This window comes from Oreochromis niloticus, linkage group LG3 (genome assembly GCF_001858045.2).
Source record: "Oreochromis niloticus isolate F11D_XX linkage group LG3, O_niloticus_UMD_NMBU, whole genome shotgun sequence".
Classification (NCBI taxonomy): Eukaryota; Metazoa; Chordata; class Actinopteri; order Cichliformes; family Cichlidae; genus Oreochromis; species Oreochromis niloticus.
Genome location: NC_031967.2, coordinates 27,616,676 through 27,905,033, shown reverse-complemented (window position 1 = coordinate 27,905,033; position 288,358 = coordinate 27,616,676). Strand labels below are relative to the sequence as shown.

The following is a 288,358-nucleotide window of genomic DNA, read 5'->3' as shown; positions in this document are numbered from 1 at the left end:
TCTCCCCAGCTGAAGACTCACTGACCAGCCCTCCTGTGGTTCCTCTGCACCTGCAGGAGCTCTATGCCCAGAGCTCCACAGACCTCAATGACTATGAACAGCTCCAACTAAAACACTTGCTTTGCACCTATGGACATGTGTTTTCTACAGGGCCTGCTGACCTGGGCCGAACCAGCCTTGTGCAGCACGACATCATAACCCATCCTGGTGCCCCAGTCAAACAACATCCACGAAGAATGGCAGGGGAAAAGCAGCAACACGCTGATCAGCAGATCTACGACAGCCTACAGAGCGGTCTCGCCCAACGCAGCTGCAGCAGCTGGGCCTCGCCCATCGTTATGGTGCGTAAGAAAGATAGGACATACCGTCTCTGCATTGACTACAGGGCTCTCAACGACCGCACCATAACAGACGCCTACCTGCTGCCCTGCATCCAGGACACGCTGGACACACTCTCGACTGCCAGATGGTTCAGCACATTAGACCTCGCATCAGGCTACTGGCAGGTTGAGCTGACGCCTAGAGCACGCAAAGCCGCTGCTTTCTGCACTAGGACAGGCCTCTTTGAGTGGAACGTCATGCCATTTGGTCTATGCAATGCCCCGGCGACGTTCCAGCGGCTGATGGACCGCGTCCTGGCTGGCATGCAGTGGGAGACCTGCCTGGTCTACTTGGATGACATCATCGTGCTGGCTAAGGATGTGTCGGGGATGCTGCAACGGCTTGGCCAGGTATTCTATAGACTTCAACAAGCTAACTTGAAACTGAAACCTGCCAAATGCTGCCTCTTTCGCCGTGAAGTTGCTTATCTTGGCCAGTGGTATCCGAGCATGGTGTGGCTACCGACCCCGGCAAAGTTCAAAAAGTTCAGATGTGGCCTGCACCTACGTCCATCCAGGAGGTCAGACGCTTCATCGGCCTGGCCTCATATTATCGCCGGTTCATCAAAGACTTTGCCTCTATAGCCGAACCACTGCACAACCTGACCAAGAAGAACGCACATTTTCACTGGCATGCTGAGCACCAAGCAGCTTTCGACAAGCTAAAGTGTCGACTCACCTCTGCCCCCATTCTTGGCTATCCACTTGACCATGGTGAAATGAAACTAGACACTGATGCCAGCGACACAGACATCGGCGCGGTGCTGTCACAGATGCAACAGGGCGTGGAACGTGTGCTGGCATATGGCAGTCGTAAGCTATCGAGAACTGAACAAAACTACTGCACCACACAACGTGAACTACTAGCCGTCGTGGATTTCACGTCCCATTTTCGCCAGTACCTCCTCGGACAGCCTTTCAAAGTGCACACAGACCACAGCAGCCTGCGCTGGCTAACAAAGATGAAAGAGCCAGAGGGACAGTTCGAGAAGCTTGCCGAGTACAACTTTGAGATCATCCACCGTCCAGGTCGAGTGCACACCAATGCTGATAGCCTCTCCAGAAGACCCTGTCGCCAGTTCTGTCCATGCAAAGTGCAGGACCCCTCCAAGCATCTCGGGAGGACAAGTCATCGGCGGTCCAATGCGAGTTGGACTCTGACACCAGCTCCCTGTTGCTGAGTCCGGTGAGGGTGGAGGGACAACCGGCTACTACAGCGGTGTGTCCAGTGAGGGTAGGTCATAACACCCCTACACCAGATACAAAGACTTTAGACCAAACTGCTCTTACTATGTCATACGTTTTATGTCAAAACACTCCTACCAACACAGACGTCTCAGAACAGATAATTCACACTAGCACAGACATGTCACACCAGAACATTTCCACTAATACATACACTGTAAAGCTGACTGAGAAAGTATATGCGGCTAAAACCCTTGATACTGCTTCTCTGTTTCATGGCTGGACCATGGGGGAGCTGAGCCAAGCCCAGGACGCTGATGCAGACATTGCACCCATACGCACCTGGATGGAGGCCAGCAGTGAGCGTCCCCCATGGACTACTGTTTCGCCATGCAGCCCGGCCACTAAGACATACTGGGCTCAGTGGAAACGGCTCTACTTCAGAGATGGAGTTCTGGTCCATCGCTTCTACTGCCTTGACGAGACCCAGTTCTACCCCCAGATCGTACTGCCACGCAAGCTACAACCAGAAGTGATCTGCCAGATGCACGAAGGGCCAGTGGGTGGACATTTTGGTGTCGAGAGAATGGTGGCCAGACTACAAACCCGATTCTATTGGTATCACATGAGGGAATACGTCGCTCTTTGGTGCCGTACTTGTACCAGCTGTGCATCCAGGGCCCGACCCCAGAAGACACCACAAGCTCCGATGGGAACTGTCCGGGTAGGGGCCCCAATGGAGCGCATTGCGCTGGACATTATGGGACCACTGAATGAGACGGAGCGCAGAAACCGATATGTGCTTGTGATACAAGACTACTTTACAAAGTGGACTGAAGCCTTTCCTATCCCAGATGAACGGGCTGCAACTGTTGCCGAGGTCATTGCATCTGAGTGGGTGTGCCGCTACGGGATACCTCAAGCACTGCACAGTGACCAGGGACGCAATTTTGAATCTGATGTGTTCCAGGGGGTGTGCAGTTTGTTTGGCATAGACAAGACTCATACAACGCCATTCTGACCCCAGTCAGATGGCCAGGTTGAACGTTTCAATGCCACTCTCCAAAAGATCCTGGCCTCCACAGCAGAGCGTTGCCATTGGGACTGGGACCTGATGATCCCGTACGCTGTTATGGCCTACAGGGCGACCAAGCACAGTGCTACAGGTTTCACCCCAAACTTCATGATGTTTGGCCGAGAACTGAGTGAGCCAGTGGACCTTGTCGCAGGTCTACCTCCTGATCCAGACAACCAACCCTCAGCTCCAGAGTATGTGCAGCAAATGCGTGAGCGGCTGGAGCTGGCCCACCTCATCGCCAGGGAAGCCCTGCGTGAGTCAGTCACGCGCGCAAAAAGGCAATATGACAAGAACTGTTGCCACACACAGTACAAGACTGGAGATCCTGTGTGGTATCTCATCAGAGGAACACGTCACATCAAGAACAAGGTCAAAAAGTTCCTCCCATCGTATGAAGGACCATTCTTTGTCCTGGGGAAATTGGATGACCTAGTTTATCGGATCCAGAAGAACCCAAGGTCTAAAGTGAAAGTTGTCCACCATGACCAGCTAAAGCATTATCGCTGCCGCGAGCCCCTGGACAATACCTGGGTCCTTGATCAAGCTCATCAGTGGTCACCTACAGAGGTCCCACCACCAGCTTTAGAGGATGACCCAGCAGACCGTGATCTGGGTCTGCACAGTCTGTTCTCTACTGCAACTGGCAATGGCCTCAGCTCCTCTCAGCCATCTGTCTCAGTTGCAGCTGATCCCGCTCTGGTTGTGGTTGTCCCATCGTCCCCTTCCCATGTAGACCATGAGAATGGTGGGGGTGTGGTGGGTGAGCCAGACCATCTGGGCCACCAGTTTCAGCGACCAACTCGTCGGCGCAGAGCACCAGACCGGTATGGGGTGTGGGTCACTTAGCTTGGTTTACCTACCATGGACAGTTCCAAGTAGGACTGAAGATTCAGTTCAAGTTTAAATCGTTTCAGCCTCCTACACTGTTAGCTACAGTGGTTTAAGAGAGCTATATTTTTCATTGTTCCAGTGTTTACATTTTGAAAAAAAAAGGGGAGTAAAGTATCTGAAGGACTTACGGGGTTATCTACATGCACCTATCCATTTGTATTTGTGCCTTCCTAGATGCTAGGATAAGTTGGTTATTCCCGGTCGCCATGTAATAGTTACAATTGTGTAATTTCTTTCCTACTTAACAGCACTTGAAATGCTTTATTTTGCACATGTATGTACACCTTGGTTGAGCCAACGTTTTTGTCACTGAAGTGCACTAGTGGATACTATACCTCACCTTATATGCGGTAATGGCTAACACTTTTATCTCTTGTGGGCTCCAAGTGGTAAAGGGGATTGTGTACCAGTTTTATGCATTACAATGCTGGAGTGGAATTATTGTTTAATTGCCATCCAGAGTGGGGGTAGTGTTCCGGGAATTGCTGTTTTGTGTGTGGCTGGGTGCAGTGAGGAGTGTATGTGATGTGTGTGTGAGCATGCGCGTGAAGAAAAAACGCGGTGAGCGGAAGGAAAAGAAAGAGAGAGTGTCACGGGTAGAGAGGGCGACCGGGAGCAGCGTTCTAATGGGCTACAGCCTATGCCTTGTGCTTTGAAGTATGCAGTACTGTTATTAAATCCTCATCTCTTCAGTACTCCCCGGTGTCTCGGCTGATTTCTGCCTGCCTCACTACTCCACAAAAGTGAAGGGAGTTAACCCCGTAGGAACAAACTTCGGCCCTGGAGGAAGCATCTCCCCTTGCGTCTCCCGACCACGGTCAGGGGACTGACGGCGAGGAATGGTTAACAGAAGAAACAGGAGAAATTAAATTATTATGATAATGATTTTAGATTGATTATCTGGATATGGCTCAAGCTTTTTTACCTCATGCTTTCATGGTCACTGATCTCTGATGAATTTCCAATCCAGATTTCAGCACCATCCAACCTGTTTTCCAGTTCCATTATATTAGTTATTATTACAGCACCAATTTTATAAACATTTACCAGGTCTACTCTCCACCAAGGGTTGGATTCTACATTGGTAAGCATTCAGAACTCACTTTGATAGCTTACATCTCTGTTTCCGATCAAATGCCTTGCCAGCAAGACCCACATTGCTGTTGATTGAAGATTAGACAGATTTTTGTTGCCATGTTATAAAGGATGATCGATGATGTGACAAGATGGCACCAGCAGTATGCACGGCGACACGTCTGTTGACATTGGGTCCGTCAACTCTTGTAGCTTTGCTTTGGCTTCTGCTAGCTTTATCCTTTTCTATATTATCCCAAAATGCCCTTGGTCTGCGTGTGTACAATCGCCAGCTACTTTTAAATAGTAAATGGCCTGTATTTGTATAGTGCTTTACATTACATTCAGTCATCCACCCATTCACACACACACATTCACACACTGGTGATGGCAAGCTACATTGTAGCCACAGCTGCCCTGGGGTGCACTGACAGAGGCGAGGCTGCTGGACACTGGCGCCACCGGGCCCTCTGACCACCACCAGTAGGCAACGTGTGAAGTGTCTTGCCCAAGAGTAGTAATATACCAGGAACTCAGCACAACGGGACACCCCACGTTCCACTTACACAAGGTTTGTGTTTCTTCTTCTTTTTTAAAAACAGTCATCATCTCACACAAAACAGTTTCTGCCTCATTGTTTTAGAAGCAATCTTACCTGTTTCACACATAGTAACATTAAAATGTGTATTTCTCTTTCTTTCTACAGGATCACAAAGCTATATTGGGCAAACAACACCTCTAAAAAACACAAGGCAAATACAGTGTTACACATGTTTTAAATATGTGTGTGTGTTTTGTTTAAACCTTGTATTAACTGTGCTTACCCCCCCCCGGGTACAGGTTCAATAAGTTGTCCAGAAAAACCTACAGAAGCGGGGGCAATAAGACCAAGCCTTACGTTAGGTATGTATACAAGTCTCTATACATGACACTCAATTTAAAGGAAAAAAAAGGTTTTAAATATTTACAAATGTTCTAATACACCAGGCCTGAGACAGAGTACGCAGCGTGTCAAGAACCAAGGCCATCCGGAATAACGCAGAACAAAGTGTGAGTATAGGCATAAATAAATCAAAAGAGCCAAACACATCCTGCTTTGAAATGATACACCGTGTATATATATATATATATATATATGTATACATATATATATATTTATAATGTTTCTAACACCCGTCTATCTCCACAGTGATCATACAACCCCTTATCACTATGCGCCCCATGAAGACCCGTTGATGTTTTTGGAATATTTACACGATATTGAACTCCCAGAACAACAACAAGAAAAACCACAACCTTTGGGCAACATGGGAGACTCGGAAGAATTCTTCACCACCGGACCACACATACCAGCGAGTGAGTGTCTGCCTAGTGATTTCAGCGATGTTTTCGAGTACAGTCTATCAGATTTCAATATAAATGACATACCCACCACGCCAGAATGTCTCAGAAACAACAACAGTGATTCAGACATAGGTTTTGAAGAAGGTTGCATAACAGACTCACAAATATCACAGGCATATGACGCATACTTAAATGCTGCAAACCCCTCTACTTTTGAACAGAGCCATTATGCTTCAAAAAATGATATATTATCTTTGATTGATGCTAAACTTAGTCAACATCAACTGACGCATCACCACACAGCCCCTCAAACAATGGAAATTCCTTAAGTGTTAACCATTCACAAACAGGTGCTGCAGCAGTGGGCCCATTGTTCAGTCTGGGTCTGGCAGTCACAGCCAGCTTAGCATCAGAGAGATACCTAATTGTGCGAGCGCCTTGATTTTAGGGACATAAGTCTTGATGATCCAGAACAAGTGCCAGAAAGAGTTAGAAGCTGCCTAGCTAATGTGATAGGGTGATCGTGGCTCAAGACTTGGGTGTTCGTCTTGTAATCGGAAGGTTGCCGGTTCGAGCCCCGGCTCGGACAGTCTCGGTCGTTGTGTCCTTGGGCAAGACACTTCACCTACCGCCTACTGGTGTTGGCCAGAGGGGCCGATGGCGCGATATGGCAGCCTCGCCTCTGTCAGTCTGCCCCAGGGCAGCTGTGGCTACAACTGTAGCTTGCCTTCACCGGTGTATGAATGTGAGAGTGAATGAATAGTGGTATTGTAAAGCGCTTTGAGGGGTCCCGAAAAGCGCTATATAAATGCAATCCATTATTATTATTATTATTATTATTATAGATAGAGCAGTGGCAGGATCTCAGCAGGGTTGTGTTCTAAATGTGGTCCTGCGTGGGCCCTCGTTGGCTTCTGATGTTCAAGCTGTTTTAAATCCTGATGATCAGTATGACCCTGACCTGTTTCTCGACCAAATAGCTCAAGTTATGCAAAGTAACGACGAATCTATCGGTGATGATGAATTAGAGTTTATTGTCACGGTTGCACAAAACAGTAGCGGTGGCAGAGGTGCTCACTTAAAACTGGCAAACATCCCTTATGATGAGATTCTCTCAAAGAAGGGTAAACATTTTGTCAAAGGAAAATCGTGTATTTTGTGATCAGCTAACATGAAATGTATTCTTTTATTGATCACTAAGCAAACCACATGTCTACGTGACTTTTCACCTAATAACTTTTGACATGAACTCTTTTGTGATAAACAACTTACAGCTTCCTCTTTTTGTTCTGGAGCATACAGACTTAGAAAAGGGGAACCTCAGCTCTGAGTTCTGAGAATAACTCTGTTATCTTTGTACACACACACACACACACACAAACACACACACACACACACACACACACACACAGTTTCTTCCCCAAAACGATAACCACCCTGAACTCACACATGCACCGATAACACAGCCCCCCACTTCCTCTATGGACCACCACGGTGCAATACCAATTCTATGTGCAATAACTCAACAGTATATACATAACACTATTTATACCAATTCTATGTGCAATAACTCAACTGTATATACATAACACTATTTATACCAATTCTATGTGCAATAACTCAACTGTATATACATAACACTATTTATACCAATTCTATGTGCAATAACTCAACTGTATATACATAACACTATTTATACCAATTCTATGTGCAATAACTCAACTGTATATACATAACACTATTTATTACATATTACTTTTTTTTTTAAATACGGCTTGTATATTGTACATTTTATATATATATATATATCTTTTTCCCTATGTTAATACTGCCCATATGTACATAGCGCTGGACAACTGTACCCCTCCCCCCAGCATGTTTACACTGAGTAGGAGATGCTCTGTATCTCATTGTACAACTGTATAGTGACAATAAAGGCATTCTATTCTATTCTATTCTACACACAGACACAGACACAGAACTGTATAAATAAAGAACGCAGACAGTCATGAGACGCAGACCTTGCGTTCCATGGCTGCCCTCGCGAGTGAAAAAACCTCTGCAGTGTTTGTGTTTTCTAACTCAGATGTCTCAGCTGAAGAATGGCAAGGTGATTTAAAGAAATCCCCTGTCATTTAAATTGGTCCTTCGAGCCCAGCGATGGAAACAACAGACACGTTTCTGTGACTCCAATAAGGTCTGATTGCTGTGTCCTGGCGCCGTGGGAAAGCCAGCACTGAAGTCTGTTGACAGCCCTCTCCAGGTAGAGGTGAAAAGACCTGGGACGTAAGAAAAATTCGGGTCCAGGCCGGTGAAATAGTTCTGGTCCAAGACACTGGGATACAGCCAGATGACCTGAACAACCAGCAAAGACGACTGAGGGTGAGAAAACACTATTTAGGTCTAACCCGCCACAAGGGTTCAAACAGGTCTAACCCGCCGCAAGGGTTTGAAGAAATAAACGCATGAAATAAGGTTTAAGTTCACCACAAGGAACTGTTTAGACTGGTTTTAGAAGTGACCGTGAAATACTTCGTGACAAATTAGCGCGCAAACGTCTGTGTGTATGTATATGTGTTTTGGAAGTAAGTTGATTTTACAGCACAGTAAGCTGCTGAACTACTTCCATTGTTTTTATTGTTTTCTTTGTGTATCCTGCATAAGCCCAAGTACTGGTGGTAAAAGGGAAAGGTTGAGCTCTGTCTCATAAAACTGACACCGCCCTGTGGATAGCACAGGGTAGAAGGGCGTGTCAGCAACCACCCTGGAATCTAGTACCAGAGAAAGCTTTGCAGTTCTTTGATAATGGGGAATCAGCCCACCAAACTCACTGCTGACGAGCAGTGGTTAGAAAAGAAATGTCCAGGCGCCGGACAAATTAGTGCTTGTAGATGGAGAAAGCCTAAGAAAACAAAACGTCCCACTATATATTCACCCATAGCAGGAAGAACATAATAATCCCTCATCAAGTAAAAGATTAGAGATTTTAAAAGTTTAAAAAGGGCTGGATACAGACCCAACTGAACACATATAAATACAAGAGGAATAAAGTGGAATAAACAAAAGGCTAAATTAAATTAGAGCTTATGTATTCAAACTAATAATAGGAAGGATAACAACCTGTAAATTGGTACTAACAAATGAAACAAAATTGGGTAGATAACCATGCCCAGAATGAATAGAATGAATGAAAGCAGATAATTCACACGAAAACATATTAAATAAAATAGAGAGATGCATAAGGTATATTAAGGCTGTGTCATTGTTCAGCCAAGGAAAGTGTGTGAAAAGGTAAATCCCCCCAAGCTTGGGAGGGGGTGAAGTTGCAGATCACCCCCAGCCCCGGATGGATACATAATAAAATAGTGTAATATACTACTGCTGTTATAAAAAAAAAAAAAACAATAATAACATTAATTAAAGCTGCAAGCAGCGTTATGAGGGCCCTCGCACCCCATCGCATCGAGCCACGCCCAACACCTAAAACCAGCGCTTCCGATCTGATGTCACATTGATGGAATTCATGCATTTAACCACCAGCTAAAATTTCATCTCATTCAACCATTATTATAGTCGTCCCACTAGGTGGCACTCTAACCATTACTGACAAATGGCATAACAAACATTTCCGAGCTCGAGTCTCATCACGCCTGCGACCTTTGGGAGAGATTGGACATTGTGTTTTTGAGCGACAGCAGGTTACTGCTTTTTGGCGAGTGATTGAAACTCCACGTGCCGCCATGACCACCCCGTTTCCCTGAACGTAAAAAGCTTCGCAATTTAACATCACAAAGGTCTTTAGATTCCACACACAGGAGATCGCGTAAATCTAATGAAATCCCTTGGAGGAGTTCGTCAAAGTATGAGGCCTGAAAAGAGGGGAAAATGTCGCCAAATTTACACATTAATTTTAAAATGGCTGACTTCCTGTTGGATTTGGGATATTGCTCCAAGAGACTTTTTTGTACATCTTGATATCTCCAATAAGCTTGCCAGGTTTCAAACTCATACATAAAACACAGAGCAGGGGCTGTTGTTTTGAAATTTTGTAGGGGGCGCTGTGGAGCCATTTTGCGCTGTTCAAGGAAAATGAACATATAAAAAGAAATCCCTCATCACATTAGAGGTGTGCGCCAAATGTCAAGACTTTTTAAACTTTTCAAGCCCCTCAAAAGCCACTTCATCTTTCATGGTGAACTGCGTTGCCACCAGGGTGCGCCGTTCAGTTTATAGTCACAATTTTGTCACTGAAGCATCAACAGGGACTGATGGTGATATTCACCGCTTTTGAGGTGGCCACGATGAACCTGTGAAAATCAGTACAACAAAATGAAAGACATGACATTTCCTGGTGCCACTAGGTGGCGCTCTATGTATTCCTGACAATGGGCATATCAATCTGTTCAGGGCGGGTCTGACATCATCCCTGTAAAATCTGGTACTGATCAGATTGGATTTCATTGAGTTACACTAATTTGTTTCTTCATGGCGAGACCTCAATGTTCGCCATGCTGCTGGGGTCACACCCTTCAGCGAAAACTCACAGTTTTCTCTGTAACCCAAGACCAACTCCTTAAGGCTTTCCTGGAGAAATTTGAGGCTGCAGATGTCACCCATTACAATACTGTACCCCAAAGTGTAAAACATGACATTTCCTGTTCCCACTAGGTGGCGCTGTCCCTGATGTCAAATATGGCAGTTGAAATATGTTCAGGGGTGGAGCCTTATCATATGTGTCCACTTTGGTCAAGGTCGGACAATGTATGACAGAACGAGAGGCAATAAGATTTTCATGGCGAGTCATCGAAATTCGCCGTGGCGCCACGGCCTCACAGTAACCCGAAAACTCAAAAGCTCCGCAATTTAACATGGCCCAGGTGTGTAGTTGAAACTGACCAAATATGAAGCTTGTACGATGAAATTCCAATGAGGAGTTCGCAAAAGTTCGAGGCATGGAAATGGCAAAATTAGAGCCAAAATGTCACCTTCACTTCCAAATGGCGGACTTCCTGTTGGGTTTGCGTCAATGGACCCACTGACTTTTTTGTTCGTCTTGGCATGATACACATGTGTGTCAAATTTCATACATGTAGCTAAAACGATGTGTTCGTAGGGCTGCATTTAACAAGGCATAGGTGGCGCTACAGAGCCATTTCCCAGTGCTCATATGTAAAACCATTAAAATACAAAATTTTTCACGAGACCTGGCATGTGTGCAAAATTTCATGAGTTTTTGAGCATGTTAAAGCCCTCAAAAAGGCAATTCATTTCGGTAAAAAATAATAATAATAATAATAATTAAAGCTGCAAGCAGCGTTATGAGGGCCCTCGCACCCCGACGTGTCGAGCCACGCTCAACACCTAAGACCAGCGCGTCCGATCTGATATCACATTGATGGAATTCATGCATTTAACCACCAGCTAACATTTCATCTCATTCAATCATGATTATAGTCGTCCCACTAGGTGGCGCTCTAACCATTACTGACAAATGGCATAACAAACATTTCCGAGCTCGAGTCTCATCACGCCTGTGACCTTTGGGAGAGATTGGACATTGTGTTTTTGAGCGACAGCAGGTTACTGCTTTTTGGCGAGTGATTGAAACTCCACGTGCCGCCATGACCACCCCGTTTCCCTGAACGTAAAAAGCTTCGCAATTTAACATCACAAAGGTCTTTAGATTCCACACACAGGAGATCGCGTAAATCTAATGAAATCCCTTGGAGGAGTTCGTCAAAGTATGAGGCCTGAAAAGAGGGGAAAATGTCGCCAAATTTACACATTAATTTTAAAATGGCTGACTTCCTGTTGGATTTGGGATATTGCTCCAAGAGACTTTTTTGTACAACTTGATATCTCCAATAAGCTTGCCAGGTTTCAAACTCATACATAAAACACAGAGCAGGGGCTGTTGTTTTGAAATTTTGTAGGGGGCGCTGTGGAGCCATTTTGCGCTGTTCAAGGAAAAGGAACATATAAAAAGAAATCCCTCATCACATTAGAGGTGTGCGCCAAATTTCAAGACTTTTTAAACTTTTCAAGCCCCTCAAAAGCCACTTCATCTTTCATGGTGAACTGCGTTGCCACCAGGGTGCGCCGTTCAGTTTATAGTCACAATTTTCTCGCTGAAGCATCAAGAGGGACTGATGGTGATATTCACCGCTTTTGAGGTGGCCACGATGAACCTGTGAAAATCAGTACAACAAAATGAAAGACATGACATTTCCTGGTGCCACTAGGTGGCGATCTACGTATTCCTGACAATGGGCATATCAATCTGTTCAGGGCGGGTCTGACATCATCCCTGTAAAATCTGGTACTGATCAGATTGGATTTCATTGAGTTACACTAATTTGTTTCTTCATGGCGAGACCTCAATGTTCGCCATGCTGCTGGGGTCACACCCTTCAGCGAAAACTCACAGTTTTCTCTGTAACCCAAGACCAACTCCTTAAGGCTTTCCTGGAGAAATTTGAGGCTGCAGATGTCACCCATTACAATACTGTACCCCAAAGTGTAAAACATGACATTTCCTGTTCCCACTAGGTGGCGCTGTCCCTGATGTCAAATATGGCAGTTGAAATATGTTCAGGGGTGGAGCCTTATCATATGTGTCCACTTTGGTCAAGGTCGGACAATGTATGACAGAACGAGAGGCAATAAGATTTTCATGGCGAGTCATCGAAATTCGCCGTGGCGCCACGGCCTCACCGTATCCCGAAAACTCAAAAGCTCCGCAATTTAACATGGCCCAGGTGTGTAGTTGACACTGACCAAATATGAAGCTTGTACGATGAAATTCCAATGAGGAGTTCGCAAAAGTTCGAGGCATGGAAATGGCAAAATTAGAGCCAAAATGTCACATTCACTTCCAAATGGCGGACTTCCTGTTGGGTTTGCGTCAATGGTCCCAGAGACTTTTTTGTTCGTCTTGGCATGATACACATGTGTGCCAGATTTCATACATGTAGCTAAAACGATGTGTTCGTAGGGCTGCATTTAACAAGGCATAGGTGGCGCTACAGAGCCATTTCCCAGTGCTCATATGTAAAACCATTAAAATACAAAATTTTTCACCAGACCTGGCATGTGTGCAAAATTCCAAGAGTTTTCGAGCATGTTAAAGCCCTCAAAAAGGCAATTCATTTCGGTAAAAAATAATAATAATAATAATAATAATAATAATAATAAACAGAGCAGATACAATAGGGCCTTCGCACTCTCAGTGCTCGGGCCCTAATTAAAGCTGCAAGCAGCGATATGAGGGCCCTCGCACCCCCGGCGCGTCGAGCCAAGCCCAACACCTAAAACCAGCGCTTCCGATCTGATGTCACATTGATGGAATTCATGCATTTAACCACCAGCTAAAATTTCATCTCATTCAACCATTATTATAGTCGTCCCACTAGGTGGCGCTCTAACCATTACTGACAAATGGCATAACAAACATTTCCGAGTTCGAGTCTCATCACGCCTGCGACCTTTGGGAGAGATTGGACATTGTGTTTTTGAGCGACAGCAGGTTACTGCTTTTTGGCGAGTGATTGAAACTCCACGTGCCGCCATGACCACCCCGTTTCCCTGAACGTAAAAAGCTTCGCAATTTAACATCACAAAGGTCTTTAGATTCCACACACAGGAGATCGCGTAAATCTAATGAAATCCCTTGGAGGAGTTCGTCAAAGTATGAGGCCTGAAAAGAGGGGAAAATGTCGCCAAATTTACACATTAATTTTAAAATGGCTGACTTCCTGTTGGATTTGGGATATTGCTCCAAGAGACTTTTTTGTACATCTTGATATCTCCAATAAGCTTGCCAGGTTTCAAACTCATACATAAAACACAGAGCAGGGGCTGTTGTTTTGAAATTTTGTAGGGGGCGCTGTGGAGCCATTTTGCACTGTTCAAGGAAAATGAACATATAAAAAGAAATCCCTCATCACATTAGAGGTGTGTGCCAAATTTCAAGACTTTTTAAACTTTTCAAGCCCCTCAAAAGCCACTTCATCTTTCATGGTGAACTGCGTTGCCACCAGGGTGCGCCGTTCAGTTTATAGTCACAATTTTCTCACTGAAGCATCAAGAGGGACTGATGGTGATATTCACCGCTTTTGAGGTGGCCACGATGAACCTGTGAAAATCAGTACAACAAAATGAAAGACATGACATTTCCTGGTGCCACTAGGTGGCGCTCTACGTATTCCTGACAATGGGCATATCAATCTGTTCAGGGCGGGTCTGACATCATCCCTGTAAAATCTGGTACTGATCACATTGGATTTCATTGAGTTACACTAATTTGTTTCTTCATGGCGAGACCTCAATGTTCGCCATGCTGCTGGGGTCACACCCTTCAGCGAAAACTCACAGTTTTCTCTGGAACCCAAGACCAACTCCTTAAGGCTTTCCTGGAGAAATTTGAGGCTGCAGATGTCACCCATTACAATACTGTACCCCAAAGTGTAAAACATGACATTTCCTGTTCCCACTAGGCGGCGCTGTCCCTGGTGTCAAATATGGCAGTTGAAATATGTTCAGGGGTGGAGCCTTATCATATGTGTCCACTTTGGTCAAGGTCGGACAATGTATGACAGAACGAGAGGCAGTAAGATTTTCATGGCGAGTCATCGAAATTCGCCGTGGCGCCACGGCCTCACAGTAACCCGAAAACTCAAAAGCTCCGCAATTTAACATGGCCCAGGTGTGTAGTTGACACTGACCAAATATGAAGCTTGTACGATGAAATTCCAATGAGGAGTTCGCAAAAGTTCGAGGCATGGAAATGGGAAAATTAGAGCCAAAATGTCACCTTCACTTCCAAATGGCGGACTTCCTGTTGGGTTTAGGACATGGCCATAATAGACTTTTATGTGTGTCTCCGAACGTTAGATATGTGTTCCGAGTTTTATACATGTAGGTCATACCCATCTCGGGGGCTCGCGTTTCTCATTTTTCTAGGTGGCGCTACTGAGCCAATTTTCCCTGGACATGTCTACGGACATTAAAATACGTAAATTTTCACCAGACCTGACGCGTGTGCAAAATTTCATGAGTTTTCGAGCATGTTTAGGCCCTCAAAAGGCCGATTCATTTGCCGAAATAATAATAATAATAACAATAATAATAATAATAATAATAATAATAATAATAATAATAATAATAATAAGAAACAGAGCAGATACAATAGGGCCTTCGCACTTTTGTGCTCGGGCCCTAATAATAATAATAATAATAATAAACAGAGCAGATACAATAGGGCCTTCGCACTCGAAGTGCTCGGGCCCTAATAATGACATAATATTAATAATAAGAGGCACCTCAGTCAGTTATGATGTGAGGTGGATAATTGTTAAAAGTAGTCTGATTCAAGCTTAAGGTTTGCTCAAACTCAAGCTGAATTAAATATGTGGACACTACCAAGCTGATGAGCAAGTTACACATTTTTTATTTTATTTGTCTTTTAGAGCAGAAGCTGCATATTAAAGCTCACACATGCAGCTGTCTGTGAGCTCAGTTTTTTCCTCACACTTCTGCTTTGTTTCTGGCAGCAGCTTTTTCTTTTTCTTTTTGTGTCCTGACTCATGTGTGTAAAGCCTTCATGCCATCGGCAATTTGTTTTTTGTTTTTGTTTGTTTGTTTTGTAAGTTTGAAAAACAAATTTGTGATCATACTTGTGGATCACAATGACACATAATGATTAGGCATATGATTTACTAATGCCTAGTTTTAGAGCTGTGAGCTATGAGCTGTAAGCAATGCAAAGTTTTTAATCCTAACTTAAAAGTTTGAAATATGTAAGATGTGTGACACGTATGAATTCTTTGAAAAAATAGGAATTGCCTAAAATGCCTTAAGTAAAAATGTAGTGTTGCATCTACAAAGAAAAAGCAGAAGAAGCATTCAGTAAGTTGAAAATAGCTTTTCTACTTATATGTGGATGGAGGAGCAGGTTACATTAAAGCAGTTTTAATATGGGCATTTGGAGACAAAATAAATGCCCATTTGCATCTTACTCTGTTACAAATTAGACTCTGTTGTGTCAGGCCTGGCTACGTGTGTGCAAGCCTGTGCAGCCGCAGCAGAGGCAATAAAAAGTCAGCCGACATTGAGGCACACTCTGATTATCAGATTACCCCACAGTGACTTCAATTTTAAATCTAAGCCAATTTGTCTTACCTCACACATGTGAGACAACTCTCAAATGTTGGAAACTTGTTGTCACAATCACACATTAGAATCAAGAAGTGTGGTCAGTTGAACCCGAGCACACTCTTGGCCTCACCCGAAGAAGGTCATCCACACTGCTGTATGGAAAGTTTGACAAAGAGTTCGATTAGTCTGCAGAAACAGGAAATATGTGTGCCTGTGGTGTGTCTGTGACAGGAAATCGTGTGTGTAACAGGAACTACATGCCCATAAAAGGAGCTGACTGTGTCAAGGAAGCAGACAGAGAGACACACAGACAGTCAGTATGTTTTTTCAGCAGTGCACCACTTTGCAAAAATTTGGCAGAACAGAGGAATGATTAAATCTACTGGAAACCCAGTACAACATGGAAATCTTCTGAAAACACTGTTGGAAGTGATAACATTGCCAAAACAGTTAGCATTATGTAAATGTGCTGCACATCAGAAAGACAAATCAGAAATAACTAAAGGCAATAACTTTGTAGATCAAGCAGCTAAGTTAGCCGCACAGCAAACTGTAGACACATTAATGTCTGCATCCTCTATGCAAATACCACTTGATGTACTTAAAGATGAACAAAAAGCCGCACCAACTACAGAACAGAAGAAATGGTTAAAGTGTGGAGCACAACTAGAAAATTATCTTATGACTTGTGAAGGTAAACCAATACTCCCCAAGTCCCTACACAGAACAGCAGCATTGGTGACCCGTGGGGTGACCCATGTTTCAACGGGAGGGATGGCCCAAGTCGTAAACACACACTTCTGTACTCTAAATTTTGAAACTTCAGCAAAAGAATTTGTGAGGACATGCATGATCTGTCAAAAACACAATTCACAAGGCAATTTGAGGACAAAAAGAGGACATTTCCCCACACCAACTCATCCATTTCACACCATTCACATGGATTTTATTGAATTAAGTGAAAGTCAAGGCTCAAAATACGCTCTAGTGATTATAGACGTATTCTCAAAATGGCCAGAGATTTATCCAGTGAAAAAAGCAGATGCAATCTCAGTTGCAAAATGTTTATGCAATCATTTCATTCCAACATATGGTATCCCTACTCTGATAAGATCAGATAATGGGACACATTTTGTCAATGATGTGATTAGTAAAGTCTCTGAAGCACTAGGATTCAGCATAAGCTTATCACCCATAAAGTGCAGGGTTAGTAGAGAGAACTAACGGCACCATTAAACAGAGACTCAGAAAATGCATGGAAGAAACAGGAAGACCATGGCCTGAATGCATAGGCCTAGTAAAAATGTGGATGAGATTAACACAAGGCTCCCAAAAACTTACACCATTTGAGGTTGTTCATGGGAAACCTTTTCCAGTGCCAGTGACAAGTGAACCTTTAGAAAAATCCGTCAGAGAAACAACTCTGGCAGAATGGATGGCAAAACTACGAGAAAATAAGGATATTGTTTTGAACAATAAACTGCCGTATGAATCTTCTCCAGTCTCTTGTAGGTTGAAACCAGGCGACTGGGTCCTGTTACGTGTGCTCCAGAGGAAAAATTGGAGCTTGCCCCGCTGGGAGGGCCAATACCAAGTGTTACTGACAACACCCACAGCCTGTAAAATTGCAGAGAGACCCTCCTGGATATATCAGAGCCACTGCAAAAAGGTTGAGGTCCCGGGAAGCCCCGACACCAAGGAGTAAGCACATTAGGAAAGCCTCACCTACGCTTGGTTGCTTCGGGGGTGAGGGGGGGCAGCGCGATTGGGCCCCCGTCGGGTAAGCCCGCACTCTAATCTCCATCCGATCAACTTTAGGGCAGCCAGGTGCAGGTGTGATGGACCTATGTGCAACAATGGGAAGGGGAACCCTACTGGTTACCTTGACTACAAAAGCACACCCTTACAGGACCCTAGCTGATGCCAACAGCAGCTGAGCTACGTGGCAGACAGAGAAGATGGACGTACGACAACCTCCACCTAATGGACATGACACAAGATCACATCCATCCTTGGATGAAAAATGCCTGATACAGATATGTGTTTAACAGAACCACAGAGAAAGACTGTTACGTCTGCTCGCACATGTCAAGCATATTAACACAACCATATATGGGAAACACCCTGGAACAAGTGCACTAATTCTGATCTCCGATCACACCTTGATAATGACTTTTGTAAAGTGCACAACAACAACAACAACAACAACATCATCATCCTCATCCAGGAAGAAACGCTCAACTTCAACAGTCAGACCATGACTCAATCTGGGGAACCGACGTACCTGAAGAATTCAAACTCTGGACAACAGGACAAAAGGTACTCAACTCACTTTTCCTGTGGGCAGGAGTTGGGAAAACGTGCTCTCAGAAGTGAGATACTGGGCTATAGATTCGGCTTGTTTCTCAAAGCATCCTGGAAGGTCAACGAGGGACAAATCCAAGAAATAGACGCTCTCAGAATTGCTGTAATGCAACATCGTGTAGCACTGCACATGATCCTGGCTGAGAAAGGAGGATTGTGTGTCTTATTCAACACCACATGCTGCACCTACATACCAGATAATGTACATTCTTTAAACATGACTTCAGATGCTATAGAGACTGTTGATTGTCGTTGGACTTTTCCTGGTTTTATTTTGTTTTCTTTATTTGAGTTATTCCTTGTTTAAAAGCTGTAATTTCACAGATGATAAGTTTGTCATTTACAGCATACGCAGATGCATCACAAACTGATGAAGATCATGAATACTTCTTTTCTTATTTATTTCATGAAGATGAAGTGCAACTAATGATGTAGTAACTGAAAATGTGAAAGATAAGTAGTTACTCACTGATGAATTGTACATTTCATTTCGTGATTGACAGGGGATTTCTTTAAATCACCCTGCCGTTCTTCAGCTGAGACATCTGAGTCAGAAAACACACTGCAGAAGTTTTTCACTCGCGAGGGGCAGTCATGGAACGCACGAATCTGCGTGTCATGACTGTCTGCGTCCTTTATTTATACAAGATGCTTCTGTGTGTGTGTGTGTGTGTGTGTGTGTGTACAAAGGTAACAACGTCACTCAGAGCAGCGGGTTTTTTCCCCTTTTCTACATCTGTATGTTCTTGTAAAAGAGCTGAGGTTTCACTTCTCTACATCTAAATGTTCTTTAAAACAGGAAGCGGTTAGTAGCTGCACAAGTTCATCACACAAGTTACTAGGTGAAAAGTCACGTAGACATGTGCTTAATAATGAATTAAGGAATACATTTCATGGAGCTGATCACATATATGTTCAATAATCTTTTAACATTCCGCCCTGTTTATCAGAGAAATGAAATGTACAGTATAATAGGTAACTACTTGTCTTTCAAATTCTCAGTTACCACATCATTAGTTACACTTCATCTTTATCTAACAAATAGGAAAAGAAGTCTTCATGATCTTCATCAGTTTGTGATGCATCTGCATATGCTGTGAGTGACAAACTTATCATCTGTGAAATTACAGCTTTTAAACAAGGAATAACTCAAATAAAGAAAACAAAATAAAATCAGGAAAAGTCCAACGACAATCAACAGTCTCTTTAAAATCTGAAGTCATGTCTGAAGAATGTACATTATCTGGTATGTAAGTGCAGCATGTGGTGTTGAATAAGACACACAATCCTCCTTTCTCAGCCAGGATCATGTGCAGTGCTACACGATGTTGCATTACAGCAATTCTGAGAGCGTCTATTTCTTGGTTTTGTCCCTCGTTGACCTTCCAGGATGCTTTGAGAAACAAGCCGAATCTATAGTCCAGTATCTCACTTCTGAGAGCTCGTTTTTCCAACTCCTGCCCACAGGAAGAGTGAGTTGAGTACCTTTTGTCCTGTTGTCCAGAGTATGAATTCTTCCTTCTTCCTGGGTGGATAGTGTGATGAGCAGAGCCGTTGCCAGTAGTGAGATGCCAGTTACCACCTGAGAACACTACATTTTTACTTAAGGCATTTAGGTCATTTCTATTTTTTTCAAAGAACTCACACATCTTACATATTTCAAACTTTTAAGTTAGGAAAAAAACTTTGCATTGCTTACAGCTCATAGCTCACAGCTCTAAAACTAGACATTAGTAAATCATATGCCTAATCATTATGTGTCATTGTGATCCACAAGTATGATCACAAATTTGTTTTTCAAGGCAACAAAACAAACAAACTTAAACAAAAACAAATTACCTATGGCATCAAGGCTTTACACACATGAGTCAGGACACAAAAAGAAAAACTGCTGCCAGAAACAAAGCAGAAGTGTGAGGAAAAAAACTGAGCTCACAGACAGCTGCATGTGGAAAATTGGTCCAGGTCTGCTTTGCGCCTAAAAATAACACAACTGAGACATTTTCATTATTATTTGGTGCTTAAACGACCCGTTTCTCTCTCTCTGGTCAGAAATACCCATTATGTCATGTGTACAAGTGTATAAATGTAAGCGTGTTCCTTGCGCTCATGTTAATTGAGTGTAAGCTGCTTTCTTCATTGCAAGTGTTTGTTACAATAAGGTTTAATTCATGCATCTTATCACTGAGTTCTAAATTCAGACTATCTCACTTCTGACTCTTTCCAAAAATAATTTCACATATAACAATCTGTGTGTGTGTTGTCTATTCACTAATATAGTTGTCAGTTATTTCTGTCATTATTTTTACCTTCTTTTTGTTTGTGACGTGGTGGACATCTCTAAACAATCATGAGTTCACCCTTCAATTTCAATCCAATTATCTCCTGTATTCTCACACTCGAACTTGTCCTGCTTCACCTCCCACCGGTCCTTGTCCCTTTTGCACAGTGTCCTTGTGTGGCCTTCAAAGCTCCAACAAACACAGTCTGTTTCTTCTCTGTTTTGATCTTTCAGTATTCTTCTTTTAAGTTAGGTTCCAGCCCGGCAAAATATCACATTCAGTGCCTTCGAACAGTCATCTCACACTGTTCTTTACCAGCCTGCAGTTTCCCCGTGCATGTTTTATCACGTGGTTTCTTTCATTCTGCTTCTGGAGTCGTCAGTCAGTCTTATTTTTTATTTGCACTGTCTTTTGCCTGCTGTTAATTCTTTAAGTCCACGATGTTCTGTCGGTCTTCATCATGAGATTAACTGTCCTTTGAGCTTCTTCTCAGGGTCGAGGACAAAGTGGGAGGTCAAGCTATAAAATTTTAGCCAAAAAGTGGCTTATTTTCCCAATTAATCTATGCTTTTGCCGCTGTATTCAAGGTTCCAGGTTGAGAGAAATCCACCTGTATTGACACACTAAAGCATACAATTAATATAATTTTCATTACTTTTCTTAAAACATTCATTCGCTTCATCTTCTTAGAGTTTAACTCGTCTGTTTCTCTCTGTGAGCTGTCTTGACACAGTCGGCTCCTTTTATGGGCATGTAGTTCCTGTTACTCACACGATTTCCTGTCACAGACACACCACAGGCACACATTTCCTGTTTCTGCAGACTAATCGAACTCTTTGTTTTTTTCTTTGTATTTATAGTCTCCACACCCTCTTTATTTCTACTAAATCTTGATCTAAAACAATACACCTTTATGTCACGCACACACTTTTGAATAGAGCTCTTTCAAACATCAGGAATCATCACACACACTGCACTTTTTCACTCACCCTACTACGAACCTCCCTAGTCTTATCATTACTTATTTATTATTTAGTACAAATCACACAGAGTCACTCAAATCAAATACTTACAGCATTCACACAGTTAAAATCACTCAAAATATGCTTTCATACGAGTATTTTAGACATGCTTTTCATAATCAGAAAGAGCAAGTCAAAGAAAAACAACTGAAACCTCTAATTATTCTCACAGCTTCTCACAGCACACACATAAACTCGAGAAAAAACTAAAACACACCAGCATTTATTGCTCAAGAGAGGTTACTACTGAAAGATATATAGTGGTCAATTACTATACATCCACAGTAATGAATTCAAACTCTATTTATACAATTGTAGTGAGCAAAACCAGCATCTCACTCACAGGCATTTAGCAACATTTGCAAACAATAGTTATAAAGCTCAATAACACTCTAAACCAAAAGCAACAATCTCCATGTGCGTCACCGCTCCTGATTTGCATTCACACACACGCCATCTAAAAATAGAAGTCAACAGGCAGTGCACTGCTGACACAGAGACTCCTTTCACACAAAGATCTCTTATTTTATATTACACAGACGTCTTTTATTTACAATCACTCTCAGGCCTGACAGCTTCTCAAACCTGTAGCTTTAGCTGTTGTATACAGGGTTTGGCTTAGTAGTTGTTAATATAGGAGTGCTCTATATCTCAACAATGTCTCGTCTAGGATGACAGGTTTTCAGTCAGGTCAAATGTCTCTATGCACCTGATTAGTTTAGTTATTTTCCTTATTTTCTTTATCTCATATATCATTATACTGAATTTGAGCAAACCTTAAGCTTGAATCAGACTACTTTTAACAATTATCCACCTCACATCATAACTGACTGAGGTGCCTCTTCTTATTAATAGTATGTCATTATTAATGTTATTATTGTTTTGTTTTTCCTTTTTTTTTAATAACAGCAATAGTATGTTACAATATTTATTAGTATATTACAATATACTACTTAATATACAATAGTTTATTATTTTATATTTTATTATGTATCCATCCGGGGCTGGGGGTGATCTGCAGTTTCACCCCCTCCCAAGCTGGACACATTTACCTTTTCCTTGGCTGAAATATGACACAGCCTTAATATACCTTATGCATCTCTCTATTTTATTTAATATGTTTTCGTGTGAATTATCTGCTTTCATTCATTCTATTCATTCTGGGCATGGTTATCTACCCAATTTTGTTTCATTTGTTAGTACCAATTTACAGGTTGTTATCCTTCCTATTATTAGTTTGAATACATAAGCTCTAATTTAATTTAACCTTTTGTTTATTCCACTATGCATTCCTCTGTCTTTCTTTTGGATTAGTCCTGCTCTGGTTTGTTGTTTTTCTGAACATTTCTCATCAGGTGTTAATTTTGCTTGTTTATTCTCCATTCTCAAAGATTTTGCTGGGCCGTCACTGGCACACTAGACTTCAGGGTGGTGGCTGACACGCCCTTCTACTCTGCGCATGGAGCGGTGTCAGTTTTATGAGGCAGAACTCAACCTTTCCCTTTTGTCGCCAGTACGTGAGCCTCAGCAAAGAAAACAATAAAAACAAAAAACAATGGAAGTAGTTCAGCAGCGTAGTGTGCTGTAAAATCAACTTACCCCCAAAGACATACACAAAACACATATACATACACACAGATAGACATTTGTGCGCTAATTTGTCACGAAGTGTTTCACGGTCACTTCTAAAACCACTCTAAACACAGTTCCTTGTGGCGAACGTAAACCTTATTTCACGCGTTTATTTCTTCAAACCCTTCCGGCGGGTTAAAACCAACAGTGTTTTCTCACCCTCAGTCGTCTTTTGCTGGTCGTTCAGGTCTTCTGGATCCCAGCGTCGTGGACCAGGACCGGCCTGGATGCAAATTTACGCCCAGGGCTTTCGCCTCTACCTGGAGAGGGCTGTTGACAGACTTCGGTTCTGGCTTTCCCACGACGTCAGGATGCAGCAATCAGGCCTTATTGGAGTCACAGAAACGTGTCTGTTGTTTCCATCGCTAGGCTCGAAGGACCATTTTAAATGTCAGGGGATTTCTTTAAATCACCCTGCCGTTCTTCAGCTGAGACATCTGAGTCAGAAAACACAACACTGCAGAAGTTTTTCACTCGCGAGGGGCAGGCATGGAACGTACGAATCTGCGTCTCATGACTGTCTGCGTCCTTTATTTATACAAGATGTTTCTGTGTGTGTGTGTGTGTGTGTGTGTGTGTGTACAAAGGTAACAACGTCACTCAGAGCAGCAGGTTTTTTCCCCTTTTCTACATCTGTATGTTCTTGTAAAAGAGCTGAGGTTTCACTTCTCTACATCTAAATGTTCTTTAAAACAGGAAGCGGTTAGTAGCTGCACAAGTTCATCACACAAGTTACTAGGTGAAAAGTCACGTAGACATGTGCTTAATAATGAATTAAGGAATACATTTCATGGAGCTGATCACATATATGTTCAATAATCTTTTAACAGTGATCAACAGGAGGGAATGTCAAAGGAAAATCGTGTATTTTGTGATCAGCTAACATGAAATGTATTCTTTTATTGATCACTAAGCAAACCACATGTCTACGTGACTTTTCACCTAATAACTTTTGACATGAACTCTTTTGTGATAAACAACTTACAGCTTCCTCTTTTTGTTCTGGAGCATACAGACTTAGAAAAGGGGAACCTCAGCTCAGAGTTCTGAGAATAACTCTGTTATCTTTGTACACACACACACACACACACACACACACACACACACACACACAGACAAAGACACAGAACTGTATATAAATAAAGAATGCAGACAGTGATGAGACGCAGACCTTGCGTTCCATGACTGCCCTCGCGAGTGAAAAAACTTCTGCAGTGTTTGTGTTTTCTAACTCAGATGTCTCAGCTGAAGAATGGCAAGGTAATTTAAAGAAATCCCCTGTCACATTTGTACACACCAAACAATACACACAACAATTTGTGCTTCTCCCTGTGCATAGCACATTCATTAAACCCAACAGCCCCTGAGCATGAAAAGCATGCCACTGCTAAACAGTTACATGCTCAAGTACGTCTATGCGACACACAGACAGTGTCATTCTCTGATGTTAAGCTGGCTGTGACTGCCAGACCCAGACTGAACAATGGGCCCGACTGCTGCAGCACCTGTTTGTGAATGGTTAACACTTAAGGAATTTCCATTGTTTGAGGGGCTGTGTGGTGGTGCGTCAGTTGATGTTGACTAAGTTTAGCATCAATCAAAGATAATATATCATTTTTTGAAGCATAATGGCTCTGTTCAAAAGTAGAGGGGTTTGCAGCATTTAAGTATGCGTCATATGCCTGTGATATTTGTGAGTCTGTTATGCAACCTTCTTCAAAACCTATGTCTGAATCACTGTTGTTGTTTCTGAGACATTCTGGCGTGGTGGGTATGTCATTTATATTGAAATCTGATAGACTGTACTCGAAAACATCGCTGAAATCACTAGGCAGACACTCACTCGCTGGTATGTGTGGTCCGGTGGTGAAGAATTCTTCCGAGTCTCCCATGTTGCCCAAAGGTTGTGGTTTTTCTTGTTATTGTTCTGGGAGTTCAATATCGCGTAAATATTCCAAAAACATCAAGGGGTCTTCATGGGGCGCATAGTGATAAGGGGTTGTATGATCGCTGTGGAGATAGACGGGTGTTAGAAACATTATAAATATATATATATGTATATATATATATATATATATATATACACACGGTGTATCATTTCAAAAGCAGGATGTGTTTGGCTCTTTTGATTTATTTATGCTTATACTCACACTTTGTTCTGCGTTATTCCGGATGGCCCCGGTTCTTGACACGCTGCGTACTCTGTCTCGGGCCTGGTGTATTAGAACATTTGTAAATATTTAAAACCTTTTTTTTCCTTTAAATTGAGTGTCATGTATAGAGACTTGTATACATACCTAACGTAAGGCTTGGTCTTATTGCCCCCGCTTCTGTAGGTTTTTCTGGACAACTTATTGAACCTGTACCCGGGGGGGTAAGCACAGTTAATACAAGATTTAAACAAAACACACACACATATTTAAAACATGTGTAACACTGTATTTGCCTTGTGTTTTTTAGAGGTGTCGTTTGCCCAATATAGCTTTGTGATCCTGTAGAAAGAAAGAGAAATACACATTTTAATGTTACTATGTGTGAAACAGGTAAGATTGCTTCTAAAACAATGAGGCACAAACTGTTTTGTGTGAGATGATGACTGTTTTTAAAAAAGAAGAAGAAACACAAACCTTGTGTAAGTGGAACGTGGGGTGTCCCGTTGTGCTGAGTTCCTAAAAATCAGGCTTTTGTTTAGAAAACAGTTTGAATATTTTATGATATACTGATGTATAAATTTAAGAATCCATTAATAGTCTTGTTTTACTTACCATATATGTTGTCCATGTTAACAAGAACGCTGTTAGGTTTGCTGCCCGTGCTGATGAACGAAGTGTTATGCTCTCAAGGGTCGATGTAAAGGGTTAGGGTGTCTGATTAGGGTGTTTTTATATAGGAGGGGCTTGTTTCAGTTGACCTCTGACATGATAAGATAAGATAAAAAGGGTAGGATGTAAAGAAGAAAGGTGGAAACTATAGAGGTACAGGTAGGAGGTGTAATTGTCTGCCTGTAGAGATAAAGGTGTGGGGGTGTAAGCTAAAGGAAAAACCTTTGGAGGTTCAGTTGGACACAGTTTCAGTTGGCCTCTGACATGATAAGATAAGATAAAAGGGGGGGGGCAAAAAAGCTGTAGGTATATTACTACTCCCAAGAACACAACCACCGAGACTGTCGGAGCCGGAGCTCAAACCAGCAACCTTCCGATTACAAGACAAACTGCCAACTCTTGAGCCTTGATCGCCCCACTTTTAGAAATCAAAGCATCGTATGATCTGGCTCTTAAACAAACGGCGACAGGAGATGATTATGGGCCTCCCTCCTCCACCACTTTTTGAGCCCCGTATTCCGGCCTATCCGTGCCGACACTCCTACACCACTTCCTGGAAGAAGCGCCCGAGGAAACGATGAAAGTGGGGTGGTACACTCATCAAAGTCAGAGCTCTTCTCCGTGCTTCCCGTGGAACTACTGGACCAGCAGAGTTCATCTTTAGATGGATCCTGCCTGTTGTCCCTAGAGCTCCCACAACACTTGATCCCCCGCACTGAGCATTTTATTTCCCTAAGCGGCCTCAGCCTCGTACCCGTGGATGCGGTGTGGACCACAGAAATCTTTGCATGCTTAACCGAGCTGGAGCATCAGATGTTAGGATCTACACCCTTCAAATGGCTCTACTAAATTTACGATCTTTAGCAAACAAGACGTTTTGTATTAAACGACTTCCTAAAGTCACAACAGCTGGACTTTCTGTTTCTGACAGAAACATGGCTTCAACCCGGTGAGTCTGCAGCTTTTTCGGAACTGGTTCCTTCTGATTGCTCATTCTTCAGCCTCCCTCAGACCTCTGGTGGGGGGGAGGCTTAGCCACCCTGTTCAACACATGATTTCATTGCCATCAAAAACTACAGCACGATTCATTTTCTAGTTTTGAACTCCAGCTGTTTGAGTTACACCTGAGCTCTGCTGCGCCTTTGCTGTGTGCCCTTATATACCGTCCTCCCAAGTTTAATAAGGATTTTATCAAAGAGTTTTCAGATTTTATGGCTGGAATTGTTCTTAAATTCAACAGTTTTTTAAACCTTGGTGATTTTAACATCCATGTCTGCTGTGATTCTAAACTTCTGGTCAAGGACTTTTTAAATATTATTGACTCTTTTAACTTGACCCAGTGGGTTACCGGTCCCACGCATGAAAAATGTCACACACTAGACTTGGTGCTTTCCCACGGGCTGGATTTGTGCATCACGGAAATGAGTTGCGCATCTCCAATCATTTTCCTGTGTTGTTCACTCTAACACTGCCCTGCTCGGTAGATAAGCCGTGCTCCCCAGCGTACAAAAAGCGAGCGCTTAATGCTCTAACAGTGCCCGCTTTTTCTGCTGCCTTTATGGACTCTGGAACAATGAACTCCAACTGTAAAAGTGTCAAGGACCGTTCGGACATTCTTCATTCTACCTGCACTGATATTTTGGACTTGATTGCTCCGTTTAGGACTGTGCACGCCAAAAGGAGATGGAAAAAGGACAGATTGCACGTTACCAAGAAGCTGTAAAAACTGCAAAGACACAGTTTGTCTCAAACTTAGTGTCAGTAAACAGTCACAGGCCGCAGGTACATTTTAATGTCCTTAATCATTTTCTTAGTTCACGTGATTATGCCGGAGTCATTTGTTCACCAAGTATTTGTGATGATTTTTTAGTATTTTTTAACAACAAGGTTCTATCCATTAGGGCCCGTGTCTTGTCAACTGCTGCCTCAGATCCTAGTCTTTCTCCTATGTGCTCAGCTGTCTTAGAACAGTTTGATCCTGTCTCCCTGAATGACTTGACTGCGGTAGTTTGTAACCTAAGATCATCACACTGCCCCTCTGATTGTCTCCCCCCAAGTTTGCTTAAAAACACTTTTAATACTGTTGGGCCTTTTATCCTGAGATTAATTAATACGTCCCTTGCTACAGGCTGTGTCTATCATGCTTTAAACAAGCTATAGTTCAGCCTCTTCTTAAAAAACATAACCTGGACCCAACTGTTCTGTCCAATTACAGGCCAATCTCAAAGCTTCCTTTTCTGTCTAAAGTTTTGGAGAAAATGGTCTACTTGCAGTTGCAGGCCCACCTTGATTTTAACATGATTTCTGAAAAATGTCAATCTGGTTTTTAATCATTACATAGCACTGAGACAGCACTTTTAATGATTTTTAATGATATTCTTTTAACTCTAGCAGCCCCGCTGCCCTTTTATTGTTGGACCTGACAGCAGCTTTTGACACGGTTGACCATGACATCCTGTTATCACGGCTAGAATTTCATGCTGCCCTAAAGGGATCTGCCCTATAGTGGTTTCGGTCCTACTTGTGAGGAAGGTCTTTTTACGTTAATATGGGCCCCCATAGCTCCAAAATAGCCCCTCTTAAATACGGTGTACCTACCTTGCGTCCTGCCCTGTTCGCACTGTATTTGTTGCAATTGGGTTCCATCTTCTTGCGGTACAACATTTCATTCCACTGTTTCGCTGATGATTTGCAGATTTATCTGCCTTTAAAAGCAGGGTCAGACTGTCCCCAGCTCTTATTACGCTGCCTTGACGACATCAAACAGTGGATGTCATTAAACTTTCTAAAGCTAACTGAAAATAAAACTGAAGTTGTCATTTTCGGCAACTTTGTCAATAATCACATCGATAGCACTCTGGGCCCCTTTTCCTCCTATTGTAAAACACATGTAAAAACCCTCGGTGCCTACCTTGACGGTTCTTTTAAATTGAATAAGCAGGTGAGTGCAGTAATCCAGTCCTGCTTCTTTCAGTTAAGACAGCTAGCCAAGGTAAAGCCATACCTCCCGGCTAACGTCTTTGAACGTGTTATTCACCTCTTCCTTACTTGCAGGTTGGACTACTGCAATTCATTGTATGTTGGTCTTGACCAGCCCTCCATTCATTGTCTTCAGATGGTCCAAAATGCAGCTGCTTGCCTGCTAACTGGTACCAAACGGAGAGAGCACATACAGTGGCTTGCAAAAGTATTCGGCCCCCTTGAACTTACACATTACACATTACAGCCACAAACATGAATCAATTTTATTGGAATTCTGTGTTAAAGACTAATACAAAGTTGTGTACACTTGAGAAGTGGAATGAAAATCATACATGATTCCAAACATTTTTTACAAATAAATAACTGAAAAGTGGGGTGTGCGTAATTATTCAGCCCCCTTTGGTCTGAGTGCAGTCAGTTGCCCATAGACATTGCCTGATGAGTGTTAATGACTAAATCGAGTGCACCTGTGTGTAACCTAATGTCAGTACAAATACAGCTGCTCTGTGACGGCCTCAGAGGTTGTCTAAGAGAATATTGGGAGCAACAACACCATGAAGTCCAAAGAACACACCAGACAGGTCAGGGATAAAGTTATTGAGAAATTTAAAGCAGGCTTAGACTACAAAAAGATTTCCCAAGCCTTGAACATCCCACAGAGCACTGTTCAAGCGATCATTCAGAAATGGAAGGAGTATGGCACAACTGTAAACCTACCAAGACAAGGCCGTCCACCTAAACTCAAAGGCCAAACAAGGAGAGCGCTGATCAGAAATGCAGCCAAGAGGCCCATGGTGACTCTGGACGAGCTGCAGAGATCTACAGCTCAGGTGGGGGAATCTGTCCATAGGACAACTATTAGTCGTGCAATGCACAAAGTTGGCCTTTATGGAAGAGTGGCAAGAAGAAAGCCATTGTTAAAAGAAAACCATAAGAAGTCCCGTTTGCAGTTTGCCACAAGCCTTGTGGGGAACACAGCAAACATGTGGAAGAAGGTGCTCTGGTCAGATGAGACCAAAATGGAACTTTTTGGCCAAAATGCAAAACGCTATGTGTGGCGGAAAGCTAACATTGCACATCACTCTGAACACACCATCCCCACTGTCAAATGTGGTGGTGGCAGCATCATGCTCTGGGGGTGCTTCTCTTCAGCAGGGACAGGGAAGCTGGTCAGAGTTGATGGGAAGATGGATGGAGCCAAATACAGGGCAATCTTGGAAGAAAACCTCTTGGAGTCTGCAAAAGACTTGAGACTGGGGCGGAGGTTCACCTTCCAGCAGGACAATGACCCTAAACATAAAGCCAGGGCAACAATGGAATGGTTTAAAACAAAACATATCCATGTGTTAGAATGACCCGGTCAAAGTCCAGATCTAAATCCAATCGAGAATCTGTGGCAAGATCTGAAAACTGCTGTTCACAAACGCTGTCCATCTAATCTGACTGAGCTGGAGCTGTTTTGCAAAGAAGAATGGGCAAAGATTTCAGTCTCTAGATGTGCAAAGCTGGTAGAGACATGCCCTAAAAGACTGGCAGCTGTAATTGCAGCAAAAGGTGGTTCTACAAAGTATTGACTCAGGGGGCTGAATAATTATGCACACCTCACTTTTCAGTTATTTATTTGTAAAAAATGTTTGGAATCATGTATGAATTTTGTTCCACTTCTCACGTGTACACCACTTTGTATTGGTCTTTCATGTGGAATTCCAATAAAATTGGTTCATGTTTGTGGCTGTAAAGTGACAAAATGTGGGAAAGTTTAAGGGGGCCGAATACTTTTGCAAGCCACTGTAACCCCAGTTTTAGCTTCTCTACACTGGCTTCCTGTCTCCTACAGGATCCAATTTAAACTTTTACTTTTTGTTTTTAAGTCGCTTAACACCCGAGCCCCTTCTTACCTGTCTGAGCTCCTTTCTGTTTATGCTCCAGGAAAAACCATGAGCTCTAGCACAAAATTAATGCTATCCATTCCACAGATTAGTCTCAAATCTCGTGGCGATAGAGCCTTCTCTGTGGCAGGTCCCAGACTTTGGAATAGTCTCCCCCTAAATTTATATTAGTTCTGCACAAACACTTGATCAATTTAAATCACTACTAAAGACACATTTTTATGCCCTGGCTTTTAACACACTATGACCCAAGCATTTTGGTCTTATTTTAATAGTCTTAGTTATTGTTTTAATTTTTTTATTGTCCTATCATTGTTTTATATTGTTATTATTGTTTTACATTGTCTCTTTTTAATGGCATTTTTATATTGTTAAGCACTTTGTGCAGCATCGTCTGTCTGGAAATGTGCTATATAAATAAATTTGACCTTGACCTTGACCTTAAAGAAGTTGACCTTAATGGCAAATAAATACATAAATAAATAGATTAAATTATTAGTCCAAATCTCAGAGTGTCAGATTTAATAGCTGCTTGCACTAGCACAAAAGTTTCTGTTCGCATTAACACTCCAAGGGTTAAATTACTTCTCCAAGTCCACAAAACACATGTAGACTGGTTGGGCAAACTCCCACACTTTGCCCTCTCAAATATTCTTGAGGGGGCAAACACCCCACCCATGGACTCTCTACTACTCTGAACTACCGTTCGATACAAACATGCAGACGTCAGGACTCATTCTCTGACCTGAAGGCACAGAGAACAAAGCCTCTTGTTTACTGGGAAAAACTCCAGTGTACAGATAGCAAGCCGGAGGGATACCAAGATACCCATCCCAGCCTACCGCCTCTCACCAAGGGCAACTCCAGACTAGGGCAGACTCCAGCCCCTCTGCAGTAGACTGGTTCCAGAGCTCAAGCCATGTGTTGAGGTGAGCTGGATTATATCTAGCCATTACCTCTCAACCTCACACACTAGCCAGGCTCCTACCTCACCAGAGAGGTGATGTTCCATGTCCCAGTCGCCAGCTTTGGTAGCTAGAGATAGGTCTGCCAGGGTCTCCACCCTTGCCTGTTGTGTACACATGAGGGTCTTTTGAATTGCTCTTTGTGTAGCCCCTCACCCAGGACAAATTTGCCATGGTAAACCCTACCAGGCAGCAACAACCTCCTGACAACATAGCTGCTGGAATCCCTGGGACACGCAGATCGCTGCACCATGATAAGGTAGCGATTCACTGTACAAAAAAATGTATATTGTATTTTATATGGAAATTTAGTTGACTTCACATTAATATTTTTTAAATAAAGGATAAGTTATATATAATTAAAATTTAAAATTTATTTAGAAAACCCAGCTACTCTCATATAATTATAGCCCATCAGACGAAATAAGAAGTAGTTACCCCTTGGCATGGCAAACAGAGTCGTTTAAATACCTAGGCATCAACCTATCAAAAGATCTTACAAAATTATTTGAACAGAATTATTTACCGATACATAAAAAAATAAAGGACGACATAGCAAGATGGAATTTAATTCCTTTCTTTAACCTTAGCTCAAGAATTGACTCTATTAAAATGAATATATTGCCAAGATTCTTATATTTATTTCAAACCCTACCAATAGAGATTAACCAAAATCAGTTTAACGAGTGGGACAAAATGTTATCTAGGTATATATGGCAAGGTAAAAGACCAAGGGTTCGCCTCAAAACTTTACAGCTGGCTAAGCAAAAGGGAGGATGGGGCTTGCCTTATTTCAGATATTACTATTTTGCAGTGCAGATGAGAGCAGTGATATGCTGGTGTAACCCGTCATACACTGCCCAATGGAAAAACCTTGAGGAAAAAATGCTGCCCATTCCCATCCAGGCAATTCTAGCTGATAATAATTTACAAACTTACATAAATAACATGGATAACCCATGGGTGAAACGGACCCTTAAAACATGGAAAACTGTTATAAAGGAACATAAACTAGAAGCCAACATTATAGCTCTTAAATGGTGTGCTTATGACTCAGAGTTCATACCTAATAAATTGGACTCTAGATTCAAGGATTGGATAGCTAAGGGTATAACAGACCTATGTAGTATAATGAAAGATGGAAAATTGCTCAGTTTTGAAACGCTTAAAAGGACATATTTATTAGAAAAACAAGATTTCTACCGATATTTGCAGCTACGGCATTATGTTGATACGAAGACGAAAAATGCGACAAAGACAGGCACACGTTTGATCAATTTGTTTATAAAAAGCTATAATTCAGAAACTATTGATAGAATTGGTTCATGTCTGTATAAGGGTCTTTTGGACTTGACATCACATTCAACTTCATATATTAAAATAAAATGGGAGAAGGAAGGAGCGATAAGTATATCTGAGGAAGAATGGACAGCAATATGGAGGTATCAATGGATGTGTACAAGCTCCCAAAAATGGAGGGAATTCGGCTGGAAGAGCCTAATTAGGTACTTTATAACACCCTCCCAGAAGTCTCACTATGATAATAACTCCCCTGTCTGCTGGAGAAACTGTGGAAACCAAAGTGCAAACCACTACCATATTTTCTGGGATTGCTCTGTTTTGAGGGACTATTGGAGAGAAATACACAACGCTCTACAGTATATCTTCAAATGTGAAATACCCTTTGAGAGTAAGACTATGTTTTTTGGACATGTACCTCAGGAATGGCCGAAAAGTGATAAACATTTAGTAAATATTTTGCTGATGGCCGGTAAAAAGGGTATTACCAGAAAATGGTTATCACCGGAGAGCCCAACTATAAATATATGGATGGACATCACAATGGACATCTATAAAATGGAAAAGATAACAGCTTTTGTTAATCACAAATTGGATAAATTTACATCATATTGGGAAAACTGGGTCAAATATGTCACGCCTCATAGGCCAGATTTTATTTTCACAAACTAGTAGTTATGATGTATGAGAGTATGCAAGAGTAAGATCACTCCCTATCAGTACATAGTTTTTTTTTTTTGTTTTGTTTTGTCTTTTTTGTTTGTTTTTTTTTTTGTTCTTTTGTTTTCTTTTCTTTTTTGCCTGTTTGTTTCAATTGTTGCTATGGCTGTAAGTTTTTCTCTCTTCTTATAACCTGGATATAAATTAAAATACTATTTTGGCAACAAGGGCAGACAACAAATGCAAGAAGTATTCTCATGTAATGTAAATGCTGTGAATGTCTGTTTCTGAATGTCAATGGAAAAATAAAAAATTAAAAAAATAAATAAATAAAATTTATTTAGAAACATTGTTGTTATTAATAATTTAGCATTAAAAACACATAACACAAAGTTATATATTGCCACTAAAAGAGTTATAAAAAATTGGACTGTATATCTGTGGTTTCTGCAAAAAATTATTAGTTAGGTTCTAAGGAAAAAATCTGTGAATCTGAAATCTGTGAAAGAGTTTTATTTTCTCAGAAATTACATAGACATTAGTGATGTGAACATTAAGTAGTATCCATTTTAATTTTTTTCTTGAACTACATTGAATATGTGGAAAAGGCTTGATTTAAAGCATGGTCTTTACTGCTCACAGGAGCTGCTCTCACCACCTCTGTCTTCAAGAGGTATTCTAAAGAAATGATCCAAGTAGTTAAAAGGAAATCTTGCACTGTTTTTTTTTTTCTTTACAGCTGTTGGATATGACTGATTTTGAATGTAAAAAAATGGCAAATCATTTTTGTTAGATGAATTCAGTAATTTGACTCACCAATGAAGCTCCAAATATGACTTAAACTCATGGCTCTCAAAAGAATCCACGTCTAAATTAGTATGAAATTAAATGAAGAACACTATTTACAGGTACTCTCCAACTGGCAAGCAGACTTACTTATGCCTTCTGTAATTTTCTTTCAAGCTTTGCCAATCACATACTATACTCCTTTACTTGTTCTGATACAGGAGAGTATGTAAATTTTTTGTGCCTTGTCTTTCATGTTTGTATGAAAGACAAGGCACGCGTACTAAAATCACCCTTATCCCAGCAAAACGTTCCTTTGCAAGTTTGCACAGATTAATGTTTAACCATTTTCATTTTATTTCTGGTATTTTATATTTCCTTTTTTAAGCATTTGAATTCTTCCCAAACAGCAGTTTCATGACACAAGTTTACAAAATGATTACCATACTATGAATCTGTTCATCTCAAAGTGGTATAAAAAAATACATTCCTCTTACCTTTACCACTACGACCTGAATCATGCTGTGATGGCATATACACTGAACAAAAATATAAACGCAACACTTTTGTTTTTGCTCCCATTTTTCATGAGCTGAACTTAAAGATCTGAAACATTTTCTACAGGCACAAAGGACCCGTTACTACCAAATACTGTTCACAAATCTGTCTAAATCTGTGTTAGTGAGAACTTCTCCTTTGCCGAGATAATCCATCCCACCTCACAGGTGTGGCATGTCAAGGTGCTGATTACACAGCATGAATATTGAACATGTGTGCCTTAGACTGCCCAGAATAAAAGGCCACTCTGAAATATGCAGTTTGATCACACAGCACAATGCTACAGATGTCGCAGCTTTTGAGGGAGCATGCAATTGGCATGCTGACTGCAGGAATGTCTACCAGAACTGTTGCCTGTGAAATGAATGTTCATTTCTCTGCCATAAGCCATCTTCAAATGCGTTTCAGAGAATTTGGCAGTACATCCAACCGGCCTTACAATCACAGACCACATGTAACCACACCAGCCCAGGACCTCCACATCAGCATGTTCACCTCCAGGAAGGTCGACCAGGTGGAGACCAGCCACCCGGACAGCTGCAGCAACAATCGGTTTGCATAACCAAAGAATTTCTGCAAAAACTGTCAGAAACCGTCTCAGGGAAGCTCATCTGCATCCTCGTCATCCTCATCGGGGTCTGGACCTGACTGCAGTTCGTCACTGAAACCAACTTGAGTGGGCAAATGCTCACATTCGATGGCGTCTGGCATGTTGGAGAGGTGTTCCGTTGATAGATGTTTTTACTGTTTAGGGCAGATGGCAGACAGCTTGTGTGGCGTTGTGTAGGTGAGCGGTTTGCTGACGTCAACATTGTGGATTGAGTGGCCCGTGGTGGCGGTGGCGTTATGGACAATGAACACGAGTGCATTTTGTTGTTGCCATTTTGAATGCACAGAGATACCGTGTTGAGATCCTGAGGACCATTGTTGTGCCATTTATCCATGACCATAACCTCATGTTACAGCATGATAATGCACGGCCCCATATTGCAAGGATCTGTACACAATTCCTTGGAAGCTGAAAACATCCCAGTTCTTGCATTGCCAGCATACTCACCAGACATGTCACCCATTGAGCATGTTTGGGATGCTCGGCTTGGCGTATATGACAGTGTCTTCCAGTTCCTGCCAATATTCAGTAACTTTGCACAAGTATTGAAGAAGAGTGGACCAACATTCCACAGCCCACAATCAACAACCTGATCAGCTCTATGCCCACTTCACACCATTTGCCTCGAATGGAGATGTGTTGCACTGTGTGAGGCAAATGGTGGCCACACCAGATACTGACTGTAGCATTGTGCTGTGTGATCAAACTGCATATTTCAGAGTGGCCTTTTACTGTGGGCAGTCTAAGGCTACGTTCACACTGCAGGCGAAAGCGGATCAAATCCGACTTTTTTGACCCTATGCGACCCATATCCGATCATGGTATGACAGTGTGAACAACACAAATCCAATATTTTCAAATCCGATCTGGGTCACTTTCGTATGTGGTACTGAATCCGATACATATCTGATGTTTTAGAAAGCGACTGCTGTTTGAACGGTCATGTCACATGAAATCCGTCTTTTACTTCACTGACACAAGACAGACGCCAATTATCAGCGCCGGAGAAGCGCCCGAGAAGACATCGCGAACGCTTCCTGGCCATCCAGTGTAGATGTTAGTGAAACTGTTGGGAAGACAACGTTGGAGAAACGTGAACATTTTATTTGTACTGTACAATCTGCAGATTCTGTCAGAAATCTGCAACTATCCTTTGAAGCACCGCTCCTCTCTAAAACAGCAATAAGGATCATTATTAGGCCAAATGTAAATAACAAAATAACTTTATAACTTAAAGCAAAATTGGGAAACATAAAGTCTGAAACAGTCAAACAATACTGTTTGGTCTGGGTCTAAACAGAGCGCGTTGTGTGTGACGTCTTCTTTTGAGCATGCGGGCCGCTTTGAGCGTTCACACTAGAGCGCGTTTGCTGTCACATTTTATTTGTAGTGTGAACAAGCAGACAAAAAAATCGGATTTGATCAAAAAATCGGAATTGAGCATTAAGACCTGCAGTGTGAACGTAGCCTAAGGCACACCTGTGCAATATTCATGCTGTGTAATCAGCACCTTGACATGCCACACCTGTGAGGTGGGAAGGATTATCTCGGCAAAGGAGAAGTTCTCACTAACACAGATTTAGACAGATTTGTGAACAGTATTTGATAGTAACGGGTCCTTTGTGTCTGTAGAAAAAGTTTCAGATCTTTAAGTTCAGCTCATGAAAAATGGGAGCAAAAACAAAAATGTTGCGTTTATATTTTTGATCAGTGTGATATATTGATAGCATGTTGTGTGCTATATCCACAGTGTTGGGAAGGTTACTTTTAAAATGTATTCCATTACAGAATACTGAATACATGCCCCAAAATGTATTCTGTAACGTATTCCGTTACGTTACTCAATGAGAGTAACGTATTCTGAATACTTTGGATTACTTAATATATTATCGTGCTGTTTACAACTACGTGAATGTACTATTGCTGTGATTTATTACTGATACTGAAGGTCCGCGGCTCCGAACCGTAGTAAAGGGACCTCTGGCTAATACGGTGGGTTCCCTGTCGGGCTGGTAGCCGAAAACTAGCTTTATTTTGTTGTCTGGGTCAACTTTGCTTGCCAGAGACAGAGAGAGGCGTTGAAAGGCTGCTCCAACGGAACTTATTTATACGAACACAGTGTACAGTTCAGTCTTAATAGCTTACTTACAGCTGGGCTCGTCAGGCACTCTTCTTGGCTGCGGTGGTTATTATTATATTTACATGCTTCCAGCTCCCGATTTTGCTCCGTGACAGCTCGGACTTTTCCTTTCTCTCCCTCCCTCGCTCACAGACACATAACGTGTATGGCAGTCCATTCTCGCTGCAGCACGGACTACACTGCCCATGATGCTACATTCTTTAGGGCCATGCCTGTAGCATTCTGCCTTTTAGCTTAGCACAACAACAACAACAACAAAGCGCTCTCTCACCTAGGAAACACGCAGAGAGAGAGCGTCACCCTGTAACCATGGCAACCTAACGCTGCCGCCTGGAACAACATTACGTAGCTGTCAAACAAACCCAAACAGTCCTGACCCGCGACAATATGAAACAGGGAAGTACCGCCGTGTAATCCATTTATTTCAACAAAGTAACTGTATTCTGAATACCACCTTTTTAAACGGTAACTGTAACGGAATACAGTTACTCATATTTTGTATTCTAAATACGTAACGGCGGTACATGTATTCCGTTACTCCCCAACACTGTATATCCACAATTGAAAACTAAGATTTTGATGTATATACATCATTGTATTTGTAATGTTGAGAACTTACAAATGTGTGTTCACACTAATACACAAACAATTTGAAAACATGTTTTTTGTTTGTTTTTTCTATCCCTTTTAAAATAAGCTTTATCCCCAGATCATTTTTAGCTTGTGAATCGGATAATTCCCCCCCTTAAAAGAAGTAGCACAAATATTTTGTGTTAACAAGTATATGTCTTGATCCAAGTGCAATCACCCGGGTTAATAAATCCCAAAAGGTTGATTCTGTTCATCTGGACGTAGCGTTTTGTGGGAGAAACGTTTCGTCACTCATCCAAGTGACTTCTTCAGTCTCAGCTGACTGCAGGTTTCCCCAAATCTTATAAACAGTACATTTGCATAATGACTGAAACCAGCCCACTGAAGGAACAATGGGCTGTGAGGTCAGTTCCTTGATCATTAATATGCCAATTCTCCTGACTAATCATCAACAACCACTGATGGCTGATCATTGACCACTGATCAATGGTCATGAGTACCATTCACAGAGAGTTGGGGAATGGCTTCAATCGCAGCATTGTATGATGGTGAAAGATGTACCCTTAGGTCCCCTCCTCGATTCAGAGATGGTCTTTCCCTTTTTTACATAAACGGCCTCCTTGCATCGCTTCTCAAACCAGCCTCCTCCCTGTCTGGGATACATCCTCATCATTGGAAGAGTGTTCACTGGCCTGTAGGTGCGGAGTCCTAGCCTGTCGAGTTAGCTCTTCTGTCATATGCCATCCACACAACACAGAAGAACTGAGACTGAGACTGAAGAAGTTACCTGGATGAGTGATGAAATATTTCCTACTGGAAACACTACGTCCAAATGAACAGAATGAACTTTTGGTTTAGCAAGTATAATTAAAATTAAATAAAACAGTAAGGATGGTGGAACAGAGACTATCTGCATATTTTGGAAATTTCATAACATACAACTGTATCTGTTGCTTTAATGAATTTTTATTACTTTGATGACATTTGTAGTTTTACATTTCTCAGGTGTCATCTGCATTTCATCACCACGGCTTTCACAAAAGTGTAGAGTTACTTATGTGGCTGAATTCACAACCCCTGCAAATCCGGAGGAGTACATTACAGGGTAATAAGCTCACACATTTTCCATAGGTACAATTGCTACGAGCATGAGTTATGAAATTGCCAGCAGCATTTTAAATAGAAATCAGTGCTATAGTAGCATAAAGTCAAAAAAAGGGGCAAACATGGTATTGTGTGCAGAAACATCTTATAGTTTTTCTGTAGTATAATTTACAGAACTAAAGGAGTGCAAAAAGGTTTCAGATATATGTATTTGTATCCATTCCATCAGATAGTACATTGTTCTCCTTTACTAAGGACTTATAGGATCCTTGGTGCTGGAGAAATAAACTCTCTGCACAGCATCATCAGCACCTGAAAGAACAGGAGTTACAGTTAAATTTAAGGCAATGCACAATAATTGCACACAAGCTTTAACGTGGTGTAAGTAAAACCTGATTGGCAGATGAAGTTGAGGTTCTCCTCACAGGGCTGGTCCTGCCAGAGGAAGTGATCCTTGCTGGCCACGCCTCCACAGGTGCTGGAGTAGCTGTCAGGAACAAAATCTTGTGGCCAATTTAAGAAATTCATGGAATATCCAGACATCCAGAACCACTCGTCTCCTCTGAGGGATCTGATGAATCAGAAATGAGCAGGTTTATCGGGGTTTTTTTAAATCCAAACAAATACAAGGACACACAGCCCGAGACTTCATGACCTCATCTTTTGAAATTGTCTGAATTTGCACAATTCAAATTGTCACTGTGTATGAAAAGAGAACAGGTTACAGCATCTGGCCTCCAGCTATTCTGCATGAGCTTAAACATGAATCATGACCCTGAAACAAATCATTGGAAAATACATTAGCATATTAATAATGGATTGCATTTATATAGTGCTTTTCCAGACCCTCAAAGCACTTTACAATTCCACTATTCATTCACTCTCACATTTACACACTGGTGGATGCAAGCTACAGTTGTAGCCACAGCTGCCCTGGGGCAGACTGACGCGAGGGTGACATATCGCGCCATCGCACCCTCTGGCCATCACCAGCAGGCAGTAGGTGAAGTGTCATGCCCAAGGACACAACGACCGAGACTGTCCGAGCCGGGGCTCGAACCGGCAACCTTCCGATTACAAGACAAACTGCCAACTCTTGAGCCACGATCGCCCCCATTATTGCCAGTGTTACACAAAATAGGTGAAGCGCATTTCACAGAAAACGTAAAATATAGGGATGCAACGATACCAATTTTTTCAAACCGATCCGATACCGATACTTGGATCTGAGTACTTGCTGATACCGAGTACAAAAACCGATACTTCTACCACACACAAGTTAAACTTAACCAGTAGTAAAGAAACGACCCCACACAACTCTTTAACACAAACGAAACGTTTACTGAACGTAAGGGCAGAGACGAAATACTGTACAACACATCCCTTTTTTAAACTCAAATGATATTCCAATTCCTTAACCAAATGAAATACACTGTATAAATGAAATAATTCCCTTTCAAATTATATTAAACAACCCAACTTATGTTATCACCTTTTGGTAAGTGACTCACTAATATACACTCCAAAACACGTTATATAAATCCACTAAACATACAATATTCACACATGGGCCCCACACACACTCACATTCACACTTGTTGCAGGCCTGTTTGCTGCTCACGCCGGACGATGGAGAAAAATCCTCTTCTCCCCAGTAAGAGCACAAAAGTCTGACTTACAGTTCCGTTGCTCGGTAGGTCGCCATTCACCAGTCCCACACTAAATCCACTCCCTGCGGACCCGATGCTGTCTCTGCTACAGCGCGTTAGCCAGTCACTGTCCAGCTCTCCGACAGTCCTGCCTCCGTGGCGCAACCAAGCAGTCCGGGCTAGCCTTTAGCCTCGGCGGTCATGGCTGGAAACACAGTTTTCCACGGTGGTGCGACCGTTGAAACAAAAAGTTACTTCACCCACACTCTGTTGCGAAGCTCTCACACGGTTAGCTTTCTAGTCACACACTCTTTTGTGCTAGTTAACCTCAGTAAAACTAGCCGAGTCTCTCACTTTGGTTCAGCTAACCTCGTGCATCTCTCCATGCCGTTCTCTTCTGTGAACTGTGAACACCTTATGTGGCGTTCAAGTCCATGGGAATTATGAGTATCTACTCCCAAATTCCCATCCGGGCTACATTAGTATCGGTTCATGGTATCGGTTGACTTTTACGAGTACGAGTACGCACACATTTTACAGTATCGGCCCCGATACCCGATACCAGTATCGGGATCGGTGCATCCCTACTAAAATACATACACAAACATTTAATAGGAGTACCGAACACTATTTAAATTTAAAGCTTTAAAAACTGGTTTATATTGAAGGCTTTGCTGAAAGAAACAGAATAACAAACAGAGTTTGTTATAAATAGATTGCATTTATATTGGACTTCTCAACAAAAAACAAAACAAAACAATACACACAAATCAATCTCACAGCTCCTAATCATATATTTATGATTATTGAATATATAGTAGAAAAGATCGCACAGTAGAGCGCAAAGTATTATTTACTGTATTGTTTTATTACTTGTCATTCCTGTTTGTTAAAAACAAAAAACAAAAAAAACAAAAAAAACAAAGTATTTATTTATTACTTAAAAAACCCCCAGTTTCTTCATTATTTTGTTTCTTTTCACTCCGGGACCATGTGTACATAATTTCATTCCGAGTCATGTTAACATGTGATGCGAATGACAATAAAGCTCCTTGAATCCTTGAAATATTTACAGCCAGCTTAGATCTGAGCAATAGAGGAGTTTGGATCAATGCATTCTGTGTATCTGTGAGTGAGCTTGCAGTTGTTTGTGTTTTCAATTGCTGTTTTGATATCACTGTCATTTTATGTTGAGATCTGGTTCTTGTGGTAGTATCTTGGTTCTGGTTCTGGTTAAATTTTAAAGTTTTGGTGGCTGTTGGATTACTTCACTGAAGGTTTGTTGTGGTATCTGACACTTAGATGCTAGCACACAAGACAAAATATTAATATATATATATATAGAGAGAGAGAGAGAGAGAGAGAGAACTATATTTAAAAAGTATCCTACCCACTAACAGGTGCCATGATGAAGAGAGAATCAGTGTAATTCGCTTCACCTGTCAGTGTTCCTAATGTTATGCCTGATTGGAGTATGGTTTTGCCTACTATTTCTTCATCTTCTTAATTTCATGTTCTCCTGGTTGCTTCTCATTTTTGTTGATTGTCTGTTCATTTTGAGTAATTCTGTTTTATCTTTTGGTGGTCTTCAATAATTTCTGTTTGTTTGTCTTTTTAGAGGTGGCTCTTTTGTGGTCATTTTGCTCTGAGCTGAGAATCCTACATAAGCTGTGGATTACTTATTACTTAACATTAAGACAGTTGTCAGCAAAGGTGCACTATATAACTGGAAAACAGAATCAGCTAATTTATATTATTTCTTGCTAATTAATTTGGTTGTTAAAAGCACTAATTTTCTCATTTTATTGGTACCTGCGCAGTCCCAGCCAGACGTGGTCTGTGAGGGAGAAAGGAATGAGGCCCAGCAGCTGCTCCAACTCGCTTTGCTCCTGTTGGCTGTGAAGGCTGAGCAGGTCCCAGTAATAACGTCTACAGTACATCAGAGCATCAGACCAGCAGAGCCTCTCTCCCACCACCGTCACGTTCCTGCCACCAAGCTGCAGGCTCACAGTGGGAGGAGGGCTAGGAGGAGGTGGAGGAGTCGTTGAAGGAATGATGGCTTCTGGTGCTGGAGAGAAATAGTTTTGTTCTATGTTTGACTCTTTTTAATTTTTTTTAACAGGTTAAACTGTATCGTTGCATTATGCACCCAGTTAAAAAGGGAGGACTGAAAACCGGAAACAAGTTCAATTTGTCCAGTGTGTAGTGGAAAATGAAAAAACACTAAACTAAACACTAAAAGGTTTAAGCTGTTTCTAAGTTTGGAAGTAATTTTCCAACAGTCATATATGCAATCATGGCCACAACAGATGTGCTAGAAAGAAATCTTATGGCCTTACCAGGCAGAGAAGCAAACACCTCCACTTCACACAGCGTCAGAAGTTTTGAAGATCCTGGTATGATCACATTGATGTAGCGACCTTCCATTCCATTACACTGGAATGTGTATGTTGGTGTACCCGCTAATGATTCCATAATGCCACACCTGATGGTGTTACACAAACATCAAAGTGAAATCATCATCATCATCTTTTACCTCTAGACCCTTTTCACTAGGATTTTGGGTGCTGCTGATCCAGCAGTTACATTTACAGCCTTTTCACTCAGTTCCATATCTTTCTTTGGTTTTGTATATTGAATAGTTGGTGCTTTTTGGGGGTTTCTATTTTACAGTCATATGCATGACATGTATATTTCAGGTGGAAATAACAGAAGTCGCACATTGGGAGTTTTTTAGTTTATATCCTGTAGTTGTTTATTTAATATCTCCAAGCTCTGGTTAACGTCACCCTCTACGTGTGTGTTTGGAGCCTTTCTATTATCGGTCTCGTGGCTCACCTGGAATTTGTGTTGCCATTCTGCTCCAGTGAGTCTCCAATCAGGATCTGTGCCCCAAGAAGTCTTTCAGAACAACAGTCTTGTCTGTTGATGATGGTGACAGCAGTGACTTTATAGACAGCCAATAAGTCTACTCTCCACCAGGGATTCTGCTGTGTCGATGTGTGGGTACAACATGAATAACCCCAGAATTCAGTTCTGCACCCATCAACACCTTTAAAGGGTATCCCAACTGCATTCCATGTTGATGACTGCACTGTTTGTTTGTTTAAGGCCACATTTGGAAGCGGTTCGACTAAATTATTGAAAGGAAAAAACAGACATGAATCAGTATCAGGCAGATGTCTTTCAGTAGATCAGATCCAGTCACTTAAAGCTCTACCTGCTGGGGCAGCATACACCTCCACTTCACACAGGGTGAGAGTCTTCTTCTGTCCAGGAAGAAACACGTTCACAAAGCGACCCTCCATGCTGCCTCCGTCACACTGGTATGTGTAGGTTTTACCCGCATTGATATGTGAAATGGAAGCACACCTGACAGCAATGGATGGGGGCAATATTAAGTTGACATAGTTACTTTCTCAAGAAGAGAGTGTAACTGAGAACATAGGAAAAGAGTACATTTTCAAGCCTTTTAAAGTTTTCATAGGTTTTCCCAAAAAATCACAGAAGCTTTTAGTGGTTTCTTTGCTAGTTTCAAGTAGATGACTTATCAACAAACTGATATTAATGACCGATGTAAGCTATTTACATCTCTATGGTATTTATAAGAACCAATACATGAAAATTTAAAGAGTAAAGAACAGATGGGAGAAATACCCTTTAACCTTATTGCAAATGTTGCACATTGCATAATTACTGATTAATTAATCCAAACAATTTGCTGTTCTCTAATGTGTCTCCTATTTTTTTTATATAGGTCTCTTGTTTTGTACATATCCCTCTTGGATGTATATATTTCTCCTGATTGCTATTTAATTCTGCTGTCTACTATTTATATTTTATTCTGCTGTACATGTACAATGGCAATAAAGGGCTATTGTATTCCATCTATTATAGTCTATTGTAGGGCAAGGTTTCAACACAATCGCAACAGTGCAAACATAACAACAGAGCACAAATAACTACACATAAGGCATGTTAGGGAATGTGTGTTGTGTTTTTTAAAGGAAATTAAAATATCATCTGATTTTTTTAGAATATCAGATTTTTAAATCAGCAAGTATACACATTTCATTTCATTCAGCACCCTATAGTATTTGGGCAATCACCCTAACAATCAAATAACCACTTTGCAATGGTGAGAGGGGAAAACTTTCTTTTAGTGGGGCGTAAACTTCAGCAGAATCAGGCCCAGGGATGGGCCAGCCCAGTTTGGGGGTGAGAAAAGAGGAAAGAAGAAAAGGAAGACATAAGACAAAATACCAACAATTGGAGAGAAAAGACAACAATTTAAAGACATTGCAGCTCACTGTATTTCGATGTTTATATTGATCTTAAAAATCCTAAATTTATTGCACTGCAGTTATAAGGTTGGGAAATCGCTCATTATACGTTAGTTCACTATGTGGTGGACAAAATGAATCTTGTAAACTTTTGACTTATCACTGTTCCAGTTATACTTAAAAACTAATTTTATATTCAAACACTTATAGCTACCTGGGATTATTGTTTCCATTGTTCTCCAGTGAGTTTCCTATTCTGATCTCAGCTCCATCCAGTCTTTCAGCACAGCAGTCTCCTCTGTTGGTGACTTTTACAGCAGTGATTGTAAAGCTTCGCTGCAGGTCCACCCTCCACCAGGGGTTGGTCTCGTCTTCAGCCGTGTGGCTACAGAACCCATTGCTGTAGAACGAGTTCCGTCTGCCATCGATGGCTTTGGATGCAGTGGCAACAGAGAGTGTAGATGACTGGGTAGCTTCTCCTTTGAGTGCCACATTGGGTAATGGGTATCCTTGAAGGAAAACCACAAAGAGAAATTAGATCATTGTCAATAGTTAATTATATTTGTTGCAGAAGGTGCAGAGTGCAGTAATTTTGAAGACCACACTTGGCTGTCATTCTGGCTCAAAGACCTTTAACCATACAAAACAACAAGAATGACTAATTTGTGTTGGGAGGTAGGCCATTTGGAAAACTAACAACAACTTGAACAATCAAGGCCTCAGACTTGTGTATCGGCATCAGGCTGAAATGTGATTACCATAGTATACTTCAACCTCGCAGATGCTAAGGACATTTTCACTTCCTGGTAGAAACACAGTGACGTAGCGTCCCTCCATGGAGCTACATGGAAAGTAGTATGTCTGTCCACTGGGAATATGAGAGATGACTGCACATCTGTGTATGAGAAAGCCAAAAAGAAGAAAAAAATAAAAAGGGACAATATGCTACTCAAATAATGATTGTTTATGTATTTTTATCTGTCTGCATCAAGCTGTTTCACCTCATGCTTTCAACGTCATTGATCGCTGCTGACTTTCCAATCCAGATTTCAGCACCATCCAGTCCGTTTTCCACTTCTGCTCTATTGGTTATTATTACAGCACCAATTGTATACACATTTACCAGGTCTACCCTCCACCAGGGATCAGATTCTGACTTGGTGAGTGTGCAGGACCCTAACTGATATCTTGATTCTCTTCTCCCATCAACTGCCTTGCCAGCAATACCCACGCTGTCACCAACCGAGGACTGGATAGCATTTTGGTTCAGTGCCAGGTTGTGGAAAAGATAACCTTAATATAAAAAACCCAGTTAGTATTATGAATTATTCTTTATTTTTTTAAAGATTGTTTTGAGAGAAGTAAGGAAAAAGCTTACCTGTCAGTGCTTTAGATATCATCATGAAGGAAATCCCTGTTAATTTAAAGAGTTTGACTTTGATCTTTTTGTGCAAATAATAAATAGAATTTATATCATATTCATGTTTAACTGTTTGAAATTGTGTAAACATGGGAATTTTAAAGGGAACAGCATACTCAACAACATCTCTGCTGAGTGATTGTTGATATAACAAGCAATAAAACTTTAATTAATGGAGCGAATATAAAAATAAGGAATCATAAAACCAGAAACATGTTGTGTCTAAATGTGTCTGAGAGACACCTGAAGCTACACTGATTGATAATTCCAATTAATCCTCACTTGAATAGCTATTATTCCATATGTGACAACAAGTTCTGAAGTATCTCACTGTTGTTTTTAAGACTTGTATATATTTTTATATTAGAGCTGCTCCAATCACCTCTGTCCAAAATGTTGCCTTAAGACTTTGCGTAGACCAAGATTTAAGTAAAAGAACACTATGCTACTACTCAAAGTATTATCATTATTTTTGTATATGATAATAATGATTTTGAGGTTTTTTCCCAAGGTTTAAAATTAATTATATGAGTGTAACTGAAGATACTGTAAATTGACTTACCAATAAAGATGCAAATATAATTTCTCCCACTCATGGCTTTGGAAAATAATCACAGCTATTGTCACTTTACTGCCACTGTGGTTTTCTTCAGAGCATAACAAACCTTTCTACCTCATTTATTCTGGTGCAAACAAACATGTAAATTTTTACTCAGTGTTGTTTGCATGAAGGACAACACACCCACATATTACATTTGCTTCTTCTAAACAAATCTTGCTTCAGAAGTTTTCATAAGTTTTCTTATGTCTTGTCCACGTCATTGTTATAGACTTTTCTCTGTTTCTTTCCCCTTTTCTCGTTACACATTTATGTTCCACGCACCAAGTTTTGTTTGTATTCAAAACTCTTGGTCAAACAGCTCATTATGGACTCTAAATATACTCAGTAATAAGAAGTGTGTTGAGAAATATTACCCAAAACAATTTACAAGGTTATTAATAGCAAGAAATATAAAATTCCAGACTGACATGTGTAACACCTGAACAGACCCCACAGGTCTCGCACGGGGTTTTTGTTTTTTGGTTTGTTTGTTTTTTGCTATTCTTTTCATTTTCTAGTCAATTTGCTCCTAATGATGTCACATCATTGTTTTCTGTGTGTGCTTTCATTAGTGCTTTACAAATGTTGTGTGGTTTCAGCAAACACCAGTCAAAAGCATCCAGTCCCACCCAGTTTTAATAAATAGAATTTTTTATTTAGTAAATGTTTGACATGGGTCTTAAATTGAAAAATCACATAGGATTCAAGGTGGAAATAAGCGCTCTTTAGGTCACATTGAAGAAGAATGACTCCATTGCTGTAATAATCATCTGGATGAAGTTTCCAGGCTGAAAGTAATAAAATTTTTGAGATGCTAGATCAGTTGACATGTCATACATGAAAAAGAGAACTTATTATGCTACAGTAAAATCTTTGCTCTTGAATCACAGACAGGGATGTAGTATTATTTGTTACTTTCATGGCATACTAGCAGGTATTGAACATTGCATAGGGTGAATTGTGAGCTATAGCTGCTGGTTTTATGTGTTTCGTTGTTAGCTTGTTTGCTGTTGGACTACACAGCTGACCTTTGTCACAGATTTTGTTCATTATATTTATGGACAGAATTTTTAGTTGCATTCAAGGTGGTGGTCTCAGGATCTCGATTCTGCACTTTGCAGATGATGTTTTTCTCCTGGCTTCATCAGACCGTGATCTCTAACTCGCACTGGGGGTTTTCCTGGGTGAGTGTTGGGATAAGAATTAACATCTTCAAGTTCAAAGTCATGGTTTTCACCTGCTCCAGGTTGGGAGCAAGTTTCTAGAATATGTTGAGGATCTCAGGCTCTTGACAGTGATGTGGATGCTGTGCTGCTCTGTTTTAGTAAAGAGAGATCTGAGCTTGATAGTGAAGGTGTCACTTCACATTTTGATAAGCATTCGTATCCTTATGGTCACAAGCTCTGGGCAGTGATTAATCTGGCTGACTCTTTAATATACAGCAAGAAACAACTGCACTGTAACATCTTATAATGGAAAGTGCATGTAGTGAAAATATTGTAGTTTTAAGTAATTTCATTTGAGAACACCCATAACTGAAATTGACTAAACGTTAAAGGTTCCAATTCAAATCTAGTAAGATTCATCAGAAAACACAAAATAATTTATTGATAAATATTTAATTATAAACATGTAATACAAAATCATTACACAAGCATCTTCAGTAGTACCAAATATAGCATTATTTGTGAACAGCTGCTAAAAAGCAAGCAACACATGTGAACATCAGCCACTGAAGGCATCATCGTAAAGGCACTGCTGAACAACCAACATTCATATCAACAACATATAATAGAAATATACTATCAGAACATAATTTTCTTTAAATGCACCTCTGCCATTTGCTGGCATCATTGTCATCATCAGCAAATGAATTTTGCTTTTGGTGTTCTAAGGGTAGACAAAGGCAAACAATGGTTAACAAAAGCCTCTTGGTTCTTCAGCTCTTTGACAAAATGTCTTGATAAATTTACCAGCAGTTTGTTTGTACACAGTTTATCAGTTTAATAATCAAAGTAACCATAAACTCACCAAATCTTTTTGCTTAACAATAAAAATGTGGGTTTAAAGGGTACCAGACTCTTGACCCAAAATGTGCATAAATTACACACACTGGTAAAAGCCGTGATTGTGGTTCACTTAATTCAAACTATGTGTTCGTTTACTCTTAATAATTCAGTTGTGCCCCATCTTACCACACCGTTTTAAAGAGTTCTACAAAAGATTCCAACAAAATCTCTAACTGCTTGTAAAAGCAGTCAAAAAAAAGCTTCATGAAAGTGATTGCCCTCCACCAGTCCTTCTGATTTGTAATGTGACCCTTTCACACAAAATTAATCATAGCAGTCTGGGACATACTGTTGATAGTAAACCTGTGAGTTTAAACATAGTAGCATGATTGGATAGGGAAGTTTTAATCTGTTAATGTAGGGCAGGTTTCAGTTTCCTTATAGCCAGCTCAGAGTCAGGATGCCCACAGTGATCAGCAAAGCTACAGGTGAGGAAGGAAGAACAGAACAACAAGCATTAAGTACTCTACGTGTTTCATGTCTGAAGCACATGTTCTAGTCTCAGGTAAGTATTAAACCAAAAGAAAGAAGAAAACTTATCTGGTACTCTTACCTTGCATCAGTGATTGCTGGATTGTAATTGCATTAGCCGCAGAGGTGGTGGTGGTGTTGGTGGAGTTGGAACTAATCAAATTGGTGATGGTGGCAGTAACATTACTCAGGTCTACCACATTAGTTCTTATTTGGAAAACAGGGCTTCCCAGATCATCGGAAGCTGAAAGAACAAGCAGAGGAAAAAAGATCACTGATGTGTTTAAAGTAGAGATGGACCGATACGATATTACGTATCGGTATCGGTCAGATACTGACCTAAATTACTGGATCGGATATCGGAGAGAAATAAAAAATGTAATCCGATCCGAAGTATCACAAAATCACCTCACAAAACGCGCTACTTGGCGTAACCCAGCTCGGCGCATCGGAGCAGTATGTGTCACGTGATAGAGCGGCTGTTGTCTGCCAGACCTGTTGGCGGTCTGTTGGAGCATTTGGAGCCTCGCTACATGCTTCCTAACCGTGGCATTTCATCTCGGCGAAAACTATCCCAGAGAAGTAAAGCAAGTGTGTAAGTTCATCCCTGAATGTTTGCATAGTATTTCCACGTTAAGCTTAACAACTGATATATTGAGCCACAGCTGAACTGGCCTTCGGAGTTCCATATTGAGGTGAAAAGGAAGCAATTTGCCCCGTACTTCAGCTAGAATTAAAAAATAGACACAAAGCTGAAGTTATTCTGTCTTTGCTGCGCAGTTGCATCTACTTCTCTCATTCACTCCCCCTGCCTCTCCTGTTATTACTTCAAACATGAAACTGATCAACGATCAGCTGATCGGCTTTTCTGCCGCAAGTCCCGTGTCTCTTGTTTGTTTTTGGCCCACTTTGCACTAGAAAGAGGAGACCAGCGGATAAACAACAGCAATACGTTTAAGCGTGATAAGCTGTTGTTAGAATTTATTTAATATTACTTTCTACACCAGGATCCTTTTCTACGTAGCTGACTCTGGTAACTGTGCAGGGGCGGATCTAGCAAACTTTAGCCAGGGGGGCCGATAGGGCATGAACAGGGAAAAGGGGGGGTACAAAGACATACTTTTCTTTCTTATTCTCATTTAAAATGTCTAGCTTTTAATAAATAATTATCTGAATCTTACACCCAGAATTTTAATCAGATGTAAAATGTATAGAAGTCCATTACTGTATATAGTAACTGTTAAGTCTAATATACCCTAGTAAGGTAGTACTTTTTCCTTTGGGAATGTACAATCTGTGCAGTCTGCAGTTCTGTTAAAGAAAGATGTTGAATCTATTTAATTATTCTTGAAAAATAATTGATTTCTGTGCATTTTTTTTCACACTGCATCAAATTAAAGTTGATTACGTCGATTAAGCATCATGAGGTGGAGGGTGGGGGGTGGTTCCCTATATTTTTTAATTTTTTTTTTGCTGGGAGTTTTCAACCCTATTAGTTAGGTTGCTTACTCTTTAAAATACCAGAATAGGGAGGATGGAGTAGGTTTAAGTTTATTAGATATTGTATTGCTTATACAGTATTGCTGAACTATGAAAAATTTTGGGTGTAGTGTATTTTTTGCACACAGGTATAACAGAATAGTGTCAGAGTGAATTGTTAAATGTTTGTCATTTTTATGCTTACCATCCATTTCTATATTGTTTAACTGTGGGATGAAAGGAATTTCACAGTCCCCCTCCCCAGATTCTCGAGGTTCTGGGTGAGGGGCTATAGTGTTTTATTGCAGATACATCCTATCTGGAAGATCTGCTTCTTTTGATGTAAGCTTCCTGCGTTTACGACCCTTTGGTCAGCAGGAGGTAACACGCACACACACACACACACACACACGCACTTACAAAACCACAGGCAAGGTACTCTTTGTGTGTATGTATACATCATATGTTAATGACCCTATGCATATTCAAGTAACCTCAATAAAAGGAGTGCTATGGGGAACCTGGCTGAGAGTCTGACGGAGGTCAAGTGGGTGGAACGACACTTGGCTCCAGGCAGGCCTCCCTCATGCATGAGTAACACAAAGAACTTTGCCTACTTCGTGTCTTGCTTGCTGTGTAATTACATTGCCTTTAACGTTCCAGCGAATAGGTTTAAGCTACAAACCTATCAAATAGCTTTAGTGTTTTGTTTTGTTTTTTAACTTGAGTTTGAACTTATACAAAATGCAGCAAGATATTTAAAAAAAAAAACACTTTTATTGATTAAAAAACACACTACATCGGATTCATATCGGTATCGGCCGATATCCAAATCGGACATAAAAAAGTGGTATCGTGCCATCTCTAGTTTAAAGTGCATAACAACATATTAGTGTCAGTGACAGTCTGTGTAAACATCAGTAAATCAACAATGTGCAATTGATGTGATGTTGTGTTAGCTTACCGGCATTGTAAGTTCCATTGGAGACTACCATTGCGAAATTTGTAGTGCTTGTATCTGCTCTAGTTGTGGTGCTAGTAGAGTCTGGTACTGTGGCATCAAATTGACACTGGATGTTCTTTCCACTGACTTTGCCCTTCACATTGTTGACTTTAAGCTGCAGAAGAAAACAGATCACAAAGAGAAGACCTTAGTTGTGATTAGGATAATAATTTCTTCATTTTTAAACTTCAATGCAAGTGAAGGCAACACAAGCACATAAGGAGTGATAGGCAGTAGTGCTGGGCAATATGACGATATATATCGTGTGGACGATAGAAAAGTGTCTATCGTGCCATTTGTCTTCTATCGTTTCTATCGTTTCTAACCCTTTCATTCATTTCATTCATTTATTTGTTCATTTCAGGCACAACAAAATACATATGTTGAACATAAAGTGCACAAAACAAAAAAAACCAAACAAAAATTACCTGAAAAGGAGTGGGACGAAGAAAACTTATTAAATCCCACCCCTATACTCACTCATCAACAAAAACAATAAGCTTCCCACAGGTACGCCCATCGTTGCAAAGCATCATACATATACATACATACATATATATCTACACACACATGGACATATATGTACATACATACACGCACACTTTTTTTTTTTTTTTTTTTTTGAATATATACCAGCAATGGTAAGAGAAAAGACATTACAGAGCACACTAACACCATCATTGAGTATACTGTGACCAGACCAACTGCTTGTAGAGGAATTTAAATCTATGAATATTTTTGCATTGTTTCAGTTGTAAACTCAGACTGTTCCAGATTTTCACACCACATACAGACACACAAAAACCTTTACGGGTTGTTCGAATTCTGGGTAATTTGAATTTTCCGAAGCCTCTCACATTATAACCTCTTTCTCGAATTTCAAATATAGTTTGTAAATTTGCAGGTAGAAGTTTATTAAAAGCTTTGTATAAGATTATGGTTGTATTGTAATTAACCAGATCCTGGAATTTAAGTAACTTTGCCTGAAGAAAGAGTTTGTGAGTATGATCTAGATAACCAGCCTTGTGAATAATACGCAGTGCTCGTTTCTGTACTGTAACTAATGGATTAGTCAGTGAAAAACATGAATGGTTTTCACTGAAACCATTCATGTTTCAGTGAAAGCACTGACTCAGCTTTCACTGAAACATGAATGGTAACCAACTAACTCAGAGGCTGAGAGGCTGCCAGGGTGTTTTTGATGCCCCAAATCATTATTGTCTCTTATCATTAACAGAAATAAGAATAGTTTCTATTGTGTCTTGTGTCTATTTCTGAACCCTCTTCCTCTGCAGACTCCTCCCCAGTGTTTCTGTACTCAAACAGAAACACTGGGGAAATTATTACATAAAATATATCATTAACCCTTTACAACCGGTCGGAGCAGGCACACTCCGTTTTGCCTAACTATTTTTAAATCCCTGTAGAACTGGAACCACGTAAGGTAGCACAATAATTTTTTTTGCATATGAAACCGTAGGAGTTGTACTTACATCTTATTCCATTAGCTTGCCCTAGGTCACGGTTTCCTTCCACATATGGCTTTGCAAAAATTGCATAAAAAGCACTTCCAGCAACAAAAACATAATATTCCAGAAACACGCTTTGCCGATCCGATCAGCTGTTCATAACACTTCCTACGTTGGAATATAAGTCAGCGCGAACTATTGCATATCTGCCATTACCTGTCCGAAACCGGAAGTGATGTCATTTTCGCGCAAAATGTAGTTTTTTACCTTCAAAGCCTATGTTGGTGTTTTTAAAAGTCATGTTTGACTTTATGCTTTTCTGTATCGTTTCTGGGATGCTTAGAAGTCAAATTACACTGTTGGAAATAGTTTATTTTGATGCATATGCTGTTTTTTTGCAAATTTGCATTATAATATTTATTTTCATTTTTCCTGTAGTATATAAAAATTAGTGTATCTCAAAAATAAAACTATGAAGACACTCAAAATAAATTTCTCGTGGTTGGAAAAATTTACAGTTTTGAGGGATAAGCTTCTTAAATTTCTCTAACTAGAAATGTATGTAAAAAAAAAACAATAACGTTTTTCAATTTTTTTGTAGTTTATTGCACTTTTTTGCAATTTATGTAGTTACTATAGAGTTAATGCATAGATATTATTAAAATTTGGGCTATAACGGTTGTATTGATGTATAGCAACTTGAAATGCTCCCACAAATGGCACTACAGCATGTAAAATGTAAAGAAAAGCTCTGGCTCTATTTTCTCTTGCATAAAGTTAAAAGTATAGAAAAATTCTATTTTTCGCAAAGAAACTCTGTCTTGTGGTTTTGCGACATGGTGCTGCTTTACGTGCACCCGGATTTGCGACATGCTTTACGGTAACTCAAAACAAAGACTGCACCCTCTCCACTCGCTGTTTACAGACTGCATACTTTCCAGATGACCACAGGTCAGGTGGTATATCGTGATATATATCATTATCGTGATATAAATTAATTCATATCGTGATAAATATTTTTTCCATATCGCCCAGCACTAATAGGCAGAATGAGCATTTGTCAAACACTCCAACCCTAAAACAAAAAAGTATTGCTAAAGTGTTTTTCAAAAGTGTGCTAGTGGAACTCACCGTTGTGGGATTCAGCTTGCCGTTGTTCAGAAGAGCACTTATGTATTTGACTACATTGTTGTTATTTGCACAGATGTAGGTTGTGTCATTGGTTCCCTGTGGTGAACAACCAGAAATTGTAAATGTTACCTCTCCATAAAGACGATGACTGAAAAATACTAGACTGTCTCATTGTTAAACTTCACTGCATTTTCATTTGTGCTGAAATGATAAAATTTGACATACCGGTGTAGTGTTACGTGACAGGGTGAGAGCAACGTAGCCGTCTGATTGTCCTGCGAGTGAAAACCTAAAATTTTGACCTCCCAGCTGTTGAGCACCAAGGAAGAAACATGTCCCACTGGAGGGGTCGCAGCCAGAGGGCTGAGAAACACACAGCTGTGTCTTGCTACAATTATCTTTAGTAATAGAGGTCTGCAAGCATAAATAAGATTCATGTTAGAAAGTGGGGCAGTGTATATGTTAATAGCTACTGATCAATGCTATTTTATTGTCCCCTGATACTGATTTCTTCAATCTTCTGCTTCAGTAATTAACTAGTTATTTTATTAATTTTTGTAAATGAGTTTTATTTATTTTAATTTTTCTCTACATTACTCACATTAAGAGTTGTCACAGTACTGTCAGGCACTAGTGGGGCAGGTGTTGTTGGAGCTGCAGTCGTGTTGGATGGTGCTGTGGTGGTGTTGGATGGTGCCGTGGTTGTGTTGGATGGTGCTGCAGTCGTGGTGTTGGATGGTGCTGTGGTGGTGGTGGAATTAATCTGGTTGTCGGTGGTGGCATTAACATTTGCCAGGTCTACCACACCAGTTGTTATCTTGGCAGTAGGGCTTCCCAGATCATCAGAACCTGAAAGAACAACCATAGACAAAAAGATCACTGATGTGTTTAAAGTTCATGACAACATATTGATATATCGTCTGTGATAGTGTCTGTAATGTTGGGTGTCAGTGGTCTCTTGAAAGGGCAATTGATGTGATGTTGATGTGTTAGCTTACTGGCATTGTAAGTTCCAGTGGAGACTGACATTGAGAAACTTGTAGTGCTTGTGTCTGCTCTAGTTGTGGTGCTAGTAGAGTCTGGTACTGTGGCAGCAAACTGACACTGGATTTTGTTTCCACTGACTTTGCCCCTCACAGTGTTGACTTTAAGCTGCAGAAGAAAACAGATCACAACAAAAAGAGTTTTCATTCACATTATTCTAACTGATGTTCATGGTCATAGTTTAATTAACATTTGCCTTGATATTCAGCAGAAGACTCAGAAGGTGTAAGTACTTAAACTTAAATATAACCACAGAACGCACTCTCAGAATTTACAGTGTTTGGTTGTAATTAGGATAATAAGTGTTTCATTGTTAGAGTTAAACACAGGTTAAGGCAACACAAGATCATTAGGCAGATAGGCAGAATGATCATTTTTTAAACTAATGATAGTAAAAACAGAATATTTGGGAAGTTTATTGTTTATTCCTTTGTGTAAACCAAATAGGAATAATGTTAATGTTGTAAATATTTCTTTTAAAGAGGCCAATCAAATAACAAAAAGTTTAACTTCTAGTAGAACTCACCGTTGTGCGAGTCAGCTTGCCGTTGTTCAGAAGAGCACTGAAGAATTTGACCACACCATTGTTATTTGCACAGATGTAGGTTGTGTCATTGACTCCCTGTGGTGAAAAACCAGACATTGTAAATGTTACCTCTCTATAAAGATGACGACTAACAAAATACTAGACTGTCTCATTGTTAAACTTCACTGCATTTTCATTTGTGCTGAAATGATCAAATTTGACATACCTGTGTGTTACGTGACAGCGTGGCAGCAATGTAGCCGTCTGATTCTCCTGCAAGGTCAAACATAAAATTTTGACCTCCAAGCGCTTGGGCACCAAGGAAGAAACATGTCCCGTTTGAGGGGTCACAGCCAGAGGGCTGAGCTGCACACAGCTGTTTCCTGCCACATTCAGTTCTAGTAATAGAGGCCTGCAAGAACAAATAAGATCCATGTTAGTGAATGGGGCAGTGTATATGTTAATAGGTACTGATCAATGCTATTTTATTATCCCCTGATATGGATTTCCTCAGTTTTTTGCTTTAGTAATTAAATAATTATTTTATTTTATTTATTTTTATTTTTTTCTACATTACTCACATTAAGAATTGTCACATTAGTGTCAGGCACCAGTGGGGCAGGTGTTGTTGGAGCTGCAGTCGTGTTGGGTGGTGCTGCAGTCGTGTTGGGTGGTGCTGTGGTGGTGTTGGAATTAATCTGATTATTGATAGTGGCATTAACATTTGCCAGGTCTACCACACCAGTTGTTATCTTGGCAGTAGGGCTTCCCAGACCATCAGAACCTGAAAGAACAACCATAGACAAAAAGATCACTGATGTGTTTAAAGTGCCTGACAACATATTGATATATCGTCTGTGATAGTGTCTGTAATGTTGGGTGTGAGTGGTCTGTTGAAAGGGCAATTGATGTGATGTTGATGTGTTAGCTTACTGGCATTGTAAGTTCCAGTGGAGACTGACATTGAGAAACTTGTAGTGCTTGTGTCTGCTCTAGTTGTGGTGCTAGTAGAGTCTGGTACTGTGGCAGCAAACTGACACTGGATGTTCTTTCCACTGACTTTGCCCCTCACATTGTTGACTTTAAGCTGCAGAAGAAAACAGATCACAACAAAAAGAGTTTTCATTCGCATTATTCTAACTGATGTTCATGGTCATAGTTTAATTAACATTTGCCTTGATATTGAGTAGAAGACTCAGAAGGCAGACCTGCATCTATGTATGTACTTTAATTACAACCACAGAACGCACTCACAGAATTTACAGTGTTTGGTTGTAATTAGGATAATCAGTATTTTATTGTTACAGTTAAATACAGGTGAAGGCAACACAAGATCTTTAGGTAGAATAAGGCAGATAGGCAGAATGATCATTTATCAAACTAATGACACAAAGAAAAGAAAATTGGGGAAATTTATTGTTTAGTCCTTAATGTAAACCAAATAGGACAAATGTTGTAAACATTTCTTTTTTAAAAGATGCCAATCAAATAACAAAAAGTTTAACTTCTAGTAGAACTCACCGGTGTGCGAGTCAGCTTGCCGTTGTTCAGAAGAGCACTGAAGAATTTGACTACACCATTGTTATTTGCACAGATGTAGGTTGTGTCATTGACTCCCTGTGGTGAAAAACCAGACATTGTAAATGTTACCTCTCTATAAAGATGACGACTAACAAAATACTAGACTGTCTCATTGTTAAACTTCACTGCATTTTCATTTGTGCTGAAATGATCAAATTTGACATACCTGTGTGTTACGTGACAGGGTGGCAGCAATGTAGCCGTCTGATTCTCCTGCAAGGTCAAACATAAAATTTTGACCTCCAAGCGCTTGGGCACCAAGGAAGAAACATGTCCCGTTTGAGGGGTCACAGCCAGAGGGCTGAGCTGCACACAGCTGTTTCCTGCCACATTCAGTTCTAGTAATAGAGGCCTGCAAGAACAAATAAGATCCATGTTAGTGAATGGGGCAGTGTATATGTTAATAGGTACTGATCAATGCTATTTTATTATCCCCTGATATGGATTTCCTCAGTCTTTTGCTTTAGTAATTAAATAATTATTTTATTTATTTTTAAGTTTTTCTACATTACTCACATTAAGAATTGTCACATTAGTGTCAGGCACCAGTGGGGCAGGTGTTGTTGGAGCTGCAGTTGTGTTGGGTGGTGCTGTGGTGTTGGAATTAATCTGATTATTGATAGTGGCATTAACATTTGCCAGGTCTACCACACCAGTTGTTATCTTGGCAGTAGGGCTTCCCAGACCATCAGAACCTGAAAGAACAACCATAGACAAAAAGATCACTGATGTGTTTAAAGTGCATGACAACATATTGTAGTGGGCCAGGGCTGTTCGGGGTTTTGTTATTGACATTTATGTTCTGTTGCCATGGTTACGGGTGACGCTCTCTCTGCAACTGTGTGTTTCCGGGTGAGAGAGCGCCATTTTGTGTTGTTGTTGTTGTGGTTGCAGCGCGGAGCAGTTTGCTAGCGGCAGTGCTCCTGCGCAGATTTAAATAAATGGCTGTGCTCCCTGGCTAGCTCGCGGGAAGCAAGACCAAACAATACCTCTGTCTCCTCCTTGTCTGAGCTCGCCACATTGGTGTCAGAAGTGGGATAGCTCACCGTCGCCGGAATGGAGAGAGAGACTCAGAGGCTGGAGCAAGCGAGCGGCCATGTAAGTCCCCCGATGGGTCCCGATGGCGCGAGCGCACCGCGGCAGCGGCCCGTGGCGACCGACACTAGGACAATGCTTCATGGGCTGCCTCTGTCGACCGACATGCCGGGCCCCCGACAGCGAGCAGTGATGCCTGCAACGGCAGCTAAGGTACCGAAATACAACGGGCTAACCCCGCTAGAGCCCTACCTCTCACAAGTACGGCTAGCCGCGAGGCATAATGGCTGGAGCGATGAAGAGGCTGCTACCAACTTAGCGCTAGCATTGGAAGGAGATGCACTGCAGGTACTCCTTGACCTAGCCCCGTCAGAGCAGCATGAGCTCCAGACCCTCACCATAGCACTCGAGAGGCGATTTGGGCAGCGGCACTCCACTGATCAGAGCAGGGAGCAGCTGACCAACCGGAGTCGTAGGCCGGGGGAGAGCCTGGGCACCTTTGCAGCGGATGTGTTGCTGTATGCTCGTCATGGCTATCCAGAGTTCCCAGCAGCACCCCGTGAGGAGCTTAGCCTGCATGCTTTCCTGCGAGGACTTTTCCCAGAGCGACTACGCCAACACGTCCGCCTGGCCATGCCTCAGACTCTCCGTGAGGCGCTCCTTGAGGCTGAAAGGGCCGAGCTTGTGCTTACATCGCGATCTGACCAGCAGTTGCGCCCCCCATACTACCCTCAAATCAGAGCCGCAGACTGCGACAGTGAGAGGGAGGTCGCGGGGACATGCCAGCCGCAGCCCTCGGTGCCCTGGAGGCGTCCCCGTCGACCGACCGACTGCTGCTACCGGTGCGATGAGCCTGGCCACGTGGCGCGCGACTGCTTGGCACCCGCCCAAAAGGCCAGAACTATGTGGCCTCAGGGGATGAGAGGGGGAGCGGTACAGCGAGGGGACCACCGCTCCAGCTTCCTGCCCCCCTCCAAGAACGATGCACGGTGGCGGGCCTAGTCGGGCACCTGAAGGGACTCTACCTGAGCTGCTGTGTTGAGGACCAGCCCTGCCAGGCCCTGGTGGACACGGGGTCCACCATTTCCCTAATACGACCTGGTGTGTATCCTGGAACATCCGGGCCGCTTGTGATGGGTTGGTCACCCACCGACACCCAGCTGATGACAGTGACGGGGGAGAGAACTGACATGCGGGGTAAGAAACCGTTGCAGATCCGAGTGAAGGATCTGGAGCTGGTGCACGACTTCTGGCTTGCTGACATCCAAGACCAGTGCATCATCGGCCTTGATCTGGTGACCCGCTGGGGGCCTGCGTTTACACCGCGAAGCTGGCTATCACTCTTGGTACAGAGACTCTGGCTCTCCAGTGTGGTCAAAAGCAGGGAACCGGAGACTGCAGGCAGACGCAGCTGGTTCAGCATGCCATCGACACCGGCTCTGCTCAACCCATCTGTCTGCGCCCACGCCAGCTGCCCCTCTTGAAACGGCAGGGAGAGCGGGCCCAGGAGGCATGGGGCGTGGCTACTGCTCGGGCCAAAGCCGACGGAGGGGGATGACTCTCGTTGACCATGCAGCAGCTGAAGGAGGAGCAGCAGGCTGATGCGACGTTGGTTCAGGTGGGGGCCTGGCTGGAGGCAGCACGACGCTCAGGCTGGACAGGGGTGTCAGGACAGAGGCCCGAAGTGAAGGCCTACTACTCCCAGTACAACAATCTGGAGACCCACGACGGCCTCCTGTACCGGAGATGGCGGGCCCCCGAACAGGGCAAGGATCTCCCGCAGCTGTTGGTGCCTCGGTCGCTGCGGTCGCAGGTGCTCGAGCTTGTCCACGGCTCGGTGGGGGCCAGCCACTATGGGAATGCTAAAACTCTCCACCGTCTCAGGGGGCAGTTCTACTGGCCTGGTTGTCGACGGGATGTGGAACTTCATGTGCACTGCTGTGACACCTGTACGGCACAGAAGGGCCCTACTCAACGCCCCACTGCTCCCCTGCAGCCGCATTGGGTGGGGGCCCCGATGGAGAGAGTGGGAGGAGACGTCCTAGGGCCTTTCCCCGTCCCCGAGGCAGGGTACCGGCGCGTGTTGGTGGCCAGGGACTGCTACAGGAGGCTGAGGGAGCGGCCGCGAGTGGTTCATGACTACACCCGCCAGGCCCAGTTCAGCGCCGGAGTACGACAGAAAAGAGCCTGCGACACCAGGTGCCGAGGGGGAGCTTTCGTGCCTGGCGACAAGGTTTGGGTGTACTGCCCGGTTCGCAAGAGAGGGGTGTCCCCCAGGCTGTGCGGTCACTGGCAAGGGCCGGCGGAAGTCGTGGGGCGGCTAACAGAAGTGGTGTACCGGATCCGCATGCCGGGCCCAGGGCGCGTGGCGGTGTTGTACCAGGAGAGGCTCTCACCGTACCGCCCGCCCACTCCAGCAGCCGCTGGGGCAGGGGATGCTGGCGGCACCCCAGGTTCTCATCCAAGTGACTCTTCCCCTACTGGTCGAGATCGGCCTGCGCGCCGAATGAAGACACATGGACATTTGCAGGACTTTGTGTTGGGAAATGGGGTTGTCGGGGACGACTGACCCCTTAGGTGGGGGCTATGTAGCGGGCCAGGGCTGTTCGGGGTTTTGTTATTGACATTTATGTTCTGTTGCCATGGTTACGGGTGACGCTCTCTCTGCAACTGTGTGTTTCCGGGTAAGAGAGCGCCATTTTGTGTTGTTGTTGTTGTGGTTGCGGCGCGGAGCAGTTTGCTAGCGGCAGTGCTCCTGCGCAGATTTAAATAAATGGCTGTGCTCCCTGGCTAGCTCGCGGGAAGCAAGACCAAACAATACCTCTGTCTCCTCCTTGTCTGAGCTCGCCACACTATTGATATATCGTCTGTGATAGTGTCTGTAATGTTGGGTGTGAGTGGTCTGTTGAAAGGGCAATTGATGTGATGTTGATGTGTTAGCTTACTGGCATTGTAAGTTCCAGTGGAGACTGACATTGAGAAACTTGTAGTGCTTGTGTCTGCTCTAGTTGTGGTGCTAGTAGAGTCTGGTACTGTGGCAGCAAACTGACACTGGATGTTCTTTCCACTGACTTTGCCCCTCACATTGTTGACTTTAAGCTGCAGAAGAAAACAGATCACAACAAAAAGAGTTTTCATTCGCATTATTCTAACTGATGTTCATGGTCATAGTTTAATTAACATTTGCCTTGATATTGAGTAGAAGACTCAGAAGGCAGACCTGCATCTATGTATGTACTTTAATTACAACCACAGAACGCACTCACAGAATTTACAGTGTTTGGTTGTAATTAGGATAATCAGTATTTTATTGTTACAGTTAAATACAGGTGAAGGCAACACAAGATCTTTAGGTAGAATAAGGCAGATAGGCAGAATGATCATTTATCAAACTAATGACACAAAGAAAAGAAAATTGGGGAAATTTATTGTTTAGTCCTTAATGTAAACCAAATAGGACAAATGTTGTAAACATTTCTTTTTTAAAAGATGCCAATCAAATAACAAAAAGTTTAACTTCTAGTAGAACTCACCGGTGTGCGAGTCAGCTTGCCGTTGTTCAGAAGAGCACTGAAGAATTTGACTACACCATTGTTATTTGCACAGATGTAGGTTGTGTCATTGACTCCCTGTGGTGAAAAACCAGACATTGTAAATGTTACCTCTCTATAAAGATGACGACTAACAAAATACTAGACTGTCTCATTGTTAAACTTCACTGCATTTTCATTTGTGCTGAAATGATCAAATTTGACATACCTGTGTGTTACGTGACAGCGTGGCAGCAATGTAGCCGTCTGATTCTCCTGCAAGGTCAAACATAAAATTTTGACCTCCAAGCGCTTGGGCACCAAGGAAGAAACATGTCCCGTTTGAGGGGTCACAGCCAGAGGGCTGAGCTGCACACAGCTGTTTCCTGCCACATTCAGTTCTAGTAATAGAGGCCTGCAAGAACAAATAAGATCCATGTTAGTGAATGGGGCAGTGTATATGTTAATAGGTACTGATCAATGCTATTTTATTATCCCCTGATATGGATTTCCTCAGTCTTTTGCTTTAGTAATTAAATAATTATTTTATTTATTTTTAAGTTTTTCTACATTACTCACATTAAGAATTGTCACATTAGTGTCAGGCACCAGTGGGGCAGGTGTTGTTGGAGCTGCAGTTGTGTTGGGTGGTGCTGTGGTGTTGGAATTAATCTGATTATTGATAGTGGCATTAACATTTGCCAGGTCTACCACACCAGTTGTTATCTTGGCAGTAGGGCTTCCCAGACCATCAGAACCTGAAAGAACAACCATAGACAAAAAGATCACTGTTGTGTTTAAAGTGCATGACAACATATTGTAGTGGGCCAGAGCTGTTCGGGGTTTTGTTACCGACATTAATGTTCTGTTGCCATGGTTACGGGTGACGCTCTCTCTGCAACTGTGTGTTTCCCGGTGAGAGAGCGCCATTTTGTGTTGTTGTTGTTGTGGTTGCGGCGCGGAGCAGTTTGCTAGCGGCAGTGCTCCTGCGCAGATTTAAATAAATGGCTGTGCTCCCTGGCTAGCTCGCGGGAAGCAAGACCAAACAATACCTCTGTCTCCTCCTTGTCTGAGCTCGCCACACTATTGATATATCGTCTGTGATAGTGTCTGTAATGTTGGGTGTGAGTGGTCTGTTGAAAGGGCAATTGATGTGATGTTGATGTGTTAGCTTACTGGCATTGTAAGTTCCAGTGGAGACTGACATTGAGAAACTTGTAGTGCTTGTGTCTGCTCTAGTTGTGGTGCTAGTAGAGTCTGGTACTGTGGCAGCAAACTGACACTGGATGTTCTTTCCACTGACTTTGCCCCTCACATTGTTGACTTTAAGCTGCAGAAGAAAACAGATCACAACAAAAAGAGTTTTCATTCGCATTATTCTAACTGATGTTCATGGTCATAGTTTAATTAACATTTGCCTTGATATTGAGTAGAAGACTCAGAAGGCAGACCTGCATCTATGTATGTACTTTAATTACAACCACAGAACGCACTCACAGAATTTACAGTGTTTGGTTGTAATTAGGATAATCAGTATTTTATTGTTACAGTTAAATACAGGTGAAGGCAACACAAGATCTTTAGGTAGAATAAGGCAGATAGGCAGAATGATCATTTATCAAACTAATGACACAAAGAAAAGAAAATTGGGGAAATTTATTGTTTAGTCCTTAATGTAAACCAAATAGGACAAATGTTGTAAACATTTCTTTTTTAAAAGATGCCAATCAAATAACAAAAGTTTAACTTCTAGTAGAACTCACCGGTGTGCGAGTCAGCTTGCCGTTGTTCAGAAGAGCACTGAAGAATTTGACTACACCATTGTTATTTGCACAGATGTAGGTTGTGTCATTGACTCCCTGTGGTGAAAAACCAGACATTGTAAATGTTACCTCTCTATAAAGATGACGACTAACAAAATACTAGACTGTCTCATTGTTAAACTTCACTGCATTTTCATTTGTGCTGAAATGATCAAATTTGACATACCTGTGTGTTACGTGACAGGGTGGCAGCAATGTAGCCGTCTGATTCTCCTGCAAGGTCAAACATAAAATTTTGACCTCCCTGCGGTTGGGCACCAAGGAAGAAACATGTCCCGTTTGAGGGGTCACAGCCAGAGGGCTGAGCTGCACACAGCTGTTTCCTGCCACATTCAGTTCTAGTAATAGAGGCCTGCAAGAACAAATAAGATCCATGTTAGTGAATGGGGCAGTGTATATGTTAATAGGTACTGATCAATGCTATTTTATTATCCCCTGATATGGATTTCCTCAGTCTTTTGCTTTAGTAATTAAATAATTATTTTATTTATTTTTAAGTTTTTCTACATTACTCACATTAAGAATTGTCACATTAGTGTCAGGCACCAGTGGGGCAGGTGTTGTTGGAGCTGCAGTTGTGTTGGGTGGTGCTGTGGTGTTGGAATTAATCTGATTATTGATAGTGGCATTAACATTTGCCAGGTCTACCACACCAGTTGTTATCTTGGCAGTAGGGCTTCCCAGACCATCAGAACCTGAAAGAACAACCATAGACAAAAAGATCACTGATGTGTTTAAAGTGCATGACAACATATTGTAGTGGGCCAGAGCTGTTCGGGGTTTTGTTACCGACATTAATGTTCTGTTGCCATGGTTACGGGTGACGCTCTCTCTGCAACTGTGTGTTTCCCGGTGAGAGAGCGCCATTTTGTGTTGTTGTTGTTGTGGTTGCGGCGCGGAGCAGTTTGCTAGCGCAGTGCTCCTGCGCAGATTTAAATAAATGGCTGTGCTCCCTGGCTAGCTCGCGGGAAGCAAGACCAAACAATACCTCTGTCTCCTCCTTGTCTGAGCTCGCCACACTATTGATATATCGTCTGTGATAGTGTCTGTAATGTTGGGTGTGAGTGGTCTGTTGAAAGGGCAATTGATGTGATGTTGATGTGTTAGCTTACTGGCATTGTAAGTTCCAGTGGAGACTGACATTGAGAAACTTGTAGTGCTTGTGTCTGCTCTAGTTGTGGTGCTAGTAGAGTCTGGTACTGTGGCAGCAAACTGACACTGGATGTTCTTTCCACTGACTTTGCCCCTCACATTGTTGACTTTAAGCTGCAGAAGAAAACAGATCACAACAAAAAGAGTTTTCATTCGCATTATTCTAACTGATGTTCATGGTCATAGTTTAATTAACATTGCCTTGATATTGAGTAGAAGACTCAGAAGGCAGACCTGCATCTATGTATGTACTTTAATTACAACCACAGAACGCACTCACAGAATTTACAGTGTTTGGTTGTAATTAGGATAATCAGTATTTTATTGTTACAGTTAAATACAGGTGAAGGCAACACAAGATCTTTAGGTAGAATAAGGCAGATAGGCAGAATGATCATTTATCAAACTAATGACACAAAGAAAAGAAAATTGGGGAAATTTATTGTTTAGTCCTTAATGTAAACCAAATAGGACAAATGTTGTAAACATTTCTTTTTTAAAAGATGCCAATCAAATAACAAAAAGTTTAACTTCTAGTAGAACTCACCGGTGTGCGAGTCAGCTTGCCGTTGTTCAGAAGAGCACTGAAGAATTTGACTACACCATTGTTATTTGCACAGATGTAGGTTGTGTCATTGACTCCCTGTGGTGAAAACCAGACATTGTAAATGTTACCTCTCTATAAAGATGACGACTAACAAAATACTAGACTGTCTCATTGTTAAACTTCACTGCATTTTCATTTGTGCTGAAATGATCAAATTTGACATACCTGTGTGTTACGTGACAGGGTGGCAGCAATGTAGCCGTCTGATTCTCCTGCAAGGTCAAACATAAAATTTTGACCTCCAAGCGCTTGGGCACCAAGGAAGAAACATGTCCCGTTTGAGGGGTCACAGCCAGAGGGCTGAGCTGCACACAGCTGTTTCCTGCCACATTCAGTTCTAGTAATAGAGGCCTGCAAGAACAAATAAGATCCATGTTAGTGAATGGGGCAGTGTATATGTTAATAGGTACTGATCAATGCTATTTTATTATCCCCTGATATGGATTTCCTCAGTCTTTTGCTTTAGTAATTAAATAATTATTTTATTTATTTTTAAGTTTTTCTACATTACTCACATTAAGAATTGTCACATTAGTGTCAGGCACCAGTGGGGCAGGTGTTGTTGGAGCTGCAGTTGTGTTGGGTGGTGCTGTGGTGTTGGAATTAATCTGATTATTGATAGTGGCATTAACATTTGCCAGGTCTACCACACCAGTTGTTATCTTGGCAGTAGGGCTTCCCAGACCATCAGAACCTGAAAGAACAACCATAGACAAAAAGATCACTGTTGTGTTTAAAGTGCATGACAACATATTGTAGTGGGCCAGAGCTGTTCGGGTTTTGTTACCGACATTAATGTTCTGTTGCCATGGTTACGGGTGACGCTCTCTCTGCAACTGTGTGTTTCCCGGTGAGAGAGCGCCATTTTGTGTTGTTGTTGTTGTGGTTGCGGCGCGGAGCAGTTTGCTAGCGGCAGTGCTCCTGCGCAGATTTAAATAAATGGCTGTGCTCCCTGGCTAGCTCGCGGGAAGCAAGACCAAACAATACCTCTGTCTCCTCCTTGTCTGAGCTCGCCACACTATTGATATATCGTCTGTGATAGTGTCTGTAATGTTGGGTGTGAGTGGTCTGTTGAAAGGGCAATTGATGTGATGTTGATGTGTTAGCTTACTGGCATTGTAAGTTCCAGTGGAGACTGACATTGAGAAACTTGTAGTGCTTGTGTCTGCTCTAGTTGTGGTGCTAGTAGAGTCTGGTACTGTGGCAGCAAACTGACACTGGATGTTCTTTCCACTGACTTTGCCCCTCACATTGTTGACTTTAAGCTGCAGAAGAAAACAGATCACAACAAAAAGAGTTTTCATTCGCATTATTCTAACTGATGTTCATGGTCATAGTTTAATTAACATTTGCCTTGATATTGAGTAGAAGACTCAGAAGGCAGACCTGCATCTATGTATGTACTTTAATTACAACCACAGAACGCACTCACAGAATTTACAGTGTTTGGTTGTAATTAGGATAATCAGTATTTTATTGTTACAGTTAAATACAGGTGAAGGCAACACAAGATCTTTAGGTAGAATAAGGCAGATAGGCAGAATGATCATTTATCAAACTAATGACACAAAGAAAAGAAAATTGGGGAAATTTATTGTTTAGTCCTTAATGTAAACCAAATAGGACAAATGTTGTAAACATTTCTTTTTTAAAAGATGCCAATCAAATAACAAAAAGTTTAACTTCTAGTAGAACTCACCGGTGTGCGAGTCAGCTTGCCGTTGTTCAGAAGAGCACTGAAGAATTTGACTACACCATTGTTATTTGCACAGATGTAGGTTGTGTCATTGACTCCCTGTGGTGAAAAACCAGACATTGTAAATGTTACCTCTCTATAAAGATGACGACTAACAAATACTAGACTGTCTCATTGTTAAACTTCACTGCATTTTCATTTGTGCTGAAATGATCAAATTTGACATACCTGTGTGTTACGTGACAGGGTGGCAGCAATGTAGCCGTCTGATTCTCCTGCAAGGTCAAACATAAAATTTTGACCTCCAAGCGCTTGGGCACCAAGGAAGAAACATGTCCCGTTTGAGGGGTCACAGCCAGAGGGCTGAGCTGCACACAGCTGTTTCCTGCCACATTCAGTTCTAGTAATAGAGGCCTGCAAGAACAAATAAGATCCATGTTAGTGAATGGGGCAGTGTATATGTTAATAGGTACTGATCAATGCTATTTTATTATCCCCTGATATGGATTTCCTCAGTCTTTGCTTTAGTAATTAAATAATTATTTTATTTATTTTTAAGTTTTTCTACATTACTCACATTAAGAATTGTCACATTAGTGTCAGGCACCAGTGGGGCAGGTGTTGTTGGAGCTGCAGTTGTGTTGGGTGGTGCTGTGGTGTTGGAATTAATCTGATTATTGATAGTGGCATTAACATTTGCCAGGTCTACCACACCAGTTGTTATCTTGGCAGTAGGGCTTCCCAGACCATCAGAACCTGAAAGAACAACCATAGACAAAAAGATCACTGATGTGTTTAAAGTGCATGACAACATATTGTAGTGGGCCAGGGCTGTTCGGGGTTTTGTTATTGACATTTATGTTCTGTTGCCATGGTTACGGGTGACGCTCTCTCTGCAACTGTGTGTTTCCGGGTGAGAGAGCGCCATTTTGTGTTGTTGTTGTTGTGGTTGCAGCGCGGAGCAGTTTGCTAGCGGCAGTGCTCCTGCGCAGATTTAAATAAATGGCTGTGCTCCCTGGCTAGCTCGCGGGAAGCAAGACCAAACAATACCTCTGTCTCCTCCTTGTCTGAGCTCGCCACATTGGTGTCAGAAGTGGGATAGCTCACCGTCGCCGGAATGGAGAGAGAGACTCAGAGGCTGGAGCAAGCGAGCGGCCATGTAAGTCCCCCGATGGGTCCGATGGCGCGAGCGCACCGCGGCAGCGGCCCGTGGCGACCGACACTAGGACAATGCTTCATGGGCTGCCTCTGTCGACCGACATGCCGGGCCCCCGACAGCGAGCAGTGATGCCTGCAACGGCAGCTAAGGTACCGAATACAACGGGCTAACCCCGCTAGAGCCCTACCTCTCACAAGTACGGCTAGCCGCGAGGCATAATGGCTGGAGCGATGAAGAGGCTGCTACCAACTTAGCGCTAGCATTGGAAGGAGATGCACTGCAGGTACTCCTTGACCTAGCCCCGTCAGAGCAGCATGAGCTCCAGACCCTCACCATAGCACTCGAGAGGCGATTTGGGCAGCGGCACTCCACTGATCAGAGCAGGGAGCAGCTGACCAACCGGAGTCGTAGGCCGGGGAGAGCCTGGGCACCTTTGCAGCGGATGTGTTGCTGTATGCTCGTCATGGCTATCCAGAGTTCCCAGCAGCACCCCGTGAGGAGCTTAGCCTGCATGCTTCCTGCGAGGACTTTTCCCAGAGCGACTACGCCAACACGTCCGCCTGGCCATGCCTCAGACTCTCCGTGAGGCGCTCCTTGAGGCTGAAAGGGCCGAGCTTGTGCTTACATCGCGATCTGACCAGCAGTTGCGCCCCCCATACTACCCTCAAATCAGAGCCGCAGACTGCGACAGTGAGAGGGAGGTCGCGGGGACATGCCAGCCGCAGCCCTCGGTGCCCTGGAGGCGTCCCCGTCGACCGACCGACTGCTGCTACCGGTGCGATGAGCCTGGCCACGTGGCGCGCGACTGCTTGGCACCCGCCCAAAAGGCCAGAACTATGTGGCCTCAGGGGGATGAGAGGGGGAGCGGTACAGCGAGGGGACCACCGCTCCAGCTTCCTGCCCCCCTCCAAGAACGATGCACGGTGGCGGGCCTAGTCGGGCACCTGAAGGGACTCTACCTGAGCTGCTGTGTTGAGGACCAGCCCTGCCAGGCCCTGGTGGACACGGGGTCCACCATTTCCCTAATACGACCTGGTGTGTATCCTGGAACATCCGGGCCGCTTGTGATGGGTTGGTCACCCACCGACACCCAGCTGATGACAGTGACGGGGGAGAGAACTGACATGCGGGGTAAGAAACCGTTGCAGATCCGAGTGAAGGATCTGGAGCTGGTGCACGACTTCTGGCTTGCTGACATCCAAGACCAGTGCATCATCGGCCTTGATCTGGTGACCCGCTGGGGGCCTGCGTTTACACCGCGAAGCTGGCTATCACTCTTGGTACAGAGACTCTGGCTCTCCAGTGTGGTCAAAAGCAGGGAACCGGAGACTGCAGGCAGACGCAGCTGGTTCAGCATGCCATCGACACCGGCTCTGCTCAACCCATCTGTCTGCGCCCACGCCAGCTGCCCCTCTTGAAACGGCAGGGAGAGCGGGCCCAGGAGGCATGGGGCGTGGCTACTGCTCGGGCCAAAGCCGACGGAGGGGGATGACTCTCGTTGACCATGCAGCAGCTGAAGGAGGAGCAGCAGGCTGATGCGACGTTGGTTCAGGTGGGGGCCTGGCTGGAGGCAGCACGACGCTCAGGCTGGACAGGGGTGTCAGGACAGAGGCCCGAAGTGAAGGCCTACTACTCCCAGTACAACAATCTGGAGACCCACGACGGCCTCCTGTACCGGAGATGGCGGGCCCCCGAACAGGCAAGGATCTCCCGCAGCTGTTGGTGCCTCGGTCGCTGCGGTCGCAGGTGCTCGAGCTTGTCCACGGCTCGGTGGGGCCAGCCACTATGGGAATGCTAAAACTCTCCACCGTCTCAGGGGCAGTTCTACTGGCCTGGTTGTCGACGGGATGTGGAACTTCATGTGCACTGCTGTGACACCTGTACGGCACAGAAGGCCCTACTCAACGCCCCACTGCTCCCCTGCAGCCGCATTGGGTGGGGGCCCCGATGGAGAGAGTGGGAGGAGACGTCCTAGGGCCTTTCCCCGTCCCCGAGGCAGGGTACCGGCGCGTGTTGGTGGCCAGGGACTGCTACAGGAGGCTGAGGGAGCGGCCGCGAGTGGTTCATGACTACACCCGCCAGGCCCAGTTCAGCGCCGGAGTACGACAGAAAAGAGCCTGCGACACCAGGTGCCGAGGGGGAGCTTTCGTGCCTGGCGACAAGGTTTGGGTGTACTGCCCGGTTCGCAAGAGAGGGGTGTCCCCCAGGCTGTGCGGTCACTGGCAAGGGCCGGCGGAAGTCGTGGGGCGGCTAACAGAAGTGGTGTACCGGATCCGCATGCCGGGCCAGGCGCGTGGCGGTGTTGTACCAGGAGAGGCTCTCACCGTACCGCCCGCCCACTCCAGCAGCCGCTGGGGCAGGGGATGCTGGCGGCACCCCAGGTTCTCATCCAAGTGACTCTTCCCCTACTGGTCGAGATCGGCCTGCGCGCCGAATGAAGACACATGGACATTTGCAGGACTTTGTGTTGGGAAATGGGGTTGTCGGGACGACTGACCCTTAGGTGGGGGCTATGTAGCGGGCCAGGGCTGTTCGGGTTTTGTTATTGACATTTATGTTCTGTTGCCATGGTTACGGGTGACGCTCTCTCTGCAACTGTGTGTTCCGGGTAAGAGAGCGCCATTTTGTGTTGTTGTTGTTGTGGTTGCGGCGCGGAGCAGTTTGCTAGCGGCAGTGCTCTGCGCAGATTTAAATAAATGGCTGTGCTCCTGCTAGCTGCGGGAAGCAAGACCAAACAATACCTCTGTCTCCTCCTTGTCTGAGCTCGCCACACTATTGATATATCGTCTGTGATAGTGTCTGTAATGTTGGGTGTGAGTGGTCTGTTGAAGGGCAATTGATGTGATGTTGATGTGTTAGCTTACTGGCATTGTAAGTTCCAGTGGAGACTGACATTGAGAAACTTGTAGTGCTTGTGTCTGCTCTAGTTGTGGTGCTAGTAGAGTCTGGTACTGTGGCAGCAAACTGACACTGGATGTTCTTTCCACTGACTTGCCCCTCACATTGTTGACTTTAAGCTGCAGAAGAAAACAGATCACAACAAAAAGAGTTTTCATTCGCATTATTCTAACTGATGTTCATGGTCATAGTTTAATTAACATTTGCCTTGATATTGAGTAGAAGACTCAGAAGGCAGACCTGCATCTATGTATGTACTTTAATTACAACCACAGAACGCACTCACAGAATTTACAGTGTTTGGTTGTAATTAGGATAATCAGTATTTTATTGTTACAGTTAAATACAGGTGAAGGCAACACAAGATCTTTAGGTAGAATAAGGCAGATAGGCAGAATGATCATTTATCAAACTAATGACACAAAGAAAAGAAAATTGGGGAAATTTATTGTTTAGTCCTTAATGTAAACCAAATAGGACAAATGTTGTAAACATTTCTTTTTTAAAAGATGCCAATCAAATAACAAAAAGTTTAACTTCTAGTAGAACTCACCGGTGTGCGAGTCAGCTTGCCGTTGTTCAGAAGAGCACTGAAGAATTTGACTACACCATTGTTATTTGCACAGATGTAGGTTGTGTCATTGACTCCCTGTGGTGAAAACCAGACATTGTAAATGTTACCTCTCTATAAAGATGACGACTAACAAAATACTAGACTGTCTCATTGTTAAACTTCACTGCATTTTCATTTGTGCTGAAATGATCAAATTTGACATACCTGTGTGTTACGTGACAGCGTGGCAGCAATGTAGCCGTCTGATTCTCCTGCAAGGTCAAACATAAAATTTTGACCTCCAAGCGCTTGGGCACCAAGGAAGAAACATGTCCGTTTGAGGGGTCACAGCCAGAGGCTGAGCTGCACACAGCTGTTTCCTGCCACATTCAGTTCTAGTAATAGAGGCCTGCAAGAACAATAAGATCCATGTTAGTGAATGGGGCAGTGTATATGTTAATAGGTACTGATCAATGCTATTTTATTATCCCCTGATATGGATTTCCTCAGTCTTTTGCTTTAGTAATTAAATAATTATTTTATTTATTTTTAAGTTTTTCTACATTACTCACATTAAGAATTGTCACATTAGTGTCAGGCACCAGTGGGCAGGTGTTGTTGGAGCTGCAGTTGTGTTGGGTGGTGCTGTGGTGTTGGAATTAATCTGATTATTGATAGTGGCATTAACATTTGCCAGGTCTACCACACCAGTTGTTATCTTGGCAGTAGGGCTTCCCAGACCATCAGAACCTGAAAGAAAACCATAGACAAAAAGATCACTGTTGTGTTTAAAGTGCATGACAACATATTGTAGTGGGCCAGAGCTGTTCGGGGTTTTGTTACCGACATTAATGTTCTGTTGCCATGGTTACGGGTGACGCTCTCTCTGCAACTGTGTGTTTCCGGTGAGAGAGCGCCATTTTGTGTTGTTGTTGTTGTGGTTGCGGCGCGGAGCAGTTTGCTAGCGGCAGTGCTCCTGCGCAGATTTAAATAAATGGCTGTGCTCCCTGGCTAGCTCGCGGGAAGCAAGACCAAACAATACCTCTGTCTCCTCCTTGTCTGAGCTCGCCACACTATTGATATATCGTCTGTGATAGTGTCTGTAATGTTGGGTGTGAGTGGTCTGTTGAAAGGGCAATTGATGTGATGTGATGTGTTAGCTTACTGGCATTGTAAGTTCCAGTGGAGACTGACATTGAGAAACTTGTAGTGCTTGTGTCTGCTCTAGTTGTGGTGCTAGTAGAGTCTGGTACTGTGGCAGCAAACTGACACTGGATGTTCTTTCCACTGACTTTGCCCTCACATTGTTGACTTTAAGCTGCAGAAGAAACAGATCACAACAAAAAGAGTTTTCATTCGCATTATTCTAACTGATGTTCATGGTCATAGTTAATTAACATTTGCCTTGATATTGAGTAGAGACTCAGAAGGCAGACCTGCATCTATGTATGTACTTTAATTACAACCACAGAACGCACTCACAGAATTTACAGTGTTTGGTTGTATTAGGAATAATCAGTATTTTATTGTTACAGTTAAATACAGGTGAAGGCAACACAAGATCTTTAGGTAGAATAAGGCAGATAGGCAGAATGATCATTTATCAAACTAATGACAAAGAAAAGAAAATTGGGGAAATTTATTGTTTAGTCCTTAATGTAACCAAATAGGACAAATGTTGTAAACATTTCTTTTTTAAAAGATGCCAATCAAATAACAAAAGTTTAACTTCTAGTAGAACTCACCGGTGTGCGAGTCAGCTTGCCGTTGTTCAGAAGAGCACTGAAAATTTGACTACACATTGTTATTTGCACAGATGTAGGTTGTGTCATTGACTCCCTGTGGTGAAAACCAGACATTGTAAATGTTACCTCTCTATAAAGATGACGACTAACAAATACTAGACTGTCTCATTGTTAAACTTCACTGCATTTTCATTTGTGCTGAAATGATCAAATTTGACATACCTGTGTGTTACGTGACAGGGTGCAGCAATGTAGCCGTCTGATTCTCCTGCAAGGTCAAACATAAAATTTTGACCTCCAAGCGCTTGGGCACCAAGGAAGAAACATGTCCCGTTTGAGGGGTCACAGCCAGAGGGCTGAGCTGCACACAGCTGTTTCTGCCACATTCAGTTCTAGTAATAGAGGCCTGCAAGAACAAATAGATCCATGTTAGTGAATGGGGCAGTGTATATGTTAATAGGTACTGATCAATGCTATTTATATCCCCTGATATGGATTTCCTCAGTCTTTTGCTTTAGTAATTAAATAATTATTTTATTTATTTTTAAGTTTTTCTACATTACTCACATTAAGAATTGTCACATAGTGTCAGGCACCAGTGGGGCAGGTGTTGTTGGAGCTGCAGTTGTGTTGGGTGGTGCTGTGGTGTTGGAATTAATCTGATTATTGATAGTGGCATTAACATTTGCCAGGTCTACCACACCAGTTGTTATCTTGGCAGTAGGGCTTCCCAGACCATCAGAACCTGAAAGAACAACCATAGACAAAAAGATCACTGATGTGTTTAAAGTGCATGACAACATATTGTAGTGGGCCAGAGCTGTTCGGGGTTTTGTTACCGACATTAATGTTCTGTTGCCATGGTTACGGGTGACGCTCTCTCTGCAACTGTGTGTTTCCCGGTGAGAGAGCGCCATTTTGTGTTGTGTTGTTGTGGTTGCGGCGCGGAGCAGTTTGCTAGCGGCAGTGCTCCTGCGCAGATTTAAATAAATGGCTGTGCTCCCTGGCTAGCTCGCGGGAAGCAAGACCAAACAATACCTCTGTCTCCTCCTTGTCTGAGCTCGCCACACTATTGATATATCGTCTGTGATAGTGTCTGTAATGTTGGGTGTGAGTGGTCTGTTGAAAGGGCAATTGATGTGATGTTGATGTGTTAGCTTACTGGCATTGTAAGTTCCAGTGGAGACTGACATTGAGAAACTTGTAGTGCTTGTGTCTGCTCTAGTTGTGGTGCTAGTAGAGTCTGGTACTGTGGCAGCAAACTGACACTGGATGTTCTTTCCACTGACTTTGCCCCTCACATTGTTGACTTTAAGCTGCAGAAGAAAACAGATCACAACAAAAGAGTTTTCATTCGCATTATTCTAACTGATGTTCATGGTCATAGTTTAATTAACATTTGCCTGATCTTGAGTAGAAGACTCAGAAGGCAGACCTGCATCTATGTATGTACTTTAATTACAACCACAGAACGCACTCACAGAATTTACAGTGTTTGGTTGTAATTAGGATAATCAGTATTTTATTGTTACAGTTAAATACAGGTGAAGGCAACACAAGATCTTTAGGTAGAATAAGGCAGATAGGCAGAATGATCATTTATCAAACTAATGACACAAGAAAAGAAAATTGGGGAAATTTATTGTTTAGTCCTTAATGTAAACCAAATAGGACAAATGTTGTAAACATTTCTTTTTTAAAAGATGCCAATCAAATAACAAAAAGTTTAACTTCTAGTAGAACTCACCGGTGTGCGAGTCAGCTTGCCGTTGTTCAGAAGAGCACTGAAGAATTGACTACACCATTGTTATTTGCACAGATGTAGGTTGTGTCATTGACTCCCTGTGGTGAAAAACCAGACATTGTAAATGTTACCTCTCTATAAAGATGACGACTAACAAAATACTAGACTGTCTCATTGTTAAACTTCACTGCATTTTCATTTGTGCTGAAATGATCAAATTTGACATACCTGTGTGTTACGTGACAGGGTGGCAGCAATGTAGCCGTCTGATTCTCCTGCAAGGTCAAACATAAAATTTTGACCTCCAAGCGCTTGGGCACCAAGGAAGAAACATGTCCCGTTTGAGGGTCACAGCCAGAGGGCTGAGCTGCACACAGCTGTTTCCTGCCACATTCAGTTCTAGTAATAGAGGCCTGCAAGAACAAATAAGATCCATGTTAGTGAATGGGGCAGTGTATATGTTAATAGGTACTGATCAATGCTATTTTATTATCCCCTGATATGGATTTCCTCAGTCTTTTGCTTTAGTAATTAAATAATTATTTATTTATTTTTAAGTTTTTCTACATTACTCACATTAAGAATTGTCACATTAGTGTCAGCACCAGTGGGGCAGGTGTTGTTGGAGCTGCAGTTGTGTTGGGTGGTGCTGTGGTGTTGGAATTAATCTGATATTGATAGTGGCATTAACATTTGCCAGGTCTACCACACCAGTTGTTATCTTGGCAGTAGGGCTTCCCAGACCATCAGAACCTGAAAGAACAACCATAGACAAAAAGATCACTGTTGTGTTTAAAGTGCATGACAACATATTGTAGTGGGCCAGAGCTGTTCGGGTTTTGTTACCGACATTAATGTTCTGTTGCCATGGTACGGGTGACGCTCTCTCTGCAACTGTGTGTTTCCCGGTGAGAGAGCGCCATTTTGTGTTGTTGTTGTTGTGGTTGCGGCGCGGAGCAGTTTGCTAGCGGCAGTGCTCCTGCGCAGATTTAAATAAATGGCTGTGCTCCCTGGCTAGCTCGCGGGAAGCAAGACCAAACAATACCTCTGTCTCCTCCTTGTCTGAGCTCGCCACACTATTGATATATCGTCTGTGATAGTGTCTGTAATGTTGGGTGTGAGTGGTCTGTTGAAAGGGCAATTGATGTGATGTTGATGTGTTAGCTTACTGGCATTGTAAGTCCAGTGGAGACTGACATTGAGAAACTTGTAGTGCTTGTGTCTGCTCTAGTTGTGGTGCTAGTAGAGTCTGGTACTGTGGCAGCAAACTGACACTGGATGTTCTTTCCACTGACTTTGCCCCTCACATTGTTGACTTTAAGCTGCAGAAGAAACAGATCACAACAAAAAGAGTTTTCATTCGCATTATTCTAACTGATGTTCATGGTCATAGTTTAATTAACATTTGCCTTGATATTGAGTAGAGACTCAGAAGGCAGACCTGCATCTATGTATGTACTTTAATTACAACCACAGAACGCACTCACAGAATTTACAGTGTTTGGTTGTAATTAGGATAATCAGTATTTATTGTTACAGTTAAATACAGGTGAAGGCAACACAAGATCTTTAGGTAGAATAAGGCAGATAGGCAGAATGATCATTATCAAACTAATGACACAAAGAAAAGAAAATTGGGGAAATTTATTGTTTAGTCCTTAATGTAAACCAAATAGGACAAATGTTGTAAACATTTCTTTTTTAAAAGATGCCAATCAAATAACAAAAGTTTAACTTCTAGTAGAACTCACCGGTGTGCGAGTCAGCTTGCCGTTGTTCAGAAGAGCACTGAAGATTGACTACACCATTGTTATTTGCACAGATGTAGGTTGTGTCATTGACTCCCTGTGGTGAAAAACCAGACATTGTAAATGTTACCTCTCTATAAGATGACGACTAACAAATACTAGACTGTCTCATTGTTAAACTTCACTGCATTTTCATTTGTGCTGAAATGATCAAATTTGACATACCTGTGTGTTACGTGACAGCGTGGCAGCAATGTAGCCGTCTGATTCTCCTGCAAGGTCAAACATAAAATTTTGACCTCCAAGCGCTTGGGCACCAAGGAAGAAACATGTCCCGTTTGAGGGGTCACAGCCAGAGGGCTGAGCTGCACACAGCTGTTTCCTGCCACATTCAGTTCTAGTAATAGAGGCCTGCAAGAACAAATAAGATCCATGTTAGTGAATGGGGCAGTGTATATGTAATAGGTACTGATCAATGCTATTTATTATCCCTGATATGGATTCCTCAGTCTTTTGCTTTAGTAATAAATAATATTTTATTTATTTTAAGTTTTTCTACATACTCACATTAAGATTGTCACATTAGTGTCAGGCACCAGTGGGGCAGGTGTTGTTGGAGCTGCAGTTGTGTTGGGTGGTGCTGTGGTGTTGGAATTAATCTGATTATTGATAGTGGCATTAACATTTGCCAGGTCTACCACACCAGTTGTTATCTTGGCAGTAGGGCTCCCAGACCATCAGAACCTGAAAGAACAACCATAGACAAAAGATCACTGATGTGTTTAAAGTGCATGACAACATATTGTAGTGGGCCAGGCTGTTCGGGGTTTGTTATTGACATTTATGTTCTGTTGCCATGGTTACGCGTGACGCTCTCTCTGCAACTGTGTGTTTCCGGGTGAGAGAGCGCCATTTTGTGTTGTTGTTGTTGTGGTTGCAGCGCGGAGCAGTTTGCTAGCGGCAGTGCTCCTGCGCAGATTAAATAAATGGCTGTGCTCCCTGGCTAGCTCGTGGGAAGCAAGACCAACAATACCTCTGTCTCCTCCTTCTCTGAGCTCGCACATTGGTGTCAGAAGTGGGAAGCTCACCCTCGCCGGAATGGAGAGAGAGACTCAGAGGCTGGAGCAACGAGCGGCCATGTAAGTCCCCCGACGGGTCCCGATGGCGCGAGCGCACCGCGGCAGCAGCCCGTGGCGACGACGCTAGGACAATGCTTCATGGGCTGCCTCTGTCGACCGACATGCCGGGCCCCCGACAGCGAGCAGTGATGCCTGCAACGGCAGCTAAGGTACCGAAATACAACGGGATAACCCCGCTAGAGCCCTACCTCTCACAAGTACGGCTAGCCGCGAGGCATAATGGCTGGACGATGAAGAGGCTGCTACCAACTTAGCGCTAGCATTGGAAGGAATGCACTGCAGGTACTCCTTGACCTAGCCCCGTCAGAGCAGCATGAGCTCCAGACCCTCACCATAGCACTCGAGAGGCGATTTGGGCAGCGGCACTCCACTGATCAGAGCAGGAGCAGCTGACCAACCGGAGCCGTAGGCCGGGGAGAGCCTGGGCACCTTTGCAGCGGATGTGTGCTGTATGCTCATCGTGGCTATCCAGAGTTCCCAGCAGCACCCCGTGAGGAGCTTAGCCTGCATGCTTTCCTGCGAGGACTTTTCCCAGAGCGACTACGCCAACACGTCCGCCTGGCCATGCCTCAGACTCTCCGTGAGGCGCTCCTTGAGGCTGAAAGGGCCGAGCTTGTGCTTACATCGCGACCTGACCAGCAGTTGCGCCCCCAACTACCCTCAAATCAGAGCCGCAGACTGCGACAGTGAGAGGGAGGTCACGGGATATGCCAGCCGCAGCCCTCGGTGCCCTGGAGGCGTCCCCGTCGACCGACCGACCGCTGCTACCGGTGCGATGAGCCTGGCACGTGGCGCGCGACTGCTTGGCGCCCGCCCAAAAGGCCAGAACTATGTGCCTCAGGGGGATGAGAGGGGAGCGGTACAGCGAGGGGACCACCGCTCCAGCTTCCTGCCCCCCTCCAAGAACGATGCACGGTGGCGGGCCTAGTCGGCACCTGAAGGGACTCTACCTGAGCTGCTGTGTTGAGGACCAGCCCTGCCAGGCCCTGGTGGACACGGGGTCCACCATTTCCCTAATACGACCTGGTGTGTATCCTGGAACATCCGGGCCGCTTGTGATGGGTTGGTCACCCACCGACACCCAGCTGATGACAGTGACGGGGGAGAGAACTGACATGCGGGGTAAGAAACCGTTGCAGATCCGAATGAAGGATCTGGAGCTGGTGCACGACTTTGGCTTGCTGAATCCAGACCAGTGCATCATCGGCCTTGATCTGGTGACCCGCTGGGGGGCCTGCGTTTACACGCGAAGCTGGCTATCACTCTTGGTACAGAGACTCTGGCTCTCCAGTGTGGTCAAAGCAGGGAACCAGAGACTGCAGGCAGACGCAGCAGGTTCAGCACGCCATCGACACCGGCTCTGCTCAACCCATCTGTCTGCGCCCACGCCAGCTGCCCCTCTCGAAACGGCAGGGAGAGCGGGCCACAAGGCATGGGGCGTGGCTACTGCTCGGGCCAAAGCCGACGGAGGGGGATGGCTCTCGTTGACCATGCAGCAGCTGAAGCAGGAGCAGGAGGCTGATGCGACGTTGGTTCAGGTGGGGCCTGGCTGGAGGCAGCACGACGCTCAGGCTGGACAGGGTGTCAGGACAGAGGCCCGAAGTGAAGCCTACTACTCCCAGTACAACAATCTGGAGACCCACGACGGCCTCCTGTACCGGAGATGGCGGGCCCCGAACAAGGCAAGGATCTCCCGCAGCTGTTGGTGCCTCGGTCGCTGCGGTCGCAGGTGCTCGAGCTTGTCCACGGCTCGGTGGGGGCCAGCCACTATGGGAATGCTAAAACTCTCCGCCGTCTCAGGGGCAGTTCTACTGGCCTGGTTGTCGACGGGATGTGGAACTTCATGGCACTGCTGTGACACCTGTACGGCACAGAAGGCCCACTCAACGCCCCACTGCTCCCCTGCAGCCGCATTGGGTGGGGCCCCGATGGAGAGAGTGGGAGGAGACGTCCTAGGGCCTTTCCCCGTCCCCGAGGCAGGGTACCGGAGCGTGTTGGTGGCCAGGGACTGCTACAGGAGGCTGAGGAGCGGCCGCGAGTGGTTCATGACTACACCCGCCAGGCCCAGTTCAGCGCCGGAGTACGACAGAAAAGAGCCTGCGACACCAGGTGCCGAGGGGGAGCTTTCGTGCCTGGCGACAAGGTTTGGGTGTACTGCCCGGTTCGCAAGAGAGGGGTGTCCCCCAGGCTGTGCGGTCACTGGCAAGGCCGGCGGAAGTCGTGGGGCGGCTAACAGAAGTGGTGTACCGGATCCGCATGCCGGGCCCAGGGCGCGTGGCGGTGTTGTACCAGGAGAGGCTCTCACCGTACCGCCCGCCCACTCCAGCAGCCGCTGGGGCAGGGATGCTGGCGGCACCCCAGGTTCTCATCCAAGAGACTCTTCCCCTGGTGGTCGAGATCGGCCTGCGCGCCGAATGAAGACACATGGACATTTGCAGACTTTGTGTTGGGAAATGGGGTTGTCGGGGACGACTGACCCCTTAGGTGGGGGCTATGAAGCGGGCCAGGGCTGTTCGGGGTTTGTTATTGACATTTATGTTCTGTTGCCATGGTTACGGGTGACGCTCTCTCTGCAACTGTGTGTTCGCGGGAAGCAAGACCAAACAATACCTCTGTCTCCTCCTTGTCTGAGCTCGCCACAATATTGATATATCGTCTGTGATAGTGTCTGTAATGTTGGGTGTCAGTGGTCTGTTGAAAGGGCAATTGATGTGATGTTGATGTGTTAGCTTACTGGCATTGTAAGTTCCAGTGGAGACTGACATTGAGAAACTTGTAGTGCTTGTGTCTGCTCTAGTTGTGGTGCTAGTAGAGTCTGGTACTGTGGCAGCAAACTGACACTGGATGTTCTTTCCACTGACTTTGCCCCTCACATTGTTGACTTTAAGCTGCAGAAGAAAACAGATCACAACAAAAAGAGTTTTCATTCGTATTATTCTAACTGATGTTCATGGTCATAGTTTAATTAACATTTGCCTTGATATTGAGTAGAAGATCAGAAGGCAGACCTGCATCTATGTATGTACTTTAATTACAACCACAGAACGCACTCACAGAATTTACAGTGTTTGGTTGTAATTAGGATAATCAGTATTTTATTGTTACAGTTAAATACAGGTGAAGGCAACACAAGATCTTTAGGTAGAATAAGGCAGATAGGCAGAATGATCATTTATCAAACTAATGACACAAAGAAAGAAAATTGGGGAAATTTATTGTTTAGTCCTTAATGTAAACCAAATAGGACAAATGTTGTAAATATTTCTTTTTTAAAAGATGCCAATCAAATAACAAAAAGTTTAACTTCTAGTAGAACTCACCGGTGTGCGAGTCAGCTTGCCGTTGTTCAGAAGAGCACTGAAGAATTTGACTACACCATTGTTATTTGCACAGATGTAGGTTGTGTCATTGACTCCCTGTGGTGAAAAACCAGACATTGTAAATGTTACCTCTCTATAAGATGACGACTAACAAAATACTAGACTGTCTCATTGTTAAACTTCACTGCATTTTCATTTGTGCTGAAATGATCAAATTTGACATACCTGTGTGTTACGTGACAGGGTGGCAGCAATGTAGCCGTCTGATTCTCCTGCAAGGTCAAACATAAAATTTTGACCTCCAAGCGCTTGGGCACCAAGGAAGAAACATGTCCCGTTTGAGGGGTCACAGCCAGAGGGCTGAGCTGCACACAGCTGTTTCCTGCCACATTCAGTTCTAGTAATAGAGGCCTGCAAGAACAAATAAGATCCATGTTAGTGAAAGCGGCAGTGTATATGTTAATAGGTACTGATCAATGCCATGTTATTATCCCCTGATATGGATTTCCTCAGTCTTTTGCTTTAGTAATTAAATAATTATTTTATTTATTTTTAGTTTTTCTACATTACTCACATTAAGAATTGTCACATTAGTGTCAGGCACCAGTGGGGCAGGTGTTGTTGGAGCTGCAGTTGTGTTGGGTGGTGCTGTGGTGTTGGAATTAATCTGATTATTGATAGTGGCATTAACATTTGCCAGGTCTACCACACCAGTTGTTATCTTGGCAGTAGGGCTTCCCAGACCATCAGAACCTGAAAGAACAACCATAGACAAAAAGATCACTGTTGTGTTTAAAGTGCATGACAACATATTGTAGTGGGCCAGGGCTGTTCGGGGTTTTGTTACTGACATTAATGTTCTGTTGCCATGGTTATGGGTGACGCTCTCTCTGCAACTGTGTGTTTCCCGGTGAGAGAGCGCCATTTTGTGTTGTTGTTGTTGTGGTTGCGGCGTGGAGCAGTTTGCTAGCGCAGTGCTCCTGCGCAGATTTAAATAAATGGCTGTGCTCCCTGGCTAGCTCGCGGGAAGCAAGACCAAACAATACCTCTGTCTCCTCCTTGTCTGAGCTCGCCACACTATTGATATATCGTCTGTGATAGTGTCTGTAATGTTGGGTGTCAGTGGTCTGTTGAAAGGGCAATTGATGTGATGTTGATGTGTTAGCTTACTGGCATTGTAAGTTCCAGTGGAGACTGACATTGAGAAACTTGTAGTGCTTGTGTCTGCTCTAGTTGTGGTGCTAGTAGAGTCTGGTACTGTGGCAGCAAACTGACACTGGATTTCTTTCCACTGACTTGCCCCTCACATTGTTGACTTTAAGCTGCAGAAGAAAACAGATCACAACAAAAAGAGTTTTCATTCGCATTATTCTAACTGATGTTCATGGTCATAGTTTAATTAACATTTGCCTTGATATTGAGTAGAAGACTCAGAAGGCAGACCTGCATCTATGTATGTACTTTAATTACAACCACAGAACGCACTCACAGAATTTACAGTGTTTGGTTGTAATTAGGATAATCAGTATTTTATTGTTACAGTTAAATACAGGTGAAGGCAACACAAGATCTTTAGGTAGAATAAGGCAGATAGGCAGAATGATCATTTATCAAACTAATGACACAAAGAAAGAAAATTGGGGAAATTTATTGTTTAGTCCTTAATGTAAACCAAATAGGACAAATGTTGTAAACATTTCTTTTTTAAAAGATGCCAATCAAATAACAAAAAGTTTAACTTCTAGTAGAACTCACCGGTGTGCGAGTCAGCTTGCCGTTGTTCAGAAGAGCACTGAAGAATTTGACTACACCATTGTTATTTGCACAGATGTAGGTTGTGTCATTGACTCCCTGTGGTGAAAAACCAGACATTGTAAATGTTACCTCTCTATAAAGATGACGACTAACAAAATACTAGACTGTCTCATTGTTAAACTTCACTGCATTTTCATTTGTGCTGAAATGATCAAATTTGACATACCTGTGTGTTACGTGACAGGGTGGCAGCAATGTAGCGTCTGATTCTCCTGCAAGGTCAAACATAAAATTTTGACCTCCAAGCGCTTGGGCACCAAGGAAGAAACATGTCCGTTTGAGGGGTCACAGCCAGAGGGCTGAGCTGCACACAGCTGTTTCCTGCCACATTCAGTTCTAGTAATAGAGGCCTGCAAGAACAAATAAGATCCATGTTAGTGAATGGGCAGTGTATATGTTAATAGGTACTGATCAATGCTATTTTATTATCCCCTGATATGGATTTCCTCAGTCTTTTGCTTTAGTAATTAAATAATTATTTTATTTATTTTTAAGTTTTCTACATTACTCACATTAAGAATTGTCACATTAGTGTCAGGCCAGTGGTCACAGCACCAGTTGTATCTTGCAGTAGGGCTTCCCAGACCATCAGAACCTGAAAGAACAACCATAGACAAAAAGATCACTGATGTGTTTTTTTTAAAGTGCATGACAACATATTGTAAGTGGGCCAGAGGCTGTTCCGGGTTTTGTTGACGACATTAATGTCTGTTGCCATGGTTACGGGTGACGTCTCTCTGAACTGTTGGTTCAAGGGCCATGTGTGACAGGTGTTGTTGGAGCTGCGTTGTGTTGGTGGTGCTGTGGTGTTGGAATTAATCTGATTATTGATAGTGGCATTACATTTGCCAGGTCTACCACACCAGTTGTTATCTTGGCAGTAGGGCTTCCCAGACCATCAGAACCTGAAAGAACAACCATAGACAAAAAGATCACTGATGTGTTTAAAGTGCATGACAACATATTGTAGTGGGCCAGAGCTGTTCGGGTTTTGTTACCGACATTAATGTTCTGTTGCCATGGTTACGGGTGACGCTCTCTCTGCAACTTGTGTTTCCCGGTGAGAGAGCGCCATTTTGTGTGTTGTTGTTGTGGTTGCGGCGCGGAGCAGTTTGCTAGCGGCAGTGCTCCTGCGCAGATTTAAATAAATGGCTGTGCTCCTGGCTAGCTCGCGGAAGCAAGACCAAACAATACTCTGTCTCCTCCTTGTCTGAGCTCGCCACACTATTGATATATCGTCTGTGATAGTGTCTGTAATGTTGGGTGTGAGTGGTCTGTTGAAAGGGCAATTGATGTGATGTTGATGTGTTAGCTTACTGGCATTGTAAGTTCCAGTGGAGACTGACATTGAGAAACTTGTAGTGCTTGTGTCTGCTCTAGTTGTGGTGCTAGTAGAGTCTGGTACTGTGGCAGCAAACTGACACTGGATGTTCTTTCCACTGACTTTGCCCCTCACATTGTTGACTTTAAGCTGCAGAAGAAAACAGATCACAACAAAAAGAGTTTTCATTCGCATTATTCTAACTGATGTTCATGGTCATAGTTTAATTAACATTTGCCTTGATATTGAGTAGAAGACTCAGAAGGCAGACCTGCATCTATGTATGTACTTTAATTACAACCACAGAACGCACTCACAGAATTTACAGTGTTTGGTTGTAATTAGGATAATCAGTATTTTATTGTTACAGTTAAATACAGGTGAAGGCAACACAAGATCTTTAGGTAGAATAAGGCAGATAGGCAGAATGATCATTTATCAAACTAATGACACAAAGAAAAGAAAATTGGGGAAATTTATTGTTTAGTCCTTAATGTAAACCAAATAGGACAAATGTTGTAAACATTTCTTTTTTAAAAGATGCCAATCAAATAACAAAAAGTTTAACTTCTAGTAGAACTCACCGGTGTGCGAGTCAGCTTGCCGTTGTTCAGAAGAGCACTGAAGAATTTGACTACACCATTGTTATTTGCACAGATGTAGGTTGTGTCATTGACTCCCTGTGGTGAAAAACCAGACATTGTAAATGTTACCTCTCTATAAAGATGACGACTAACAAAATACTAGACTGTCTCATTGTTAAACTTCACTGCATTTTCATTTGTGCTGAAATGATCAAATTTGACATACCTGTGTGTTACGTGACAGGGTGGCAGCAATGTAGCCGTCTGATTCTCCTGCAAGGTCAAACATAAAATTTTGACCTCCAAGCGCTTGGGCACCAAGGAAGAAACATGTCCCGTTTGAGGGGTCACAGCCAGAGGGCTGAGCTGCACACAGCTGTTTCCTGCCACATTCAGTTCTAGTAATAGAGGCCTGCAAGAACAAATAAGATCCATGTTAGTGAATGGGGCAGTGTATATGTTAATAGGTACTGATCAATGCTATTTTATTATCCCCTGATATGGATTTCCTCAGTCTTTTGCTTTAGTAATTAAATAATTATTTTATTTATTTTTAAGTTTTTCTACATTACTCACATTAAGAATTGTCACATTAGTGTCAGGCACCAGTGGGGCAGGTGTTGTTGGAGCTGCAGTTGTGTTGGGTGGTGCTGTGGTGTTGGAATTAATCTGATTATTGATAGTGGCATTAACATTTGCCAGGTCTACCACACCAGTTGTTATCTTGGCAGTAGGGCTTCCCAGACCATCAGAACCTGAAAGAACAACCATAGACAAAAAGATCACTGATGTGTTTAAAGTTCATGACAACATATTGATATATCGTCTGTGATAGTGTCTGTAATGTTGGGTGTCAGTGGTCTGTTGAAATGGCAATTGATGTGATGTTGATGTGTTAGCTTACTGGCATTGTAAGTTCCAGTGGAGACTGACATTGAGAAACTTGTAGTGCTTGTGTCTGCTCTAGTTGTGGTGCTAGTAGAGTCTGGTACTGTGGCAGCAAACTGACACTGGATGTTCTTTCCACTGACTTTGCCCCTCACAGTGTTGACTTTAAGCTGCAGAAGAAAACAGATCACAACAAAAAGAGTTTTCATTCACATTATTCTAACTGATGTTCATGGTCATAGTTTAATTAACATTTGCCTTGATATTGAGTAGAAGACTCAGAAGGCAGACCTGCATCTATGTATGTACTTTAATTACAACCACAGAACGCACTTACAGAATTTACAGTGTTTGGTTGTAATTAGGATAATAAGTGTTTCATTGTTACAGTTAAATACAGGTTAAGGCAACACAAGATCATTAGGGAGATAGGCAGAATAATCATTTTTTAAACTAATGATAGTAAAAAAAGAATATTTGGGAAGTTTATTGTTTAGTCCTTAATGTAAACCAAATCGGACTAATGTTAATGTTGTAAATATTTCCTTTTTAAAAGATGCCAATCAAATAACAAAAAGTTTAACTTCTAGTAGAACTCACCGGTGTGCGAGTCAGCTTGCCGTTGTTCAGAAGAGCACTGAAGAATTTGACTACACCATTGTTATTTGCACAGATGTAGGTTGTGTCATTGACTCCCTGTGGTGAAAAACCAGACATTGTAAATGTTACCTCTCTATAAAGATGACGACTAACAAAATACTAGACTGTCTCATTGTTAAACTTCACTGCATTTTCATTTGTGCTGAAATGATCAAATTTGACATACCTGTGTGTTACGTGACAGGGTGGCAGCAATGTAGCCGTCTGATTCTCCTGCAAGGTCAAACATAAAATTTTGACCTCCAAGCGCTTGGGCACCAAGGAAGAAACATGTCCCGTTTGAGGGGTCACAGCCAGAGGGCTGAGCTGCACACAGCTGTTTCCTGCCACATTCAGTTCTAGTAATAGAGGCCTGCAAGAACAAATAAGATCCATGTTAGTGAAAGCGGCAGTGTATATGTTAATAGGTACTGATCAATGCCACTTTATTGTCCCCTAATATTTTTTTCTTCAGTCTTCTGCTTCAGTAATTGTGGTGGAGGTGTGGTCCCGGGCTCGGCTGCAGGGGAGGAGTGGTGCAGTGAGCTCAACGGGGCGGTGCTGAAGAGGCAGGTGAGAACAGCTGATGACGGTTTCCTTCCCCTTTTTTAGTGAGACGGGACAGGAGCGGAGGGGAGGAAGCTGGGATCAGCTGAGAGCAGAGCTGTACAGACTACGGACTGTCACAACAAATGAAAACTAAAAATAAACGTGGCATCTGGCAATAAAGAACTGCGTGTGTGTGTACGTTTGTGAAGTGCATCTCACAGTAATTAACTAATTATTTTATTTATATTTTTTAATGATTTTATTTATTTTTAAAGTTTTTTCTACATTACTCACATTAAGAATTGTCACATTACTGTTAGGCACTAGTGGGGCAGGTGTTGTTGGAGCTGCAGTCGTGTTGGATCGTGGTGGGGTGGTGGTGTTGGTGCCAGTGTTGCTGCTTGCATTGGTGATGGTGTTGGAGGTGGTATTGTTGCTGGTAGTGTTTGTGCTGGTTGCTGGAGTCACACTGGTTGTGTTATTTTGAGCATAAGTGCCCATGAAACACCCAGTCAGCATCACAAACAGGAGAGTGAGGACTAGTCTGCTGTCCATGCCTGAAACAGAGGGAATGATACAGATTGAGTAACCTCTAACTATTAACTGTAAGTGCAGTGAAGTTTATTACGGCACTGTATTTAACAACATTTACTGTCACTACAGCTACACTCTCTCTCTCTCTCTCTCTCTCTCTCTCTCTCGGTGGGTGGGTGGTTTTTTCATTACATAATTTGTTCACCAGAGTATAATATCTGGTGAACAATATCTTTAGCACTGAGGTCAGTGCAAGGTTAACATACTTCATCTGTGCACACCATTCAAACATAGCATAGGAGATGCTGGCTTATATAACAACGGTGAGGACTTTTACAAAATAATCAGTAGCACTTACAGTACAGGCTCTAGAATCAAGTGCAGCAAGAAAACATAATATGTTTTTACAGATAATAGAAGTATGGAGTTAAATAACAAAAAGACATAACATTAAACCACAAAATACTAACTAATAAATCCCACCACCAGATATCACAAGTAAAGTTGCTCAAATAAATAAGAAAAAAAATCAAAGCAAACTGGCAACTGATATAAGAGTGCCATAAATGCAATGAAACATTAAGATTTAACCCAATAATTAAAGCAATAAATTCGTTTTTGTTTTTAAATGATTAATATATTTTCATTGGAAAGTAAGCCTAATATTCTTTCAGTTTATAATAAAGGTACTCCAGAATCTAAAAAAGTTATTTAGGTTATACTGTTTTCATATATATATAATGAAATACTATTGAAAACTAACTGCAATCCTAATTTATTTATTGTTAAAATTATAAATTAATACTCTTCACAAGACACTGTTAGACAGTGAATAGCAAAATTAAACAGATTTTGAAAAAAAAAAACTAATTTAAAAACTGATATGATGTTGCATATGTATTGTTTTTGCCTACCTGTAAGTTTTCTTATCTCCAGTGCAAATAATGGTACAAATTGAATTAAAGATATATCATTCCTCAGATTTTGTCAACGTAGTTTTAGTCTCAGGTCGGGCTTGGACCGCTTCTGATGTACCCAGTGGCTTCCAGGTGAACAACTGACACCTGTTCACTTTCTGTCACTGTTAAATAAGCAGAGGGGAGGGGAGAAAATGACCAGGATTACAAAAGCATTACATGTGAAACTCTGCCATCACTCTAGTAATCAGGGTGGGGCGAGGAATAAGGCTTAAGGGTGTGTCGCATGGAAACAAACCTGAATTTTGTCTTTCCACCTCTTTGTTTTAGAGTTTTGTTTCTAAATGCACCACTTCCTTGACAATGCATGCAACCTACATGGATATTGTGGTAAAAACAGGGGATCTACTTCAATCTTTAATGTGTACTCCCATCCAACAGCAATGAGACTAATTACCAAATCTTTTTATTAACTCTGAAAATGTGCAAGAAAGAAAGAATGATTGAACAGCTCACAGAGGCATTCAGGTTTATACATACTTGGAGAAATTTGACTGAACTGACTGGGCTTTTTTTTTTCAAATATCAAAATAATACTACTGACTGATTCAGAAACGTTAAAGAAAATTGATCTGCCTCAAAGGCACAAGGCACCTCTCAACAAATGGCCACAAGGCACAAAGCTCGGTTTGTTCCTCGTAGCCATTTGTGTAAACGTAATATGTTCCATTGTCTGAAGTGGGTTATAAGTGTCCTCCTGAGTAGAAGGCCACTTTAAAGATTTGACTGAAGATCAAGGTCCAGATCTGGGAGGAGATCCATCAGGACACCATCGTCCATATGATCTGTGTGCTTTCAAAATGTTCCTTCATTGCTGCTTCTTAACTTCCACGTCAGAATGTCCGAGAAAGAATGAGGGTGGAACTCTTACCTGTCAGTCAGGGTGTATTGTTGGCATTAATCAGGGTCAGTGGCGTGAAGTTATTTCTTCGTCAGCCTTTAATATGGAAAACTGGCCGTGCTGGTTGGTTTACTGCACATGAAACTGGTCGTATGCTTCCCTGGGTTTTTTGGGGTCAGGTGGGTGCAGATGCAGTGAATATGGGGCTGCACTACATCCTGCAACACCTCGACGGCCCGGGAACTTATGCCAGGGTCCTGTTTGTGGACTTTAGTTCGGCTTTTAACACCATCGTGCCTGAACTTCTCTCTTCCAAACTCTCCCAGCTCAGCGCGTCTCCAGCTACCTGTCAGTGGATCACCACATTCCTGACAGACAGAAAGCAACAAGTGAGGCTGGGGGAGATCACCTCTGAAACTCGGTCCCTCAGTATTGGTGCCCCTCAAGGATGTGTCCTCTCACCACTACTGTTCTCCCGCTACACTAATGACTGCACCTCCAAGAACTCGGCTGTTAAACTCCTAAAGTTTGCAGATGACACCACCGTCATTGGCCTCATTCAGGATGGTGATGAGTCTGCATACCGGCAGGAAATTGAGTGGCTGGTACTCTGGTGCAGTCAGCACAATCTGGAGCTGAACACTCTTAAAACTGTAGAGATGACAGTGGACTTCAGGAGACATCCCTCAACTCTGCCCCCCCTCATCATATCAGACAGCCCTGTGTCGACTGTGAAGATCTTCAAGTTCCTGGGTACCACCATCTCCCAGGACCTGAAGTGGGAGACCAACATCAACTCCATCCTCAAAAAGACCCAGCAGAGGATGTACTTCCTGAGACAACTGGGGAAGTACAGTCTTCCACAGGAGCTGCTAATCCAGTTCTACACTGCGGTCACTGAGTCTGTCCTGTGCTCCTCCATCACAGGCTGGCATGGTGCAGCCACTAAACAGGACAGGAGCAGACTGCAGCGGACTGTACAGGCAGCAGAAAAGATCATCGGCATGCCCCCTGCCCTCCATGATCTGTACCTCTCAAGAACCAGGAAACGGGCAGGGAAAATCATCACAGACCCCTCACACCCTGGACACAGACTTTTTGATCTGCTGCCCTCTGGCAGACGGTACAGTGCACCCAAATGGAATGCACATTGCAGAGTACATGAATGGGAAGTAGGAATTCCTCCTCTCTATACTTACACTCCTCCCTAAAAAAAGCCAAGCCATCATCTCCATATTGTGTGTCCCACGTTTCGAGTTTCATTGGAGTGTACCCAAGTGCACAAGATGTAAAACAATGTATTAGTTTTTTTTAAGCCATTCACCGAGTTCCTGTCAAGATGCCATTCATTTAAGAGACTAATAATTTTTTTGAATTTAAATTGTGCTAACTTCAACGCAGTAACATTAAAAATAAAACATATTAGAACTCGTTTTTGTTGGACACAAGAACAACTCAAGCATATTTTTCGGGAGCTGAACTAGGGCTTACAAGTTTGCCGTGCCCCTGGGGACCAGTGCGAGGTTGTGCGGCAGATCCCGGCGTGGAGGGTCCAGACACTCCCACAGCGCAGACTTTGCTATCTACACAGAGCGTTTCTGGTGTGGCAAAAAGAGACAATACAGCGTGTTTCTCTGCTCCCGGTAAGCATGTCTGTTGTAGCCTGCCCTTTATAAATATCTCTTTGATTATTCAAACAGTGTTTAAAATGTGACTCATTTGTTATCCAAAAACATTTTCTCTATATTACTGATTTAAAATATACATATATATATCAAGTTTTTAGCTCAAATAGACTCTTGAGCATATTCATATAGCAAAATCCGTAATGGCATAACCAGTGTGCACCCTAATGTACATCTTTGAACTGTATGTTAATCAGTACTTGAAGCGTACCTCTGAAAAGAGTCCATCATTTGTGAATTTACTGATTTGTTTGTTTTCACAAACTGCGGATGATGAAATCCAAAATTACTTTTTTATGCAATGCATGCACAAGAATCCAAATCTCTGTATCACAATGATTTCATTAAAGCTTTATTATTTTATGGGGGTAATATCACAAATTACCGTAGATCATTACTAGGGAACAAAAAAGGAGGATCACATCAGCAGTGTTGCTGGGAGACAGAAGTCTTGACACGTGCTTATAACTTAAAACACAAAAAACTCAGTTACAGCTGATAAGATTTATGGTATAAACCAGACTTTCACAGTCTGCATCTTTTCCGGGTTTTTTCTGCTTTTGTTCACTCCTAGTTTTTTAATCACACAACAACCCACAGAGCCCACTAACTATTAGCTGCTTTTCCCCCTAAACAGTCAGTTGACTAAGAGAAATGCAATCCATTATTGTGCACGCTGAAGGAGATGTGCTCCATAGTCAAACTTATATTTCCTTAACTTACATCCTATGTTCGGTTTAATTCCGGCTTCCCTTTATGGTTTGATGGAAAATTGGTTAAACGATTGCTCAACTTATGTCTGAATGACGGCAGATAATTCTGGTGAAAAGGAAACTGACCCCGTAAGCACTTTGCAGCTGAGTTGAGGGCTCGTGGAAATAATGTCAGGAGGTGTCCAGCGTGAGTACGTGTGCGGCCTGACATTCCATTTGGGACATCTGACAGACTCATTAGTGTAACTCAGGGTGTGAGCAGCAACTCCTGTATACTAAACATAAGAAAAGTAATGTGTAGGGCTTCTTTTTTAAAAAAAAAGAGATTCCAGGGCTCATGCTCATATGGTTTTCTTTTATCCAAAAACAGGTTAGCTTAGCGATCATGTAACTGTGTCCTTGACCTTTTTACCAGTTTGAGGAGTTGGTTCCTAATGCTGTCTGGTCCAGATATTTGGGATGGTTCAAATGCCGAGTCTCCAAATGCAGACAAAAGGATTTTCCATGTTATTTCTTAAATGCGTATAAATGAGATCGGATGATGTCCGATAAAAGTAATGAACAATAAATGTAAATCTGTTTTCTTTTTAAAACTTTGCAGACTCATTTACCCACTCCAGTGAAAGCAATAAAAAAAGATCATGGCTTTAATGAGATTATGAACAAAATGCATTACATTTTGTTTTTTTGCTACATTAACAACTTTTCCAACTCTGATTCTCTGCAGGACCAACACGGACATCAGTTCAGACTGAAATCCAGTTCAGACAGCACACGCAACATGTTCAAGCTTGCACGGAGGCCTTTCAGTAAATATAAGAAGATGGTTAAGGCGAGAGATTACTATTCTGTCTTTTACATCGGTACAAAGGGAGGACTAAATGCCAAAAATGAGAGAAGTTTTTCAAAAAAAAATGACGCTTTAAAACAGTTCAAGTATCTTTGTGTTTACGAGGAGAAGGGAATAACTGCGGCCGAGGCTCTGAGAAGAGACGGTCGCTTCACCGATGACCTGGGCTACTTTGAGCTGGTTAACATCAATGACGAACGTAAGACTGAGTGCACAGACATAACTGATCGTCTGGACAATAAGAAATTCCAGATATGTTTTCCACAGGGAGCAGATACGGAAATAAAAGATGTAGCCTTCCCAGGGCAGCAGAAACCTCCACACGCATCAAATAAAGCAAAGCGCAGCGGTGGAATGACATCAGTCTTAGATGTAGCACGACAGAAAACGGCAATCAAAGAAAAGGGTAGCAGCATTGACCGTAAGGAGGTTTACGATCTTCTTTGTCAGCAGTATCCGCGTCTGAAAGGATGGATGGAGAGTAGATTCCCTAAAAATTCTTTTCTGGAAGCACTGAAATACAGGAAAGAGTGCTTTGGAAAGAGCCGACAGCCTTTTACTGAAATTCGCAGTGTTATGTTGCTGCTCGAACTGAACGAGTAAGTTTGTCTCATAACTGGTTCCTTCTACTGGGTTAAATCAAACGCACCTAACTGGCGTGAATTTGTAAACGTTACTGTGGTCTTTAACTTTGAAGACCAAGAATCAGACAGGAACAATCTTAGCGCTAAGGTGTTCATCGGCACCGATAAGTTAGATTATGTCATACTTAAGCTGGAAACAGAGAAAGTGCCGCCAGGGCTCCTTAAGAGATTTGGACCTGTACCTTCAGACGGCAAGGCCTGTGTCGTCGGACACCCAGGAGGAGGAGTGAAAAAAATGAGTCCTACATGTGTCATCGAGAAAGAGAGGTGAGAGAACGCTGAGAATAATGAAAATTTAGAAGACTGCGATGAATTTTGCAGTCTTTGTGAAATCAATCAGCAGATCAAAAACGACCCGTATGAAAATATCTACGTCACCTACAACACTCTCATGTACCATGGCTCTTCCAGCTCCCCGGTTTTTGATGCCCACGGACGAGTGTTTGTTTTGCACAGTGGCGGGTTTTTCTATGGGTTTCCGAATCTTAGCGAGAATGTGATTGAGTACGCCTTTCCTCTGCTCACTATATTTGAAAACTTTGTGGATAATCTGAAGAAAGATGGGTATGGGGAGGTGTTGGAAAGAGTTGAGCAGGAGGCAAAGGGAAATCCTCACCTAGAAAACATTATAGCCTCTGTTGTGGGGTCAAAGCAAGGCAAACCTGACGCGTTGTTGCAGAAAGTTGAGAGTAAAACAGATTCTGAGGAGATGGGTGATGCGTGAGAATCTCCGGTCAAAGCACATACGGCTGTGTAGAGACAGAATGATTGTAGTAGTTTGCTTGCCTTCTGTTTTGTACAGACAAGTGTTGAACTCTTATTTTACAAATTCTTAGTTTTCACTCATTATCATTATTATTACGACAACAAAACAAAACTACAATTACACTTTTTAAAAAAAGGAAACACAATTTGTCCTTGTTCTTTTCCAAAAATGGTTAAATTTATCGACCAACAGTGAAAATGGTTGTCAAGAGCCCCATACTCACTGCCTTTGTCGTAATAATAATGTAGCGGGCCAGGGCTGTTCGGGGTTTTGTTATTGACATTTATGTTCTGTTGCCATGGTTCCAGGTCACGCTCTCTCTGCAACTGTGTGTTTCCGGGTGAGAGAGCGCCATTTTGTGTTGTTGTTGTTGGTGCCGTGCTGAGGAGGGAGGTAGCGGCAGTGTTCTGGGCCGATTCTAATAAACAGCTGTGCTTCCAAGAAACCTCTGTCTCCTCTGTGTCCGAGCTCGCCACATTGGTGTCAGAAGTGGGATAGCTCACCCTCGCTGGAATGGAGAGAGACACTCAGAGGCTGGAGCAAGCCGTCGAGGAGAGCATTCGCTGCTTGGGAAGTGGGCGATTGAAGAGAGAGCAAGCGAGCGGCCATGTAAGTCCCCCGACGGGTCCCGACGGGTCCCGACGGCGCGAGTGCACCGCGGCAGCGGCCCGTCGCGACCGACGCTGGGACAGTGCTTCATGGGCTGCCTCTGTCGACCGACACGCCGGGCCCCCGACAGCGAGCAGTGACGCCTGCAACGCCAGCTAAGGTACCGAAATACAACGGGATAACCCCGCTAGAGCCCTACCTCTCACAAGTACGGCTAGCCGCGAGGCATAATGGCTGGAGCGACGAAGAGGCTGCTACACACCTAGCGCTAGCATTGGAAGGAGATGCACTGCAGGTACTCCTTGACCTAGCCCCGTCAGAGCAGCATGAGCTCCAGGCCCTCACCATAGCAATCGAGAGGCGATTCGGGCAGCGGCACTCTACTGATCAGAGCAGGGACCAGCTGACCAACCGGAGCCGTCGGCCGGGGGAGAGCCTGGGCACCTTTGCAGCGGACGTGTTGCTGCATGCTCGTCGTGGCTACCTGGAGTTCCCAGCAGCACCCCGTGAGGAGCTTAGCCTGCATGCTTTTCTGCGAGGACTTTTTCCAGAGCGATTACGCCAACACATCCGCCTGGCCATGCCTCAAACTCTCCGTGAGGCGCTCCTTGAGGCTGAAAGGGCCGAACTCGTGCTCACCTCGCGACCTGACCAGCAGTTGCGCCCCACAAACTACCCTCAAATCAGAGCTGCAGACTGTGACAGTGAGGGGGAGGTCGCGGGGATATGCCAGGCGCAGCCCTCGGTGCCCTGGAGGCGTCCCCGTCGACCGACCGACCGCTGCTACCGGTGCAACGAGCCTGGCCACGTGGCGCGCAACTGCCTGGCGCCCGCCCCGAAGGCCAGAACGATGTGGCCTCAGGGGGATGAGAGGGGGAGCGGTACAGCGAGGGGACCACCACTCCAGCTTCCTGCCCCCCTCCAAGAACGATGCACGGTGGCGGGCCTAGTCGGGCACCTGAAGGGACTCTACCTGAGCTGCTGTGTTGAGGACCAGCCCTGCCAGGCCCTCGTGGACACGGGGTCCACCATTTCCCTAATACGACCTGGTGTGTTTCCTGGAACATCCGGGCCGCTTGTGATGGGTTGGTCGCCCACCGACACCCAGCTGATGACAGTGACGGGGGAGAGAACTGACATGTGGGGGAAGAAACCGTTGCGGATCCGAACGAAGGATCTGGAGCTGGTGCACGACTTCTGGCTTGCTGACATCCAAGACCAGTGCATCATCGGCCTTGATCTGCTGACCCGCTGGGGGGCCTGCGTTGACACCGCGAAGCTGGCTATCACTCTTGGTACAGAGACTCTGGCCCTCCAGTGTGGTCAAAAGCAGGGAACCAGAGACTGCAGGCAGACGCGGCTGGTTCAGCACACCATCGACACCGGCTCTGCTCAACCCATCTGTCTGCGCCCACGCCAGCTGCCCCTCGCGAAACGGCAGGGAGAGCGGGCCCAGGAGGCACGGGGCGTGGCTACTGCTCGGGCCACAGCCGGCGGAGGGGGATGGCTCTCGTTGACCATGCAGCAGCTGAAGCAGGAGCAGGAGGCTGATGCGACGTTGGTTCAGGTGGGGGCCTGGCTGGAGGCAGCACGATGCCCAAGCTGGACAGGGGTGTCAGGACAGGGGCCCGAAGTGAAGGCCTACTACTCCCAGTACAACAATCTGGAGACCCACGACGGCCTCCTGTACCGGAGATGGCGGGCCCCCGAATAGGGCAAGGATCTCCCGCAGCTGTTGGTGCCTCGGTCGCTGTGGTCGCAGGTGGTCGAGCTGTTTTAAAGCGTCATTTTTTTTTAAAAACTTCTCTCTTTTTTGGCATTTAGTCCTCCCTTTGTACTGATGTAAAAGACAGAATAGTAATCTCTCGCCTTAACCATCTTCTTATATTTACTGAAAGGCCTCCGTGCAAGCTTGAACATGTTGCGTGTGCCGTCTGAACTGGATTTCAGTCTGAACTGATGTCCGTGTTGGTCCTGCAGAGAATCAGAGTTGGAAAAGTTGTTAATGTAGCAAAAAAACAAAATGTAATGCATTTTGTTCATAATCTCATTAAAGCCATGATCTTTTTTTATCGCTTTCACTGGAGTGGGTAAATGAGTCTGCAAAGTTTTAAAAAGAAAACAGATTTACATTTATTGTTCATTACTTTTATCGGACATTATCCGATCTCATTTATACGCATTTAAGAAATAACGTGGAAAATATCCTTTTGTTTGCATTTGGAGACTCGGCATTTGAACCATCCCAAATATCTGGACCAGACAGCATTAGGAACCAACTCTTCAAACCGGTAAAAAGGTCAAGGACACAGTTACATGATCGCTAAGCTAACCTGTTTTTGGATAAAAGAAAACCATATGAGCATGAGCCCTGGAATCTCGCTTTTTTTTTTAAAAAGAAGCCCTACACATTACTTTTCTTATGTTTAGTATACAGGAGTTGCTGCTCACACCCTGAGTTACACTAATGAGTCTGTCAGATGTCCCAAATGGAATGTCAGGCCGCACACGTACTCACGCTGGACACCTCCTGACATTATTTCCACGAGCCCTCAACTCAGCTGCAAAGTGCTTACGGGGTCAGTTTCCTTTTCACCAGAATTATCTGCCATCATTCAGACATAAGTTGAGCAATCGTTTAACCAATTTTCCATCAAACCATAAAGGGAAGCCGGAATTAAACCGAACATAGGATGTAAGTTAAGGAAATATAAGTTTGACTATGGAGCACATCTCCGTCAGCGTGCACAATAATGGATTGCATTTCTCTTAGTCAACTGACTGTTTAGGGGGAAAAGCAGCTAATAGTTAGTGGGCTCTGTGGGTTGTTGTGTGATTAAAAAACTAGGAGTGAACAAAAGCAGAAAAAACCTGGAAAAGATGCAGACTGTGAAAGTCTGGTTTATACCATAAATCTTATCAGCTGTAACTGAGTTTTTTGTGTTTTAAGTTATAAGCACGTGTCAAGACTTCTGTCTCCCAGCAACAGTGCTGATGTGATCCTCCTTTTTTGTTCCCTAGTAATGATCTACGGTAATTTGTGATATTGCCCCCATAAAATAATAAAGCTTTAATGAAATCATTGTGATACAGAGATTTGGATTCTTGTGCATGCATTGCATAAAAAAGTAATTTTGGATTTCATCATCCGCAGTTTGTGAAAACAAACAAATCAGTAAATTCACAAATGATGGACTCTTTTCAGAGGTACGCTTCATGTACTGATTAACATACAGTTCAAAGATGTACATTAGGGTGCACACTGGTTATGCCATTACGGATTTTGCTATATGAATATGCTCAAGAGTCTATTTGAGCTAAAAACTTGATATATATATGTATATTTTAAATCAGTAATATAGAGAAAATGTTTTTGGATAACAAACGAGTCACATTTTAAACACTGTTTGAATAATCAAAGAGATATTTATAAAGGGCAGGCTACAACAGACATCCTTACCGGGAGCAGAGAAACACGCTGTATTGTCTCTTTTTGCATAAGCCACACCAGAAATGCTCTGTGTGGATAGCAAAGTCTGCGCTGTGGGAGTGTCTGGACCCTCCACGCCGGGATCTGCCGCACAACCTCGCACTGGTCCCCAGGGGCACGGCAAACTTGTAAGCCCTAGTTCAGCTCCCGAAAAATATGCTTGAATTGTTCTTGTGTCCAACAAAAACGAGTTCTAATATGTTTTATTTTTAATGTTACTGCGTTGAAGTTAGCACAATTTAAATTCAAAAAAATGATTAGTCTCTTAAATGAATGGCATCTTGACAGGAACTCGGTGAATGGCTTAAAAAAAACTAATACATTGTTTTACATCTTGTGCACTTGGGTACACTCCAATGAAACTCGAAACGTGGGACACACAATATGGAGATGATGACTTGTTAGAGAGGAGTGTACGTATAGAGTGGAGGAATTCCTACTTCCCATTCATGTACTCTGCAATCTGCATTGTGTCAAAACTGTCATTGTAGCATGTTTCCTTTTTTTCAGATTAAATAGCTGAGAAAAAAACACATCAAAGTTGAGGTAAGTGGTTACCACAGCTTCTTATTTTTGTTGATTGTTTGTTCATTTTGAATAAATCTGTGTTGCTCTTGAATCACAGACAGAGAGGTGGTATTATTTGTTACTTTCATGGCATACTAGCAGGTCTTGAACATTGCATAGGGTGAATTGTGAGCTATAGCTGCTGGTTTTATGTGTTTAGTTGCTAGCTTGTTTGCTGTTGGACTACACAGCTGCCCTTTGTCACAGATTTTGTTCATTATATTTATGGACAGAATTTTTAGTTGCATTCAAGGTGGTGGTCTCAGGATCTCGATTCTGCACTTTGCAGATGATGTTTTTCTCCTGGCTTCATCAGACCGTGATCTCTAACTCGCACTGGGGGTTTTCCCAGGTGAGTGTTGGGATAAGAATTAACATCTTCAAGTTCAAAGTCATGGGTTTCAAGGTTGAGAGCAAGTTGAGGATGAATATGTTGAGGATCTCAGGCTCTTGACAGTGATGTGGATGCTGTGCTGGTCTGTTTTGGTAAAGAGAGATCTGAGCTTGATAGTGAAGGCGCCACTTCATATTTTGATACGCATTCGTATCCTTATAGTCACAAGCTCTGGGCAGTGATTAATCTGGCTGACTCTTTAATATATATGGCAAGAAACAACTGCACGATTCAAATCTAGTAAGATTCATCAGAAAACACACAAAATGATTTATTGATAAATATTTATCTATAAACATCATCAAAATCATTACACAAGCATTTTCAGTAGTACCAAATATAGCATTATTTGTGAACAGCTGCTAAAAAGCAAGCAACACATGTGAACATCAGCCACTGAAGGCATCATCGTAAAGGCACTGCTGAACAACCAACATTCATATCAACAACATATAATAGAAATATATTATCAGAACATAATTTTCTTTAAATGCACCTCTGCCATTTGCTGGCATCATTGTCATCATCAGCAAATGAATTTTGCTTTTGGTGTTCTAAGGGTAGACAAAGGCAAACAATGGTTAACAAAAGCCTCTTGGTTCTTCAGCTCTTTGACAAAATGTCTTGATAAATTTACCAGCAGTTTCTTTTTACACAGTTTAGCAGTTTAATAATCAAATTAACCATAAACTCACCAAATGTTTTTGCTTAGCAATAAAAATGTGGGTTTAAAGGGTACCAGACCCTTTACACAAAATGTGCATAAATTGCACACACTGGTAAAAGCCGTGATTGTGGTTCACTTAATTCAAACTATGTGTTCGTTTACTCTTAATAATTCAGTTGTGCCCCATCTTACCACACCGTTTTAAAGAGTTCTACAAAAGATTCCAACAAAATCTCTAACTGCTTGTAAAAGCAGTCAAAAAAAAGCTTCATGAAAGTGATTGCCCTCCACCAGTCCTTCTGATTTGTAATGTGACCCTTTCACACAAAATTAATCATAGCAGTCTGGGACATACTGTTGATAGTAAACCTGTGAGTTTAAACATAGTTGCATGGTTGGATAGGGAAGTTTTAATCTGTTAATGTAGGGCAGGTTTCAGTTTCCTTATAGCCAGCTCAGAGTCAGGATGCCCACAGTGATCAGCAAAGCTAGAGGTGAGGAAGGAAGAACAGAACAACAAGCATTAAGTACTCTACATGTTTCATGTCTGAAGCACATGTTCTAGTCTCAGGTAAGTATTAAACCAAAAGAAAGAAGAAAACTTATCTGGTACTCTTACCTTGCATCAGTGATTGCTGGATTGTAATTGCATTAGCCGCAGAGGTGGTGGTGGTGTTGGTGGAGTTGGAACTAATCAAATTGGTGATGGTGGCAGTAACATTACTCAGGTCTACCACATTAGTTCTTATTTGGGCAGCAGGGCTCCCCAGATCATCGGAAGCTGAAAGAATAAGCAGAGAAAAAAAGATCACTGATGTGTTTAAAGTGCATAACAACATATGAATATATTGTCAGTGATGGTCTGTGTAACCATCATTAAACAAGTCTGTTAAAGGTGCAAATGATGTGATGTTGATGTGTTAGCTTACTGGCATTGTAAGTTCCATTGGAGACTGACATTGAGAAACTTGTAGTGCTTGTGTCTGCTCTAGTTGTGGTGCTAGAAGAGTCTGGTACTGTGGCATCAAACTGACACTGGATTTTCTTTCCACTGACTTTGCCCCTCACAGTGTTGACATTAAGCTGCAGAAGAAAACAGATCACAAAGAGAAGAGCTTAGTTGTGATTAGGATAATAATTTCTTCATTATTAAACTTCAGTGTAAGTGAAGGCAACACAAAGGTGTAAGCAGTGATAGGCAGAATGAGCATTTGTAAAACACTCCAACCCTAAAACAAAAAAGTATTGCTAAAGTGTTTTTCAAAAGTGTGCTAGTGGAACTCACCGTTGTGCGAGTCAGCTTGCCGTTGTTGAGAAGAGCACTTATGTATTTCACTACACTGTTGTTATTTGCACAGATGTAGGTTGTGTCATTGACTCCCTGTGGTGAAAAACCAGAAGTTGTAAATGTTACCTCTCTATAAAGACGATGACTACAAAATACTAGACTGTCTCATTGTTAACCTTCACTGTTTAACAATGAGACTGAAATGATCAAATTTGACATACCTGTGTAGTGTTACGTGACAGGATGAGAGCAACGTAGCCGTCTGATTCTCCTGCGAGTGAAAACCTAAAATTTTGACCTCCCTGCGGTTGAGCACCAAGGAAGAAACATGTCCCACTGGAGGGGTCGCAGCCAGAGGGCTGAGAAACACACAGCTGTGTCTTGCTACAATTATCTCTAGTAAGAGAGTCCTGCAAGGATAAATAAGGTCCATGTTAGAAAGTGGGGCAGTGTATACTTTAATAGGTACTGATCAATGCTATTTTATTGTCCCCTGATACTGATTTCTTCAGTCTTCTGCTTCAGTAATTAACTAATTATTTTATGTATATTTTTTAATGATTTTATTTATTTTTAATTTTGTTCTACATTACTCACATTAAGAATTGTCACATTACTGTTAGGCACTAGTGGGGCAGGTGTTGTTGGAGCTGCAGTGGTGTTGGATGGTGGTGGGGTGGTGGTGTTGGTGCCAGTGTTGCTGCTGGCATTGGTGATGGTGTTGTTGCTGGATGGTGTTGTGATGCTCGTAGCATTTGGGGCCAATGAGTTCGTACTGGTTGTTGCTGATGTGCTGGTGTTGCTGGATGGTGCTGTGGTGTTGGTGTTGGAGGTGGTGTTGGTGTTGCTGCTGGTAGTGTTTGTGCTGGTTGCTGGAGTCACACTGGTTGTATTATTTTGAGCATAAGTGCCCATGAAACACCCAGTCAGCATCACAAACAGGAGAGTGAGGACTAGTCTGCTGTCCATGCCTGAAACAGAGGGAATAACACAGAATGAGGAAACTCTAAGTGTGAAGTGAAGTTTATTACAGCACTGTATTTAACAACATTTACTGTCACTACAGCTACACTCTGTGTGTGTGTGTGTGTGTGTGTGTGTGTGTGTGTGGTTTTTTTATCACATCATTTGTCCACCAGAGACCAGAGTGCACTCACACTCACACATTTTACAATATCTTTAGCACTGAGGCCAGTGCAAGCACCAGTGTACACGTGAAAAGCTAGGGATGGGTATTGATAAGATTTTAACGATTCCGATTCCATTTTCGATTCTGTTTAACGATTCGATTCTTTATCGATTCTCTTATCGATTCTTGTTTTTAAAAAGGAGAACACTAAGGTCGATTAGCTTAGAACTGTTTTATATCTTCTCTTTCAACAAGATAGAAATTTAGGAGTAACATGGCCTTACAAACCCAACAGTGAGATCTTAAGAGATCCACAGCCTACGGCTCTTCAATGGGGTGTCACAGGGTCCCCGGGGAAAATTGTAAATGTAAAATAATAAAATAAATATTCTTCTGTAGCAATAACAAAGTATAACATAAATTATTCTGTAGCAATTACACAAGAATATCCAGTAATGTCCCTGCCAACAATTAAACACATTCACTTACCATCTGCTGTGGCAAATGGCTGCAAGGTTTTGACCACAAACTAGTCACTGCTCGGTGACATGCGGGCCTGAAAAGAGACGCTACCGGTGGACTGCAGCGACAACTGCCAGCGAGCGCCAGCCAGACTCTGTCTGTCTGTCTCATCATGGTCACCTAAATGCACAATGGCAGGTTTTGTAATAAAGCAGATCGCGCTAACATAATATGCACTGTTAGTTGATTATTTACCTGCCGCATTAACGGGAGATGACGTGCAAACGTTACCGCTGCTGCTGCTGGGTTGAGATTCACGAGTCCGGAGCGGAATTAAAGACATTCATTTAAGTTCATCGCGTGTTTTGTGAGCGAATGCTTTTGCATATTCGTAGTGTTTCCTCCCTTAATGAAATATCTACTTTGCAAGTATTGCAAGTTGCCCTGAACGGATGACAATCCGTTCTCATAAAGTATAAACAAACTTTTAAGCGTTTGAGCCGCTTAGGCGCCGTGTTTCCTGCCAGGTACGCTCCGACGCTCCGCAACGTGGTGACGTCATTCGGGGCGACTGGAATCGATAAGGGAATCGTTTGCAAAAATGGCAAACGATTCCAAGGAATTGAAACAGTGGGAACCGGTTCTCAACAAGAACCGGTTTTCGATACCCATCCCTAGTGAAAGCCAAACAAGCAGAAGGTGAGTTGCTTTGTTCTTTTGGCATTTAAGGTTAACATACTTCATCTGTGCACACCATTCAAACATAGCATAGGAGATGCTGGCTTATATAACAACGGTGAAGACTTTTACAAAATAATCAGTAGCACTTACAGTACAGGCTCTAGAATCAAGTGCAGCAAGAAAACACATAGGCTACGTTCACACTGCAGGCGAAAGCGCATCAAATCCGATTTTTTTGACCCTATGCGACCCATATCCGATCATGGTATGACAGTGTGAACAGCACAAATCCGATATTTTCAAATCCGACCTGGGTCACTTTCGTATGTGGTACTGAATCCGATACATATCTGATGTTTTAGAAAGCAACTGCTGTTTGAACGGTCATGTCGCATTAAATCCGTCTTTTACGTCACTGACACAAGACAGACGCCAATTATCAGCGCCCGAGAAGCACCCGAGAAGACATCGCGAACGCTTCCTGGCCATCCCGTGTTCGATGTTAGTGAAACTGTTGGGAAGACAACGTGAACATTTTATTTGTACTGTATGTTCTGCAGATTCTGATAGAAATCTGCAACTATCCTTTGAAGCACCGCTCCTCTAAAACAGCAATAAGGATCATTATTAGGTTATTTACGTTATTATGTAAATAACAAAATAACTTAAAGCAAAAATTGGGAAACGTAAAGTCCGAAGTCTTTATATTGAGGGCAATCAGTCAAACAATATTGTTTGCCCTGGGTCTAAACAGAGCGAGCTGTGTGTGACATCTTCTTTTGCGCATGCGGGCCGCTTTGAGCGTTCACACTAGAGCGCGTTTGATGTCGCATTTTATGTGTAGTGTGAACAAGCAGACAAAAAAATCGGATTTGATCAAAAAATCGGAATTGAGCATTAAGACCTGCAGTGTGAACGTAGCCTTAATGCTCAATTCCGATTTTTTGATCAAATCCGATTTTTTTTGTCTGCTTGTTCACACTACACATAAAATGCGACATCAAACGCGCTCTTGTGTGAACGCTCAAAGCGGCCCGCATGCGCAAAAGAAGATGTCACACACAACTCGCTCTGTTTAGACCCAGGGCAAACAATATTGTTTGACTGATTGCCCTCAATATAAAGACTTGGGACTTTACGTTTCCAAATTTTTGCTTTAAGTTATTTTGTTATTTACATAATAATGTAAATAACCTAATAATGATCATTTTTGCTGTTTTAGAGGAGCGGTGTTTCAAAGGATAGTTGCAGATTTCTGTCAGAATCTGCAGAAAATACAGTAAAAATAAAATGTTCACATTTCTCCAACGTGGTCTTCCTAACAGTTTCACCGGATGGCAAGAAATCCTTCGCGATGTCCTATCGGGCGCCTCTCCGGCGCTGATAATTGGCGTCTGTCTTGTGTCAGTGACGTAAAAGACGGATTTAATGCGACATGACCGCAGTCGCTTTCTAAAACATCGGATATGTATCGGATTCAGTACCACATACGAAAGTGACCCAGATCGGATTTGAAAATATCGGATTTGTGCCGTTCACACTGTCATACCATGATCGGATATGGGTCGCATAGGGTCAAAAAAATCGAATTTGATGCGCTTTCGCCTGCAGTGTGAACGTAGCTTAAGACCTGCAGTGTGAATGTAGCCATAGTTTGTTTTTACAGATAATATAAGTATGGAGTTGAATAACTAAAAGGCAAAACATTAAACCACAAAATAAAACGCTAATAAATCCCACCACCAAATATCACAAGAAAAGTTGCTCAAATAAATAAGAAAAACAATCAAACTAAACTGGCAACTGACATAAGAGTGCAATAAATGTAATGAAACATTAAGATTCAACCCAGTAATGAAAGTAATAAATTTGTTTATGTTTTTAAATGATTAATATATTTTCATTGGAAAGTAAGCCTAATATTCTTTCAGTTTACAACAAAAGTACTCCAGAATCTAAAAAAGTTATTTAGGTTATAATATTTTTATACATATATTTAATGAAATACTATTGAAAACTAACTGCAATCCTAATTTATTTATTGTTAAAATTATAAATTAATACTCTTCACAAGACACTGTTAGACAGTGAATGACAAAATTAAACAGATTTTGAACAAAAAAAAAAAAAATTAAAAACTGATATGATGTTGCATATGTATTGTTTTTGCCTACCTGTAAGTTTTCTTATCTCCAGTGCAAATAATAGTACAAATTGAATTAAAGTTATATCGTTCCTCAGATTTTGTCAACGTAGTTTTAGTCTCAGGTCGGGCTTGAACCGCTTCTGATGTACCCAGTGGCTTCCAGATGAACAACTGACACCTGTTCACTTTCTGTCACTGTTAAATAAGCAGAGGGGAGGGGAGAAAATGACCAGCATTACAAGAGCATTACATGTGAAACTCTGCCATCACTCTAGTAATCAGGGTGGGGCGAGGAATAAGGCTTAAGGGTGTGTCGCATTGAAACAAACCTGAATTTTGTCTTTCTTTGTATTGACTGTAAAAGAATTTTTGGATGTCAACTAAAATCCAGCAACACTGCTGTCGTGTGCTCTTTATTATTAACTAATAAATGATCTGACTTGTTTGATTTTTCTAACTTTATTATGAACACAGTCCACAGGTTTACTATCACTGTTTCCTTTTCCCTTATTGTGTTTAGGTACAGAGACACTAAAGTTCTGATATCTGTGTTCACATAAGTTTTATTCGGTGATTCAAGGTTTTTGCAATTGCAGATCAAATCTTCATTGCTGCTACTTAACTTCCACTTCAGAATTTCTGAGAAAGAATGAGGGTGGAACTCTTACCCGTCAGTCAGGGTGTATGGTTGGCATTAATCAGGGTCAGTGGCATGAAGTTATTTCTTCGTCATGCCTTTAATATGCAAAACTGGTCGTGCTGGTTGAATCACTGCACATGAAATTAGTCATATGCTTCCCTGGGTTTTTTGGGGTCAGGTGGGTGCAGATTTATCTGTAGTGAATCGGACAGAATGTTCCCAGTGAAAGAACAGAAATGTTAATTTTGTAAACAATTGAATACTGTCAACGTTTGCTGAAAGAAACAGAACAACAGAGACTTTGTTATAAATAGATTGAATTTATATACGACTTCTCAACAAAAACAAAACAAAACAATACACACAAGCTCTTTTTCAAATCAGTCTCACACCTCCTAATCATATATTTATGATTATTGAATATATAGTAGAAAAGATGGCGGCGCACAGTAGAGCGCAAAGTATTATTTATTGTATTGTTTTATTACTTGTCATTCCTGTTTGTTAAAAACAAAAAACAAAAAAAACAAAAAAACCCAACTATTTATTTATTACTTTTAAAAAAATCTGTTTCTTCATTATTTTGTTTCTTTTCACTCTGGGACCATGTGTACATAATTTCGTTCCACCTCATGTTAACATGTGATGCGAATGACAATAAAGCTCCTTGAATCCTTAAAATATTTTACAGCAAGCTTAGATCTGAGCAATAGAGCAGCTTGGATCGATGCATTCTGTGTTTCTGTGAGTGAGCTTGCAGTTGTTTGTGTTTTCAATTCCTGTTTTGATATCACTGTCATTTTATGGTGAGATCTGGTTCTTGTTAAATAATAATGTTTTGGTGGCTGTTGGATTACTTCACTGAAGGTTTGTTGTGGTATTTAACACTGAGATGCTAGCACACAAGACAAAATATTGAAAAAAATAAAAAAAATAAAAAAATATATATATATACATATATTTAAAAAGTATCCAGCACAACCAGTTTTTTTTAAATATAAAGTATTAAAACTTTATACTTTAAAAAGTATAAAGTTTTAAGTTGTTTCTAAGTTTGGAAGTAATTTTCCAACAGTCATATATGCAATCATGACCACAACAGATGTGCTAGAAAGAAATCTTATGGCCTTACCAGGCAGAGAAGCAAACACCTCCACTTCACACAGCGTCAGAATTTTCTGAGAACCTGGTATGATCACATTGATGTAGCGACCTTCCATTCCATTACACTGGAATGTGTATGTTGATGTACCCGCTAATGATTCCATAACGCCACACCTGATGGTGTTACACAAACATCAAAGTGAAATCATCATCATCATCTTTTCCCTCTAGACCCTTTTCACTAGGATTTTGGGTGCTGCTGATCCAGCAGTTACATTTACAGCCTTTTCACTCAGTTCCATATCTTTCTTTGGTTTTGTATATTGAATAGTTGGTGCTTTTGGGGGGTTTGCTATTTTACAGTCATATGCATGACATCTATATTTCAGGTGGAAATAACAGAAGTCGCACATTGGGAGTGTTTTAGTTTATATCCTGTAGTTGTTTATTTAATATCTCCAAGCTCTGGTTAACGTCACCCTCTATGTGTGTGTTTGGAGCCTTTGGATCCTTTCTACTATTGGTCTCGTGCAAGGGCGTAGATTTGGTTTTGGCATTGGTGGGGACGGATGATTCAACCACCGAATCCTGCCCTGTTTCTTTTTTTTCCTTTTTGTCTTTGCTTCTTGATAAAAAAGCAGAAATATACTTGCCTACATATGCTATTCTACATGCTTTTAAACCATTTAAAATTACAATTCATAGTTTTATATGTGAATTATATAATGTTAAATTACTATTAAACAAATGACTAAGTATTTTAGGCTTTAGTTTACTTCAGCCATATTCCATATAAATCAGGTATCATACAAAAATAAAAATAGCTTCAAATACAGTCATGACGATAAAAGAATATGACTTTAAGGACTTAACAACATTACTTCAGTTATATCGTCTTGATGCATGCTCAATCATCCAGGTAATTAATTTTTCAAAAGTTGATTCTGTTCATCTGGACGTAGGTTTCCCCAATCTTATAAACAGTATATTTGCATAATGACTTACCTTCAGTTATAGTACACCAACATCTCTTATACATTAGCACTGAGGGAACACTGAATGACCTGCTGGTTTTTGTCCATAAAACTACTCATCTAAGATGACCACAAAGTAAAAGATCTCTCAGCAAAATTATGCAACATTTTAGGCACTGTTGCCCCGATCAATCCAGTGAGCTGGGATTTTTTATTCTAAACATGAACTACTGACATGGACTACTGGTGCCCCACACAACAAGTCAATGTCCACTATGTGAAGGAGCCAAACACATGCCCTCTTGTTAATCTATAGCACCACATCATCAGTCAGTCACCTGTGACCTCGACTCTTCACCTCTGTCCGAGCTACAACATGGCAGAGCTGCCTCTGTCACCTGATAAATAACAGTGAGACATTCCAAATACATGCAGTCACACATGTGCTTCAAATACAGTCATGAACCACCAAGTCATCATCCAATTTCACCTGTGATCTTGTATCACCATTACTCTCTGAGCTTTGTGTTGGTTCTTCTGTCACCTGACAAATAGGACATACATGACAATAAGAATAAAATGTGGAGCTGCTTCAGTGTTTCTGTCAATTTGTGCAGATCTTGACTCATCAGTAATGTTTGTAGGGTGAGTGCATTTTTAAAACAATTTGTGCAAACTGCACTACATCTCCAAAAGTTGAATCTGTTCATCTGGACGTAGCGTTTTGTGGGAGAAACGTTTCATCACTCATCCAAGTGACTTCTTCAGTCTCAGCTGACTGCAGGTTTCCCCAAACCTTATAAACAGTACATTTGCATAATGACATGCTAAAATCTCAAGAGGAGCGGATCCGACAGAGACTGACAATGCTTTTAGATGAGAATACTCTTAAAAAAGTGTTTGACTTCACTGAGAAGGCTCGTCTAGCACAGCACAAGAAGTCTAAGACCAGGCAACAAAGGAAGTTTGACTTACTTTTTGTACGTCGGAAACCACCACAAAATACGGAGAGTGTCCTCAGTGGCCAGAAGAGACAAGGATGCGACATGGAGGATGTGGACAAGTGGGTGAAGAATTTGTCTGACAGACAGCTCACCCAAACAGAGAAAAACATCCTTGCTAAAGGGTTGAATTTTGCTGTCACACCGAGACAAATCCCTCTAGTGGAGCTCATCACAGCCACAGAAACAGCAATTCGTAACAACAATATTGCAGAAGTGGAAACAGAGCAACTACGGACGAAAGTTTCGGCCTGTCTCAGCAATGCAAAGCCCCCAGAATCCAACATCACCATGGAGGAGAGGAAGGCACTCACATCACTTAGTGATGACAACAACATTATCATCCTTCCAGCAGACAAGGGTGGGTGCACAGTATTGCTTAACCAGAAAGATTATCATGAGAAGATTTTGTCACTGCTCAGTGATGAAAATACTTATGAGCCCCTGAAACGAGACCCAGGAAGTGGCTACAGGAAGAGGGTCATAGACTGTCTGAAGCAGTTAGAACAAGACAAGGCTATCGACCGGACCTCATACCACAGGCTGTACCCAGGGGAGTCTACACCAAGTCTGTGTGGTTTACCGAAAATACATAAGCAGGGTGCACCTTTAAGACCATTTGTCTGCATGATTAACTCGGTCACCTATAACATCTCCAAGTTTCTGGCTTCGATCCTCAACCCGCTGGTGGGCAGCTCTGAACACCACATCCAGAACACCCTGGATTTTGTTGAGAAGGTGAGAGATGTCATTATGGAGGCAGATGAAACCATGGTCTCGTACGACGTTACATCTCTCTTCACTTGCATCCCAGTCACGGAAGCGTTGGAGGTAGTCCGTAAGAGATTACAGGATGACCCCAACCTCAGCAACAGGACCACTCTCAGCATCGACCAAGTGTGTTTGCTTTTGGAACTGTGTCTTCATTCCACCTACTTCACATACAAGGGTCAGTTCTACAGGCAGAAACATGGGTGTGCCATGGGCTCCCCAGTTTCACCCATCGTGGCCAATTTGTACATGGAAGAAGTGGAAAAGAGGGCGTTGCTATCCTACCCTGGAACACCACCAAGCCATTGGTTCAGATATGTGGATGACACCTGGGTGAAAATCAAATCTCAGGACATACTACATTTCACGGATCACATTAACTCGGTGGACCAACACATCAAATTCACCAGGGAGGATATGAAAAGTGGCAGGTTAGCCTTCTTAGACTGTGAGATTTCCATCAGTAAAAGCTGACGTGTACCGTAAACCTACGCATATGGACCAGTATCTAAGGTTTGACTCTCATCATCCACTGGAGCACAAACTGGGTGTCATCAGGACGCTACAACACAGAGCGAACACCATCCCCACTGACACAGCGGCCAGGGAGGCAGAAGAACAGCACATCAAGAAGGCCCTGAGTAAATGTGGCTATCCCAGCTGGACTTTTGTCAAAGCTGGGAAGGCACCTAAAGAAAGCTCCAGCCGATCCAGGAGAGAAGGACAACCGCTGCCCAGGTGAAAACCTGTAGTGATCCCGTATGTGTCAGGAGTATCGGAGCAGTTGAGACGCATTTTTTCTAAACACCGGGTCTCTGTGGCTTTTAAACCCCAAAATACGCTGCGCCAAAAACTGGTCCACCCCAAGGATCGGGTCCCCCGACACAAACAGAGTAACATAGTGTACGCTGTTAAGTGCCAGGAGGATTGCCAGAATTTATACATCGGGGAAACCAAACAACCTCTAGTGAAGCGGATGGCACAACACAGAAGAGCAACCTCATCAGGCCAGGACTCTGCAGTTTATTTACACCTACAGGCCAGTGGACACTCTTTCAACGATGAGGATGTACACATCCTGGACAGGGAAGAACGCTGGTTTGAGCGCGGAGTCAAGGAGGCCATTTACGTGAAAAGGGAAAGACCATCTCTGAATCGAGGAGGGGGCCTAAGGGTACATCTTTCACCATCTTACAACGCTGTAATTGCAGCCATTCCCCAACTCTCTGTGAATGGTACTCATGGCCATTGATCAGTGTTCTTTGATCAGTGGGTTTTGGTCAGTGATTGTTGATCAATGGTCATGGGAATTTGCATAATTATGATTAAGGAACTGACCTCACAGCCCATTGTTCCTTCAGTGGGCTGGTTTCAGTCATTATGCAAATGTACTGTTTATAAGGTTTGGGGAAACCTGCAGTCAGCTGAGACTGAAGAAGTCACTTGGATGAGTGATGAAACGTTTCTCCCACAAAACGCTACGTCCAGATGAACAGATTCAACTTTTGGAGATTTACTTTCCTGGATGATTGAGAATGCATCAAAACTGCACTACAAGGTGAAATATTTGCAAAATCATGACTACCTCATGATATTTTGTCTCAAACATTAACCCTATGAATATGTCAGTACCATTAGGATGAAATTATTGTGTCACCAACATTTTAACATTAGACATATAATTTTAACAGCCGCTGTAATCTAATATCCGGGCTGCTCGAGGAGGCGTTTTCTCTGACACTTTCAATCAAAATTAGAAATGCTACTCTGAGACTGAGATAACTAATAGTGCTGCCTGTTGTGTAGTTAGTTTCCAAAACACGATATTCATGGTTAGATACAATTTTAGACTGATGTGGGCCAAAGCCTAGCATAGCCTGTAATGTTATTATGACGGACACATTTTATGAGTGAGCTTGACTTTAAGTGACTTACAGGTTTCTTTGAAAAATACTTTCTTATATCGAGGTTCTTCCTTTTTGCTGCCATCCTCCTCTCCTCCTTGCAGGGCCTCGCAGGGCAGGTTTGCCGCTGCTAAAACTAAACAGAGCTCCCTGAAAGCCACAGCCAATCACATTGGCCATATTTGTCACATGAGGTAGGACTCCAGTAGCGAAAGTAATTTAACTCTTTCTGCGCCGCTGGGTGAATGAGACGTTGACAGATCGTTTTTTTCTTTCTATCGGGTTGGTTTTTCTTTACTCGAAGAGATCAAATTATTGGTGGGGACAATTCAATAATCGCTGGATATTGGTGGGGACGTGTCCCTTCCGTCCATGCCAAATCTAAGCCCTTGGTCTTGTGGCTCACCTGGAATTTGTGTTGCCATTCTGCTCCAGTGAGTCTCCAATCAGGATCTGTGCCCCAAGAAGTCTTTCAGAACAACAGTCTTGTCTGTTGATGATGGTGACAGCAGTGACTTTATAGACAGCCAATAAGTCTACTCTCCACCAGGGATTCTGCTGTGTCGATGTGTGGGTACAACATGAATAACCCCAGAATTCAGTTCTGCACCCATCGACACCTTTAAAGGGTATCCCAACTGCATTCCATGTTGATGACTGCACTGTTTGTTTGTTTAAGGCCACATTTTGAAGTGGTTCGACTAAATTGTTGAAAGGAAAAAACAGACATGAATCAGTATCAGGCAGATGTGTTTCCACAGATCAGATCCAGTCACTTAAAGCTCTACCTGCTGGGGCAGCATACACCTCCACTTCACACAGGGTGAGAGTCTTCTTCTGTCCAGGAAGAAACACGTTCACAAAGCGACCCTCCATGCTGCCTCCGTCACACTGGTATGTGTAGGTTTTACCCGCATTGATATGTGAGATGGAAGCACACCTGACAGCAATGGATGGGGGCAATATTAAGTTGACATAGTTACTTTTTCAAAAAGAGAGTGTAACTGAGAACATAGGAAAAGAGTACATTTTCAAGCCTTTTAAAGTTTTCATAGGTTTTCCCAAAAAATCACAGAAGCTTTTATTGGTTTCTTAGCTAGTTTCAAGTAGATGACTTATCGACAAACTGATATTAATGACCGATGTAAGCTATTTACATCTCTATGGTATTTATAAGAACCAATACATGAAAATTTAAAGAGTAAAGAAGCATAGAAGCAGAGCATAACAAATCACACACTGTTCTACCTCATTTATTCTTGTGCAAACAAACATGTAAGTTTGCAAACAACACAGTGTTGTTTGCATGAATGACAACACACCCACATATTACATTTCCTTCTTCTAAACAAATCTTGCTTCTGAGGTTTTCATTAGTTTCTTATGTTTTGTCCACATCGTTGTTATAGACTTTTCTCTTTTTCTTTCCCTTTTCTCATTACACATTTATGTTCCACGCACCAAGTTTTGTTTGTATCCAAAACTCTTGGTCAAACAGCTCATTATGGACTCTAAATATACTCAGTAATAAGAAGTGTGTTGAGAAATATTACCCAAAACAATTTACAAGGTTATTAATAGCAAGAAATATAAAATTCCAGACTGACATGTGTAACACCTGAACAGACCCCACAGGTCTCGCACAGGGTTCTTTTTCTTTTGTTTTTCTTTTCTTTTCTTTTTTTTTTTTTTGCTATTCTTTTCATTTTCTAGTCAATTTGCTCCTAATGATGTCACATCATTGTTTTCTGCGTGTACTTTCATTAGTGCTTTACAAATGTTGTGTGGTTTCAGCGAACACCAGTCAAAAGCATCCAGTCCCACCCAGTTTTAATAAATTTAATTATTTATTTAGTAAATGTTTGACATGGGTCTTAAATTTAAAAAATCACATAGGATTCAAGGTGGAAATGAGCCCTCTTTAGGTCACATTGAAGAAGAATGACTCCATTGCTGTAATAATCATCTGGATGAAGTTTCCAGGCTGAAAGTAATAAAATTTTTGAGATGCTAGATCAGTTGACATGTCATACATGAAAAAGAGAACTTATTATGCTACAGTAAAATCTTTGCTCTTGAATCACAGACAGGGATGTGGTATTATTTGTTACTCTCGTGACATACTAGCAGGTCTTGAACACTGCATAGGGTGAATTGTGAGCTATAGCTGCTGGTTTTAGTTAGATAAGCATTCGTATCCTTATGGTCACAAGCTCTGGGCAGTGATTAATCTGGCTGACTCTTTAATGTACAGCAAGAAACAACTGCACTGTAACATCTTATAATGGAAAGTGCATGTAGTGAAAATATTGTAGTTTTAAGTAATTTCATTTGAGAACACCCATAACTGAAATTGACTAAACGTTAAAGGTTCAAATTCAAATCTAGTAAGATTCATCAGAAAACACAAAATAATTTATTGATAAATATTTAATCATAAACATGTAATACAAAATCATTACACAAGCATTTTCAGTAGTACCAAATATAACATTATTTGTGAACAGCTGCTAAAAAGCAAGCAACACATGTGAACATCAGCCACTGAAGGCATCATCGTAAAGGCACTGCTGAACAACCAACATTCATATCAACAACATATAATAGAAATATATTATCAGAACATAATTTTCTTTAAATGCACCTCTGCCATTTGCTGGCATCATTGTCATCATCAGCAAATGAATTTTGCTTTTGGTGTTCTAAGGGTAGACAAAGGCAAACAATGGTTAACAAAAGCCTCTTGGTTCTTCAGCTCTTTGACAAAATGTCTTGATAAATTTACCAGCAGTTTCTTTTTACACAGTTTAGCAGTTTAATAATCAAAGTAACCATAAACTCACCAAATGTTTTTGCTTAACAATAAAAATGTGGGTTTAAAGGGTACCAGACCCTTTACCCAAAATGTGCATAAATTACACACACTGGTAAAAGCCGTGATTGTGGTTCACTTAATTCAAACTATGTGTTCGTTTACTCTTAATAATTCAGTTGTGCCCCATCTTACCACACCGTTTTAAAGAGTTCTACAAAAGATTCCAACAAAATCTCTAACTGCTTGTAAAAGCAGTCAAAAAAAAGCTTCATGAAAGTGATTGCCCTCCACCAGTCCTTCTGATTTGTAATGTGACCCTTTCACACAAATTAATCATAGCAGTCTGGGACATACTGTTGATAGTAAACCTGTGAGTTTAAACATAGTAGCATGGTTGGATAGGGAAGTTTTAATCTGTTATGTAGGGCAGGTTTCAGTTTCCTTATAGCCAGCTCAGACTCAGGATGGCCACAGTGATCAGCAAAACTACAGGTGAGGAAGGAAGAACAGAACAACAAGCATTAAGTACTCTACATGTTTCATGTCTGAAGCACATGTTCTAGTCTCAGGTAAGTATTAAACCAAAAGAAAGAAGAAAACTTATCTGGTACTCTTACCTTGCATCAGTGATTGCTGGATTGTAATTGCATTAGCCGCAGAGGTGGTGGTGGTGTTGGTGGAGTTGGAACTAATCAAATTGGTGATGGCAGCAGTAACATTACTCAGGTCTACCACATTAGTTCTTATTTGGGCAGCAGGGCTCCCCAGATCATCGGAAGCTGAAAGAACAAGCAGAGAAAAAAAGATCACTGATGTGTTTAAAGTGCATAACAACATATGAATATATTGTCAGTGATGGTCTGTGTAACCATCATTAAAGAGGTCTGTTAAAGGTGCAAATGATGTGATGTTGATGTGTTAGCTTACTGGCATTGTAAGTTCCAGTGGAGACTGACACTGAGAAACTTGTAGTGCTTGTGTCTGCTCTAGTTGTGGTGCTAGTAGAGTCTGGTATTGTGGCATCAAATTGACACTGGATGTTCTTTCCACTGACTTTGCCCTTCACATTGTTGACATTAAGCTGCAGAAGAAAACAGATCACAAAGAGAAGAGCTTAGTTGTGATTAGGATAATAATTTCTTCATTATTAAACTTCAATGTAAGTGAAGGAAACACAAGGCATAAGCAGTGATAGGCAGAATGAGCATTTGTCAAACACTCCGACCATAAAAAAAGTATTACTAAAGTGTTTTTCAAAAGTGTGCTAGTAGAACTCACCGTTGTGCGAGTCAGCTTGCCGTTGTTGAGAAGAGCACTTATGTAATTGACTACACTGTTGTTATTTGCACAGATGTAGGTTGTGTCATTGACTCCCTGTGGTGAAAAACCAGAAGTTGTAAATGTTACCTCTCTATAAAGATGACGACTAACAAAATACTAGACTGTCTCATTGTTAAACTTTATTGTATTTTTATCTGTGCTGAAATGATAAAATTTGACATACCGGTGTAGTGTTACGTGACAGGATGAGAGCAACGTAGCCGTCTGATTGTCCTGCGAGTGAAAACCTAAAATTTTGACCTCCCAGCTGTTGAGCACCAAGGAAGAAACATGTCCCACTGGAGGGGTCGCAGCCAGAGGGCTGAGAAACACACAGCTGTGTCTTGCTACAATTATCTCTAGTAATAGAGGTCTGCAAGGATAAATAAGATCCATGTTAGAAAGTGGGGCAGTGTATATGTTAATAGGTACTGATCAATGCTATTTTATTGTCCCCTGATACTGATTTCTTCAGTCTTCTGCTTTAGTAATTAAATAATTATTTTATTTATTTTTTTAAAATGATTTTTATTTATTTTTAAGTTTTTCTACATTACTCACATTAACAATTGTCACATTACTGTCAGGCACCAGTGGGGCAGGTATTGTTGGAGCTGCAGTCGTGTTGGATGGTGCTGTGGTGTTGGAATTAATCTGATTATTGATAGTGGCATTAACATTTCCCAGTTCTACCACATTAGTTCTTATTTGGAAAACAGGGCTCCCCAAAGAATCAGAAGCTGAAAGAACAAGCAGAGAAAAAAAGATCACTGATGTGTTTAAAGTGCATAACAACATATGAATATATTATCAGTGATGGTCTTTGTAACCATCATTAAAGAGGTCTGTTAAAGGTGCAAATGATGTGATGTTGATGTGTTAGCTTACCGGCATTGTAAGTTCCATTGGAGACTGACATTGAGAAACTTGTAGTGCTTGTGTCTGCTCTCGTTTTGGTGCTAGTAGAGTCTGGTACTGTGGCATCAAATTGACACTGGATGTTCTTTCCACTGACTTTGCCCCTCACAGTGTTGACATTAAGCTGCAGAAGAAAACAGATCACAAAGAGAAGAGTTTTAATTCATATTATTCTAACTGATGTTCATGGTCATAGTTTAATTAACATTTGCCTTGATATTGAGTAGAAGACTCAGAAGGCAGACCTGCATCTATGTATGTACTTTAATTACAACCACAGAACGCACTCACAGAATTTACAGTGTTTGGTTGTAATTAGGATAATCAGTGTTTTATTGTTACAGTTAAATACAGGTTAAGGCAACACAAGATCTTTAGGTAGAATAAGGCAGATAGGCAGAATGATCATTTATCAAACTAATGACACAAAGAAAAGAAAATTGGGGAAGTTTATTGTTTAGTCCTTAATGTAAACCAAATAGGACAAATGTTGTAAATATTTCTTTTTTAAACGATGCCAATCAAATAACAAAAAGGTTAACTTCTAGTGGAACTCACCGGTGTGAGAGTCAGCTTGCCGTTGTTCAGAAGAGCACTGAAGAATTTGACTACACCATTGTTATTTGCACAGATGTAGGTTGTGTCATTGGTTCCCTGTGGTGAAAAACCAGAAGTTGTAAATGTTACCTCTCTATAAAGACGATGACTACAAAATACTAGACTGTCTCATTGTTAAACTTCACTGTTTAACAATGAGACTGAAATGATCAAATTTGACATACCTGTGTAGTGTTACGTGACAGGGTGAGAGCAACGTAGCCGTCTGAGTCTCCTGTGAGTGAAAACCTAAAATTTTGACCTCCCTGCGGTTGGGCACCAAGGAAGAAACATGTCCCACTGGAGGGGTCGCAGCCAGAGGGCTGAGAAACACACAGCTGTGTCTTGCTGCAATTATCTTTAGTAAGAGAGTCCTGCAAGGATAAATAAGGTCCATGTTAGAAAGTGGGGCAGTGTATACTTTAATAGGTACTGATCAATGCTATTTTATTGTCCCCTGATACTGATTTCTTCAGTCTTCTGCTTCAGTAATTAACTAATTATTTTATGTATATTTTTTAATGATTTTATTTATTTTTAATTTTGTTCTACATTACTCACATTAAGAATTGTCACATTACTGTTAGGCACTAGTGGGGCAGGTGTTGTTGGAGCTGCAGTGGTGTTGGATGGTGGTGGGGTGGTGGTGTTGGTGCCAGTGTTGCTGCTGGCATTGGTGATGGTGTTGTTGCTGGATGGTGTTGTGATGCTCGTAGCATTTGGGGCCAATGAGTTCGTACTGGTTGTTGCTGATGTGCTGGTGTTGCTGGATGGTGCTGTGGTGTTGGTGTTGGAGGTGGTGTTGGTGTTGCTGCTGGTAGTGTTTGTGCTGGTTGCTGGAGTCACACTGGTTGTATTATTTTGAGCATAAGTGCCCATGAAACACCCAGTCAGCATCACAAACAGGAGAGTGAGGACTAGTCTGCTGTCCATGCCTGAAACAGAGGGAATAACACAGATTGAGGAAACTCTAACTATTAACAGTAAGTGAAGTAAAGTTTATTACAGCACTGTATTTAACAACATTTACTCTCATTACAGCTACTCTCTCTCTCTCTCTCTCTCTCTCTCTCTGTGTGGGTGTGTGGTTTTTTCATCACATCATTTGTCCACCAGAGTGCACTCACACTCACATTCTACAATATCTTTAGCACTGAGGCCAGTGCAAGCACGTCAAAGCCAAACAAGCAGAAGGTGAGTTGTTTATATAACAACGGTGAGGACTTTTACAAAATAATCAGTAGCACTTACAGTACAGGCTCTAGAATTAAGTGCAGCAAGAAAACATAATTTGTTTTTTCAGATGATACAAATATGGAATTAAATTACACGAAAGCAGAACATTAAACCACAAAATAAAACGCTAATAAATCCCACCACCAAATATCACAAGAAAAGTTGCTCAAATAAATAAGAAAAACAATCAAACTAAACTGGCAACTGACATAAGAGTGCCATAAATGCAATGAAACATTAAGATTTAACCCAGTAATGAAAGTAATAAATTTGTTTATGTTTTTAAATGATTAATATATTTTCATTGGAAAGTAAGCCTAATATTCTTTCAGTTTACAACAAAAGTACTCCAGACTCTAAAAAAGTTATTTAGGTTATAATATTTTTATACATATATTTAATGAAATTCTAATGAAAACTAACTGCAATCCTAATTTATTTATTGTTAAAATTATAAATTAATACTCTTCACAAGACACTGTTAGACAGTGAATGGCAAAATTAAACAGATTTTGAAAAAAAAAAAAACTAATTTAAAAACTGATATGATGTTGCATATGTATTGTTTTTGCCTACCTGTAAGTTTTCTTATCTCCAGTGCAAATAATGGTACAAATTGAATTAAAGATATATCGTTCCTCAGATTTTGTCAACGTAGTTTTAGTCTCAGGTCGGGCTTGGACCGCTTCTGATGTACCCAGTGGCTTCCAGATGAACAACTGACACCTGTTCACTTTCTGTCACTGTTAAATAAGCAGAGGGGAGGGGAGAAAATGACCAGCATTACAAAAGCATTACATGTGAAACTCTGCCATCACTCTAGTAATCAGGGTGGGGCGAGGAATAAGGGTTAAGGGTGTGTCGCATTGAAACAAACCTGAATTTTGTCTTTCCACCTCTTTGTTTTAGAGTTTTGTTTCTAAATGCACCACTTCCTTGACAATGCATGCAACCTACATGGATATTGTGGTAAAAACAGGGGATCTACTTCAATCTTTAACGTGTACTCCCATCCAACAGCAATGAGACTAATTACCAAATCTTTTTATTAACTCTGAAAATGTACAAGAAAGAAAGAATGATTGAACAGCTCACAAAGGCATTCAGGTTTATACATACTTGGAGAAATTTGACTGAACTGGTTGGGCTTTTTTTTCAAATATCAAAATAATACTACTGACTGATTCAGAAACGTTAAAGAAAATTGATCTGCCTCAAAGGCACAAGGCACCTCTCAACAAATGGCCACAAGGCACAAAGCTCGGTTTGTTCCTCGTAGCCATTTGTGTAAACGTAATATGTTCCATTGTCTGAAGTGGGTTATAAGTGTCCTCCTGAGTAGAAGGCCACTTTAAAGATTTGACTGAAGATCAAGGTCCAGATCTGGGAGGAGATCCATCAGGACACCATCGTCCATATGATCTGTGTGCTTTCAAAATGTTCCTTTCATTTTTTTTTAGCAGGGTAGTTTCTTCCTGTGGATATGATCTTTATGTTATTCTGTTTATTGTGTAGTGTATTGACTGTAAAAGTACACAGTACATTAAAGTTCTGATATCTGTGTTCACCTAAGTTTTATTCGGTGCTTTAAGGTTTTTGCAATTGCAGATCAAATCTTCATTGCTGCTTCTTAACTTCCACGTCAGAATTTCCGAGAAAGAATGAGGGGGGAACTCTTACCCGTCAGTCAGGGTGCATTGTTGGCATTAATCAGGGTCAGTGGCGTGAAGTTATTTCTTCGTCATGCCTTTAATATGGAAAACTGGCCGTGCTGGTTGGTTTACTGCACATGAAACTGGTCGTATGCTTCCCTGGGTTTTTTGGGGTCAGGTGGGTGCAGATGCAGTGAATATGGGGCTGCACTACATCCTGCAACACCTCGACGGCCCGGGAACTTATGCCAGGGTCCTGTTTGTGGACTTTAGTTCGGCTTTTAACACCATCGTGCCTGAACTTCTCTCTTCCAAACTCTCCCAGCTCAGTGCGTCTCCAGCTACCTGTCAGTGGATCACCACATTCCTGACAGACAGAAAGCAACAAGTGAGGCTGGGGGAGATCACCTCTGAAACTCGGTCCCTCAGTATTGGTGCCCCTCAAGGATGTGTCCTCTCACCACTACTGTTCTCCCGCTACACTATTGACTGCACCTCCAAGAACTCGGCTGTTAAACTCCTAAAGTTTGCAGATGACACCACCGTCATTGGCCTCATTCAGGATGGTGATGAGTCTGCATACCGGCAGGAAATTGAATGGCTGGTACTCTGGTGCAGTCAGCACAATCTGGAGCTGAACACTCTTAAAACTGTAGAGATGAGAGTGGACTTCAGGAGACATCCCTCAACTCTGCCCCCCCTCATCATATCAGACAGCCCTGTGTCGACTGTGAAGATCTTCAAGTTCCTGGGTACCACCATCTCCCAGGACCTGAAGTGGGAGACCAACATCAACTCCATCCTCAAAAAGACCCAGCAGAGGATGTGCAGGGTGGGCCATTTATATGGATACACCGTAATAAAATGGGAATGGTTGGTGATATTAAAGTCCTGTTTGTGGCACATTAGTATATGTGAGGGGGAAAACTCTGTGATGATTTTCCCTGCCCGTTTCCTGGTTCTTGAGAGGTACAGATCCTGGATGGAGGGCAGGGGGGGCGCCGATGATCCTTTCTGCTGCCCGTACAGTCCGCTGCAGTCTGCTCCTGTCCTGTTTAGTGGCTGCACCATACCAGACTGTGATGGAGGAGCACAGGACAGACTCAGTGACCGCAGTGTAGAACTGGATTAGCAGCTCCTGTGGAAGACTGTACTTCCCCAGTTATCTCAGGAAGTACAGGGTGGGCCATTTATATGGATACACCGTAATAACATGGGAATGGTTGGTGATATTAAAGTCCTGTTTGTGGCACATTAGTATATGTGAGGGGGCAAACTCCTCAAGATGGGTGGTGACCATGGTGGCCATTTAGAAGTCAGCCATCTTGGATACAACTTTTGTTTTTTCAATAGGAAGAGGGCCATGTGACACATCAAACTTATTGGTAATGTCACAAGAAAAACAATGGTGTACTTGGTTTCAACGTAACTTTATTCTTTCATGAGTTATTTAGAAGTTTCTGACCACTCACAAAATATGTTCAATGTGCTGCCCATTGTGTTGGATTGTCAATGCAACCCTCTTCTCCCACTCTTCACACACTGATAGCAACACTGCAGGAGAAATGCCAGCACAGGCATCCAGTATCCATAGTTTCAGGTGCTGTACATCTCGTATCTTCACACCATAGACAATTGCCTTCAGATGACCCCAAAGATAAAAGTCTAAGGGGGCCAGATCGGGAGACCTTTGGGGCCATTCAACTGGCCCACGACGACCAATCCGCTTTCCAGGAAACTGTTCATCTAGGAATGCTCGGACCTGGCACCCATAATGTGGTGGTGCACCATCTTGCTGGAAAAACTCAGGGAACGTGCCAGCTTCAGTGCATAAAGAGGGAAACACATCATCATATAGCAATTTCAAATATCCAGTGGCCTTGAGGTTTCATTGATGAAGAATGGACCCACTATCATTGTACCCCATATACCACACTAAACCATCACTTTTGTTGTTCCAACAGTCTTGGAGGGATCCATCCAATGTGGGTTAGTGTCAGACCAATAGCGGTGGTTTTGTTTGTTAACTTCACCATTCACATAAAAGTTTGCCTCATCACTGAACAAAATCTTCTGCGTGAACTGAGGGTCCTGTTCCAATTTTTGTTTTGCCCATTCTGCAAATTTTGTGCGCCGATCTGGGTCATCCTCGTTGAGATGCTGCAGTAGCTGGAGTTTGTAAGGGTGCCATTTGTGAGTAGCTAATATCCGCTGAAAGGATGTTCGACTAATGCCACTTTCCAGTGACATGCGGCGAGTGCTACACCGTGGGCTCTTGCTGAATCAAGCTAGGACAGCCACTGATGTTTCTTCATTAGTGACAGTTTTCTTGCGTCAACATTTTGGCAAATCCAACACTGAACCAGTTTCACGAAACTTAGCAAGCAGTTTGCTAACTGTAGCATGGGAGATGGGTGGTCTCGTAGGGTGTCTTGTTTTGAAATCTGCTGCAATGACCCGGTTACTGCGTTCACCAGATATCAACACAATTTCGATCCGCTCCTCACGTGTTAACCTCTTCGACATGTCAATGGCTGTGAACAAAGAGAAACTTGTAAATAACTCATGAAAGAATAAGGTTACGTTGAAACCAAGCACACCATTGTTTTTCTTGTGACATTACCAATAAGTTTGATGTGTCACATGGCCCTCTTCCTATTGAAAAAACAAAAGTTGTATCCAAGATGGCCGACTTCTAAATGGCCACCATGGTCACCACCCATCTTGAGGAGTTTGCCCCCTCACATATACTAATGTGCCACAAACAGGACTTTAATATCCCCAACCATTCCCATTTTATTACGGTGTGTAGAATTACAGGGATTATTTTACATAACCATCATCTTTATCATTGCATTAATTATCATTTCATCCAAGCATTTATTGAAGTTGCTGGCATTATGTTATAATCTGTATTACAGGGGTTATCATAATCAAATATTAACATGTTTATTACAGGTGCAGTTACACCCACTTTAAATCATTGAGTTAAATCTATAATCTTAAAAGCTTATATGCTGAGTATATTGTTACAGTAAAATAGTAGCTGAGCAAAGGCCTGAATGTATTCAGCTTCTTGTTGCATTTGAGTTTGCCTAGTAACAGGTGACAGAAGATGGGCCAAAGAGGAGGACAAGTCCATGGGGACCTCAAAGGCCTAACCTCATCACCATATTTGGAAAAGGATGCCAGAAAGGGGAACTCCTGTCTCTGCATTTATCTCTTAAAATTGATCATTATCTGTATAAGAGGCAAATAATGTTCTTAAGATGCAAATTATGTGCTTGTAAACGCAAGAGGGGGTGTTATAATACCCTGATGTTATAAAAGCAATCTGAAGTGTATTTTTGGACGGGGGATTTACAACTGATGTTTTCCAGTGTACGTCTCCCCACGCTGCGTGTATTCATTAAAATCAATTGTTTGACCGACCTCTTCTGGACCATCGTTGTTTTACTCTCGTCCTCAATTTCGGACCCGTAACAGGTGTATCCATATAAATGGCCCACCCTGTACTTCCTGAGATAACTGGGGAAGTACAGTCTTCCACAGGAGCTGCTAATCCAGTTCTACACTGCGGTCACTGAGTCTGTCCTGTGCTCCTCCATCACAGTCTGGTATGGTGCAGCCACTAAACAGGACAGGAGCAGACTGCAGCGGACTGTACGGGCAGCAGAAAGGATCATCGGCGCCCCCTCTGCCCTCCATCCAGGATCTGTACCTCTCAAGAACCAGGAAATGGGCAGGGAAAATCATTACAGACCCCTCACACCCTGGACACAGACTTTTTGATCTGCTGCCCTCTGGCAGACGGTACAATGCACCCAAATGGAATGCACATTGCAGAGTACATGAATGGGAAGTAGGAATTCCTCCTCTCTATACTTACACTCCTCCCTAACAAAAGCCAAGTCATCATCTCCATATTGTGTGTCCCACTTTTCGAGTTTCATTGGAGTGTACCCAAGTGCACAAGATGTAAAACAACGTATTAGTTTTTTGTAAGCCATTCACCGAGTCCCTGTCAAGATGCCATTCATTTAAGAGACTAATAATTTTTTGAATTTAAATTGTGCTAACTTCAACGCAGTAACATTAAAAATAAAACATATTAGAACTCGTTTTTGTTGGACACAAGAACAACTCAAGCATATTTTTCGGGAGCTGAACTAGGGCTTACAAGTTTGCCGTGCCCCTGGGGACCAGTGCGAGGTTGTGCGGCAGATCCCGGCGTGGAGGGTCCAGACACTCCCACAGCGCAGACTTTGCTATCTACACAGAGCGTTTCTGGTGTGGCAAAAAGAGACAATACAGCGTGTTTCTCTGCTCCCGGTAAGGATGTCTGTTGTAGCCTGCTCTTTATAAATATCTCTTTGATTATTCAAACAGTGTTTAAAATATAACTCGTTTGTTATCCAAAAACATTTTCTCTATGTTACTGATTTAAAATATACATATATATATCACGTTTTTAGCTCAAATAGACTCTTGAGCATATTCATATACAGTGATGGGAATAACGGCGTTACTAATGGCGTTACTTTTTTCAGTAACGAGTAATCTAACTAATTACTATTCCTATTGTTACAACGCCGTTACTGTTACTAAAAAGGAAACGCGGTCCGTTACTATTTTTCAAGAAACAGACGGTTGAAGCTGTGTTCCGCTTACCGCATCTTATATCAGCTGCACGGAAGTAGCTGTAAGTAATCTGTAAGTAATCTGGATGCTGATATTTACCAATCAAATATCGTATTGAGTTTAAAATCTTGTTACTCACGTTTAAAATCCTGAACAACACTGCACCCAGCTACCTCACTGATCTCCTTAATTTGCACACCCCTTGTCGTGCATTAAGATCATCAGATCAATTACTTCTGGCCCAACCTAAGCTTAGACTGAAGACCAGAGGCGATCGTGCCTTTGCTTCAGCTGCACCCAAACTTTGGAATAGCCTCCCTGCTTCTATTCGAGCCTTGGATTCTGTCCAATCCTTTAAATCAAGATTAAAAGCATATCTGTTTGACTTGGCTTTCCTGACCAGTTAACACCCTTTTAATCTTTTAAATTTTAATCTGTTAAATCTTTTATTAGATTTTATTAAATTTATTATTATTTTTTATCAATTTTACTGCTGTTTTTGTCTTAGCAGATTTTGTATTTACCTAAATCTCCTGGTCTGTTAGTGCCTCTATCCTGTCTGTGCTAGTGCCTGATTTGTACCCTGTTATTGATTTATGTTGACTCTACATGTTACTGTGAAGCACTTTGGTGTGCCTTCGGGTTTTTAAATGTGCTATATAAATAAAATTGTATTGTATTGTATTGTATGCTACAGCTTTAAGCAGCTGCGCGCTCCCGCGGACGGCAATCACAATCGCTGTCTAGCACAACACCTGGAGCTCAGGGGGCAAAACAATCGCATGAGTGCTGCTGTTTGACTGAGGAAGAATAGGGCTTTGGAGTTGACGTCACGCCGCGAAGCGCGGCGCCATTTTCGGGGTCTACGAATCAAAAGAGACACTGGGCGTTTATCAATATGCGTACTTGTGCGTACTTGCGTTCTCGTGTACTCGTGATATGTCATCAGTCGGAGACCAAGTACTGTTCCAATTCGAAGTACGCATCAAGCCGAGAACGCGAAAAAGTCCCGGATGTGTGTTCTCGATCCGCCCATTTTATCGAGCATGCATCGGCGTGGACTTGGGACAGCTATATATCCCAGAATGCATTTCGTCCAAAACTCAACAGCGGACTCCCGGCACATCGTTTTCACCCCCCCCCCCCACCCCGCTCGCGGTCTTCTCACTACTCAGGTTAAAGAAACCCCAGCAGCTGTCTATAGTATTGAGTGTCCACTAGAATAGAAATAAAAGTGTTCTAACATCTCACCTGCTTGTTTTTATTAAGGTATGTACACGTATGTACATGTACACTATTTTTATTAATAGAGGTTTCGCTAGTGTGGTTACAAATGATATATAAGTCACTTAGATCACTTCTAAATGTTAATGTTTGGTTTATTTCAGTGTTTTATTTGTTCCTGAGTAAACCGGTTTGGCTGTGATTAAAGTTAAGCTTCATAACATGTTACTCACAGTTACATTAAGAGGGGACGGCAGTAAAAACTCCGGACCTGTGACATCATCACGTACGCTGGTGTTCCGACTGTACAAATCACGAGTCCGTGCTCGCGTACTTGAGAATTGAGAAACGGCCCACGAGTCCGTGCTCGCGTTCTCGGCGGGTACATACTCCCTTGCGTTCTCGGCGAGTACGTACTCACCGAGAACGCGAGTACGTACTCGCGTACTTGGGCATTGATAAACGGCCACTGTGTTGGAACAACGTCGACAAGAATCATGCTTAAAAGCAGCTCCAAAGAAAACGGACGGTATAGAGACAGATTGCGTCCAGAGGCGAAGCAGCGGTACTTAAAAAAAATAGAGTGCATCGCAAATTTGAACCCATATGAAATACGGCAGTGGAGTAAAGACCCAGACAACTTTGGAGAATGGACTGTATAGAGACCGATTGCGTCCAGAGGCGAAGCAGCGGTACTTGCAGAAAATAGCATGCATTGGAAATGTGGACCTGTATGAAACACGGCCGTGGAGTAGAAACCCTGAAGACCAACCGCTACTGACATAGCCTCACATATTTTCGTACCTTATCTGTGCAGTCAGCGAGTACAAGTCGTCATTCAAACAAAGGTAAGTCAGCTCGAGTACTGCGTGTGAAATGCGTTTGATTTTCCCCCAAACATTCAGATTAGTGCAGCATAAATTCATTCATGAGGGGAAATTACAGTGAGAACATGTGGAGGCTGTTAGGTGGATAACATTGTGAGTTCAGTGCATTGATGAGACATTGTCCTGAAGGATTTAGTTATTCTTTATGGTTAAAGAAATTGCAATGATTTATTCATATTTATTATAAATAATTTAAATATACATCTTGCTTCTGTGTTTGTATCCTGTGTCACTAAAAATACATTTTATTTTAATTTTATACATTGATTAATGACCTGCAGAATCTCCTTATCATATTAAGTGTTTCATAATTGTCACTTTATGCTTTCTCCATCTCTAAAGTGATGACATCCTTACATTACATACTTTAGGTTCATTTTCTGCAGGCAGGTTTCTGACAGAGAACAGGCAGATTTAGAATATAACATGCAGCGTTCTATAGATGGATGCATAAAAAAATGAAAAATGACATGTATGTGCTAACTTTCTAAACACTTGTTACATTTATGATAAAGTAGATAAAACACATTTGTGTCGGCCTTGGCTCATAGTTCTTGTCTTTAAATGAACTTTGTCTGTGTGTGTTTCAGGTCCTGCACTCTCAAAGACTGAATGAACCAGCATTGCAGCCATGGGTCACTGTGAGCATCACAGGGAAGGTTGAAGACGCCCACTGCACCTGTATGGCCGGAGGCGTGGAGACCTGCAGCCATGTCGCTGCTCTTCTGTTTAATGTAGAAGCAACAGTGCGGATCTGTGGCACAAGGACTGTTACAGATGAACCTGCATACTGGGTTTTGCCTGGTAATATGACCAAGATACAGCCAGAGGTTGGCCATAAGATAGACTTCTCCTCTTCAGCTGCCCAAAAAAAGGCTCTTGATCAAAACATAAACAGACCATCCGTAGTGAAAGGTAAAAGGAGCCATCCTCAAAAAAGAAAAATCCCACCTGCTACTGTGGAGGAGTTGTCACTGCTATAATGCCATAATGTTTTATCTAGGGGTCTAGATTTATACCTGTAGTGCACTGCCATGTAAATAATTTGCATTTACTGAATATGTACTGACTGAGTACCACTGTTCAAAAATTTAATAAAGAAACAAACTAAGTTTTGCCTCTTTTTTTATTATTAAAACCACTTTATAGAACATCACATCAGTTACAATGTAGAATCCATGTCATTTACAGTTTATAAAAGACAAAATGTTTACATAAAATCATGACAGTGTTTACATAAAAATCACCCACTACTAACATTATTTACTGTATCTTTTGAAAAATAAATACCACTATTTATACAGCAAAAGACTTAAGAATATTTAACAGGAGCAAGTTTCATTTTCCCTGGTTTTACTACAACACTGTTCAACAAACGCAGCAAACCTTCACCATCTTATCCAGAAGGGTCCCCTCTTCACCCTCACATGGAAGAAGTAATCTGATTGGCATGGTGGTATGTTTGAAGCAGGTCCCTTATGTAGCGCTGGAACCCAGTCACGATGTGTTTCATCCATTTCATAGGCTGGTTTGCTGCAATAATGCCAAATAATTAGAAACTCTATAAATAGAAGGTAGTTCTGCAGAATCACTCAGTAGGATGTTTGTTCTACTTTGCTATGACCTCAGAGCGCATCGAAAATAAAACTAATAGGCTATAAAGAGTGATATGAACATATTTAGAACTTACTGGAATGAAAATGTCTGGAGCACCAACAGATATTTGGAGATGGAAGAGAGCTGGATATCAGCTCGTCTCACAGCTGCTATCCAGGCTAGACGCCTTCGTTTGGTAACATCGATACACGAGCTGCCTCATGTTGCTTCCAGGTTGGGAAAGAATGAAAAGATAAACCCTTTTCAAGCTTATTCTCTTGCCGGTCGTGCGATCGAACATTGCAGCCGACCAGACAGCAAATACGAACCATGGCTGTTGTGTGTGCCTTCGCTCCCTTTTCACTTGCGCTAGACCCCCAAAATGGCGGATGGGGCCAAAATCCTTTCCACGCCCACCCCCGTGACATCACACTCCAAAGCCCTATAAAGTAGTCATGGTAAGTCAATCACGTGATCGCTTAAAGACAAAGCAACAAGGTGGCAGTTTTTAAATTGTGTTGATAGGCCACGTAAAACCAGAGTCATGATAAACAATATATACGCGGCGTTTTTTCCTCAATAGTTTCGCCACGTTAGCGCTAGCAAGCACTCTCTCCTTATGAGCAAAAAACCAAAACAAAACAGAACAGGGCAAGTTTTAGGAGTGACGGCGAGAGAGAGAGAGAGAGAGAGAGAGACTGCAGAAAAAGAGAGAGCGAGTTTTGAGACGTGAGATTTGTGACGTTTAGCGGGTTTGGAGTGTGTAGTTAATGTGTTGTCTTGTGTAGTTAGTGTGTACATGGAGTGCAGAATTATTAGGCAAATTGTATTTTTGAGGAATAATTTTATTATTGAACAACAACCATGTTCTCAATGAACCCAAAAAACTCATTAATATCAAAGCTGAATGTTTTTGGAAGTACACTGTAAAAACGATAACTAGTAACTGTTGATTTGAGTAAAGTTTTTAAATTAAACTGACTTAGAAATAAAACTTTCCATTTACAACCTAAAAAAGCTTGTCTGCCCAACAAATTTCTTCCATTGTTGTCCTAACTAAGATTTTCTAGCGAGCATAACAAAGATTATCAACTTTTGAGTAGATTTTTTGAGTCGAGTTGGGAACCATTAGGAAACCCCGTAGGTGACTGGCACACGTGGTCTGAATAAGTTTGAACTAGACATAACGAGCCTGAGCAGACCTGAGCTGTGTGGTTTGTCGATGTGTTCTGAACTGAAAACCTGCTAAGAAAATTTGAACAAACGTGGCCAAAGTTGGATGAAAATTACAATTTTTCGACCATTACGGATTTTACCTGGTCTGAAGTTGGAGTGTATTATTTGGCCATTTTTTGGACAGGTGCGGGAGCTGCTGGCCATTTGCACTAGCAGGTAAGCTAACGACATCTGTTATTAGGATTTTCTACAAGCGCTAGGCTGCATCTTCCTGAGGACCCAGGAGGGTGGAACGAGTAAAGCACTGAAAAAAAGCCAAACAATAACATATTTAAGTCATCTAAGGGACTTGTATGTTATGTTTAAGCTAGCGAAGGACCGCGTGGGGGGTTGAAAATGATATGCCAGGAGTTTGCTGTTCTCGCTGCTCTAGCGAGCCTTGAATGCCCAGCTAGCTATCGAAGCTGGTGGTAACAGACGTCTCCGAAAACGTAGAAGCATTTTTGCAAAAATGTGTTGTCTTAATAAACTGAGCAGATATTTGAAATTTACACAGCTACATTCTCGCCTGAAAATACCTTAAAAGTTTACTTTGTGACCCAGAAAGAGTAATAAGAGTAATATTAAAACTAAGTGGCTGCCGCCATTGTTGGAAACTAGAATCGGCTGGGCCGCGCTATGAATTCTGGCATAGGGTGGGCCACGAAGGATACACCTGACCCATCCTTCAAAGCTGTGGAAAGTATTGAGAGCCTTTTTGTTGGAGTATTGATTTTATGTACAATTCCATGGGTAGACGCGATCTGTACGGTCCGACTTCGCACATGCGCAGTAAGGATCGGGGAGTCCGATCCGTAACTTTTTTTTTTTCTCGTTTTTTTCTACATTATATTGAAATGTTTCATTATTGCAAACATTTTCTCTCAGGCGGAGAGAGGTCGTGGAGTGTCAGCCTATGGTATCTGAGGTCCAGGAGAGATGACCTGCGCTGTTTTCCTCTGAGGTAAGACTGTCCTAATTTGTTTATAATTAAATGATTCAAATTGGGCATGATTTATACTTATATTGAAGTAGTACGGTATTTGCTGGGGTAATGCATTGGCCAACTTTATTATCTTGTGCTACCACTCCAGTCAAGGCCCTTGCCAGTGTTATATTGAAATCCTTACCCTGAACATTTCTGCCAGTACAAGAAAAGAGTCCCCATGCTAAATCGAAATTGTGAAACAGAAAGGCAATCTCATAATTTTGACTTAGCATGTTTTTTGTTTTTTTTTCTTTTTGTGCTAAAAAATAGAACTTCTATAGACTGCGATGGTTAGGGAAAGAATACTAAGGCAGGTCACAGAATCTGATTGGTCACAGATTTTGGTGCAACTTAGAGCATAATATGTATTTTCATACTGATACTGTGTTTTGTGGGGGGGGGTTCTATTCCTGTGCATTCATGAGAGATTTTTGAAGTAGGTTTTGCTGTTGATAACACAATCAGGCATATAACATGGTGCAGACTGTCCAAGACAGCTACCCAGGAATTTTCTGTGCTGAATAAATGACAATATTTTGGTGAATGTGTTGTTTAGATATCTGAAAAATTTCATCGGATCACAAGCAAAGACCTCCTGGGGACCTTCAATGCATCCCTTGACAAATTTGTGCCTGGCCTGCTGAAACTGTACTGGTCTAAGAAGGGAGTTCTTTGTGAGGAGATGGAAGACCTCCTGGATAAACTTGATGAACAGGTGAGTGAAGTGCTCCTTTATCTGACATTTTTAGAAGAGTATACTTTTCTCTTAACAGAAACTGAAAAAGATGTTGGCTTCAAACAAAACACATCAGTGGATATGTCAGTAAAAATGAATGTCATCAGTCATTGCTTTGTTCTTATTTGGCAGTATTTTATTTAATTTGTTGTTGTTTTTTTTCGGGGGGGGGGGGGGGGGGGTTGTACGTTTTGCTTGTTGCTGGGTCTGACCTGTGCTTTACTTTCATTACTATGAGATTGATTTTGCATTGTGTATAGTACACCATGTTACTTCACTAATTGAAATTCTTGTTTTCCACTGAATACTCTTCAGACATCCAACATTGTGTCCAACGGGCACTGAGAGGCCTGCCCTTTTTCCTCGAGAGAAGATGCAACAGAGGTTTTCCCGAAGTGCTTAGTAAGTACAAAAAAGTAATGCAAGTAAAACTCATTGCTATGAGATGTTTTTAAAGGATGGGTTAATCCAAAATGGAAATGTACACTTCCTCAGTGCAGTCCAGATAATTTTATAGTGGATTTGCAGTTGTCATAACTCTCACTCCTTTTTTTTTTTCTGCTGAGCAGCAGCTGGGCATTGTTGGTGGTTGTTCCATAGCAGAAACTATTTTTGTACAAAACTCACAAGGTGGCATTAATTAAAGGAAAATAAGCTTTTTCTTCTTAAAACCTCCATGAGTCAAACGACCAGCATGGTATAGAGGTTAAAGTTAAAATCTTTAGAAATTTGTTTTGTCTTTAGTTTTTCTTAGCTTTCAATAATTCATATTTTACTTTTCTTCAGGACACTGAAGGACATTTTGGAACCAGTGTTGAATGGTGCATCAGTTGCCATCCTCACCAATCCTACAAGATGACGATGCTGATACGTCTGTGCGAGAACATGCAGTTGTGTTGGAAGGGGACATCGTGCTACATAACATTCCCGATCTCTCTATTTCCCTGGCATACCTCTTTGGCCTTCTGTATGCCCTCAACATTGATTATCCAAAGCAGATGAGTTTTACCTTTGAAGCAATTCCCATCTTATTTTGACCTGGTCGGACAATATGAAGGTGAAGTGGATAAATCATTATTCGAAATGTAAATTTTAGTCAGATGAATCTGTATTGTTGAGAATATATGGTGAAAATTTGTCTTGTAGTATTTTAAAAGATTTGTTATAGTGTTAGTTTCCTCTTCGTTGATGGTAACATTTCTAATAACTTTTAACTTCCATAGTTCATCATAGTAAGCCTGTGTAACATGTCAATGTCTGGGTGCACTACCCTATTTAATGTGCAATAGTTATGTTCAGCTTTTACAAGACGGTCAGGGTGTGTGTGCGTGAATTATTAAGTTACTGGACACTTTTCTTTTTTTGTTCTGGACTCTGGAATTTTGACGTCTCTGCTGGGGTGCTCAAAGCACTCAAAAGAAACTGGCAACATGTTTTTGTTTCTTTGTTATTTCTATTCTTTCTTTCTTTTTGTTTTTTTAACAGAAATTCACCCTACTACCCATGACATTCTGAAATGTACTGAAAAGACTGTTGAACAAAATAAATAAGCTTTTAGATAACATTGAATTGTGCTTTGTTTTATTCTATATCTATTAAGTGTTTTATCAAGTATAATAACAGCATACATTTTCCTTTGTTTATATAGGTAAATTTTCAACTCACTGGAGTAAGAATTGTATGATTACTCAACAAGAATATCTGTGTTTGGTGAAGGCAGAAATACATGGTATTGAAACCAGAATTTCTTCGTTAGACTTCCAGGATTATCCTAATTAGGTGAACAAGAAGATCCAAGTTGGCAGAACTTGTAAATCTTAGTTAAGTCAACAACAGTTGGCAAAAGTTGAGAAAACTCAAAAATCTCTTGCATCATGTTGCCTTGAAATTTTACGTTTTCTCAACTTTTTCTTTTTTACAGTGTAGTTTTTAGTTTGTTTTTAGTTTTAGCTATTTTAGGGGGATATCTGTGTGTGCAGGTGACTATTACTGTGCATAATTATTAGGCAACTTAACAAAAAACAAATATATACCCATTTCAATTATTTATTTTTACCAGTGAAACCAATATAACATCTCCACATTCACAAATATACATTTCTGACATTCAAAAACAAAACAAAAACAAATCAGCGACCAATATAGCCACCTTTCTTTGCAAGGACACTCAAAAGCCTGCCATCCATGGATTCTGTCAGTGTTTTGATCTGTTCACCATCAACATTGCGTGCAGCAGCAACCACAGCCTCCCAGACACTGTTCAGAGAGGTGTACTGTTTTCCCTCCTTGTAAATCTCACATTTGATGATGGACCACAGGTTCTCAATGGGGTTCAGATCAGGTGAACAAGGAGGCCATGTCATTAGTTTTTCTTCTTCTATACCCTTTCTTGCCAGCCACGCTGTGGAGTACTTGGACGCGTGTGATGGAGCATTGTCCTGCATGAAAATCATGTTTTTCTTGAAGGATACAGACTTCTTCCTGTACCACTGCTTGAAGAAGGTGTCTTCCAGAAACTGGCAGTAGGACTGGGAGTTGAGCTTGACTCCATCCTCAACCCGAAAAGGCCCCACAAGCTCATCTTTGATGATACCAGCCCAAACCAGTACTCCACCTCCACCTTGCTGGTGTCTGAGTCGGACTGGAGCTCTCTGCCCTTTACCAATCCAGCCACGGGCCCATCCATCTGGCCCATCAAGACTCACTCTCATTTCATCAGTCCATAAAACCTTAGAAAAATCAGTCTTGAGATATTTCTTGGCCCAGTCTTGACGTTTCAGCTTGTGTGTCTTGTTCAGTGGTGGTCGTCTTTCAGCCTTTCTTACCTTGGCCATGTCTCTGAGTATTGCACACCTTGTGCTTTTGGGCACTCCAGTGATGTTGCAGCTCTGAAGTATGGCCAAACTGGTGGCAAGTGGCATCTTGGTAGCTGCACGCTTGACTTTTCTCAGTTCATGGGCAGTTATTTTGTGCCTTGGTTTTTCCACACGTTTCTTGCGACCCTGTTGACTATTTTGAATGAAACGCTTGATTGTTCGATGATCACGCTTCAGAAGCTTTGCAATTTTAAGACTGCTGCATCCCTCTGCAAGATATCTCACTATTTTTGACTTTTCTGAGCCTGTCAAGTCCTTCTTTTGACCCATTTTGCCAAAGGAAAGGAAGTTGCCTAATAATTATGCACACCTGATATAGGGTGTTGATGTCATTAGACCACACCCCTTCTCATTACAGAGATGCACATGACCTAATATGCTTAATTGGTAGTAGGCTTTCGAGCCTATACAGCTTGGAGTAAGACAACATGCATGAAGAGGATGATGTGGACAAAATACTCATTTGCCTAATAATTCTGCACTCCCTGTAGAGCTCTGACTTTTTGTCAGCCTGGCTACAGTGTTGAAGAGAAACCTGGGGTTGTTCTTATTTTCTTCAATCAGTGACGAATAATAAGATGTTCTGGCTTTGCGGAGGGCTTTCTTATAAAGCAACAAACTATTTCTCCAGGCTAAATGATGATCCTCTAAATTTGTGACACGCCATTTCCTCTCCAGCTTACGAGTTATCTGCTTTAGGCTACGTGTTTGAGAATTATACCACGGAGTCAGGTACTTTGTCTGTTTTGTTCCTTGATATCTTCCAGTTGTACTTCAAATTTCTTCTCAAGTCCCAGAATGGCTTCAAAAATAGTTTTATTGGAGATATCATCTTCCTTCTCTGAAGATTTTGTTCTTTTCTCCTCTGGCGGTTGTTTTGATGGAGTTGGCAGCACCGAGTCTGCTCCCCGTTCTCGCTTGTTTGGGCCCACGTTGGCAGTTTCAGTGCTAGCATAGCCATGGTCACTGACTTTAGCATGCGAAGACGTCTTAACATTGGAGTTTGATGGCACAAATTGCAGCTTTGCATTCTTAATAATCTTTTGGGCATCCATAGTTATAAGTCGAGTGGAAGGAGAATAAAGTTACTTAGCAAGTTTTGCGGTCTTTCGGAGCTCCTGAAAAAACACGACTGTTCAAGCCGCCATCTTGGTGCCTCCACCAGGAACCCCTCCCTCTCTGATCAGAATTATCCCCCCAGGAACCACCCCTCCTTTTTTTCCCCACCAGATGCAATTAGTCACACATGGAATCGATTAGACACTTCTGGAGTACCCCCCTCCCGTCACCGGATGTAATTTGTTGCGCATATGGATCATATTACATACATCTGAAATCGATTAGTCACTTCCGGAGTACTTCCGGTAAGGTCAAAAGGTCAAGACTAGGGTCATTTGGCGGCGATGGCGGCGCACACTGTTGCAGCGGCTTACGGCTCTCCATCTCAGTACTCCTTTTTTTTGTTTAGTTTGCTTAGTTTGTATGTCCTTCTTATTTTTTTCTGCACTATCGGCTCTGCTTTCAAAGTTTGCTACACCCGCCAGAGCCTCATAGACATCGGTGACCAGCATCAAACATCTGTTTCACTGGACTTACTTCGCACGCACAACATCCCAGATCACATAGCGACACCACCGGGCTCCCCGTGGATTGTTATCGGGACTAGGCGGAGGCGCAGAATGAGGGAGAGGAAGCAAAAGCGGGGCTGTAGGTCCGGCATTATGCTGAGGCTAAAAAACAAACCACACAAGCCACCTCTGCCGAGCCTCTATCTCTCCAACGCCAGATCCCTCGTGCAAAAAACGGATGACCTGGAATTACACCCAGATAGCAAGGAAACATTGAAACAATGTTGAGTCAATATCAGGCGACGTCATTGAAGCAACGTTGAAGTGTGACGTTGACCCAACATCACTCTTGCACCCATTTTTAACGTTGAAACAACGTCAGGTTTTGATGTTGAATCAATATTGAAACCTGACATTGATTCGACGTTATATTTTCGAATACTGTTGACATTGAAACAATGTCAGATTCTGATATTGAAACACTGTTGAGCTATGGTGTTAATTTTCCACCTCTTTTGCACAGTTGCTTTTTATTGAAAAAAAAAACAAAACAAAAAAGGTCAATAGACATGTATCATTTGCAAAATACTTTATTAAAAGACAAAGTTTCCTATTTACATTTCTATGTTTCACGTCACTTTTTATTATTTACTCCGGGATGGGGATGGATGATGTGCGTCCTGCGCGCCACCCGTACGATCTGGAGCATATCTGAGCCATTTCTGGACTGCTTAAGCAAAGACCAACTCAGACATAGAGTTCGCCCCTACCTGCTGCGCCAGGCCATCTAGGACAAAAATAGACACACACACACAAAAAAAAAACAAAGACAAAAAAAAGGGAATTAGAGCACATGAATAAGCTCTTGTTAATTGTCTTCAGCAGGGAGAAAGTATGTAAACTCCTAGGCTGATAAACATGAAAGTCACCAGGCGGAAATCAGCAAACTGCCGCATTTGATTCCCAAAGAGCTATAAGCTGAAAATGTGATATGTCTTAGCATGGTGTGCCGTGTATCCTTTAAAAAAAAAAAGAAAAAAGAAAACATGGGGTCCTCGGGCTGTACAAAGTGTACAACCCAAGGACAAAACAAGCCGAAGACCAAAGACTCCATCTCCAGATTAACCGGACATGAAAGTCTTGTTATTAAGAAAGACAAAGTAATATAGCAAAAAACAGACATAGGAAATGTGAAACGCACCCAGCACATCAATTGATCCCTTTATTGTTCACTTTAGGCTCATAAAACTACAATAAACAGTAAAACTTACCAAATATGCATCTGCACAGCGCTGTCTCTTTAAATGCCCTTTTTTGCTTTGTCTGGTCCTTGGTTTTTTCCCCTGCCCAGTTGAGTACAGAGGCCAGCTCCTTTGTAATGGCATAAACCATTACACGGCGGACTCGCACCTCCAGTGTGGTCCAGCAGCACCAATCAACGCAAAGCGTCTCACCTATAGACACATTTTAAGAGATGGAATTAGCATGTCTCATGTCTTAAATGTGTATGCAAGTGCTTGTGTGTTTACTTCATGTAATTGATGATAGAAACATGTCATTTAGTTTTCCCTAAAGCCTGATTTTCAAGTCATACAAAGAATAAACCAAAGTATTGGCAGTACAATGTATTTCTATTCCCTTTTGTTGGATATTCATTTGTTAGTTCTTGTAACTGCTAAAAGTGTTTACTAGTTTTTGCCTGTCACATATATTTGTTATACCATGTAAACTGTGAAATTCCAAGATTTTCAAACTTGCCTTGTAATAGTGGCCTCACAGAGTCTCTGGAATCTACAGAAAAAAAAAATCACAACAAGATGACATTCAGGAGTATAAATTGGGGGTTTTTTTTAGATAAGAGTACAATGACATTGTGATGCAGCTTTAAAACTTTTTTAAAAGCATACCATCTATAGGGAAGACATCAGACTCTGCATGCTGGCGAGATCGCAAAGCTGTGTCGGTTTGTGCCGGAGTGGCGAAAGGTGCCGGAAGCTGGGTGGGGCATTATGATGGTTGCTATCAGTGGGCTGGGGGGCAGACTGGAGTGATGAGGGCTGTTTAGAAAAAGATAATTTTTTAAGTATTTAAGAATACAGACAACTTGTCAAAAAAAGTTTCCTTGTGTCAGACACAGATATGTACACAGACACTAGACAGTATTATATTACCTGGTATTTTCACTCGAGGGGCCTGGGGAAACCGTTTTTTTGTAGGTTGCTCATCCTCTGAGTCCGTATATGTGTACAGGGGATTTGGTCTAAAGAAAAGAAATTAAAAACGGTCTTAAGTAATTGTAAATATGCTTTTGGCATATTGTTTCCTAAAGTTAGTTTGATTTCTAACAACACACACAGGAAACAGAGACGTGCAAGAAGGTACAGTATACAATGAATTTTTGAAGTGCACAAGTGTACACGACTTTGCATTTTTAAAAAGTTTACAAACTTCCACTTTTTGGACTATATTATGTGGTGATATTGCAGTATGCAAGCACCACAGATATGTATAAAAGACAAGATCATAAATTCTTAACAATCAAAGATATGTTTGTGAATAAAAGGGTTTTACTTGTGCTTTCTTTTAAGATTGGTCTGGGTTTCTTCTTCGGACTGAAGGTCAGACGTATCACAGCGTTCACGTGGATATCTCTGAAGACTGCGTTCTGCTTCGTGAAATGTGCCTGGAAATACAAACACAATGTACGGCCAGACATAAATTACGTGTGGACAAAAGGTGCAAACGCATAGAAAAATCAGCGTTTTCAAAAATACGCTGGTACGTGTGGACGTAGCCTTATTCATTATACAAGGCACAAACAGAAAGTCATGTACGCGTGCAACGTAAAGTTAGGTCAGCGTGCAACGTACAGTCACGTGGGCATTCAAACTGAGTCTAAAGTTTTCGTGTGCGAATTGAAACGAGTGCTCTCCAATCATCAAAAGTAACAAAGTCATTGAACACGTTTATACAGTTAACTTTACGTTTATCAATCATATATCACAGATTTAGAATTTTTTGTAGTACTAAGCAACTACAGAGCGAAAGTCTGGGTCAAGCGCCGAGGCCACGGCAAGAACAAAGGAAAACTCGAAGCGTTAAAGCTAGCTTTGTAAGGGAATATAACGAAGAAATTATGAAACGAAAATGTTTTCTTTGTTGATATACTTTGTTCGCAGTGCAATTTATTTGTTGCCGGATTGTAAGAGGTAGACACAATTTCGGGCTCGTAAATAACAGTAAAAAACTTGTTAATGTACAACATTAACGAGTTTTTTACTGTTATTCAAATGCAAACATGGAAATAACGAGTAGGAAAAAAAAATCATTCATTCTTACCTTATACTAATCGTGGTGCAGGCCAGTGCAGTGCATGAACTGATGCCTTCTCCGGTCAATTGCGCTGAGAGTAAATCAAATGTCCCGCTCTACTGTAGAAGACAATGAATACCTGGGGGGATGTACCAATGTGAGAGGGGTGCTGCGGAATAGTCCAAGTGATCGCTGCTTTAATTTCCCGGTCAACTATACATAAATTGCACGTAGACACGATTTTTTTTAAAGCTGGTGAACTAGACCAAGTCATTGATAACAAATGAACAATAAATCTACTTTCTCTGGTACTTTATACCCGATCAGTTGCAGTGCAATTTAATGCTCAACTACAAATCGATGGTTTTTGATGGTGACCGGAGCCGAATGATCGTCAACTATAAATAGACGTTTTCTCGACGTTGTTGTTGTCACCTGGTCGACTACAAATAGATCAAATATCAATGACAAAAAAACAACGGTGAATCAACATCGTTACAACGTCTCTATAGTAAGACCGTCGGTTTACCACAGTATTTCAATGTTGTTACAACATTGGCATTTCAACCCCGACCATATACGACAGTTTGGATGAAAAATCAACATAGATTCAATGTCGTCTTGCTATCTGGGCAACTAGTGGGAAATCGCTATGTTCATGACTGCTGTGCCTTGATCATCACCGAAACCTGGCTTCACCTGGGAATACCCGATGCCAGCGTGCAGCTAGCAGGCCGCACTCTGCTCCGCTGGGACAGGACAAAGGACTCCGGTAAGAGCGGGGGGGAGGGCTCTGTATTTACGTGCATGAAAGCTGGTGCAACAACGGGACAATTATAAACAGTCACTGCTCCCCGAACCTCGAGTACATGTCAGTAAGATGCCGGCCTTTTTTTCTACCGAGAGAGCTAACAGTAGTGATCATCACGGATGTCTACATTCCACCCGATGCCAACGTAAACACAGCGCTCTCTATCCTGCTGAACACCATTAACGAACAGCAGCAGGCCCACCCGGATGGTGTTCACATAATTGCAGGTGACTTTAATAAGGCCAACATAAAGACTGTACTCCCAAAGTTCTATCAGCATGTCAAATGTCCCACCAGAGGAGAAAACACTCTAGATCATGTTTACTCCAACATCAAGCATGCATATAGAGCCATACCCCTCCCCCACCTCAGTCAGTCCGACCACCTCTCCCTCCTGCTCCCTCCAGCCTACACCCCCCTCAGGCGCAGTGCCAGGCCCACCACAAAGACTGTTACAACCTGGCCGGAAAATGCTTAGTCCAAACTACAGGACTGCTTCACAGAGACAGACTGGGACATATTTGAACACCAGGGCCTAGAAACTTTCACAGGATCAGTACTGGACTACATCAAGTTCTGTACTGCATATGTGACAGTGGACAAAAGCATTCGGGTTTTCCCAAACCAAAAACCCTGGATGACCAGCCAGGTCCGCTCACTCCTCAAAGCCCGTGATGCCGCCTTCAGGTCAGGTGACAGAGCTCTGTACAGGGCTGCTCGAGCTGACCTGAAAAGGGGGATTAAAAAAGCCAAGTCAGACCACAAAAGGAACATCGAGTCCCACCTGTCCAGCAACAACACACGGGAGGTGTGGCAGGGAATGCAAGACATCATCAACCACAGAGGCAGCACTGCGAAAACAGAAAACCTGAGTGTGCAGCTGGCAGAGGAAATAAACAGCTTCTTCGCCCGCTTTGAAACACCACAACAGCAGCACCCATCTGCCTCAGCCCTGCTCCCATCCTCATCCTCACCCTCACCTGGTTCCTGCACCGCTCCACTCACTGTAACGGAGCACGATGTCAGACGTGTGCTCCTAGCAGTGAACCCCAGGAAGGCGGCCGGTCCAGACGGAGTACCTGGCAAGGTACTAAGAGCATGCGCACACCAGCTCACCCTCATCTTCACCAGACTCTTCAACCTCTCACTGGATCAGGCAGCCATCCCATCCTGTCTAAAATCAGCCACAATCATCCCAGTGCCGAAGAAGTCTCCCATCTCCAGCCTGAATGATTACCGCCCTGTGGCCCTCACACCGGTAATCATGAAATGCTTTGAGAGACTAGTCCTTCAGCACATCAAGGATTACCTCCCCCCAGAATTCGACCCCCACCAGTTTGCATACCGGGAAAACAGATCCACAGAAGACGCCATTGCCACAGCCCTCCACGCTGTGCTGAGTCACCTAGAGCAGCGGCAGAGCTACGTCCGAATGCTCTTTGTGGACTATAGCTCAGCCTTTAATACAATCATCCCGGACATCCTCATCACCAAACTGGTCACTCTTGGCCTCCCTCCTCTCACATGTGCCTGGATAAAAGACTTTCTCACAAACCGGCCCCAGACTGTAAGACTCGGCCCTCATCTCTCCTCCACTCGCACACTGAGCACCGGCTCCCCACAGGGCTGTGTGCTGAGCCCCCTCCTGTATTCTCTCTACACCCACGACTGCAGTTCGACCCACAACAACACTCTCATCATCAAGTTTGCTGATGACACCACTGTAGTCGGACTCATCTCAAAGGGAGATGAGGCAGACTACAGAGAGGAAGTCCTGAAGCTGGCAGCATGGTGTTCAGAAAACAACCTGGCACTGAACACTAAGAAAACCAAAGAGCTCATTGTTGACTTCAGGAGGCACAGCACTGACTTAGCCCCCCTTTACATCAACGGGGAGTGTGTGGAGAGGGTCCACACCTTCCGGTTCCTTGGTGTCCTCATCTCTGCTGACATCTCCTGGACAGACAACATCTCAGCGGTCGTGAAGAAGGCCCAACAGCGGCCTCAGGAAGTACAAGCTGAACTCCAACCTGCTGCTGACCTTCTACCGCTCGTCCATTGAGAGCCTGCTAACCTACCTACTGCATCACGGCATGGTACGGCAGCTGCACCAAGGCGGATAGAGTGAGGCTTCAGAGTGTGGTCAAGACAGCACAAAAGATCATCGGCTGCCCTCTCCCCTCCCTGATGGACATTTATTCTTCCCGCTGCCTCAGCAGAGCAGCAAACATTATCAAGGACAGCTCCCACCCTGGCTTCAACATGTTCAGCCTGCTTCCCTCAGGGAAGCGCTACAGGTGCATCAGCACAAAAACCCACAGACTCTAAAACAGTTTCTTCCCCAAAGCGATAACCACCCTGAACTCACACATGCACCGATAACTCTATGAACCACCACTGTGCAATACCAATTCTATGTGCAATAACTCAACTGTATATACATAACACTATTTATTACATATTACTTTTTTTTAAAAACGGCTTGTATATTTGTACATTATATATATATATATATATATATGTATATATATATATATATATATATTTTTCCCTATGTTATACTGTCCATATGTATATAGTGCTGCAGAACTGTACCCCCCCCCCCCAGCATGTTTACACTGAGTAGGAGATGCATGCTATTCTATTCTATTCTATTCATCAATCAAACTGATGACACAAGGTGTATGGTTATTTTTTTTTTTGGTATCTAACACTTAGATGCTTGGACACAAGATAAAATATTTAAAAAAAAAACACAAAAAAAAATATAAAAAATATATTTACCCACTAACAGGTGCCATGATGAAGAGAGAATCAGTGTAATTCACTTCAACTGTCAGTGTTCCTAATGTTATGCCTTAATGGAGTATGGTTTTGCCTACCATTTCTTCATCTTCTTAATTTCATGTTGTCCTGGCTGCTTCTTATTTTTGTTGATTGTTTGTTCATTTTGAATAAATCTGTGTTGCTCTTGAATCACAGACAGGGATGTAGTATTATTTGTTACTTTCATGGCATACTAGCAGGTCTTGAACATTGCATAGGGTGAATTGTGAGCTATAGCTACTGGTTTTATGTGTTTAGTTCTTAGCTTGTTTGCTGTTGGACTACACAGCTGACCTTTGTCACAGATTTTGTTCATTATATTTATGGACAGAATTTTTAGTTGCATTCAAGGTGGTGGTCTCAGGATCTCGATTCTGCACTTTGCAGATGATGTTTTTCTCCTGGCTTCATCAGACCGTGATCTCTAACTCGCACTGGGGGTTTTCCTGGGTGAGTGTTGGCATAAGAATTAACATCTTCAAGTTCAAAGTCATGGTTTTCATCTGCTCCAGGTTGGGTGCCAATTTCTAGAATATGTTGAGGATCTCAGGCTCTTGACACTGATGTGGATGCTGTGCTGCTCTGTTTTAGTAAAGAGAGATCTGAGCTTGATAGTGAAGGTGTCACTTCACATTTTGATAAGCATTCGTATCCTTATGGTCACAAGCTCTGGGCAGTGATTAATCTGGCTGACTCATTAATATACAGCAAGAAACAACTGCACTGTAACATCTTATAATGGAAAGTGCATGTAGTAAAAATATTGTAGTTTTAAGTAAATCTAGTAAGAGTCATCAGAAAACACACAAAATAATTTATTGATAAATATTTATTTATAAACATGTCATACAAAATTATTACACAAGCATTTTCAGTAGTACCAAATATAGCATTATTTGTGAACAGCTGCTAAAAAGCAAGCAACACATGTGAACATCAGCCACTGAAGGCATCATCGTAAAGGCACTGCTGAACAACCAACATTCATATCAACAACATATAATAGAAATATATTATCAGAACATAATTTTCTTTAAATGCACCTCTGCCATTTGCTGGCATCATTGTCATCATCAGCAAATGAATTTTGCTTTTGGTGTTCTAAGGGTAGACAAAGGCAAACAATGGTTAACAAAAGCCTCTTGGTTCTTCAGCTCTTTGACAAAATGTCTTGATAAATTTACCAGCAGTTTCTTTTTACACAGTTTATCAGTTTAATAATCAAAGTAACCATAAACTCACCAAATGTTTTTGCTTAGCAATAAAAATGTGGGTTTAAAGGGTACCAGACCCTTTACACAAAATGTGCATAAATTACACACACTGGTAAAAGCCGTGATTGTGGTTCACTTAATTCAAACTATGTGTTCGTTTACTCTTAATAATTCAGTTGTGCCCCATCTTACCACACCGTTTTAAAGAGTTCTACAAAAGATTCCAACAAAATCTCTAACTGCTTGTAAAAGCAGTCAAAAAAAAGCTTCATGAAAGTGATTGCCCTCCACCAGTCCTTCTGATTTGTAATGTGACCCTTTCACACAAAATTAATCATAGCAGTCTGGGACATACTGTTGATAGTAAACCTGTGAGTTTAAACAGAGTTGCATGGTTGGATAGGGAAGTTTTAATCTGTTAATATAGGGCAGGTTTCAGTTTCCTTATAGCCAGCTCAGACTCAGGATGGCCACAGTGATCAGCAAAACTAGAGGTGAGGAAGGAAGAACAGAACAATAAGTATTAAGTACTCTACATGTTTCATGTTTGAAGCACATGTTCTAGTCTCAGGTAAGTATTAAAACAAAAGAAAGTTGAAAACGTATCTGGCACTCTTACCTTGTATCATTGATTGCTGGATTGTAACTGCATTAGCCGCATTGGTAATCAAATTGTTGATGGCAGCAGTAACATTACTCAGGTCTACCACATTAGTTCTTATTTGGGCAGTAGGGCTCCCCAGATCATCGGAAGCTGAAAGAACAAGCAGAGAAAAAAATATCACTGATGTGTTTAAATTGCATAACATCATATGAATATATTGTCAGTGATGGTCTGTGTAACCATCAATAAAAGAGGTCTGTTAAAGCTGCAAATCATGTTATGTTGATGTGTTAGCTTACTGGCATTGTAAGTTCCATTGGAGACTGACACTGAAAAACTTGTAGTGCTTGTGGCTGCTCTAGTTGTGGTGCTAGAAGAGTCTGGTATTGTGGCATCAAATTGACACTGGATGTTCTTTCCATTGACTTTGCCCTTCACATTGTTGACATTAAGCTGCAGAAGAAAACAGATCACAAAGAGAAGAGTTTGGTTGTGACTGGGATAATAATTTCTTCATCATTTAATTTCAATGCAAGTGATGGCAACACAAGGGCATAAGCAGTGATAGGCAGAATGAGCATTTGTCAAACACTCCAACTCTAAAAAAAAGTATTGCTAAAGTGTTTTTCAAAAGTCTGCTAGTAGAACTCACCGTTGTGCGAGTCAGCTTGCCGTTGTTGAGAAGAGCACTTATGTATTTGACTACACTGTTGTTATTTGCGCAGATGTAGGTTGTGTCATTGGTTCCCTGTGGTGAAAAGCCCGAAATTGTAAATGTTAAATGTTAAACTTTTCTGTATTTTCATCTGTGCTAAAAGGATCAACTTTGACATACCGGTGTAGTGTTACGTGACAGGGTGAGAGCAACGTAGCCGTCTGATTGTCCTGCGAGTGAAAACCTAAAATTTTGACCTCCCAGCTGTTGGGCACCAAGGAAGAAACATGTCCCACTGGAGGGGTCGCAGCCAGAGGGCTGAGAAACACACAGCTGTGTCTTGCTACAATTATCTTTAGTAAGAGAAGTCTGCAAGGATAAATAAGATTCATGTTAGAAAGTGGGGCAGTGTATATGTTAATAGGTACTGATCAATGCTATTTTATTGTCCCCTGATACTGATTTCTTCAGTCTTCTGCTTTAGTAATTAACTAGTTATTTTGTTAATTTTTGTAAATGATTTTTATTTGTTTTAATTTTTCTCTACATTACTCACATTAAGAGTTGTCACAGTACTGTCAGGCACCAGTGGGGCAGGTGTTGTTGGGGCTGCAGTCGTGTTGGATGGTGCTGTGGTGGTGGTGGCATTAATCTGATTGTCGGTGGTGGCATTAACATTTGCCAGGTCTACCACACCAGTTCTTATTTGGGCAGTAGGGCTTCCCAGATCCTCGGAAGCTGAAAGAACAACCATAGACAAAAAGATCACTGATGTGTTTAAAGTGCATGACAACATATTGATATATCGTCTGTGATAGTGTCTGTAATATTGGGTGTCAGTGGTCTGTTGAAAGGGCAATTGATGTGATGTTGATGTGTTAGCTTACTGGCATTGTAAGTTCCATTGGAGACTGACACTGAGAAACTTGTAGTGCTTGTCTCTGCTCTAGTTGTGGTGCTATTAGAGTCTGGTACTGTGGCAGCAAACTGACACTGGATTTTCTTTCCACTGACTTTGCCCCTCACAGTGTTGACTTTAAGCTGCAGAAGAAAACAGATCACAACAAAAAGAGTTTTCATTCACATTATTCTAACTGATGTTCATGGTCATAGTTTAATTAATATTTGCCTTGATATTGAGCTGAAGACTCAGAAGGTGTAAGTACTTAAATAAACTTAAATACAACCACAGAACGCACTTACAGAATTTACAGTGTTTCTTTGTAATTAGGATAATCAGTATTTTATTGTTACAGTTAAATACAGGTGAGGGCGACACAAGATAATTAGGGAGATAGGCAGAATGACCATTTATCAAACTAATGGCACAAAGAAAAGAAAATTGGGCAAGTTTATTGTTTAGTCCTTTGTGTAAACCAAATAGAACTAATGTCAATGTTGTAAAGATTTTTTTTTTTAAAATGCCAATCAAATAACAAACAGGTTAACTTCTAGTAGAACTGACCGTTGTGAGAGTCAGCTTGCCGTTGTTCAGAAGAGCACTGAAGAATTTGACTACACCATTGTTATTTGCACAGATGTAGGTTGTGTCATTGACTCCCTGTGGTGAAAAAAAAATGTAAGTGTTACTTCTCTAGAAGATGAGTTCTAACAAAATATAAAATTGTGCCAGTGTTAAACTTCACTGCATTTTCATTTGTGCTGAAATGATCAAATTTGACATACCTGTGTGTTACGTGACAGCGTGGCAGCAATGTAGCCGTCTGATTCTCCTGCAAGGTCAAACATAAAATTTTGACCTCCAAGCGCTTGGGCACCAAGGAAGAAACATGTCCCGTTTGAGGGGTCACAGTCACGGGGCTGAGCTGCACACAGCTGTTTCCTGCCACATTCAGTTCTAGTAATAGAGGCCTGCAAGAATAAATAAGATCCATGTTAGTGAATGGGGCAGTGTATATGTTAATAGGTACTGATCAATGCTATTTTATTACCCCTGATATTGATTTCCTCAGTCTTCTGCTTTAGTAATTAAATAATTATTTTATTTATTTTTATTTTTTCTACATTACTCACATTAAGAGTTGTCACATTAGTGTCAGGCACTAGTGGGGCAGGTGTTGTTGGAGCTGCAGTCGTGTTGGGTGGTGCTGTGGTGGTGTTGGATGGTGCTGCAGTCGTGTTGGATGGTGCTGCAGTCGTATTGGATGGTGCTGTGGTGGTGGTGGTGGAATTAACATTTGCCAGGTCTACCACACCAGTTGTTATCTTGGCAGTAGGGCTCCCCAGATCCTCGGAACCTGAAAGAACAACCAGAGACAAAAAGATCACTGATGTGTTTAAAGTGCATGACAACATATTGATATATCGTCTGTGATAGTGTCTGTAATGTTGGGTGTCAGTGGTCTGTTGAAAGGGCAATTGATGTGATGTTGATGTGTTAGCTTACTGGCATTGTAAGTTCCATTGGAGACTGACACTGAGAAACTTGTAGTGCTTGTGTCTGCTCTAGTTGTGGTGCTAGTAGAGTCTGGTACTGTGGCAGCAAACTGACACTGGATTTTCTTTCCACTGACTTTGCCCCTCACAGTGTTGACTTTAAGCTGCAGAAGAAAACAGATCACAACAAAAAGAGTTTTCATTCGCATTATTCTAACTGATGTTCATGGTCATAGTTTAATTAACATTTGCCTTGATATTGAGCTGAAGACTCAGAAGATGTAAGTACTTAAACTTAATTACAACCACAGAACGCACTCACAGAATTTACAGTGTTTGGTTGTAATTAGGATAATAAGTGTTTCATTGTTACAGTTAAACACAGGTGAAGGCAACACAAGATCTTTAGGTAGAATAAGGCAGATAGGCAGAATGATCATTTATCAAACCAATGACACAAAGAAAAGAAAATTGGGGAAGTTTATTATTTAGTCCTTTGTGTAAACCAAATAGGACAAATGTTGTAAATATTTCTTTTTTTTTAAAATGCCAATCAAATAAGAAAAAGGTTAACTTCTAGTAGAACTGACCGTTGTGAGAGTCAGCTTGCCGTTGTTCAGAAGAGCACTGAAGAATTTGACTACACCATTGTTATTTGCACAGATGTAGGTTGTGTCATTGACTCCCTGTGGTGAAAAAAAAATGTAAGTGTTACTTCTCTAGAAGATGAGTTCTAACAAAATATAAAATTGTGCCAGTGTTAAACTTCACTGCATTTTCATTTGTGCTGAAATGATCAAATTTGACATACCTGTGTGTTACGTGACAGGGTGGCAGCAATGTAGCCGTCTGATTCTCCTGCAAGGTCAAACATAAAATTTTGACCTCCAAGCCTTTGGGCACCAAGGAAGAAACATCCCCCGCTGGAGGGGTCACAGTCACGAGGCTGAGCTGCACACAGCTGTTTCCTGCCACATTCAGTTCTAGTAATAGAGGCCTGCAAGAATAAATAAGATCCATGTTAGTGAATGTGGCAGTGTATATGTTAATAGGTACTGATCAATGCCACTTTATTGTCCCCTAATATTGATTTCTTCAGTCTTCTGCTTTAGTAATTAACTAATTATTTTATTTATTTTTATTTTTTCTACATTACTCACATTAAGAGTTGTCACATTAGTGTCAGGCACCAGTGGGGCAGGTGTTGTTGGAGCTGCAGTCGTGTTGGGTGGTGCTGTGGTGCTGGCGTTGGTGGTGGTGGGGGTGTTGCTGGATGGTGCTGTGGTGTTGGTGTTGGTGGTGGTGGGGTGTTGCTGGATGGTGCTGTGGTGCTGGTGTTGGTGGTGGTGGGGGTGTTGCTGGATGGTGCTGTGGTGCTGGTGTTGGTGGTGGTGGGGGTGTTGCTGGATGGTGCTGTGGTGGTGGTGGTGGTGGTGGTGGGGGTGTTGCTGGTAGCATTTGTGATGGTTGTTGGAACTGGAGTCACACTGATTGTGGATGCCACTGTAGTGGTTTGAGCATAAGTGCCCATGAAACACCCAGTCAGCGTCACAAACATGAGAGTGAGGACTAGTTTGCTGTCCATGCCTAAAAAAGAGGGAATAACAGAGTTTGAGTAACCTCTAACTATTAACTGTAAGTGAAATGAAGTTTATTACAGCACTGTATTTAATAACATTTACTGTTCTCCAAAAGTTGATTCTGGTCATCTGGACGTAGCGTTTTCAGAGGGAGAAACGTTTCATCACTCATCCAAGTGACTTCTTCAGTCTCAGCTGACTGCAGGTTTCCCCCACCTTATAAACAGCATATTTGCATAATGACTGAAACCAGCCCACTGAAGGAACAATGGGCTGGGAGGTCAGTTCCTTAATTTTAATTATGCAAATTCTCATGTCCACTGATCAAAGCCCACTGATCAATGGCCATGAGTACCATTCAGAGAGAGTTGGGGAATGGCTGCAATCACAGCATTGTAAGATGGCGAAAGACGTACCCTTACGTACGATTCAGAGATGGTCTTTCCCCTTTCACTGAAAAACGCTACGTACAGAATCAACTTTTGGAGATTTACTTACCTGGATGATTGAGCATGCACCAAAACATTTACTGTTACTACAGCTACTCTTTGCGTGTGTGTGTGTGTGTGTTTTCATCATATTCTTTGTCCACCAGAGTGCACTCTGACTCACATTTTACATTTTCCTTAGCAATGAGGTCAGTGCAAGCATCAGTGTACACATCAAAGCTAAACAAGCAGAAGGTGAGTTGTTTAGTTTGGAATTATAATGCTTAAAAATCAACGTATTTTCTTTTCTTTTGACATTTAAGGTTAACACACTTCATCTGTTTATATCATTCAAACATAACATAGGGAATACTGGCTTATATAGCGACGCTGAGGACTTTTTACAAAATAATCAGTAGCACTTACAGTACAGGCTCTAGAACTAGTGCAGCAAGAAAACATCATTTGTTTTTTCAGATGATACAAATATGGAATTAAATTACAAGAAAGCAGAACATTAAACCACAAAATAAAACGCTAATAAATCCCACCACCAAATATCACAAGAAAAGTTGCTCAAATAAATAAGAAAAACAATCAAACTAAAATGGCAGCTGACATAAGAGTGCCATAAATGCAATTAAAGATTCAAATAATTAAAGTAATAAATTCATTTTTGTTTTTTAATGATTAATATATTTTCATCAGAAAGTAAGCCCAACAGTCTTTCAGTTTATAACAAAGGTACCCCAGACTCTAAAAAAGTTATTTAGGTTATACTGTTTTATATTTAATGAAATAGTATTTAAAACTAATTGCAATCCTAATTTATTCATTCTTACAGTTATCAGTTACTACTCTTGACAAAACACAATTTGACAGTGAATAACAAACTTAAACAGGTTTTCAACAGAAAAAACTAATTTAAAAACTGATATGATGTTGCATATGTATTGTTTTTGCCTACCTGTAAGTTTTCTTATCTCCAGTGCAAATAATGGTACAAATTGAATTAAAGATATATCGTTCCTCAGATTTTGTCAACGTAGTTTTAGTCTCAGGTCGGGCTTGGACCGCTTCTGATGTACCCAGTGGCTTCCAGATGAACAACTGACACCTGTTCACTTTCTGTCACTGTTAAATAAGCAGAGGGGAGGGGAGAAAATGACCAGCATTACAAGAGCATTACATGTGAAACTCTGCCATCACTAGTAATCAGGGTGGGGTGAGGAATAAGGTTTAAGGGTGTGTCATGTTGAAACAAACCTGAATTTTGTCTTTCCACCTCTTTGTTTTAGAGAGTTTTGTTTCTAAATGCACCACTTCCTTGACAATGCATGCAACCTACATGGATATTGCAGTAAAAACAGGGGATCTACTTCAATCTTTAACGTGTACTCACATCCAACAGCAATGAGACTAATTACCAAATCTTTTTATTAACTCTGAAAATGTACAAGAAAGAAATAATGATTGAACAGCTCACAAAGGCATTCAGGTTTATACATACGTGGAGAAATTTGACTGAACTGACTGGGCTTTTTTTTTTCAAATATCAAAATAATACTACTGACTGATTCAGAAACGTTAAAGAAAATTGATCTGCCTCTAAGGCACAAGGCACCTCTCAACAAATGGCCACAAGGCACAAAGCTCGGTTTGTTCCTCGTGGCCATTTGTGTAAATGTAATATGTTCCATTGTCTGAAGTGGGTTATAAGTGTCCTCCTGAGTAGAAGGCCACTTTAAAGATTTGACTGAAGATCAAGGTCCAGATCTGGGAGGAGATCCATCAGGACACCATCGTCCATATGATCTGTGTGCTTTCAAAATGTTCCTTTCATTTTTTTTTTTAGCAGGGTAGTTTCTTCCTGTGGATATGATCTTTATGTTATTCTGTTTATTGTGTAGTGTATTGACTGTAATAGAATTTTTGGATGTCTACTAAACGCTTTGTTACTATTAACTAATAAATAATCTGTTCGATTTTTTAAACTTTATTATGAAAACAGCTCTTTGAAATACACTGTTTCCTTTTCCCTTATTGTGTTTAAGTACACAGACACTAAAATTCTGATATCTGTGTTCACTTACGTTTTTTTTTGGTGCTTCAAGGTTTTTGCAATTGCAGATCAAATCTTCATTGCTGCTACTTAACTTCCAGTTCAGAATTTCCGAGAAAGAATGAGGGTGGAACTCTTACCCGTCAGTCAGTGTATATGGTTGGCATTAATCAGGGTCAGTGCCGTGAAGTTATTTCTTCGTCATGCTTTTAATATGCAAAACTGGTCGTGCTGGTTGAGTTACTGCATATGAAACTGGTCATATGCTTCCCTGGGTTTTTTGGGATCAGGTGGGTGCAGATTTATCTGTAGTGAATCGGTCAGAATGTTCTCAGTGAAAGAACAGAAATGTAAATTTTGTAAACAATTAAATACTGTCAATGTCACATTAACACAATACAAATTTCATTTGAAGCAAATTTTATTTGTCACATACACAGTACAACATATAGTGAACATGTAGGGAAATGCTTGTGTCCTGAACTGCGGACAGGCTGCAGACGTAGCCGCACCATTCCAGGGCTGGTTTTTAGCATGGGGGCTCTAGCCAGGATCTTCACTGGATACCGGGTGGGAATCGAACTTGCGATCCCACCTCCATCACATCACAGATGTTATACCCTTGTGGTGTGCAGGGCATCATAAGAATTGCAATGGAGTAAAGATTACCTTGGTTAGCCAGTACATGACATCAGCAGATTAACCTCAAAGTCTGCACTTCAGTATGTGACTGAAGTGCAGACTTTGAGGTTTAAATCAAGGGATGTAAGGAAAATAATGTGGTAATTGAGTAGTTACAGCTGTTTTTCGACACATTTTCAAAAGGTATTCGGGCATTTGGCTGACATGCATTTTCCTGGCCAGGAAAGATCTGTTTCCTTGTTATTCCATAAAGAAAAAAAACCACACCTGGAGTCAATTCCAGATTTTCATCTTTTATTTTATAGCTTTTAACTGGATAATTTAATATGAGGTCCAACAGGATGCAAGTGAAGGGGGCCATAATTAGGCGGAGGACAAAAGCTTGCTAAATATATAAACAAACTTATGTTACAGCAGTGGTGCTTCCTGTATGTAGTTAACTCTGTTCTCTTCCTCTGCAGGATTTTTGTGTTGGGAGGGTGTCCACATAATGTGTTTCGCGAAAGGTGTGCACCGATGTGGTGGTGGTAGCTCGATTCTTCCCTTTTAGTTTTCCCGGGAAGGAATGTGTCTTCAGATTGGACATTGTTTTGAGTTCTAGTTGTTGTTAGTTTGACCTTAATAAAATAAAACCCTTGTTTATTTTGTGATCTCTGATAACCTTGGTTTCTGAGTCCTTTCAATTGTGGTTATTTTCTAATTTCTACTGTTCAGAACTTAATAATCTATAGAATGTTGGTGTGTTTCCTGAATTACCTGCCTCAGGTCCTTTTAGTTTATTTAGACAAAGGTCAGGTCTTTAACTTGGCCAGTCAAAACTATTAACTTTATTTTTCCTTCATTTTTGATAGAACTACTTCATTTTGAGGGTTGTTACCTGTGACATAGACCTTTGGTTGCTTATCAATTACTGCATTTTCCAACCAAACAGTAAAAACAATACATATCTTGTTTTAGAACTATTTTCCTCTTCGATGGCCACTCCCTTGAAGAGTACAAATACGTAGACGGAATTTCCTTGATGTTCAAACAGCCTGTCTGACTGTGGACGTTTGCCACACGTCATGCAGCATTAGCTCACGCTGTTGAAGAGAAGATAAAAACAGATTTCATCAAGCAGATGAACAAAGGTTAACTTGTACCAGAGTGATTATACCATAAATATAAAGAAGGTGAGAAGCAGCTAACGAGCTGAAGCACATCGCATTATCTGTCAGACATGGTGGAGGCGCCATTATGGCTACCAGTGGAACCAGGTCACTAGTGTTTATTTATGATGTGACTGCTGATAGAAGCAGCAGATTGTAATGTGAGGTTTACGTGGCTGTACTCTCTGCTTGATTGAATAAAATGCTGCAAAACTAATCTGACAAACCTTTAATGAACATAAGGATAATAACTCAAAGAATATTGCAAAAGCAACTTAACAGTTTCCCAAGGAAAAGAAATTAAAATATTTTTCAATGGCCAAGTAAGTCACCTGGTCTCAACTCAACAGAGCAAAACTGAAAACAAAGTGGCCCAGAAACAAACTGAAGACCAGCTACAGCAAAGGTCTGACAGAGCATATTAACCAAATAGCTATTAACCAAGGCTTTTTGGTTTTTGTGTTTCTTTGTTTGTGAATGATTGCCCTAATTTGTCACATGTCGAGGCATTTCGTACATGTGCAGCCATCTGAGGGTTTTGGTTCTATGTTCCCACATTACTAGCAAAGAGCAACCGGTATTTTCAAGGTGTAAATTACAGCTTAGGCTGAAGGCTCAGAAGATGCTAATGTCAGCTGACAGCTTGAATGGTTCCCAGGGTAACCTGTTTGCTTTCATAACCTGTGGAACTGGGTTTTTGTTTTGTTTGCTTTTAACATTTGATATGTCTGTATATAAATGCACTACAGTGTCAAAAGTATATAAGGTCAAGAGCTCAAGTTCAAGAAGACTTCAAAAAGAAGTTTATTGTCATTTCGTGTGGTATTTCGAGAAATACCCAGGCTGAAACGAGTTACTGTTTCTCACCAGCCTCTACAGTGCAATAATCAATATACATGCATATGAACTTGAGTGACATCTTAGTCTTAATTATTTTATATTATGTCAGCCCAGCTCTTGCCGCTGTAACAGCTTCAGCTCTTCTTAGAAGGCTTTCCACAAGGTTTACCTCTCAAGTCTAGTGACAAAGTGCTATACACCACTGCATTCAACATTTTGCATTGTTTTTGTTGCACAGCAGGAATCCCATCACGGTCCCACGCTGCAATTCACTGATTGCAGTGTGGTCGTACTCCTGATAGCGACGGATTCTTTCACAAATGTTTGTATTAGCAGTCTGCCGGCCTAAGTGCTTGATTGTATACACATGTGGCTGTAGAAGTGAATGGAATACCTTTGGCGATATAGTGCATACTACAAACAAAAAAATGTTAGTATGAAACATGTGGACGTTCAGAGTGAGCTGGTTTTTCGGTTGAGGTGATCGATAAATGATGAATGTTTTTTGCTTCTTTCTTTTTTATTGACATTTCGGTTGTAAATTCATTTTTCTGGTTTCACAGCAACAGAAAAATAAAAAGACTCATTCATGAACTGGTTTTGGTTGGTCTAAGTATGTGTTTAACACATACGGCATTTCTGAACTTGTCAGCAGACTATTCAGACTTACAAAGCACATGTTGCTCAATCAAAACTTTACTGAACAACTTTATTGTGTGACCATGGCTCTGGATTGTGGCCTGACTGGGAAAACAGGGTTTGTTTGTAACAGTTTATCGCTTCTTCTGTTTGTTCAACTGCAATAATACTTTAATTCATTTTTAATTCTTATTCCAGTAAAGGCAAATTACAGCAACAATTGCCTCAAGGCACTTGATGGCACCATGTGTTGAGTTTTCAAGCAGCAAATATAGTATCATAAAACAGCTTTACAGAATCTAGTGCTTGACCTGCCACAAAGGAAACTGAAGGAAATCTTGAAAAGCACTTCACCATACTCATTGCAACTGTGCAAGATGCTTTGTAGGTTGCATTTAACACGCAGGCATACCCTCTATGTATCTTCCTCTATCCAATGTAATCTACCTGTTTTTGTTAGAGCAGAGGACATTCTAACAAACAAACCTGGTGTTTTGCAAAACTGGGCAAACCTGCTGTCCATTGACGCAAAACAAAACCACAAAAATGTTGTACGTTTTCCTTTAGTTCAACAAAACATTCACAGCACATTTCTGAAATTCTTTTAAAGATGAGAGAATGAAGTAATAGGTAGGAGAAAATCTACAAATCTAAAAAAAAGTTAGAATAAATGTAAGCACATTAAATTAAAGTACTGAACAAGGTTATCTATTTACTAACAAATTATTTTCAATGTCAATCCTACAAATTTATTCTTTCTTCATCCTTGGTAGAACTACTTTGTTTTGAGGGTTGTTAGCTGTGAAACAGACCTTTAGTCGCTTATGAATTGCCCCAGTTTCATTTCTAACCTCCCAGACAGTACACACCTTGTTCTTGAACTATTTTATTTTTCACTGAACCACCCCGCAGAAGAGTAAAAAAAAAGTAGAGTGAATTTCATCTTCAAACAGCCTGGCTTTGGATTAGTTCTTGTCAGATGTCATTCAGCATTACATTTGTTGTAAATGTACAATGACAATACAGGGCTATTCTACTCTATTCTGTTAGTTAACGAGAAGACAAAAAACGTCACCACATCCATGCTGACAATGACAGTGTTTGTTTATGGAACATAAGACGTAAGAAAGGTTTCGGAGCTGTCGTCATTCAAATTGGAGCATTAAAAAAAGAAAGAAAGTGAAGCATAAATAACACATAAATTCCACAATTATTCAAGATTTCCAAACAGAGAAAAAAAAAATGTTTCAGCTCATCAAACAAATTTTAGGGCACGAACTGATGACTGGACATTCTCCAGGATTTTCAGGTAGAAAACAGAATTCAAACAATTTTGGTAAGTCGTTCTGAAGCAGCAAACAACCCCGGTCATTACACTACCACCACCATGTAGATTTATGAAATGCTGTGTTAGTTTTTTTGTAGATGTGACAGGACTCCCTGAACTCTGCCATGGACGTCATTTTGCCCAGTCTCTGAATTCTGATCTCAACTTAGGCCTGCCGTCTTTTAGATGTTGTTCTGGGTTCTTTGTAACCTCTTCTACAAGGTGCGAGTGAACTGTGTGGGGGCCTGGTTGCATTGAGAGATTTGATGGGTTGTTCTAACCCATAAGAAAAACTTTGACTTAATTTTTTTAGCAAACAGTTTAGTTCAGGTTATGTTGGGAGCGCTTAGTGATTGCTTTTTTCTTTTTTTTAAAGAGCTTGACTTTAACTGTATTATCTGTATTATGAAATTAATGAATAGTGTTTATTTCCTCCATTCACAGGGTTTTTTGATGGCTCTGTATGCATACTTTAAAATAAATTGTCTTGAACGTGCAGTCTGGCTTCAGAGTTTCTGTAATGGCACCTTTAGGTTTCTTTCTACATTTCTTGGCAACAGTTGTGATTCTTCCATTTGTCACTGATGGTTTTGTTGAACTTCTTGCTGAGATAATCAAGCATTATCATGCATGATAATCGCCACTGACAACAGGAAACTAAGACTGAATATCTAAACTTCCCCATATCTGTATTCCCAGTGCTTCTTTTACCATAAAAGCTTTAAACATGGTCATTTTTTCTGTTTGAACAAAAATAAAGTTCATCATTCCTCGGTTAGGGTTACAAAATAATATTTATGCAGGAGGTGGACACTTCATGTTACATAAATATATTAACTGTTACAGTAAATTAACTGTTACAAAGTAAGGCTAAGTATGCCATGCCAGATTAGAAGAAACCTCTACAACAGGGATGTCAAACTCATTTTACATTGTGAGCCATTTGTGGGCTGGACTAGTGAAACTCCTTGTTCTGTCAGTGTAAAGTGTAATTACACATTTAATCCCTGAAACATGTTAATATTTTTTAATGCAGTTTCCAGAGTGTTTCTTTTGTTTTTCCTCTTTTTCTTTTTTTCTACTTGATTAAGACTACATCCACACGATCTACGTCCCTACCCTCACCTATGGCCACGAGCTGTGGGTAGTGACCGAAAGAACGAGATCGCGGATACAAGCGGCAGAAATGAGCTTCCTCCGAAGGGTGGCTGGCCTCTCCCTTAGAGATAGGGTGAGAAGTTCGGCCATCCGGGAGGGGCTCAGAGTAGAGCCGCTGCTCCTCCACATCAAAAGGAGCCAGTTGAGGTGGTTCGGGCATCTGACAAGGATGCCTCCTGGGCGCCTCCTGGGTGAGGTGTTCCGGGCATGTCCCACCGGGAGGAGGCCCCGGGGCAGACCCAGGACACGCTGGAGAGATTATATCTCTCGGCTGGCCTGGGAACGCCTTGGTATTCCCCCGGATAAGCTGGAGGAGGTGGCTGGGGAGAGGGAGGTCTGGGCTTCTCTGCTTAGGCTGCTGCCCCCGCGACCCGGCCTTGGATAAAGCGGATGAAGATGGATGGATGGATGGACATCCACACGTACATGGGTATTTTTGAAAACTGAGATTTTCCATTTTCATCCACACGTACAGTTTTGAAAAATATTTCCGTCCACATGTTATCTCCAAAAATGCAGTCAAACGTTGCCAAGAACATGGCAAATCCTAGCCGTGTCGAAATGTTGGCCAATTGGAAGTCTAGAAGCCTGGGTGGGAAAGAGTAAACAGGGTTTTATGCAAACCTTAAGTACTTATGAAAAGTTTTTGTGTTTTTCTGGAAATGGAGTTAATTTTGTGTTACTTTTCAAGTGCCTTCATCATTTCAAATGTTAATGACCAAAAACAGTATTTTGCCTGGTGTATACTCACAACTTAAGAATGAACAAAAAGCATACAGCATGCATAAATTATTATTTTTTTTAAATTAAGTTTATTCAAAACGACAACGGATTTAGGCTGTGAGAGCATCTTGAATTGCTGAATGGAGACGTTCACTCTGACGCCTTTGTCTTTCTAAATGGAGGGACAGTAACAGCGTCTGTATATGTAAGTGTGTAAAACTGCAGATAGTCAGATTAACAGCAACAATATTTTGTCTGTATCCGCCATTATAGAAATGTATCTCATGTAAACAACAACGTGGCGCACAGCGTCACATCAAAAAAGGCGCACACCTTTGATGTTGCGTGACTAAATCTTAGTTTTACTCGTCCACATAAAAGCAAAAACAGAGTTTTTGTCAGGAGTTTTTACGTGTGGACAAAACGTGCAGATGCTTAGAAAAATGTGCGTTTTCAAAAATACCCATGTACATGTGGATGTAGCCTTCAATGCTGCTATACTATAATGTAGTTCTAAATGTGTAAATAGTTGAGGTGTTTGTCATTATGAAGAGTTGTAAAAATAAAATCAGAGGCCTCCCAATTTTCCAGAGTGGGCCAGACTGTTGTCTTTGCCAAGCCAATACTGTTGACAGGCTGCTATGTACAAAGTGTCTAAACAGAACATTTAAAACTGCTTCAGCCATGTTTAAAGTTATGCTTCATGTTGTGTTTAAAGTAATTAGTACAAAAACATAAAGTAGTTTGACTTATCATTACTTCATGTGTCCATGAAACTGACAGAGGTCAGGAAAAATAGAAGTGAAACTATAGATCGAATAACAGGTGGCAGCTATAGCATCAAACAGGTTTGACCAGTAGCTGCTGATAACATCTGCATTAAGGCGCCAGAAGAATTTGTGAGAATTCATGCTTGTAGACTGCTTTTGCTCAGGGTTATTGTTAAGAGTGTGTGGTGCTACTGACTACCTTGAAGCGTGTGCTTAACTGATGAAAGAAGATGGAATCTTCCTATTTAAGCAACCAAGCAACAAAGCTTTTGTTGTCAACTAAAAGGCCAGAATGATCTGCATTGTACTTTAAACAAGAATACTTTTAAAGGTCAGGTTTGTGTTTACCATAGCTGTACTGTTTCCTGTATTTATGGCATACAGTGCTGTGAAAAAATGTTTGCCCCCTTCCTGATTTCCTAATTTTGTTGTTTATATGTTTGTCACACGTTTCAGATCATCAAACAAATGTAAATATCAGACAAAGATGATAGAAATAAAACAAAATGCAGTTTCTAAATGAAGGTATTCATTATTAAGGGAGAAAAAAATCTAAAACTAATGTGATTGGCCTGCTGAATCCAACTGACATGCTGTGGCATGATCTTAAAAAGGCAGTGCATGCTCAAAAACCCTCCCACAAGGCTGAATTACAGCAACTCTGCAAAGATGGCTTATTCGGTTTATGAGAAAATCACTGTTTCACACAGGGCCACTACATAAGTGTGACAAACAGAGAAAAAACATAGGAAATTGGGAAGAGAGGGACACCCTTTTTCACACCACTGTGTATTGTAGGAATTGTTGTCATGTGGTTTGTTATGATTTGTAATTATTTTTCGTGCAAAAAAATTAGTTAACAAGAAATTCTCCTTCAATTTTCAACATCAGTTTGGACAAGAAGCCCGGTTTTAAAGCATTAACGTGAGTGTGTGACCTAAAGAGTAGGAAAAGGACCATTCCTAAGTGTCTGATTTGAGGCAGGTGCAAGAGCAAATCTTCCTACTCTAGATGCTAACAACTGGTCGTTGCAGAACTTTACAATGTAACAAAAGATGTAATGTAAAAAATGTTATCGTCTTGCCCAGGTTTCCTTATCTTTACTACACCAATGCACCAAATATTTTTCTTATGACAAACGAAAAATCACAAGTGCACATCTAAATCTACGGTCAATTGACGGTTAAGAGAACTGTGTTTCATGCAGGTTCTTTGTTGAATGATGTTTGAGAGTGTGTTAAGTGACGATAAGGTTCTACTTTAAATCAGCAAATGTCGACATATGCATTACTTTCAGAATGATAGCTGTTCAAATGTTGTACTTCGTGTTTGGCGTCCATGTTTCACGCCCTCTAAACACTCACATTCCATAGTAATGTGTCAGTGCAAAGTAGACACACTTGCAGTGTGTCTTTACATTTCTAGGCAACATTACAGTTTTCTGGCAGTGACGGTGTAGCCATCCTGCTGCATCTGCACACGACTGTCACCACTGTTCCAGTAAGGTTTTGATGGTCAAATAAGCTTTGATGCAAAGTACGAGAGTGCAAATTTACACAGTGCACATGATACTCGGAAAGTGGCATACACCCATAAAATACACACCGTACGACATTAGTCATGGCCACTGAAAATGATATGAAGCAGCTGCGACTCTTTTCTAATTCTTAAGTTCTCCGTGATGTTGTCTGTAAGTTTTACAGATAACGTTATAATTATCAGGCTTGTTTGTGCTCTTCTGTCATGCTCTGTCTGCATAAGATTGATGACCAGTCTGCGTCACCAGCTTTGTCCCCAGGATACAAATAAGTATTAGTCGGACTTTCCGAAAAGAGCACACACTCTGATGGCAAGGTTATTTTTAGAAAATTTTAACTTTTCTGTGGGATGTGGCTTATGCTTCTACACCTCATTACATCAGCTCAAATTAAATATCATTAGCCTCTACCTCGACACACACATGCTCAAGAATTTTGCACACTACTGTACAATGGAAGCTGTTACAATTACTGCCTATTGGTCATTGCACGGTCAATATTTCTGCTTTGCTACTTTACCAGTCTTGGATTTTCCATTTTGCAATCAAATAAAGCTAATTAAAATAACCAAACAGGCTGTATTTGGTATAGATGTCACAAAATGTCAGTGGCTGGAAGGCTAATCAAAGTGTTATATTGGTGCTATATTTTTAGGTAAGGAAAGGGACACGGGGCTGGATTATGCGAGTAATATGAAACTGAAACTGTCCACCTCCGCTAACTGATGGGCTAACAACATTTTTTTTTTACCATATGATCCAAACTGCAACACTGTCATCATGGAAAAGGAAGCTACCATGAGGTGGGCACAATTTCACGCACGTTTCACATCTCAAAGCTCACCCAGTCTGGGTTATTTCACCTCAGAAATCTCAGAGACCTCCATAGCTCACTCCAGATTTGTGCAGATTGCAGTAGCAAGGCTGGTCACATATGACACCTATTCCTGCACCTATTCCAGTCCTTTGCTTATGTAGCTGAGCTTCTAGGACCTTATTACTACAGCTGACCTCTCCAGTCATCCAGCCAGGTTCCCCTGACTGTCCCTTACTCTGATGTTTAAAGCCAGAAGTGATCATGTATTTCCAGGTCAGCTGATTCTGTTATTTGCTTTAGACAACTACTGGAAACTCATTTTCATAGGTTTCCCTTAATCTCTCATATATCCATCATTTTTGGCCATAGTGAAAATACTTGGGTGTATATGTGTGTGTTAGAATGAATGTCTGACCATGTGGTTCCTTATGTGTCTGTTTATGTGTTTCTATGTTTTCACATGTGCACTTATCCACTTATGTGTGGATTTTATTTAAACTGTGAAGCACTTTAAAAAGTGCTACACAAATAAAGTTATTATCATCATTTCATCACGTAAGATAAAAGTTGATCACTCAAAACCCATCTGAAGGTGGAACGGCACCCTGCAAAGGTCCCCAAAGTAAAACCCAGTAATATGAAACCCTCACCGTAGGGACTCAAAGGCTGTCATTTAAACTGTTTCTTCAGCATGCACGCGCCACATGTCAGCAAAAGATTGATGGCCAGGAGCGCCCTAACCCCTGGCCAGATGAAAAACTGAGATAAACTAGGAATTTATGATTATAACTTTAGGAATGAGATAAGCAGACTCGACCTTTAACATTCTTTTATTTCTGGCCTTTGACCCCACCCGTTTGAGTAAAAGGTCATCTCACCTCGTCCACTGATAAAAGTAGTGCGGAGTGTAAGTCAGATCAACTCACCAATGCAGCAAACCAGCAATAAATGTAATACATTTAATTAAAATTGCCTTTAAAACAAACAATGACAATATATTAATATAAGAAACTACTGAGAACTTTTCATTGGGCCTGTTCAGTAACAATGCAGACCGTAAAAACTACGAAACTTGTGCAATTTCTGCTTAAACTTTATTTTTGGTATCAACGCAAGACAATGAGGACTTTGTTTTGTTTTCTAAACACTGTCCTTCAGTCTTCAAGCTCAGTGAGTTTCTTCAGATCAGATTTCAACTGCTCTTCATCCTCCACCTCCTCTACCTCCACCTCTATCCCATCCATAGTTTTCTGAAGCTGTTCCTTGATTCTGTTTAGCTCCAGCAGGCCATCCTGTAGGTCCTTGCAAACTTCTCGGATCTTGACAGCGAACTCTGTTTTTGCCCCCTTTTTCAGTTCCATGGAGTCCTTTGCCAGGAAAAACACATCAAGAGCCAGGAAGAGGCCTGACATTACTCCGGTAGTGACACTCATCACCTGGGCAGCTTTGGCAGCACCACCAGCAACATTCAGGACTTGAACAGTATTGATCAGACTGTCTGTGTTGACCACCAGAGCTTTGCCAGCTCGACCACCCTCCTTGATTACATGCTTGACGTCCTGGTTTAAGTGATTTTTTGCGATGCTCTCGGCATACTTCTCAAAGTCCCACTGCTGGAGTGTCTCCATCCCTTCCTGTCAGGTATACGTGAGATGAAAATTTTACGTTAGCAGCTGTGGCCATACCAACATTAGCATTTATTTTTAAATGTAGATTAGCTGAGAGACTTTTTTGGCCCTTGAAACTCCAAATATTGAAATTCAGCAAAAGTACACAAAACACAGATGTTGAATAAAGGAAGTAGGAAAAAACCAACATCTCACAAAACACAGTGAAAGTTTTTGGGGGGATTAACGAGGTGGACCCGCTGCAGAAGTAAACAGAAAAGAAAATGTGAATGATTGTACTGAGATACACTTTTAAAAAAAGATTTTCTGATTTCTGAGAGAGAAAAAGATGCAATGTTATGTCACATGATTAATATAGTACTGTAGGTATGTTTTTTTCTAAAGGCCTTCCACAACTCTTCTGTCACATTCTTGTCTCCCTAAAAACACTTCCTCATTGTTTTGTCAGCATTTTTTTTTTTCAGTTTCATTGTGTTTTATTGAACTTCTACTGTGGTTTTTTTTTTCAGCATCAGTATTGTTATGTATGCTTTTGCTGCATTTTTCCATTTGCTGTTTTCTCAAGTTGGAGTATATTTTACCTTTAAGGGCCACCATAAAACTTAGACTCATCTAAAGTTAAAGCTTACTTGACTCTTTATGTATACTTACTATATTTCCTTGCATTATTATTCCAGTCAGTTGGTTAAAAAAACAAAACATCTTAGCAGATACGGCCTCTGACAGTCAGGTACGATGGAAAAATAAAAATAATGCTGCATGACAGCATCTCAGTTGTGTGACTGAACGATTGTTTATGTGTTTCTTGTTTCCTTCTCAAGAATTCACACCGGTAAATGGTTCAATTCAAACTATGCATCAACAGGAACAAGGCAGCTGAACTGTCAATGCTTCTGTAAACACTGTAGTTAATGTGGTTTAACCACAGTGTTGAATGATGCCTCAACAACCTCGAGGCAAACATTCAGTGTAACAGATTTTTCTTTCTATGTTGAGTAAATGGATGCCTTTCAAATGTGGTATGCTGAAGGTATTCAGTGCACTCCTATGCCCCATGACAAATTCGTGAGCTAAGAAATAAATTATATGTTGCCAGCTCTTTACCAACATCTTACAGGTTTTACATAAAGGACTAACAAACCCAGTCAGTGAATTGATCAGGAACCGACAGCTGTTTAATTGTGAACATATCATCCAACGCTTTTCAGCAATGTGAGCAGAGTTTGCAAGTAGGGTGAGTTTAAAAAAATCGATTTCCCAATTCAAAACGATTTTGGATTTGAATATAAATATGTTGTGCCAGAAACGCCAGAATCTCAGGTTAAAGCTCACAAAACAAACAAGCTGCCAAACATCAACGATTAAAGAGCAGTGAAACAGATTTGCAAAACGATGTAAACACCAAGCATGACCTGACGGCACGTACACAGACACTGAAAGCCGACATCTCAGAGATTCTAAAGCTGCAGGTTTTATTACTCTCCAACCAAAAGTCAGTGACTCAACAACGAAAGAGCAAAATTACACTTCACCTTTGAAAAACATTGTCATGAATTTCCTCTTACTTTTGTGTTCTTGCTTCCACCATGATAAAAAAATCACACTTCCTGCACAGCTCTCTTTTTCAGTATGCTGTAAGACCAGTTTCCTATCAAAAATTGTTTGACTGCCTGCTGTTTTGTTTGTTTTTAGAGTATCAGCAGTATCACGTAATGTTCATATGTTGATTCATGGTTTTCTTCAGTTTTTCATTTACTGCTGAATATTTTTATTTCAGTCACTTTGACACAAAGGCGTCTGCTGTGACTAGGGCTGCCACGATTAGTCGACTAGTCACGATTACGTCGACTATCAAAATCGTCGACGACTGATTTAATAGTCGACACGTCGTTTGAAGCTTTGTAAGATCGCAAAAGACGCAGGAATAAGTAGTAGGATTTAAGAGTGTAATAATGGACTGAAACAGAAGATGGCAGCACTGCATGTACAAGGATGCCAGCTGCCGTTAAACCCCGAAGAAGAAGAAGAAACTGTCCAAGAATTCATAGCGCGACCCATCTCGGCCCTGCTCAGTTTCCAACAATGGCGGCAGCTAGTTAGTTTTGATGTTACTCTTATTATTCTTTCTGGGTCACAAAATAAACGTTTAACATATTTTCAGGTGGGAATGTAGCTGTGTAAACTTGAAATATCTGCTTAGTTTATCAAGACATCACATATTTTCAAAAGCGCTCCGACGTTTTCGGAGATGTCTGTTACCCACTAGCTCGATAGCTAGCTGGGGTTGAAGGCTCACTAGAGCCGGTGAGAACACCGGACTCCCGGCAAATCATTTTCAAACCCACCGCCGTCTTTCGCTACTCAGGTTAAACATGATATATAAGTCACTTAGATAACTTAAAAATGATATTGTTTGGCTTTTTTCAGTATTTTATTTGTTCCTGAGTAAATCGGTTTGGCTGAGATGAAAGTTATAGTTTTTACACAGCTGAATAAACGTCAAGCAGACGACTGATTATCAGAAGTGTGAGATGCTCGAGAATATACTCCGGTGTCCTGTTATATTTTAGATAGCAAGGAGCAGATGGCTGCGTTTATTAAACTCCACCGAAACAATCTGCAGATTTCATTTAAATTCAATAAACTATCATCTTGTCTTTATTTTTAGTTAGCACATACCTTAAACACTTAAAGCTGTAAGATAATGATAGCTATATAAGAGCAGATGCATGCTGGTGCAATAAGCTGTATGTTTTACGTTCAATGGATGCATGATCTGACTAGTCGACTAATCACAAAAATAATCGGTGACTAGTCGACTATCAAAATAATCGTTTGTGGCAGCCCTAGCTGTGATGTTTGCACCTCTGATGAAGTCTCACAAGTGTCGGCTTTGTTTTTATACAGAGATAGTTTTCACTGAGTTTTTAATTGCAGAGAAATAGGCAAATAATTTTGAATTAAATATTTTCAATTAAAAAAGTTTAGAGGGTTCTTTGGACAGGACATATCCAAGATAAATGGTCATAATAATATTTCTGACTGTCTGAGTCAAAATTAAAATCGGGGATCAAATCAGGACCTTGTGATCAGATTTGAATCAGTTGTAGAAAAACGTGACGATACCCAGCCCTACTTGTAAGCCAGCCATCTTGTTTGTTCCCTTCTTGGTACGTTCTTACCTGTAAAAATTCCAGGCATTCTTTGATGTCCTTGATCTCCCCCTGGTAATCTTGAATCATCTTCTCCACCTTCTTGCGGTCCGTCTTTGAATGGACGGTGTCAGTGATATTGGCCGAAGCAGATGTCACGCCACCAGCTGTAGCTATACCAATGCCTACAGCTGTGACAATCAGCGATGTTCCAGCTGTGAACGGTGCCAGAATGAGGCCGGTGATGGTGGTGATAGACCCGGCGACACTGGCCAATCCACCGCCCACACTGGCCGTGACCGTTTTTTTGTGAAAATTGTCTGCTGCATCAGCCAAGGCTAAGAGCTCAAGGATGCGCTGCTGCAGTGAGGCGCCGCGTTGGTTAAAAAAACGAACAAAAAGTCGAGCGGCCATGAAGACGCGATCAGCTGCTTGTTCCACCACTCTGAGAAAAGGCACAGGGTAAGGGTTTCACTGGGAAAACAATGAGTGAACTTCAACCAAGAAACATGTTTTTGTATTAAAACTGTAGTTGGACGACTCTTTATGGCTGGTGGGATAAATGGGATAAAGGAATGGAGACTGTCTTTAAGAGAAAGAAAAGAAAGCACAATGACCAGTTATTCGTGTGTTCACAAGAAGGGCGGAGGACAGCCATATATCCCGTGTGTTAGTACAATAATCTGATCCACCCATCAGTGCCTCAGGTCTCTCCATTATGGGCTTAAAGTTAAGGATGTCTCACAAAGACCTGTTAGACATGCAAAACAAGAGACCGTCTTGTTCTGGCTACCAAGAAAAGACAAGATGTGTGGGCAGAAGAATGCTGAGAATGGACAAAGCAGGATACATCAATGTTGTTGTTCCAGTATTCCAGAAACCAGGATTACACATCCTGAATCAGGAACCTGCAGTTGGTTTATCAGTGCTACAGCTTACAGGTGACTGTCTGCAGCCTGAGGACCACACCCTATGTAAGGAGTGAAGTCAACAATCTGCAGAGAATAATTTGATTTCCCTTTCATCCAACCAGCTACAGCAGTGTTTCTTTGTAATTTGCAGCTTTTTCAGGTGTGAGCTGCTGTTTGTTCTTTTTATAACTATTTTGCCTGTTTTGTTAGTCTAGGGAAGTAAACCCTTGTTTTTTTTATGGTTTGTAACTTTCAGGCAGGTTCTTCTGAGTTTGTGTTGGTGAATAGTTCTGCCTGTTGTTTGTTTCTGCTTTAGACTTCCCTGAAGGTTCTGTAGTCCTATGTTTGTGAATCTGCTATATCCTAAATAATGCAATAGTCTTTAATAAAGAAGTTGTTTCTGTGGCTATGTGTGAGTCAGTTGTTGGTGGGAAACACTTCGGTTAAAGTTAGTTGTGTTAATTGTACTACACACTCACCAGCTACTGTTTTAATTCTCCATAACATGGATGCAACAAGGTGCTAGAAACATCCCTCAGGGATTATGGTCCATATTGACATGACAGCATCACACAGTTGCTGTAGATTTGTTGGCTGCTTGATAAGAATCTCCTGTTTCACGACATCCAAAATGGTGCTCTACTGGACTGAGATCTGCTGACTGTGGAGGGCATTTAAGTAGAGTGAACTCATTGTCATGATCAATAAACCAGTTTGGGTTGATTTAGCTTTGTGACATGGTGCGTTATGCTGCTGGAAGCAACCATCAGAAAATAGCACCACTGTGTTCAAAAAAGGATGGACTCTGGTAGGCTGTGGCATTTAATGATGTTAAGTTGGCATTAAGGAGCCAAAGTGTGCCAAGAAAATATCCCCCAAACCACCACAACCAGCCTGAACCACTAACACAAGAATGGATGGATCCATACTTTCATTTTGCAGCCAAAACTCATCCAGACCAAGCAACGATTTTCCAGTCTTCTGCTGTCCAATTTTGGAGCGTCCATATGAACCGTATCCGATCTGTTTCAAGGTTCAAAGAATTAATTGAATTACTGTAGTCTGACCATTCTACCCTGTCATCAAAAAGGGATTCTTGCCCAAAGAAATGCCGCTGACTGGAGATTTTCTCTTTCTTGGATCATTCTCTTTAAACTGTAGATGGTTGTGTGGGAAGATCCCAGCAGATCAGCAGTTTCTGAAACACTCAGATCAACAACCAGGCTATGTTTAAAATCAGTTTCGAAGTCACTGAAATCACATTGGCTTGGCTTGAACGTCAGCTGATTGTCTTGATCATGTCTAAATGCCTCAGTTGCCGCCATATGATTGGCCGACTATTTGCACTAATGTGCAGTTTAAGAGGTGAAGTGGTCAGTGAGTGTAATAAACTGATTTCAGTAAATGTTTTACTTACTCTTCAGTTTCATCATTCTGGTTTGCCTCATTCCACTCATCCCAACCTAAGGCACAGAAAGAAGTTATGAGGTGCAACTTTCAACTACAATAAATAAGGTTAACAATAAATCAGTGATACCTTCGACTGTTCTCCACCAGGACAAAAGGCCTTCGTCATCCTGGAAATAAACAGTCTTTTAACTTACTGCTTTGTGACTGTATGGAGAAAGAAATTTAAAATACATAGAAAATACACCAGAAAAAATAAGATGAACGTACGTCTAGAGGGTCCAGGTCCGTTCCTTCACTGCGCACTGGTACTTCAGCCGATTGCAATGTCTGAACTTCAACTACCTCCTGGAACAAGAGGTCACACATGGCACACTAGACAGAATTTCTAAATGAGCCTAAAATCTCGTCTAAGAAGATTGAATCTGCGTTTGTGTTGCGATTTCAGCAAAGCTTATAAATCAGCTGAGGTTTAACACAGTGACGCTTCCTGTTGTGAAATATTAATGTAAGCTGTAAATAACAGCTTCACGAAACTGCCTACAACTAGGCATTAACAAACAAAAAAATGTTACTGTGTAAGTTTTTTTTCTCTTTAATACATCTGTACACTGCTAACTTAGCTTTACTATAACTGTATTTACATGCTTCAGTTTTTTTACTGTCCCAAAACTTGATGTCAACCTCGACAGACCTGACTAACCACCTAGTTTCACCTTCTTTTTTTTAAATTTAAACTGTCACGTAATCATATCAGGAACAGCAAAAACGTAAATCTATAAACTATATAAACACTATAATTACTTCTTATAAATTTCTGTTAGCGAACAAGAAAAAAAGAGTTTTTGATGTTGTTTGTGTTTCTATAATCTGGAAAAATGAAACCATGTTGTACTCAAGAGGACTCGATAAAGAGACGACAAGATCAAGTGACGCAAAGAACCCATGCATTAGACTAATAATGCATTTTTAGTTCATTTAACTTCATCTTTTTAAGCTTTTTCCCTGTGGTTGTGGCATAGATAATCTAGTTTTGGTGAAAAGAAATAGTCCCAAATTGAAAGGTTACTCCAGAGTTGTTTACCAGGTGTTTAAAGTGAAATACGTCAACCATGGGCACCAAAAACTGGAATGACAACTTCAAAGTCACAAGCTAAACAAACATGGCAAAGCAATTAACATTTCTGTTTTAAACCACCAACTGTTTCTGGTAACTTGTGAAATGCCACGTCACCCTAGTATAATATTCCTGCCTTAACATCTTTATATGTTTAGTGTTTAAACATAGAAGTTTCTAAACTACCCTTTTTCTCACAGCCGCAATTGGACTGTAGAATCCTCGCATTGTTTGTCGTTACTCAATGGGTCAAATGTAGAGCAAGCTTTATCTTCTTATATATACGTGGCTGTCATACGAGATACTGTTCCAATAGATGTAAGCACATTTAATTCACTGATTTCAGTATTAGTCACATTTATATTAGCCAGTTTATGAAACAATTATTCTTAAGAGGAATTCTGACAGTTTGATCACAGTATATTCTCCCTAAGTATTACATTAGAGATTACATGGGTAAATAAAGACCGAATTCTCACTGAAATGTCCGTGTGTAGTTTTATTTACACAATGACATAATAGCACTGTGCAAACCTATTAGCATGCTCACCTCCCAATTGTATTTTGAAAATAAAACCACTGATAAACATTTGATTAAATTGTGTGTCAAGGTTCTCAGTCATCCAGGTCATCGTAGTCTAGGGAGCGTGGGAAGAAAAGCGTCTGGACTTCTGTAATTTTCTTAAAGACATTTCACCTCTCATTGGAGAAGCTTCGCGAGTTCTAAGAGCAAGTGGTGACGAGTCCCAGATTTTAAACCCCCGCCTTAATGCCCACTCACATCCTGGGCCATTTGACCTCTTAGAACTGAAGAAGCTTCTCGGATGAGAGGTGAAACATCTTCAAGACACCTAAGAAGTCCAGATGCTTTTCTTTCCAAGCTCCTAAGGCATTTAATTACATTTATTTTTATCGCTTAATGTAAAGATAGCATGTAAGTTAGAAAGGTGCTATATACATTTACTTCATTACTAACCTGGGGTGAGGCTTGAGTGTCAGAAAATGCATTTGCAGAGTCCTGTGGAGTCAAAAACAAAGAAAATAAGAACTCGATATGTTTGAGAAGAAACTGCCGGTGGTATTTCAGTATTCCTGTGAAATCTGGAAAATAGTTTAAAAGTCTTCAGGAAAGGGGGAAAAAAGTCATTTCAAATGTTTCTTTCTTGGTTCTTTGCAGCCACCCAATGAAAACAGTGACATCAAACCATCAGTATCAACATGAAAAGAAGCAGGCAACATGTAAAACAATGGTGAATATTAAATTAGTTTATTCTGAATTCATAAGGACCCAATACTCTGCATAACATACCCTGGTTCTTCTCCTTTGGGCCTGTGTTGGCTGGGTTTTTACATCACAGCTGGTGTCAGCATCTATATACCAAACAGACTTTGGAAAGGGAGTGAACTGAGTGCTTAGGGCTTAATACTGTGTAAATGTTACACTTATGCACCTGACAAAGATTTTCAGTAGGCACAAAGTTTCTTGTTTGTTTGTCTGGTTTTCTTCACTTTTTCTCAGTGCCTTTGGCTTTATTAGCATAGTTTCTGAACACATTCCCGTACATTGTTCTTATCAAACTCCACCAGTCCGGGAAATATGAGTGCCATTTCCCCTTTTATGGCTGCAGTTAAGACATCGACAAACATCATGACGAAAATGCTGATCGTTTAAGTAGGCACTGGTTCAACCTGGTTACATGCTTTGCATTTTTGCAGACTGACAACATGCTAGTATTTTTCACTGAACAATAGGTTCTGGAAATCACCAGGGGCGAGAAGACGGTAAGATAAAACAACCATTACAACAAATGCAATTAGGTTAACAAATGATGGTGAATAAGAAATAACTATGAGCTTGGAGAGCTGGGTTAATTTTAAAGACAAAGAGATGTGGTTACTGCCTTACATGCCTCTCTATTGTGCTGTCATCCAGGCTTTCAGAGCTGGTGGAGTTGTCACTGTGAATATCTGCTTGGTTTTCCTGATAATTGTTGAGAGAAAAACGCAGGAAATCACAGACAGAACCAAGTACACTTCTGTTATAATAAAATCTGTCAAGTGTGTTATGTTAAAAGCCCTTAACTATAAGAAAAACCAGACATGTGCATCTTTTTATTTCCATCTTAGGCCTTACCAGTGTCTTGACAGAGGTAACCGTCAAATCTCTCTGACATTGATCCTGAATCTAAATCGCAAACAAAGAGTGGCAAATATACTCACATTAAGTAGATACTCCAGCTAGGTCAGTGGGAAACTCTAAAACTGACAGATCTGAATTAATCGTCGACATCATACCTGTGTGTACGACTTAAAGGGATTTACTTTCTGCATCGTCTCTTTGAACCTTCCAGGGTTCTAAAAACAAAAAAGTAGAAAAGAGCAACAGTGTAAAGACATTACTCCTTTAAATCTATGTGTCTATTAAAAGTTGTAAACAATCAATGTAAGCACTATTCATGAAGTGGATTCAAAATTTAAATAGAAAGGAAAAAAATGGTCAGGAAGTATTTGGTCTATGGAGACTCTATTGTTTTTGCTTTGGCAACATCTTGTGGTCGTGGAAAGAACAACACTGGGAGCGTACTATCACTGCTAATAAAAGCTTTTTGGAATATTTTCTCTACTCCAAATTACACAGCTGACTTTCTTAAACTGTTAAAATACTAAATGTAGGGAGAAAAAAAACAAACACGTGTCACGGTATGAAACAGACAGGGATCGACCTGCTTCTCTGGCAAGTTGTTGTTGCCTGTCAGGCTTCCAGCGCTGGATGTGAGGTCATTGTGTTGAGGCTCAACATCCTGAAAATATAAGATGCAAGAAGAGGACTTTCCAGAAGGATAAACGCTGAGCACAGTTTTCTGTTCAACAATTAAATTATCAGTAATTATTATTAAAAATGAAACCTTTGGCTGCGAGGATCTGAATGGGTTGACTTTCTGAATCATTCCTGGACTCTAAATTATAATTTAAAAATAAGTAAATAAATAAGGAGGCCCAGCACTGCAAGAACAAGCCACAAATTAACACAGAGGGTAGCAGATTATGCAGAACTTGGTGCGGTACTTGTTTGTCTTGACGTTCTTTTCCAGTCTCTTGATGATTTGCAGAATCATCTGGAGGATCACTCTTTGACACCTAAAGTCAAAGGAGATGAGAGGAAGTGTTTTTGTTTTTTGCAGAAAAAGGTCTCAAAGTAAGTAACGTAGTGTAACGTAATGTAGATGTTACAGATTCAGTTTGTAGTCTAACCGTTAGATTGGAGTCGGACCAAACAGGAAGTGAAATGTTGCCAGCCCACAAATGTTTGTTCCAACGAACCACATAACCACTTCCTTACAAAGTTTTTTTGAAAACACGTTCAGGTTATTGCACTACCTTTCTCTTAACTTTATATTCTGTTTTTATTTTTTTGCTTTCCGTGTCGCCACATGAATCGACTCTCACAGTTCCAGCTGAATGCAAATAGTGACAATAGCCTTGTCTTTGTTTTCCCATTGCCAGTGGCTTTAGGAGGATCCAGAGATCCATGATAGTATTTGCTTCTACTTGCGTCACCTGCTGTGTCTTTACATTGACTTTGAATGTAAGTTTGTAATCGGTCTGAACACACCAATTGGCACAACTCCCAAACTTTGTATTAAAATTCAACAGGCAGAATTAGAAAATTTCATTCATTCGTCCATAGACTAGATATTGGCGTCTGACAAAGAGACAAAGCTTTTCAATTTTAGTTCATATAAAGATGATTTGACCTCCAAGGCCGCATGCTGAGAACAGACATCAAACGTAGAGTTGCGTACCTGTGCAGAAGACTTGAAGGGGTTGACTTTCTGCATCATTCCTTTCAACATTCCAGAGTTCTGAAACAACACCATAACTATCAGACTTTGGGTTTTTTTCCTTCCACATCCGTGTGCATTTTTGTGTGACATGATGATTAGATGTTAAAGGTAATTTGGTATTTTGTCCCCATTTTGACCTTTTTTGTCTTGTGAAAATCTGTAGGGGCTTTTCAGCAGTGTCATCTCAAATGTTAGGAAATCCAGTTTCAAGAAATGTGTGCGGGTGTTCAGGTCGTCACTAGTGACTTGAAGGAACCTATGATCAAGTGAATTTGTTTTTTTATACCATCAGATTTCTGACATCAAATTCATGCAGATTCTCAACTTTTTCCTACCTGAGTAGAGTCTTCCTTTCCCCGCTCCGGCAACTCTGAATATGGTGCTTTGGAGACCTGTGTGAGAAACACAGCTGAGTGGATGACCTATTATTACTGCCACTATTTTCTTGGTAACATTGAAACAATCCCGTGGTTACCTGTGAGGTAGGCTTGAATGGGTTGACCTTCTGCATGACCCCTTTCAGCATACCAGGGTTCTGAAAGTGAACAAACACTGAGCCACTGTGCACCAAACCATGACTAGAGGAATGCACATTTAATATGCTAACTGAAGGCAACTAATCACCTTGACTCAACCTCGCTGAGAGAAAACAAGAAACAGCATTGAAGTTAAGTCTTCAAAACACAGATTTCTTGTAAGAAATCCCTGCTGAGACCCTGTTACTTAAATGAAATTAGCGACACCACATTAAGAATATTCTCATAATCAGCACAGAACTTTAAAATTTTGTAGTTATTTGTTTACTTTTTTTCTTAGCTTTCTCTTAGCTTCTTATAGCAGCTGTGAGTTTCTAGGAATAAAAAGAAGCTATTTTTTGTGACCTTGAGTTGGAAATTATATTTTGTTTTTCCTTCCTTCCTTCCTTGACTGATGGTGGTGCTGTTTGCTCCATTTTATGTTCTTTTTTTCCCTCTATGTTGGCAGCTGAGGATCACATGGGGGACCAGTGATGACTAACAGGGCGTCTGTTTGTTTTTTAACTCTGTGTCTGGCAAATCTGGCTTTACTCCATCTGCATCCAGCTGAGGCTGCACCGTTTACAAGCAGCAGTTGTAGGACTTAGAGGTCATGTCTTTTTTGTTTTATAAGTCTTCTTTATTTGTTTAAACAAGGGAATAACTCTATGAATAAATTACTGGAACTAGTTACTGTGCAATGTACTGTTTATAAGGTTGCAGAAACCTGCAGTCAGCTGAGACTGAAGAAGTCACTTGGATGAGTGATGAAACGCTTCCCCCACTGAAAACGCTACGTCCAGATGACCAGAATCAACCTTTTAGGGTGCTGGAACTAGAGCTTTCCTCTTTTCATTGAAACTGGTCATTCTTGGGGGGGGGGGGGGGGTCACACTTTTAGAGCAGCCATGCATCCCTTCCATCTCTCCATCTACAAGTTAATTCATTTTATCTACCATAGATTCTTTCATATAAAATGTCTATAATGTTTTTTAAATACAAGGCTTTATTCAAGCGTTATGAATTGCTCAAATAAGCTGCTTCTTTCTGCATCCAGTTTTAAGATAAAACCCTACAGCATCTCACTAATTTTACACTGTTGTGGTATCAAAATGCTTTTGCCTCATTTACTGTCAGTATCTACGTATTTGGAACTACACTGATAAGAAGATAAATTCTTAGCATAGAAAGCAGGTTTCAAGTGAAATAATTTTGGGGAGATGGGCAGCAGGGCGGTGCAGTGATTAGCACTGGTGCCTCACAGCAACAAGGTCCTAAATTTTGACTCCACCATCTGATGAGGGCCTTTCTGTGTGGAGTTTGCGTGGGTTCTCTCCAGGTACTCTGGAGAGAGGTACAGTTTAAAGACATGCAGTTAGTGGGCTCAGGTTAATTGTGAGCGGTTGTCTGACTCTCTGTGTCAGCCCTGTGACAGACTGGAGACCTGTCCAGGGAGTACTCTTGCCCTATAGTAGTGGGGACATGCTCCAGCCCCACTGCAACCTTGATAAGCAAAAGAGGATGGATGGATGGATGGATAACTTTGGAGGAGTGGTAGTTGTTTTCAAAAGTGACTTTGCATAACTGCACAACTGGGAAAATTATTGTCCATTGTGTACTTTTTACACAGAAGATTATCACATATTAGCAGTACTTTACACCTCACCTGAGCTGTGTCTGCTGGTTGTTCCAGTGAATCTGAGGAGGGAGTTGTATGAACCGTGAAGGAGGCCTGCATGGAGAGTTAACGTTCTGTCATTTTCAATGAGGTACCAAACAAAGAAGCTCTGTGTGTCAGGCTGTCCATGCATTTTTACCTGAGCAGTGGATTTGAAGGGATTGACCATCTGCATGACACCCATCACCCCCGTCCTCTGATGTTTATGCAAAACAACACATTTATTATGAAAAAAAGTACAATTCAACTACCAGTCAAAGTCGATCTTAATCACCAACAAGAAATGAATGGGCCTTGGCCTTGTCAAAGTAAAAAAACATCCTAGAAGCTTCATCATCACTTAATAAAAGATTGAAATATATGTTTGCATTTGACCCTGTGTGGATTAATTAAACTCTAATATAAACTCAAACCTGTTCCACCCAATTATTGTTTGTTTTGCTTTTGTTTTTTAAGTCATGTGCAATCATTCCACCCTGGAAAAAGAACAGTTCAAAGAACTCATTATAAGCCCAAACTTCCCGTGACATTCATGCCCACGAGGAGTGTATGTAAGCTTCTGCACACAACTGTAAATGCTTGTGAATCAAGTGTTTGTTCTGCAATAGCCATTTTGAGTTTCTTAAATCTGCCCCTGACAAAGAACACTGAAATTTTAAAACATGAAACTAACACAGAATCTTAAGAGGAACAAAAAAAAAGTCATAGTTGTAACATTTTCAAAAAAAGCTATGATACACTCAGAGTGGAAAGGGCATGGGCTGTAGTAAAACTTTGATGTTTTATGATGTTTTTATTATAATATTGTGACGTCAGCCTGTTACGGGATCATTGTGATGTCGTGTGGTGTTGTATAAAAAAATTTTTAAAAGTGTTTGTACAGCTCTCTCCATGCCCCTTCATATAATATATTACTCAATATGGTTTCTTTAATTTTTTTCCAGCTCACCTTTGACCTTGGGTGTTAACAGTTAAGGGAGAGATCTAACCCTTAGCTAACCAAGGTACTCATGTCCCCCATGGCCTAGTAGATGAGTCAGTTAAGTCTTAAGTTTCAACTGATTTACACATTTGGTGTGACCTTGACCTGATTTTCACCTAAATTAAATGAGCTCAACGCTGGACTGCTCCAAACAAACAGGCAAACCATCATTATCAGACTGAAATGAACAATCACACTGTAGGAACTAGTTGAAACTAAATTCATAAGACAATTAACTCAAATTGAAAAATAAATATTTAAATAAAAACATTGATTTAAATTGAGATTATTTTGGAAAAGTGACAGATGTTTGTAGCAACTGATGCAGAAGTCACTTTGCATACTGTACAATTTGCATAATAGTTGCCTAGTGTGTACTCAGCTTTTCCACAGAACAGTTTTTCAGTAACTATTATCAAACATAATAATTTTCCCTGTGATCATATTCATGTATACCTTTTTTTCTGTCTCAAAAGAAGGTTTGCTTGCACAACTATGTCAGGAAAAGCACCAGCATCTTCATAGTGCATTTTTACCTAATAGGTCAATGTGAAGTGATTAACTTTCTGCATGCCCCCATCACCCCCACCCTCTGGTGTCTATGCAAAGCAACACGTTTATTACAAAAAGGGAAATAAATGCAAAATTCAAATCGAATCGTGCCAACTAAAAACAAACTCTCAGCTTTTAAGTTCAATAGCGGCCTGAGTGGTGTCTTCCTACATGAAAAACTGTGTTTTAATGTCCCAGTGTGAACATTCACCTGTGAGCCAACTCCATCATCCTGCCTGTTCTGGCTGTGTCTGACGGCACTGCCGAGCTCCTGACGATAAAGGAAAGCTTGTTTGAATGGCAGGGAGAAAAAATCAGGACATTATCACACTTCCTGTACTTCTCTAGTGGATATAGGTGGGACTACCTGAGTAGCATCCGCTGAGCCTTTCTCTCGTTTGAATATATTCATTCTGAAACACATTAAGTTTTCATAATTTCGTTGTACATATACAATGACAATAAAGGGCTATTCTACTTTATTGTATTCTGTTAAGGAGCTGTTTTAGTGCGTTAATGCACTTTCACTGTTTTCAAAGCTAAACAACAACATACTTAGCAAATTATAGCGCTATGCCTGCGTTATAAGCCCAATACTAAAAATCTTAGTTAAAACGACATTAATAATAACAGTTGCAGTCGTGCTCTCGACTGTTATTATTGCGTCAACTTGCGCAACTCTGCGCAACTTGGCGGAAACAACTTTTTGCTTGTTGAGTCGCTTTAGACGACATAAACAAGAAAGGCGGCACAGCCCGAAAGTGTCAGGGTTTTAAACACAGCTCCGCGTGAGATGCACAAAGCAAAGCCACATCCAAAGCTCTGTGCACTGTGGGCGTTTTGTCCGGAGGAATGTTTGCCAGCAGCAGAGCCACAAACAGCACGGCGAAAAGAGCACGGATCCTACCTCAGTGGCGAGTCTGGAAAACGAGGCAGCCAACACTCACACGCAAACACACACGAGACAAAGTGGGAAAAGTGAGGTACTGTTGTCAAGCCAGCGTCCAGTTCGAGAAGTACAGACGAGCGAGTCCCCGCTTTTTTATGTGTTTTGTGTGTAAACTGAGTATTATGGTAAGAGACGTCGAGACCTGATTTCAAAATAAAAGCCCCATCTGTCCATAATAACAATAGTTAATTAGTCTCCTTTCCACACTCTAACGTTAGATCCACCCTAGTACTCTAGTAGTACCCTGTCAGTATCAAGACATGTCACTCTTCTTTTGGATTTCAAAGTAAAAGCCCAGATTTTTACCTTTTTGAGCTATCTTTCAATGACTTTAGAATCCCGTTAAAGGGAAAATTCCAGTTTCCATCAACAGTACACACCCTCACACAGATGCCATGTCAAATCAATCTGATTTTGCATTTCAAAGTAAAGGTCCTTTTAAATTGCTTGTATATGAGGTACCCTTTCAAGAACTTCATGATGCTAGTAGGAGCCATTTGAATTTACCTATGTATGAACTACTTTTTGAATGTATTAAGGACACTGTTAAAAGGAATATTTTTGTTTTGGTGACAGGCAACCAGTCAGCAGCCTATAGAGAGCAAATGAGGTGAACAATTTTTTTCATGGGGTTCAGTTTACAGCTCTCTACTGCCTCTTGCACCGCACACTCTGGCCTCCAAACATCACTAATGCCTATGATTCTTTACTCCTTCTCCTGTTCTTATCCCCAAGTAAACTTTGTTGCTTTGAACCTGACAAACACCCTTTGCTTGACTATGACTTCTGTCCTGGTTATGTTGCAGACTGTTGAAGAAACTACACTAGGGTAAGGAAGGACAGGTTATGGTTGGTATTAGCCCCAGGGTTCTGAGCACTCTCCCAGCTGTCTATGATCTTGAGTAACATTTACAAAATGTTTCTGAAGCAGGAGAAGATACTGGTGTTACACACATTTTATGTTGCACATATTTTGCCCAGTTCCCGTATTGATGAATCAACGCCATTACGGTTTAAGAGTGTCCTCCTAGCCTGATAACAGTGGCCACACAGTGAAGATTTCTGAAGTCAACATCACCTTGTTTGATTTCTAAAGTGAATGTAACACAATCATTCTACTTCTACTGGGGGAGACAGTAAATGAAATGCCAGCAAGCACATCCACCATCTCATGGACTACTGGCCACCTGTCAGACAGGCCACAGTATGTGAGACTGGGCAGAGCCCAGTTTGATTTGATGGTGTGTAGTACAGGAGCTCCACAGGAGACAGTGATTGCTCCAACCCTTTTCACCTTCTACGCCTCAGACCTTCAGTACACCTTCAGGAAATTGTCACAATGGGTGTGGTTTCACCTTACTGATCTGGTCACTCCTCGCGTGGCATGTGAGGGGAGAGGGTGAGTAGGGCTCAGATATTTTCTGTTGTCCATGTCATCAGTCCTATTCTGGTGTCTCTTGCTCTCTCTTCATGTCTCTTTATCAGATTCTGATTTTACTGATGCAAACACAAGCAGCTTTCAGAATGGATTTTGTTGGAACAGTCACAGTAAAGAGCTCCAGTTAGCCTCTTGGATTTCTTCTTTGATATCTTAAAGAGAGTTATCGCTACAAGACACATTTCTATCCTGGGACAGGATGTTGACATGTTGGAACAGTAATACTGCCTGGGTGTCCTCAATTACAACTGGATGAACTGGAAGACCAACACAGTAAAAATATACAAAAACAGGATGTTGATCTTCAGCACTATAATATGTTGTTGTAGAATTATATTGTTGTCCATGCCGAAGTGTGGAAACATTGATAAACTTCCTCAGATTTATACTATATACTCATTTATACTGTAATGAAAGTTAATAGTGACCTGTACATGTAAATGAAAGAGAGAGTAGAGGAGAACAAGTTATCAGTACATCATGGGGACTCCATATACATATACTGACCAAAAACGAGCACGTTCCTGACAGTAATACCATGGCCAAGGTAAGGTCATCTTCAGAAAGTATCTGGTTAGACACATTTTTTCTAAGGTCTTTGGTAATTGTATTATTTTTGAATTTAGAAAACAACTGTTACAGGTCAACCTGGCATTACGCTTGTAGTTTAGCTAATTGATTTGTGTTGATTTGCTTTCAATAACATCCAACCAAGCTCACAGAGATTGGAGTAGATTCCTCTTTTGTTTCCTGGATGATAGACGAATTGACAGAAAGGCAACTCTTTATCAGGTCCGGGAAATGCATTACTGGGACATTATTGAGCAGCATGGGGACTCAACCGGGGGCCGTCCTGGCCTCATTCTTTTCCACATTGTATATAGCTGACTTCAAAACAGTTCTGAGTCTTGCCAAATCCAGAAATACTCAGATGACACTGCTATTGCTGCGTGTGTCTGAATCTGAATACAGGGGTCTTGTAAAAGCCTTCGCAAATTGGAGTCACAAAAGTTACCTCATATTGAACACCTCTAAGACAAAGGAAATAAATAGATTTCTGACGATTCAGGCCCCCCTCCAGCCTGTCAAAGTTTGTGCGGTGGACATAGAGGTGGTGACAATATATAAATATATAATTTTACACTTAGATAACAAACTAGACTGGTCCCTGTATATAGACAAACTTTACAAAAAGGTGCAACACTGCCTCTTTATTTCAGAATGCTAAGCTCTCTCTGCAGTAACACACGGAAAGTATTCTACCAGTCTGTGTTGGAAAGTCTGCTGTTCTATGCTGCACTCTGCTGGGGAAGCATACTTGTTTCCGACAAGCTAGTGGCGAAAACTGGCTCTGTAACTGGAACCACGATGGGAATGGTAGTGGAAAGATGGACACTAAAGACCTTATTTGCACTCACAGCATCAGGCTTTTCAATTCTCATACAAATATCAGATTAACTAGGATCAGTACATTTTTTTCTTATTCTTATTATTGTTCCTAAGCAGTTGTCTGGCAAACTGCTCCACAGTGGACCACCTTTGGTTATAAAAACCTTTACTCCACTGTTAGATTATATGTGATATATGTTGACATGAACTGCAATCAGTCCATGGAAAGAGGAATTTTCCTTTTAACAACATTCTGAAGTTACTAAAAGAATAGGTAAATTCTGAGGGCTTTTACTCTGAAATCCAAAATCAGATGGACTTGACATGCCACACTGTAAGGGCATGTATTGATGATATGGACTGCAATTAGTCGATGGAAACAGGAATTTTCCTTTTGATAGTGTCCCCCATTAATTATAAAACATATCTCATATACAGGTTGATTCAAAGAGCTTTTACTTTTAAAATCAGACTGACTTGAGATCGACATTATACCAGTATGAGAATGTCTAGTGATGATATGGACTGCAATTAGTCTGTGGAAACAAGAATTTTACTTTTAACAGCATCCTGAAATTATTGAAAGAGTAGCTCATATACAGGCAAATTCAAATGGCTTTTACTTTGAAATGTAAAATCAGATGATTTGATATTGACATGGAACCAGTGTAAGGGTACTGTTAATATAGACTGCAATTAGTATGCAGAAACTGCAATTTTCTTTTTAACTAAAGTTAGTAAAATAATACCTCAAAAAGATAAATTCAGAGGACTTTGAAATCCCAAAGAAGACAGCTTTGATATTGACGAGGTACTACTACAGTACCAGGGTGTGTCCTGTGGATCTAATGTTAGAGAGTGGATTGATTATTATTATTATGGGCAGATGTGTTTGTTAATGTTGAAGGTTAATCAATTGAAGGTGGCTTTTATTTTGAAATCAGGTCTCGACGTCACTTACCATAATACTCAGTATACACACAAAACACACAACAAAGTGGGCACTCGCTCGTCTGTACTTGTCAAACTGGACGCTAGCTTGACCCCAGTAAATGGGCCTGTGTTTAACCTAACAACACAAACTAGTTTTCAGACGTGTACACCGCAGAGTGGTGCGCTTCCTCTTCAGAATTAAGGGAGGGGCGTCAAGGCAGTCACACCGTGCTCTGATTTCAGCACAGTGGAGAACATTGGAAAACAACAACTACTTGGCGTCAGTGGGTCACTGCTCCACACCCTGAGAGCTGTGAGCGCTGTGAGAAGGCAGAACGTGACACGACATGCTTTCATTAAACCTACCAGTTTTTACCTGCGGCACCGTGTTACTTATAAGGGCCGTGGCTTTGCTTTTACCCATTCCCTGGGGCTTGTTTTGAATGTGTGCCCAGAAATGTGGAGCTGACTAAGCATTAAACATCCACAGGGGCAACACTAAACTGTTTGGCCTGGATATAAACACCCTTTGTGGGCCTTTCTTCATCTGTCATACCTTTTTTTTAATTAACACATAAGTCATCCCGCAGGATTACACAACAATCCTTCAGCCCTTATTTCTCAACATACTGTAGCCTACTCGTGGTTAACTGAGTTTTGCTTGGAGCATCAAACTTGAGCTGACTGACTGAGCAGTTTTCTTCATTTCAGTTGCCAAAGGATTAAAAAGGATTAGATTAATTTTTTTTTAATGGTAGTCTTAGTTTTCTAAGACTTTTTTTTAACATTCTCTGTCCTCTTACTTATTGAGTATTAGCACCACATTAAGAAAAATATTGATAGTTTTGAGAATAAAGTCAAAATTTCGAGATTAAAGTCCTAATTTTAATTGTAGAAAAAGTCCTGTTTTGACTTTTATCTTCAGAATTTTACTTTGAGAGAAAAAAATGTGCAGATTACATTTCTTGTTTGAAGATAAACTGCTAGGCCAGCTACGCACATTTTGTGATAATGGTACATCCTCTTCTGATGTCTAATCATCGATAATGTTTCATTTTGTACAAATGCATTTTTCCAAGTTTATGTTTATGTGATAAAAGGAAAATAATTTCCTTTGTTGTCACTAAAACTGATTCTGAAGTACAATTTCACTAACTCAGAGGTCATAGCAACTGTGGCAGTAGCAAAAACTGTAATCTCCACATTTTGACTTTTTTTTCCTCAAAATGATCAATAATTTGTTTTTCTTTATGTGGCTCTAATTCTCCTTTCTACTATCCTTCCCACTATATTCAAATAGATGTGGGGGATGTATCCGATATCTGCAGTATCACTACCAACACTGATGTTGGTACAGAATCAATGGTAGTGCGATTGTCTAATAACCGGTCACGGCAGATGGCTGCTCCTCCTTGAGCCTTGTTTTGCTGCAGGTTTCTTCCTGTTAAAAGTTTTTTTTCTCCTTCCCACTGTCACCAAAAGTGCTTGCTCACAGTGGGACCGTCCTGGCTTTTTCTGTGTTTTCTTACAATATAAAGAACCTTTAGGCGACAGCATTGTGATTTGGAGCTATATGAATTGAACAGAATAGCATGGAATTGTATTGAAAGTAATTTGCTTCTATCAATTTTTCTTTTTAATTAAAAAAACACACACCTCAAACATGCCCTATGAAAACTGTCTGAACCTTTTTGTGTGGACGTCTCCTTTTTTTCTAGCCTTTAGAACATTTAAACAAGAAAAGTCGACCCAAAGTGCATTAGAGATTTGTTTTCTTTTTCAATTATTAAGCAGTGTCACTGTGGTACTTTTAAATGCTCTTTCATCAGCCTCTGACTCTTTGGATTCCTCAAAATACCTTACCTACCCCATGGCACACTGGTTGAGTGTGTCTAATGCCACTTGATGTCAGTGTTGCGAAGCTTTCAGCTGAAATTGTCAATACAAATGATTGCTTTTAGTTTCCAGTATATGAACTCACCTTTGTGTCACATCAGTTGGACAGGGACTTTCTGATATTTTACTCTCTGTGGTGGTTGTTGTTGTTGTTGTTTTTTTAAGAAATTAAGAAATATTAAGAATCATGATTTTTCACACCTTAAAGTTGTCTTATTGTTAGCTGCTAATGGCTAAAACATTCTTAACCTATAAGGTGTGCTCTTCTCACCTTTCTTTTAAATGATATTTCTTAACAGCAGAATCTTTTAAAGCTTTTTTGATTTTTCATTTTTGGACAAAGACATGACTCAGTGTGTGCATTAGCAGTCACCTAGACAAGATGGAATAAACTAGCTGTCCTGTGAAGGAGTCTTAGGCTACGTCCACACGTACCCGGGTATTTTTGAAAACGCAGATTTTTCTATGCGTTTGCACCTTTCGTCCACACGTAAACGGCGTTTTCGGTCACTGAAAACGGAGATTTCTAAAAACGCCTGCCAGGGTGGATATTTTCGAAAACTCCGTTTTTGCATTTACGTGTGGACGAGGAAAACGGAGAAAACGCAGCGTCATAGGTGTGCGCCTTTTTTGACGTCACACTGTGCGCCACGTTATTGTTTCGGTGAAATTAATTTCTACAATACTGTTACCGTTAATTGTACTCTCTGCGGTGTTTAAATGCTTACTTATACACACACAGTTACTGTCCCTCCACACATACGACTCGGTTCTGCTTCTATGCCCCATCTTTGTTTACTATTTCCCACCGAGGCTCCTAGACTTCTGATTGGCCAACATTTCTACACGGTTAGGAATATATCGCCACCTGCTGCTTTGGCATGTTCCTAGCAGCGTTTTCCTTCATTTCTGCGTTTACGTGTGGACGGGATTAGTTTTAAAAACGAAAACGGAAAATCTCCGTTTTCAAAAATACCCGTGTACGTGTGGACGTAGCCTTAGTATATTGGATAGATTATATGAGGTGAAAAATGAGTGCCTCCACTGTCTTTTTTTTTTTTTTTTTTTTTTTTTGAATCACAGTTCTGTAACCCAAACATTTGATTCTAGCATTTTAATTATGACAGTAAATACTCACAGATACAATGTTGCAAACAAACTTTTTATTCTAGCTCCTCCCCAATACACTTCTCCACCCTACAAACCAATTTACTAACAAAACAGCTTCCTGTTCATTTCTTTGGATTTTTATTTGTTTTGGTATTTTTTCTATTCAAGACTTCATTTTTAAAGCAAATTTTCTATAGTTTTACAACTTGCTTTTGACAGCCAAAACACAAAATGAAGAAACTAGCGTCAAACTGTGGGCCAAGTCTTTAATTCTACCATAATATATACTTACTGTGCTCTAATGCTAATTTCATGTCTATTTATGTTAGGTTTGCCAAGTCAAATTATAGAAGTACACATAGGTTCAGTGTTACACGAGCATATTTCTTTATTTCACTGTCTTGACAAATACATCTTACTCAGGTTAAAACTAATGCAGGAAGATTCACAAACTAAAGCCTTCCTTTATTCATAGTCAGGTTCAATATAGCAGTTAATATAGAGGCTCATTCAGATTACCAAAAAAAGGAAGAAAAAGGGTTGCTCTATGTACAGAGTCAGAATAACTCGTCAGAAAAGGAAAATGTTAAAGTAACAAAGTAAAATCTATATGAATCTATAATATATCTTGCAGCACAGAGCATCTCAAATCCATGCCATGTAATATAATTCAACAACAAACAAAAAAAATACCAGTTAAAAGCTGCATTATAGTGACACATCACCAGTATAAAAAAAAATTATAATAAAAAAAAATCATCATAATGCGCATGCAAATGGGTTATTTCTCTTTATAAACTTTAGGCTTGTTTTTAGGAGAGCAGTACAATGATATATTAAAAATAAATTAACATATTCAATAAATTACCCAAACATTTCTTTGATTGTGAATATGAAGCACTGTCACATTTTCTCTAAACAATTAAAATGGGTTCAGCTCTTCAATTACTAAAGTTGATCTTACAGATAATAAAAAAATAGTTGCGAGAGTAAAATTTACCAAACACAATACTACTAATACTTCCACTGCAAACATTTTAATCATGAAATCAAGTCAATCATGAAACTGCATTGTATTGTCTGCAGCCAAAGTGATCATTACAAGCGTCACATGTGTTGCATTCCTTGCAGCACAGTTGTAATTTACTCGAAGCACCTCGAATAGAATAAACCAGTCTGAAACTTCATATTTAATGGCAGGTGCAAAATGAATCAACAGTTCCATCACTGAGCCAGGAGAGGGTGTTGGTAATCTTTTATAGATGAGTAGCAATGTGCTGGAGTTGCTCAAATACTTCCAGTGGTCTCCTGAAGCTCCTCTCTGATGGTGTTAAGTTCCACTATTGTGTCATTGAGCACAGCTGCAACTTGTTTTAGTCTAGCTACCATCTCCGTCTTGCAGCTTTTCTTCAGCTCCCTGGAGTCCTTGGTGAAGTACTTATCCATGCCTTTAAAGAGTCCTTGCACTGAGGCCACCGCTCCGTCAGTTATTTCCGTCGCTCGCATCACGGGGGAGTCGACCAAGCTTATCATTTGGACGGCCCTGCGGATCTCCCAGTCCTCTGAGTAATGCTGGGTGCCAGACCTGAGAAACGGATGGCCTCGCAGTTTGTACAAGCCCTCATTGACAAAGTGGAGGATTTTGTTGATGTCCAGCAGGTGAGTCTCATACTCTTGCAGCACTATCTCAACCTAAAGAGAGTCAGAAAAGAAAAAGGCAGGTTCAAGCACGAGATGAGACGTGATAGTCATTTTTAGCTTTTACAAAAAAGTTGCATTAAATCCTCAAATGAGAAGTAAAAACACTGCTCTGAGATCCACGGCACTGCGCTTTATAAAACTGCAGCTTACCTTCTTCTGGTCCTGCATGTTGTTAACATTGTCCGAGATGGCTGCAGAGGCCGAAGTTATTCCTCCAGCTGCCGCCACACCCACACCAACAGCTGTAATTACCAGAGAGGCACCAAAAGTGAAGGGTGCCAGAGCTAAGCCAGCAATAGCTGTCACACCGCCCACAGCTGTGGTGGTGCCACCAGTGATGCCAGCAATCTTGGCTTTCTGGTGGAACTCGTTGATGTCATCAGCAATGGCGTGGAGCTTGATGATGTCCTGCCAAAGGACCTCAGCTCGCTCTGTGAAGACCTTGTTGAATACACGCAGGCCTCGATGAACCTTGTCTGCCAATATGGTGAACGACCTGGGAAATAATTGAGAGCCAAAGTAGAGAATTGGAAGCAGCGAGTTAAAATCGGATTCTTGATCAAATAACATCTGGGATCCCATCAGCTTGTCTGCTAACCTGACCTGAAGAGGCCAATATTCCTGGCTCCCAGTTTAGCCAGAATATAAGTGAACCAATATCACAGATTTTTTCCAGGCTAAATTTTGCACCACCAAAATGATTCACAACAAATTATAAAAGAATTCCATCTGCATGGTGTGTAGTTTGTCCATAAAATCAAAATGACATCAATGGGATCAAAATGACAGGGAACAGAGCAGAAGGCAGCCAACAGGGCAAAGAAGAGCTTTTATAAGAAAGCTTCATTAAGAGAGTACAGCCGATTACAAGGAATAAAGGTGGTCCATACCTGATAATTAACTTTCAACCACATTAGAAACTAGTTCACCTTATTTACTGTATTTCCACGCGTTTTTAAACATTTCAAAAAACCAACAAAAAAACCCCCAAAATAAACACTGCACTCATTTCCCATTTGCCTAGAAAAAATATTTTAAAAAGGAGGGGTTATAAGATCTTTTTCTCAGTAACTATACTTATTTACTGAATAACAGATTACCACAACATTAACTTCTGGTATCAAGCTGTAAATTACTGCACATACTTGGAGTCATCTTTCATGACTATCTCCTCATCGTCTGATGCCACCTCGTCCCATTCTGTAATGCAAAACAAGCAACAGGTGTTATTTAACCTTTGAAGATATGTCAAAGTGTTAGCTTCCTTTATTTGAATGTGAACAAGTCTGATTGTGACTCACGCTCCACTGTGTTCCACCACTCCATCAAACTATCAGTGTCCTGTGAAAATGAAGCATGACAGTTTACTTGAAAGATCAGTAAACAAGCCTGTTTAAAACTGAGTATCTGCAGTGTTTAAAAAAAAAAAAGAACGAAAACAAAAACTGACCCCATCATCATCTTCAGTCTCATTTTCTGCCAAAGCCTGCTCATCCATCTGAGCAGCCCGCCACTCTGCCTAAAATGGAAAGGAGGGGTGGACGTGACCAAAAACAAACCAGTGAATGAGTCAACAAGTCTCTGCAGCACACATTCATACATGACTTATCAAAACATAGCATTAGCTGAGCCCTTGCACATATCAAGTTGCAGTTGGTGTGTCAGACTATGCAACTAAACCAGTCTGGCCGCATGTCAAAGGAATGTGGTCCAGAGAGCAACAGAACGAAGGCAGCAGTGAGGACGAAAACATTTCACCGTCAAAAAGCAGCCGACGACTGAGAAACTAAAGTTTGCCTTGTATAAATAACGACAAAGTGTCCTTAAGGCAAGGAAAGGAAATCACTCAGAACAATTTGTTTGATCCTGTTTTAGGCTTCGGTTCTGTCACAGCAACACACTCTTGATTTACTAAATTAAGCTTAGAACAGAGTTATTAGTGTAAAATAGCAAAACTGGTAACAACGCTGTACCCAGCACTGATATGTGTTCAAAGTTTACCATGACAGCATTGTTATTTTAAAGATTAAAGGTAAAATTCTCCATGAAGATGATTCAATGGGAAATTTTTAACTGAGCCTGAAGTTGTTATGAAACTCAAAGCCAAGTCAAGAATGTGTATCACAACCCAGAATAACCTGAGAGGAAGCAAATGCTTCTTATGAGGACATTAATACTGGTTTGACTAGATAATAGTTATGGACACACTGTTCATTGCTGTGTAAGTAAAAGTACTTTTGTAACATTCAGTTTTGTTTGTCTTGATGCATTCTCAATCATCCAGGAAAGTAAATCTCCAAAAGTTGCATCTGTTCATCTGGACGTAGCGTTTTGTGGGAGAAACGTAGAAGGCCCTGAGTAAATGTGGTTATCCCAGCTGGACTTTTGTCAAAGCTGGAAAGACACCTAAAGAAAGCTCCAGCCGATCCAGGAGAGAAGGACAACCGCTGCCCAAGCGAAAACCTGTAGTGATCCCATATGTGTCAGGAGTATCGGAACAGTTGAGACGCATTTTTTCTAAACGCCACATCTCTGTGGCTTTTAAACCCCAAAATACGCTGCGCCAAAAATTGGTCCACCCCAAGGATCGGGTCCCCCGACACAAACAGAGTAACATAGTGTACGCTGTTAAGTGCCAGGAGGATTGCCAGGATTTATACATCGGGGAAACCAAACAACCTCTAGCGAAGCGGATGACACAACACAGAAGAGCTACCAAGGAGGCCATTTACGTGAAAAGGGAAAGACCATCTCTGAATCGAGGAGGGGGCCTAAGGGTACATCTTTCGCCATCTTACAATGCTGTGATTGCAGCCATTCCCCAACTCTCTGTGAATGGTACTCATGGACATTGATCAGTGTTCTTTGATCAGTGGGTTTTGGTCAGTGATTGTTGATCAATGGTCATGAGAATTTGCATAATTATGATTAAGGAACTGACCTCACAGCCCATTGTTCCTTCAGTGGGCTGGTTTCAGTCATTATACAAATGTACTGTTTATAAGGTTTGGGGAAACCTGCAGTCAGCTGAGACTGAAGAAGTCACTTGGATGAGTGACGAAACGTTTCTCCCACAAAACGCTACGTCCAGATGAACAGATTCAACGTTTGGAGATTCAGTTTTGTTCATGTTAAAAGCCGTGAACTCACCCTAGCAGCCTCTGATAGGTAGTTGCTAGCTCCTGGTGGATCTTCACTCTCTGCATGTGTGACTTTGCCCTATAAAAAAAACAACAGAGTAATGATGCGGTCTTGTACCTGAAGACCAGACAGCAATAAGAAAAACTCCTGAAAAGTTTAGCAAACCTTGCGTTTCAGTTTTTTGGGAACTTTTTTGGGGGACTTTGGAAGTTTTGAGGTCTTTTTCTGTTGGCAGGGGAGAAAAAACAAGTATTTTTCAGTCATATATTACATGATGGCAAAAGAAAGCAATAGAAGTAAATCAAAGTGAAATGAGTACCAGTTTGTAGAAGTCCACTTCATCTTGTTCATCTTCATCATACATCTCTCCGGGACTCCTGAAATCTCTGTCTGCCGTGTAGTCCTCGGCAAACACATTCTGCGCGAAATAAATAAATGAAACCCAAAGCTCAATAAGTGTTAGCAATAGTGTGTTATGCCAATGTTTGTTCGATAAACATACACTTGATGCCTGCTGGGGTGTGTGGTAGCTGAATCCGATTGGCTCGCTCTGTCCCTTGGCTGTCTTAGGTTTTCGTGGCACAGGACGGGGAGGTTTAGGTTTGGATTTTTTCTAACAGGGAAAAGACAATTTTATTTGTCATGGTGATGGCACAAAGATGTATTTAACAGCATGAATAGATCAGAATCATTTTTCCAAGTTACTCGGCAAAAAAAAAAAAAAAACTGTCCAAATTGCTCTTTTTGTTGCATCATACCTTGTTTCAAAGATTTTATGGTACTGTTACAAAACACAAATATGAGAAATTTAAAATAATAATAAAAAAAAAAAAATCTAAATCTAAAATACCGGTTTGCAGTCCTCCATTTCATGTAGCTCTTCACTTTCTAGCTCCTCTGCACACCAGCTGGTCTTTATCAGATTAAGAAAAGAAGAAACTTTATGAAAATCAGAAATCAAAAACTCATCACTCATCCTGAATCCAGACAGTATTACTCAGAGCAAAAATATTATAATAAAATTCCTGAATATTCAATCTGTTATGAATTCACCCATAAAGCTGTAACTAAATCCTGCTGAGGACAAGTCATTCACAAAGCATACAAAAGCTACTAAAGGCGATACAGAAGGCTTATTTTTCCCCTTCAGAGGAAACCAATAACTTAAGTTTGCATAATCCAATAATCTTTTTAAACTTTAGAGGACACAATCATCTCTAAAGTATGAAATGAAAGACGGCCAATCCAAACAAAGCAAACTTGTCCTATTAAGATTTAAGGTGGGTTCACTGAGTCACATTTAACTCATGCATTCAATAATACTAGTACATGCTCATGGCGCAGTATTACTTGGTCTGTGATTTTAGTCCATTGTCAGGTGGTTGCTAGGCAACAACACGTATCATAGGAGGCATCGTTCTAATTTTGTGGCTATAAACAACATCTTAGCGTTGTGAAATTCAATATCATACAATGCTATAAAGAGTACAGTTTAAGCCCGTTGGTAGGTAGGTGGTTGCTTGGCAACATGAAGACATAATATGATAGAGATAATTTTCAAGGAGCCAAAATATGCATGTCAAATTTTATTGCGCAACTCTTAATTGCAGGCAAACAGATTCCGTGTATTATAGTAAGATAGAAGAAAATATTTCCCCTTTCATTGGTACAACTCCTGGTAAGCTTGCAATTTGAATTTCCCATCTCATGTGATAATTTAATTTATCAGTTCTGATGTTAACGTCACAATATGACAATATTGGTGGGCAGAGTGATGACAGAGTGATTACAAGGCTTCATTACATCAAATACCATTTCAAACTACAAGGTTTCTAAATAGTAATTAATATGGAATGTAATCAAAAATAGTAATTCATTACAAAAACTAAACATAATATTATAAGTAATGACAATTAGGTTAGTTAAGAATACATCTTTTTTATGTACCGATTTACTTATTTTCATTCTACTATAAAAAGTGCTTAAAAACAAAACCATGACAACTCTGTTTCTTTGCCTTTTTTAAAGGGTAAGCAAACTGGTTATAAACAGGACACTGAGTTATAGAAGACAGGTTTATGCAAGCCAGATCTGACTATTACCTTCTTATCAGGTGTGTAGCCATGTGCACCAAAAGCTCCGTCATGTGATTTCTCCTACATGGAAAAAACAACAATTTCAAGAATGTGAAATGCCTTCATACCACAAATACGACATTTGAGCAACATCACATGCAATGTCCAAACTACAGGAGTCCTAGTTTACACACTCCTACCTTTGAGCCTTTATGAGGTGTATAACCATGAGCTCCCTTTGAATCATCATTTGTCTGAAGAGAAAATGGTTTAAAACATTTTTGCATTTTTTTTAAACTGTTTTTTTTTGCAAATCACATGATTTTTACTTACAAAGCAGTAGAATCTGAAATTTAAATAGTGCTGTGTGTGTGTGTGTGTGTGTGTGTGTGTGTGTGTGTGTGTGTGTGTGTGTGTGTGTGTGTGTGTAAGTAATACCTTAACTGGAGCAATGACGAATCCTCTGCGTGGCACAAACTTCACTTTCAATGACTTTTTGGTTTTCTGGAGAGAGAAAAGACCAGATTTCTTAAAATGCACGGCAGTCTGCAGACTCTGTTATTTAACATAAGCATAACAAAAGCAAACAAATTTCAGAGCATGAACCTCTCCGTGAGTTTCCCCTTCTTCCCCCTCTTCACCACTGCTTTGCTCCAAAGCTGCCCCCTGTAAAATGCACATTATCCATTGTTAATGCAGATATCAGGCCCCAATCACATGGCAGCAACTCAAAGCATTTACACAAAAATTGGGGGAAATTCATGTATCCATACTAACTACACATTCACACAACCTACCTTTGATGCATAAGGTGAATGTCCATTCATGTCCTTTTCCTCCATCACAGGAGAATTGGCAGATGGTCTCCTAAACAGGTGACTAACCTTTGGCTTCACAGTTTTCTTCTGGTAATACAAACATGCTGTTAATGAACAAAGTTATGAATTCTACTGAAATGTTAGAAGAGGGAGGAACATAATCTATACTTTGTAGTCCATCTCCTTGTTATCTTCAAGCTCTTCTGCAGACATGTGCAGCTCTGAAAACTGTTCCTGAAAATAAGAACGACACTTTTAAATTAGTGTGTTCGCTAGGAATCTAATAATGACCAACTTTACAGTGAAGCAAGCAAATGGCATGCCCAGGTTTTATTAATATTTATTACTTTAACTATAAAACTTTAAGGAAATTCTAAACTATTGGGAGTGTAGTGGTTTACAGATTTGCCTAGCAGTTGAAAGGTTACCCAAGGCACAGATCACCCGAGACACAGGAATGTTTCCCACTTGAACCATTTCTAAAAGCATTGATAATTTTATTTGTTCTTCCTAGAATAATGTTTTCCCTTTTTCCCAGTTTTATCCTTTAATATTGCCCAACCACAGAGAATTTGGACAATCTAGTGTTACCTTGGATGATTTACTCGTGAGGGGCGGCGTGTTGCTCTTCCCGTTATTTATGTCATCAGGAGACTTGCTCTAAAAGGTGAGAATCCTTGGCATTAAAATGAGAAACAGTCACACAGAAAGAAGCAGGGAAACTGTTTTTGGTAGCGTACCTTTGACCCTCTCCTGGACAAGTGGGACATTCTGAATGTCTTGTTCTTTTTCTATAAGAAATACCGGAGGTGAAGCTACATGCAAGACATATGGATGTAAAACAGCCGGGAATGTGTAACAGTGAATAAAATGAGATAGATGATACCTTGCTCTTGCTGAGACTCCCATCTTCACTACTTCCTCCATCAGAATCAGCCATTGCCTAAAGAAAATATTTTTGACTTTTAGCTTCTTTTTGGTTTAACCCTCTCAAGGCAGGCGTTGCAGATTTGCAACAGTTAAAACACTAACAACCTGATTACCCCACATACATATTTTATGAGTTTTTTTTACTCAGAAGTACCACTGCAGGACTTGGTTGTGCATTAGCAACTAAAACTTAATTTGAGCCTGAGAGGGTTAAAATAACGATTAAAAATAAATAAATAAAAGCTAGTCAAATAACAAACGGTGTCTGACCTTCAGCGACTCCCTTCGCAGTCTCAGTGTTCCTGACTAGGGGAAAAAAATATCACAGGTTTAGTAGCTTGAATGTTTTTAGCATAATTTTGCATAGACATGGGTTCATGATGTTCTCTAAGGTCAATTTTAAGAAATGTGTCCTTACAGGTTTGAAGTTTGGGTCTAGCTGAGGACTGTCATCAGGCCAGTCTTCCACACACCTTTCCTGTTTTAAGATGTTAATAAAACAGATCTTTATATTGCCAGTTGCCCACCCTCTTGTAATAATTCATGTTACAATATGTGTTTGTGCAACAACAGCAGAAGAGCTTTTGTGACGCAGTGGTGGTGCCATTTAGTTTTAGTATGCATATCCACCCTAAACAGAGTGCATTCCTGCGCCCAGTGAGGTTTGGCTTCCATTTCAGATTGTCTCTCTTTACCATCAGGTCAATATACAGCGTCAGTTCATCATTCGATAATAACATTTTCCAATAGACAAACTGCCTTGAATGTGATCGATTGGTAGCCATAAAGGTAAGCATTTAGCTTCACTGGTCTTGTATCTTTATATGGAAGGGATATTAAGCCTACTGACATTATCCAGTAGTAAAAGTGTCTTAATGTTCATTCCATCCAACATTTCCATAGGATCTCAGAAACAGTGTTGCCTCCGTCTTTCTGTAGAAAGTCCCCATCTTCATCGCAATCTCTGGCAAATTTGTGATGTTTGCAAAGTCTCATATTTGATTAATGAAACTTACCTGCCCAATAAGCAGGATGTCTTCAAAGACAACATAGTTCTCAGGCTCCACTGATTTCATTTCCTGCACAATTATAATAAATAAATATTTATAAAAAGAATATTTCCTATTCAGAGGATCATTTAAAAAACTGCTGTTTTAAGCTCTTATTATATTTAATGTGCAAACCAATTAGTCACATAAATTTGAAATTTAAACCCCATGGCGTACCGGAGTTTTTTGTTTACGGCGAGTAATCGGTTTTAGATTTTTGAAGGATGGTTTGGGAGAGACCTTCGGTACACTTGGTTCAGGTTCACTCTAAATACAGCAGCGAGGAGACAAAGAAGACTGTTAAAAGCAAAGTAAATCCAGTGTATTTGTCAGTTCAACAAGCAGAAAACTCAGTTTTTAGCCTACAGGGGATTCCAACTGTGGTGCAATTTCTGGTTTTGGTGGCTTTTCTGGCTGTGGTGGCCGTTCCGGCCTTCGATGTCGAATTCGAGGAAGCGGCTTCGGCGGACGTTTAAAAGACTGCATCTGTGAAATTGATTATAAAAGAATCTATCAGGCGCATGTCGTATAAATCAGAGTTAAACTTTGCTGCTGATATACTGTACATCCTACAGGACAAAGGGAACTTCACCACAGCACACTTGAATGTACAGATAATGAATGATGGTTGTTACATACGTTGTTCATTCTACTTGGAGATTGGCCGGGTGAGTCAGACAGATCCCCGGCCTGAATGATGGGGGTCGGCTGAAGAATGTCATGCTTGGTTCCCTGAGGAGTTGTCAAGGTAATCTCTTGTGGCTTTTGGAAAGGCTTTGGTGGAACTGGTGGCGGAGCTTTTGATTTTTTAAATACATGTGAAGATGATGCGTCTGGCACATCCAATTTCAATTCTGAAGGACTGTTAAGAGAAGAGTATGAGGAATTTGAGGCAATATTTTTGGAGGCCTTTCTCCGTGATGGAAGTCGCTGAAAAATGTCTGGGGTCCCACTAGAAACGTCCTGGAAAGGGTCATATTTTGTAAAGGGAGTGGAACCAAATGGGTCACCCAAACTGGAGACATCTTGGAATAAATCCTTTGTGATCGGGCTTGCGAATGGATCAACTGAATTCGTCGATGAAGTGGAAAATGCGCTCAAATTTTCTTTAAAAGACAAGCCAACAAGTTCCTTCTCTTTAGTATCTTGTCTGTCTTCCTTTGTTGAATCTGCCTGAAATAAATCAGTTTCTTTGGTTGGGGCAGTGTAAAATGGCTGTGGTGACTGAAACAGATCATCCACCTTCTCAGTGGCAGTATAAAATGAATTTGCCACAGCAGATTTTGGAGTCTGGAACAGATCATCCTCCTTATTTAAAGGAGATGTGAATGGGTCTACAAATGTACTGGCAGGTTTATCAAAAGTTCCTGCCTTCTTAGCCCAGGCAGTTTCGAATAAATCTTCATTTTTAACGGCCTGGAAAAGATCGTCCTCTTCGCCTTTAAAAAGGTCAGAGCTTCTGGACGGAAAACTCTTAGAGAGGTTCTGCCCATGAGCCGGACTTGCTTTAAATAAGTTTGGAGAGTTCAGGGTCACATCATGAAAACCATTAGCAGTTGCATTATGACTTGGTACTGATCTGTGGAAGAGGTCTTGGTCATTGTTGTCATTTTGGCTTTTGAACAGGTTGTTCTTGGGTTCAGGAAACATGCCTCCATTTTCCTCAGTCTTATTTTCAGAGGGAAGATCCAGAGGAGAGTTCTGAAAGTCAGGTGGAGGCACAAACATGGAATCCCAGTCGACGCTCTCCGAAGTTTTCTTTCTTTTGTCCTCTGTTATGTCACCTTTGTTTTCCTGATAGTGGAGCACAACATTATTCTTTTAAAAAAAAAAACAAAAAAAAAAACAACCTCAAAACAGAAACGTGATGTTGTCATCTGGGTTTAAAAGCATGAAATCAGTGTAATATACATACCAGGTAATATGCATAGAAAGGGTTCATCCTGGAAGAACTCCCATTGACTCCATTCCTCTTTTAAAAGGAGAGTAAAGGAAGTGATTTTAGTCATGTCATGCAAACATACAAAAACATATCTCAGGGCTTAACAGGAAATGTTCCTGAAACAATTACACAGACTGTCACAGGGTAGGGTGGCAGCAGGGTAGTATTTATGACAAGTTTAACTTTAGTTGCTTCAGTATTGCCCATAATTGATCTTTTCTTAATATTTCAATGGCCACATACCAGAATAGTGCCTCTCGCAAAGTCATTTGGAAAGCATCACGAAGATATGCTTCTTTTAATGACAGTCTAAGATTAATCGCTACAGTGTGTGAATGTGTGTGTGAATGGGTGGATGACTGGATGTGTAAAGCGCTTTGGGGTCCTCAGGGACTAGTAAAGCGCTTTACAAATACAGGCCATTTACAACATGCTGACAAGGCACTTTATTAATAGAAAAGTCCAGTCAGACAAGATCTCTTGATAACAGTTAGCGTGATTAGACAAAGGGTGCGGCTTTAACCCGTGACACAGACAGAAAAGGAGGACTTATAAAAACACAAACATGAGTTTAAATTAACAGTGTCACAAACTTAAAAAAAAAAAAAAAAAGAGAGGGGGGGGGGCTTCTTCTCACCTGTGGTTCAACGTTGTCTGTCACATCTGTAGCAGCAGCTGACCACTCACCACCCTGTGGGCAAAAAGTCACTGACACTAAAAAAAATTTCTAGAGTGAACCATTTACATAATGACATTTGGAGGATGTATCATGTGTTAGTTGCCTGAAATGCTAATCAATAAATACACTTTTCAAAGCATGCGGCATGCACTTCCACACCTGTCTATTAAACAGAAACTCATAATTTGGCGCCGTTTAAACCATAACTCACATGTATGACAGAGGCACATCTGTGCTCATGCAGGGGAACCAATGCTTCTCGAAAATTTTACATAACCTGCAGTTCTGTGTAGGTGAAAAACTGGTTTCTACCCTCTGTGGTTTCTTTTTTTTGCCATTCATTTGTCAAAATTTCAGGTTGTCACAAATTGTGACCTACTAATTTAAACTTTTGAGAAAATAACTAAAAACAAATAACACACCAAATTTTAGGTATTATGTCAAAATTTTTAGACAACCTGAAATTCTGACACCCCCCCTCACTTTCCCCCCTCTCTTCTTCCTCCAAAGAAAGTATGGATTGTAGATCGAAAGCAAGAGTGTGCATTTGTGTCTGCTCACCTTGTACTGATTATGGAAAGGACTCTGGGAAACTCTTCTCAGCATATTCTGCAGTTCCACGATACTCTATAAAGATAACATGCATGGATTATGGTCCATTTTTCTTTATTGTGAGCCAGCGAGTACAATACCAGTGATAGTTTGGTATCAATGGAATATTTTCAGATTGCAGTTAAAATGATGACGATTATCTAAACAAAATAGCTACATGTAACTTTCTGAGACTTAAGGATGAAGGTTCTTCTTTTACTTTTATTCCACAGTACATACAGTATGTAGAGGCTTAAAAGCAGCTGTACTTTTAAACTAGACTGTTGCACGACATAAAGAAGTCACGCAACATCTACTTTAAAATGAAATCATGTAAGCCTCCTCCTCCTGTAGAATCTCGTGTTTAGAAATGAAACGTATCAATGTATGTTTGTGATTGACAGGAGTCAAACAGCAGTGATCGCACAAACTTAGCTTTGCTGTGCAAAAGGCATGCATGACAGGAGGCATCTTGATATTCTGGGTATGTCAATCTAGTTCGTTTGCCTTAACAAAAACAACACAACATGCCAGCAGCAGTACAGAGAAACTGGCGACGACACATGAAACCATGAAGAGATCAGTGTTTGACAGTCTGAGGACATAATGTGAAAACTGTAGTATCTTTTGAGTGGTTCATTGAGTAGTGCACTTTTAAGTACTCACACGTCGTCTCTCTCCAGATGCAGTTTCTGATGTTGTCGCCTCTCCGTGTCCGTCCCCTCCCTCGATATTTTCCTACAATATTCAAACAAATCAAAGTAACCGATTACCAACAATGAAGCTGCTGTTTCTGACAATGGAAAGTTTTAAACCTCCTCAAAGCGTCAGCCTGCACATTCTAATTAGCTTGTAACAGTCTCACACTGATCATTCGCTATTTATTTGAATTTTTTTAATACTCACAGCCGCATCTTCCCTCATGATGAGCAAAACTGGTTAATTTTTTGATGTTGAAGGTGAACCGGTATGTGTTTCCCCACCGGTGTGAGTTATCCTTTACACAATCAACTTTCTGTTAGATTTAAACGCAGCAGCAGCTCCTCTGGACTTACTTGAGTCACGTTTATAATTAGCTCTGACTCTCACTCACCTGTGACAGGTCGGCCGATCTGAGGATTTTCAAAATAAAAGGATTTTCTGCACATGCGTTTCTTGTTCCGTCCGCTTGAAACCCAAATAACACCAAAATTCACGGCTTAAGAGTGCCTTCGACCTCTACACATTATATTTTAATGCTTTAATTTTGTCACGGCCATTTAAAAAGTCAAGAATGTAATAATAATAATAATAAATAATAATAATAATAATAATACTTTGATAGCACCTGTTTAATTTCCCGGCCTTAAAACGTTGTTATTGTCCTTTGATCGCTCTTTCATGTCAAGGTTGAGCAACCACAGCTAAAAATTATGCTTCTGAATTTGTTTAAATTAAGAGCCGTTTTTTCACAATTACTTTGAAGGTAAATTTCCGGTCTCTTACCTGTTCGGCCGGCTTGTCGTAGCTGCTTTTCTTCTTGATTTTTTTTAGCTGCAGTGCGAACAGACCGGTTATCCTCTCCCAGCTTAACCAGGCGGAGTGGCCCAAAGCTGCTGACGTGACGGTGTATTGTTATTTATGACACCTACTTTGAATGCAACATAGCTTTCTAATGTGTAACAAATGGCATGAAAGCAGACGCAGACTGACTGAATAACAATTTATTGTTCAGATTTGGAAATGCATAACAGGAAATACATCATATCTTCATCTTCAGTTGAACTGTTATATAAGTAGTGAACCCATATGAACAAAAGCCATCCTCACATCCCAGAGCCCCTTGTTACTCCAGGGCTTTGGTCATGTCAAAGAATAGCAGTATGTGGACACTCAGGGAGATTATTAAGATTTGCCTCCTTTGGTGACTGAAGACACTGGATTCTTAGTTTAACAACGTCAGAAGTGTCAAATGGCAGAAGCTCTATAGAAGATCTGTATAATCTGATAGTGAGAAATGGTCTTATTTCTATGGGAAAACTGTAAAATACAGCATAACAAAGTGTATGTGCGACTGTAAAATGTGCTGACACCTGCTTGCCTCTGCAAAATCTTCAAACAGGAAGTTCAATTGAAATGACTCATTAGACCAAGCTCGCAGACAGCTCAAAAGCTCATCAGCTTTTCAATCTTCTCCCACGCCCACTCTAAATACAGTCTGGAAACTAATAGCGTCACCGACACACATGCATGTCAACACACAGCATATTCAAATGTAACTCTTTATTTTCTAATACATAATCTTCATAGGATCTTTTAAGTTTTGTGTGCTCTTTCTCACACAAATGTTACTCTTCCTCCATCCCAAAGACAATGCTGTGTAGTGTTGTCCAGCACATTCATTAAAAGACACAACATGAGCAGTGATGGTTCTGGTTGGCTCATGCTACTGTCCTTTTTTGTTCGTATGTCTGTATCATTTATTCAGTTCATTGTAAATAAATAGTAAAATGCCACCAGAATTCTCTTTATACATGAATAAACTTCCTAAAATAATACTGAGACCTTATAGATGGATTTCTTTCAAAAATCTAGCTAAACTACACAATTATTCATAACAATTAACATGTGGCTATTAAATTAATCAAAAGCTACAAAGAAATGTTTGTATCAGTTAATCATAGGATCAACTATTTTTGACCCAATACCAATAAATTAAATACTTGTAAAGTAATGAAAGGAAAACCATAAAACCATTGACGGACATCATGCAATTCTTTCCACAGACAAACAAAGAAACTTGGCAAAACATGATATGACTTTATCCAAGCTGGTAATACCTGTATTTTATGGCTATCATGTCCTGCCCTGCAGAGCAGTCCAAGAAGTGTTAAACTGAAAGTCTGAGAACTGATTTCTTCAACTTTGATAGACCATCTAAATTAAATACTGTTCTAAAGGTACTCATGCTGTAGTTATTTACATCTAAAAATGATGCTAGAAAAGCATGTTTTCACCAGCTAATCAGTCGACACTGTTGCTCTTGCTCTCTCTCTCTTAGTGAGTGTCTGCATGCCTGTGTGGCATTTGTGATCACCTCCCTGAGTCGTGGCTCCTGTCGTGTCCTATGCTCAGCTATGCTGACTCCCCTCCAGCTCATTGGTGATCAAGCTGACTACTTAAGGCTGGAACAAACATTCATTCATAGCCAGAATGTTGTGTCAGCCAGGTATGAACTCTATTCATGTGTTTGTGCGTGCCCTGTGAAGCATGCAATGCCTGAATGCCACTATTGAAGTTGCTCAAATGTCACATGCTCACTCTGTGGTTACTGCCTTTTCCCCTCTGTTTAATCTGCTAATAATAATTTCTACTGTGCTGCGCCAGTCTAGGACAGACAAACTGATTTAGGCTTAATACTTGCTACAGAGAAACTGTTACAGTGTCAAGGAAATGAAAGAAAAACCATAAAACCAATGATTCGTATCATGCTATTCATTCCACAAACAAACAAGCCTGCCAAGCTGTAACATGACTTTAGCCAAACAGGCAGGCTGTTTATAGTCACCATGTCCTGCCCTACAGAGCAATAAGTTCTAGAAGTGTTAAGTAGAAAAGTCTGAGGCTGAATATCTAACTCTTATTTATTATTATGGAACTCTTATTAGAGGAAGTTCAATTTTTATACTTATCATGTCCAATCATATATAAAATACTGTGGAAATATTAAAAATGCATCTAAAGGGTTCAACTCTCAGGATGTGAATTATGCATTTTTGCTGTGAACATTCTTCACAGTCCACTTTCGGGACAGTTAAAGAGGTTCTGAAGATTAAATATTTCACAAGCGAGAGACATGTCAGATACACATACAGAGAAAAGCCCAAAATAATATGTGCAGAACAAAAATCATTGCACATGAATGCTTGACCCCAAAGGGAACTCGTGTTTCTGTTATGCTGTAGGAGTTTATAGTTATAATTGATTGACTGTAATAGTTATAGGTATTTAGATCTGATTCAATGTTTAATCATATTAAATTAAAAAATGCTTGCATCAGTTAGTCAGAGGATAAAGTGTTTTATACTTGATAGTTTGCTATCAAGAAAATCAATGATTGTCAAAGGGATGGAAAATAACATGTATTTTACACACATGTGTAACACATATGATGAAATTCATTCTGCAGACTAAGGTTAGGTGATATGTAACAGTTTTCCAACTGACAATCGTCAGTCCAATAAATTACGATAGGTGATATATTCACTCAGGTGACTTTGATGGGCGGAGCAATGTAATCATGCATGACTGATTTGCACGTTTAGAATTTATAAGTTTGGTTTGGAGGGAATATTTTACCTTCTTCTCTTGTTTCTTTCAGTATTATTAAAGCTACTTTTTGGATTATAAATCAATCGTAATCAATTTTAAATCAATCGCTGCATTTTGCGCACTCTGAAGAGGGTGCATTTGCTCGCAGCTGGAAGAGGGTGCTGTTAAGACAGCGCTATTACTTTTTATGTTGACTGCGTCTCTTAGCTTCAACCAACATTTTTAGCTTACTCATGGGCAAATAAATCGCTCTTAATAAGTAAATCGATAGTTTATATATTCATCCAATCGCCCAACCTTACTGCAGACAAACAAGCTTGCCAAAGACGTGGCATGACTCTTTCCAAATAGGCAACGCCTGCGGTGTCTAATTAAAGTTACAATGCCCAGACCTGAAGGGTGCCAAGTCTAGAAAGGATGAAGCAAATAAATAAAATGATTATGAAAGTTTTATTCCTTTTTTTAAACCACCACACGAGAGAGAGAGAGAGATGTGATTTGAAAGTATTGTTTTCAAATGCAGATAAAAGTTTTGCTGTGGCAAAAATATAGACTGTACATATAGACTTTTTTTGTAGATGAGTTTTTAAGTAGCAAATAAAATACATTTTTTGGTTCCTCCAGATCTGCCTCTTTGTATTTGAAGGACACAGTTTGAAGGTAAATAAATTACACTAAATGCATCATAAAGGTGGGAATTGCAGGAAATTCCCTTGTAGGCAGGTGAAAGAGAAAGTAAAACAAACTAAATAAAGACCTGGAATGACACACAGAGGCTGTAGTTGAGCTGAGGAGTTGACAAGCACAAGTCGACTGTGTTCTCATCTCGTTAACAGGCGAGTATCAGACTGAAACTATATTACGTAAAATACAAAAAATGTAAAACTGCTAAATTTGTTGCAGGTTTTAGTTTTTGATTGTCACTTCACAATATGCAGTGCTGAGAATGACAACCTCAACTTTTTAAATTCTTTTTTGAGCAGATTTTTCTACTCTTTTTCCGAAAATGGATAATGATGAGGAGCTTCTCCTCAAGAAGCTGGACAGTCTGGTTACAAACAATAAGTGGGGCCCAAAGGAAGTCAGTGACTTGTTCAAAGCTCTTCTGAAACGATATGAAAAATCAACAAATGACAAATTAACAAATCTAGTGTCATGGATGATAAAAATGTTGCACTGCATAGAGATTCATTATATTTCTCCATGTTGGAAATACAATGGTGGAAAGACACTTCTGGAATTTGTCCAAGATGAAAGTATAACAGATGAAACCTTAAAGAAGTTTTTGGCTGAAGACAGAGAGAAGACCCTGGATGAAATACTTGATGAAATCCGCCAAGAACATTTGAACCAGGGTGATGGACTTCTAGAAGACGTCAGAGACATTGTATCAACAGTTCATATAAAGGATAGCAATGATGACTCTGTGAGGAGGGAATTGAAAAACACCTCTCAGAAGCTCTGTTGGGCAGTGGAAAAAACGTCTAAATATAAGCCACGACTGACACAGATGGTGAGCTGGTGTCTCATGGCTCTTTCAAAAACAGGGCAGTTAATTCAGGTTGGGACTGGGGAGGGCAAGTCCTGTATAGTGGCCATGTTTGCTGCTTTCAGAGCTCTGAGAGGTGAAAAAGTAGACATCATGTCAAGTTCATCGGTTCTTGCAGAAAGAGATTTTGGGGAATGGCAAAGATTTTATGAACTTCTGAAGATCAGTGTAGACTGTAACACAAAAAAATTAAACGAAGAATTAAAAAAGTGCAATGAGTGTAAAGTTGTTTATGGCACTGCTGAACAGTTTGCTGGTGACTGGCTTAGACACCACTTTCACAGGGAAGACATACTTGGGCAGAGAACATTTCAGTGTGCAATAGTGGATGAAGTGGATTCACAAGGGGCATCATATGGTCTATTTAAGCAGTGACATGCCTGCTTTGCAGCATCTCAACCCACTCCTGGCTTTCATATGGAACACTGTTAACCAGTATGGTAAGATTGATACAAAAACAGTTGTAGGGCCAAAACACCCGTGTTGTCAGGTTGCGCTTGAAAGCATAAAGGGTGAAGATAATGACTTTATTACTTTTCAGATAGCTGAAGACACAGGCATACTGACGAAAGGCTCAGTCGAGAACTTAAGAAAGAATCACGGCTCCTTAACTCTGATAAGTGTCAACAGTAGTGCTACTGTTAAGGAGTTGGCTGAGTTCTCTAACAGAGTAGAACAGAGATTCCCATCCTGCCAATTTGCTCTGTACTGCATAAACAGCAGTGGCACAATAGAGGAACTTAACAAAGAGGCAGAAGGTGAAGATGGAGAAGCACAAAGAGTGTCACTGCTTTTATCCAGTGGCGGCCTCTGTCAGTACATGTACTCTGATGAAAGCACTGCACTGAGAGCTGCAGAAGAAGAAGTAAGACGTGCACTGCGCTTTACTCCATGTGAACTGAGCCTAGCTGAAATCATCTGCTATGTCCCTGGCTTCTTTTCAGATCTGGTCAAATCTAAATTAAATGTTTGGATTAAATGCATTTTATGCACAAACCATGACGAAGGATCATGAATATGTCATAGAGAAACATGGGATAGTGCCTGTAGACTACAGCTGCACGGGTGTTGTTGAAAACTGCATGAAATGGAGTGATGGACTACAACAGTTTCTTGAAATGAAGCACGAGTCAAAGCTGAGTGACATGACAGCCATAACAAACTACATGTCCAATGTTGGCTTGCTTCAGAAGTATGGCAATCAGATCTATGGGATGTCTGGGACTCTTGGCAAACAAGTGGAGACAGAGACTCTGCAGAAAATCTATGATGGTATCAAAACCTGTCAGATCCCTTCATTCAAACGCAGGAAGCTGTTTGAGGTTGAAGGCGTAGTCGTGAGCAGTGAAGAAGACTGGGTTGAAAAAATCTGTGATGCTGTCATTGCACAAACCATGCCTACATCATACAGGGATCCAAGAGCTGTGCTGGTCATCTGTGAGACCATCAATCGCGCAAACATTATCCACCAAGCTCTAGGTGATAAAGTCAAAAAGATAAGTCTTTATATAAATAACAACATGGACAATAGTCCAATCTTTTCCAAGGAGCTTGAAGCAGGAGAAGTTATAATTGCAACCAACCTCGCAGGTCGTGGAACTGACCTTCAGATTACTGAAGAAGTAAAGACAGCTGGAGGTTTGTTTGTTGTGCAGACCTTCCTTCCTGAGAACGCTCGTGTGGAGGCGCAGGCTTTTGGTCGCAGTGCCAGACAAGGAGCTCCAGGATCTGCTCAGCTCATCATCTCTTCTAGTCATCTGTCAGATCAAGTTCAAATGCTGCTTTTAACAAGGAACCTTCTCTCTTTAATGGATGGTTCACTGAATTTAACTAAACTTAACCAACATCTTTTTGTGGAACAGATTAAGATGTATCAAAAAAGCCCCAATAATAAAAGATTTGAATACATGTCTTCAATACTGGAACAAATTTTGACTCTAAAGTCAGATCCAGAAATAAACTTGGCTAAAGATGGCCGAGAGAGCTCAGTGTCTCACAAACTATCAAGCTACTTGGAGTCTGACATTCCAAACATAAAGAAGAAGGAGGAGCTCTTCAATCAGTATCTGGATGAACTTGATGATTTGTACAAAAGCAGCAACAACAAGCCAGGAGCTTCTGATTTGTCTGCTCTGAATGAGTTTTGGGGTATGTGGCTACTCACAAGCTTCAATGCCAAAGACTCTACTGAGGACTTGAAAGGCAGACTAAAACAAGACCTGGACACAGCCAGACTAAAGCTCAAGCAAAGAGAATCACCCTCTTCTAATCTTTACCACTACATTGGCTTTGGTAATGACTTACGTGAAAAGGGGAACTTTACATGTACACTAAAGCCACAGAGCAAGACCCCTGCTGGGGAGCTATTGCATATTACAACCGAGCTTTTACAACTCTGAAGCAGCAAAACAGCCTCAGAGTCGAGACTGCATCAGTCAAGCTTTGGATGATTTGAAAAATGCACTCAAATCTGTTCAGCTTTACTGTGACCAAATTCAGGTCACTTATAGGTTCTCCAAACAGCACACTGAGAACCACAGCAGTGATTCACCCAGCAGAATTCACAAACACTTTATAGCCAGATACAGTGTGTTAGGTTTTTTTAAAGAAAACATTACAGAGGCCATAAAGAAGGTGGAGAGGAGCAGAGACATGGGTGGGAATGTAAAAGTGGAAGAGAGTCTAATCTACTTTATGGTTCCACTGGGGTATCTCCTGCCCTCATTTAACCTTTCACTGGAAACACTCCGTGTAACCCACTCTAGAAACCCTCTAAAGCGCCAGCAACTCATCAGTGACCCCTCCTTTGATATTCTAAATGAACTTAGGTGTCTTGAATCTTTGTGCCTGAATTATATCTATACTTTAGACACAATTTTCTCGCTGGGAGGCTTTTTCTCAAAAATAGGCAGGACACTAAAAACAAAGAAAAGTTCTGATTAGAAGACAGGTATTCCAACGCTTGAGCAAAACAATATGAATATGAGCAAACAAGAGCTATTTTAAAGAAACTGAAAGCCACATCCTTTCAAGACTAAGAAAAAATAAAATGAAATTTAATCTCTTAACTAGTAAAGGCAGGTGTCCTTCCCATTATTATTTACCTAAGATTTTCTTCAGATTTTAACTATCCAGTTAACTTGCATTATTTATATTTTTAAAGAATTGATTAAAACACTAATGTCATGAATTCTATTTAGGAGTTTTTATGACTATGAATATCATATGTAATATATGGCCTGCATTGAGTAAACCAATTGTTTTGTTTTGTTTGCACTATTTGAGTCTGAGACGGTAACGTGTTGTATAAAATTACTGATGTGCTGGTATCTGAATCAGTATGGAGGATGGATATGTTTAAAATATAATGACTGTAAATTTGTATAATTGAAACATTTATCCTTGATAGCCAGTTATTGGTCCTCTAGGACCTCTGTCCTTGACTGCTACACAAACACTCCCCTTATATCTCAAGGAAGCTGAAAAAGGTGGCTGGAAACAGGGAGGTCTTTGCTTCTTTGCTTAGGCGGATTACTCCCATGACTTGAACTCAAGGAAATGGAAAGAAACTGGATGGATGGATGAAACGTTTATCTTAATTTAACCTTTTTTTATTACAAAAGAAAAGATTGTCATATGGTTTATAGCGTTCTAAGGTTTGGTTTGGTTTGGTTTTGGGGGTTTTTTGCTTTATGGACCATAAGGTTATGTTACTTAATACTTTATGCTGTTGTTAAATTAAGTTAATTTAAGTTAAGTTTGGTATCCAGTTAACAGCATTTGTTGACTGCTGAGACACGTGCTTCGACCAAGATCATAGTCACATTAATACATTTAGTGCCTTTAAGTGTTGAGATCCTACCTGATGAATTCAGTTATAACCATAGAAATATGTAAAGCAGTAAGTGAGACAGTTTGTGGACTTCCATTTATTATTTTCATGCATTTATCTTCATCTACGGCACCAAGGCCATTCAAGTGTATGTGTTTTCAAAATGTCTGGGGTTTGTTTTTTGGTTTTTTGAATGTATAACACTTTTAAATGTGTTATTATCTTATAAGTAGTAATTTATGCAGAACTTTGAAGCACTATAAAATAATGTACTTTTTCTCTATTACTTAGTCAATCTGAATTTGTTCAACAAAACACTTATATAACCACATAGTGTGGTGATCAGTGACTATTTACTATACTTCGAATTATCTAACAGTACACTGTATTCACAACTCTCTAGAAATATTACTATAAAAGTTTGTATCACAATTCTCATGTAGTGTGTACTTACACTTTTTCTTTTGTGTCCTCCTGTTTAGAGTCACAGTAATGATCTCCCTGTTCAGGAGATCATTTCAGCATTAGAGGCAAAAGCATAAAGGCTGAACACGGATAATCATAACATTGATAATCATTTCATTGCTGCCACTTTCTTGTGTAACGTCATACTGAAGCTTGCTCACACTGGACTCTATAATCAAGCAATGTTATGATTATTTTTAAAAATATATATATTTTATAGATTTCAGAGTGTATTAGTTTAGAAATTAGTGTTATTGAGAGATGAGCAAAAAAGCTAGTTTTGGTTAGAATTATCAGCTACAAAATGTGAAATTCTTTACCTTTACCTCTCATCTATGCAGGTGTTTGGGTACTTTCAACATCTTTATGCTTTTTTGTGAGAACAGGTGTAAAACTCTTCTAAATGTAGGAAACAATGTAAATGTAAATTGCAGGATTGCAGAAGTAATTTTTGGACACATTTTTGAGGCACTGTAAAGACATGCACTCTTTTTATTTATTACTTAGAGGTACTTTGATTTAGTGTAACAAAACAAATATCAGCCCACATGATAGTCAATGACTATTTATCTGATATACTTAAAATTCCACTGTATTCACATCCGTTTAGAAACAATACTATGAAATTGTTCAACAGCAAAGATTTTATATTTCCTCTTTTATCTGCGGCTGTTTAGAGCTTAGTAGTTTTATCTATTCACATTTTAATTGCATCCAGAAGCAGAAAACACTTCATTGCTGCCACTGTCTGGTGAAATATAGTAGTGAAGCTTACCTGCACTGGACTCAGTAAAGCAATATCATAGATTTTTATTTGCAGGTAAGTAAAAGAGCTGATAATGGTTAAAAATTCTAATGTGTAGTTTTTGGACTCAAAAGTAAAAGAATGTACAATCTACTTTAAACTTTTCATAAAGGGAAAATAAACCTCAGAAATTAGATCTATTTGAATGTACATGTTTAAATGCTAATATGCTATTATGCTAAAGCTTTGAGCTCAAAATAAATTTTAGCATAGGGTGACCAACCGTCCACTTTTCACGTTCTGTCCGGGGCGTCCGGAGGGATTTTCGAGATGGATGAAAAAGTCCGGGTTTTCCTACAGGCCTACAGAGGACCCATATGTGCAATGTCATCCCTGAACTGCTGCGTTGTAAGTGGTTGTTCCCCGCTCACAGACGGGACAGAGCGCGGAGCGGCGCGCTGAAAAGATGCCAAAAGATGTCAAAGCGCAAGTGCATTTTTTCAGACAAACTGCAAAAGAAGTTTCCCTCTTACCATCCCGGTCAGAAAAAAAGGGAGGCGTAGTGCACTGTGTGCAGAGCTGGCACATACGTTTGTGTGTCTAACAAAGGTGCCCGAGATCTTGTTGCTTACATGGACACAGAAAAACATAAAAAGGCTGCGCGAGGCGAAAATTTATCTAGTAAGTTGACTGAGTTCTTTGTTACACCTGGGAAAAACGAGGATGCTGTTGTATCTGGAGCAGAAGGTGCACTGACATTTCATACTATGAAGCACCACAATAGCTAGACCCATGGATTGCACTAGTGTGTTGCTAAAAAAGCATTTCCAGACTTTAACACAGCTAAAAAGTTCAGCAGTGCCCGCACCAAGACTGAAGCCATTGTCACTCTTGGAGCTAATGAAATCCAGTACTGTGGCATTTCTCAGACTTCAGTAACCATGGAACAGAGAAAATATTCCCAATCATACTTTGACTGGAAGAATGGTGGTGTGCAAACAAAATTAACTGAGGTTAGAAACACCAAATGAAACAGCAGAAACCATTGCACAATACCTCACTGGTTATTTTTCTTATACAGATGAGGCATTATTTCTGTAACATTATTTAATTCCAGAGGTTTTTAAGTTGGTTTTTTTTTTTTTTTTTTTTGCACTTGTTGACTTGCAAAAGCCTATATGATATTTTTTTATTTCACCATTCATTAACTGCACAGAGAAGGCATATTTTAAATATGTTAAAATTTTCTTTAAACAAACAGTATTATTAAAATTCTTCATGACTTGGCCAAGTGTCCTCTTTTTTGGAAATCAAAATATGGTCACCCTACTTTAGCATCCACCAGCCTACTTATCCATTCATGTGAAAATTGCAATGTGTTTGTATAGGGAATTGTGTGGAATAGAACCTAATGTTCCATTATCTTTCCAAATGTTAGTAGTCAGTAACTATTAGAAAAGTGAAAAGACAGCTAGCTTAAAATGTACTATAAACTACTACTATATGCTAGCAAGTTGGTCCTTTGATGGCACTACTCCGCTTACCATATGAACCCACCAGTTCCAGGTGAACAACTATTGACGTTCCAGAATAATACAAAAATAAAAACATAAAAAATCTTTGGCTAGCACAGAACAAATACGAAACATCTTAAAAAGAGCGGCACTGAGCTCAGTGGTACCACCAATGGCTACAAGCTAGCCTATACATTGTACAATGCTGAACACACCATAGAAAAAAAGACAGGAGACAAGACAGTTCTCTTAAGCTTCTATTCATTTTATTTTCTTTGCTTTTTTTTAGGATGTTCATCGTGTTACACAGAGCAATTAGCCACACAAGTAAATTTGATTCTCTTTACTTTTAATTTTTTTATTGTTAATTATATTATTCTCCCTTATAAGCGCTAATGCTAAAAAAGTTACACCAGAACTATCACACGGTTAACTAACTTGTGAGCACATCGGGACAGTAAACTAACACTTCACATAGATAAAACAAACAAAGATCTTTAAAACAAATCAAAGGGGAAAGAAAAATGTGATTGGATTGTAAAAACTAAGAGACAAAAAAAGACAAAATGGACAAGCATTTACAATCACACAGCCCTGCTCAACCACTCTGATTTCCTTATTTGGCCTTTTTAAAATTTCTAGGCTTTAATCCTGAAATGAGCCCAGCAATTACATTGTACACTCCAGCACAATGGTCTGCAACCCACATGCTTTAATGCCACAATCTATCATGCACAAGCATGCGGCATGATATCATCAGTACTTGTGTTTTCCACATCCTCTGCAACAGATGTTGATGGTACAATAGCCGTTTATGCACTGCATAAGCAGCCTATTATGGATCGGAGGGGAGTGACTCAAAAACAGGTTGCCGTCATCGTTCCGACCATCAATTATTATTCCAAGCTCACATCTAAGGCCTTCCATCGCATCAAAACCATGTCCGCGTCATGAGTCAGGTTTGGAAAAAGGAGATTTAATAGCATTTAAATGAAACAGGCATCTTCCAGCTCAGTGGTCGTGCTTTCATGCATTTGAATATAAACACATGCAATGGACTGGGCTCAAACATGGTCCTTTAAAAGCACAGTCAGTGTAATGGCTACTTGGCACAGGGCAGTGGTAAGCTTTGACTTTATTTGCAACTATTAAGTATTAGCAATTCAGTGAGAATCTGGATGAATTTATTTATGATAACTGATGTTTAAAGGTGCACGTTTAGCTCGGAGCACTTCTGATGGCAGAATTTGGTCAATAAACACCCCAATTACTGAGGGGCTTTTAGTTTTGGCAGGATGCTTAAGCTCATTGGCTCCAACTAGTTGGCTCAGAGTTCAGAGAGTGGCTGAAGAAACTCTTGTTTTCTATTCTTATATATTATCTGAGCATGGTGGCAGTGAAGGGGCTGGTTCATTGTCACTGATAAGTCACAAGGGGTTTTATCGGTCTTAAAACTTTTGTAGATAACCTGGGCCTTCCTCCATCTTCATTGGTTAACTGTGCTTACAAGACACGAGCACTGACATTTGCTCCCCCCCGCCTCACACTCACACATATCAGTATAAACATATGCAAACACGATTCTGTTGTCCCCGTTGGTGAATAAAGTGGGTGGAGAGGAGTACGCATTGGTTTTACCCGCACCCCCCCACCACCGCAGCGCACATGAAGTCAAGTATGCTAGCTGGGTTTGTTTGGAGGTATCCGCGCATGGGCAAGGCTAAGAGATTACAACCCAGATAGATGATGAACACAGTGATCCCTTTCTGGCCACACCGAGCACTGAAATGCAATATCCATACGAGCATGCTACCGATGATGTGATGCTCCCTGGTGAGTAGTAGTACACAAGCGTGGATATTAAGACACGCAGTGCAAGACCGCCAGCAGTATTGGAAGCACTTCTGAATGTGCGGCGACTGCTAACAATAGGGTGATATTTAAAGCGCGCAAAACACCCTCAGTCTCACCTATGTTTACCTTCAGGCCATAACTCGAAACAGCACACACACACGAACACAGATTCACACAACTCATTAGCAGAATATAAAAGAAAAAAACCCAACATTATTCCATTCAATATTCACATGAGTTGATAGCAGGCATGCAACTTCCAAACAGTCCAGAAGAAACAAAATAAAAATAAAAGCTTCTTGTCCATCACTTCAAAATCCAATGGAGGGAGGGGAAAGATTACAGTCACTTATAGACGAGGGCCAAATGGAAGACATAAACAATCTGGCAACATCAAGGAGGAAGTAGTCACTACAATGGCTCTCATTGGCTGTCTCCATATGATGGGGTCAGCCAATCAGTATCTCCAGCCCCTTGCTGAGACAGGTTACGTATAAGAAAAAAAAAATCCCATAAAAGAAATGATAAAAAAAGAACACAATAAAAACTAGCTTTAAAAGTAGTAGACACACAATATTATAAGTATCTCTATAGTATGTTTTTTTTGTCTATGTCGTTTTAAATTCATTATGTAATAAAGAGAAAAGTTACTGGTTTTTTTTCTATCATCATTAGCTTCAATATCATCATCATCATCAAGAACATCAGAATCATCAGCATCAACATCCACAATACTGTTTTCAGGATTATTACTGTTGGTTTTTGTATGCTGCACTGTAAATCTAATTAAAGGGCTCTATTGGCTGACAATAGAGGGAGGGAGGGAGGACTAGTTGCTGTTCGTCACCCCCTCCTTTGCTTTAATAATCTCTTCATGCCTTTTAAAGACTCATGTTTATGGCAGAACAGCCGGTTGTACTTTGTTTTAGGCTGAGGTTGTAAAGAGAAGGGTTTTTATTTTCCACTCAATTCACTCTATTCCTCTTCCTCCTTCCCTCCCTCTCTCTAACCATCCATATTCCTATTCTGCTCTTCGTGGGGAACGAAGGGAGTTGTTTAGTGACAAATAAGTAACCCATTCATCTTGTCTCTGCATTACTGTCATGCTTCATCTTTCCCTTCCTTTTGCTTCCACCCTCCTCTCATCCCACTCTCGCTCTTTCTTTCTATCGTTTTGTTTTTCTTCAGCAAGACACCTCCATCGTTTGGGAGGGGCTGGGCGGCATCTGGCCACCCTGCGAGCCCTGGGATAGGGTGCGGGAGCGAGAGCGGGAGCCATCCATGGAGTAGGAGGAGGAGAGGGAGGTGGTACGAGAGCGGGACAGGCGAGTCATGCAAGATGAAGCCACTGTGGAAAAACACAGAGAAACGGTCAGTAAGAGTACAAGTCATGGAAACAGTTTGCAAAGGTTCAGTTTCTTTTAAAGTCAAGTATCAAAAAGTAAGGAAATGTTGCTGACAACACATAGTTGTGGTCAGCCACACTGATAATGACAATTTGTGGCCTTTAATGATTTACTTGAATTGTTATTTTTCCAGCATGGAAAGACTATACAGCTTATTCTTTAATAACTTCTTTACTTAGGGGTGCAATTTTCAATTTATTTAGAATTTTCTCTAATCTGCACAGGGTCAAATGAGGACAAGACCTATTAACATCTCACAAATTCTTCAACATCGTCTTAGATCAATAGCTGGACAGTTGAAACATGGTTGGGTATTCCAACAGGATCCCGAACACACATCAGTTGGAATGTATAAAACTGGCTAACATTAAGCTTCTGGATTGGCCTTCCCAAAGTCCACTCCAGAAGTCAAAGTGTTTAAAGTCAGATGTATGCTGTGCAATCATTACACCGTGGAAAAAAGAACAGTTCAAAGAAATAATTAACAGCCCAAAATGACCACAACATTCATGCTCATGATGAGGGTATGTAACTAACCATAGTTGTACATCAGAAATACAGCAGTTTATCCTTTAACTGCCCAGTGACACAAAAAGTATCAAAATAAAAGTGAAACGAATAGGAAACAATACTAAAGCCATGTCTCTGTCTCTGTAGAAATAAGGAAGATGACTGCTTGATAAAGTGAACTTACTGTAGCCCATGCCCTGGATGAAATACTTGAAAGCCTCAGTAAGTTTAGCAGGCTGCAAACAAAACACAGGACATTACATATCAGGTTTAACTCGTTTGCTGCACTGAATAATGGTGCTCACTGAGGACCCCATGTGGAAGCCCATGGTATCCGTTTTAGTTTTGACACCTAAAAACCTCTGGGGCTAAAAGACAATGAAGCTACCGCATATGTGTGAAAAACTACAATTTTCCTTGTGGCCACCTGTAGCAGACTCCTAACATGAGTCAATCCCCACAAACCAACAAGACATCAATATATTTACAGCTTTGTTTTAAATTGATCTTCATCTCTGTAGTTAAATCTTCCTTTAATGACAGCTATGTAGGAACAGAAGCCAAAATTTGGCTTGTTCTAAGTTTTTAAATTAGGCACCTATGAGTGCCGACACAATGTACAAGTATCAGGATGTTCTTTTCACACTGAAATATTGCCCAGGGTGGATTTAACATCCACACCTATGTCACATGTGTGTTATTATACAGATCTTAAGGTGTTTTTACCTGAGTCAGCTGAGGCAGACCACCAGCATCAGCCATCTGCAGAAGGACAGAAGACGTAAGTAAAGGTGGAAAAAAACAAAGACAAACAGACGATGCAGATACTGAGGACACAGGTATGAAAATCACCTTTAAGAACGAGGTTGTTGTCGGGTCCATTTTGCTGTTGCACTCCACCTAGTGGTTACAGAAAGAAACAGTCTTTTTTGCACCCCATCAGATCCTTTTTTGCACAGAAATGTACAATCAGTGCAAACAGCCGTTCAGGTGAGTGTCAAATAATAAAAGAAACTCACAGCAGCATCCTCATAGGGAGCATGATCGCCCACCACCAGCATTACAGGACATCTGAGGGTCAAACAGAAACAGGTGCTGATTAGAAGTTTGAAGATTTGAGAGATTCACATTAAGTAAAAAAAATCAGAGAGTGGGTATTTACTTGAAAGCGCTGTTGCGGTCAAAGATCAGGTCTCTACGACTGCAAGGAGAAAAAAATGGTGTCAGTGGTAGTTTGATGTAAGGTCGATTATTTGTATTTATGTCATGATGCACGACAGCATGTTATGTTTACCTGTTGTAAGACTTCCACAGGAGCTCCATGTTGGACAGGTTGGGAGCTTTGGAGATGCGCTCTCTGTGAGACTGCACTAGATCTGTGCTTGACGACAGCTCCTCCTAGAAAAACGGTTTAACATTTGATCCTTTTGATCAATTTTTTATTTAACTTACAAAAAAAAAATCTGTCATTTAAACACTTATGGATCTAATAATGTACCTGACTGAAAAGGTGGCACAGAATCTGCTCTGCGAGGGAGGACGTCACGGAGCTGAGCTGCAGTAGGAGAGGAAAGAGGGGGGCTCATTCAGGCAGTTTATTTATTTTAATCAAGCGTGATGAAATATACGATAAACAATTACGTGATCAATGGCACAGGACACACAGACCGTGCGTGAAGTCACGTAATTTCACATCCAGAGCTATTTTTACATCGATGAGTAACTCCCATTAGGACTAACGAGATTAAATGATGTTTCTGTGTACACGGCCGCTGCAGCCCTGACGTGGAAGGAAGGAAGAGAGAGAGAAAGAAACCTTTTGAGCAGCCCAGTCTATCCATCCTCGAGCGTTAGTGTCGATGTTGATCAGAACCAGACCTTCGACTGCATCTGGGTTTGCAAGCTGAGGAGAGAAAGAAAGGAACGCAGACACAGTATGAGACAATATCTCATATACATCTATATTCACGGCTCACGTGGTGAAGGGAAAACAAACCGCACATTGGATCTTAATGAGTGAAATATTCAGGCTGAAGATCTTTGCTGACATTATTTAATTTGCGGAAAACAAAAATCATCAACTCTTTGAAGGTTGGATTCAAAAATCCCACCAAAAATCAGTTAAAAATAAAAATCAGAGGCATGACGTGGTTCGGTAATATGAATCTGTGCTTCCCATGTGGATGTATGCACTCTCAATAATGTCTGTGAATGCTCCTGATGAGAAGGAGGATGGTGTCCTCGGGATCTTGTCCAAGTTCAGGGCATCAGTGATCTCCTGGAAGGTCAGTGGCTTTATTTGACAGCATCCAATATTCCCAGAAATTCTCAGTTGGAAACGGATCAGGGGCTAGTCAATGATCATGATTGCTGTTGTTTTCTAGGAACTGCCTACGCACAGTGACTACGAGGCCTGTCTTACACCAGGATCCACCGCACAAAGATAAGGTTAAGGTCTAAGAATGGGTCTGAAGATTTCACCCTGGTACACAACAGGAGTCAGGGTGCTGTTAGTTAACAGGTGGAGGCCTGTATACAGTGTAGATTTTAGGACATCCTCAGGTCTCAGGAAAAAAGCTGTCGGGTCTCAGGTCACAGAAGTCGGGTCTCAGAAAAAAAATCTTAGGTCTCAGGTCTCAGAAATAAGTTGTCTATGGAAGCCCGTTTCCGCCACAAAAAAAAAAAAAAAGGATCCATAACTCGAAATTTAGAATTATCTTTCTCTGACGGCTTTTTTCTGAGACCTCAGACCTCTGGTTCTGGAGAACTTCACCAAACTGTCTATAATAAAGTTGAGTGACCTGTTCTCTGCACTTAATGTTCGATAATAAAAAGCCCTTTGGTGTTGAAGTTTTAACATCAATTAAAAACCATTTCAATTATTTGGGAATTCTTTATTAGACATCAGGAAGTGACCTAGAAGAAAACTATAATTTTGTGGATGCGTTTACTAGTGTCTGCAGATGATGCAGATTATCAGATTTAAACCAAAGCTAATGTGCATTCAGCATTTTCTTGTTTTAAGAGATTTGCACATAAATATCCACAAGCGTCACAGTTTAACATATTCATTCTACAAAGTGTTCCTGTTGAACTCTTCTATCTACATTTACAGTCAGCCCAGCACAAAACTGTAAACAAGAACATTTCCTGTCATTTTAAATGGCACCATCCTGTGTTAATGCAAAATAAGACCTCTGTAGAGTGCTAAAGCAGGGTCTGAAATGACTCATCTGGACAGTTTTACCAAAAAAAAAAAAAAAAAGATGCTTACCGCGAACCGGGCCAGGATGTATGCTCCTGCTCCCACACCCACTCCGATTACAGTACGGAAGCTGACAGAAGGATAAAGGTTATTAACACCTACAGCATACGCATGTGCATGTAAACACAGTTTTAATTGGTCTGAGCATTGCTGAACACTGTGGTTATTTATATATCTAAAGCACTGTGCAAAATTCTTGAGCTACCGCTTTCTTTATATTTTGGCAGGAAAATGGGAAATAGTTGCAAAGATATACTGAAATACATGCAAACATATGAGGCAAAACAGAGTTTGTACAATTCAATGAGCATTTTAGTCAATATTTGCTACAACCTGCTGTTGATCTACTGTAGATTATGTTTTTAGGCCTTGTTTTATCTTACTTGCCCAGTTTCCTCATTTTTTTAAGGACACATTGCACACCATGCTTTTAAAGTAAAGTAAAGTGTAAAGTGTGTTGTGTTAGTCCCCGAAGGGAAATTACTCCTCTGCATTTAACCCATTCACCCAGTGAAGCAGTGGGCAGCCACCAGTGCAGCGCCCGGGGAGCAGTGTGTAGGGGCAGTACCTTGCTCAGGGGTACCTCAGGGTAGCCGTTCAGTGGGGTCGAACCCCCGACCTTCCGATCATGGGGCAGACACTCTACCTACTGAGCTATCCCTGCCCTTTTTTTTTTTTTTTTTTTTTTTTTTCTTTTTTTTTGTAAAGTGTGTTGTTATATTTTATATGCCAGGTTTTCAGCTAATATCTCTTTGGCAATCAGCTAGTTGGTGAAAAAATGACATTTTGTGTCAATGAAACTATGTTATGTTTGGCATTTTTCATATATTCAGTGAGTAAACAAGCAGCCGATGTCCGAGGACAAACAGAAAGCCTGGAGAACTACAGCTGAAGAAGAAGAAAAAGACTTTCAGCTTTCCCCGATTCACATGAGGTCACCACAGCAGGTAGCGCCACATGTCTCAAGGCCACTTAGTTCTGTTACACAAATCCAAAAATACTGCTTGCGTTCACATCACAATAAATACGGTTAACTCACTTGAAAAACTGCAGGACAGCTGGGATCATCTCTGATATGGTCTCCATGGAGGGATATTGGTAACTACAACAGCACACACAAATGAGCTTAATGCAATTGAGCGCCTTAATATGAAAACAAATATGTGGAGAATGTTATCTTACCTAGGGAATACTAATTCTGATCTATGATCTATTCAAGCTATTCGTGGTAGGTGGACAGCACTGTTCCATTAGGTAAATTTCATAAGTAAATACGGCGGCTAACACCTCTATCCACAAGGATTTAAGACCATAAAGAGAATGAGCTTCAATTTCGAGAATAAGCAGCGGAAGTGAAGGGTCAGAGCTGAGAATCTGTCACAATACATGCAACAAAATCCTGCTGAGCTACTAAAATAATCTCACAAGGAAGGGGACTGATAGAGAAGTACTCGGGGGGGGGGGGGGGGGGGGATAAGAAGTACGGGGAGAGAAAAGAAGGGATTTTGTTTAAACCTCTGACAAGAGCGCATTAGAGAACAGAGATGGTGCAGGGGGAGATGTGAGAGAGGAGAGTGGTAGGGATTTTTAGAAGAGATTATGTTCAGGCCTGTACGGAAGATTGTTTCCATTTCTCAGAAGTTTACTTTTTTTTTTTAAAAGTGCAAGGTTACTGCAGGACACCGTATCAAACACAATGATTGTCTCACCCTGCGGGGTAGGTGGCGGCCCCCTCCTCTTGTCCCGGGGCGTCGATGTGAATCAGGGTGAAATTCTTGACAATCTCCTGCATCTCTTCGAATTTGAACAGAGGCGAGAAGCAGCTCTTACCTGCCAGGTAAAAAAAACCCAGAGTAAACGAAGATAATGAGGAAAAAACGAAATCAGTAACAAGTAAGAGACTGTTTGACTTGGAGAGAGAGCTACTCACTGTCCAGACCCACATCGTGGAAGGTGAGGATAGCGGGCCTACGGGTGGTTCGCGTGCCATGGAGGGTCACGTGCAGGACGCCATGTGGAGTCTCAACACTGTGCTCCTAGAGAAAGAACAAACCCAGACTTAAAAATGTCAACCTGATGGTAACATCTCGAATGGAAAACAAACAAATAACCTTTTCTGTGCATGAACCTTCTTTTACTTTTGGCTGCTCACCACAGCCGATCATCTCCCTCCATCTCGCCCTGTCCCTAGCATCCTCCTGTCTCACCAACCCTGCACCAACCCACCTTCAACGAGTTCTTTCTCTTTTTCTTCATATTCAACAACCTTTGTCAAAGATATCCACCACTGCTACACTGCACATGTCCGAACCGTGCCTCTTATTTTGTCTCCAAAAATCGAGTATTTCTCTCTAGCTCTTTGCAAATTCTGTATCAATCTGGTCCTCATATACACTCAAGTTAATGAATTGCATGTTCTATATTCATTCCTCCACTTCAGGTCATCCAATTTTTTTAGACTGTGAGACTTGAGACAGGCTGACAGATAAGCGAGAGAAGTGTCACGGGAAGGATGTTATATCCCCCTGTTCTCTTGTGTTTCTTTTGTATTCATGAGTTTGTGAGATCAGCCACACCTGTGGCTCATGAGCTCCTCCCCCTGCAGCATCTGTTTACTGCGGCTCACCACTCATTCCACTCTCCTGTGTTTGGATCTGATTTCTCCTCTGCTGCTTGGCCAGCCAAGCTTTCACTCTACAGCTTGTTTTCAGTCCATTCACATGGATGCCAACTTTCAGTCTTTCTGCAGCCTCGCTCTGCTTTACCAGCAGACTCCTCAGCCTGTGTGCTTCATTTCTATCGACCCATCTCGATTACTGGAGTATTCTTCTAAAATCATTGCCAACCTGGGCTTGTGTTGCTTTTTTTCTGCTTCTGTCCAGAAACTTGGTTGGGCCCTAACATGCTAATGTGGAATTTTTTTTCAACCCTGCCTTTAAGTTTTAAAGACCATCATAAAGACTGGAGCTTGAGTCCTTGACAGCCTTTGGTCTTTAATCACCAAACTATATACAAGGTGGATACAGATGTGTTTTCACATAGTACTTTTCAACCATTACTGTACTAAAGTTTAATGTAGCAGAAATAAATCCATGTTTCCACCAAGAAATAAAAAAAAGGTAAAGAAAAGGAAAGAAAAGAAAAGGGAAAAAATAGCCCTGAGTTTGGGACACTGATGAGTGGCAGAGATTGCTGCAAAAATTCAGTGATGATTCACAAGATGCAGCTCATAGATTTATTCATGACTTTCTGTCCATGGAAATTCAACCCAATTTTATTTCAACTACTGTCCTGTGAAAACCTAAATATACCGCCTGATTCAGCAGCTTCTAGAACTGCCTTAAGCAGCAATAACTCAATCATTTTATTTGTGCGACTTTATCAGTCTCTCGCATCATTGTGGACAAATTTTAGCTCAATTTTCTTCACAGCATTGCTTCACTTTATTAAGGTTTGCAGGCATTCATTTATGCACAGCTCTCTGAGGGTCACAGCATTTCAATCAGGTTGAAGTCTGGACTCTAACTGGGCCACTTGGTTGTAGACTTGCTGGTGTGTTTGGCATCCTTGTTTAGGCCAAGCTTTAGGTGTCAGACAGACAGCCTCACATTTGACTCTAGAATACTTTGGTCTACAGAGGAGTTCACGGTCAACTCAGTGACTGCAAGGTGCCCAACTGCTGTGGCTGCAAAACAAGCCCAAACCGTCACCCCTCCACCACCTGTCAGTTGGTATGAGCTGTTCGTGTTGTTACGCTTTGTTTGGTTTTCTCCAACCGTGGTCTCTCCACTTTGGTCTCATCTGTTTAAGTCTTGTGGTTTGTTCAGATGCAACTTTGCAAACTTAAACCGTGCTGGCATGTTCTCTGTAGAGACAAGAGGCTTTCTCCTGACAATCCTTCCAAGCAAGCCAAGCTTGTTCCGTCTTTCCTAATTGTGCTGTCATGAACCTTAACATTTAACATGCTAACATTTAGAGTCTGAGATGTAGCTCTTGTATTTTTTAGGGTGTCTCTGAGCGTTGCACATACATAAACTGGGGGGAATTTGCTCCAATGCCCACTCCTAGAAAGACAGTGGCATTGTGTTAACACACGTCTGAATGCTCCAGAGCAGCTAACCCCCAAACCTCCTGCTCACACTTGCTGATGATTAGTTAATCAAGTACACCTTGTAATTCCCATGGAAGCAATAAGAGTGCACTTAAATTTTTCACAAAGTTGCAGAGAGTGCAGTGAAAATGTTCTTCTTACATGACTGTACGATGCAAAGTTAGTTCTCAGCTGATCAAAAAAATGGGCTGATTTTCAAAAGGCACCAGGACACAACAGGATGGGCACTATATTCATGGAAAATAGGCACAATGAAGAAAAAAACACTCACAGAAACCTGTCTTGTTGCAAAAATCAGTAAAATACAGCTCAGTCCATTATTAATCATTTACAAACCCTACTAACAACTGTGCAGCGATTTTCATACCGCTTCTATAGTTTTCCTACTAACTTCTGACAGGAAAAGAAGCCCCTGCAGAGTTACTAAATATACTTGAATAAAGTTGAATAAAAATAAAGGTGTATTTCATTTTTAACAAAATAATAATAATGATATTGCAATGCTTAATCAAACACCTTAGCATGGATTTCACAGACAGTCTTACCTGTCCTTGGTCCAGGAGTATCCTAGCAGCCAGTTCAGCATCCTGTTAGAAAAAGAGCGACAGTCTCATTAGCAAAATGTGCATAAAGATTTCTTTTTACATTTGAAAGTAAGTGATGTCCTGCCTGTTTGGGTACTACAGGGACAAGATTTATTTAAAAATAAATCAAGCTATGAAGCTGAGAAGGACTCATTACCCACCAGCTGAACAAATCTGAATAAATTCTCACTTTGCTTCTTACAAAAATCTTAATTAGGACTCCTTAATTTATCTTTTTAGTGTGCATTACTGAAAATCGAGTCCAAAGAAGTGACATCTCAGCCTGCTGTTCTTTCATTTCTTTGTTCTTTCATGTCTAGAGAGGCTTTGCTTCCTAATTGACACCCACAAAGGCAGGATGGGTAGCATTATGCTGCTGATACCCCAGCAGAGAGCCCCTTCAGAGGAGCAGGTGGTTGTGACATGCCTGGCATTAAACAGAGGAAGTACTGACAGCGGGTTTCAAACGGGTGGCTCACTTGCAGCCTTGGATCCGTTTACCCCCATTAATGAATTACTAGCATCACAAGCTCTTAGAAAATTAACAGTGTGGGAAGTTGAAGTGGAGGTGGGCGTGGGCACAGACGGAAGTCATCGCTGAAAAGAAAAGAAAGAAAAGAGGAAGTCCTAGAGGGTTGGTGACTGAAGAGAGGCTCCTGGCTGGATTAATTCAATTCAGTTTTATTTACATAGCATCAAATAACAACAACAGTCAACTTAAGGCACTTTATATTGTAAGGTAAACACCTAAAATAATAAAGAAAAAACCCCAATGATCAGGATAATCCTCTCTGTAACACTTGGCGACAGTGGGAAGGAAAAACTCCCTTTTAACAGGAATAAACATCTGGCAGAACCAGGCTCAGGGAGCGGGGTTATTATAGTTAACTAAATAAAACTAAAAACTAAAACTAGATCTGAAAAAAACACTTTAGTTAACTGAAATAAAAGACTTAAAATAAATAAAACAAACCAAAAAAACCTGAACTTTTATACTAAAATAAAATACAAATGTAGAGGAAATTTCATTAGTTTTAGTACCTGTTAGTTTAGTAAAAACGAGAGACATGTTTATCGTGACTCTGGTGTCTAAAAGGCTATTGTGAGTGAACTTACTTTCAAAACTGATCTTTCTTAAATCTTAAAACGAAACATTTTCAGACATTAAAAACTAAACTGAAATGAGAAAACCCACTCTGGAAACTAACTGAAAGCAAACTGAATTAAAAACAAAGTTAAAATGATATAAAAATACAAAAAAATTGGAATTTACGAAACTATATCCATGTGCCGCAACTGTTTGGGGGTGAGGGAAGGAAAACCAGACAAAGACATGATGTGGAGCTGGAGAAAATTTAAATCTACCTAATGATTAAATGCAGAGAGGTGTATAAACACACAGAGAGTGAAGAATTGCATCATGGGAAGCCCCCAGCAGCCTATGCCTTTTGCAGCATAAGTAAGAGAGGATTCAGGGTTACCTGATCCAGCCACAACTATAGGCTTTATCAAAAAAGAGTTTTAAGCCTAATCTTAAAAGTAGAGATAGTGTCTGTCTCCTGAATCTAAATTGTGATCTGGTTCAATTCACAGAAGAGGGGCCTGAAAACTGAAGGCTCTGCCTCCTATTTTACTTTTAAATACCCTAGGAACCACAAACAAGGCTGCACTCCGAGAGCAAAGTGCTCTAATGGGCTAATACGGTACTATGAGGTCATTAGGATGAGATGGGGCCTAATTATTGAAAACTTTGACTGTCAATCGATTACTTTCGAGGTTGTGACCTGGATGGAGGAGATACCAGTGAGAAGATACATAACCATTATGTGACCTTTTCCACAATAAAGTTGACCCACATCTCACACCCTTACTCTGTAGGCTGAAAAACACATTATTACAGGTTATTACAGGTTGCTGCTTTTTATTTCCAGTTTAGTTTATATGTTTCATATCTTTAGAGCTTCTGTCTGCATCACCCCTCTCACTTGCATCACTTGCATGCACAATACATTTTTTTGCTGCTGAAATGCAAAAAGGAAAAAGGAAATTCAAAGGGATGTGCCATTAGACCGATCACAAACAAATGCAGATCATCAAGTTGTCATATGTTATATATTTTGAGTTAAAAAAATAAGCACTAAGCCCACAGGCAAAGTAAAAGCTACTTGTTATGAAGTTGTTGCCCTGTGCAAGTCAAATGCTCTATGCACAAAAAGACTGCAATATTAAAATGATCAAAGTCATGATGGTGTAATTCTCTTTGCATTGGTTAAAACCCTGTTTCGTCTGTCTGGCAGCCCAGCTTTAGTAAGTATGAAGGCTGTACTGCCAGACTTTATGATTATCATTAATTCATCTGGCTTCAGTCGCGGATGCTGTGGGTCTTGCCTAAGAGTTAAATCATCTCAGCGGGAAGAGGAAACACAAGTTGACGTGAGGGCGAGCATTTCATTTAACTTTGTGACTGGTATGACACTGTGGGTGCATGAAGAACTGACAGGGCCAAGTGTGTCAGGTAGTCCACAGCAGAGCCACGTCAACAACAGCCACTGTTTCATAAGTGCGGTCAGACTCTGTGGGCTGGACAAATTTTGATTTAATTCTTTGACCTCATTTATTTTCCCACTGAGGTCAAAGATTTGTATGTAGAAGACACAGGAGCTTTTTTGTACTATCCTCCTGTAAACCCTGACTTGATTGTTCATAACTGTTCCCCATGAGCTCCTTGTGTGTATATAAAGAGTTTAGCACTGTTGCCTCACAGCAGGAAGGTCCTGGGTCTGAAAACTGTGTGAAGTCATGTCCTCTTTGTGCTTGCCTGGGTTCTCTCGGGGTAATCCAGCTTCCTTCCACACTAATTGGTGAGACTGATTTGCCATCTTTTACCCCTGTGACAGGCTGGCAACCTCTCCAGGGTATACCCCGCCTCACGCCCTATGACAGCTGGTCATAGGTCACCATGTGTGGTGTACATAAAGTCCCGGATCTCGCTTGTCCATTACTGCTTTGTCTGTTCACTTCTAATTCTCTGTGAATCTCATCATGTCTCAGCATTATTTCTTGTGTTTTTGGTCATGTTCTGATAAAACTGCTGTTTACCATTTTACATGAAGCATATATCAAGATGGAAGAAGTATTAATCAATTATTAAAAACAATTAAAAATCAGGAAATTAGTTACTAAAAGAGATCAATGCTAGTCACAGCTCGGAAAATAGATTAAAAAATCACTGGATTGAGTTAGAAACTGCAGAGTGCCTCACATTAATGGCTTGTTTAGAGTTAATTACCAGTTATCCTAACATGCATGTCTTTGGACTGTGGGAGGAAGCCACACTGTGAAGTGCCCACAGTGTCAACTAGAGAACGTGCAAACTCGACTGAGAAAGGCCAAAGCTGGGGTTTACACCAGGATAACCACTGCAGAAAAATCTCTGTGTTGTTTTTGTTTCACTGCTGTGTTTCGTTCTTTGCCCACGAGGGGGCTCTGCTCTGCAGCGCTGCATCTGCACGGCAACATCAGCCCAGCAGAGCAGAGGATCTGCTCCCGATCCCTCAGGGCTTTGACGTCAACCTGGCAGATATGAGCCAGCGCTGCAGCTGTGCACACACACACACACACACACACACACACACACACACACACATCTATATAAGTACACACTGATGCACAAATTCATGCACAAATGTGCTTGGAACACATGTTGTCACATGTAGGCTTTGTTCAGACTCAAAAACACTTTCATTCATGCACACATGCACAGCAAGGACACATAGTGACACACTTGCACATACACCAGCCCTTCTTTTTCTTTCTCTTGGTTTGCCTGTGCTTTCATATCATGCTCGCTCTGTGTGTGTGTGTGTGTGCTGATGTTCTCTATTGATCAGATTACATTAAATCATAGTATATTGAAGATTTAGTCTTGAATAACATGCATGTCCATGTCTCTGTAAGAGTATATGACTCCATCGCAGACCTTGGTGGTGTCAGCCTGACCCGTGAGTAAAGGCTTATCCTCCGTAATGGCGATCTCCTGCATTTCTGTTGTCATGGTGTTGCCTCCTGCACGGAAAAAAAGCACAATGAGTACTTCTTATTTTTAAAGTCAGTCCTCCACAAATACTGGCTACTGTTATAGGGGCATGGAGCACACATAAACGGGCCGATGCAGGCATTTATGCACACGCACAACAAGTGATTAAATACTGTATGTGGCTGTTACCCTCTGCGACTCTGTTTGCGCTGTGGGACTGAAAGTTAATTAGTAATTAGTCCCAGTAGAGCAGAAATGGATTGTGGGACAGAGGGAGAAGGAGCTAAAAGAGAAAAGGACAGATGGATAAGTCGAGGTACACTTAAAAAAAACATGTGTTCAGGATATTTTGTAAATATTCTTTATTTGTTTGTTTATTAGTACAGAAAACAACAAAAACAATAAGATATATCAGCCAAGTTTTTGTTTTTGTTTTTACCCATATTAATGCGTACGACTGATGATATATTTTATATACATTATATCAAAATTATATTATTATATTAAAACACTGTGTTGATATTTGTATAAAGTAGCACTAAAATGAGAAAATCCATCAATATTTCTGCGTCAGAGTTCTACATAAGTTAATGCACCATTGTGTGATTGTGAGAAACGACAGCCAACAAACCAGCGGCTGATAACAATGTTGTTAAAGGGGAAAATGAAACGTAGTCAAGCGTGCCACTTAATTTCAGGCGCCTTCACACCTTTACAGCGACAGTGTTTGTTACTGCATGTTACTGTCGGTCCACCGCAGCAACTAGGAGTTAAAAGCCGCACCCGCGGGCATCGCAAAGGTGGAAGGAGAAGCTAAGCTCATTTAATTTCCCCACATTGATCTTTGCACTGGTCTGGGAATTCAATCAGAGGCCCTCCCAGTCACGACTCCAGACATCCCACTGCCACAGGATTTTTAAAGTGCTACTTCTCATGGTTAAAGAAATGGCAAAAAAACGGCTCATCTGCACGATTCATTCATTCAGATGTAAGTATATCACCTGAGACACACAACTTGATCTGGAGGAACTGAAGGATTTTTGCATTTATTCTCACCCACTTTAGTTACCTGCAAGACCTGTTAATAGACTGCATTTTGCAGCAGCACATACATAGGGACCTTTGACATGCAAATAACATAAATGACGCTCAGATCGGTGCAGTGGGAGAAATTCCACACTTTGACTTGCTGCTTGCAGCCATGTTCTATTTTACTTCCTTACATTATTGTGAGAATCTGATTTTTTAATCACAGCTCGCCCTGATTTATGGCACAAAACCAGCAGCAGCTGGAATACACACTGAAGGTCTGCAGCCTTGAACTGTTTGGGGTTTTCTTCCTCACTGGGACAAAGCAAACTGACAAACTGTCGCCCAGAAACCAAGTTAAGACATTTGATGTTGGATCACGTGGAGATGACAGCTGCACATACACGCAACGGGACATTTTTCAGAGTGGACAGCAGGTCTATCAGCAAGAACTGCTTTGTATTACTACCATCCATGCTGTCATCTTACACTATTTTTTGTTATTTTGGAAAATTACCCACACTGAGAACCTCAACCGCCACAAAGCAGCGATTTTTTTGTAGTTTGGCTTGCAGCATTTACCGAGGCCGAAAGGAAGTGAGCGCGCTCAGGTTGTTATTGTGCCTATCTGAAAGCATTATGCTCAATCTGACATTTAAACGTGGAATAGGGGACCTTGTGACATCACTTTTTGTGCGAGCGTGCCCGTGCGCAATTCATGCTCCCATAAACAGATGACTGTATTCTGTCTGGAGATTATTAAAGGAAGTGGGTGGTTGGGGGAGATTGCAAGTTCATGTGTGCGTGTTCGCTCGCATGTGTGCACTCATCAGAAAATGAACTGCTGGCCCCGAGGGAGCTGTGTGTCTCTCTCTGCATCGCGCACGGAAATGATTAGTCACCAAAGAGCCCAGCACACACACACACGAACCCTCAGTTCCTCCACTGTTGACCATCCATCTCTCCTCCACTCCCTTTACATTCATCTGTGTATTAGTTTATTGCGTTTATCAGCATCTTATTTTTTATTAATCCTGCCACTGTGCCTGTGTCTCTCTCTCCCTTTCCTTCACTCAGTATCGGTTTCGCACTGACAGCCACTCAGTGGAGGCATCCACTGATTTATTTTATGACTTTATTGCATCACTTCAGCCTCTGGAAGTACTCAGATTTGTCCTCCTCAGCATTTGTGTTTCAGAGAAAGCAGCATCTGTATGCCAGCCTCATCCTCCTGAATGCTGGACTGGGATATAATAGTTTTGGCTGAAGAGAAAAAGGAAAAAAAAATGAACAAAAAAATGTTAATCATCTAATGGCGAGAAAATCCTGCAGACAGATTACAGTCAACTGATCTGTGAGCCAACCAATATCAGTCTACAAAATTGCATCCAAATCCATTTCAGTGCCGTAACTACCTACAGTGTCGCTCTCATTATCAATTATTCACTGAACGGAGGCTGTCTGCGGTTTGGGCAGGCACACATGTCTGCGTCTTCGCCTCGTTGCTCCATATACCGTCCTGCCATGTGTGTCCTCGTGCTATATGTGACACTATATAGGCAGCTCACATTTGGCACTCAATCAGTCTGTAGATAAAAAAAAGCTAAGCCCTTCTTCACAGCTCCAGAAATGCAATTCTGTAAAATGCAATGCACAATGTCCTACATACTTCGTATGCTTAGCAGACAACTGCACAAACACAGGCTCATAAAAGCTGGAGTCTTTTAATATTTGGTCATTTTGGCAACAAACTAGTCCACAATCACCTAAATGAATGTGGGGTTGTTTTTTCACACATAACTAATCCAATAAATCGCCATTTATTGACTGACAAATCATTAACAACTAAGACAGATGCCCAGAATTTTATGGCTCCAGCTTCCTAATTATCTGCTGCTTTCCTTTTATTTACATGGAAATTTTGTCTGACAAGATAAAGTGTCAGTTAATGAAGAAAATAAATGGCTAATTAATCAATAAGAACATAAATTAGGCCATTAGCACAGAAGAATCGATCAATTTACAATGAAGGCAGTACTGAAGCGAACATACAATTCAACAGGCAGATTATTAAGAAAGAGCAATAAAATAATTAAAGACAAGAACACCAACAGACTGCAGTGAGCGGATTAATCAGCCACATATGTTCAGTGAATTACACTTTGGGACAAAGAAAGTAGGTTAGTCTTAATTAGAGTTCAACTGATACTGGGAAAATTTCTGGGTAAGTACTGGAGTCTGATCAATACAGAATTTTAAGACCGATATCGGTACCAATATTTGGTCATTTGAAAATCTGATATTCTGATTTATCAGCAATTTTTTTTTCTCTTAGAAATGCAAAACATAAACAGATGTCGCTACTATTTGTTAAGTGTAGCTATTTATTTAGTTGTTTACTTGTGTTTGTTCCCAATGTATGTGTTGCCAGCAGAGAAGTTGAAACTGTGGAAGATCAACACTTATAATGTGGCTGAAAGGTTTGTAATTTTAATTTGTCAGCTGCTAAAACTACCAATCAATCGGGAAATAGCTAATAATCGCCAATAACACTGGCATTAATCAGTACGGTTGATTGTTCTTGTTATCAATATATAGGAACAGATCTATAATATACAATCAGTATGTGAGAAGTAATTTTAGAAAAAGAAATAATGGCATCATTGATCATTAAGTTTCAAGCAATGTACTTAAAAACAAGAAAACAGCGATGTACCCTGAGATACCGCTGGCTCTGCTCGACCATAAGTTCAGTGGGATGCTGCAGATAGTTCTGGAAGTATTGCAAAAAAATGACTTTTTTTGTACAGACAATAAGGGAGAAAAAGACAACCAACACATCAGTGATTTTCACATTTTTTAAAAGAATGTATTTTTGTGTGAATCCTGAAAATGATAAGGGAGGAAAAGAGACACACAGGAGGCGTGCAGCTGTAATACTCGATAGATCGATGTGAATACACTTTAGTCAACTTTAATGCAGGTCTGGGAATTTGTATAAACATCAGAAGAATGCTAATTTTGCTGCTATCTTACAAAAGGCAATAAATAAATAAATAATAATACAGAAATGCTAAAGACTAAGCTCCCCAACCCGCCCCCATCTCTTAGATGTCCAACGGGTATATGAAGCCTGTTTCTGGACTGTGGCTTTACCAAAGACTTTGACTGCTTCACTGGGGATTTTATGCCTTTAGCATCTGGCACAATAACACATGCACTGATGCAAATACAGGATGTGAGCACTTGGACTAGATGCTACTTTATCTGGGGTATTTTCACTTCACTGCCATTAAATCCACACTGACTGAAATGACAGAGGAAATGGTGTTTGTGAGTCTTAAGCATACTACGGTATTTATAAAAGGGGCCCCAACAGGCTATTTTGAGAGGCTTATAAACAGAAGTGGAATATTCTATGGAGAAACAACCTGATCCCAAATGCAACTACAGGACAGGACTCAAGTTAGTGAAGTGTGTTACCTAAAAAAGGCACATTTAGGAATTTGAAATGACGATATAAACACATACACACAAGCCCAAAATCTCTGTTTTGTAATTTTGTACATTATGACTACGCTTAGCCTTAATCCTGTCCTGCTTGATATGTAGATTACTCTGCCACAGCTTCTCCCCTCTATTATGATTGGTCTGACATGTCCTGATATGCCCCCAAAGTATATTTGTTTTTGTGAGTCTTTAATTTTATTAATAGGTGTCTGGTATTATCCCACTTGTGTTGAAAGTATTGGGTTTCTGCATAAAAGAGATGACTAGCAGCCATGCAGAGGAATTCTTTTCCATGGCACAAAGACAGATACCCTATATAACACAAACATGACTTCTGTATGCAACGATTGCTTTACATTTATTGCCCTGCAAGATCAATAATCATTTAGTTAAACCAGTAATCCATAACTAAAAAGTAGGAATTACATTAAAGCCTGACATCACCATATTACGTCAGGAATGTGAAACTTACAATATGAATAATAGAGTTGGTCTTTGTTAACCACCACATTCATATGATTTTCACTGGCCCAAAAAGCTTTTGATGAAATGCACAGTTGTTGGAAAAAGAGTGTCTGCACGACAGCAAATACATTTCTCAGTGCATCAAAACCTGAACATTTTTTTTTTGCCTGAAATGAACCTGGCCCAGTTCTCACAAAGTCTATAAGAGCTCTAAGACCACGTCATTTTTCCCACTGATAGATCTGCTGACTGACTGATCAGAGTCCTATATAGGAATAATAGGACAGCAGTCCCCAACTTTTCTGTGCTATGGACCGATTTTACTGTTAGACAATATTTTCACGAACCGGCTTTTAAGGTGTCGCGGAAAAATAAAACAAAATAAAATGATACGACCAAGACAAAAACTGTGGCATATTGTAAATATAATAAATGTGAATTCACTGTATAAATGTGTAACGTTATTAGCAGCATCCTCCTGAAATGCTTTCTAGTCGCTATGGTAACACGTAAATACTTCTTTCAAAATAAGACACACAACTACAACACGGGAAAAGACCCAGGGAAACCAAGTTAACGATAAAAACATTGAAAACCATACATTTCACACCCGAGCCTCACCTCTCGCGGCGTGGTACCAAACGACTCACGGACCGCGGCCCGGGGCTTGGGGGCTTGGGGACTGCTGATATAGGACATTATTGGATTAGTCGACACTGGGTACTTTTAAATTCCATATTCCGATATAGATACTGATAAGTTTTTTTCCAGACTTGGCTGAAGGGTTTTTCTCAAATTTCTTTTTTACCTTTCATATTTGCATATAAATCCTGATATTGATCGATCAGCAAATAGCTGATATCAACCAATGCTGGCATGATAAATCAGACGAGCTCTAACACAGAATTCCTAGCACTAAAGCACTTGATTAATGTAATGGGCCGCACACACACAGAAAATGACCAAGTGAAATTCTGTGATTTACAGCAGCATCATGTAAAACTAATCTTAGTGATGAAAAGCAAGCAGGAGCAAAGTTAAACCAGTTTTGGCTTTGAGGTGAGCATCTGATGAGACATGGCAAATAATACTGCTGTCTGATAAGAGGCTCATCTATTAATACAAGTCTGAAATGTTGATTAGCTAAAAAATGTGTATCGGATTTCTTTATATGTGGAGGCCTTTAGTCTGGCGTTCCTTCAGCTCCTTTTTCTTTTGCTCTCCACTGCTCACTGCATTTGGGTGATAATTAATTCTCTGTCGGTTTGTCATTGCTGGAAATGTCTTTCATATTTCATGCAGTCGTTTTTCCATTGTTGATGCAAAAATGTAGATTAGTACAACTTTAAAGAGTCATGATGCTCAATGTCAAACATTAATCAGTTGAATAATGAATAAAATAAGCACAGAACACATTTAGGACATCAGTGTGGTGACAGGTCTTCTAGACTTGCTATGACAAAAGAGTAAATTCAAAAGCTGGTAAATACTGTTTTTTGTGTTGTTTGGGTTTATTTTTGTTTTTTCGTTTTGGGGAAGATTGCCGGACCGATGGCTGTTCTCTTAGTTGGAGGTCTTTGTAATCAAAGAGTGAGGTTTTTTTTCTTCACTGGAGCAAAATCTCATCTGAACACTTTGGACTGCAAGCTGTCATTTTATAAATATGCAAAGGCCTGATTGTTCACGCAGCAACAACAGCTACCACAGCATATAACAGAGACACTCTCATTACAACATACTTAGAGAGATCTTCACTCTCCATTAACCACACCACTGCTCGACTCTATATCAGCAAATAGTTGTCTGCTACCATATTTGTCCAAAATGATCAAAAATCTGGTATGTGGAGCCTTTAATTACACACTGTGGGAGCAATTAAAGATAATATATTTAGCACTGTAGGCATAAAGACCGCTGTGGCTGAAAATCTGCTGAAACATCACATAGTGCACAGCAGCCAGTAGTAAAGGAATCTAAATGATCTGCAGCCAAAGTCTTCAAGAATACAAGCTGCCAAAAACAGTCACATGACGACCTTGTACATCAGGAAAAATGGACATTACGTCTCATGTAACTTCACTATTAGATTTAATCTGATCTCACTTACATACACACACTTTTTATATACAGCTTCCCGATGCTCTACTATCTTAATCTGTTCTCCATCATCCATCTTTCTGTATCTGTGCCTCTCCGAGTCAGTGTGGTCAGTGTGTTTTAGAGCGTGTGATAACTGCTAAACTGCACAGGAGGCAGCGTCTGTCACCATGGAAAGAGAAAGAGAAAGATGGAGAGAAACAGACAGATTTGCATGAAGAGTAAGAAGTGAGGGAGCATGGTAAGCTTGCCTTTCATTTGCCTCTACTCTGCTTCCACCCAGCAGCTATCAGAGAACAGCTGCTTGGTTTATTTGTTGCTCAGAACAGGTTCGTTGTCTCATCAGGTTGTGTCACATAATTGCTTCAACTAAATGAATCCAACCTTGTTTTATACGCATTCCTAATCATGCAGCGCGATGGCAGCTCACTTGTTTACCGTTAGCGGGCCCACTCGGTCCAGCGTGTCACGTTGGGTTTCTGTCAATCCTTGCTGTCATTCCTGCTCCCTTCCCCCCCTTCTTTTCCTCATCCTGCTCTGTCACACTGACTCCATCTCTTCGTCCTTCAGCACAATGCAATGTCACCACGCGGTGACTTCAGATTCAGGCTGCCAGTAAAGGTTGATTGCAGCTACGTAATACTAGTGAGGTTTCACTAAAAAGCCTTTGTGACCACTTTGGGATTTGGGGAGGTTAACTAAACAACACAAAAAATGAAACCTGAAGTAAAAAATGAGTTTCTGAATTTTCCAAGCAGGAAAAATATGTCGTTAAAAGAGAGAAATCGCCTGATTGAGCTGTTCCTGTGGGTTATTAGAGATCATTGGGTTTGTAATGGATCAGTATTGGTTTGTGAATTGTTTGCGATTACTGGGACTTTTTATATTGATTCATAATAAAATGTGGTCTTCATTTAAGTCACATTCACAGACACAATCTGAGTAAACTAACAGCAAAATACTTTTTTAATGAACTCATGAATTAAGAACCTCAAAGAACAACTTTTAGCAGCAACAATCTCCATCAGGCATTTCCTAGAACTGTGTCAGCGTTTTACACACTGCTTATATACTGTATGTATATTAGCAATGATGAACCCAGTTGTGACATTTTTGGTTCAAATCATCATGATTAAGTACGGAGGTCAGGAGAGACGTACAACGGCGAATGTCGACAGCCTTCAGTAAAACACGTTGGAGGCTCTGTCACATGACGATGACCCCAAACACCCTGCCACAGTACTAGAAAGCATATCTGGTTAGAAAAACACACAGTGGAACACAGTCAGTCATGGATTGGCCTCCCCAGAGCTCGGACCTCAACATCACTAAAGCAAAGTGGGATCGTCTAAAGGGAGCCGACAGCCAAAGAAGAGCTTTGAATGCACTTGAATGTGGGCTAAAAGAATAACAATAACCTACTTCCCTGGAGATAATGGTGATAAATATCCTGGCACGGTAAAAGTTTTCTGGAACAAACATTATCAGAGAAAATGTTGGCAAACTTACAACTCTAATATCTACAGCCCGTCCTCATCTTTTTCCACCTACTCAACTTTTGCATTAGTACCAAACTAACTGCCAGCACTTGAACAAAAAACAACATAATCATGCAAAGTACAAACCAGAGTACTTCAAGCCTCCTCTAGCAGTATGCACCTGATGCTGACATTGTTAGGCACTATGAAACTTCAGCCTATTCCTGCTTCAGTGCAGCTGCATGTGCTACTAGCTTGAATGCACATTTTAGTGTCCATGAAAGCTGACCTGCAAAAAAACTTGTCCACAATACATAAAACCTCCCAAGCCAAAAAAAACCCTTCTAACAATGAGGTTCGAGAAATACTGGTATGTTTACAGTACATTGTAAGACTTTCTCTATATATCCACTGACCTGTTTTCTTTCAGCATCATTTTCAATCCCTGCTGCTTTTCATATTTCCTTTGGAAGACTAAAAGGTGTAGTCTGGGTTATACTGACACCTTTCCACACAGCAAGTTAGAAGTAAATCACATCTTCTCAACGTTTTGACTTAAAGAAAACATTAAAATATCATGTGAACAAGGTCAGCAAACAGCAATGCGTATCTATAAATGGAGGTTGCGGCACTGCAAGAGTAAAAAGCTTTTGCCAACAGACTCAGCTGCCAGCAAAGTTAGAGACACAGAAGCTTGTACTCGTGCCATCAGAACAAACAATTTGATGGATTTTTCTTATATCGTAAACAAAACAGAGAATCTTATAGAGTAAAAGCATCCACATAAAAAAAGACAAATAAAAGAGCTTCAACATCAAAGTACTGATTTTTTTTTTTTTTTTTTTGATCGATCACCAACCGTCAAATTTTGTTTGCTGAGCTGGGAGAACAAGTTGCTGACCAACAGGAAAAGTTTCCCTCGCTCCATCTGCCCTCTTTCTTTCTTCTCTTAATATAAACTCTCTCTTTATCACAGCTCTATACTCTTCCCCATCACTCTCCATCCATCTTTGGCCACGATGCTGACTTGTCATTCACCTTCCTCTCGATTCCTGTTAATAATCGCTCCCCGTTCTGCGTCACTGCAGGTCTTTGTCTCATTTCTCCCATCCTCTTTCTGTCTCTTTCACCACCCAACAGCAAGTGGGAAAGAAAAAAAAAGGCAAACGTTTCCACTGGCACCCTCTTTTCTTTCATTTGGTCTCACTCTGCTGCCACCAGTGTTTGCAGTTCTGAACAAAAAGGGGCGACTAGACACTCAAATTCGCACACGCACCCAGACACATAAACACTGAAAGTAGTGCGCTGAGCTTTAAGGTAACCTATATTGGGAATGTAGGCTGAAGGTTGAAATTCTGAAAGGTTAAACCAGTGGCATCTGGCGGACATATGCGGCCGCTTCAACGTGTGAAGGCGTCGCTATCGAGGAGATGAAAAATGAGAGGGTGATGAGTGGCAGGAGGTTGAGGGATTAATATTTATCTCTTCACAGTTCGTGACATTTAAAAAAAAAGACAGCTGTTTGGAGAAATATGACTCAGGAACAGCATTCTTCATGTGCTCAAACTCATGGAGGATTTTAAGACCATTTTTTTAACTGGCGGAAATAATCTACCAGTCAAATAAATAACTCAAAGTAAATTATAATTCAGTCACATGTTTGACCATGTTTTACTGCAGGGTCAGTATGTGGAATAACATGGAAGCATAGATCCACCCTGCCTTGCTTCGACAGTGCAGGTTTATGGAGGTGTAATGCTGTATGGGGATTATTTTCTTGGCCCCTTAGTACCAAATGAGCAGTGTTTAAATGTCACAGCTGACCTGAATGTTGTTTCTGACCAGCAGTGTTGGGTGTAATGTGTTGCAAAGTTACAAAGTAACTCGTTACCGTAATCACATTAGACCTGTTCAGTAACTTTTTACTGTACTAAACTCAGTAATTACATAAAAGATACAAATATGTTGTTACTTGTGTTACCAAACGCAACCAGCTGATTTCAGTTTATGTGCAGCAGGAGGAGATTGGTGGAGCGATATGGATCTTGAGGAGCAGCGATATGGACAGAAGCAGAGCTTTGTGTCGGTGCGGCGATGTATCCTCAGGTTTATATTGTAAACCTGAGGAGTAAATAATGTAACACGTTTTGTAACAAATTACTTTCTCCGGTGATTAATCAAGTAACATAATGCTTTACTTTTAAGAAAAATAACACGTAAGGTGTAATACATTACTTTTCTTGAGTAAAACCCCCAACACTGCTATGCCATATCACATCCTCCACAATAATCAATTTTTACATGATATAAAATTGTCATCTCATTCTGTTGTTGCTATAGCAACACCATGCATTAACGTTCCCTGATGCATACAACAACAAGATAAGCCTGGGCATATCTGACAGCGAGAGCTGTATGTCAGCTACAGGTGACGTTTTAGCACCTACAGTTTATAAGGAAGCTGGCGGCTTGCAACCCAAATGTAACCAAACGACAGGGCTTTAAGCAGCAAATTGCTTTCTTTTTACAAAAGTTTTAAGCAGCTATTTTATATTCTTACTTAAAATTTCAAGGCAAAACACTACCTAGGCAACTGATGTCCTTGCATTTGACTTTTGCTGTGTCACGGCTGTCGCGCTGTAATACTGCTGCTGCTTGAACCTCTTTTCAATAGAGTCTCGCTTCAAATTAACAAGTGTGTCACTAATAAGAGCAGCTCATTGGAAAAGAAGGATGGAAATGCCCTTCATTTACTTGCACTAATAAATGATGCTGCCTGCAAGCTGCAAGGCTAAATAAAGCTATATCACCCACCCATGTCTATCCATTTAAGACTTCTGATGGCTGCAGGATAACACGCCATGTCACAAAGCTCAGATTGTCTCAAACTGGTTTCTTGAACGTAGCAGTGAGTTCACTGTACTCAAATACCCTCCATAGTCAACTCAGTCGGTTCCCTGAAGTAACCGACTCAGGCAGTAAGGAGTAGGTCTCCTGGGGAGAAGGGAACTTACCCTTGGTTTAATTTTTCAGGTCAAAAAGCTACATCAATCTTTTATATACAGTCTGTGATGCATTGTATTTATATAAAAGATTTACAACAGCAGACTCTTCCTTACACAGAAAAAAAGTCAAAAGGAGTAAAAGTAAACTATCTCACAAGAAATAAAAAGAAGTTGAATGCAGTAAAGCACATTTTTGACCCATTTTTTTTTTTTTGCAATTTCAAACTAAAGTCACTGGAGATTTGCAGTTTTCATGTGACATGCACAAAAAAATGCAATCCCACACATTTATCACCCTGCTAACACAAATCTGCACTGCGAAGAGACCCAGGTGCTGAGGACATAAACACTCTGAGGACCAAATCTGTCCTCTGTCCTGAAACAAATCACGTTAGTGTGCAATACTTCACTGCTGTCACACCTGGGTACCGCTTTTCCAGTTTTATATATGCAGAGTGACACACTGCTCTTCCTCGGGTGTGCTTGGATCCCTTTTTTCTTATATAATTCTGCACACTCATATATCAAAGGTAAACACATGGAGGGACCAGCTTTAAACAGAGTTCTTTGGCCTCCATTTAAAATAAAAAGATCAAGTTTTAGGAGCCACTATGAAATATTTTTATGTAAAGTTTTGCTTCTAACATGAATATGCGTGTTATTCCCAAAATCTGACAGCTTTACAGCAAAAAAGAGAATATTTCAGCTAATGCTGACATAACTGGGAAGGTTTGCTTTGGAAAGTTTTTCCCTTTTCTTGGCTTTATTGTCTTTATTACGCAACACAAAATAACAAATGAGTCTATGTAATCTAAACTCTGTCGTTTTTAATCAGTCGATTTAAGAATTTTGAAATGACTCAGAAATGAAAAACAGAAACGTGCTCCAGGGAGGTGAAGTTCCTGATTTATAATGACACTTAGATCCGGAGATCGAGACCTGTTTTCTTAGTGATAGCCTAGAAAACCTGACGTGTGGAAACGATGGGAGGCGAGGTCTATTTTAGGGACTTTTTTTCTGGCCGGACACAGTGACTTTCAGGAGTTTTGTTGTCACTCTGAAACTTTCTTTCTATCCTCAAACATGCATGCAAGTGCAAAAAAGGAACAATTTTATATTCAGTTAGTTTTAAAGCTGCTTTAGCCTAATACCTACATGAAAAAATGCAAGAGGATCCATTAGATCGTCTTCTTATTACACACTGCAGAAATTTCAGCATGATGTTATATGTGAACCTGAGGTCTGAGTAATTGATTGGGAAATAATTCAATTTGTGCTTTGAAACCACAAGAATCAAAGCTCACTTTATCAGTGAGGGAGAATTAGATTGTAAACATTTCTGTGACTTCTGCTCATTTCAAAGCAGGGCCACTTTCATGCAGTCAGTTAAACTATTTAGATGTTTTGTAGGGGGTCTGTTGCTACGTCTGCTGGACCAAAAGCAGTTCAACAGCAGGAAAAAGAGGGAAAAAATGAGCGACGACTGTCTGCTGAGAAAGGAAGCCCAACAGCAGCCACCATGGAGACTCGGAGAGGAGCCAAAGCTCCCCTCGTCTCCTCGCTGAGCCAAGCCTTTGCTCGCTCTCATCCCATGTGAAAAGCCTGTTTTCTCTCGCTGTCTCTCAACAGACCACTTTGGGCCCTTGTCTCTTCAAATTCTCACTCGTCCATCACTCAGCAGCTCAGCTCAGTTCTTTTTCTTCTTCTTTTCATTTTCAGGACACCTATTATTCGCTCCATCATGATCTCACCTCCATGCAGACATCCAGGCTCTGCATATCTGTCCTGGGAGGTGATTAAACGCTCTGACAAAAGGGTATTCACCACAGATCGTATCCTCAGAGAGATCATTGTTAAAGTTGTACATGTTTCTTTGAATTTCGGTCATTATTATTAATAACTGGATGAATAGAAAACACAACAAATAATCATTGATTTGTTGTATTGTTATCAAATTCATAGGAAGAAAATGTTTTGGGACAAAATCTAGGCCAGACAGCCACTGCAGCAGTTACCTAAGCCTGCTAATGTACGCATGCAGCCTGCAATAATCTTTTATCCAACGGTTAATGATAACAGGTGGCTAATGTAGCTTTCAGGTAATTGCAAATAATCAAACAGCTAACATTTATAATTGTTTAATACTTTGGGTGAAACAGGAGTTTTCCTGACCTCTGACATTCCTTCTAAACTGTGGTTCAGTGTTATCAACGTTAGCTACTTAGCCGTTAGCAAGGGCAGGAGATGTGTGCTTGAGTGCAATGATGCAGTGTGAAATTATGGAGGAGGCAAAGATGGCAGTTTTTGTATCAATATTCTTGCAAATGACATCATAATTTGACAAAATCAAGAACACTGTAAGTCATCTTATTCTGGTCCCTGGCTGGTCAAATGGTGCATGTCTAGTTATCAACCAAGACAAATCATCGTATTACTCTAGAAGCTCTCAAAACTTCTGCAAACCCAGTCACACAAGTCTAAATGGTCCATCGCATCAGGACTGCTATTTGGGCTTTTATGTACAGTGGCTAATATTTGAAAATGTCACCTTCCAAATATCAATAATATTTTCAATATCAGTTATCAGTAATGGCAAAAATGTTTTTGGCAAATTTATGACCAAAATGAAGAAAAACTTCAAAGACGTCTGATGCACTGAACATAAGCGCTAATGGCTTTATTGATGTGAGTGGAGGCTACGCATTTCATCTTTTCTTTCTCTTCTGTGAAATTCAGAATCGCTTATCTTTTTGTTCACCCCTCAGAGAGCGCTGGAAGTCCACTGAAAGGCTTTTAGTTTGCTCACTCAATAGTTGTGAGAAAGTATGAAAGTGAAAAATGAAGCAAACCAGTAATTAGCTTGAATAATGATGTGACTATAGCACAGACAGCATTTCATCTTGTGCAGGTCCGGTCTGTGAGTGTATGTCAGCAGCTTTAAAAAAAAAAGACTGGGCAGAATCAATTGTTTTGATCCAGGAAGCAGACAAGCCTGTGACACACAGAGACCCATGCAATCAGGCACACACTCAAAATAATTGACCTTCAAGCTAGGGTAAATTGATATGTTGGACCAATTGGCTAAGAGCTGATGGAGATAAATAGCCTGGTGATGGTTAGCGGATTTCAGTAGCAGATACACACAGAGGAGCGTTTCGTAAGCTCAGACCCCTAAAGTGTTACTTCTGGCCTCCGACGTCTGTTCAAGGAGCGATTCAGTGCCTTGCTCAAAGGCTGACTGAAGGATATTTACTCTACACACTTTTTAAACTCTGGATTTATGCTTCTTTCTTTAAACAGTGGAAGATAATCTTGCCAAACAATCACATCGTAATCTTTTTCTTTTGGCAGAATAATCATCTAACTGCAGTTCTCCCTGCAAAATTGAAACCACAGTTGCCTCAATAAAAAAAACGCATCACCTTATTTTAAGAGTAAATGTCGAACACACATCTCTGCATCATGTTTTAAACTGATATGAATCTTTAATTTCTGTCTTCTGTTTACAAATCACTTTGCAGCCAATCACACTTTTGCTTGTTTTGGTTAAAAAGAAAGGTTTGAACAGCCTCGATACTTGTTTATGAGATGTTGTATTTATTTTTCGTCATTTAAAAGCTGCTAAAAAGCAAACTCGTCGCCATCCTGTCTGATGTCCTTGGAATCATTCAGCTACCTCTCCAGTAAATCACTTATCCCCTGGGTTAATCCTCTCTGAGAGATCTCTGGCAAAATGGTGGGCCACTCCAGCTACAACCACCACCAAGTGGAGGGCTTCTTCATGTGTTGCTACGCCCACAGAGCCTGGAGAGCAGAACAGGGACTATCATCGCCAACTGCAGTCCAAGACAATGGAACCTATCAACAGGATGTGACAATGACTAGATCTGAATGATATAATAGAGCACAACAACAGTGGCACAGCTAGCCTGCAGGTAAGAAAACATGATGGGACAGAGTTAGCTGATTAGCAGCAGCTGAGCCTTCAAAGTAAAAGGTAATCTGTATTCTTCATTTGAAAATCTAACAATCTGCCTACTATGTAAGCATGTCAGATCACCAGTGTCTAATATACAATTTTAAAAAATGGAATGCGGACATCAAAAGTGACTTACATCACTCAGCCAAAAATGTGAGGACACCAAAACACTCCTCCAGTACATTCAACATCATTTCGCCCAAAGACTCTCCACAAGTTTTTGAAATCATTCATTAAAACACTGTCTTAAGAACTACAAAACCTTTAACTGAGAGTAGAACAACAAATTCTTTAAAAAAAAGAGTAAAGACATATTCTAAATGGAAAAAAAATACAACCTACATACTAGACTTTTACCAACATGACAAACTCATGCCATGAAGCTCCCAGTGCACAGTTTTTTGTGCTGATGTTAATGTCAGAGAAGCTTTGGCTTCTTTTTTTAGAGATTTAGCAGTGACAATATCACCAAAAACTGCCTGCTATAAAAGTCACACTGAAGACAGCTGCCTACTTCTCAATCAATTAGTCATTACTGGCCTACTTCCCTTTTGTTTACTTTTCCTTTGCAAAATAAAAACTTTCAGCAGGAATTTCAACAGTAACGGCTGCGCAGAAAGATTATGAAATGACATCAGTCAGTCAGCATTATCATCTCAGATATGAACATTTCATGAGGGCATTACCATGCTTGTGGTTGACTATGAAGTTAAATTAAATATGACTAAGTGAATAATAGATTGGATGTGCAGACTGAGGAGATAAATGTATGCCAAAAAGCTTCTCATCCTCGTTACTGTGTCTGTTTGTCACAGAACATATTGGAGAAAAATTGACATGATGAGGAATGACTGATTTGGAGCTATTATTACAGCAGGTGTCAAATTTTCATTGATTAGCATATCCTGTAAACAGTTACTAATGGCTGCTTGAGCTCTTACACTGGAATAAGTACAAATCAGTAAATGCTGCTACTATGCTAAATTATTCCCTACTAAATAAGATTCACGCTGTAGTGCTCGTTCCCTCACATGGAAATTGTGCATACCAAGAGGGTACAGCGTTACCCCTGATGCCATGTTTGTGCTGTTCATTTTCTGCCTAGCTCAGCTCTTCCTCTGCCTGAGGAGCTATTGACAAACATCCCAGATTATGTAACACGCCTCTAACAGCACCAGACTGGGTGCACTATTTGACATATTTAGGTTGAGGCTTCAAATTTTCACCACAGAGTTCAGCTGAGGAAAAAAAACAGATACATCTGAGCACGCTGTACTCCCAACGTCCAACTGAAGAAATATGAATGAGCTCGGGCAGGACGCTTGTCTTTAAATAGGGTGTTGTGAAGGCCTGTTTGGACTTGTGGGAACAGACAGGGCATTGTGCTGCCTGGCCTATCTGTATCAGGACTCTAACCATCAGGCGAAGGACTGAGCTGCCCCGATACAAACAAACACACATACTCTGGCCTAGATGCTTCTACATGCAGGCTGCTGTAATCTCACCCACCTACACATATAAAATCCATACACGCTGACCCAGATGCCGAGACTGTTACGTTCGTTTACACCTACACAGGATATAAAAAATACAAATCCATATTTCTACACATACTCATCTGCCCTAGACGCCAACATCGACCAATAACAATTCAGATTATAAACCCGGTGCCGCTCGCATTCTCCCAATTTAATCTCACTTGCCTGATCTTAAATTCCCACAAGTTAAGCGTCGCTCTGCGTCGTTTCAGGCAGTTCGGTAAAAATACAACTAAGCTCATATTACTAATACCTCGTACTAGTGTGCACTACTGCCAAACAGCTATAGCAGGTGTCATATCGCAGTAACCGGCCCATCTGCACTTGCACAGGCAATGTTAAAAACAGAACTGCTTTGATAGCCCCGTGTGATTTTAACATTTAAGCAGACAATGAATCTCACAGTGTGTAGAAATTCATCTGAAACAGTGGTAGATGAAGATTTCAGCTTTCTGTAAAAACACATTAAAAACAGATTCAATAAAAAATCTCTGTTCTTTTTTATGTGCTTCTGGCTGTCATTATGCTGTTCAAGAAACTATGAAGTGTCCTGCTGTTGGTCTTCTTTCTTCTTTAAGAGCTATAAACAGATAATAATAATAAAAAATAATAATAATCTCAGTGCACAGCCAAAAATACAGGTCTGAGTATGGAAATCATTTCAGCTGCGCTCGGCGCGCTTTGGTTACCATCCAACGTAAATAAATAAATAAATATTTTTTTTAAAAGAAAACATTTTTAGCAGCCTGTGAGCAAAAATTTCAATATTTATTTTGTATTTTTGACAGTGTTTCATGTAACGCTGGCTTGGTTTGAACACACTGAGATGAATCTGTCAAGACAGAAGAATCAGTGTTTCTGCTGGTGCCAAAAGGCAGAAGTTCAACACTAGACAACATTACTTACAGTAGCTGCACTCAGCTGGGCCATACTGGGTCTATAAAGGCTAGGAAGGCTTTTCTTCTTGTAACACATTCATTTCTCTCTTTTTAAAAAAAAATGTAGCTCTGCCATGTTATTACAAACTGTATTTTCTTTACTATGTTCAACATAATCTCAAATCTCAATCTGAAAGTAATTATTGTTGTTAAATAAAAATCCAATCATTTTTGTAATTATACAACTGGTCTCTAAAATTATGATGTCTTATTAAGTATTTTACTAAGTGATCAACATACAGTAATTCCAGTAAGACTTCTCTTTGTGATATTTTTGATCACCTGGATGCATCCCGAGCTAAAAACACAACAATTTTTGACTTTAAGTTCTACTTAATTACTCTAAGTAATTTGATTACATTACTTACATTACATTTTCCATGTAAATTTCTTATATAAGTACAATGTAAAACATTACATTTAATGGAATCTCATGAAATGAAATTTATTTCATTAGTATTTTCCTTAATGATTTTAATAAATTATCCTTTGAATCTATATGTTTCAGTTGAATTTGACGTTTATGATGTTTGATGTTTATGAGGTCATTAAGAATGATTTTATGAAGATTTTACACTAATTATATCATTTGGCAGTTGTGAAATTAAATTATCTAACAAGCTATCCCAGTTCTGATGCTAGGTAAGCTAACCTATCTGCTAACCGTTCACTAGCTCCCTACACACTGAAAGTGCACCTGTATAATTTAATTCAGTATGTTATCCCCAGGTTTTTTCCCATGCAGATGCTGCACTGTGATGTTCATCAGATTCCTTCACTTGGGTCCCTCAGCTTGCCAATTTTCTCCCTTTAAAACAACTCGAAACACATGAGAAACACATCAGACATTGCTCAACATACTGGTATTTGCCAGCTATCTGCTCACCCATGTGCCAGTCCCATATTTAGTCTGCTTTTAAATTTACTCCTTATCTCCACTTGTGACTGAAATATCTACAGTATATTCACCAGCTAGCCAATGCAATTGTTTGCATTTTCTTTAAAGCTGAGCAGCTTTTTCCTTCTTAGCAATTGTAGAACTTTTTAAACATTTGCAATGTAATGTGAGAACTGCCTTTGTGGCTTTTCTGTTATGGACATTGTTTTCCTTCTCACTTATTTAAAAATGATCTACAATGTTTATGTTTTTGTTCTAGTGGCAAAGAGATTAAACTGGCTATAAGCCATCCGACACTCTTGGCACCTCTGCTATAAACAAAGAGTGATCCACCAACTCTACAATAAAATAAAACTTGTAGACTGAACAGGCAGTTACACCCACAGATGTAAACATCAGCTCCATATCAGCATTGCAACATCATCAAACACAAGAACACAGTCCACTACTACAATGACACCTAACATTTAAGTCTTGGTAACACAGCTACACTCTTACAGAAAGACTGTATTCACCCAACAGCTGGCATGTACTTTAGCGGAGATCATTTCAGTGTTGTCAACGACTCAACATAAGGATAAAGGCTATTTCTGAGCAGTGGAGATGACAAGAGCATTTACTTTCCTGATATTCTGGGACATGAATGCACCTCTGAAGCAATACTCAGAGTCCAATTATAGCTGTTTACTGCCCTACATTGCTGCACATGCACACATTCATCTCCCTTCCAACATTATCAGTGCTAGTTATTTGGAAACATGGATGAGTCCTTAAGGACAGACAATTTAAGATGATGAAACATGTTCACAGTTCAGGCATATCTTCATTCCCAGCGGTCACCACTGATAGACTCACAAACACTGCAGGAGTAAAAGTTAATATTGGTAGAGTAAACAGGTAAGGTGACAGTCTAAATATGCATGACCAAGTTTTGACCGATAGCTCAGGAAGACTATTTGTTATAAAGCAAATTTATGCAATATTTAACGCTGTGCATTACAAAACTGTTCTATTTCTAGTTCTATTATCTACATCTCTGCACTTGTGAGATACATTGTAGTTATTAATAATAAAAACTTGCACAACACTAGTGTTGAATTTTAAAATGTTTGGTAAACTGTTCCAACTGGTCACCATCACTCCAGCACATGGTGATACCTCCTGAGTGGATTTTCAAAGAGGAAAACTACTAAATAGCAGAGCCATTCCTTTGGGGCATGAAAGGTATCATGCATTGCTTGTCCTGAGAAATCCAAAAACAGAAGTTTAACATCTACCAAAGCATCTCCTTCCATCTCATTTGCTTTCATCCAGTAAATTACTGCTGTCAGTTGGGTATTGTCTCTGAAAGCAGGCTGGACTCTGCTTGAGTAGGAGCCACTGGGATCTGTAGTTTCTGTCATTTTCTAGGGTGTGTCTGTAACCAAGTAAAAAAAAACATGCTCTGTGTGCTTTCACTATAGTGTGAATAACTTTTTTTAAACTCCTTTGGCACGTTAAAAGAAAGCTTTGATGGTAGAGAGGGGACAACGTGCCGTGTCTGGTTTAATAAAACAGACAAATTAAACAGCATTTTCACATTAGCATGTAAAATAAATCAGTTGGTTAAGAATATGAACTAAACTGTTTCGTTAATACACCACCTTAACTTTTCTTTTCTTTCTTTTACTGCTAGATTTTGACAGTTAATAATATCAAATACTTCTCACATACTACTTAGTTCGGTTTGTTTTGTTATATAGTGTTATTTAAAAATATTTCTTATACTTGCCCTTTTTTACATAATAATGTGATTTTATACAATATGATGCATTATTGTAAATTAAACAATTATTTGAGCTCAACATGTGCAGCAGTAATATTGATTCATTTAATAGTGACAGGAAACACTTTCTTGGCGGAGTCATTTCTTTTACTTTTAATACTTCATATACAGTTTTATATGTAAATATGCATTTTCATAATGATATATTGATACTTTTATTAATGATAAATATAATAATATTTCACAATTCTTCGGTAGGAAGTACTGCAGAGAGATGAACATGCCCACGAACAGTACAGCAAGAGGCGCAAAGATGAAATCATGAAAAATGATAAAATAATGAAAGGCAGAACAAAATCATAAAATGACATGCTTTCAACTGGCAATTTGCATTGTTGATGTGTGTCAGATTCATTTTCTTTTTCTAAAAGGGGTGGTCACCGACTCTGCTTGTCATTTTGTAAAAGTCACTGCACAACACTGCTAAAATATCAAAATACACAAAATTCAGTAAAAAGTCACCTGAAAAAATTAACAGCTCAATTTGTCCAAATGGTGAGCCCTATCTAAAGCCTTCCTTCGACAATAAACTTAAATAATAATAAGCTAAAAACAACAAACTAATAAAACATTGAGCATGTTTAAGCTGACTTCCCAGAAGGGCAAAAAGTCAAATTGTTATTGACAATCCATGTAAACCCCACAGAATAACTAATCTATAATGACGTCACGTTGTCCAGTAGCCAACAAGTTTGCTGGTGCAGAAACAATGGTCACCATGTGTAGTTTTTACAGTGGCGAGCTTCCTGCAAGCTACAGAAGAGCAACACTAAGCAAAATAAACAACCAAACGAACAAAAAGAAGCATAACTATTTAGTCATCATGTCAATGTTTCATTTCACTGCTTCGTTGACGTCTCGCTGTGGATTTGCAGTGTAAGTGTGTGCAATGCAGACTGTCGCTGTTCACCACAGTTTAATGATGTCAACAAGTTTATCTCCTTGGATTACTTGTGTGTCCAGAACACAAACACTCTTGTACCATCAGACCAAAGGGCAGCCGTTCCAGCTGAGGGGTTTATTTTTGGCCCTGACAGATGTGTATGACACAGCTCCAAAAAAAAAAAAAATTATAAATGTCTGCTGTGACAAGTCAACAGCCCTGCTCATTCATATTAACACCATCCTGTTGCTTAACTGGGTCAAATAAAAAAATAATTAGTAAACTGAGCTGATCATGAAGCTGACATTTAACATAGCCTGAGAAAAATGTTACCAAATATATAGAGAATATTATATAGAATATATAATGAGAATAGATGTTACTGGTGTCTCACAGTTACAGTTTCTGCAGCTCAACAGCTGTGGAACCTATATCAATATAAAAAGATGCACAGCGGAACAATTTGTGCTCATGTCCTCTATAAATAACCAGTGTTTTATAATGTTCTGACGCTGAACAGATTAGAGCGCCAGAAACCCTTTGAAGTCAATAAGCAAGTCTTCCAACACAGCAATGTGCTCTCAGACACACCAGCATGGATCTATATGTCTACTCAACTTCAGACACATAAAGAAACATAATGAAATCATTTGAAGTAAGTAAGCCGTAGAATCAAAACAGCACTTCATTAGTGATGTTTTAGTGTTGATTTATTACCGGGTAGGTTGTTGCTTCATGCTCCAGTCGGCTCACCACTCTCTCTCTATATATATACATATATGTATTCACATGCAGCTTGGACCAGCGCCTGTTTCTTGAGCTTACAGTGTATGATTTGCAATTTAAATTTTAAGCCTAAACATGAATGGCAAGTGCACAGCTGCTATATTTAGTGCAGTAAAAATGCAGGAAATGTTTGCTTTATTCTTAGCACACTGAACTTGTAGAATATGATCAAAATACAAACAATGACTTATTTTTATTAGCATGTTACAGATGTTTAGTTTCACAATCGTTCAGTATTTCGAAATCTCCTCCCTCAAACACAAGTATTTCATGCTTAAAGCCCTGAAGGGAACTGCCAGTATTTTCTTTTTCTGCAGCTCTCACAAATGTGACTGTAGGTGAATGGTCAATATGAGAAATGCAAACAGTATGAGATTCCATCAAAGTACAGTTTGGAGCTGCTGGGGCAGAGTGTTATCTGGGCACGCACACTGTTCATCTTTCAACTGCTACACTTCTGATATATCTGTTTGTGTCTGTCCTCCTCCACACCAGCACAACAGAGATAAACTCAAGCTCGCTGTTGTTGTGGATGAGGCACCGTAATGCCTTTCATTAATAATGATAAAACTCTTCCACAAAATAATAAAAGACCCACAAAAAATAACAGATGAAATGGATTAAAGGGCTAGTTTTTAAAAAGACAAACACACATCACCCAACCCCCAAGAGACATATACACACACACACACACACACACACACACACATACACACACACACACACACACACACACATATACACAAACACAAAGCATCAGCAGGCCAAAACTCTGACATTTGGGTGAACGAAGCTTTAAAATGCTCTAAAAAAAGGAAGTAATTTTTTTTTCAGCTATGTCGTCACTGCATGGCTGATTATCGTTACTGCCATCATTACTATAATTTCTCTTTTATTTTTCTTTGAATACACTGACACAAATTTGGTCTTGGCTGCTGGTAACACCACACCCACCAGTAAAAGAGAAACAATACACTCCTGCCGTGTGGCTGTGTTTCTGGGCTATGTACACCTCAGCGCACCCCATACGTGCAGATCCGGGGTGCGCCTGCGTAACGCTACATGTCCACGTCTCAGAGCCTGAACAGTTCTGGCACGAACGTTCACTTTTTCTTCCCCCCCAAGATGAGCCTGTCTGTGCGCGTGCGCGTTCGTCTGAGTCTGCGCGTGCGCGCGTTATCAGCAGGGGGCTCCACTTCACTCAAAGAGCAGCGAGGCCGCGAGTCTCCAAATGCGGTATGACTCACAGAATCTGCGCGCGAGCCTGCTTGGGCGCGTGCGTGCGTGCAGCTCGCGGCAGAGTAAAGACAGAAAAAAACTGTCTCTGGAGCAGTGTGTAGACAGAACAGTGTGTGTGTGTGTGTGCGTGTGCGTGTCCTTGGTTTGGGCACGACACACTAAAGCAAAACATTTCCACTCGCGCTCGAAGATATTCCATAAAAGGAATGCGAAACGCACATTTTCACTCAATTTCTCAATTGTATTCCTTTTTTTCCTGATGTTTTACTCGCACAATAACACGGCCCGTGAACACACACACTCACAAGGGACACACCTCCATTTGACATTGACACATATTACACACCCTCTCCAAAAAGCCACAACACCCTCCTCGCTCCCCTCTTATCAGCAGGTTACTACTTCACAAAGCCCCTCGTCCCCCTCTTCACACAGACAAGCCCAAAGCTTTCCATCTAAGAAAAAAAAAGTATGAGCCCCGAAATTCCCACTGCTGCTGCCCTGTAAGGATACCTAACTGGAAAACACCACAAAGAAAGAGCGCTGATGCTTCTCTCTGCTGAAAGGCGTAGACAAAAAATACAAAAGGTGGGGGGCGGGGTAGGGGGTATGTATATGATTCAAGTTCATGCGGCACGAACATGCCAATAGTGGCCTTAATTCTGTGTACGGGAGATTTGAGCCGTGCCACTGAGCAGTCATGCCTGGTTCAGTCATGACCGACAGAGGAGGCTGGGAGAGGAGAGGGGAGGGGGGCAACAAAGACCCGCTGGCTATGCCACATGTGCGTGTCAATAACGCGCACTGCACTCCCTCTGTCACGGGCTCACTCTCACCAACCTAGAACTTAAAGCATACTGTTGGCGTTGATTAGCACTCCTCTTATTAACTGAGCACATATCTGGCCCGGACGCGTAACGTTTGTTGAGTTTTTGTTAGGTTGCTGTATTGTTGTTGGACGGTGCGGACTACATCCTTGCATCCCTGTGCGTTTTTAGCACCGAGGCCACCAACACAAAACAACACCCCCCCAACCCCCTTTTCTGTTCTTCGTTTTGTTGTTTTTGTTGTTGCACTACTGTTTAATGAACAGTGACTAATCACACAGGCTACTCCCCGACTTTCTCCAGGAGGACACAAAGAGATTTTTTAAAATAATTAATTACTGCAATAACTCATTTATTAATATAGAAGAAAATAATATATATAAATAAACTCACCGTTTATTCAGCAAGTGGGAAATAGAAAAAAAAAATCTTCGAGCACAATTGTGGGACTTGTAGAAAATATATTTATATCTGTACGACAAGTCTTGCTCTCCGCTCGCGTAATTTTCTCCTCGCTCTCTTCCCAGCCTGTCCCTCCAAGCTTCCCGCTAATCTCCTGTTACTTCACTTTTCCTCCACCTCCTTTATTTTTCCGCTGTGCCTTCCTTCTCTGTGTCCACCGGCGTTGTTTTTTTTCTCCTTTTCTCCAGCAGGAGGAACATTCAGCACACGGGGAGAGAAAAAAATACTCAGCGGTCACTCAAAAGGCAAGATGGAACCATTGAGGTTTTAGGGGTGTTTGTAAAGTTATCTGGCGGTAAGTCAACACCGAGTCTCGGTGAAGTGGGTTGTATTCATTCAGTTAGACAAAGGGTAATGTATGGGAAGGCCGTGACAGCTACGGTGTGGGTGTAATAAAAGCTGACGAGACGTCGAGAGAAAAACCAGCGGGCTTCTATTTTCTGGCTTCCCCCTCTGCTTTCACGCCACAGTGGTACGGCCCACCCTCGCTGGGCTTGTGGAATGGAGCCGAGCATTCCCGCCTGGGCCCGAGCCAGCAGGTAAATAAACACACCTGCCCACGGAAAGAAGAGAGAGAGAAACTTAATGAAACCCGATAATTACCCCCCCTCCCCAACCAAAGAAGGTCCGGTGGCATTTAGGGAGGGGGTCACGGAAGGGGTTTCTGGTCCCTCTGTGTGTTTGTGCCCTGGAGTATGCCACCCTCAAAGACGGGGCCATTTAGGGCTTTGACTTTTTACGAGTTTCCTTTGGGCAGGAAAAACAAAGCTGACCACCAAGAACAGCACAATTTTTAACAGCTAATTATTTGAAAAACGAACTTGAACGCTATATTAATGGATAACTTCAGATTATAGTAGAAGAAATGTCAAACTCATTTTATATGTTGGGTCACATACAACTCACGTTGATCTTAAGTAGGCCAGACCTTGAAACTCTTCTTTCTGTAAAAGTTAACTACACATTAAATCCCTGATATCTCAATATAAGAAAAAGAAATGCAATTTCAGCAATACATCAATTTATTTCCACATGATAAAAATATGCTGCTGTAGTTAATGAAAGAAATCTTTAAGTATGATTCTTTGGGCTTAAATTGCAAGAAATGTGTAAAATTATAGAAGTAATCCTGGTAGCTCATGACCCAAATAGTGATGTAATGATAAAGTTTATGTAATTATTAAGTCCAAATATTTATGCCGTCATTCATATTTTCTAAAGCCATCCAGTGAGCCAGAAGGGAGTCATCACCAGTCCAGATCTGGCTCCCCGGGCCTTGTGTTTAACACTCCTGTAGTAGAGGTACACAACAGAAATATGTACTCTGTAATCATACTCTTAAGTGGTTTTATTTATTCTGCAAAGTAGTTAATCAAAATTAGCAACATTTAAAGACCCAACACTACAAAATTACACTTACAAAATCCCTTTAATAGTTTAATCACTGCAAAATCAAAATAGTAATAACAAATTACTTTTTAATTACAGTAATTTTAAAATCGCTGATTTTGCATGTAAGTACCAGTGCATGGATGAGAAAATCAGCAGTGTAAGATCTTTAAATTACCCACTTTGCACAAAGTATCGACAGTAATTGCAGTGAATTCCATACTGATTCATAATAATAACAAAAACAAAAATAAATAATAATAAAAAGCTCAAGTAGAAAAAATTGGATACCTTGCTCCCATTTATTTGCCAAAAACATCCCAGTAAGAGAGTGGAGCGTAGAGGCATGACAGCTCTGTGATAGGCCCCTGGGCCTATTCTTTTTGGTTTTTTTATCTGCATATCTAAATAATCCAATAATATCAATAGCATAATTCTGGCTTTTGATCAGCACCATGGACAACAACCACAGTGAGAGGTTGGAGAATGTACAAATTTATATAGGTTTATGAATTCATATAAGCATTTTCAGCCACATTGCCACAAACCAAAAAACTGATTTAGTAGTCTTGCTAAAGTAATGAAGAAAACTGTAATGTCCAAAACAAATGAAACAAGCTTATTAACCACAGATCCTCACAGACAAACCACTCATTTCTACAATTCCTCATTCAAAAATCGTTTCCAGTGGAGCAGCAACATATATCACGCACACATTGTATCAGAACTTCATCTTGCACTCAGCAAAGTCATTGATAGCACTGCTCAAATCCTAACTCCCGGCAATATACTCATAATGCTCTCTTGTCTTCTTCATCTTTTGAGCACGACTTTTAAACGCATGCCCCTGTGCCCATGAACTAATCTTTAAGTCACTTTGTGAAAAACTAATTGAGGCACAGCTCGATTTTCCAGGTAAAGAAATCCTAGAAAGCTGATTCTGTTCATCTGGATGTTGTCAGTGTGAGAAACATCTCCGGCAGTCAGCTGAGACTGGACAAGTGATGAAACATTTCTCCCGCTGAAAAAGCACAACATCCAGATCAACAGAAGCAACTTCGGCGACTTTTTGGTCATCATCCACAAATGACAGAAAGCTTGGTCAGGAAGTACCGCGTGCCTCTGCGCCATCAAAGATTTTCAGAAAAGGTGCCGATTATGATCAGTGGAGTGTAAAATGACAGAGTAAATATTTGCAGAGCTGGAATTCAGTTCTTGAGGAAACTGTATAACGTATACTACATAAATAAAGTTAGGCTTTGGTTTCACAAGGTAGAGTTATGACGTAAACATATTAGTGGAACTCTTACCATCGGCACACTTTACCATAACACATCTAATATTTTTTTAATGTGGAGGAGCCCTTCTGACACTGATGTAGACCGGGCCTCTCCTCCTACCTTCTGTTCTGTTGGATCTCATGTCTTTGATAATAGACATCTAGCCTATATAGGTCCAACAAATTGCAACTGAGTTGGGGATAGGTTGAAAAGGTTAGCACAGGTTATCAAAGCAGTTAGCAATCCCACTTTGGCAAAAGCTTAAATAAATTTTGCATGACCGCACTGGAAGTTAACTTAGTACTTAGACCCTGTTTGCTAACTTAAAGGCAACTGATTTGGTTATGTAGCTATGTGATACAGTCTTTATATCCAGTTGGCAAACTAAAGTTGTATAGCGGTGTCTTGTTGTTAGTGTTTCTGTATATATACACATCTTTTACTGGCATTTAGCTACAAAATAGTCCAGTTGCATAGTTCTGTGTTCTGCGCTAGAGCTCATAGTGAGCTCTTTCACTCAGAGAAGGAAAAATAAACATGACACATGCAGTTCCAGCTAAAACTGTACTGTAAGGTACACCCAACTACTGAGAACCAGAGCGTCGCTCATCGACTCTGTGGTTGTGTAAGTCAGGTTAGAGTTTCCCCAAGTGGCACACATACAAAGACTTATATTGCCACTCAATTACATTATTTCCCCCATGTGTTTTCCACAGCGACAGTCAAAGTGAATGACTGAACTATTCCTTTGGGATTTCATATGGAATGTGTGGTTCCAATCCCGGGGCTTATTTTTCCACCTCTAAAATGTAAAGGATTTCCTATAAATATTGTAGCTGTATGATTATTATCCTTCCGAAGGTTCTTATCCCAACAAAATGGCGCTACATGAGGGGATTTTTAGACAAGTTGTCTAAATGCTGCTTATTGTAGTGGTATTAAATTTTTTTCCCAAGTCCATTCAAACAGGGTGCTCTTTGGATAGATTTGGCATAAAACTTCATCAATATGTTCTGTGCATCATAGTTGGCGGTTTAAAAATCTCTCCGCAGCCCTAAATGCACCCCCTTACATAATGATCCTCCAGCCTGTGCTTCTGCCATGCTGTTGTAAGCCAGATATTTGTTCCACCAGAACACACTGACGCCCATTTAAACAAGTTACAGTGTCACTGTGAATTCAGTCCAAATCAGCAAATACAATGCGAATGCCCTCATACTTCACTGGGTAAAGAAAATCTGACTCATTCTACCATATGTTCAAACTCTCCGTTACAGAAGACAGATAGGCTCACTCTAGTGAGCTGACACAGCATTTGCTCCTTACAGCTGCAATGGAAAGAACTCAAGACACGCACCATCGCAACTGCTACAATTGCCTCGTTTATATATCGGTGGCCACTGCTTATCTTGGCCCACCAGCTGTGCAGACAGGCTGGATTAAAGGGCTTTCAGGTGACGTAACACACCCTGTAGTGGACTCACTAGAGGTCCAGTGACGTCTGATAATATTTGTTGCTGCAGACATAACACGAATCAATGCCCTCATTTTTGGTAAAATGATTTTCTCTGCATACAAACAGTAAACTAAGAGGCTATGCAGGGTAAATCGTTATTGTCTGCTTAATGCATGTCTTCTTTGTCCCCCTTCCAAATATTCTGAGTAGAGGGCTGCCCCTTACTCTGCCTGATTCTGCTGCTGTACTCTTTATGTTAAATGTAGTTCTTTCTTCCCACAGTTGCCAAGTGCTTGCCGATCTTTGCTGTGATCATTGAGGCAACTATTGATGAGGCCAGCTATTGTTGCAATCTGGTACAAAACATAACAACAAATAAAAGTGAATTTAAATTAATGGATGTTCATTTTAGACTTTTAACAAAAAAAAATTTTCTTTAACAACTCTATTCTACATTTCTAGAATTTTTTTTTCAATTAAAAAAAGTTTCTCAGTAGAAAGAATGAGAATTAAAAAATAAACGCTGCTGTGGCTCAAACTCAAACTCAAACTCATGAGCTCATGTGTTGGAGTTCACAACTTATCATAGCATGCTAATTGACCTCGTGTAGATATAACAGAATTCCTGAATTTATTATGCTGACAGAAAGGGGTTATTTGTAAGAGTCCAACAAGTTAAGATTATCATGCAACAAATGATAAAAGAACAACTTATTTGATTTATTCCAAACTTACTACGCTACAGTATTTACAGTACTCTTATCATGTCATGTCACTATGCTTACATACAGCACATTCCACTGAAAACTAATAGTAATGGTTCCAGGTCTATAAATTAGAGACGCAGATTAGTTTGAGTGGGAGGCAGATGGTTGATTTACACCTGCATGCAGATTCAGATTACATCATATATGTGCATAGCTATGTAAAACTTGGCTGGATGGATGGATGGATATTGAATTTGTTTGCCTATCTCAGCCAACTACGCGGCTGGTGTTGGACTGAATTGGACAGCCAGTATTAAACTGGTGCATGTTTTCTGCCTTCCAACTAAATCTATAGGAGTCAAGAGTCATTTTCAGATGTGTTTTCCAAAACCGTCACGGTTCAGCTTATTGGCACCACAGGCTGAAACAGTATGTGAGACTTTCTCTCCATCTTGTTCCGACCTCTGCGTGACCTGAAATGAACTCGAACTTTAAATCAGGCCAAATCTACTGTGTCTGCAATCACTAAAACACAGCAGGAGCCAGTGATTGAGCAGCCTTGCTCCACCAAACAATAGTGAGTCACTGAGGTCATGGCAGGTTGATTGGCCCATGAAAAATTTTCTCCTTCTCAACATCTATTACATATACCGGTCCTGAGTATAAAATATGTCTCTCTGTGTGTGTGTGTGTGTGTGTGTGTGTGTGTGTGTGGTCCGCGGGGATTTTTGGCACCCTTGGAGCCAGTCAACACTGTAACAAACAGATACCTTCTAGTGTAAACATGTCATTGCGGGGAACTTTGTTTTTGTACTACTGCCAGTAAAAAGGCTAGCGAGAGGACTGAATTATTCCAGCGTACAGTAACTCTGTACAAAAGAAAAAAAGTTTGACGCACAGCGTGTTACACGGCACAGAGAGAACAATCAGCCTGGAAATAGTTTTGTTTGTTTTCTGATAAAACACTGACTGCTGAGCTACAAGGACACGCCAGCAGCTACGTGTTGAGCACAATCTGACACTGCATGCAGTATTGCATTCAAAAACATTTAAAATTAAGCATCATTTAATTAATTCTGAATTGTGAGTGGGTTTCAGGCAATTTGAAAAATAGGTTATTTCTCATTTGGACTGTTGATGAAGCAGGATGCCCAGGCTTCCATTATAACCATGTTCACCCTCAGTTCCAATTAAATATTTCCCTGTGTGGTCTTATTCACTCTAGTGCTTTTAAAATAATGAGATTTGAGCTTTATCATGATTAAACCGCAGCCACAGGAGGTCCGGGTAGTCGGTCACGGGATAAGCCAAGCGGGCAGAAACGTATCCGTCACATGTTTGAGCATCAACACAAATGTAGCTGTGGTTGGTTCCGAGATTTTTTACACTTCCAGCAACTCATTTGCCACTCAGTCGGTTCAGTCGTGTTCCCAAATTCTGTTTTTAGAAGTATCCTGGTTCATGTCACATCAGCCAGACTACAACTGGAGTTTACAGCCAGGTGTAAACATAATCTGTCCAGTGTGGCCACACACTGAAGAGAAAGCAAATGTCCTGGAATTCAAGAAAGGTCAGCTAATTGTGACTATTTGTGTTAACTGAAGCACAAGGCCAAGTAATATTAGCTTACCAGTGGAAAAGAACACAGCCCATGTAGCTGCGTCAGTGCAGCTGGACCTGTTTTTGATAAGCCATGGGGCGAATTACTTTCCAAATTAAAGCCAGATGAAATTTAAGATACTGAGAATGGATTTTAATTCCTGGTGTACATACAAAGGCATGTGAACTGCATAACAGCCTGGTGTAGTGTATAGTAAATGGAGCGCACAGCAACTTTAGTTAAGTCAGGACCATTATAGTCAAACGAAGATTGATTGTTTCCATCTGCAGTAATTTATATTTGGCAGTTCTGGGTACTCCAAGCCATCAAGGGCACATACAAAAAAAAGGTGTAGAAATCAAACCTCACTGTTCTTGCATGCACTCCTGCACAGAATAGAGCAGACTTCAGGGAAGACAGACATGATGAAGTCAGAAATACCATGAAATGAAGTGTAGGGTTGCAAAGCGGAGACAGCAACTGTAGTAAAGCTAAAGCAGCTAAAGCAATTGCAGATGTGACCAATAACTATGTGACATCAACATGCCAACTATTTGGATGTGTGACAGTCATGGTGATAATATAAGATCAGGTGAATAAGATCCTAGAGACACAGACCTAGAACCAGTCTGCAACCAGTTTTTAAGCACTGGTCATGAGGGGAAATAAAATATTCTCTGACCATGGTTGCTGGAGGTTGCTGGCAGTCGTTGGTAAAATGGTTACAATAGCCCCAGTCACACAGGTTTACCCCCAGCAACCACCTGTTGCGAAGGAAAAGATATATAACTTCAACTGGTTGGCAAAAAACTAGATGCAATTGTTACCATAGTGTTTGAATTAAAATTATGGAATATTTTTGTCTTCAAAGTTAAAATTGTGCTTTTTGAAATATGCTGGCTACTGCACTGACAAGACTTATTCAAGCCCAACCACAGTTGGGTGAGTAGTTAGTGAGCCAGCAACCTCCAGGCGCCAGTCGGGGAACTCATGTTTCCCTAGAAACTGGAGCTTGTATCATGTCCAGTATGGTGGACAACTCTCGAGCAATGAGCACCTGAGGACGCATGAAAAATCTACATATAAAACAACAAACTGGATGAATGGAAACATATCAGCCTACACATCAGCTGATGTGGCCTCCCACCTGATCAAGTCCAACATCCACTGTCCTTGTAGCTGGAGTTTAGTCTCCTCCAGAAATAGAATTATGGAATTATATTGGATTCTCTTTTTTCTCCTCTAATATCAGATCTACTGACTGTGGTATCCCTGCTTTCAGATCCTTTTTTTCATAGTGACTATTAAAGATTTGTGGGTATGCTGTGGGTGTGGGTATATGCATGTGTGGGTGTACTGCCTTCTTTGAACTACAGCTGTTGCAATGATGATGATGATGATCGCAATGTTTCTCTTCTCCTCCTGAGATGGATGTTAAATTATAGATGGATGTGCTGTAGGTGCTTCCAAGTGATCATCGAGGAGAAAATATACCAGGAACTGAAGCATTTGCAAATATGGCGGTCTATTACTTGATGTGTATTTGAATAAGACACCTCTTCATTAATGTAGCGGCTCATGTTGAAATTATTGCTGTAAGGTATGTGTCATTATCCCTGAAATGTAAAATGAGTTTAAAATGAATGAGCTCATATTCTTCACCACAATCAGCAACTCCCTCAGCCTGACACTCGCCTTCGTTACCGTCATTGCTTTTACCGCATACTCTCGTCCACTGCTCCGTGTCCTTCCAGTTTAACAATTACAAACTCAAAGAAGATCGACTGACAGATTGGTCTCATTACGTGTACTTTTTAAAACATTTTTTTCAGAGTATCAGCAACATTGAGGCCTTTGATCTCTTTGAATTGACTTTTTAAAAAAAAGGCTGATCAAACATGTGCATCGTTCCTTGTTAGTCCCACATTTTAACTGCCTATAGGCCTTTTGGCTCCTCTTTGGGGGATGCTAACCCAGAACTGGAGATTTAAACTTTCATCTCCTCCATTTCAGCTACAGCAGCTTTGTTTTCCTCTTGTTCTTCCTCTACCCTTGTTTTGTGGGAAAAAAAAGGATTCTTTGTGAATAAAGTTACTTTGATCAATTGTCTCTTCCACTCTGAGATTTCAAGTATAACTACAAAATGTGCTGCAGCTTCAGTTGGTGGTCCTCATCGGCTAAACCGTGCTCCTTTTAATCACTGCAGTTGACCTCATGACCCTGTCTTCTCCCTGTGCACACTCACACACAGTCCCCCATATTGTCTCATAAATACATCCTCCCCTATTTTACTCTCCAAGGTCAGCCTCCTGCTGACTGCAGTCTCCCCGGTTAATGCTGATGGAAGGAGAAGAAAATAAAAATGGACAAAAACTCCTCATTGTTAATGTCCCTGGAACAGCCAGGCTTTTTTTACATGCCTTACATACTTATGCCTTGAACAATGCAACATTTTCCACAGAAAAAAACAATTTTGCATTAGAGAGAGAGAGAGAGCAGGTTTTTAAAAATTCTTCTTAATTTTCATATTTTTGCACTTAGTCTTAACACTTGTTCCTGTTATTTGTTGCCCAATTGTCGACTGTACATGTAAGATGGACACAGCTAATGCAACATTACCCATTAGCGTCTGAAGTTTTGTTATGACCATGGGTTGCTCTATTTTCTATTATGTTGGAATGGGGCTGCATTATGCTAGCAGCTGAGACCACAATCACTAAAAGAAAATCCTCACTTAAGTATATATTTCAAGTGAGAAGTAGGATCATTTTCTCATAGATTTCCATTCAGACTGACTTGTTTCGCAACCAGAGGAGTTGCCCCCTGCTGGCCATTAGAAACAATGCAGGTTTAACACACCTTCACAGTAGGTTCACTTTCAGGACCATCCATCTATTATGTACAGTCCGTTGGCCTAACATAGTCAAAAAAGAGATACAAAAGGTGCAGAATAAATAAAATCCCACTAAAATGATAAACAGTTTTATTAATCTACAATTTTAAATCCCATCTCTTCCCATCAACTCCCTTAATAGAGGCTTTATTTTCTCCAAAATAACATTTGATTTACTTGCATGCTCATCCAGAATGATTTATACTGCCCACTTTTAGACATTCACATACATGTGTGCCATTGTCACATCATACTCTTGTCATGTTGGTGAAATTACGTTCTTAACCAGGGTGAAAGTAACTGCAAAAATATAGAGTCACTGTTTTTGCACTACACTGTACTCACCTTGTAAATAAAATGCAAATAGTTGCAGACAGCGGCACTGACAATGCTGATACTCAGTTTCTTCCTCAAGGACAATTGGTACATACTACTCCACTGATGGAAACCTTGTACTGTTCTCTGACTGAGTCATGTGACCTCTCTGTAATAAGACAGGGACACTGAGTACGCTGGTCAAGGCTAGGGACTTCTGTCTTTGTGGTACAACCCTACAATGTTAAGGACACCAGCTGGTCTGCATGTACGCTTGAAACTCTGGTGGAGGATTTTCTTCTCCAAATACTCCAGGATAAAGGATATGAAACAATGTAAAAGGAGAAAAATTTAAGTTCACAGGCTTAAAAAAAACTGGAATGTTTTATTAAGATTGTAAACAACAAAAAATAGATCCCTGCCGTTAAGGCGAATGTCCACAGATGCTGAAACTGCCTCCTTATATAACTCTGTGAATTACTCATGTGACCTTAATAATATGAACTGAGCTTTTCTGTTTGTAAAATGCTCACCTTGTTTTCACTTACAGAAATATGCGCCTACACAGTGCTGTGTGTCTGCACATTTCATATCGTATGTCCAGTCCAGTGGTTCGGGCCATGTTGTACCGCACATTTGATCTCGCTCATGAATAATCCCCAATAAAGAACCTCATTCATTTGAATATTATTACTGAAATTGAGACCCTTTTAAAGCATGTACTCAAACACAGAATATCTGATTACAATTTCAGCTTGTAATTAAAAGATTAACATAGTCACAGTGACGTCAATCACCGACGCCACCAGGCGCCACTCATGACAAGAGTGTAGAGCGCTATGCTATCATAGATAGTAAAATTATGACAGTCGACTTCTGTGCCTAAAAAGTGAACCGACTTAAAGCCGTCTGCTTTTTAATGACTACCAGGCGGTGATAGCCTGTGGCTCCAACAAGACATCCAGTCCTATATGAAATTATGGAAAAATTACCATTTGCCATGATGGCGGTAAACACCTTTCCTTTGAGTTCATAAGTTTAGTCACTTGTTAATAAAACAGGTAAGTACATTTTGTCAGAAATAAGGATCATTGCCTAAGACCTTGTGACTGACAAGTTATTAGACAGTGGGTGTGGTCTCACAACTAGGTATATCATTAGTTAATGCTAGCTAGCCAGGTTAGCAAGGTATGGAAACCCATTTCCACCACAAAACCAAACCAAAACAAAAAAATATCAATAACTCAAAATTTCGCGTTATCTTTTTCAAAATTTTGACTTACTAACTCAAAATTTTGCAGCGCTAACTCGAAATTTTGCTAACTCGAAATTTCAAGATAGCGAAATTTTGAGTTAGCGCTGCCAATCAGTAATCTACGTGAATGATGTCATTTCCTTGTTACCTGGAAGCTGAAGCCCTCAGCTACAAATGCTACAGCTAAGCTACCAGTATTACAGCCATTCATGAATGCACAAATTACTGAGAATTTTCAGCGTGGCTTCACAAATGATGAAATCCTTGTGTTATTAGCTGAATCACAGAGCTAACTCGAAATTTTGAGTTACTTTTCTCAAAATTTTGACTTCTTAACTCGAGTTAATGAGTCAAAATTTTGAGAAAATAACTCAAAATTTTGAGAAAGATGTATGTTTAACCACACAGCAAAGAATGTCATTTGTCAGATAATTACATTAAAATGCTTAAAAATGGGACAACACCCCAAACACAGTCGAGATGCCGAGTTTAATGACGCAAATTATGGATGTTAAAGCACAGACAAAAGTTAGCATTTCAACTTGATCCTGTTGCGTTATTATCTCAAGATTTCAAAATACTAACTCAAACTTTTGAGTAAATCATGATTATGAATGAGTTTTTGGTAAATTTCTTTTTTTTTTTTGTTCAAATCAACACCAGAATTGGAAAAGAACAGTAATGATAAGGTATGAAGTACCAACGAACACATTAAAGTACCATCAATATCAGCATCTTTCTGCTTTCTCCATTCTCCATTATTCTCGATGTAAACCACATGACTTACAGTTCAGCCAAGTGTAGCTTCCTTACAAGAATGACAAAAGAAAAATCTTTGTGACTGGAAGAAACACAAGCAATCAATCAAGCAACTTTTTTGTGATTCGTTTACTTGTTGAGCGCAGGAGGTGAAAATGAGAACATTTATACAGGGAAAACAAATCAGCTCAGCCGTGCATTTCTAGTGATAATTAGGATCATGTTAGTGTCACTGTCTCATTATGTTGTTTGAGAATACCGCACACTGCTTTCCTGCCTGTCTGACCTCCGCTAATGGAGCTTACACCAGAATCCTTCCCAAATTATTTTTATCTGTTTTTATTTATTTTATTTTATTTTTTGTAATCTTTTTGGTTCTGTCCTGTCAAATTTTGTAAAGATTTCTTGGGGAACATAAAGCTATTGACAAATTAGGCCTTTACACCGACAAGTTTTTATCTTCTGTCACAAATAATGTGCCTCAGCCTTGGGGATGGTATGAATCTAACACACACACACACACACACACACACACACACACACACACAAACACTCACTTATACAACAGAATGTGAGAATCCACTCCTATCAAGTCTTGATGAAGGGGAAGTGGATTTGTTTGATGCTAAAAGTCAAAAGAACATCAGAAGCGGCTCCACTGTTACATGCAGATGTCTCCTTCAGTCTCGTCTGACTGAGTGTAAAGGCTTTGCCGAGAGCTGAATTTTGGAAAGGGGGCAAGCGCAAAAAGAAAGAAAAAAGAATAAGAAAGGACGAGACAAATGGAAGTTGCTGCATCTTGAGAATTACAGTAGTGTACTGTTACAGTCAGCAGTGGTGTTTATAGCTGCAGGAATGTATACGTGTGTGTTACTGGGTGTGTGCATGTGTGTGATTTGAGACAGCTGCAGAAAAGTAGAGGCGAAGAGGAGGGGGGTGCATTTTATTATCCTGGTGGCAGTCGTGGTGGAAAAAGGGGGTGTGTCCCCGCACACCATTGGCCCGATGGGTTGATTGCAGCGTGAGTGACATCACAACTTCGTGCCTGACCTACTTAAAGTGGCCATGACGTCACAGCTGTCTCTTTCAGTCTGTCTCTTTTTTTATCCCTCGTCCCTTATACCCCGTCTGTTATACAACCCCTTTCTCTCTGTCTCTTACCATCTTCTTCATTCACATCTTTCTCGCCCCTATTTATTACTTTATCCAGCCTTTCTGTAATTATGCGCAGGCAAACACACAGGAGAAAAGTTCATCAGCAAAATGAGACACAGAGGAGAGAGGAGAGTAGTCCTCTGTTGCCAGTAACCCAATTTCTAGAGATTAAAGCTATACTGATGAATATTAATGTGTTGGAAAGCAGCGTTGGCCCCGATGACGTTACAAAACGAGGCGGCAAGATTCCACCATATGGACAGAAAGGCACCGTGGGATCACAAGAGTATAGTTATGATTTGGAGTGATGGTTTTATACAAACAAGGGGGGAAAATGCTGTGCTTGTGTAAAGATTTTAGTAAGGTTGAAGCTTCTAATCCAGCACAGTAAAAACAATATAAAAATATAATATAATATACAATATAAAAATATTTATATTTATTTATATATAGTTATATTCCAGGGACTGCATGGCCAGAAAGCACTGTGTGTTTGGCCTAAACGTTGCATCTGCACATCTGCAGTTCTCCAATGGGCCACATTTGGCTTTCACTGACTTCATCTCAGCCACAGATCTGCCTCATATATGGCCAGATGTCAGATGTGTCTTAGCATTTGGTTCACATCTGGATGACATGTTTGCCAGTTCCTTAAGCGAGGCTGGAAGCGGCAAAAGCAGCCCAGGTTAGGTCATAAGGTTTTCACTACTGTACAGTTAATTACTGTCACAGTATGTCAGAGACTATTAATCTAACCCTAAGTGAGCATGTTTGAATGGATCATTTATGACCCCACTATATTTTATACAATAGGATCATAGAGGTTTTACAGGACTCACAGGCGAGGGATGGATGTCCTAGCAAAGTCTGACCATGCAATGCTCAGAAACTGCAAAAAAACTCAAAAGAGAGATTTGTTGTGATTGTTATGGATGTCATAAACTTAAAGTTCATGACAGCATAATTACAAAAAGACTAAGCAATTATGTCATACTTGGAAGTGTTGCCAGGAGACAGACTCTTCTCTTATTCGTTTTGCAAAATTGTATCTAAAACACCTTATACTAGCTGTCAAGCAGAGTGGTGTAGGGGTGATGATTTGGACTTGCTTTGGAGTCACAGGACATGGGCACCTTGCAGTCACTGAGTCGACCATGAACTCGTCTGTATACCAAATTATTCTAGAGTCAAACATACACACATATATATGTGTGTGTGTGTATGTAATGACACACAGTAAACATAATTTACTTCAAGAACTTGGTGTGTCATTCATACATTTTTTGCTGGAACAACCAGAAATAAGAAGCTACTAAGTAACTGCAGTTTCTTGCATTCAAAAGTTGTCTTTAATATGCTATTGGTTTTAAGGTTGTTTACTGTGTATATGAATCTCTAAGTTAAATAACAACGAATATGCTTAAAAAGTGGCTTAAAAGTGAAAAGGATACTTTTTCAGTCAACTTTAGCCTACTTTAAACCAGGAATCCTTCATCGTTTTAAGAGCAGTGAACCAAATTAGTTACAGATTCTGCATAAAGAGAATACAGTATAGAGACAAAAATATTGAAGCCCGTACACATTACACCTACATGAGCTGCTTAGCCACTGAAACCAATCCCATGGGTGCACAGGTTTTTTGCTGATGTAAATGTCAGAGGAGGTTTGGAGCTTTTAAGTTGTTAGTCAGCAGAGTGCTGCAGACTTTTATGCTTTATGCACTTCAGCACTCTGCTTTCTGAAAACCAGAGAAAGGCAGGTATGTTGTTTATGTTCAAATGTAAAAGTAGGAAGCTGTAAAATAATGTTTGATGTTTTACTGCAGGAAGTTTCTTGCCCTACTCAAGAAATATACCATAGCTGTAGTTCCAAACATCAGAGTGGTGTCGGTTATCTCATTTAACTCTGTGGGAAAGCAAAGAAGCATGTGCAACAAGCTGAATTATTCCCTTCATTGAGACTGAAAATGGAGAATGTGTGCTACAGTGTTTCAATACTGCGATGCTGCTAGTTTTACCTCAGCAAAGTAGGATGATGTATTTTCCACTCGGTGCTCTCTGCCGCTAGCTGTAGCATCGGTGTTGTGTACATGTATAAATGTATTACAGTGGGAAACAGATTTATCGGCAGATTTTTATGTTCCTGAACACAAGTAGATTATCTGCGAGGAGCAGGAAAGCTGGCGGCTGATTACGGCCGCAGGGTCGTATCTAATCTGAGGCTACAGTCAGATCAGTCAACAATTGCACTGCAGTGAGAAGGAAGGAAGGATAGAGGGAAAGGAGAGAGAGTCTTTAATGATTTACAGATTGGACAGAAGGATGGAAGGAAAGCGATGAAGTGTGGTGGAAATAAAAAGGGTAAGGATTAGGGAGAGATGTAGGGCAAGAGCATAAAGACAGGGGGATAGTAGTAATTAGAGAAGCTTGCACACATCAGGAAAACAGAAAGAGGGACACTGGGAAAGAAAAATAATGGGAGGAGGAAAACAATCCAAGTTTTCCTGCTAAAATGGGGTCCAATGAGCTCAAAGCAACAGTTCCTCCTCTTCTTCTTCTCTCCCTCCGATTTGTGTCCAATGGGAACACCCCTTTTCTCTCTCATTTGTATTCACACCAGCTAGGGGGCTAGTCACAGGGGGCAATCACCACACAATACTACTGTTACAAACACACACAAACACACATGAATACGCACAAACACACGGTTGGAATCTTCTTTGTAAAGCTAAATTTAGGGCAACCAAGTGTAGCCACAACAGACTGAAGTAAAAAAACGAAAACAAACCCATAGTAGTATTAACGGATTAATTATGTAAGTTTGCAAAATGTCAGTAATAGTAAGAATCAATATCTTTGTTTTGGTTATTCTTTACTAAATCTCTCTGTCTTAAGGAGATGTCACTTCAAGGTCGTGCGACTTCATAATGCACCTTTGGAGAAAAAACCTCTCGGTCATAAATAGTGCAGGCTCAGGTGGTGCCACTAAATCACAGTAAACTCCAGAACCACAAGGCTAGAGCCGACTCACATTTAGTCTTGAACACATTTCACTGCCAGCAATTAGTTTCAATCAGCCTGAATGTGGAACTCACCTGCCTGCTCAAAGCTTTGTTTCCTAATATTAACTATCCCAGAAGGTCCTAGTGAAAAACTGTCATTTTCTCAAGGAAAAATGGACAGAATCTGTTGCCTATGCCAACAAATGACACAAAAACAGTAGTGATAGGCCTAAAACAACAACAAGAAATCCAGCAAAGACCTGACACAGGACCCAAGAAATGTATCTGGACCAACAATTGAGCCATCTGCTGTTCACTGAAGCCTCGTCAGAAATGGTCTCAATGGAAGGTTGGTGGTCAAGAAGCCAGAGTAAAGGGACAATGCTGAGGTATGCCAAAAAAACTCCCACAAGACCTGAACTGAAAATCAGTGGCAGCCATCGGTAAAACATGATGGAGGCTCTGTCATGGTTCCCAGCCCAGCAGCGTTTATCCTATCAAAACTGACTGAATTCTGAACACAGAAAAGTACCATCAGATTTTGATCCACCATCAAATATGATTGGTAAAGTATCTGAGTGGCAGTAGTAGATCCCAAACACACTGTCAGTGCATTACAATCATACCTGGATAGAAAAACACACAGTGAAACACCATCAGTCATGGATTGGCCTCCCCAGAGCCTGGACATCAACATTGATGAAGCAGTGTGGGATCATCTAAAGGCAGCCAACATCCAAAGAAGAGCTTTGAATGTCTTTAAAGAAGCCTCGAGTACTACTCCTGAAAACTACTTAAAGAAATTAAAAGAAACCTTGTCAAAGAGAAACCTTGTGCTAAAGAATTAGGGTGGTCATACCAAATAGCGACTTTAGAGCTCATTAGAATGAAACCCCCACTGTTTTTGCCTTAACCTAATGAGAACCGAGGAAAAATCAATCTTTCCACTGAACTTTTTTGGAGTTAAAAGAGGCCATCCGAACATGGGATAACATTGGAAAGCCCATGATGTTCTCTATTTAGTACATAATGACTTACAAGGATAGCTCAAATAAATCAAAAGTATAGACCAAAAACAAATGTCCATTACAGAGGACATAAATGAATAGGCTGGTGCTCAGGAGGCTATACACTGCATTTCCAAATATTTATATGCATGTTTCAATAAGCCAATGCACCTATTTCCTAATTATCCTACCAAGATATAACGAGATTAAACATTTGCACAGCACTATACATTTACTTTTAATCCATCTTTCTAAGACAGGAATTACTACTTCTCCATCAGGAGCAAAAGCAGAAACAGGGAGCTCAATATAATTTATTGCATCCATCCATCAGTTTTTTTTGTTTTTTATGAATTATTTAACCAAACAGGATTGCTGGCTGTAGGCTTGCCCAGCTAATGTTTGGGGAAAGGCAGGCTCCACCCTGGACAGGTCACCAATCCATCATAGGGCTAACACAGAGAAACAACCATTCACAGTCACATCCATACCAGTCACACTTAACCCCACACAGATATGGACCAAAGCAAGTCAGACTGAGTCAGTGGGAAATCTGAACATCCAAAATGTGGACTGGGTAAATTGTTGTTTCTGTCCTTAATCCCATTGAAGGCCAGAGCTAGTCTCCTTACCCTGTGGGTGGGATTGTTTCTTTAGACGGGTCTTCGGGCAGTTGCCAAAGACCTGGGACATTTTGATAAATTTACGAGAACTTTTTGTCCTGGTTCTTCATAATGACGACGAGCTTTTTGCAACCTATTACTATCTATAAATTTTAAGGCACATGTGGCAGCCTATCTGGCCTTACATAGCCACATCTTTGATGCCAGATGTGCTTCAAGGTCACTGACTATGCTCACAAGACTGAGCCTGGAGGTGGAGAAATCTGCCCTAGAAGCAGCGTATTTAAAAAAGGGACACCTTGACTTGAATTTAAACAAAAAAAGAAAAAAAAAGGAATTTACTTTAGAGAATCTCTGAAGGACAGAGGGTGGGTGGTACATTTGGCATTTTTTCAGAGGAAGCAGGTCAAATATGGACACATTTTCTTAGTTTGAAAAGCCAAAACTGAAAGCAGAATGAGAATACTGCAGAGCCTTGATGACCGTTAGTGCATCAGTTATTACTGCATCTAATGGACGGGGAATTACGTGTAAATTAGACAATTAAAACAGTTTCCACTGTGCTACCGGTGCCTGTTTTACACTCACACACACACACACACACACACACACACACATATACAGCTAGATGTTTTGCTTGAAACCAAAGTGAAATACACCCACAGGCAGTGAACTTTCCTCTCCTGATGTTTAACTTGTATTTCATTCTGTTTTCCTGACACATTATCTATCTCTCGCTATCTCTCTCTCTCACACACACACACTCACATATTCATAAAAAAGTAAAAATAAGCTCACACATTATGACATTTTCTGAGACTCACACCGGCTCAGATACTTTAATGCTCACACACACACTTACAGTCACACATATTCACACAAAGAGCTCCCAGTGACACAGAAATCTCCTTGGAGACTTACAGCTCCATCCCTGTACCTCCCTTCCTCCTCCTCCCCTCCCCACCTCTCCTTGCCTCACGACCTCTGTGCAGTCCTGCAATGCTGCTCGTGTTCATCCCTCTCCTCTGTCTTCTCTTTCCGCAGCCTTCTCATCCTTCCCATCTCTCCCCACGACCTCTCCGTGGCTCAAATTATTTCTTTGGTTTATCTCCCTTCCCTCGCTCACCCTCAGTCTCTTCCATCTGCACGACTGTGTCACTTTTATTTCCTCACATCACGTTTGAATTGTTGCAGATTCTCTTTTCCCACCGGAGAATATCTCTGTTAGGTTTTTACACCAAACCCAAACTGCCGCAGAGTTTCAGGATAACTTCCAGAGCTCCTTTATCCTGTAAATCGCACCCCAAAAACCCCCCAGTGCTACTGGCTCGACCTATGGTTACAGCGATATTTGCATATGTGCATGACTGTGCATGACTAGATAACACAAAACATGTGCATTAGCAATGCTAAAAGAAAGATGGATCGCTTGGCCACAGTTTAGTTGTGCCAGCTGGTTCAGGTTGTTCTAAGTGGGCTGTGCGATAGTGTCCAGTTTTTCCTGCAACTGTACCATTAACTGTGTGCGCATTCAAATATTTGAACCACATAAAAATGAACTGATGTAAGGCAATCAGTCATAAGCGGTACTGTAGAAAGATTTTAGGAACTCAAAGTGAAGTAAGTGTGTTTTCACAAAGTGCCACCCAAATGTGTGAAGGACAACGATCTAAACACGTGAAGTCTTTGCGGAGTATGTTTGTAAATGACAAAACCAGAAAGTGAGAACAACTGCGGCTGCTTGTGAAGAAGCTCTTCTGTGCTGCAGGCCCACCGAGTCTGCTGGGCTGGGAAATGTTCCCCAGATAATAGAGCTCACACCTCAGTAGAGTGTTAACAACCCACTGCAATGTTGTCGCTTTAATTTCATTCATGCTCACTTAGTTACAGTCTTACAGTGTGGCGCATGGCCTGACATAATGGGGGCGAGGTCGTGCAGACGGACACCGTCACCTGAACTGCTTCATTTAACACAATTTCAGGTATTGTCGGGAACCTTGTGTGTTATTAGATATACTCGCCGCTTCACTGCACCAGTTTGAAGTGCTTTCAAGGCATGTTTAACATAACAGCATGTTAATGGTGCTCAAGTCATGCAAGTTCATGCTTTAACCTCAATTTTAACTGATTTGAAGACAGGGTGTGTTGCGTGCGTGTGAACAGAGAGTGAGCATTCAAAAACGCATTGATGATCAGTGTTTTGAAATGAAACAGCACCTCATTGTTGCATGCTGTCATTCATTTTAGAGAACACAAGGGCAGCAGTGTTTCAGTGGGCCTGCTGGGTAATGGGACTGTTTGATATTCTCTTCAGTCGATTATCTAAACGGAGGCCCGGAAGTACAGTTTCAGAAAAACTTTAAGCCTTCGACATAAAAAAGTAACGTCTTCCATCCTGTGCAGCAGTGTTTCAGGACCTTCCGAGCTCAAACCGCTGCTCTGCAATCACTCACTTTAACTGTTTAACTGTTAGACCACTATCACATTTTCCCGCCCCCTTCCCTCTCTGTGCACGCCATGGAATCTCTTCCGCTCTTCCTGTCATCTCTCCATCTGTTAGCGCCTCTTCCATCTGTCTCCACTCTTCTGTGACCTGTGCATCCATCCATCCATCATCTATACTATCATCATCAGTCCTGCCTCGCCTGTCTGCAGTACCCCCCCATTAAATCACCATTCACCCCCAGGGCCGCTACTTATTGATTAGTTGTTCCTTTTTCCTCCTCTTTATTCCTGCCAGCTTCACGTTCTTCCATTTATCACAGAGTTTTAAGTTCTCCAAGCTGCATGACATATATTAACAAGGAAGCAGCATCAACGTTTATTCATTAAGCTCTGGGCAAACAGGCTCCATAGCTTCCTGCAGATTCTGGAGTCTGACCCAAGATTTGGTTTCTGTTTTTTTTCCTGTGTGCTTCATTAGATCGGGGTACTCAATATAGAAAATTAAAAAAGTCGTACCTACCTTGAGGACATCTGTGTGTTCTAAGGAGAGCTCGTTGTGACTTTTTCTTTTCGAAGAGATCACCTTTCATATCCACAGTGAATAAATATTCTTGCTTCCTCCACTTCTGTACCATTGATACATTAATGTTGAATTCTCTCGCAGCTGCTATATTCCCATTTTGCTGCAGTATATTAATGACTAACCTCGTGTTGTGGATGGATTATCTCAGTTCTTCAGTCAGTTCTTCTGACTGAAGTTTGGTCCATTTACAGCATCCTGTCATGCGATTGGATTTGTCCCTAACCATCGGGAACCCTTACTTTAACTTTTATTTATCCAGCTTCACTGTGTTTATGTTATGCTAACATAGCTGTGTTGCTAGTGATCACGTAGCACATCATTATATATCAGCTAGCCCAACTTAAGTAACCCTACAAACGTCACTGCTGTTTAGTTCTGTCTTCATTTATGTTGGAAGTGATAGCAGAGCTGTACGTTTAAATTTTTTCTGAAATCTCTCAGTCAGAACATGCTATATCATGTTTAGGTGGAAACTAGCGAGCTAACTTTCTGCTAACTTCTAACTCTGTTAAATTTAATAAATTCTGTTTTCATGGATGCCTGGATGTTAAACTTAATCGTTACACCTGGTAAAGCAGCAATGCTGATCATTTTATTAAAGATAAAAGAATTTAGACAGTTTTTAATTCTCAGTGTTCGTTTGACTTTGGACCCAGATTACTCCGCGAGGCTCCTGACTACAGTAGCCATAATGCTTCGACATTATGCGGCTTCGTAGCTTACCAAAGTCGTACTAAAACATTTTTTGACGGAATTTTGAGCACCGTGTACCACATAAAATCGTTTTGAGGTCAGTAAGCACAACCAGAATTCATACATAAGGCACACTGGATTATAAGGCACACTGTCAATTTTTGAGAAAATTAAAGGATTTTAAGTGCACCTTATAGTGCGGAAAATACCGCATTCATACAGCACTTTCATGCTATTACTAATGTTCACACACTCACTCCAATGGATGCATCAGGAGCAACTCGGGCTTCTGCATCTTGCCCAAAAGACACTTTGACATGCAGACTGGAGAGTTCAGGAGGTGGGGATCAATCTGCTTTCTTTCTAATTGGTAGACAAGCCGCTCGACCACCTGAGTCACCAGTCTTGTGTGATGTGAACAGATTTTAAAGGGTCATTGTGCACAGCTGTTAACGAACCTTTGTAGGTATTTTAGAGCTAAAACTAACTACATGGACCTTGAGGTATATGAGAAAATACCAAATTAGTTATAGAAGTCCTGCTCACTCCAGCCTCAACCTGTCAACTCAGCATACTGTTGCATAACACACAATTTCTCAGTTCAGTTCATTTATTTAGCCCCACCTGAACGTCACAGCGACTGTGTGCATCTGGACTGTATGAAAGGCTCACAGAGGCTCCACATTGGAAAACATGTTTATTCACTTTTACCAGTGCAGTCGGATGAAACAGGAAACAGAAGAGAAACGGACACAAACAAACATGCAGCATCACTTCATCACACAAGTCAGTAAAGGTCAGCACACCTCAGCAGCACACAAAACTATTTCAGGACCAGTGAGGATCTGCGTGGCCACAAACGAGCGGTCGCGCATGCTTGTGGCATAATCCGACAAGCAGAAGTCCAAGATTTTCTGAGAACAAAAGAAGTAATCCTTGTGGCCTTTGTGTGGGCCACTTGTTGGGACACACTGCCACCTGCTGGTTAGGAGGCAGCTGTGCAGCAGCTGGATCAGCAATACATTTTAAATGTTTAAACTTCTAGCAGGAGCTCACATTAAAGACTACACTCTAGTTCAAACCGTTGCACTTGAGCTAGCTAGCTAATAGCTGGTAAGGGACTCGATTTTTCAATCAGTTCTTCAATCCGTTGTGACAAATCGTTCAAACACATAAAAGTTACAGTTAAGCTCAGCTGAGTTTGCTGTTTTTTCTGAAAGAAGCAGAAACACGTTCATATAAAAAGACAAATAAAAAAGAAAGAGTATATTTACCTTCCCAACTTGAAAGAAAATTCTGAAACAAGTACTTCTCATATCTGTGAATTTGTGCATGAGAGGAGTGATATCTACCATATGATGTAAATAACTGTCCAGTCAGTTCAGCAGATACGAGCACATGACCACTGCGTACAAGTCTGGTGCGGAGAAATACACAATTTGCTGTGCGTGTGTCTGTGTGTGTGTTTCACATTCAGGATTCATCTCCGTTAGCACTATCGCCATCGTCCTCTCCTTCCTCCTGCTCACCTTCATCATCATCATCGTCGTCTCTCCCTCTGCTTTTCGTCTAGGCACAGAGACACACACAGGACAAAGGTCAACGTCAGTATCTGACACATGGATCAAGCAGATGAAACCCCAACTCTACAGAAGTTGGGACGGTGTGTAAAATGTAAATATAACTATCCAATGCAATGGTGATGATTATTATTATATATCTAAAATATATGCAAGGAGTTTCCTGAAAAAGACTTCACCTGTATACCTTTCAGCACTGATGAAGCTTTTTCACATCTCTAGAAGTGTTTCTGAGCCCATGCAGTGATTTTCATGAGACAATCATGTCTGTTTTTAATGCAGTGCTGCCTCAGAGCCCGAAGATCAACACTGGTCTTTGGCCTTATGCTCTGAATCTTTTGATGATGTTATGCTCTGTAGATGATGAGAGATTCAAAGTCTTCACAATTTTATGTTGAGCAATTGTTCCAGTGTCTGTACATGCAGGTAAACATTGGTAAACCTCAGCCCACAAAACCGGCTCTCCCAATCATGTGACTGACTCTTTACTAGGTAACCTAATGAGCTGCAAAATGCTCCTCCAGCTGTTTCTTTTGTTGCCCTCGTCCTAACTCTCCTGAAACATGTTGCTGCAATTAAATTTACAACGAGCTCCTATTTTTCATGAAATAGTAAAATGTCTCAGTTTAAACATCTGATATGTTCTGTGTTCTACTATGAAAGAAATACTGGTTTATGATTTTTTCCAACTGTATTTATATTTTACACAACATCCCAACTTTTTTGGATTTATGGTTGTAAAAAATAAATCATGTTATGTTCTTTGCACTAAATTCATCTGTTGAATAATCAGAACAGCTGAAAACAAACTATGTGCATACAACAACTTGTTTAAAAGAGCTGCCGATGTCCTCCTTTTCCTTTTCCCCAGTCCTCACCTCATCTTCATCTTCCAGCAAGTCTCCCTCCTCCTCTGAGTCATTCAGCTCCCGGCTCTCTTTGCCCCTCTTCAGACTGTCTTCCTTTTTGCTGGAGGTAGATGAGTGGAGAGGAGACACTTCACCTGGCTCAGGTTTGGAGCTTTTCATCTCTGAGTAGATGGTGGATAGAAAATACACAAAAACACTCAAATAAAAACCAGATTTTTCTGTTTCTGCCAGTCTGCTCCATATCTGGAAGGTTTATATAACAGATGGAGCTGGGTGCATCAAATGTATATATTTAACATTTGCATAAGCACCTCCATGACTCATCTTTGTGCAGCGTGAGTCACAGAGAATATATTTGTCAAAAAAAAGGACATCTCCTGTTTTGGAAGAAGTGGACTTTGCTTGAACTGGTAATAGCTAATGCCAACCTGACAAGTAAATAATCAAGTACATATGTAATGTTTGTAAATGCATTCTTGGTCTCACATTAGAGGTTTTTAGGCTGTTGACGTGATGCCTGGCTGCCCTAAAATCAAAGCAGGACCCACCTGATTTCTTGCTGTGGTCCTTCTCCATGCGCTCTAAGCTCTCCAACAAGTAGTCCACCTTGTGTTTGATCTGTGTAAGCTCCCTTTTTATGGTCTGTAAATCATCTGCCTTCACTGTAGGGGAAATATGGGATAAGCCACTACTGAGATGACCTTTGGAAGTTACCAGTAATGGATGACTCTGTGAGGAACCTACTTGTACGTGAAGTTCTCTGGCTGCTCTTGGAGGAAGAGGAGGAGAAGCTGGTCTTGGTTCGTCGGCTCCCTCCGCTGCTCAGGCTCACCCTGGGACGTTTGGAGGGGATGACGGCGCGGGACAGAGGGGGAGGGGGAGGAGGCACCCGAGACTGGTAGGAGTACATTCTGAGAAGGAGAGCATCAAAGTGTTGAGCTTACTGGCTCTGCAAGCCGCTTTACAACCCGCCCCCCGAGCTGGCCAATAATGTGTTGAGCAGCAGGCAGATTATTCTTACATGTGTAAAGAAAAAACTGCTTACCTGTCATAGTAATCTCTTTGGAAGTCGTAGTCCAAATCAAAAGATGAACTGCAGAGAGAGAGGGGACAGACTAGAAAGATTAGCCAGCAACATGTGCTAAAGCTGCTGCACTGTGACTGAGAGCATGCAGCATGCACAAACCTGTACATGTCTCCTGCAGATCGCTTCACTGTCTTCGATCTATGAGGCTTCGGCTCACCTGCCAGATTGATGTCTGTAGAAGGAGAAACACCGAGGTAAGGTAGAATGGACTAGAAATCCAGGAAAAAAATATGCTATGGGACAGAATGTGTGAAATTTCATCAAACACATTACACCACATCTCCATCTGGTATGTTATTTTTGTCAGACTAGTGCAGGTTTTACCTCTAACAGATTGTATCGGCAAATAAGTCCTCACATTTATTTTTATTTGCCTGAACAACAGAGAGGCCCCTCTGCTCTTGTTCAGAGCGGATGTGAAGCAACTCTCGTCATTCTTTACTTGATTTTACTTGATGTAACACTAGAGGGCAGCAGCATGTCTTTAAACTGTGAAATGATAACAACATCCCAGGTTTTAATCTGAAGGTGAGCAAATAAACTGCACATTGTAACAGATACAAGTCAGGGAGTGAAAATATTTACAGCCTATATTTTGTGTCCCCACACGATTTTCTAAATGCACTCGTAATTAGAAAACTAGGATGTTGGGAAATGTATTCATTTGCTTTCCTGGCAAATTAGAAAGACAAATTTTGCTTTCAGTGCAGTAAATATAAAGCTACTGCCACCACCTTACCTATATCACATATAGACTGCACAGAAGGAGGCATACCTAACTCAAAGGTTACAAAATATACCATCCAACACTTCCAAATGTCTTTAATGAAGTACAAATAGTATTATATTATTGATTAACTTGCTTTAGTCTTCAGAGACGTTACCAAGCAACACCTTAACATGCTGTTTTTTTCCATCTCACCTAGCACCTGTCCAACGATCATGCGGCCGTCCTCCCCGGCCACGGCGGCCCTGGCGTTCCTCTCGTTGGAGTACTGGACGAAGGCGTAGCCCTTGTGGACGGAGCAGCCGACGATCTTGCCGTACTTGGAGAAGATCGCCTCCACATCAGCCTTGGTGACCAGCAGGGTGTTGAGGTTGCCGATGAAGACGCGGGAGTTGAGGGAGTGGGGGTCGGTCTTGTTGGTCACGTTGCTGCTGGCCATCAGGCTGGAAGAGGAGGACGATGACCAACTGGCAGGGAGGCAGAAAGAGAAGGGTGAGTGCATGGGTGAAGATAGCAATGGGGAAAGAAAAGCAGGTCAGAGACAGCACGTGGAGATCAGCAGTGTTTAGGGATACAGGAAGTTGTGATATACATTTGTCTTGCACTACACTTTAACGATAATCTCTGCTCAAAGGTCAGTGTGAGTGTTGAACCTTCAAGTTCTTTAACGGTATGACTTGAATCACACTGCCTTTGAGAATGCCTCTAAAATGGGATGAAAGTCAGTGAATTGATTATTGATGAATTTCCTTTGATCTAATAGTTTATAAAACATCCAAAGATGAGAACCTGAACCAACTAATTTTTGGCATTTTACGTGTGAAAAGCTTCACATGCTTCGTCATTGTGAAGACAGGTATTAATTCTCTGTAATCAAACTGTGAGTTCATTTATCTCTAATTTCATAATAGCCTCATTATAATCATAAGAGAATGCCACTGCAATTACTGTTACGCACAAGGAACTTTAAGTTGTGCTTCTTACCCCTTACACACTAATTGCAAGTTTGCACTATCAAGAGAGTCTAAAAATAGATACTAGACAGCAGAGTAGACAGCGTGATCGGGTCATGAAGCAGCCAGCACTCACTCCATTGTGTCTGTATTCAGGTCGGTGGAGGTCTGCCTGTCTGTGTCTGTTGGAGAGAAGAGGATCGTCGAGAAGCTATGAAACATGGAGACTGTGGGGGGGATTTCTGCTACACCTCGAAAAGATGTTTTATTTCCCCGTATTTGGTCAAAAAAGGGGTTTAAAATGGAAGGAGGTGTTAAAACTGTTTAAAATATTTTTTAAAAACCTGTGGGATAAATGGTTGTTATGACAAAAACAAACATATTCACTCGTGAGCATGCGCAAATCTAATAACCTTCATCCTCCACAGAGGGTGAAGAAGCTAAAAAGGTTTTCTTTGCATTACAGCAGCTGGACAAAGCTTATAAAATGTGTTGTGATGGTATAACGTGGTACAGCTTCATAAACACAGCAACCTCTGAAGTGCCAAATGCATCAAAATTGGATCATTGCACACCAGGAAGTTTGCATCATGTGCACTTCTTGAGTCTGCAGATACGATCCCCTTCTTTCGATGTATGCCAGTAACAATCTGCCATATGCTAGAGTCCCCTCTGTCAGCTCTGCAGACATGAAAGTTTGCATCACCTTTTGTTTCACTTGCATCGGTGCAGTTTTGGAAGCTTCTCCTTTTGCCACTCCACATAAACGCACAGTGTACGCAAGCAGTCAGTGGCATACCCGCGTGGATTTTAATTAGTACAGTCGGGCTACACTGTTGCTGGACTGCTGTCTCACCAGTGGCCAATACTGCAAAGTTATGTAACACTGCAGGAGAGGGGGGAAAAAGTCCCTGAATGCAGTGTCAAAGCGACACTACAGGAAAAGGGTGATTTTATAAGAAGTCTCTCTCTTATTATGGTCACAATTCTGTAGTAAACTTTAAACCCCAGCATGTGGGAAATGATCTTCTTTACTCAGTCCCCAGAGTCATTCATCTCATTATCCATCACTTCAGCTACTGCAAAGTCACGCCTCAGCTGCCAAAACAACTGCGCCCAGCAGCCTCTCCCCGCACTGGCTGGTGGCTCCTAGCAGAGGATTACACAGTTTACAGCATTCCGGCCACAGCTGAAAGCGCTGCTCGCCACTGCATGATTTTGGCCAGGATGCGTCTACTGTTTGGCGAGCTGACAGGACGTCTACAACATGGGGTGTGTTCAGGAGGTGCCGGGGACAACTGCAGGCTCTTTAGCTTATGTTTCTAAAGCTTTGTGGGGGATTTAGGCAAGAATATCAAGGTACATGTGCACTCTGGTGTGATCTGAATGCAAACACCAATTTTGCAATTTTCAAATCTTTGCCCATCCATTTGAGGACCTTGTTTCTCTTTTATGTGTAATGTTATTTGGAGCCATTTGTGTTCACTTCCTTTAACTAACATTCACTGCAGGCTTGTTACGTTCCCTGTTCTATTCAATTTCATGATAGTTTGTGATCCCCTCATAATTTAATTCTAAATTCAACACATGGGGCTCATTATTTGGGAACAATTGCTTATTATAGTCGCTCATTAATGGCTCAACACACCTCTGTGGAACTTTCCTTATCCACTGCCTCATCTGGGCCTCATTTTACTATGACTGCACAAAAAACCTGTTCACTGTTCAATGTTCAGCTTCCCTCTGACTGACCGGTGGGGTTGTTACTGGACGTCTGTTGTGCGAGTGAGTGTTGGATTTGTGTTTGTGCTTCAACTGTGACAAGACACTGCAGCTCTCAGGAGTCATGCTTGAAGACAGACGAGACAAAATGACAAGAGCATCTCTGCTAGAGGTTGTTTTTAATACACATACAGGGAGCAGAAAGTGGCGACGTGGTCGTCACCACAGAGGTTCTTTTGATTTGCTTTCCAAATCAGATCAGAGTAATGATGATGGAGGTGAAAAGGCGAAATGGAACTTGTTACAAAAATATTTGATTTTTTTTTTTTTTAGAGGGCAGAAAAAAATCAGTGTTTAGTGATTACTGAATTAGTCACTCATTAAGGTTATTTCCTCGCATGCTGCAGTAAAAAGCCACTTCAGGGACTGATAATTGCCTCTTAAAGAGCAGGCAACTTTGTGTTTATGTGAGTAATGGAGCACTTTTTAATTTGTCAATTAACATGCACACTCACAACAAAAAGAACAGGAAAAAAAAAATCACTCCAAAGAAGGAAAAACAGTCCTCTTTTTGATCTCTGTCGGTGCTTTTCCTCCATCTAAGCACTGTATGTGGGAAGATTTGAAGAGGTGTTATCCAGCAATCAGCTCCAGCACAAACTGGGCCGCTCACAATCAACAGCATGATGCATCTGATTATCGCAAACTGGGAGGCTCATTTATGAGGCCATGAGGGCCAAACAGTTTGAAAATTAAGTGGCTGATTTCTCTACTTTTACAGCACCCGAAAGCCCCCCTAACTACTCTCTACGTTTAAACAAAAAAGAAAAAAGGGGGGGAGGTAGAAAATAGACTAATGCCAAAAAGGGGTGAAAGTGGAGTAATATATTAAAAAAATGATGCAAAAGTTGAGGTGAAAAAACAAAAAAAGTGTAGACCAACTTACGATTTGCTGCTGCTGAAAAAAGTGGCTTCAAAAACTAAACGGGGGAAACAAAAAAAGGTAGAAATTAGAAAAGAAGCTTTTCAGACTCTTCTGATGCTGTCATCACAACAAGCAGGGGAGAAAACAGGGCAAAAAACATGAATGCCACAAAAGATTCAACAGCTCCTCACTTATTTAGAATAAGTCGTGAGCTCTACATCACACTGTGGTGATAAGAGTTTCTGGGAATATGAGAAGTCGATTTTTCCAAGGAATTTCCTCTTAAACCAATATTTGAAAACACTAATGGAAAAATATGATTAGACATTTTAAAAATCACATCCACAATAAAGATATTTATTACAGCTCATGACTGTTTAACTATATCCACTTTATGTAGTACAGAAGTACTGGACCTCCTATTGCCCATTTAATAACTGTAATAGGATGTCACTGACACTGCAAAAAGCCCGATGATGAGGTTTCTTCGGTCTTAGATATTCCGCGATCAGCTTTAAGTGGTGTTATTGCAAGATGGAAGCATTGTGAAGTAGCAGTGTGCCCGACCTTGTAAAGTTACAGACTGGAGCCGCTGATGCTTAAAGGTCACAAATCCCCTGCTAAGCAAATTAGTGCAGAGCTGCAAACCTCCTCTTGCATTAACATCAGCACAAACACTGTTCACCAGGAGCTTCATGGCCTGGGTTACCGTGACCAAGCAGCTCCTGTAGATGTACAGTACAGTTCTGTCCATTTAGTACACCTAGAATAAAGACGAAGATTTTATTCTTAACAGCTCTGGTAATATTGTGAAACCTGTGTTTACCAAATTGGAGCGCAGGTGCCCCTAGAGGTAATTTTGAGTACTGCAAGAGGTACTGCATTGAAAAAAAAAATAAAAAAAAATTAGTGCCTACCAAAGAGCGTTTATACCTTCTGGAAAAATCCTGCAATTTAAAAATAATTATACGATGGTGAGCTCAGGAGGACTTCAACTTTATTACATTTAACATTTACTTTTCTTTCTTTCTACAGAATGATAGAGCTGGATTAGCTTTTATAATACCTTTAACACCAGGGATTCTCTGAAGGAGAAATTGACATTTTAAATCTGTATTTCTTCACTGAACTCTATCATTTAAACACACACACAAAAATATTGTGTTGTCTGAGCTTCTATGTTAGTGTCAACTGACCCACAAAGGAATCACTGGTCTGTAAAAAACGGGGAGGGGGGGGGCGTCCCTTTATTTTGGCCTCCTGCCTGCCCTCCATGTAGGGGTCAGAACAACACCCCTGCTCAAGGCCACTTCACTGCAGACGACACCCACTTGGGGACTGTGGAAGTGGGGTACAGCAAGGTGGGTCAAAAATAAAATAAAAAAAGCAGACTTCATTGACTTTCCGGTGTAAAATGTTGCATAATTGATTATAAGTTTGTTTATTAGTATATAAATGTTAATTCATAAAGCTATCCAATATCCAATAAAAGGCTTAAAAAACCCCACATAGGTCTATATACCTGCCTTACAGCAGGCCCACTTGAGCATCTCAGACCTAAAAAGCTGCACAGCTCAGAGTACACTGCCAAGTTAGTTAAAACATAAAAATTGAGTAATTATATCAAAATTACTGTAGTGCCAGTGTTACAGTCCCCCCTCCCTCCCCCGTCCATGAACGTGCGATACATAAAAGCGCTGTTGCTTTAATGTTCCTCCAAAAACGCCCCCGCTTCTCACAGAGGGAAAACATCTCGCCTGCAAAATAACAGGACTCCTGAGATCAGTTGCGGCAAACACACCGCCTCAGCACCGCCAAAATCACACAGAAAACGGAAAAATGCGTCGCTAGGACTCGTCGGAAACGACCGCATAACAAGTTTCAAGTGGAGGCAAAACACAGGACGAGAATAAAAAGCAAAATTTAAAAACATATTCCCAGAAAAACGGCGACACTTTTATTTTCTTTCTGGCAAAACTGTCCAGAAAATCCTTCCATATTTTATCTTCATAAAAATGAGAACACACGCAAATAAATGATAGTTTTACACAGCATCCCTACAAAAACCGAGGCTTTAAGATGTCGTATTCGTAAAAATACAAACAAATAAAAAAATATATATATATCTAAGCCTATATGTTGTTGTGGAAGCTACTTAAAATAAGTTTCTGTGCAGTTTATAGTGCCACCACAAAATGTACGCCACTACAGCCAACACAGTCTCAGGAATACCAGCCAGGAGGAAAAAAAACATTAAAAATAAAAACAAAAAGTCCCAAAGACGGTTCAAAGTCAGGACAAAAACAAAAAAAAAAGGTAAAAAGGTAAAAAAAAAAAAAAATCTCTCATTTAAAAATACTCACCAGGAGTTTAACACTAAAAATGAGAACAATTCAACGCTCTTTCTACTTGCACGGGTAAAGATCCGCTTACAGCTCTGCTGGCTCAACGTATCACCTTGAAACCAGTGGACACGAAATGGCGTCGACTCGCACTGGTGACGGGGAAAGGCCACGCCCGCTTCCGAATCCCAGTTTCTGATTGGATATCCTGAGCCCCGTGTCTGTTTAAGCTCTTCACTGATTGGTCTCGTGTTCTTGCCACTGCCGCTGCCGCTCGTTGATGACGACATTCATGTATGCTAATCAACTGACGAGCCGACGGTATGGCATTGCTAGTTTGTGGCTCTAAAACATTGATCGCTGTGCTTTGTTTTAACCCGAAACCGAGGCACAGCTGTAGTGTTTTACTGGTTGAGAGAAGCACGTGTTAAGTCCTAAAAACAGACACGCTTGCCAGTCTCTATTTTGAGTCTTTCCTTTTATTTATTTTTTATTAAGGAGCTAATATGGAAAATTCAGTCAATGTTTTCTCTTTTTTATGATGTATACACAATAGATTTGATCCACTTGATTGTTCAAGTTGTAGTTTATTTGAATTAGTTCCATTAAGACAGAGTTAGAAATGAATACTTTTTTTGTATTTGATCAAAACCATTATTTTATCTAAGCTAATCATGATTATCATTGAATGGCATGTGAAATCTCATGCGCTTGTCAATTTCTTACTGGTATAGTGCTCCAAATGTAAAGCTGCAGTGTAACAACAATGTCATTAATAACAATCACACATTGCTTCTGCATATGTCGGCAGGGTCACCACTTCATTTTCCGAGAAAATGCACCTGTGAGGTAAACAAAAAAGAATTAATTTGTGACACGTGACAATCATACTTGCCAACCTTGAGACCTCAGAATTAGGGAGACATTCAAAAGGGCTGTTGGGGGGGAGGGATATACATATATATACAAAAAACGTCTGTCCACTTAGGCTATTGAGATTGTATTTTGGAATGAGCGTATTATATAAAGTACCTTGGAGGTCAGCCATCCTCTTCCGGTTTCGAGGCAAAGTGACATCCAATCTTGACATGGACTCGGGTGTTCTCAGTACCTCCTCCAGCCTACCCTGCTCATCATTGTCCTGGAGGAGTATGAATGGATTAATAAAATAGTGCCCCCATACCCCCCAAATTGACTGTAGAATATTTTTGTATAAATTAATTTAGTGTAATAACCTTTGATGGAGTTTGTTGATTTTTTCTTTTTCCTACAGGGGTGTTTGGACCCGGGCTTTCAGTCGCATTTTTCTGTCGCTCCCGCTCTCTTTCTCTCTGCAGTAGGATGGTCTGTTGCATGGTCCTATACTCCAGGGAAAAGTTACTGATGGTTTTGCAGAAGTCCTCCGGTTTGGTATCCCTCACCATGGCCCGGGAGTAGCCAAGGAAGAGGAGAAAAGAGTGGAACCTAGAAAAAAATGATAACGGTGTAAGCAAAGACTTGTTGATTAAGGAGTCAGTCATGCAGACCTAGAGGCAGATCCATGGCCTCCGGGAAACCACCAATTGCTAGAGAACTGTCAGATAAAATTTATCACAAAGAAGCCTAAGATGCTGCAATGAAAACCTCCTTGTGCTTTTCCTTGTATTGCTAGCAGACTGCTGTGGATGTGTATACTTTGTATGGAAAACTTCTGTACAACTAGTCCCCACTGCTCAGGAAGTAGCAGTAAAACTTGAAAAAAATGCAACAAAAACTGTGCAATATTACTGCAATCAACATATTTATAAAGGTGCAACTTTTACTTTAAGGCAACAGTTTGCATTAAGTTTGCTGACTTGTCTGCAAACACTCCCCACTACTCTTACAAAGTGGTGAATGGTCTCCATTTTCGATTTACGTTGCTCTGTTCGCACTTTCACCACCACTTTGTTAGTGTAATCAGGAGTGTTTGCAGGCTACAAGCTGCTTTGGCTACCTGCTAGCAATCACAAGGAGGTTATTGGTGCACCACCCTCTTTATGACCGATTTCACCTGGTGTCAGCCTGCAAAACGCTGCCACCAGTTGAGGAGTGCTTGGCCTGAGATGGAAAATGTTTTGTTTGTTAACAAATATCATTTAAAATATGATTAGAATACCTATTGATAACCCTACGATGGACAGCTCTTAGGACTTTCAGCCTTTCCTCACACTCTTTCAGAATCTTCGGAAGCCTGTGACGGAGCGAACCGTCCGGGGCCAGGGCCTCATCACCTATCCCTTTCATCCTTTCCCCCTTTCCTCCTTTCCTCTTTTCGTCAGCTTTATTCAGCAGCTTCACCTGCTCCCATGATGCTTTGCACAGGCTCTCCAGCTGGGTAAAGTTGGACTGGACTTGGCAGTAGTCACACTGTAAAGAAAAGGGAAGGTTTTGTGCTTTCCACAGTTTGCTGGTTTAACTGACTCTATAAGTGATCTTCAGAATGAATCAGCTGCGTTGGACAAATGCAAATCCACAGATGCAGCTACACACCTTTCCAGCTTTAGTGACCGCGGTGATGTCCGAGTAGAGGTCAGAGGATTCCGGATAGAGCTGCAGCAGTAAGACGCAGACGTGGTGCAGCAGGGGCTGTCGAGTGTGTGTGTCCCTTACCTGAGACAGCTTCCCCAGGTAACTCAGCTCAAAACCACGGGCCTTGGGATAATACAATGTGTTGTAAGAAATAATGGAAAGACGGATAAAATCAAGCTTGCGTCAGAATGCGCTCACCTTACATCCGTTGAGAAAGTTACCGATCGCTAGGACTGTCGCCAGGATGTACTTGAAGGTCTGGCTGGCTGCCAGTTGTTCCATGCCCAACTTCAGATGGAAGAGAGGCTCAGCAATTTCCTTTTTAAGGGGAGTATACATTTAGAGGGCATTTTGGTGGTTCATATAGAATAGTTGAGCCATCACATCCATCTTTTATTTTTAGCCAGGTGATGTCTTAGGCGAAGTCATCACAGTGGTGTTTTTGCCCTGCAGAACCTGTGTTAGTTTGTATAAGTGCAGTTTCCTGCACTTTCATTCAACTTTGCAAGACATTATTTGCAGTTCCCCAAACTATGCACTAAAGTGAAGTTTTAAAGTTTATCATATTTGATTACATTTTATATGTTTTTTTCGGACATATTGTGTGTTGTTCAAAGTGTACCATGATCCTGCATGAATACAAGCAATGAAAAATGCACATGGGTGGGAGTGGTGGCATGCCATAGAAAACCAAGGACAGGAGCTTGCCTGGGCTGCTCCTTTTTAGGCAACTTTTATGCAAGCTTCTTCCATTTGTAACAAGCTTCTCTCTCAGTTTCTTGGTTATCCATGTCATGCATCCAGGAACACTGATAAGACCAGACTATTTATAGACTTACCGAAGTCTATGGGAATATTTTAAATGTTTAATGGAGTGCTAAAGGAGTACTTATTGCATTAAAATGTGATACCAAGGGGCCTTGACAAAGCTTCAATATGTAATGATCTGTGAGTGGGAAATGATTGGATTTTTATCTACCCTCTCCAAGGAGTCGTAATCCAGAGCAAAGGCCCAAAGCTGAAGCCTGGTGCTCAAGTGGGGGATTTCCCCCAAAGTGAGGAGGCAAAGCTCAGCTGGTGCCAGAGAGGCATTAGGGTTCTGGGCCTTGGCCTCTTTGATCAGGCAGAGTTCCTCTTCAGTCGGGATCAGTGCTTGAAGACGCTGTTTTGGAATGAGCGTAGAACAGATTATCTCAGACCTAGTCTGCAACCCTTTTATTTTACCCTAATATTGTTGGGTACGGCTCATCCAACAAAAACGCTTTAGCTCGAAATCTGGGCGATTTACCCTTTACTGTACCTGAATGTCTTCTCTTTCTAACACACAGCTGTCCATGCTGTAGATAGCAGGGGGGAGGAGGCGAGGAGGGGGCAAGCTGCTCAGGGCAATAGTTATGATGTTGCTGCGCTTCACTCCCAACACCGATATCGATGGCTGCTTCTGTGTTGAAGGGGAATAAAAAAGGATTTAAGGCATTTTAATCGAAATAATACAGATTGATTTGTAGCTATTTGAAAACCAGAATCACATGGATGAATGAACAAAAGGATGTCTCTGTCATCAGTCTCACCTGCCGTCCCGATACAATGTTCAGACTGCTGCTGTTGGCTTTAGACTTAAACAAATACTCCAGATGGTTTTTATCCAAATTCACCGGCTCGAGTCCGGCCCAAATGGTCTGAGTCCCAAAGCGTGTCATCCTGGGGAGCGGTGCCAGATTCTGCAGCTCCCTCCAGTGAAGCTTCAAAGTGCGAGACTTAACGGTACCATCTTTAGGTGAAGCAGAGGGCAA

At 41.0% G+C, this 288,358-nt stretch overlaps 8 protein-coding genes and 6 long non-coding RNA genes across 28 annotated transcripts in view; 2 read left to right on the top strand and 12 right to left on the bottom strand.

Annotated features, from left to right (window-relative positions):
- Nucleotides 1–24,744: 24,744 nt before the first annotated feature.
- Nucleotides 24,745–25,757, bottom strand: LOC109198670 (uncharacterized). The gene is made up of 3 exons (XR_002059353.2): nt 25,705–25,757; nt 25,558–25,620; nt 24,745–25,417 (listed from the first exon to the last, which is right to left on the bottom strand). It is a non-coding gene; the product is annotated as an uncharacterized LOC109198670 (long non-coding RNA).
- A 13,905-nt stretch (nt 25,758–39,662) lies between these two features.
- Nucleotides 39,663–47,800, bottom strand: LOC102081283 (uncharacterized). Its single transcript, XM_025906037.1, has 11 exons — nt 47,728–47,800; nt 47,124–47,159; nt 46,747–47,038; nt 46,504–46,640; nt 45,960–46,254; nt 44,683–44,834; nt 44,301–44,595; nt 43,802–43,947; nt 43,275–43,530; nt 40,206–40,384; nt 39,663–40,125 (listed from the first exon to the last, which is right to left on the bottom strand). Exons 1-11 carry the CDS (start codon nt 47,759–47,761, stop codon nt 40,064–40,066), a joined length of 1,884 nt encoding a protein of 627 aa, XP_025761822.1. The 5' UTR covers nt 47,762–47,800; the 3' UTR covers nt 39,663–40,063.
- On the top strand, nt 42,882–43,418 carry LOC112846497 (uncharacterized). The gene is made up of 3 exons (XR_003219504.1): nt 42,882–42,934; nt 43,081–43,175; nt 43,283–43,418. It is a non-coding gene; the product is annotated as an uncharacterized LOC112846497 (long non-coding RNA).
- A 1,566-nt stretch (nt 47,801–49,366) lies between the features above and the next one.
- On the bottom strand, nt 49,367–72,531 carry LOC100707479 (mucin-5AC). The gene is made up of 31 exons (XM_019354053.2): nt 72,406–72,531; nt 68,960–69,138; nt 68,611–68,796; nt 68,386–68,481; nt 67,798–67,951; nt 67,202–67,380; nt 66,852–67,037; nt 66,627–66,722; nt 66,040–66,193; nt 65,444–65,622; nt 65,094–65,279; nt 64,868–64,963; nt 64,281–64,434; nt 63,684–63,862; nt 63,334–63,519; nt 63,108–63,203; nt 62,520–62,673; nt 59,056–59,234; nt 58,706–58,891; nt 58,480–58,575; nt 57,892–58,045; nt 57,540–57,742; nt 57,185–57,370; nt 56,959–57,054; nt 56,387–56,540; nt 55,990–56,237; nt 55,614–55,802; nt 55,389–55,484; nt 52,750–52,903; nt 50,389–50,550; nt 49,367–50,257 (listed from the first exon to the last, which is right to left on the bottom strand). The coding sequence occupies exons 1-31, from the start codon at nt 72,434–72,436 to the stop codon at nt 50,214–50,216; spliced, it is 4,638 nt and encodes a 1,545-aa protein (XP_019209598.1). The 5' UTR covers nt 72,437–72,531; the 3' UTR covers nt 49,367–50,213.
- Nucleotide 72,532: 1 nt separating this feature from the next.
- LOC109198667 (uncharacterized) lies at nt 72,533–73,350 on the bottom strand. The gene is made up of 3 exons (XR_002059349.2): nt 73,218–73,350; nt 72,993–73,088; nt 72,533–72,558 (listed from the first exon to the last, which is right to left on the bottom strand). It is a non-coding gene; the product is annotated as an uncharacterized LOC109198667 (long non-coding RNA).
- Nucleotides 73,351–75,326: 1,976 nt separating this feature from the next.
- On the bottom strand, nt 75,327–76,829 carry LOC109198666 (uncharacterized). Its single transcript, XR_002059348.2, has 4 exons — nt 76,710–76,829; nt 76,485–76,579; nt 75,900–76,053; nt 75,327–75,482 (listed from the first exon to the last, which is right to left on the bottom strand). It is a non-coding gene; the product is annotated as an uncharacterized LOC109198666 (long non-coding RNA).
- Nucleotides 76,830–83,984: 7,155 nt separating this feature from the next.
- LOC109198668 (uncharacterized) lies at nt 83,985–84,704 on the bottom strand. Its single transcript, XR_002059350.1, has 3 exons — nt 84,670–84,704; nt 84,444–84,539; nt 83,985–84,010 (listed from the first exon to the last, which is right to left on the bottom strand). It is a non-coding gene; the product is annotated as an uncharacterized LOC109198668 (long non-coding RNA).
- A 549-nt stretch (nt 84,705–85,253) lies between these two features.
- Nucleotides 85,254–152,548, bottom strand: si:cabz01007794.1 (mucin-5AC). Its single transcript, XM_025904788.1, has 22 exons — nt 152,385–152,548; nt 150,570–150,996; nt 150,221–150,406; nt 150,000–150,095; nt 149,420–149,573; nt 149,047–149,270; nt 148,699–148,884; nt 148,478–148,573; nt 147,900–148,053; nt 147,569–147,750; nt 147,193–147,381; nt 118,933–119,028; nt 118,345–118,498; nt 118,018–118,196; nt 117,641–117,829; nt 102,507–102,602; nt 87,313–87,466; nt 86,985–87,163; nt 86,635–86,820; nt 86,409–86,504; nt 85,821–85,974; nt 85,254–85,408 (listed from the first exon to the last, which is right to left on the bottom strand). Exons 3-22 carry the CDS (start codon nt 150,281–150,283, stop codon nt 85,254–85,256), a joined length of 2,982 nt encoding a protein of 993 aa, XP_025760573.1. The 5' UTR covers nt 150,284–150,406; nt 150,570–150,996; nt 152,385–152,548.
- LOC112846498 (uncharacterized) lies at nt 132,854–133,502 on the top strand. The gene is made up of 2 exons (XR_003219505.1): nt 132,854–133,125; nt 133,462–133,502. It is a non-coding gene; the product is annotated as an uncharacterized LOC112846498 (long non-coding RNA).
- An 11,344-nt stretch (nt 152,549–163,892) lies between the features above and the next one.
- On the bottom strand, nt 163,893–180,145 carry apold1b (apolipoprotein L domain containing 1b). 5 transcript variants are annotated; one of them, XM_019354062.2, is made up of 21 exons: nt 180,123–180,145; nt 179,235–179,280; nt 179,079–179,138; nt 177,473–177,529; nt 177,322–177,387; nt 175,616–175,675; nt 175,476–175,532; nt 175,099–175,158; nt 174,362–174,433; nt 174,202–174,252; nt 174,019–174,123; nt 173,591–173,650; nt 173,430–173,480; nt 173,202–173,276; nt 172,605–172,682; nt 172,272–172,313; nt 170,449–170,526; nt 170,309–170,348; nt 170,189–170,234; nt 167,891–168,305; nt 163,893–164,714 (listed from the first exon to the last, which is right to left on the bottom strand). In XM_019354062.2, the coding sequence occupies exons 2-21, from the start codon at nt 179,277–179,279 to the stop codon at nt 164,235–164,237; spliced, it is 1,998 nt and encodes a 665-aa protein (XP_019209607.1). In that variant the 5' UTR covers nt 179,280; nt 180,123–180,145; the 3' UTR covers nt 163,893–164,234. The 5 variants fall into 5 exon arrangements, with proteins under 5 accessions (XP_019209607.1, XP_019209605.1, XP_013132724.2 ...); XM_019354060.2 differs by lacking the exon at nt 180,123–180,145 and adding an exon at nt 179,775–180,060; XM_013277270.3 differs by lacking the exon at nt 180,123–180,145 and adding an exon at nt 179,775–180,059 and having other exon boundaries at nt 174,019–174,096.
- A 6,800-nt stretch (nt 180,146–186,945) lies between these two features.
- Nucleotides 186,946–200,604, bottom strand: si:cabz01007807.1 (uncharacterized). Of its 2 annotated transcripts, none has more exons than XM_013277275.3 (30): nt 200,415–200,604; nt 200,175–200,246; nt 199,479–199,544; nt 198,876–198,929; nt 198,212–198,268; nt 196,936–198,114; nt 196,663–196,782; nt 196,474–196,563; nt 196,264–196,326; nt 195,666–195,725; nt 195,518–195,553; nt 195,204–195,260; nt 195,058–195,108; nt 194,909–194,977; nt 194,486–194,551; nt 194,297–194,404; nt 194,106–194,165; nt 193,938–194,003; nt 193,700–193,753; nt 193,527–193,580; nt 192,275–192,337; nt 191,927–192,037; nt 191,744–191,842; nt 191,590–191,649; nt 191,434–191,502; nt 189,734–189,802; nt 189,585–189,624; nt 189,429–189,483; nt 188,434–188,779; nt 186,946–188,274 (listed from the first exon to the last, which is right to left on the bottom strand). In XM_013277275.3, exons 1-30 carry the CDS (start codon nt 200,430–200,432, stop codon nt 187,870–187,872), a joined length of 3,717 nt encoding a protein of 1,238 aa, XP_013132729.1. In that variant the 5' UTR covers nt 200,433–200,604; the 3' UTR covers nt 186,946–187,869. The 2 variants fall into 2 exon arrangements, with proteins under 2 accessions (XP_013132729.1, XP_005459320.1); XM_005459263.4 differs by having other exon boundaries at nt 196,936–198,090.
- Nucleotides 200,605–212,168: 11,564 nt separating this feature from the next.
- On the bottom strand, nt 212,169–252,875 carry ndrg2 (NDRG family member 2). Of its 2 annotated transcripts, none has more exons than XM_019354074.2 (16): nt 252,581–252,875; nt 227,634–227,719; nt 223,616–223,657; nt 220,890–220,995; nt 220,669–220,789; nt 219,999–220,061; nt 218,969–219,029; nt 217,511–217,597; nt 217,193–217,249; nt 216,989–217,092; nt 216,857–216,895; nt 216,714–216,765; nt 216,547–216,594; nt 216,421–216,456; nt 215,879–215,930; nt 212,169–215,126 (listed from the first exon to the last, which is right to left on the bottom strand). In XM_019354074.2, the coding sequence occupies exons 2-16, from the start codon at nt 227,706–227,708 to the stop codon at nt 214,963–214,965; spliced, it is 1,107 nt and encodes a 368-aa protein (XP_019209619.1). In that variant the 5' UTR covers nt 227,709–227,719; nt 252,581–252,875; the 3' UTR covers nt 212,169–214,962. The 2 variants fall into 2 exon arrangements, with proteins under 2 accessions (XP_019209619.1, XP_019209618.1); XM_019354073.2 differs by lacking the exon at nt 252,581–252,875 and adding an exon at nt 237,129–237,729.
- Nucleotides 252,876–274,492: 21,617 nt separating this feature from the next.
- hnrnpc (heterogeneous nuclear ribonucleoprotein C) lies at nt 274,493–284,320 on the bottom strand. 7 transcript variants are annotated; one of them, XM_013277291.3, is made up of 10 exons: nt 284,037–284,162; nt 281,695–281,728; nt 279,163–279,208; nt 278,269–278,540; nt 277,446–277,518; nt 277,305–277,352; nt 277,004–277,170; nt 276,808–276,921; nt 276,269–276,420; nt 274,493–275,379 (listed from the first exon to the last, which is right to left on the bottom strand). In XM_013277291.3, the coding sequence occupies exons 3-10, from the start codon at nt 279,165–279,167 to the stop codon at nt 275,284–275,286; spliced, it is 927 nt and encodes a 308-aa protein (XP_013132745.1). In that variant the 5' UTR covers nt 279,168–279,208; nt 281,695–281,728; nt 284,037–284,162; the 3' UTR covers nt 274,493–275,283. The 7 variants fall into 7 exon arrangements, 5 of the variants coding, with proteins under 5 accessions (XP_013132745.1, XP_019209621.1, XP_013132749.1 ...); XR_003219501.1 differs by lacking the exons at nt 279,163–279,208; nt 281,695–281,728 and adding an exon at nt 275,570–275,744 and having other exon boundaries at nt 284,037–284,320; XR_003219502.1 differs by lacking the exons at nt 279,163–279,208; nt 281,695–281,728 and adding an exon at nt 275,578–275,744 and having other exon boundaries at nt 284,037–284,320.
- A 31-nt stretch (nt 284,321–284,351) lies between these two features.
- si:ch211-63p21.2 (FH1/FH2 domain-containing protein 1) overlaps nt 284,352–288,358 on the bottom strand; it is a 7,008-nt gene continuing 3,001 nt past the window's right edge. Inside the window, exons 1-9 of one of the 3 annotated variants that reach the window (XM_019354071.2) lie at nt 288,137–288,358; nt 287,866–288,003; nt 287,545–287,727; nt 286,764–286,883; nt 286,527–286,688; nt 286,153–286,403; nt 285,251–285,479; nt 285,048–285,156; nt 284,352–284,857 (exon numbers count right to left, since the gene is read on the bottom strand). The exon at nt 288,137–288,358 is cut by the window's right edge and continues 3,001 nt beyond it. In XM_019354071.2, coding sequence (XP_019209616.1) covers nt 284,829–284,857; nt 285,048–285,156; nt 285,251–285,479; nt 286,153–286,403; nt 286,527–286,688; nt 286,764–286,883; nt 287,545–287,727; nt 287,866–288,003; nt 288,137–288,358 — 1,443 coding nt within the window. In that variant the 3' untranslated portion in view covers nt 284,352–284,828. Of the gene's footprint in view, nt 284,858–285,047; nt 285,157–285,250; nt 285,480–286,152; nt 286,404–286,526; nt 286,689–286,763; nt 286,884–287,544; nt 287,728–287,865; nt 288,007–288,136 lie in introns of all 3 variants that reach the window. The other 2 variants (XM_005459265.4, XM_019354072.2) reach the window with 2 other exon arrangements.

Coding starts and splice junctions, on each gene's coding strand:
- si:cabz01007794.1 (XM_025904788.1), bottom strand. CDS start 150,283: ATGTTTGACCTTGCAGGAGAATCAGACGGCTACATTGCTGCCACCCTG. Junction 149,574..149,999: donor GCAAGCTGACTCTCACAACG/GTCAGTTCTACT, acceptor TTTCTTCTGCAG/CTTAAAGTCAACACTGTGAG. Junction 117,830..118,017: donor GTAATGTGACAATTGTTAAT/GTGAGTAATGTA, acceptor TTATCCTTGCAG/ACCTCTATTACTAGAGATAA.
- LOC102081283 (XM_025906037.1), bottom strand. CDS start 47,761: ATGAGTGGGAGAAATTATATTTGCATCTTTATTG. Junction 43,948..44,300: donor AATGGCAACACAAATTCCAG/GTGAGCCACGAG, acceptor TAACACCATCAG/GTGTGGCATTATGGAATCAT. Junction 40,385..43,274: donor GTCTGGCTGGGACTGCGCAG/GTACCAATAAAA, acceptor CTGATTCATCAG/ATCCCTCAGAGGAGACGAGT.
- ndrg2 (XM_019354073.2), bottom strand. CDS start 237,303: ATGACAAGTCAGCATCGTGGCCAAAGATGGATGGAGAGTGATGGGGAA. Junction 220,790..220,889: donor CCACGATGTGGGTCTGGACA/GTGAGTAGCTCT, acceptor TTTACCTGGCAG/GTAAGAGCTGCTTCTCGCCT. Junction 216,595..216,713: donor CTCCCTATGAGGATGCTGCT/GTGAGTTTCTTT, acceptor TGTAACCACTAG/GTGGAGTGCAACAGCAAAAT.
- apold1b (XM_019354062.2), bottom strand. CDS start 179,279: ATGAATATATTCAAACGAGAGAAAGGCTCAGCGGATGCTACTCAG. Junction 179,139..179,234: donor GCTCAGCGGATGCTACTCAG/GTAGTCCCACCT, acceptor CTTTATCGTCAG/GAGCTCGGCAGTGCCGTCAG. Junction 173,651..174,018: donor ACAACTTGCCAGAGAAGCAG/GTCGATCCCTGT, acceptor TTTTGTTTTTAG/AACCCTGGAAGGTTCAAAGA.
- hnrnpc (XM_025906038.1), bottom strand. CDS start 284,305: ATGTCGTCATCAACGAGCGGCAGCGGCAGTGGCAAGAACACGAGACCA. Junction 277,171..277,304: donor CAAAGAGATTACTATGACAG/GTAAGCAGTTTT, acceptor TCTCCTTCTCAG/AATGTACTCCTACCAGTCTC. Junction 276,922..277,003: donor CCAGAGAACTTCACGTACAA/GTAGGTTCCTCA, acceptor TTTCCCCTACAG/TGAAGGCAGATGATTTACAG.
- si:cabz01007807.1 (XM_013277275.3), bottom strand. Junction 192,038..192,274: donor AAATGGAGGACTGCAAACCG/GTATTTTAGATT, acceptor TTTCCCTGTTAG/AAAAAATCCAAACCTAAACC. Junction 189,484..189,584: donor GTGGTGGAACACAGTGGAGC/GTGAGTCACAAT, acceptor TTTGCATTACAG/AATGGGACGAGGTGGCATCA.
- LOC100707479 (XM_019354053.2), bottom strand. CDS start 72,436: ATGTCAGTCTCCACTGGAACTTACAATGCCA. Junction 67,381..67,797: donor CACTGGAACTTACAATGCCA/GTAAGCTAACAC, acceptor TTGTTCTTTCAG/GTTCTGATGGTCTGGGAAGC. Junction 50,258..50,388: donor CCAGCAATCACTGATGCAAG/GTAAGAGTACCA, acceptor CCTCACCTGTAG/CTTTGCTGATCACTGTGGGC.